The 288358-nt window shown below is 44.1% G+C and overlaps 9 protein-coding genes across 12 annotated transcripts; 6 read left to right on the top strand and 3 right to left on the bottom strand.

The window, feature by feature from the left end:
• The first annotated feature begins 8324 nt into the window (after positions 1-8324).
• On the top strand, positions 8325-21314 carry bmf1 (BCL2 modifying factor 1). 4 transcript variants are annotated; one of them, XM_076107724.1, is made up of 5 exons: positions 8325-8540; positions 9328-9611; positions 10546-10742; positions 11432-11637; positions 16624-21314. In XM_076107724.1, exons 3-5 carry the CDS (start codon positions 10571-10573, stop codon positions 16738-16740), a joined length of 495 nt encoding a protein of 164 aa, XP_075963839.1. In that variant the 5' UTR covers positions 8325-8540; positions 9328-9611; positions 10546-10570; the 3' UTR covers positions 16741-21314. The 4 variants fall into 4 exon arrangements, with proteins under 4 accessions (XP_075963839.1, XP_075963840.1, XP_075963838.1 ...); XM_076107725.1 differs by lacking the exon at positions 9328-9611 and having other exon boundaries at positions 8325-8843; XM_076107723.1 differs by having other exon boundaries at positions 8325-8843; positions 9328-10742.
• Positions 21315-65842: 44528 nt separating this feature from the next.
• On the top strand, positions 65843-96088 carry LOC142968280 (cysteine-rich motor neuron 1 protein). The gene is made up of 15 exons (XM_076108092.1): positions 65843-66286; positions 69997-70158; positions 70481-70654; positions 78452-78694; positions 82079-82258; positions 84749-84952; positions 85831-85959; positions 86321-86474; positions 89490-89611; positions 91016-91234; positions 92594-92809; positions 93960-94181; positions 94983-95099; positions 95321-95499; positions 95800-96088. Exons 1-15 carry the CDS (start codon positions 65989-65991, stop codon positions 95992-95994), a joined length of 2814 nt encoding a protein of 937 aa, XP_075964207.1. The 5' UTR covers positions 65843-65988; the 3' UTR covers positions 95995-96088.
• A 2750-nt stretch (positions 96089-98838) lies between these two features.
• On the bottom strand, positions 98839-119831 carry eif2ak4 (eukaryotic translation initiation factor 2 alpha kinase 4). The gene is made up of 39 exons (XM_076107663.1): positions 119500-119831; positions 119250-119365; positions 117919-118021; positions 117667-117840; positions 116919-116999; positions 116654-116781; positions 116474-116574; positions 116224-116381; positions 115583-116121; positions 115192-115307; positions 114468-114622; positions 113934-114367; positions 113787-113859; positions 113605-113694; positions 113391-113513; positions 113093-113197; positions 112831-112894; positions 112635-112714; positions 111901-112002; positions 111758-111808; positions 111427-111663; positions 111005-111074; positions 110547-110668; positions 110189-110238; positions 109582-109750; positions 108868-108984; positions 108668-108733; positions 108398-108568; positions 108178-108312; positions 107906-108013; positions 107431-107565; positions 104714-104800; positions 104389-104501; positions 104242-104297; positions 103710-103813; positions 102998-103066; positions 102142-102186; positions 101228-101343; positions 98839-99284 (listed from the first exon to the last, which is right to left on the bottom strand). The coding sequence occupies exons 1-39, from the start codon at positions 119605-119607 to the stop codon at positions 99227-99229; spliced, it is 4929 nt and encodes a 1642-aa protein (XP_075963778.1). The 5' UTR covers positions 119608-119831; the 3' UTR covers positions 98839-99226.
• A 2100-nt stretch (positions 119832-121931) lies between these two features.
• Positions 121932-125245, top strand: actc1b (actin alpha cardiac muscle 1b). Its single transcript, XM_076108202.1, has 9 exons — positions 121932-122050; positions 123071-123221; positions 123331-123459; positions 123635-123745; positions 123839-123923; positions 124198-124359; positions 124446-124637; positions 124732-124913; positions 125009-125245. The coding sequence occupies exons 2-9, from the start codon at positions 123093-123095 to the stop codon at positions 125150-125152; spliced, it is 1134 nt and encodes a 377-aa protein (XP_075964317.1). The 5' UTR covers positions 121932-122050; positions 123071-123092; the 3' UTR covers positions 125153-125245.
• A 1201-nt stretch (positions 125246-126446) lies between these two features.
• Positions 126447-133290, top strand: arhgap11a (Rho GTPase activating protein 11A). The gene is made up of 11 exons (XM_076108194.1): positions 126447-126759; positions 127553-127620; positions 127727-127823; positions 127912-128168; positions 128299-128462; positions 128554-128691; positions 129279-129452; positions 129552-129681; positions 129965-130073; positions 130779-130893; positions 130974-133290. Exons 1-11 carry the CDS (start codon positions 126631-126633, stop codon positions 132461-132463), a joined length of 2871 nt encoding a protein of 956 aa, XP_075964309.1. The 5' UTR covers positions 126447-126630; the 3' UTR covers positions 132464-133290.
• Positions 133291-135620: 2330 nt separating this feature from the next.
• Positions 135621-136169, top strand: grem1b (gremlin 1b). The gene has a single exon (XM_076108456.1). The coding sequence runs from the start codon at positions 135621-135623 to the stop codon at positions 136167-136169; it is 549 nt and encodes a 182-aa protein (XP_075964571.1).
• Positions 136170-137747: 1578 nt separating this feature from the next.
• LOC142968169 (formin-like) lies at positions 137748-174592 on the bottom strand. Its single transcript, XM_076107952.1, has 18 exons — positions 173681-174592; positions 172466-173356; positions 172186-172306; positions 170595-170656; positions 168173-168957; positions 165807-165948; positions 161153-161240; positions 157434-157495; positions 157070-157158; positions 155931-156060; positions 155678-155824; positions 155472-155531; positions 155262-155382; positions 149490-149582; positions 145398-145449; positions 141260-141409; positions 139687-139768; positions 137748-139574 (listed from the first exon to the last, which is right to left on the bottom strand). The coding sequence occupies exons 1-18, from the start codon at positions 174590-174592 to the stop codon at positions 139527-139529; spliced, it is 4035 nt and encodes a 1344-aa protein (XP_075964067.1). The 3' UTR covers positions 137748-139526.
• A 479-nt stretch (positions 174593-175071) lies between these two features.
• Positions 175072-185277, bottom strand: LOC142968293 (formin-1-like). Its single transcript, XM_076108107.1, has 6 exons — positions 185160-185277; positions 184867-185081; positions 184676-184821; positions 183702-184582; positions 177395-177561; positions 175072-175164 (listed from the first exon to the last, which is right to left on the bottom strand). Exons 1-6 carry the CDS (start codon positions 185275-185277, stop codon positions 175072-175074), a joined length of 1620 nt encoding a protein of 539 aa, XP_075964222.1.
• Positions 185278-188884: 3607 nt separating this feature from the next.
• On the top strand, positions 188885-281896 carry LOC142968292 (ryanodine receptor 3). Its single transcript, XM_076108106.1, has 108 exons — positions 188885-188932; positions 206584-206703; positions 210150-210254; positions 210955-210975; positions 214439-214453; positions 214967-215041; positions 215216-215294; positions 215806-215918; positions 217077-217176; positions 217769-217862; positions 218726-218800; positions 219443-219599; positions 220310-220474; positions 220886-221007; positions 221897-222077; positions 223077-223212; positions 224335-224430; positions 224742-224860; positions 226345-226478; positions 227879-228120; positions 228512-228704; positions 230245-230461; positions 230548-230652; positions 230914-230916; positions 232446-232549; positions 233296-233379; positions 233673-233832; positions 235117-235264; positions 235453-235655; positions 236060-236234; positions 236588-236796; positions 236885-237084; positions 237375-237441; positions 237523-237683; positions 237767-237932; positions 238554-238640; positions 239053-239279; positions 239596-240403; positions 240759-240959; positions 242521-242623; positions 243225-243356; positions 247627-247900; positions 247994-248108; positions 248690-248822; positions 249628-249731; positions 249860-249995; positions 250261-250447; positions 250583-250691; positions 250779-250899; positions 251476-251645; positions 252350-252570; positions 252797-252887; positions 253947-254087; positions 254704-254867; positions 255016-255094; positions 255617-255706; positions 255809-255955; positions 256335-256397; positions 256552-256627; positions 256897-257020; positions 257128-257252; positions 257341-257408; positions 257512-257633; positions 257812-257861; positions 258626-258686; positions 259494-259732; positions 259902-259983; positions 260086-260216; positions 260489-260812; positions 261026-261266; positions 261364-261451; positions 261550-261642; positions 262269-262283; positions 263095-263265; positions 263407-263466; positions 263556-263690; positions 264118-264230; positions 265716-265816; positions 265901-265986; positions 266864-266973; positions 268057-268108; positions 268194-268247; positions 268340-268439; positions 268528-268607; positions 268811-268887; positions 269428-269501; positions 270337-270354; positions 270973-271053; positions 271168-271256; positions 271344-271472; positions 271574-271678; positions 272614-272695; positions 272928-274243; positions 274390-274448; positions 274723-274894; positions 275022-275108; positions 275190-275387; positions 275701-275831; positions 275934-275976; positions 276068-276195; positions 276303-276363; positions 276511-276657; positions 277985-278119; positions 278220-278376; positions 278564-278628; positions 279413-279513; positions 280226-280277; positions 280799-281896. The coding sequence occupies exons 1-108, from the start codon at positions 188885-188887 to the stop codon at positions 280892-280894; spliced, it is 14799 nt and encodes a 4932-aa protein (XP_075964221.1). The 3' UTR covers positions 280895-281896.
• The last annotated feature ends 6462 nt before the right edge of the window (positions 281897-288358 follow it).

The following is a 288358-nucleotide window of genomic DNA, read 5'->3' as shown; positions in this document are numbered from 1 at the left end:
CCAGCTCACTCTCGCTATATCACATCTCTTTGCATCCCTCCACTTCGTCGATGGCTCATCCTATCTGAGCGCTCGCTTATCTGGGTTAAATATTCACAGAGAATAACAAAGCTGTTGGAATGACATCATCTGAAGTGGATCTGAAAGGGTTGTTCCACCAAAATAAATTGTTTGCTCTCCTTGTTCTGGCTGAACATTACAGCGGATGATGATGTCATTCATAATGCGCATTATGGCTCACTGGAGATGCTTATCGTCAGAGTAACAAACAACTGTACAGTATGTAAACAGTGTATATTACTGCAGGTTGTGATGGATCAAATATTTCTCTTGTTAACAGAAAAGAATGAGACTATTCACATTTTTAATGGGATGTACTGGGATTGTCTTGTTATCATACCAACAACAACCAAACAATAAGCACAAAACAAAAGGAGCATTAGTCTCACGTGAGCGATGGGGAAAAGTGTTCAAGGGTGTTGAGAAAATGACAGGCACCGCCCCACTACACGTGAGTTGGATTATAATTTCAGGAGATTTATATAATCCGTCCATATTGGCAAACACGGGACTCCTTTGTTTATTCTACCAGACACTCCCCCATCTAAATACATTTCATACATGTATGCCCCATACGCAGCTTTAAAGGCCAGGCATCGATTGTCATTCGACACTCGGAGACCAATTGGCAAAAGCACTCACAATAAAACACAGAGCGTAGTCATAATGAGCATATCCTATTTAACCGAACAGAAAATACATTTTCACTAGTGAACACTTAGAGACCATTAGCAGTAGTAGTGTAAAAGCCAGGGGTCTTTCCATCATCAATATCCCATAAGTGGGCGACTGCTTGCACGCCGAGGGCCCCGGCTTGCATGGTGAAGTTATCCCAGGCTGGTGCTGCTGTTGCTGACGACTTGTCCAGCCTGACTGACAGCACTTTTGTTTTCCGAGGATTAGGCAATCTGACTTCATCGTGGTCCGTGAGGGGGTTCGCGTAACGCTGCCTGGAGGTCACCAGACCCATGTGACCCCCTCCCGTCTACTGGCTGCCCCGATGACGAGCCGCCACTCCTCCAGACCGAAACGAGACGGTTGACGGAGCGACCCCACCCCACTCGAACACACACCGCCTTCTCCGCACACACACACACACACATACATACATGCGCATTCTTGACACACTCTCCGACCAGAGTGTAAATTTTTAATGGAATATACATTAAGGAGCATTCATAGGCTGATATACGATGTTTCCCCACAGCTAATATTTCAGCAGACTGTGTATCTGATCGGGATTGAATGATTGATTTTCTATCAGGCTGCTTTACTTGAATAAATAATTCAGGGCTATAGCTTGTGACACCTTCAGCATATTCCGTTACATGCTTTTCATCGAGAAGTTCAGTTTGATTTTTTTAAAATATTATTAGAAAATGGTAGAAATGGATAAAAACAAAACTTGGATCAGATGAAAGAGGCCTCTATCTCGATGAGTGCCTAATGTCTGTTTTTGTCATAGTCCTGTACTTCAATGTATTCATACGTTCCTTTGAGCATCCTTTGGGGAGTTTGAGGGGGGTAAGTGTACATGCCTGTTGATGACTTTCTCTCTCGGCCTCCTGTCTGTGATGAGAAATGAGAGACGGCAGTGTCTGAGGTCACACAACGATTACTTGTCATCACATGGGGTCAAATGACTCTTAAATGTTTTGTTTACTCTTCTACAACCTCGAGTAGACTCTGAACCAAGAATAGTGAGGCCTAAGGATTGCATGAAACTGTGGCGTGTCCACGTTCTCTGTGGTCTCTCGGCCAATGTGATACAATGTGAGGAGGAGGGGAAACCATTTTTTTTCGTTTTGTCTTGTAGTGTGCACTGATCACATAGTTTGAGAATATTTGGCTTCACCCAGTGTAAATGTTTTTTTTTTAAATAATATATATATATATATATATATATATATATAGACTGTCTACATTGTAGTTTGGGGGTTTATTAAAGTTTTATCAGGTATTTGACGTGTTGTACAAAAAAAAGGAAAAAAAGAAATATGACATGTCTCCGGGGACATGTAACTGACATACAAAAGCCACAGATGTTAGTGAAAAACATGTCTATTTTTTCAAAAATATTCACGAAAGACATGTCATTAAATACCTAAAATAACACCAAGTACTAATATAGGAATCTGTGAATTGCAGTTGTCACTTTATAGTTTCAATCTTCATATCCTGTCTATTGTTTCAATGCTGAGTCCATAATGGCCCACTCTTTGTATGGGTTTAGGATAATCAGTGCTTCATTTTCACTCCCAGAATCATAAAATCATACAGGGAGAAATCAGTCACAGGGTATTGGATCCATGTGTTGATTCACAGCTCAAAGAAACAAGATATTGCAGTGTTGTTTGTTTAATAGCTCCTGCATCTTTCAGGAGCATCTCCGGTTTCAGCTGGCTAGAGTCCTAGAACTGCACGAACAAGGGCTGGATAATTATCCGCACCAGTGTTAAGTACAAATTGCACAGACCGGCTCCTGAAAGGACTTGCCGAAGCACATCAAGTCTTGGCTGCTAACTCACGCTGATGGACATTTTACTCGTGCAAATACAATCAAATAAAGAACACTTGACAGACAAGTGAAAACACACACACACACACAGGCAGCCAAATCACAAGAAAAACATGACACTGATTGCTTATCGTGGAACTGCCTACGTTGCACGATAAGTGAAGAGCATGACTCGGTGTATACCGTTTCACCTGCATGGCAATAACAAGGGCAGGTGTCCTGGGCAGACCAAAGTCATATTTGATGTCCAACATCAGACTACTTGCACCTGAGGAGTGTGACATCATGATGACTCTAAGCTGATAACCCAGCAACACGCCAGCAGTTGTTGTGAGGATAAAGGATTAGCCTCTGTTTGCTTTTGCTCCTCTTTGAACCAGAAAATGCTGAAAAGAAAAGGATCTCACATGAAAGCACAGAATTGGGGTGCTCCCTCTCATCAAAGAGGTTGAGTCACTTCAAGAGCGGAGACCTATTTCCAAACGCCCATTGAAGAGGGGGGGGGGGGGGGGGCTTATGCATCGCCGCGATCTGTATTTGCAGGTGGCCGTTTGTGTACGTGTGACATTTTCTATTCTGTCTGTATGTTGACCGTGTCTGTCTGGCATATCAGGTAAGGTCTATGTCTCCTTCCTACATTGTTGGTGGATAATGAGGTGTGATTAAATATGAATGCTAAGTGTTTGGTGGCTGGAGCCCAAAGCTGAAACCGGATCCAGTCGGGGCCCACAGGCAGCATAATTAGTAGCTGATGATAGATGCCATTAATGGGTTTTTTTTTCCACACACTGCTTGCAGGCCTCTAAGCTGGACCTCCACGCAGCAGCAGGCCGCCTTTGAGCCATCCACAGTTAATTAACTTGCAGATAAATAAATCCTGATACAGCTGTGGTGGTTCTGTACTGTTCTAAAAAGCCAGAACACGCTTTATTTAAATTGTTTAATGATAAACAACGATTAAATATTAAGCCTTTTGTGACATTTATTTGATGTCTTTTTATTATTACCTCTGGGGATTTCATGTTGAAAGCATGACGAAACTCCTGTCGAAAACAATATCAGCATTTCAAAGCGTTGAAGGACCAGTGTGACGCCTTTAATGCTGGAGAAAAGCCCTTTGTGCACGCTTGAAGGGCTGTGTTTGGTTTTTGAGGGATCTTTGGATTGTCATAACCCTGGTGTGAGACTGACTCATTCATGATGAGCAGTCTCCAAGTCTCCATCCTCTGCTTCTCTGCAGCACGGCTGTGGACACCACTGTGCTGCCTCACTTCAGAGAGAGAGAGACGGAGTACATGTCCACAGCTGGTAGGACATGCCTGCTTTGAGGTGCCGTGGCTTTAATGTGTGGAGCAGATTAAACAGGGTGCTTCTGTGGAGGCTGGATAACTGGTCAGCTCTCCCACACAGTTATCCAATCTTATCCTCTGTGTGCACGTTCGTGTGCGAGTCTTACTGCTGCTGCCACACACACACCCTCGTATTCTCCAAAGAGTGAGCAGAACAGCTTGACACAGCAGTCAGTCTCATTAAGTGAAGCCCAGAGTTTTTCGAGAACACTCCTGCTTTACGAGTAGCCGGCGGGCAAAATATTGGAGAAACTTGAAGACAGGCCTTTCGATTGATTCTTCTCGCTTGACATGAAAGTATAACCTGCAGTCTGCGGATTGCTGGACTTCAATGTGTCTCCGCTGTAATACAAACTACAATGTACCATGCAGGGCTATGCTACAATGCCTGCAGTGAAGATCAAATGGTGGTTGGTTCAGCGAAGGGTCAGCGTATATAGAGCAGTTACACGTACCACAATAGTTCAGTTTTCTTCTTTTCCCACACAGGAGAGCCTCAGCGGGCTGAGATTAATGGAGGAATGACAGACACATGTCTAAGATATACAGACAACGGTGCGCTGACATGGTGACTGGGGTTAGCGTCATCACAGGGGTCAGCCGACACGCCTTCAGAGGTTAAACAGTCAACCAACCTACAACAAATAATTCTCTGTTATTTCAGTCATGCCCACATTTAATGCCAAAAAATTATTTCTCGGATTGAGTTAAAACAAACTATATTACACAATTGATTTTTAACCAAACGGCTGCATTACAGGATAAGGATGGCAATATTCTATATATTCTCTGTTAAGAAGATTCAAGACTTTCCAGCCTTGACTGTGGCACTCAACCCCAAGCCCATTTACTGAAGACATACATCTTTAAAAATGCACTTTGTATATTAAATACTTATTTCTTTTTAAGGTGAAATATTTCCATAAAACAGCTGACATTACTAAAACAGGAGTAAACAGCACATTAGTTGGGGACGATCTTCAGGCGTGTATTTGTTGTACGTATGTGGTATTTACACAAAATAAACTACAGCACATGTCACTCAGTGTTAACAGTGCAGAGACACTTCATCGTTGGTTTTGGTCTTTTCATGGGATTTGTTGACAAAAAGAAAAATACAGAATATTGCCAACTCTATGTTTTACGGGAAATGCCAGAGTGAGGGTGTCTTCGTCATCATCTAGACTACTGGAAGCACAAAGGAGCAGGATGGTCCTCACACTAAGTAATCACCGTAATGTGATGACCTCATTCACTGAGGGATCCTGAACGCACAGCATTTGGATATCTTTGCACCAAACACAATTGGCTTCATCAGTCTATATTTCTCTCGAGAATGAGTATTGTTAAGTGTGAGATGATCCCCACAACAACAAAGATCTTTGTATGTGAGTCACTTTGAGAGCGGGAGGTTTAGCCAGTAGTCTACAGCCAGACGGGGATGTATAAATCCCAGACAGCCCTTTCAAAGGTGGCCGTTTGAGTCAGCGCTCTCAGTTACGGCGGTCAGATCGGGTGTCATTGCTCTCATAACTAGCCTCACCTTCGCAATTTCTCAAAGAGGTTGGGTTCAAGCACAAAATTACCCCACTCCACCTCTCCACGCCTGCTGCATTATTCAATCAGGCTTCACCCGAGAGGACTTTATAGGGGTTGTAGGCTGACAGAAAATAAACACACTTTCACCATTTGTCTTCCCTTTATTTAGCTGTCACATGTGACTGTTGTGTTATCTACAGTGACGGATACAAATCAGTTATAATAAAACGTATAAAACAACTGGTATTGGGACTATTTTACCTCATCTGGGTTGTACTAGTATTTACAATATACATTGTTAGAAAAAGAAAAAGGTAAATTGCATTCTTAACCTTACAGCTTCAGACACTGTCAGACTCTTTGGTTCAGATTAGACTTTGCTGATCCCGATCCTCATGTTGTCCTGTTTCAGGGGGAAAGTCTCTTAAATACTATCTGGATTTCAGTGATGTCTTTGGGGTTTCTTTAGTTGACACGAGGAGTGCCAGAGAGGGCAGAGAAGCCAGCCTCCTTTTGTTTTCAGGTCACTGCTCCAGTATGATCTCTGTCATTGGGTCAGTGTGCCGCATACGCCTCATCCAACTGGCTTGCAGTCAGGATGCGGTTGCCATGGAATATGTTCAGTTGGAGCAAATTAAATCCCTCCTTTTTATAGTTTCCAGGCAGGATTCACATGCCGGAGAATGTTTTGGTGGGAGACAGGCAGTGTCTGTTTGTGATAGAGGGGCGTGTGCGCATGCATATGGAGGACGAGATATCAAGAGGAAAAAAATGGGCTTTTGAGGATACAGAGGAAGTAGGGCATGTGATTGTGCAGCCATGTGTGTGTGCTTGCGTGCTTGCATGCACGGGTGTGTGCATGCATTCTCCTGCTAGTGTGATCGGGTGTGCATGCATTGCTCTTCAGAAATAGCTTAGTGTAACATAAACTGATGGCAGTCTTTTTTCTCCCAGGGTTCTCAGGCGTCTATCAGAACGTATTTATGAACGGTTGCTCAAGTCAATGACAGCATTGTTTAGCATTAGAGAAAGAGAAATTGACAGATGTTTGGCACTGTATGCTGTCGATGTATCCTGATTTCAGTGAGAGCTTTGCCTGGGTTAAGTGTACAAACGTAATCTGTGGGTGAGCACTTCAAAGACTTTGAGACATGTCTTTCATAATCAAAAGCCATAATCCACATACTGATAGACATGGCTCAATTAGTTAAGTCAACAATGTGCTGGATGTAAAATTCATGTTCTTGGAGAGTGGTATGAGCCGCAGTGAATTCATCCATATTTATTATTTATGTTATAGAGGCCTGTCTATGTGGCCCGCTGAGAGCTGCCTTATGGCCTCAATGATTTCTGCAGCTACTCCCAAATGCTAATACATCACAGACTAATGCGTGTTAATGAAAGACTTAGGTTTGGTTTCTTAAGATATATGTACTGGCATCAATACTATACACTTAGGTTTTTCATTAATATTTCATCTCAGGACTTTTCAAGTAATGAACCAGTCAAACGCTTAGTAAAAAATTACCCCGCAAAGGTTATCTGACTTGTGATTAAGTTTTTTCACAACTTACATCTGGGCACTGGGACAGTTTCACCTGCGCACTGTGTCTATGACAATGACCTGTCGTTACAAGGGCTGTGACTGTCTCTTTAGTAATTACAGCTGTGTTTTCTTGAACGTCTGTTAAGTAGGGAGGGGTCTCCTTTGTTTGGCTGGAGCACAAAAGGAAGCTGCACAACTAAATGCTCCCACATCTTTGAGCCTTTTGGTGTTTACAGTGGTCACTCATGCAGGAAGTGATCAAGTCTCCAATATCACAGTGAGCGAGAAAAAACAATCCCCTCTTCCACAGTGAACCCCCACCTCTTTGGAGAGGCCGCAGGTGGGACAAAGTCTGAACCTAAAGGTCTATCCGATTCAGGCAGGACAGAGGAGGCAGAGACCCGTGACTTCTCACGCAGCCCAGTGGTGGGATGATCACAGCTGAGGGACAGGGAGCGAGGAATGGGAGGTGGGGGCAGGGAGATGCTCTGTGAGAGAATGCTGAGGGTCAGCTACAGCTGTCCGAAGGTTTATTGATCAGTAATAGCCCTGGGGGGGGGGGGGGGGGGGAGATCACCAGCACCTGCATCAGCTCAGCATGGATAACTGTCAAGATATGAACTGATTGAAATCACCTAAAATAAAGGATTGTTCATATATCTGTAATGTTTGTTGTTATATCGGCTGGTTAACATAAAGCCTCTTGTGATGACTGTTTTAAGACCCAACTTATGGTGTCATGGCTGATCTTTGGCAAAAAGATGTTAGTTTTTTGTGACACAAACAACTTACACACACATGTGTCATCTTCTACAGGTGCCTAATTATACTGATCAAGATGTAGGCCACTTCCATAGGATCGAGGTCATTTCCACTTATACTGAACAAAAGGTCACAGTCGTTTCTCAGTGAACAGTTTGATTTAACCAGAACATATACTACGGGTATTCAAAAACTTAAAATCTGACAGTTAAATGTGAAATTTGAAATGAAATGGGAACTTGGGCAATGCGGTAATACAGTAGGAAAATCTACTAAAGTGTTCCTTTACAGTTTCTTCTTATTGCCTATGCGCATGTAAGCACTTCACTGAATAGATGAGCGCGGTAGTAGCGTGAAAGCGGTCTCGTGCTACGGGGAATTTCCCGTCCACGTGTCTGAATACGCGCTGGAGAAGGCGGGACAAAAACAAACTCCACGGTTGGCTACAGCGTCGTAAATCACCCTTAAAGGGGCACGCTCCTCCTCGGCTAAGACGTATATAGTTGGACAACAGACCACACTCGCGTTTTGAAGGAGGGTTTATTTACCAACTTTCAGCACCACGCCCCGGCGGCGGAGTCAGTTTGGAGCTGACGTCGGCGAAATGAAATCGGCTCGCTGCACTTTTCCTCACAGAATGGAAGTTGTCGTGGAGGTGATACGGACTAAACCCGCTTGCATGCCAGGATATTGAACCGGTGTCCTTTTTTTCTTTTCTTTTTTCTCCGAGTACAAGTCAGCCTTTACAACGAAGCCCATCTCCGCGGTAAGCGCCTCAAAACACGTCGAAACGTCCTCTGCTGCGGTGTACACATTACACCAGCCAGTCGGCACGAGCGTCAACATTAAGGAACATCCGCGTCCTTAGGAAGAAGCAACAAGCAACGTGTCGCTGTTGACGTTGTGTTTCGACAGTTTAGGTGTACGTTATTGTATAGAAATGTCGAAGGAATCCAACTGAAAGAAGGTTTCGGTGTTACTCTGACATTCGTTCACGCAACGGAGATTTGAATTATACCGGCTTTCCCGGTTTACAGAGCTTAGTCGGTGAATGGACTTCAGACGGCAGGTTTGTGTCTCTGTCGTGTTTCGGTGTGTATAGACATGTAGTGACAGCCGTTCTCTCCGTAGATGAATATCAGTTCCGCGTGTGAACATGTAATTACATATTTTAGACGTGTATACCAGACATTTATTTTCAATTTCCAATTTATTTTACATCACTGCAAATGTATTCGTATCAATCTTTTTTCTTTTTTTTTTTTTCTTTTAAATCACTGCAAATGTATTTTCGAATAACAAAATTATAATTTTCGACATAATTTATATGTTTATGCTTTACTTTTTTTTTTTCCCCGTTTATTGTCGCAAGATACCGGCACGCTTTAAAGGTTAAAGGAGCTAACTCGTCATTATTGTGCACAATGTTACGGAGAGTAGAAATGGTGCGATGCGAGTCTTCTGATACCAGTGGATGGAAACTGTCAATAACAGAGCTGCCCCCCCCTCCCCCCCCCCCCCCCCCCGGTCCTTTTGTTCGGGTCATTCTGCAGCAGGGGGAGCCACTGTCTGACACAAACAGTCTGGACAGCAGAGCGCCGCAGAAAGCTGGAAAGTTGAGCCTCCGGGTTTTTTTTCTTTTCCCTGAGCCTTCCATGTTCTTACCCTGTGTTTTGTCGAAACAAAGCATTAAGCGGTTTTACACATAGGGTATATTGTGAACGCACACAGTATACGTCGTGAGGTCTAGGGCATGCTTAGAGACGGGCCAATCTGCTTATGTTGGGTGAAGAAACGAGAACTCCTTCCCGGGGGGCTGGCAGGCTGACAGACCAGGGTAGGGAGAGTGGTTAAGGATTTTCCTCAAAGACTGTCATTACCGTTTTGCTGTGGACCCTAATTTGGAAGTGTGGTAGTAGTCTAACCCTGCATTACAACTCCATTGTGACTCGGGGGCTAACTGTTGAGGCAACTTGAATTTCACCCGTATTTTGATAACTCTTTGACCCGCTGTGAGATTCAAGGTTGAGTGCAGAGCATCGTTGTCACTGGAGAGACTTCCCAAGTGCTCCTTGGGATTCTCGCCACACTGCGGTAGAGTTCCTTTAAATACTCATAATCGTGCTTTTTAAAATTATTCCTGTCATCAAATGTACACATTGTGTAAATTAAAGATATATATATATATATATATATATACGTGCACTGAGCACTGATATCTGCAATTGTTTGCTGTAAAAAGTACCTGATATCATGACTATAAGCAAGCAATCATGGTCGTTATTGAAGAAGACAAGCTCCTGTCCAAAGGGCTGCTTAGCATAGACAAGAGAGATTCTACCTCTCATTTAACTCTGTCAGCCCGACTCCCAGTTATGTAGATGTGGCTCAACCGAGCCTCCTAACCGCAGTGGATTGTGAGGTTTCATCACTCGGATGAACAGAGCCATTTGTCTAAATAAGCACCGAGCTCTTTGCCACAAGTGAAGGCAGATCGGGGTTTTCTTTCCCTCTTCCCCTACTCGTCCATGTCCAGTGTGGCTTTATTGATTTGAAGGCGCTCATTACACACCAGGTTGTCTATAATAACAAGGAATGCTCAGGAGGAATGAACGCATGATGAATGTGTCTTGAGATCATTCTCATTAGGACAAATGCAGAAGAGCTTACTCCCATCAATAGTGAATGGGATGCCTTTGATTCATATACAAATGTTGTTCACTCAGCTGTAGCTGTAATCTCTCTTGTCTCTGCCCCGTCGCTTTCTTAAGGCCGCCCATCTTATAGCGCCCTCGCATGGAGGATGAGGAGGACGATGTGTTTGAGCCGGACCCCAATTGCTGGCGCACCGTATTCAAGGAGATAAAGTGTGAAGACCGGGGCACGCAGACACCCGGCCCTGCCCTGGCACCCAACAACGGCATGCTGCCCTGTGGAGCCGCAGAGGAGCCCAGACCACTCTTCTACGGTGAGGCCGATGACGTACCGTGTTTCAAAAAGAGAGAAAGAAAAAAAAAAAGGGAACATTGCCCTGTGCGTGATAACCAGTGTTATAAAACTGGAGCACGAAACTATAATGTGAGACTCACTGTGAGAAGCGGGTAACAATTTTGCTGCACTGGCGCCTGATAGTCGTGATCACAGTGGCTTTTATGGTGTGTATGGAGTGTACCCAGCTGCTTTGCTATTCAAAAGGCGCCAGACTGGCAGTGCGACTGACGGGACGTGACAGGAGTGCTTACCTGCGTAAGCAGCGACTGCACAGAGAAGTGATTATCAGTGACAGCAACGTTACATTGGCAGCCATATACAAGTAATCATTCCGAAGTAGCTCCACAACGACTGACTGACCTAAAAACTGAGTCATGTGAGTTTGCTGCGTGCGTGTGTGTGTGTGTGTGAGTGACTTATGAAACATGACTCACAGTGTTTGATTATAAAAACAACAAACAGCTGGGAAAGTTGTGGTTAAAGCCAAGCGATCTGATTGGTCAAAGACACGTTCAACAATACTTGGCTGCACTTTGTACCTGTCGCATCTTTGGCATAGACCATAACCTCAGTAAAAAAAAACCACCCTGTCAGGTGTCATTGCTGTGTTTACATCTTTATGCGGTTGTTGACAAAATAACGAGTCTCAGCCTTGACACTCAACAGGCAACGCAGGTTTTCGATTGCACTTCCCGGCAAACTTTGAGCTTGTTGGGGATCAGGAAGCGAGGCGACAAGAGAGTGAAGGGGAGCAAAACGGGATGGAGCAGCTACCGCAGCAGCAACAACCTGTGGCCCGCAGTGTGGAGGCATGCATTGGCCAGAAACTCCAGCTGATAGGAGACCAGTTTCACCGGCAACACCTACAACTGGTGAGGAGGAAATGTGCATCCTGCTGACTATACAAACTCAAAGACAGGCCTGACGTTTGATGGCAGTAAACAAGTGCAACTGGCCACTAATATCCCCCAGCAGTAACATAATCTCCCCTTAGTGCCCTTCATGAAGTGTTGCGTGCAGACAACCCTAAAGTAGAAGTGTTTTTAGAGTGAGACTTTTTTCACATTTGTTTAATAGGTTGCTACCTGTGACTGCCACCAGGCAAACTAACCGTTGCCTGTTATTTGGATAGCACCTAGATAGGAGCCTCAAGCAACTAAATGAAATGCAACAAAGCCAGAAGGAAACACCATTATACAAGTCAGACTCTGACAGTCCTTTCATTCCAACAAGTAGTAGTAAATAAATAGTGAAACATGTCACACCTTGTTTCTTATGCAGGAGGAAATTAAATTTGTCAAATAAGCCACTTAAGAAGCTAAATACTTTATATGAACAAATTAGAAGGTGGAGCAGAGACTTTCCTTTATTGTTACAATAACTTTGGACTTAGTCTGCCAACTTTAAATGTGATCTGTTTAGTGTGGACCTGTCAACTGAAACTTAATGTAACATTTTGTACTGATTATGGCTCATTATATCAGTAACTTACATGGACTAAAACCGTCCACACATTAACGACAACATTCACACAGGTTGTTTTTTTTAAGTACATGTGGATCCCCCGATGACCTGACCAAGATTTATGGTGGGGCAAAAGTTTGCTCTCTTTTATTGTGTTTGCTCAGTGTTTGTTTTGAAGAGACTGCGCACATGCAGAAGTTACAGAGCCCAGCGTTTCACCCCCCCCCCCCCTCCCCCTCCCTACCCTCAAGCCAGAAACATTGCTGAACAAGGACAGCCCTTCCCCCACCTCTCCAACCCCAGGCTCCCCCCCTGCCTCCTCTTCCTGTTATTTCTCTCTCTCTCTCTCTTTCTCCCTTTTCTCCTGTTTCCTCAGTGTGCTGTGGAGGCAAGTGGCATGGAGGATAACCTGGCCTCAAATAACACATTGCATTCTGGTCAGGGTGACACTGTCCACTGAGTTTGTGTGCTGCATTGAGTTGCTTTCTACGAGGGAGTGTTGTACACCCGTGACACACTGATGTTTCAATTGGCTGCAACATCAAAAAAATATACACAAACCCTCGGGAGATTTTCTGCCGAGTTTCTAGTTGCACAACAGTCCAACACACGTACCTACTGACACGTTCACATTCAGACACACACGCATCCACACATGCCACTACGTCCAGGAGAAAGCAGAAGTGGCGGGAGAAGGTAAACATGTTGTAACCCGAAGCTCAGCGCGTGAGCCCCCAGGGGGACAGCTGTGGTTCCAGGGAGTCACCAGTCAGCCCCTTCCCTCGGCAAGAGGCGGCCACAGGAGACACCCAAATAAGAGGTCTACGCCGCCATAGAGAGGGGGGTAGGCTCCATAATGATGGCATAAGCATGTATACGAGCAAAGGGGGTTTGGAAATGAACCGCAAATGATCAAGTAACAACCATCTTCAGTTGTCTTAAAAGCTCCCTTTTCGGGGAAATGAGACCCTCCCTGACTTGCACATAATATAATTATGTTCTTTTTACTTCATACTCTGAAGTGCAAGACAATTTCAGATTTTCTCATGCACTTATCAAGTTATTTATACATCCCTGCAGCAGCTCAGCATGACTCATGTATTGTGAGACTGACAAACGCAAACAGACAACCAGACAGTCAGACAGGGTTGCTGCGATGTGTGTGTGTGCGTGTGTGTGTGTGCGTGTGCGTGTGTGTGCGTGTGCGTGTGCGTGTGCGCGTGCGCGTGTGTGTGCGTATGTGGGATCTACTGACGCACATCGGTGGCAGGCCTGGGTCAGGGGATGAGGAAGTGGCTTGTGCTGTTTTTTAACTGTTTGAGTAAACGGTAGAGAGGACAGTCAGAGTGAGACCGGCTGTGTGAAGTCACATCTTGAAGCTCAAAGAGACAGGACAAAGAAACACTGGTATTATGATAGTCAATAACAAATATTGAGAATATTTTCGTGTGACTATTGTTTACACCTAAGGTGGAGCATAAACGCTCCTGCCAGTGATAGGTGCTCAGAGCCGGTGTGGCTGGCTGTTGCTCGGGGATGTTTTTACAACACAAACACTGATGTGTGGTTTTGGATGTGTTATTCTACTGCAGCCTATAATTGCTATTTCTGGCTCTGGTTGTGCAATTAGATGTATCGTGTCGTGCGTGTGTACATGTTCATGCATGAACACACCCCACTTGTTGTTCAGCATTTTGCCGTCTCTCACTTCTCGCTATCACACGGTCTGACGGTCAGCACAAAAACTCTCACTCCACAATTGTGCCACTGTTTTGTCAGGGCTCATTCCTGTCTGCTGCTGTCAGTCGGGGATTGCAGTTATTCAGTGCAGACACTTGTCCCTGAGCCAGCCAAGTGCCTTTGACTGCCGTCCTCTTGATGGATTTGGGAGCAATGTGGCTTTGAGTGGCCCCTGGCGAAATGAGGGATTAGGTAGCGAAGGAGTGCTGGTGGATGCTGACAGATAAATTGCTCCTCAGCCAGAGAGGGCTGGAGGGGACGCCGGGGTCCCCAGAGAATGGCTGACATTAGCCGGCCCGCCATTTGAGACAAGGCAATAACGACAATCACAATGGCAGGAAGACTGCTCCAGTCTGCACAGGGCAAGGAGCAGAGTTAGGTTTCATCCCCATGTTTTTTTAAGAGAGACGACTCCCTGTGCTTTCGATAGGAGGTGTTGAAAGCTGGGTTGAATATCGCCTGTGTGTGTGTGTGTGTGTGTGTGTGTGTGTGTGTGTGTGTGTGTGTGTGTGTGTGTGTGTGTGTGTGTGTGTGTGTGTGTGTGTGTGTGTGTGTGTGTGTGTGTGTGTGTGTGTGTGTGTGTGTGTGTGTGTGTGTGTGTGTGTGTGTGTGTCTGCTCGCACGCAATGTTTGTCTGCTCGCACGCAGTGTTTGTGGCTTTATCTCCTCACTGTTCTGGTGAGGACACAGCACTCTCTCCTTTCAGCACTTGTAGAGGGGAGGAGGGGGGGGGGGGGGGGGTGAGTAGGGGTGCAGGAGTGGAGTTGCACTGGAAATGAAAACATACGAAGCTAGCTTTGGATATTTACTTTTCCTTCATTGTGCTGTGATGATGTTTGTTCACAGTGATGTCTATTTGTGCCACCCTCCATTATCCCATGCCGCTGCTCTTTGTATTTTTCCTTGGCTCCTTGTCTCCTCCCTGATGTGACTAATCCAGAGTCCGGGCTGTTTGCTCAGCAGATAAGGCAGAGCTTCTGAGCAGCTGGCTTTGACAGACAGCCCACATGGGACACCGATAAAGCACATCAGGCTAGTGTCAGAGTGACGACACCGAGCATCTGGCTGGACTCCGCCACTATCGCCGGCCAAATTTAGAGCACGAGTGTCATTTTGACAGTTGGTGGCGTGACTCATGACTAAGTTGCGACAGGCCTGTGCACCTCTCTCTCTCTCTCTCTCTCATTCTCTCTCTCTCTCTCTTTCTTTTCTTCCGTTTGTCTGGGCGTCTCTCTCAGCTTGGTAGAAGGGAGGGCAAGAAGTCACAGGAACATTCTGTTTCTGTTTAAAAAGAGTAATGGCTTCTCATGTAGCTTACGGTAAATACTCAAGCTTTGTAGCACGATAAATCCATCAGCTGACTCATTTTACACCTGAAACCTTTACTCTCTAATGTCTCCATTTATCGTTGCACGTATTGACAATAAACATACAGTCACTGTGCCGTCCTCGTCTTTGATCCCGGAGTTGTAACTGACTGTAGTCTCTCATGTAATTTAGTTTCGCCTTTTAAAGACGTGCCAAGTCGAGCCATGCTGGCTGCCAGCCCATCCGCCCTGTGCTGCATGTAAATATTAACTGTGTGTATATGGAGCAGACATTAAGCTATTATTATGGCCTTGTAAAAATATCCCCAGGCAAGATTTAGATGTGTCATAAAACAGAGAACTGGTTTTATCAAGAACTCCCATTTTTTTTTCTTTTGAACAAGTAGCGAGTGGTAGTGAGTATCGTGCACACATGCTGGTTGGAACCTGGCAAAGCTTCTGCAACACTCGCCAGGAATTGATAAGAGTAAAGACTTATCACAATGGCAGTTCTTGGTTGCTAACGAGGTCAATGTGTGGACACCACCTTAACAGCCATGTCAATATGGCTTATCTAATCCCTACCTTTTAGATATTTAGGCTTTTGTAAAAAAAAAAAAAAGGGTTGCACACTTTTGTGCACTGTCATGAAAAAGTATGATCTCAAGTCTCCCTCAGTTTACAACTCGCGTGGTCTGAAAATAGCTGCGGCATTATCAGGCGGTGTGGAGTCTGCCTTTCATCTGCAGATGAGCCGTTGGTCTACTGTACCTCTCTCGTGCAGATACGTGTTTCCCAGAGAGCTCCCTGCCTCTCATCACAAGCTCCCTAATCCCATTCGGTGCAATTATCTTATCTCAGCTTCTCAATGGCAAGAGATAGCATTATCCCCCCCCCCCCCCACTAATCGCACACAATCCAATTGGCTCGCAAACTCGAGAGAGTCTCCTCCTTAACCACTGGCTGCTGATCTCCGCCAGGAAGATTAGGAAAAAGTGTGACCGTATGATGGATGTGTTTACGGCTCGGAATGTCTGCTGGGAAGCCCGGGTTGTGTCGGGATCCCAAACACAAAGGGAGGCCTCTCTAATAAGTATTGTTGGCGACAGAAGCAGACTGTTGTGAAAATATCAGCGTTGTTCCGGTGTTTAGTTTTGTCTTACCCTCGTCTCAGTCGACCCCTTTCACTGTGTTCACTGTCAATCACCACACATCACAGGCAACACAGACTAAAGCTCACACTGAAAAAAAACCTTAAAGTGACTATTTCTAGTAAAGTCTTGTGTCGTTTATTTTTTTCAGTAGAGCGCACTAACTTGTATGATTTGTCTTCATTTGTTGCTTCAGTATCATCGAAACCAAAGGAACCAGGGGCGGATGTGGTGGCGCCTGGCCGCAGCTCTGCTCAGCCTTCTGTTTGACAGGGGCTTCATTGCTGGAGGAGGTGGAGCAGGACGGAGGTGAGGGGGGGGGGGGGGGGGGTCTCCCCCGTCTCTCTGAGGAACTGGACTCCTAATGACACTGTCAAATCTAACACGGGTCTGTTTTGGGGGAGAAAAGAAAGGAGACAAAAGGGTCACCGCGGGACGGAGACAACCAACTTTTATACAAGGTCGTGAGTTTTTTTCTTTCCAAGAAGATCGCCATGATGCTCCCGAAGATTCCGCGACAGGAAAATGTTCATATTTTGGTATACGTGTGGTGTAGTAGTTTTGTACAGTACATTGTTCTTGTTCAAATTTTTTGCACTTCAACATGTATCCATCTTTAATGACCTCCACAGACCCCGGGAATGCCTTATTCAATGTCTTCTGCCGAATGAGTATTGAGCAATTTTGAGATGAGGCGAGAGGACGTGGTTAGGAAATGAAAGGACATGTGGTGTGAGGTTTAATTTTCCGAAGTTTCCCAGGTGACCAGACAAGTTGATTTACTATTTTCCAAAGAGGCAACTTCTCAGAACAAAGCATTTTGCACCTCACCTCAATGGAACATTTATCTTTTCTTTAATTTCTTGATTTTGCTTTCTGTTTTTGTTATTTCCCGACTCCTCCATCTTCTTTGGTATGGTATTACGTTTGAACACGATCCCGCGGTATCATTCAAAATATTGGGAACAAAGTTTCTGCACGTGAAAAGGTCTGCTCACCGTAACTTGTAATCTAGATATCTTTTTTTTTTTTTTTAAATATGCACAGATGTTTTAAAGGCAAGCCTTTCTTCAGTCGCGTGCTGCATGTCAGAACAATGTGATGACTCAGGAAGTATCCGGGTGGAGTTTGCAGCGCTGAACATCAGTGACGGGTCAAACATGCCCGGTGACTGCCAGCAAACGTTAAAACAGCTTACAAGCTGTTATCGGGATAATTCATACTGGTTACAAACTTCAAGAAATAAGTTAATTGGACTTAATAAGTATTATGTTGAATGGCAGCAGAAAGTGCTTAGTCAACAGTGGACACTTGAAATACAAATCTTTTAGGCTAAACCCAAACAGATGAAGAGATCATTTTTATTGACTTATTACTACTGTTACTGATTATTTCAAGTTACTGATTATGCAACTCCCTTATTGTATATTATATTACTGTCAATATTATTACTACAATACATTATTATTACATTATAAGTTATGCCTATAACTTCCTTATTACTCTCCTGGGTGGCTGGATGTTGTCTGTGATGGAGCACGCTGAAGAAGGCCTGGGAAAGAAACTTTAAAGGATCCATGAAAAGATATTGAGATTAACGTGAGGCGGTGCTGACTTTTGCATGTGTTTTTAGAGGTCGAGCACCTGCGCACTAAATGACAACATTAAAGTAAAGCGCATTGTTTGTTATACGGAGCAAAATTGAAGTATTCTTTACCTGAATAGCAACTAAACAATTTGTCCCAAGTCCACCGGGATGATTTTATTCGGAATTTCAGTGAGAAGACTCATTCCTCCGTTGTTCCCACACTCAAGTTATCTCTTTAGTTTTCCGTGTGTTCTTTTCATGTGATTGTTTTCAGACCTCCATGCCCTTGAAGTGGAGCTGTGGATCCACTGTTTTTGCACTAGCCGTACACCCTTCAAGAGCTCAGATTGTTACCGCGCTAACCTCTGTCTTTGTATGAAGGTTTTCACTTATGGCTTGTTTTCTCGCCGCACCATTTCAAGATGTATTCACTCTCATGTCCAAGACAAGTAATCAATGTTGAGGCCTGACTAACTGCAGTCTGGCATTTGGATTGGATTCTAGAATGTTTCAGGCTACACACTAGAGTCACAATAGAGCCACACGCAAAAAGGTCTCTATCCTGGTTTATTGTTTCTTTTCACCGTGTGTTTTCTGAACACCAAACAATACTGCATAATCAATCTGTGAAACAGATCGTCTCAGGCTACTTTTATCGGGTTTTACATCATTTTGTATTCTGTTGGGTGATCTTTGGTGCTCAGATCCAGATTTGGGGACATTTTTAGTACATATAACCACTCAGCTAACAAAAAAGACAAAAAATGAGAAAGACTGTAATTATTGTTGAAATATGAATATGTTTAAAGACACTGTTGAGGATGCTGTTTGTTATATTTCCCATTGCTGAACCCAAGCCAACTTGTGGACCCAAGGAGCAGTACATATCAGGGGTCTGTAATTACTTGCTCCTTACGACGTGTCAAGTTTATCACTGCATAATTAGGGTTTCCTCTCATTCTCTGAAAGATTTCTCAGGGACAGACTTTGTGGGCTACTGGTAACCTTGAGAATCTGTGACATGGTTAGAAGAAGAAGCAGCGTTTTCACCCTTTTATTTATGACGGTACCGGTCGAGGTATTGTCAAGTCTTTTTCTTTTTCATTTCAGATAACGAAAATAAATCCTCCTGGACAATTGTCTCAGCACAAACGCATAAAGGTACAGTTTGACTGAGGAGACCGAGGCCGGCTGTGGTGGTGACGGGGGCTACTGAGCGTGTAGTAGTAAGGCGTGTGAGGTGCACTGAATGTGGTGGTGGTTGTAGTTTCCTGCGGATCCTGAACGCTGAGCCAGTCCCTATAGCGCCCCGTCTCACCATTGGCTCTTGACTTCCTCTTTGTGCTACTCCTTTATTACTTGTCTGTTATTCATCATCGGTTCATTTTTCTTTGTAATTTATTTTCTTTCCCTTCTTATTTATGTATATTTGCCCATTTCTACTGTATACACCCGTGTGTGCAATTACTTCTTATTTTTAGTTTTTTGTTTTGGACTTCAGTTGTGCCGGGCAGGTTGGCCTTCCTTTTACCTGACATTGCTTTATGTGACGCTCAACTCAAATTCTACTTTCTTTAGGATTGCTCATCTCCTTTAGGCTCTAAGACGTTTGTAGTTTGGCTTTTTATGAAGAACAACGGCTATGGTCAGAAAGAATTCATGTTGGTTCGATGCTTTTCGATGGTGGAAATGTTTCCGCAGTGCAAGTTCCATCATTGTTTCTCCCGCGTGCACTGCTTCTGTCAGAGCTTCACAGCTGTGAGGAGGACAATATTGTGTCGAGGAAGCAGTATATTCACCCCACATGTCCAAAGTGTAACTGTCGCTACCATTGGAATACATTGAAACCAACATGAATTCACCATGAGCACAGCTGCTGCTCTTCACGAAGAAGACAACTACAAACCTCACCTTTCAAGCCTATGGGATGGGCGTTGGATTTTGGGCGGTGTATTTCTCTTATACGGTTGTGATTTTCCAGGGAAGGGCCCGAACCAATTCAGACCTTTTTCATTATCTTCCACCACCCGATTCCCCAGTCATCACGGGTACATTCACAAAATGTGGTTTAGAAAAGCAGCAGTTTCTATGCAGTTTCAACAGGATATGACCTTTCCTTTGTAACTAATGAGTCATTACCCATCCCACCCATTGCTTATAACACACATGACATTAGAGATGCTTCAAAACACACATGAAAAGGTTGACTTCATATTAAGTCACTAGGCGTTTGTTTGTGTGTTCAATTCTTAAATCATTGTGTTGTAATCAACATGCACTGGAAAGTACTTTGTTTCTGTAGATCCCATGGGTCCCTTATCTGTTGTGTGTTAATGTCTATTCTATACTCTGGATTGTTCTATTGGGCTACTCTTGCCATGTGTCAGATGTATACCTGTGCATTCAACAAGTCGGCTCGGATTGACGGCCTGTTTGATTTATTTGAAAGGGAAACCAGCCACCGTGGTGCCCTGTATCATTTTGTTAGAATGAGGTTCCCAAGCTGCACTCATTGTTAAATGTGAGTGTGGAGAATCCCTAGAGTGGGACATGTATTTTATGGAAACCGTCAGTGTCTTGAATTTTGTAGTCCACTTTATATAAATTTGAAGTTTTCGAGGAAGGTTTTGATTTTAAATTTTTTTTTTACCGATAATATTTCTTCTTCGTGGTCTTTCTTAACTTTTTTAAAATGTATTTTCTTAAGAAAAAGGGTGTGCTTTTATAAGGACAGTTCATTGCTTGTAAAAACAATTTTTAATACTAGCAGGATCCTTCTTGAAGTCCATGAGATCAAGGGCATTTTTTATATAAAAAAAATGAACTTGCAACATTCCTTGCACAACTCACCGTGGTGTAAAAAACAAAACCAAGCAAACCAAAATAATTCATGGTTCTGGTTGCCTTGGCTCGTGAGCTGAGAGCTATGGAATATTGGCCCGTCTTTAAAGAACAGATAAACGTGTACATGTATTTCTAAAAACCCTGGAATATGCCTTTAACTGCTCAGTTTCAACGAAGTCTTGATTATCACACACTCTCTGTAAACCAAGAAAATGAGACCCAGCGAAAAATGTAGCATTTTTGTAAACATTGACTGTGTGTTTTCGAGACTCTACTGTGCACTCATTTTTGTGTTTATATATTTTTTTTTTGGTTGTTGATATAATATGGAAGTAAAGACAATTTGTTCTGTAGTGCAATATGCTGTACATATGGAGCTTTGCTCTACAAATCTTTTTTCTGGATTTCTTGTTGTTTATTGGTACTTTTTTTTCAATAAAATTTTATTGAAGGTGTCAAGTTGCATTAAGTTTGTCTTTACAGGAACAAATAACACCATGCTACTAATGCTCTTCTTAAGGGAAAAAAAACTTCACTTAATGTGTAAGAAAAGCAGGAGATTGATGGCTTAAGTACAATAGCAAAATCAGATGAGTTATAAAAATGATAGACATGCAAAATAGATTTTCAATAAGTCCAGTCTTTCACAACTGAAAACTGTTTTTCTCTTAACTGGAACTGAATTCTGCTGCTCCCTTCCCTCTTGAGCCCAAGCTTTTAGTTTAAGGAGTTATATTGTGAAAGTAAGCCGCTGATGGATTAGCCGAGTGTCTGAGGCTAGCCAGGTGTTTGAAGCTGGCCAGGCGTTTGACAGAGACCATGCCCATCACATCCCTCCTGCTGTTAGGTCATTAAATTAGTGGGAGCACTGGGGCCTCCAACCCTTTCTAATAACCGCTGTCTGCACTCTACGCACATACAATCAAGTGTTGCATGACAACTGACTGAGCCTATGTAAAGAGCAAATGAGTAGCTCGCACTGCAGTGCATTGCACTGTCGACTGTGTCTCCTGCAGATTAGTTACACTGCAGCATGGATGCCCTCGAGGCACGGGAGTGATTGATTACTCTCGACAGATACAATCGTGAATGTTTAGTGTGTATTTCTGGTTTGTGTGGTGAGCGAAAGTGCATTCTCCTCACAGAGTTTTAAAGAAGGTACAGTATATTGTTTTCATTTCTATGGATGATACTTTATTCTAAATCGCTTATTAAATCTAATATAAACGTGCTTGTGTTACAGCGTGCTTAAAATCACACTGCGTTGCTCTTTTATTCACCATACCAGATGGCTTACAGTCACCTCCCTCGGGGCTGACGCGTGGCACTTCTATTGTCGTGCATGCCAGGTACGGTTTCACGCTGTGCCGACGCCCGACTCACCTGTTTGGCCACTCGCTGCAAAACAAAACTCCCTTGTCTGCGGCACAAACACATGCACACAATGACAGAGTGTGTCAGAGGATGTGGTTGAAACAGAACAACAGCTCCTGCCCCAGTCACGGTTGGTTTAGAGTACACAACTGTTCAGTGCTCCCCTCTCAATCCTGTGTCTTAGGTGTTTTAAGTGTAGGAATTTCAAGCCTTAATAGGAGCTAATTAACAGTGTTATTTATACAACTGTCAAAAACATAGAAGAATCATGTGACTAGAGACCCGGGTGTCATCTCTGCAGAAGAGATTGTTAAAAAAAAAAAGATATCCTAAATTTAAACCCTGTGTGCCAAAGATGTCCTCTGTCTCCTTTGCTGTTTACCTCGCCTTCATGGCTCCTACGGTCCCCTCCTCTATACGCTCAGCACTTTAATGGGGAGAGCATCGGCTTTCCCTGGCCCAAACAATGGCTCCTCTGTTCCCCTGGCCTGGCCGCCTGCTGAAAGAGACACCCATTAGAGAAGCGTCTATCTCTGGGGTCAGGCCCAGGGGTCACGCACAAGTACGGCTCTTGTTTATGTCTGCAAAGCCAATGAAAACACTGCAGCCTACGTCGTTAACTCCTACTCGCCTGGCTCTCCAGCAGACTGAAGAGGAGGTTTCTGTTTGAGGTAAAGTCACATAGTGCAACACATTCAACCGCAGCTTCAATTTGCCCCTCCTGCTAAAGTGGTGCGTTGTGTCTCTAAGTGAATAAAGTAGCTGCGTGAGAGAGAACAACAGCAAATAAGTGTTGACAGGCACCTCAGCACCTGCTCCACGGCACCAGCCCCCCCCAGGCCCTGAAAACAACTTCAAGTAGCTCCTCAATCCAGCACACAGAGGCAATTACTAAATTATCACCTATGAGCTCACCATTTTCATTGAGCTATACTTTAATGTAAGTGTGATTTGAGGACAGGAGCTCTGCAGTCTCAAATGACATTAATGAGTCGCTGACTCTTTTCATTCGCCGGCAGCAACACAGAAAGGGCTGTACAGAAAAGGTTAGAAATGATTTGTCTTCAGCTTAATGAGTAACCTAATGAGTCACCTCACCGTACAGCTTGAAGTGTGCATATCAATGGTTCCTGTCTAAAATAAGAGAGACAAGTGGATTGCCATGAAATGTAGCACATTCCTATAATAAATCCTACCAACTTTTCCTCCAGCATCACAAACGGGTTGACGTTGTTGTTTTTTAGTTAAATATCTCCTCGGCTGTTGAATGGATTGCATTTAAATTTGGTAGAGACATTCATGTCACCCTCAGAATGAATTGTGATCAGATCAGGTTTTTAGGTAGTCCAATACTTCAGGTTATGACCAAATACTGAAAAGCTATTACATTCCCATCAATCTCAACTCTACGCTACCTCGTAGTTAGTGCTAAAAAGCAAACGTTAGCATGCTTGCACGCAGAACTACCACGGTGTGCACGTTAGCATTTAGCTCAACACTGTGTCCAAGTCTTTGGCTTCACAGAGCTGCTATGGCTTTGGAAACTTTAGTCTCGCTGGTTTGATGGTGGTTATGTTCTTTGCACGCAGGTTTGAGCTGCAAGGTCTGTCACTAAGTTGAACAATGATGATGATATCTGCCACGTGTGAGCCACCAGCACCACATTCACTCGTTTCTCATTACCTATACTCCCCTAATAACAGCCACAAACACACACACACACACACACACACACACACACAATCCTCCTCCTTCAATCTTGACAGCAGCAAAACACTGCAGGCAGACAACTCTACTTTGAATTGAATAGAATGGTATTAGGTAGTTATGCAAACGTTTTTGTTGTGTTTGTTAAACATTACTTTGTAAATGCCACTGTGTTGTTACACGCTTCAGCTTCGTGTCCACAAAATATGACCACATGAGTAGAAAACGTTTTGACACCACACTCGGCTCCTTCCAGTGTCAGTCAAGGCGAAGCAACGCGCCCGCCTCAGCCATAGATATATTTGAACACTTTCCATTCTTCTTTCTCCCCTCTTTGCACACATCTGGTGCTCAGGCGGGCAGTTGTCATGGGAATAAGCAGCTAAGCCAACAGTGTTGTGCTGCGCAGGGGGAGAGGGGCTGATCGGGGTTCAGCTGGGCATGCCGTGGGCGTAGCAACTCAGCAACCATCCCCAACCCCCCCCCCCCCCCCCTCTCTCTGCTGTGACTGAACACAGCTGACCTCCTCTGGCAAAGACCCCAACCCTAACCCCCACCCCACCACCTCCTCCAGCCTGCTCTGCTCCGCTCTGCCACCCTATCACAGCTGGGAGGAGAGCCTGCAGAAATTGATCTGTTAACACTTTGTAGCTGATAATAAAATAAACAGTCCTGGTTTTTGCTTTTGCATCTGGGTCATTCTCTCACTTTTAAAAGTCCCCGTTTCCCTGCTACTTTGACTTCCTTTAATCTGCTGTGCTCGACCAGCTCTTTTCTTTACTTTCTCTGCTAGAGGAGAGGTTGGGCAATCACTACACAGCACTGTGAGTTCCCTTTGTTTACCAAGAGCAACCCAGCAGTGCTTTGTTGAGCAGCAGTCACTCCCGGCCTCACAGCTGTGACACACACACACACACACACACACACATGCACAGAGCAGAAATCTCTGACTCACAAACACTGGCAGTATCCTGTGGTCAAGGGGAGGGATTTAAAATCCTCAGAGCACAGCACATGAACCTGCTGAACTTGTCCTCTCCGTCTCCTGCTGGCTATTCTCCCCTCTACATTTTCCAACTTCATCGCTTTTCTTTAATATTTTCGTTTTATCCACCACCATTTGGACCCAATTAAAAGATACACCCTGTAAAGACTGCGCACCGCAGGCGGCTGTCTCTCCACACGTGTGAAAATCCATTCAGCCCGGCATGGAGCTGAGAACCTAATTATGATGGAGGATGTCACTCAATACACCGTACATAAACAAGACGGGTCATTGTTGGGAGCTAATTGGCAGGGAAAAAGGTTCCTGGAGCAAAATTTAAAAAAAATAAGGAGTCACTGTGGTTTCCTGTGGACACACGAGGAGCCCTCTACGCTGGCACGGCCTGTGGTGTGCAGTAATGAGAGAAGAGCTCGCCTCATGCACGGTTTCCAGACGCACTGTCATCGTTGCAAGCAGGCAGCACGCATAAAGGAGCTGCATAAAGGAGCTGCATGAAGCCTCCGAGCAACAGAACAGGGCCAGTTCAGTGGGTGCGTTTTATTTGGTTGTTTCACTCAGCAGGTTGGCAGGGCGCCAGAGACGTCAGGCAGGCAGCCTGTCTTGTTAGCACACCTCACCTTGATAACAGGAGTGTGGAGAGAGGGACGAGGCCGAGGGAGAAAAACAACCAGCACACCAGGGGTGGGGCTCTAGGACAACTGTGTGTGTGTGAGAGTGCGTGGGTGTGTGCGTGTGTGCGCGTGTGTCTTTGTGTAGGTTTCGGTGCGTGTCGGCTCACGCAATGGACCTCCTCCAAACAGTAACAACTGCAAAAACATTGGGTTGAGTGTTAAACTCAGAGCCGTTTTTCCTGAGCTCATGTTTCACAACAGAGCACCAGGCGCTCCCCTCCCTCTCTCTCTCTTTCTCTCTCTCGCTCCTTTTCTTTTTCTCTATAACTTTTTTTTTTTTTTTTACCCTCGCCTCCCATCCCCCACTTCCCTGGCATTCTTTCCCTTCTATTATTTTCCTTACTTATTAGCTCTGTTTTTCTGCACTCCCTCACTATCTGTATGTCTATCACATACGCATACACACTAAACTTCTCAACCCCCCCCCCCCCCCCCCCCTCCATCCTTACATACAGGCCCTCCTCCCCCTGCCTCTCTTGCTGGCTGTTGTTGCTGACCGACAGTGCTGATTTACTCCAGGTTTGGCTGGCTGCCAGCTCATCTCAAACAATTGCATGAGCCACAGGGCCGGCTGGCGGAGCCAAGTTTGGATGGCAATAAACAAAGTAGTAGATTGGCTCCTCTCCCCTCCTCCCAGTCCAACCCTAATCTTTGTGATCACTTCAAAACTTTAGGAACATTATTCTTTAGCTTGTACCGTAACCAAATGTTTTGAGTCCCTGGGAGACCCCTTTCTGGGAATAAATATAGCTGCACATTATTTATCCAAATAGCCAAAAGTTGTTGGCAAAACCAAGACTTTCTTCAATCTTTCTACTACATTAGAGCTATTTCTATCTCTCTCTCTATTTTGCACTGTACTTAATTGTCCCTCAGAGAGAAGAGTCCAGACGTTCATCAACCAGTTCATTTCGTCTTCTTCACACACAGCCGTCTCAGCACCGCAGCAAACCGTCGCCATCCCTGCATGCTGATTGGCTAATGCGATTTCCCAGACGACTGTGGGTAAACTCTTCAACCCGTGCTTCTCAAAGAATTGAGAAGTAGTGGTGCTTGAGACCTGAAAATGGGGAACCACCTGGGACTGAAGCTCAGAGAACCAAACACGCGCCAATCGTCTCATTTCTGGCTTCTCATCATTAACCTGTGGTCACCTCCATTCCACCATGGGAGGACATGAAAACCCTGTTGAAGATAAACAAAACAAGCGAAACACAGAATCTCACTAATAACTTTGGGGAAATGGGACAGAGGAAGTTCTGTGCAGGGATGATTAAAATATCTGTAATGAAGCTGTAATTCTATTCCTGTTTTCAAAAACAGCTAACTTTTTGTAGCTGATGTTTTGGCACAATGGCTCTATTTAAAAAAAAATAAATAAATAAAATGTGATTCTGACAGGCGGTCCCTGCAGAACTCCGTCAGGGGAGCGCAGCAAAGCAAAAACAAGACAAGCCATTCCAATGAACAGATTTTCTCATAAATTATTCTCTTCCAAGACAGTTGAATGAATTTCAAATGCAGACAGAGATGAGGGTGGGCTGGAAAACAAAGTAACGGTATAATGTGAACTCGTGTGCAACATTTGTTTTTGACAAGTCCAGCCCAACAGTTAAACTGATTGTGGTGATGATGATAAAAATATCTCCCCACTTCTATGCTAATGCTGTTTGTTGTATGCAAAGTTCACCTACAAATACTGTTATGGCCTCGAGGGTTGACCTTAGCTCCTTGGTATTTCTCTTTGTGCTCCATGTAGAGCTGTGGACCGTTGCATGCTAACTATATGCGATGTGGTTGAGTTGACCCTCTGAGGTTTATGTCTGCTCCTATTATAGATAATTGTGCTTTCCAGCAGTGGCCCTGTTTTGGTCACAATCTAGTTCCCAAACCTGACACAACAGACGTACTAACGCAGAACAACAACTGCATTATCACCCACTGAAGGTGATGTGAAACTCCTACGACGGCCATGTGAAAGTATCCCTGTGGCGCGCTTGTTTTTGTGGTGTGCACAATGTTCCTCTCGATGCTGCGACACCATGTAGACAGAGCAGGCAGCTCTGCAGACTTGTGAAAGGGTGTGAGGGTTTCATGTGACAGCGACTGTGCGCTGTGTTGTGGTGTGGTGAGGTGTGGTGAGGATGGGCCCTGCCTGGCGAACGGCTGCGACGCCGGAGAGAGACGGCGGTGAGCCTTGTGGTCGCAAGCAGACGGAGTGCAGCCGCTGAAAGTCACCACACCTGGCAAAGGCAGGCAGGGGCTCTCAACTGTAGCCTGACCACTCCGAAAGCCACCAGCACACTATGTTATTACATCTTGTTGAGCATTATAACATGGCTGATCATTTGGGTTTGACATGCATGGAGCTGCCGGCTCGTCACAATGGCAGTGTAGCGATGTCTGCGAACCCGGGCCCCCCTCCTATCTCGCTGGCAAATGTTTCTATAAATCAAGGTTGTTTTGAGAACACCTCCTGATACTGTTTTCAAGGTTTCCTGGGGAAAACAGCGGGCGAGCGTGATCTGGCTGAAAGTAGATAACACAGATGTAAATAACTCCTCATCTCCAGCTTCGGTGATAACAAGAGGCCTAACACCATTGTTTCTGGCACACCCTGACCTATGACAGTTTGACAAGATCACAGCCCGCCAGATAATCGCACAGAAGTTGGCTCTCACTTGAAAACAGAGAGAGAGTTTTCTATCATCTTCCCCCGGCGTTATCTTACCTCCAGCATGTCCCCTAATGGGTTTACACTGAAAATCTAGCAGATTAACAGCATTAGGCTTAATAAATCCAGTCATGGGCGCGATAAAGACGGGGCTGGGGAATCTAAGCTGTAGCCGGTCCCTCCCTGCTGGGCTCCAACATGGGAGCACTGCTCTAATCTGGATACTAGCGGAGGGATTTCATACTAGGAAAAATGACATCAGCTCTTAGACTCCATTGGTTTTAAGGCAAAAGACAGATTAATTAAAGGACATGGTGAATATATCAAGACGTCTACATGGAATCAATGACTCATTGTAACAATATCGATGCTAAATGGCTTATTTTTAGCAACTCATTTGCTAAGTACGTAGCTACGGCAACTTTACGTCCGACTATGACAATGTGGATCCACAGTCGGTCTCATTTAGGCTGGTTGCTTAATTCAATACAGTGAGACTCTGTCCCACTATATCATTTAGCGGGCTGGTCTCAGTCGACTCATTCAAACACGTTGTTCCCTCGAAAAAAACAGATTTCTTGTAAAGGCCGTTCCACCTCAATGAATAGAGGGCATCCAGGGATGAATGGTGACTGCTCTCACGGGCCCCCAGACAATACTGACTCCTACAATGCCTTTAGCTGGCACACAGATTTCAGTAATTAGACTGTGACTGTTGCTGGCAGGGGGCCAGGGTCAGAGCCAGAGGAAGGGGGTAAAGGCACACTTGCGCGCACACACACACACAGAATGTCCAAAGCTTTCCCATCCTGCTGCCCTGCCATATTTGTCCTTATAAGCGACTATCCTTCAACCCCCCCCCCCCCCCCTTCCTCTATTCTCTTGTGCCTCGTTTTTATTGGTCTGAGTCAGGGTCCCGGGGTTTGTTGGGTTTGTTTACTGCCGGGTAGTTTGGGCTTTTTAGGGGGGGGAGGGGTAATTACAATGGTGGGGAAAACAAACAGAGGATGGAGCGAAATGGGACTTGGCCCATGGTCACATGGGAGTTATTTATTCATTATTGGTCCAATGGGAACCTTTGTTTTCTTTGCTTTAGGATGTTTAGATGGGGAGGTGCAGACAACAAATATATTGTGAACCGGTAAATCTGCTGATTCATTTGGGGGCAATGTTGCAAGATGTAGTTAATGTGAAGTACAAGCATGTCGTTTTTGGCTTGTTATGTCCATTTCTAAAAACAGATGAGTGTGCAGCAGAGGTGGAGTTGAGCAGGCGTCTGCAGAGTTCGGTGCACTACTGTCGGCTTGACTTTGCTTCTCCCCTCCTTTTTGCTCTCTCTCTCTGACTACCTCCATGAACTCAGGCTGAACTGTCCCGTACTGCCGAGGTTTTATGATCTACATATCATGGTCAGTCACCCCAAACCAGCGCTGGTTGGCAGAGTGGCGTCGAGCGGTTAGCAACGCAAGACAAACTATCCAGATACCATCTTGAACTCTTGAACTTATCGCAGATGTAAAGCCAGAGAGCGGGCAATCAGTCTCACTCCGTCTCTTTAAATATGTCTCTCTATCTCTCTTCTTGTCTTTCAGGCTCATGGCAGTCAAACTTGGTGGTGAATTTGCTAGCGTAGCCAAATGTCTATGTTGTTACTATGATGTTTCGTTGCAAACAATCACCTCTCATCATGGTTGTTTTTATGAGTTTGAGCAACGAGTGTCTGGACATCGTCTTATCCACTCCAGCGTAGTTTTCCCCAGGGGGAGGGCAGGGGAGATGGGGGAAGGGACGTTGGCAATCCCCTGCTCTCACGCACCCCCTAGATTAGAACATTAGAAATCACAAGTAGGGAACAAGACAGAAATACCCTCGGTGCCTACAGCCCCTCCGCCATTTGTGACCCCGGGGTCATCGGCTTGGTAGCGACCTCTGCAAACCCACAGGTCGACACACGGGGATCAGCTGGTGGTTTCAGTGGAGTTGTACAGAGGTGTAAAACAATATGAACAAGAAAAATACACCGTCGAGCGAGTTCAATTTGACATGGAACGGTGAATCATCTAAAAAAAAGGACTCTGGTTTTTCTTTAAAAATACGACCTAATAGATGTGAAAGTCTGATTTTGTTATGTTATTTTCTCAAGCATTAAGCATTGAGTTCAAACAGGAGCTCCATATGACAATACATATGAAAGTCCGATTTTAGTTGATTTCCAGCAGTTTGTTATAACATGTAACCATCTAGTAATTGCGCATAGTGTATTTAATGTCCTATAGACATATATCTCTTTCTGTTCCCTATTTCTCTCACAGCACATCGCCTGACTCGCTTATTTGCTGCACAAGCCAACTTAATGTTTGCGGCACAGGCCCTCATGTAGCAGTGTTTACCAATGGCTGTATTAATTCAGTGTCATGCTGCAGCATTTGAATAATGAAAGCTGCAGCAGCTGGGCCTCTGAGGGCAAGACACAAGAGACCTTTTCTCTCTTTTTCTCTCACTCTCTGTTTCTGTTTTTGTCCTCTCAACAACTTCTCTCACGTGGTTCTCACACCCCGAAACCTCACGCTTTCAATCACGCCCATGAGGTTTGAGCATGTCACAATGGCACCAATTCCCTGGAGTCTACAGAGCCAAGTCATGCTCATGCTGCTGCATGGCACAAGGGGGTTTGTGTTTGAATTAATGCGATAATCAGCACAGAGAATGCTCATTACATTTCATTTTACGTTGTACAGTATGCACCCTGTGACCTCCTCAGTGTTAACAGTAAAGGCTTCACATATATGTATATAGAGGCGAAATGCATGGTTTGCTCTAATGGGCCTAAACTTTTGATTTAAGGTTTATGAACAACCTGATTTGTTTACATGTGACACATGGACGGCGTAATGCACAGTAGTAAGCCTGTTTATTAGGAATGCATGACTGTTTGGCAAAGTGTTGACGCCTGAAGGCTGAACTTCTAAGCATTATCAATAAAGGGTTAATGACTTGACCTTTAGCGACTCGCTGGGTAAACCATGCTTGGAAACCCCCCTCAAAGGGTGGCACTTCATCTGCACAGCTTAGATTTGTCCCCCTTCCCCCATTAACTTTCAGTCAACCTACAGCTAACATCTATCTGCTACCTCCCCAGTCAGCCTCTTTATCAGCTGCAATGCTACAAACACCTTTCGACTGGTTGGTCCATAAGCCCACCTCAATCCCTCAATGCCCAAAGGCCTCTGAGGATGTGTCAACCAGAGTTCAATCGTATGCTTAAGCTGTGATGGTTTACTTATCGAAGCAAGAAGTCAGCGAAAAACAGCTACTGTGTGTTATATGTACGTTATCTCGAGGAATTTGCTCAGCTTTGAGTACACGAACATCTTTCACCAAACAGGAATCAGCAGGGACCTGTTAGATTTGCATTAGTGCAACGCGTCAAAATTAACTTGAGAGGAAATTTCTCGTTACAAAATGCAGCGGGCATGTCGCAAATTTGGCAATACTGGCCCCCCGGGACTCAAGAGAGCCGAGCAAGACTGTTAAGAGTGTTAACAGAGTGCAAGAGTGTTATGATACCTTTTCTGGTTGAAGTGAACTTGTCCAGCTCAGACGATGCCTCTCCTATTCATCAGAATTGCTGCTGATAACTGCGAAATATTTAGAAGAGAGTGGAACATGCAGAGTATTGATTACAAAAAAAATAAGAATTCTGCTCTAGGGTTTGTTTTCTCTTCAAGGTGATCACCGACAAACTTGAGCCAGAGGTGGATTAGTTATATACGGGGTTGTTGGTTTGGATTGAAAGCCACTGGATCCCTGAAGCCTCCTGATAGTTTCTACATGCAGCCATGCCTGACGCTCATCTGACTGCACAAATAAAAGATCAGCAGATTAGATTCAATTCTGATAACAGCTCCATCGTCAGGGTTTGTCTGGCGATTACTGACTTAACCATGTGCATTGACCTTTTGCCTAAAGCCTTTTCTTCATTGCCTCTATATTCAATCAGAGCATCTGCTTAGTAGAATGACTGTAAAACACATTATGTCTCTTACTCTGTCTGTCTCTCTCTCTCTTTCTTTGTTATTCTCTGGTGCGTCCGACCCTGATCTTGCGGAGTTAAACTAAACAAGCTGATGTCTTCCTGGCCAGCTATTACTGCATGGAGGAAGCCAGCAGAGGTCTGAGGTAATCACACCACTGGGGTAATTGCACTCTGTAAAACACTAACTGGATGTTTATGTCCAAGTGCAGAGGGAAGTCATTAATGCCATCTTAATTCAGGGTAATAAAGATCTTTTTTTGCCTTTTGGGATGGAGCGACCTTGACATGATCTCTGACGCTCTGTACGGGCCAATTAAGAGACTCTATCATTTGCTAAACATGTTTTCACAGCTACACACAGCATTAGGTTTCACCCTCACCTCTGTGTCTTGATCCTCGGCACGGAGGAAATACGATGGTGGGTTTTGTCCGCTCTGTGTGTGTGTGTGTGTAAGCATACGTGCCTGTTCTGGCACATATGCAGGATTGTGTGTGTTTTCTTATGCTGTTTAATCTTTTCTGTGGCAAACCAAAAAAAAACCCCCGCACACTCTTCTTGTGACATACTCATTTCACTGTGGCAGCATCCATAAACAACAAAGCGGAGAACAATGAATTATTCATCAACAGGTCCTCTGTAAATTTTCCCTCTGCACGGTTAAATGATAAATAATTCTGGGCACAATGATAGTGGGAAATGATTAAGCTTGACAAGCATTTCAAAATAGCTGCTTAAACCACTGCGGCAGGAAAAACAGCCTGCCAGCATTAGGCCAACTCAGTCATACAGTGACTGTAGCTCCAGTGGCTTAGAAAGAATAACACTGGGTCAGAGAGGGAGAGAAGGAGCACACACTGATATGAGTAATGGCAAACAGCTGCTCGGCCCGGGCCGCTAAAAATACACACATGTGTGACAGGTGTGCATGTGTGTGTGTTGTAAACTGCCGTGTAGCGCAAGCTTCATTTCATAGATGACATGATTACATTAAATTGATGAGAAAATGTACTGAATAAGCACAACAGAGTTAGCAGGAAAGATTGGGAGTTTATGTGCTGTTGGGTAGTTCAATCTGCATCAACAATGCACACATCTTATGAACTGATTAGATGTGTTTTAAAACGTACAAATGCACAATTACACACGTGTACGCTCACTTGATCCTTATCGAGTGAGCGGTTTCTCACTGTTGAAACACAGGGAACACAGTTAGCATGGTGCTAGACTGCTAGGAGGGAGAAATTCATATTAAAAAATGAAGGTTTATAACTTTTAAGAAAGAAATCTGCTTTGCAAATGTTTTGTGTGCACGTTTTTTTTTCTTGAGCAAAGAATACACAAAATGCATCTTGGCTGAATAATGCTGAATGTAAACAGTAAATGTTTCTTTACATGAAAAACTCCCCAGGGCACCTTTAATCTGCAAAACAACTAGTAAGTAGAGCTTTTGCATTAAATGTAATGTGGTGCAGATAATGGAAATACTCCAGACACAAGTACCTAAAAATTGGTCTTCAGTACTTGAGTAAGAGAATGTTTTAATCTTAAATATATTTCCACAGCTGCTATTTCCATCCACATCAATGCAGCTGCAGCTAAAAGCAACAAAAAAAAAAAAAGCAATCTATTTAAATTATTATTATTAATGTCAACTATTAAAATCTGTCTGTTTGGATTGCAGATTCATCTCGCTGCCGCTCTTTATGCTCAACTCTCGGCGGTAACCCTGTGGAGCGGTCCACAGTTCCAGTAACAGGATCTGGAGAGGTAAGGTCTGGACCTCAGGCAGCAAAAACAATCATCTGGCTTCTACTGGGAGTTAGGAGCAGGCCCCCCGCCAATAATAACAACTCTCTCATCAACTGAGGGAGAGAGAGAGCAAAAGAGAGCAGCGAGGGGGAGGAAAAGTGTTTATCTCTTGTGTGTTGTGTAGGTGGCTACGAGGGTTTTCTGCGATGCCTCGCTTGTGGGATCGAACGTCAGAGGGACTCATGTGTGACCACAGAGTCGGCCTCCTGACCTTTTGTTCTGTCACATGCACAAACACACACACACACACACACACACACAAACTGTCAAACAGCAGAAGCAGCAACAGGAGGTACCTCTCACTGCCACCACACTCACACACTCACTCACTCACTCACTCACAGCAGTGTATCCATGTAAAATAAAAACTTGTCTTATCTTCTCTTCGGCATGAGTTTGCATCCTCACACACTCCATCACACAGCTCGGATAGAACAACCACAAGCTTATCTGTCAGTCGGTATCATAAAAACCATGATAAGGTCAACACATCACGCAGGTCATAAAAAGTATAAACACACATCGAGCTCTGCTACATGGCTGTAGTGACTGTGCATGTTTCTGGACCGAAACCCTGCTCCCCTTGTGTCTTTTTTTCAAATGGGAATTTGTTTGGAAATTCTTAAGCGGAAATATAAAGACAGAATAACAATGCAAGCACAGAAAAACAAACACAGATGCAAGCCAGAAAACAAATTTAGTGATATCCTGTTTTCTTTTGAATCTCTTCCCCTAAATATAAACGTGTGTGTGTGTGTGTGTGTGTGTGATTTCAGTCTAACTAAAGGGATTAGGGAGGTCTGTCTTAAATATTCTGTCTGGTTCCCCCTGAGGCCTTCTGGTGAGGACAGATCTCTGCTGGAGACTGACTTTGTCTGCATGAATCACAGCGTGGGCGTGTGTGTGTATGCGATTGTTTGTGTGCGTGTGTGTGTGCGTGTGTGTGTGTGTGTGTGTATGATCTTGCGTGTTTATATGTATCGGACTTTGCTGTCCATCTTATCCCTACTCCCCGGATTTACCCCTCTCTCTTATCATTATTTTCTTCCTGACAACCATCCTCTGCCCAAAACATCACCCGAGGGCACCCAGACGAACAGACCTAACCGATGTCATTTACGCTTGTTATTTAAAAGAAAAAAAAAGACTAGCTCTGGTCTTCACTTCTGAGTGGCTGAGTCACATCCAAAGCTGCTGTAAAACACCCCATTAACACACACCTGTGACCGCACAACAGCCACCCACACCGGTGCTTATGTGTCATTTAGTGTTCAGCTACTGTAGGAAGAACGTTTAAGGCATTTAAAAAAGGATCAGCAAAGTCCAGGTCTGTTAGCAGCTGGTGGAAGTTCAGCACACTACATCGATTTACTCAAGCACTGAACCTAAGTACAAATATGAGTTACTTTAATTGAGTGTTTTATTTTCATGCCACCTTACACTCTTACTCCACTACATTCGACAGCTTCAATTACAAATGACTTAACAAAATGTTTGCATACAAAACACTTTGAAGTGCTTACAAAATATGATGCTCTGTTATAAATTAACAATTGTGCTATTAGTGCTTTTACTTATGTAAAGGATCTGAATACTTAAGTGGAGTAACTGTCACCTTTTGTACACAAAGAAAACTCACCACCATTGCCAGCACTGGAAATGCAATTAAGTCACACTCTCCCCTGCTGAATACCACCTGGGAGATTTACAGTAAGCTGTAAAGAGGGGAGGCTTTTTAAATAAACATCTAGTGAATATTTACATTCACTGTTTTTGATAAAACTGTCTGAAGGCGCTTTCTCTTAAAGCAATAAACCTCTCGCCCCTGAGAATTACAGCTACTCGAGAACAGCTAATCGTGGATTTTTCTCCACTTTGTGTCACCTGATGGCTCTTAGTCTTCCTGAAATCACTTTCAAAATACAACCGCTAATAGCTTTCTGCTTAAGGGTGGTTGAGTGAAGAAATCCTGACGCTCCTCGTGTTGAGAAAAGAGAGCATTACTCTGTTTGAGACAAGCTGTGATGTTGGCCACTTGTGGGGATGTCCGGGTTTGAAAGTTCAGCAGTCAGACAGATGGAGGTTGAACAGGGTGGTGCCGTGAAAAACCTCTGCGGCCGAGTAACCCATGTGTGTGCGTGAGCCTGAAAATGTGTGTACGTGCCAACATGTGCATGGTCCTTTGCAGAGGCAAGTGCAAATCGGTCCACTTGCATCTTCCAGCAGCAGACTCTTATCTCCTGTGTGCATCTGCAGGGTCTGTGACGAGGGGGTAAAGTCTGCGGTTGCTGCTGCCTTTCATCGCGGAGCAGTCTTTTACAACACCGATCGGCTGACCTGAGGTTAACCTGTGAGCTACAGACACGATGGTGAAGATCACTCGCTTATCGTGACACGTTTTCTCTGCACAATCAGTACAGGTTTTACATGATACAGACTGAGTCACAGAGTGTGTTTAACTCGCCCACTCCACCACAGAAACATCACACCACAATGTACATCGCAGGTACAATTAATCTATTTGCCATAGACGTATAAAATATTATCACAGTAGTCCAACTTTGTGGAAAAACCAGAGGTTCTAAAGACATTTGCGGACCTCAGCTCACATTTGGAACAAGTTAGAGCTTTCCTGTACAACACCTGCAGTCTGTTTCTGGTTATGTCATGAGTGCCAGGTCACAATGTTCCAGTTAGGTCCACAACTGCTGAGAGGATTTGTCACCACAGCAGGAACACATCCTGCTGACGGAGGACTCAGAAGAAAAAGTGTAGTAGTTTCACTTTACTGTGCCTGTCAAAGAAATCCAGTCCGTCACAGGGGTTTGATATATACGATACAAATATAATCAATACAGATTAGGTTAGGAAACGGGCTGACCTAACTTCAGTTGTCCCGAAATACCCCAATCAATAAGACTGGGTCCTAATAGGTTTATCTGGTCCAAGTGTTGGAATGAGGTGATAAAGCTTGTGTAAGAAGAAAAACAGATAAATTAGCGTGGGTTTTCTTTAACCCGAGCCTCTTGTGATGTGTCTGTAAACACTGTAAATTGAGCAAAGTTGCAGGTTGTTTTTTTCTCTTCTTCCAGGGTCTGCCCAGGCTGTTTTGCAGCGGGTGAGTGGCAGCCTCGACCCCGCCTGACCCCCAGCCAAGCTTCTGCTGATTTCAGCGTCTTGCAGCAGTTTGGAGCGTGTAGTTTTTAAACAAAAGCCCCAGTCTCGGCCCCCCCCCCCCCCCCCCCCCCCGAGGGGGGCTCATCCACTCCGTTCCTTAAAGGGGCCGCGCACCGACTCAACTAGTATCTGTTTGGATCTCGTTTTCTCACAACATATGCCTCTGCTTCTCATTTCTACATCGCATGGTTGATCCTGTGCACCTAACAGTTGTGTGTCACTACTTGTTACATAAGCGAGAATAATTTGGATGGCTGGATGTCGTGCCAGGATATCCTGCCATGCTCTCTTCTTGTCTGAATGAGCTCTCTGTGGAGGAGGAACAGACGACATTATGAAACCTACTCAAAACTTGTCCTCTTATCGCCACTGTCTGTCTTCTCATCTTAGACACACTTACCCACATCGCATTCATCAGATTTATTGGCCTTTTTTACGCTACAGAGCCGGAGTTCAGTAAACATGTTACTTCTGTTTTCGTATATCTTGCCTATCTTGGCCAGGACATTCTCAAAAACAAGATTTTTAATGTCAGTGAGGCAGTTAAGAGATTTAAACAATGCCCTTTCTGTAATTTACTCCATGATGTGAAACAGACCACAGCCTGCAGGAACGGGCTAATAACCATATCGTTGCTGCATTGCATCAGCCACATTCACATGTCTCAATAGTGAATGCAATACAAATAATCCAGTTTGTGTTTTTGTGTGCCTCATTTGTGGGTTTGTTTTTTGCATGCTGCACTTCGTGTTTGTGGTCAAACTCCCAGTCGGACAACATAAAACAGACACACTGTCATGGTGATTCATACCAGATATCAGTGCTTCACATTTTGCAATAAGCCAAATGAGGGACAGGAGACCGTCTGCACAGGAACATAACAGAATGAGCGACTGCACAAAGAGGAGATCAGCTTGGTTAGCTCAATGTAAACATCCCATACAAAACGCCCAATACAATCATGAACTACACACGCTCACTCCCTCACAGTGCTGGCATAGTCGTCTGCACCTGACCCAACTTTATTGCCCCTGTGTGCCCTCTTTGGCTGAGCGTGTTGTGTGTGTGGAGGTTTTGTGTGAACAGCTGGGTTGAAGACTCCAGGCTCCAGAGCCTGGTCATCTAATATCTCCTGGCTGGCCCTGAGGTCTCCAGTCCTGGGGAAACACCAGCCATAAAGAACCTCTTATCTGGACGGGGGCCCCTTTATATCGTGCTGCTAATAAAACACCACAGAGACTCTTTGACTGTATTCTAAATCCCTGCCATGTCTTAGATAGCAACTCAAAATAGTGAATCATCGAGGGTTTTGCCATCTTAATCTTTCTGATATTTGCATGGCTCAGCCTAACTCTCATTACTCCAAATGAAGTTACACATGATGAATCAGTTGTTAAACAGACAAACAGAAACAGAAACTTCTCGATTACCCTGGCAACAAATCAAGGAGTCAATTATCAGAGTCAGAGTTATTTCAGACTTTCAAATGCGAACTGAAGCAATTGATGTTAACCTAACTTAATGCCATTTCAAATCCAATAAGTTAAGGAGCCACCATTTAAGTGTAATGTTACTATTACACAGATCTCTGCGAACCACATAAACTGATTATCAAACACTGGCGCCACTGTCTGTGAAGTCACACAACACTGCTGACCATCTCATCATGAGATTCCCATTAGTGTTTCATTAGACCACTCTGGCTTGGTGTGTCGTGAAGAGGAGGAGAGTAAGGCAGCAACTCCAGCAGAGATTTAAAGGGATACATTAAAGTTAAGATTTTCATCACATCAAATCCCATTCCTGATCATATATATGTATCATTCAATGTGTTTGCATTCTGTAATTTCCTCTCTACATAGTGACGGGGCTACTGGCGGGGTCCGCCTTTCCCACAAACTGTGCATCTACGAACAAGGATGGTTTGCATTTCACACGTTAATCCTCTATGCTCATAGTTGTTTTGTGTGCTGTGATCAGATACACCAGTTTCCTCTTCCTCACTCGTCATTGAGGAACTCTGTGACCCGTTATGATTTAAAAACGCACTTGCTGTTACCATTAGTAACCACAGGTCTCCCCAAATCGCACCAACCTGAACAAAGACAACGTTAGCGACTAGCTGGTGAGTAAAGTGGCATATGAAGCAACTTCAGAGCCACATATTTTCCACAGGGCTAAAAGGAGAGTAAATATCGGACTTACGTATACAAAGTCGTCAGAAACACAATTCCAAATGAGTGCTAATGTTGCTTCATATCTGCCTAAACTTTTTGTTAACACCTTCACCATGTCATCATAAACAGTGATACTATTTCCCTGTTGTGTTTACAACTGATTGTTTCCACTGCGCCCAAGTGTCCAGACACTCAGTTATTACAAGTTAAAATCCACATTATGGAAGCTTACATCTGGGCTAAGTGCAGCCTCGGCTTAGTTGACCACTGACTTCCTTCACCGGGGTTTGGGGCAGACGTGACTTCCACAACAGTACTTATGGAGTGAGGGGAGTGACAGTTGACCTTGTGGTCTCAGACTTGTTTTTCTAGCCTGTAGGCCACTGCTGCCTCATATACAGTACATAACTCTTCCTCTGTCTAGTCTGCCTTTCTTCCTCCTGGCATCTCGCCAGTGCCTTAAGCCATCTGAATGGTCACAGGAGATGACTCTGTCATCCAGACGAATCTCAGTGGAGACTGGCCGATTGTTTTAGATCCTAATGAGCTGCTTATAAAAGCGGCACTTCCTGTCTTTCCATCCCACATTTCTACAACCATCCATACCACCAGACAAAATCAAGGAAAAGATGCTCTTTCCCTCTTAAAATGTCTAAAATGATTATACATTTTTTATGCTTTGCCCACCACAGCATTACCAAAGAGGTAGAAGTTTGAAGTAGAGAAGGGAAATGAGGCCAGTTTGGTGGGTAAGGGTCACTGCTCTTGGCAAAAAGTAGAGAAATCTGATCCCGGATTACAAACATGCCCACGACAATAACACAGAACCATTGGGTCATTTTGGGACAAAGGGGCTTTAAGTGCCTCAGTGCAGCGTAATTACAAACGTGGACTTACTTAACTCTAATGAACATCTATTGTCCTCATGAAAAGTTGTGTATTCTTTGCATTTGAAATTAATGTGAAATGCTGTATTTAGGTATCGCGGCTTATTTTCTCTAGTCCTTATCCGGCTGTTGTGGTGTTTTATTGGCTCAACAAGCTGGGCTTAATCAGTCTGTCACCATCTGAGCACAATTAACATAATAACCATCTAATATTGAGAGTCATTACAAGGGTGGCTATTAAATGGCAGAGGCGGTAACCGCAATGTGCCTCAGCACACATAAAGTAAACGCATGCACACACACACACACACTCGCACACATGCACAGCAGTAATTAAATCTCCAAATCCAGTACAGTGAGCAGCTAGATTCGTGTCCTGGCATGTACTCTGACCTCAGCAGAGAGAGAAGCAGCCCCGAGGCATGCATCCACACTTTAATAACTGACACGCTGCTTCGGCTACAATCTTCTGCAGCCTCCCGGCACTGTGAATGTAAAAACAGTCAAATGAAATCCCGTAATTTACAAAAAGTACACCTATAATAAAGTTACAAACAGACTCTGCTCTTGCAGAGGATGTGTATGACTGACACGTGCTGCTTTTGAAAGGAGTTTTTCTTTTGGACTTGTGTTGCCCTCTCCTCCAGCTCCAGCACAACGTGCAACATAAAAGCTAGCCACTTCAGAGAGCTTGTTGAGCTTTCAACTTCAGCATGCGCCTCCTGAGACCTCCACTCACTGTCAGAGCGTTCAGAACAAAGCACACCATCCACACGGCAGCCGCTGGAAACATTAGGCTGCAGTGTGTGTGTGTGTGCGTGTGTTTGTGTGTGTGAAAGATAGTGGGGAGGGCATACTGCATTAATGCATGGAGGTACTATTTCATAAGGTTGCTGTTTATCCTTGTTTGGTTTCTAACTTGACTGACATTGATTTGGTTGCTGTGTTAGTGTTCAAATGCCGTTACACACAGTGTGTCAGTCAGAGAAACTGTATTAAACGAGATGCTTATCCATTTGGCATGGGACTGGATGCTTGTGGTTTTGCAATGATGCATAATAACACAAGTTAGAATAAACCAGAAAAAGATGTGCAACTCCAAAATCAAACATCATTAACGAGTTTCCCCGAGAAGAAAAGGTGCATGTCATGTGTGCACAATGCACATAACGAAATGCCCTTTTGTTTCTCTCCGTGTCATATGGACTCAAAATGTTTACAGTGAAGCTCTGGACAGTTGGAGGACCAAAAAGTACAGTGGCATAGCTTGAAAGCAAAAATGACTCAGACAGCTATGAACACACCTAAGTAAATGGCAATCCCTGCTCATTCAATCTAATTTTATGTTGTCCTTGGCTTGGACGCAAACACGTCTTCAAAGGAAATAGTTGACCCATGTCCCGCCTCCCTCCAGCCAACACCCACACACCCACACACACTGTGCCCCTAGCCAACACACTTTGGTTTCTAACTCTCCTTGAAGACGGACACATCAAAGACATCCGTTGGAATGAGTGACCTGGTCTGACCACCATGACTGGAACCTAGTTTCTCTAAACAAGCACAACTCCAAGCCATGACTCTGCAGGTCACCTGTCTCACCACAACCTGCGGGGGAAGAGGGGGTGAGGAGAGTGAAGCCAGGGGGGAGGGGGGGGGATTTTTTTCCCCTGTTCTCACACACCTGCAAGGTTGCAATTTCCTTCACACTCCTCAGGTTCCTGTGCTCCTGTCTCTTTTAGACATGTGAGCCTTCTTCTCACCTCTCCCCCCCCCCAAATCCTCGCTTCATCCTTCTCTCTTCACCTCATCTGGGCGCCATTAGCGGTGCCGCTGACACGCATGGCTCTGATAGGCGAGGAGCAGTGCAGAGACACGCTAAGTGTGCCAGTGGAAAATTCTACCCTCAACCTAAAACAGCAAGCCCACGTAGCCAGGCCACAACAACACTGCCACCTGGCTCAGCTGGGCATTTGCACCGGGGGGGCTTTGGTCCCAGAGGAATAATAAGGAAAGTTGAGGAGGAAAAGAGAGAGATATACAAGACTTTCCTCAAACACAAAGTGCAATGAGTGGTTGAGCGAGCTGACAGGAGGTCGGTCCTGACCTGTCACTCAGGTTGATGGATTCATCTGATGACAAGCCCAGCTGCTCACACAGCTCAAGCCTTCCCAAAGAGCGTCCGCTCAGAGCAAATTGGCCGTCCGCTCCAGTCAGAGCTGCCTGACTCAGATCTATGGGCTTAGCTGTTACCTGAGGCGAGTGAGGCCAAGAGGCCGCCTCCCTCCCTAAATTATAGCCTTGCTTGGTTCCTAGTGCCTGAGGCTATGTGTGTGTGTATAAATGCACTGGCTAACTCGTTGCTTTACACATAAACACAAGGCTCCAACACACCCAGAAAAACACAGAAAGAGAGACAGGGGCCCTATCTCGTCCACTTATCTTTGTACAGAGTGTTCCAGATGAGCAGCTCCAGTGGCCTTGGACGTCCTCCCCTCCAGACAAAACTGTATACTGTAATTATCCTGTAATATGGCTGCTAGCGGCAAATGCTCTGTGCTCAACTGCTTTATATTCCTTGAAGAAGAAGCCTTTGGCATTCCCACAATCTGCACGCTCCTGCTTACAGTACAACTACAACAATGTGAGAGTGTATGAAGGGCAGTATATATATATATATATATATATATATATATATATATATATATATATAACCCATATAGTATAACTGCACACAGGCTTTCTCCACATGCAGGACAACATCTGACCATATCGCAGCCCCTTTATTGGTCCTCATTGGACTAATTAGTCGCACAAATAATGTAACGGGACTGTCAATAACAATATTCTGTTTGTTGCCCACGGCGGTGTTTTCCACTGAGATTATTAAATGCCCGTCATCATTAAGTGAATTTAACTGGACTGAAATCTAATTGCACACTCTTGTGGTTTTGCTAACCACCACATAAACTGCTTCGCATCAAACAATATATCCCCTTTAATTAATAGTCTGGTGAAGGCAAGACATTACAAGATGTCCCTGCTGCCGTCCCGTAAAATCACGAGACAGTTCTAATGCGGGATGTGCTCGTCATTCAACTGCTACTCTTCCACATACCCATCATTAGAAGGTTCCAATTTACCACTCATGGGAGGATGCTTAGGACTCATACAAGAGCAATATGTCACCACTAATGAATGTATGTCAATACATTTCGTTTCCTTATCAGCTTTTGCTCTCATACATTTTATTTTTTTCTAAAGTTGTTCTGTGAAGTATACATTAGAAGATGTCTAAGTGACTATCTTCATATGTTAAAGTTGATTTTAATTGGCAGTAAAGTTCTTACAACTACATACATACAATACAAATATACAAATACATACATTTAAGGGAAGATAAATGTGTAACCATCTTTTTGCAATGTGCTCTATATTCTCTGTTTTTAAAAGTTGATCTTACTCTTCAAACTTTACTTAAATTGTATTCTTTAGTGTATTCATATAGGCAGGTCATGGGACAGCTACGCTTTTGACATGTTTATTTCCTGCTGGTAAGAGGCCTGTCATTAGGCTGTCACATTTATCATATCCTAACATCAAGTCTTGTCACCATCAATAAGCCAAGGAACAATTGTCTGTAATTCAGTTGAGATAAAGTCGATGTAGGCCCCACTTATCTAAAGTAAACAAGAAAAATAAAAACCATTTGACCAGTGTGCATGTGAATGAAGGTAATTACAGTCTTTCAAACCACAAACAAAGGTTTCCACTGTTGCCAAACTGAGATTTGCAATGTTTAAACCTGCAGCAGTAATGATTTTCTTTTTACTTTCAGTCTCGTGTACACATTAGTGAAAAAAACCAACAGCCTTACAGATAATTTGATCCACATTAATTTCAACAGAGAAACAAATTTGCAGCAACGTGAAACTCAACGGTGGCTGTCATGTGAGTTATGGAGATTACAGATCACAGATCATCACACACCTGTTACATAGACCACCTCCAGCAACACATTGCTCTGCCTGTAGAGCACATGATCATAACTTCAAAGCTGTTCTCACAGAAGGCTCTTATCTGATCCAGGAGTTCTCATTGTGCACTCATTGCGCTGTCACTGTAATAAAAGCCATGATGTTGATTTAAGCACGGATACCACTACACTGACATGTTTCCATTGTGTAGGATCGCCTTTCTGCAACATTTCTTCTTGCTAACACCATTGAAGGTGTAATGTTCAGTTATCCGTAAGTCACTTCTTGGGGTTTTCTTAAGCTCAAACCACAGTGAAAGTTTGCTGTTGTATTTTTATACTCTGATTTCACGGTCACAACTGTCAAAATGCCCGAACCAATCCATTGCAAATTTGTGGTCTTGTGACAGTCTTGAGATTTGGTTGGAGGTTTGAGGTTTTTGACAGTACAAATCTGTCTCAACAGCTTATCACTTTGGGTTAAACCCTTTCAGTGGTCTGGCCTGGGCGCCTGATGGAAGATGCTTCCCACAGTTACAGCTCAATAAATGTCTCGCTTACAAATCCACAGTTACACAGTTTCATTTAGAAAAATATTTAAATTCAGTTTTAAGGGAGAATAGCTTCTAAAAATGAACATATGTTGCATTCACAATGCTATACTTGAATTGGCTAACTAAAGATAGACGGTAAATGGTCCTGTATTTATTTAACGCCTTGCTAGTCTTTAAACCACTCAAAGCACTTTACACTACATGTCAACATTCACCCATTAACACGCATTACACTGATGGCAGAGGCCGCCGTGCAAGGTGTCACCTGCTCATCAGATTCTAATCTAAGCATTCACACAACGACGGCACAGCCTTCATGCGCAATTCGGGCTTCAGTACCTTGCCCAAGGACACTTCGACATGCGGAGTGGAGGAGCCGGGGATCAAACCAGCGTTCCTCCGATTGGTGAACTGAGCCACAGCCTCCCATATATCAACAAGTACAGTACTCAAACAGACAAACGTGTCATTGCTCCTACACGTTTAGCTATGTTGACACGACCGGCCTTGAGGACACCTCTGTCTTAAAACTCTTATCCATAACAGGAAGACATCAGTTCTATAACTGAAAAGATCCAATGTTTTCAATAAAAACATAAATTTGAAAAAAACATGACCTAAATAAACGAAAAGGGAAGTGAAGAACAAGTGAAAGACATTTTGACTTGAAAGAAGAAACCAAAACTGAAAACTTTTCTTTTCTTCAAAACATTTCTAATACTTTGAAGCTCTTTTCACTTTCAAAACTTATTTCACTTTCAAAACTTTTCTTTTCTTTCCAGAATGACTGTAGGTGCCCTAAAATAAGTACCAAATCCTGTGATTTAACTGTACTGTGTATGCGAGGAAGACAAAAAGAGGAGGAGAGGCTGGATGAGAGAAATGGGAACAGAAAGAAACAGATAGGAAGAGAGAGATGTCACAGTCAGAGACGGAAAGACTGTGTGTAAAGTCAGTGTTCTAGAGGTCTGGAGTGTCTTTGATGTCGGTCGAGTAGTGCCCACATGTCCAGCCCCTCTCTGCCAGGAAATTACAACTCCGTCCCCCTGGAGCCCCGCTGACTGCTGGGAGAAACACTCTCTGTTTGATGTTCTAAAGAGGGATCTCCAATGCAATTTGGCCTTTCATCTCTTCCCTTCTCTTTTGTCTGTGATTCATCTAGACTCTGGCAAAGTTACCAACATTTTCACAAGTCACAAGTAATATTTTACTGCTTCGTAAAATAGCAGCTAGCGAGACAAAGAGAGAAATGCAACAATAAGCAGAATGATACGGCGGATGCACAACCTCTGTCCCTGTAATCATCCAACATTAATGATGGTCGTTTATGCAATTATTCCACATCTCAAGGTCTATTATGTAGCTGTTCTGGAGCTTTTGATCATGTCACATTTTTCAAATTTGCATTTTTTGAGCAGTTTAAAGCTGCTATAATCAATATTGTTATGTTAACAATGCATCAAATGATTATGTACAAAGTTATCGGGTTGGCTCGTAGTGATCAACTCACATTTAATTATCACCTGATTCTGCATTTCCACTCTCTACAGAGCAATTTAGCATCATTCAGGTCATTGTTTTGGTTTTACAATGCCTGCAACTGTTTTTGGTTGGTTGTTCTCATCAGCATGGTTTCCAGACACAGCAGGCAGCCATTTAAGCCAAAAAGCTTGTTTAAACCCAATATACACTACCTATCAAATGGCTGACAGAGAAAGTTAATAACTAGCTGGTGGAGCGTTTAGCTGCTAAAGTGCCAGATTTTCCCCTCAGGAGTTGGTAGAGGTCAGACCAGCTAAAATGAGAGACTTACATCCGTCACGGTGCCAGACACTCAACTCCAAATTAATGCTAATTTTTCTCTAATTCTGCTGGATGTGTAAATAGGCAACTGTTTTGCTAGCATGTTTGCCATGTCAAATCTACAAGTTTTTGTTGTGCTGCCCCAAGCGACCAAAAAAACACAAAAGAAATACAGATTTAAAATTCTCAGGGCCAAAAAGTAAATTCCAACATCGAAAATTCCATGACAATTGGGCAAGCTCCATCTACTTATAAAATGGACATTGACGTGAAAATGTGTTTCCAAGACTGACAATGAACTTTTCACCTTAATTATGTTGCTATTATTTTTGAAAGAGTCTCTGAAATTCTATACTGCAGCTTTATTGCTGGATTAGTCTTTAACACAGTATCTTGTGGCTGTAGCTGTTACGCTTTCACTATTATTTACTGACCATGTTGACCTTGAGGTGGCCAATAAGTTAAAAGTGCAACACTCCCTTTCCCTTCCACCCATTTGACAAGTGCAGCTCTTTTCCCCTCAGAGCCTCTGTTTGGACCATAACTCAGCAGATCTGCCAGTGTACAAACTCAAGATCCAACATCTGTCTTCTTTCTATTGTAGAAAGTGCTTGGCGCCCTTTTACTTTGGAAAGGGTTCAGTTTCAGATTTGATACCCGACCAAAAAAAGAAACGGGCTTTCTCAGGATTCATAAGCCATTGCTGATGGGTTCATGCAGGCACAAACAGCTGTTTTGGGTTGCCCTCCATTTGCTCTGAGTTTTATTAATCGGCTCTTGGTTCACCCTGGTGATTAATGATACGGTAACAGTCTTGCATTGGACTGAACAAGGAGAGAAAACATAGTATGGACTGCAGACGCAGCTGGGGGTGTTTGCCTTCGCACTGAGTGGGATTAATGTTCAACAGGCTGTTGTTTGGCCAAAGTGGAGATTGCTTTTCAAATGTGGCACCACCCCACCTCCACATATCCCTGCCAACTAAACAGAGTTCACTACACTCATGAGGTCGTGTGGGAGGGCCAGGTGATAAAACTTCTTTTCTGGTTTGGTTTCTTCATCTAATGTGACTGGGGGGACAACCTTTTCCACCAAGCGAGGCAAAAATAAATGTGACCGCAGCAGATCATTTGATAGCTTCGGAGAACAGGAGAGCTTTCATGACACAACCACAATGTCACCACCGCTGTTGACAATGTTTTATTCTGAGAGGCAGGTTTTTCTTTCACCACTGGACCTCAGCCTGGACTCACAAGAGATGAGAGAATAACGGCCTGGCTCAGGTTGACCCTGGTGAGCATTAGACCCGTCCCCTCTGACTCTGGTTTAGTAGCCTCTTTGTAGCTTTACAACCCATCAAGCAGAATTTATCAGACTAATAGCAGTGATGGAGAACTGCTTTCTCAAAAAGTGAGACAGCCACTACGACTTCAAATGCATTTAAAAGTGCAAAAACGTGGGCAAACTGCTTGTGTGCACAGTCACAACAAACAATGTAATTAGCAGGTCAGCGAGAGTACTGATGAATGATGATCAGACTGACAATGTTTGACAGCGTGCAGGTATATCATCATTACCTAAGCCAAATAACACCAGTCCATCTATAAGTGAGTTGTACTTCTCCTAATTGTATTGGACTGGACTGCGCAGTCAGGGGATTTGTTTTGAGTTAGCTTCAACCTGAAACATATGGAGCACTATAATTTCTTGGCAGGCTTATGTGGCAAGTGGCTGACCCCTTCCTGTGGTTCTTTTGTTCTGAAAGGGGCCAGGAGGTATCGGGGGATTGCTTATCACTCTGACACAGGATGCCAGCAGGGGTCATGGTGCAAGAGGGGAAGTGACAGTGTGGCACTTGCTTGTTTTCATGAGGAATGAGGCGATATTGCGACACACGGCTGTGCACCTCAACAAAAACAGGAACAGTGATGATGTCCCTGAAGATTGTCAACTGCTATGGATGGTATTATTTTCTGCTGCACATACTTGGTGATGGTACTGAGTGTCGCTGCTTTTTATTACGTTCCATGTTGCATTCAGTTGGTCTTTACCTTGGGTTCATTATAGAACTTCACAAGTGCATTACAACACCTCCAGCGAAATGAAGAGAGCAGGAATGGGGCAGATCTAGTGTCATGTACTGGTTTTGGGTGTATGTGCCTGGTGAGGGGATGTGGTTCTCAGGTCTGGTTAAGACAGGAGGTTGATAATCTCACTGTGTCACAGGTGCATTTCCCTCGAGTATCTGTGGTTTTACACACGAGTCACACAGCTGCGCGTGTTTGCGTTCACTCTGTAACAAAGAGACGACAGCTGCCGGAGTTTCAGGGAGAAAAGTGCGACGGCAGTGACCAAATGATTTCTGGAGTTTGTGGGGAAACGCAGGACTGACTTTTTGCACAGAGGTGTTGCTATAAACTGTTACATGGCCCTGAGTTTCTAGAATGTTTTTCATTAGCACATTGCTATTTACTGCAAACGGCTGTAATAAAACAGCAGATTTACAATGCCTGGAAATTGTCTTTATTAGCTAATGAGAAATTGCATTTGTGTGGGTCAGTGTTGGAGGACGTGCTGTGACATAATGCATTGATGTTCACACTGTCTGGTTGTAAAATAGTAAATATTCAGCTCATATATCCAGCAGCACAAAGATTAAAGATCCCCATGAACACATTGCTAAATGCTTGCTGTAGTTTGGTGCATTTACAGATTTACATGCAATAAATGAAAAAGGTCAAAGTCGTAAATGTCCAGCCAGATAAAAAGCTCCAAGAACAAAAGTCATAACATCTGTAAAAAAAGAAAGGGAAAAAAAAGCCCATTAGCTCATAAATCATAGATGAACATGTTTGTCTTGTGACTGGTCTACACAGAAAGGGGAAAAGAAGTTAGAGCTGGTCAAACGTCTCCACCCCCGTGACTTCTTGACCCCTGATCCCTGGGCCCCCTTCAGACCTCAGACTTCAGGTCAGGACTGTGACCTCGCCCACTTTAGCTCAGCGGGCTAATGGCCTGCCACTGTCACCGCCTGCCACAGTCTGACAGCTCTATGAGCCCTCATCACACTGGGCAAACTAGAGAGCTGGGCCAAGGGGAGGCCAAAGGGTGTGTGCTTCAGATCTCTGCACTTGTGTGACACAACACTGATTTCTGTTATGCTAGAAGCACACATGAACACAGAAGCAATAGTTACAGACATGAACACAGAGGGATTGTGTGTTTATAGTCAGTGGAAGCATATGGAAGCATGTAACCCACAGAATATTAAAACAAGGGCGACTCTGGTGGTCACACGAATGGCAATGCAAAATGAGAATTGTGTGTGTCTGTGTTAAGAGGTCCTGTGATGCCGAACAATGGTTCCTCTTCATCTGGTCATGTGGTGTGTGTGTGCGCGTGTATGTGTGTGTGTGTGTATGTGTGTGTGTGCACGTGTGATTTTGTATGCAACTGTTTGAAAGTGTGTGTCCCTTGCGGTGCAGCTTGGTCACATGAAAATAGTGCTAATGAGGGACTGTTCACAGCTGGCACCAGACCTCAGCTGCACACACACACACACACACACACACACACACACACACACACACACACACACACACATTCACACACACTGCCAGAGATTAGAAAGTCTGGCAAAGAATAATGACAAGATTTTCTCCAGGTCTCACCAAGAAAAGTCATCCTGTCATCATGTGACAGAGGTCACACGTTTTGCAAGGTTTAGTGTTTCAACACATAAGGGCGTATATCAACAAGTGTACAGCTAATAACTGTTCATCTTACAGTTGATTTACAGTAAGCTACTATTTACCTGCCCAGCAATAACAAAGTAAGCCAACTAGCTTGTGAATAAAGTCCAAATTTAGCGAGCTATAAAGTAGGTGGACCAAAGAGGAGCTAAAAGGATTGGAATTTGAGACTTGTGGTCTAAACAGGTGACCACATACAAGACTCCAAATTAAAACTATTTGGCTCCGAGCAATTGTTTACTAACATCTTAGCCAAAGCAACTTAATAAAGTCGACTCGACAGAACCGCTACAACCTGCAAGGCAAATGTCATCTAGCACAGTCCAGCCAGCACTTATGCTAGCAGGATAATCATGCGGGTACAAAGATGGTAGAATTGACACATTTCTTCTTTCCTGGTTGTGCATTTCTTAGTTTGTTTCTCTGCCCTCTAGTGGCCAAAACATATCATGCTAGAATTAACACTCAATATTAATAATATTAACAAGAAAGGTGCACTCAGTAGAGCGCAGATCACACACATCATTCAAACTCAAAAACAAACAGCGATGTCTGCAGGCAACGTATAACGTATAAGACATTTCATACAGTACATCATGGTATTTCATCACTGTTTCCTTCCTAAAAAAAAGGATTTTAGTTGTGGGTTAGTTCACACTGGACACCTGGACACGAGAGTCTTCACTCATATTCGCATGTGCACACCAACACATGCACACATACAGTTGAAGGCCTATTGTACCAGTCAGTAATCACTGTCCCATTAGGAGGCTTTTGGCCATAGGGGGTTATTTTAAAAACCTTAATCCCTTGTCCCAGCGGGGGGCTTTTGCTGGCCACTGCCCAGCATCCAGGTGATACATTATAGGAGGGCAGTGAATGATATTTGCTGTGTGTGTGTGTGTATGTGTGTGTGTGTGTGTGTGTGTGTGTGTGTGTGTGTCTCACAGTTTCTCATTGGAATCTGGCCAACTGACTTTGTATTTGACAGCGCCTGTTGAGTCTTTGTGTGAAAACTTTCAAACACACTGTGTAATTGTTGTTCGTGTCAGACACAATCTACTACAATGTGCAGTTATTGCAGCCAGATGAAGATGGATCTTCATGTTTGAGTCATTTCGGAAAACAAAGCTTTTGTTTTTATTTTTTTCTTCGTTTGCTCCTCTGGTGCCTAATTAGAGAGTTAGATTAAAGCAGCCAGCATGACTCAAGAGCAGCTATCTCATCCTGGCTTCTTTTGATGGAGCCAATCCGCTACTTTAATTACTGGTCTTCATTCGTTCATGTTCCACTCAAATTGCTCCATGGTCACATGATGGGGATTATCTGCTGCTCGTGGTCATGGTTGCTTGTTTGAAGATCACACAGCATCAGAATAATCACACAAACACACCATCTAACAAAACACTTTCGGTCGTCAGCTTCATCTCATCGACGCGTTGTACCGCCTGATGCAACACAAAATCTTTAAGAAAAAAAGGCCATCAAAGATCAGATTTTTTTATTTTATCTTTCTGCAATTCATCAAAGTGCATATTCATAAACCTGGTAAATGAGTGTAACGAGAAAAGAGATAAAACTGTACAAAAGAGGGAACTGGTAGTATTTTAGGAATAATTCCATTCACTGAACTTTGGATTGCTTATCTGGATACATTAGTTTATCTGCTGTAACTCTGCTGCTCTGTATGCAACATCAGATCCTCCAGGGAAACAGATGCAGTTAGTCCACATAGTAGACATGGTCAATACTGAGGAAAAGAGAATGATTGCTCCATGGCAGTATGTTTTCGCTAATGGAAACCATACACAATTCCTCTGGCCGAAGGGAAGATGTGCAGTGGAAACAGTAGATGAGCCCTGGGCCATGAGTGATACATTACTAGCTAACCTTGAGGGACTGCTTGGCTGCCGGCGGGATCAGAACAGTGCAATCAATGCCACATGCCGCAAAGGAGCGAATGCATGCAGAGTGGGAATCCATCACATCTCCGTGACAAGACGGTCTCAAAGTTATGTTTCTGTTAAGAAACGTCTTGATATGAGGTTACTGAGTGTGAACGTACACATGTGCGCTGAAACAGAAATGCAAAACAAGTGAATCAGAAAAAGAGTGAGCGAGGAAAGGGGTTATTAAAGCCATGTGTTTGGGGCAGTGCCACGCAGCCGTGGGTGCCAGGAAGGAGAGATGGCAGGGTGTTTGTGCAAGCATACGCATTGGATCGGGGTTTCAATCAGGGAGAGAAGTGACAAAGAATTAAGGGTCGAGGTGCAGAGATGGGGGGGGGGGAGGCCTGGCAATCTGTGGTCATGGGGATGTGGAAATAAAGTTTTACATCCCCAGCTGTTATATAGTGCCATTTATTAGAGAGCAGGTGCAAGGCTATTCAAATCTCCCTTTATTAGTAGAATCACATCAGAACGACTTGCACAGACAGTCTGTGCAACGACAAATAAGGAGCTGAAGCAGCAGGGCAGTAGCAAGTGAAGATGAGAAGCAGGGAGGAGCGGAGGAGTAATGGGTTAGAGGTTAGTGCTGCAAGAGTTGAATCACCCCGAGTTCACAGACTTATCTGTTGTTCAGCTAAAAGTTTGACTCTTTGTCCGACCTCTTAGCTGCACACACAGGGATGTGTGTAATTAAATACGCTGCCTCAATTTCATGCACAAACGCGTGTGTAGTTACTCACACACACACAAACCAGTGAAAGCACTGAGAGAGAGAGAGAGGCACTCCCTCTCACGCAAAGAGCCGAGATTGTGTCAGTGCATCGGGCCTCCTGCCAAAGGGAGGGGGAGTGAAAAAGTTTAGGGGGGGGGAGGGGTCCACAGGTGCCGAGACTTAAGCCTGGGGGAGGAGTGGAAGGAGGGGAAAAAATGAGGAGAGGCAAGTTAATTGGGGGAGAGGAGAGGGAGGGACTCAGCAGCTCCCCTCCAAACTTTCTACCCTGGTCTGTTATTCTCCTGTGAGGATGGGCAAACGAGACCCAGCACACGTTTTTATGACTCCACAGCAGCAAATGTCCTCAAAACAGGACAAGGAGGCCAACAGCAGACAGAAAAGGCTAATAGGGAATAACGTGACATCCGAATGTGTCAACAAAAGGAACTGAAGCGTTTATCCGAGCCATGACATATGCTTGCACTGCTGCACGATGAATGCTTTCCGAAAATCTACCGACATAAAAGCGTGTGTTTTAAGAAACAACCAATGACTTTCTAGAACTAGTTTTCTCCCGCTTCTCTGCCCTGCATTCAAAAAAGCACACATTAAATTAGCTCCTTTCAAAAAGGGAAAGAGAGAGGAGGAAACGAAAAACCATGCTGGTAAATTGCATTTGCTCAGCAGAATTTAATATGAGCGAGCTGGAGGTGCTTTTCTTCTGAGGCCAATTCCCTGGAGACACATCCATCTCTGGGAGATGGTTGGGAGGACAAAGGAGGACTGCCCCCACGGCTTAGCCCAGGCATGCTTAAACACACACACACACACACACACACACACACAGAGCATGATCACGCACGCAGTTATCAACAGTTGCAAGCACACACATAGACGACGTACACACAGATGCACTTATTCACACAAGTGCAGTACTCAAACAGGGACCGTCTTGTCTGACAACAACTACAGACTTGGTCAAACAGAGAAGGGAGGAGGGTGAAGGGGATTTGATGGAGAAAAAAAAAGAGGTGAAAGGGACACAGAGAGGTAGAGACGTATACTATGAAGTAAATGGATAGAGTAAAGGAGAAGGCATTTAATAGAAAGCGACATGCTGGATGAAGGGACTTGAAGGCCAGGGGAGGTTACCGTGGTGCTATAGTGAGAGGACACAGAATGGAGGAAACGGAGAAAAAGAAAAGTGAGGGGAGTTTGTATGTGAGCAGTAATGTCCCGTGACAGCCGTGTCAGACTGAGGAAACAGCATGAAGACATGTTTACATGAAGAGTTGTGGCAGGTTTGCTTGGCTGCTTGTGCAGGAACTTTTGAACCGACACTTCACCTACTTACTGTCAGTTGCTGTCAATCATCTCAGGCATCTGCCGGACAGGTAACAGTGGTGCATATTCTCTAAAATACATGCAAATCTGATCAAATCTGACCAGATCAGCAACTAAAAGAAAACTCCAAATGGACACTCCTTCAAATGTAGCCCACAAACTTACCTCAACATATCAAAACCAACTGCAAACTATTATACAAATGTAATTTGTAGTTAAGGGAATTGGGTAATTGTGTTTTGGTTAGTTGGTATAAAAAGTCGCGTAATCACTCTAGTGCGAAACCCCTGGAGGATTCATGGCCTGGAACAGCCCCTAGCCTCGCTTAGTTCATTTCCTGTTCCCGGCGGAGGCAATGAGGGATAATAAGCTCCACGCTACGCTTGCTGCTCTTGATGATGTGGTCGCACAACCTCACTAATGCGCCGATCAGAGGAGAGTCAGAGAGAAAGGGTAAGACGGAGAGCTGTCTCACTAAATCCCCCTGTTGTAACGAGAGATGTGACGGATATACAGAGCCTTCCCCCCCCGGAGACAACTAGGAGGACTTGTCATAAAGACCACAAAATGCGATGCAAACCAAAAGGAGATTGCTCATCTTCTTGTCTGAAGTGACGGCCACAGTGAACCACTCCTCTGGTGGGGTGGGGTAAGGAAAAGACAGCCAGTTAGATATAAAAGGCGGCAGTCCCCTGAGGAATATTGGCAAGACGGGCTGTTCTCCAAGGAACCTTGAAAATATCACATTTCTGGCCAAAGGGGGTTCTACAATGCTGCTGTCAGACAATTGTGCTGGGTTGTGAGGGATGGGTAGGAGTACGCTTTTAACCACCAAACCTTGTGTCCCATAAAGTCTCTCATTTTTAGTTTTTCAAAACAATGACAACAAGCTGTAACATGTAAAATACGGCTGAGGCCGTTAAATAAAACACACTTCAACAACGAGTGATCACACAGAAACCAATAAAATGGGGGATGTGAATGATTCATATTACAATCCTGCAGCTTGAACCAAAATTAAATGTGATCGCTACCGCAGCTCCACTAACGCCCTCCGTCCCCCACAATACTCCCCAAAATCATAAACAGATCCTCAGTTATTCCACACGAGCTGGTGCTGCCTGGGTCACATTTACCCCAGCCTGGTCGCAGATACCCGTGACCAACCTTATTACACACTTACCCAATTACCTAGTGAGACTTGGCAGTTGGGGGGGTGGAGAGGTGGCACACACCACACACCACACACACACACACACATATAAGTACACAGGACATAGGGTTAGCAAGAGGCTAGGGGGGCCGTCAAGTGCACAGAGTGTGTGAGTGGATACTGACAAAGTGCATTGAGTTGCGTCCTGGCCTGGCCTCCTCCCAGCTGGCTTTGGGCCACGATACAGGTGCCACACTAGATCACCACCCAGACCGTACACCCCCCCCCCCCGCCAAACATATCGCTCTCCAGCTAGTGTGAGCCTTCACAACAGGTGCAGTAGGTTAGTCTGCAGGCCCCAACATGCGAGGAAACAGACTGTTATTGTGGGTCCTTCCTTCTATCATCTCCTCTTATCCCCCCCCCCCCCCCCCCCCCTCATTCGCCTCTACCTCTTCTCCTCTCCAACAGCCCTAGGGAGCAAAGGAGAGGTCCAACCTGAACGTGTAACCCGAGCGCAACTCTTCTGTATTGTGCAAGGATGTTGAAAAGAGGAGGGGAAAACGGTGGAGGATATGTTGCACATGCAGAGGATTGGACAGCTTGGCGATGAGCTTGTGTGTGGATGTGTGTGTGTGTGTGTGTGTGTGTGTGTGTGTGTGTGTGTGTGTGTGTGCTTGCGTGTATCGGGTGTATTTTGGAAGCAATAAATACGTAATAAGACCGTGGAATGATAGATTCCTTGCCCCTGTGGCTGGCAATGGCGCAGTCAGTGGCAGGATTAGACACACTGCTTTCACTTGCTGACGGATAGATGGCTGTTCATCCATCTGTCAGTGTCTGCCAACGGTGACGACATGAACATGTAAATAGGTGCTCATTCGATTGTGCATATACATGCGCATTAAAAAAAGTTAAAAAAATAAAACAAACAAACACAAAACTGTCATTCACAGGGCCTGCCCTCTGTATATTAACACAGGGAAACTTTTGCAGCCTACTGCATTTCATTATGAGAAATCCAGATGTGCTTCTTGGCTGCTAGTGAATGTCTTCAGCTGTGTAGGACACTGTTGTTGGCCTCCCTGCACCGAGTGCAGACAGACAAACGACACCTCAGGGCAAGACTTTCTTCTCTCTCTCTCTCTTTCTCTCTCTCATCTCTCCCTTTTGCTGATCTCCCTCTCCTTTGTCTCTTCTGACTCTTTCTCTCACCCTCCTCCACTTACTCAGACATTTGCAACCTCTTTTCTATCCCACCTCTCATCTGCTCTGTCTTATTTTTCAACCATCTCTCTCTCGCTCTCTCTCTCTCTCTGTGTGTGTGCCACTCTTATCACATCATCTGCTCAGAGAGACGAGGTTGGTCTGACCAGTGACAGGTAATCAGAGGGCATGTGGGAGTCGGCTCCAGAAAGTCTGCCCCTATACCTACTTTGACACTGGCGCTCCCTCTCTTTCTTTTTAATTCCCCCCCCCCCCCCTCTCTCTCACACACACACACACACACACACACACACAGACAGGCGTCTTCAGACTGCATGGTGGACCAGTCATGTCAAATGTCAGTTAAGAAATTAGTCACCAGAGTCTTGAAGGTTCAGAGAGAACAAGGTGTTGCTGATATCTATTGAGCAACACACTCCATGAAGTTAGTAATTGTATTGAATGAATAACACACATCATTGCTACAGTACTGGCTGTCTAGCTCAGTGCCTCTTCTCTTCTGTTCTGAGGTGTACAGAATGATATGGGAGCAATGGTTAAGGTACACTAAATTGCCAAAAGCAGTCTTAACTTCTTTTGCTACACCCAAGACACACCCAAGACACACCAACTGTCCCTGAATCTAACTGACGATACGTTTGCGGTGTGATTTAATATTGATTTCCTGAATAATGAGGTTCATCACAGTTGATCTTATGCACACTGAGCCTTCACACCAGTAGAAAACTGGTTGCTCTGGGGGGGGGTCACTTCAGGATACTAATGAGGATGTAGTGATGAAGTTATAAACATCCAACTGTGCCATGAAATGAAGTTCTTAATCATTCTAAAACTCATACTTTTCTTTGCCGTTGACAGTGACCTTAAAGAAACCCTGCATTATGGATAGTTAGTTCATTCTGCCCTCTATTGATAAAATCATGCAATTGCAAGAGAAACTGAATTTTTGTGCTGATTTTAAACACGTTGGACCCTTTCAAACTTTTGCTAGCTTATCATGTTTACCTCTTACCTAAAGCAGTATAGTGATTGCTTTTCACATAAATGAAGCAAACAATCCTCAACACGATCCGCAACTGGTTGGAGAATGTTTGGAAAGTCCAATTGACAAAGAGTAGGACGCGTCACAATTCATTTAAGTTCGAAAATATGTCCATCAATAACTTTACAAGCATTCTTAACTTCTGATGGCACAGGGAGAACACGCAAACTCGCAGAAAAAGGGCCAGAATCTTCTTGCTGCTAACCACTGAGCCATCCTAACTTATATCATTCCTGTGTCAATGTGATGCCCATATGCTCCTCAGTGTTCTTAAAAGTGGATGGTGTCACTGTAAACTAAGTCTCCTCTCTATGCGTTGATAATGAAACAAGGGTGGAAGAACACTGTTATTTTTCTCTCAGTCCTGCCTCATGATGTGGGACTGAGAGAAGAAGTCAGTTCTGTTTGATCCTTGACTACACACTTGACCTCAGCCCGACAGGTCAGCTGTTGTAGCTGTTGTCGAGCTGCACACTGAATCAGATCAGACGCAGCTGACAGATCACGTCTAGACAGAGAGCAGACCCCTTCCTAGTATTGTTTGTTGGTGGTTAGTGGTGAGAGAAAAACAGGAAGAGAGTGTGACTAAGCCAGTGAAAACATGGCCCCGGGAGGATTAAAGACTTCCTGCCTTTAGATGTTTCCTCTCACACACCAGTTGACTGGCAGGCACAGAGAATTACCATCAAGTCGATGTTTTTGTGTGATGAAATGAACTGGACACTGTGGGACGAGGTGCGTCTCTAGTAACATCGCACTGCCTAAATCCCACCACACAGTGGCAGCACCACATAAAAGAAAAAAAGGGTAATTTCAACAACAGTTTTCTTTTTGTCTCTGAGACTCAAACACACACCTCTCAGCCCATTCAACAAAGGTAATTAGCCAGGCTCAAACCCTGCAATGAAAGGAATAGTTTGACATTTTGGGAAATATGCTTATTTGCTTAATTTACAAGAGTTAGATCAGAAGATTGCCAATACTGTCCTCTTAACATGTTAAGAGTATCAATCTTCTCATCTGTCTCTAGTCAAGAAAGCAAATAAACATATTTCCCAACATTTTGCAAAAAGAAAATGGCCTTTACACTCACCCACCCTTGCCATGAAGTCATTTGAAGTATTTATGTAACATACAGAACTTGCACTCTCCCCCTTTGACCTGTATCTACTTTCCTTTGGCCCATGTGACTGCAAGCACGCACATGCCAGGCTATGGTAATGATGTCAACGTGTTGCTTCACCTTCATAAAGGTCAGAGAACTAGCACATTTCTCACATTCTTGCTCCTGCCGTCTCTCCTTCCCCCAACAAAGACAGGAGTATATCTTTGTCCCAGACATAACATTAAGCAGTGATCATTTTCCCCTCGCAAGGTGGTTGTTTCACCTCAATGTTTGAGTTAGTGGCACTGTAATTATGTCAGAATTTACAGCTGAAACACAGGTTGTGACATTCCTCTGCCAGCTGGAGATCGGCCTGTAAATCTGGCACCTTTACCCGAGGAGCCTCCCCTCAAAGCGCACAGAAACCGCTGGAACCATCTAAAGTCACAGGTGTATGTTTGTACGTGCAGCGTGAGCTCAGGATTTCTCACGATTTAATAAAGACGATGGAGTGAAGGCACACAGAGTTAATTATCTATTCTATAATTCATAGGGAGCCTCATCCGCTTGATTCATTTCCACTAAATGAAAATGAGATTAATGAGTTTCTATTTGATGAGTTAAAGTGCAATCAGAATACTTGTTTTTGGCAAGATAGGAGGGTTTATAATTCAGTTGTTCTGACTTCTTACTGGGTTAAACAAAAGAAAGGATAGTCAGACAGCTGAGAAGAGAAACAGGGACACAGTCCACAAGACCATAAGGGTTAGATGGTTGAAGACATCAGTGCAGTGACAACTGGACCTACTCGCAGAGGTCAAAGTTATGATACCAATTGACTAGTTTGATACATAGTATATCTAGAACGTATCAGAGTAGAAGCAAAGACAGAAATGTACAAAATGTAGTAAAATGGGTCAACAGATGACATGATGTAAAAGGAGTTGCTTGTAGTGACATGCCCACAGAGAATTATCACCTGACTCTGCAGTTTAAGCATCTTTCAGCTCATTGTTTTTGCTTTTCTGACCCACGCCTCGACTGTTCTGCTTCAGTCAGTGTTGTTTTCAGCTGTAGCAGTCAGCTATTTTCAATTTAAAAACAAAATCTCTCTGATAAACTTGCTGTGTGCTACCTGCCGTAAGCAACTAGCTGGTGAACATAGTGGAGCAATTTAGCTGCTAAAGTGCCAAATAATAAAAAATTAAAAAGAGACCAAATCAGAGCTAAAAGGAGAGTGAAAATTACCATTTGTGCGTAGAAAATAACCTCCAGATTACCAATGCTTTGTCTGTGCTTGATGTGTGAATAAGCAGCTGCTCACAAACTTGCCAACAACAACAACTTTCTAAAGTGACAGAGTGTTGCACTGTTCCCTAGTGGCCAAAATATCAGTTCATGAAGGTTTAACATTATTATGGATGAAAAGACGATTGGCTCCCTTCATTCTGGATATCTAAATTGTGTTACAATGATATCATATAATATAATGTCATAAAAGATTATGAAATACAAAATCATGTCCATTCATGTCAAACAATGCTCAACATTGAACTACTAAGTACGCTGCTTATGAATATAAACATTTTACCAGAGAAAACTGCACTTCAGGTCTATTGGAAGTTGTGTATAAGAACCAAACACACTCACACATAAGCACAAGACAGTTTCAGGTCAATCCCATGACAAATGTTTCCAGCTACACCCACTCACAGTAGTTTATGACCAGGTAGAAAATCTGGGTTACAGCCTCGCCCTATACTCATTTACTGTAACCGTAGACCTTCCGAGGCTCACTAGGTCTATGGTCTCAATGATCCCATGTATGAAAGGGAAGATTACACCAGCCAGGTGTTGTGGGAATGGGACACAAGGGTTCTTTTAGGTTCCAATCCTCTGAGGAATTCATCATCTTCACATAGATTTTCAGATTAAAACTTCTGAGAGGTCCACTTAACGTTCCGCCGGAGCACGACAGGGGTGAGCAAGTATGCCACTTATAATTGTCAAACAAGCTGGTGGCCGTTTGCTCCGCGAGGTCACAGGATCTCAAGGTAGAGCGGGATGGAGGGAGAGTGAGAAGCCCAGAGTTGGGCATAAACTGCAGCCAGAGGATTTGAGCCATGACTGGGAAGGAAGGGTCTGGGTCTGAGTCATGATGACTCCTGATGCCAATCGAACCCAGAAGCCTTATGTGTCATTACAGTGCTTTTAGAAAGTGTTGATGTAGTTGGTAAGAGAAAATGTAAGTCGAAACTGAGAGTGGTGTAGAGTTTATAGTTCTTCTATTTGCACTAAAAGACTGGCTTGGACTTTGTCACTTTATCCAGGGCTGATATGAACAAGACTACAGCCACACTAGCAACTCTCTGAGGCTGTTCTGAGGCACAGCGGTGCTTTGCCTCAGCATATACCAAAGTATTAGACAAATGGAAACTTTGACATGATGATGGGGCTGTATAAAAAGTTTTCACGAATGTTGTTACACTTCATCCTGAGGGGAATACAAATGTCTCGAGCAAATTTCATGTCAATCCATTGAATAATTCTCAAGACATTTGACTCTAAATCACAAATATCAACCTCATGGAGCTGAAGGAAAAGTGGGAGGATCACCATAATCATTACAACACATCGTCTAGGAACCAAAGTTGTGTGTGCCAATCCATCTTGCAGATGTTGAGATACTTCATAGAATGAGTCAGGAGATATGGTACCTCTGGGTACCATGAATATCTGGAGAGAATTGCATGGCAATCCATCAAATTGTTGCTGAGAAGAGTTGATCAAACAAATATTCGTATCAGGTACAGGGCTCATCCTCCAATACTTCATCCAATTAAATTAAATCTAATCTGCTTGGGCCTCCTCATGAAGATAACTTAGACAACATTCATGGTACCTCACAGAGCAGTGATTTACATGTCAATATGTATGCCTAATTTATGTTGAAGAAAAGCTTGTGCAGAGCTTCCACAGAGATGGTTTGCGGAACTCGCAGAAAGCTGCAGCACACCTCCGGAAAAATGTGACGACGCGCCAGGCACCGCTGACGCCGCGGAAGTTTGATTGGACAACATGGAGTTCTGTTAGGTTGAACTTATCTGGAACTAAATCGAAGAATGCCTGACGAAGGATTTGCAAATCGCGAGTCCAAATCAAAAAGAAGTTACATGCCACAAGCAATCCGCCGCACTACTATGTATGCCTGCACAAAACGCATGAGTATAAATCAGGCATTAGGATGGACCGCTCACTAGATGACCGGGCATCTGCTTAGATTTATGTCCTCTCCCCATTACCTCACAGAAAACAGCCAATTCACAGACTACAAAGACAAGGTGGAGAACCTAACCCTCAGGGCTGGTTGAACCCACTGAACCCTTTAACGTTCAAGCAGAACTGCTTAGAGGCAGAACAAGATTGGGGGGGGGGGGGGGGGGAGTTTTGTATCACTGCTGCTGTGATGACTCTGCGAGGCAGGGAGAAAAAGACAGCAGGAGACCTGACGGTGTCAAAACACATTATTATAGTCTCTGCACGGAAAGCAGCAACTGGACCAGACCTCACAGAGAGAAAAGACTGAGGGAGCAGAGAGGCAAAAGAGAAGGAGTCAAGGACAGAGGAAAAGAGAAGAGGACAGCATTGATTGAAAGAAAAGAAATCCTTGAAATGTTCAGTGTTTTTGTAAACTAGACCTGGGAATCTGCTCTGATCTCCTGCACGATGGCTTACTCTTTCCGTTGGACTCCTCCGAATGTTTCCGAACTTCTTCTACGGAGGTCCAAACAAATGAAGTTAGAGTGAGTCCCCCTGGATGGCAATAATGGAAAAGAGAAGTGGTCATCTCTGTCGATTATTACCTCAATACCCTGTACAACCGTCATCATTGTGTTTTGTTTTGTTCACACCTCTTTCTCATGAATCTCATGTTTGTGGCTGCTTGTATTAAAAACACGATGACATCATCTGCTCTGGGTTTCAAACAGGCTATTTCATTAGTATCTATATTTTGCTTACTACAGTAAATGCTCCATATTTCCCAGTTTAGTAGATGTCCGAATGGCTTTGAAACTCTTTCAACTGTCAGTATGCATTGCCATTATACCCCCTCACCCTCATTCCTCACCCCCCACCACCACCCCGTGGCCTGGATCTGCAAAGTATGGTTCAGTCCAGCACCATGTGCTCACAGATAAGCTCAGCAAGGACGATAACCAGCACTGTACACTGATCCTCAGGGACAAATCCCAGAGCACATCCTGGGGACTTGTAATCAGGTGGGCCACACGCTGTCCTCTCGACATGCACTTAACACTCCACATCACACTCCACATTCGGCACACTCCTCAGCCTTGCATTGCTGCTGCCGGTGAGCTCACCTCCAAACCATCATTCACACCCATCTACATCCCGGAAACACCTCCTCACCACCAGCCTGACGCCTCCACAGCAGGCGGTTGTAAATTAGCTGCCTGTGGAGTGGATAGACGAGAAGCAACAGGAGTAGACGACAGAGAGAGGTCATCCAATCTCTGGGACAGATCTCACACACCGTGACCCCTGAGTCTTATGGAGGCAGGGATGATTATGTCCACCTGGACCTGGTTCCAGAAGACTGAATTACAATCATCAACACCACGGACTCCAATGTAGAAAACAGGGAAAACCGGTGCCCTTCCTGCTGTATTTTCCCAGAGATCTGTGACTCCAAGCATCATTTGCACACATAAACTACTGTTGTAGCAGATTGTGCTCTGGCTTTAGTGAACATGGCACTCAACAAATCCAATTAGCTTAGTTAGGGGCGACTTTGGCCCTTGTTTGAAATTAAAAACAAGGCATAAATTATGAATAATGTCACCGTGATGTTCGACACCAAACTGAACAATAGGGCAGTTTTCCAAATGCCAAATTCACATTGACACAGGGCATATGCTCAGAGTGAGTCTAATGAGGGTGTATTCTTGTTTGGTCCCCGTTATTGTATTGTTGATTGCTTCCCCTGGTGCCCAACTGAGAGAAAAATGCCCCCTTTATGATTCCCCGTGTTTGCATATCTAATTAATAGTATAGATAGTGCTGTGGTGACCTTTCAATTGGCAAAAACAAACCTCTGGTCCGTGATAGCAGGATGCGGGGCCTCTGAGAGCAGCCAGCTGGCCCCTGTTTGAAAGCCCATTGCCCAGGCAAATAGGTCAGTGCCGCTGGGCCACAATCTCTGCAAGTGAATGGAAACCGAAGTCCTGGTCTGATCTGTCGTCAACCAACAGTAAGTGTCCCGGCCAGCGGTCAGCGGGTCGGCCCATTTGACAAGAGCTATAAGGAGGGGATGAAGTGAGGGAGGGCGGAGGGAGAGCTGGAGGACAAGAGCCGAGTTGTGTTGCAAGCGCTGATTATGCGTGCTGTGGGGCTTGTTTCCTGGATGTTGTGTTTGTGTTGGAGCGGGTGGATCCAGGCAGATGTTGCAAATGAACGAGGTGCTGTTGTGTGTTGTGGTGAAAATCATCCCGGACAGCATCTGATTGGTGTTTGAAGAGGAAATGTTTCCAAAAGCTAAACAGCATCCTCACACTTTTTATATATATCTATTATTGTGTAATTTGCTTTCCAGTAATTCATATTAGTTGCTCAGAGCCGGCAGCCAGCTTTGTGTAAAGCCGACCCAAGTGTTACCATCACACTTGACTGCTTCTGAAGACGACATGATCTGTCACCGTGGGGGAAAAAACTGTCGGCTTTGCTCTTGCTCACTTGTGCAGCAGAAAAGAGGTTTGTTTTTTGTTTTTTTTGCTTTCTCTAGGTCGTCAGTGTGTGTGGCACTGACACAATCAGCCTCCAGCTGTGCCCACTGTCCACACACACCATCCATCTGCCAGTGGAAGCACACAAACACTGCTTCAACAAACATGAGATGACCTTTTGACTTTCGAATAAAAAGACACCTACATACACAATCGGACACCTGCAAACACAACTAAGCACGCACTCATCCACACACAAAAGGTATCAGGCTGTGGAATGATATACAGCCATGGTCATGTTTGATCATGAGGCTTTGACAGAGTTTATGGCTGTATTGTTGAACAGAGGTAGAGAGAACAATTAGGGGGTTGGTGACAAGAGCCCTGCTGTAAATGCTCTTTGTGGCACAAAAGATATCATCTTAATGAGAGAGGGAGTGTATAGACTATATATTGTATTCTTATTTTATTGCCATGGGTTCATACAGGCTACTTTAATGAGGTGAATTATAGTCTAACCCCCTTTATTGGTGTGCAGATTCATAATCTAATAGTGTGACATAAAGCAAGTACTGAAGAAAATGCGAAAAGACTGCTTTATTAAGTTTTAAGTATTTCAAATCCGTTTTTCAAACTAACAAATAGCTCTTACACGCAAAATTGCAGTGATTTACAGAACATGACGCAGAAAAGCAACTTGCATTCAAGCACTAAGAGTTGCATCATTGCGCAACACAGAGACGAGTTGCCGAGCGGGGATCAGTTCAAATCCTCCCTCCTTTCGCTCCCTGTGACTGGTCGGTGCCTGTGTCAGTCAATGGGAGGGGTGCACCGCTAATTTCTATATGCCTGTATGACAATGTAAGAGCCAGATTGCGTTCTCGTGCGTCGCTGTTCAGCAGCAGCAAGCCTCGCTGGACGTCATCAGCCTCGGTCCTGGATTTGTTACTCAGATGAGACGCTCGAGACGTGCGTCTACCTGCCTATACACTGAACCTTTGGACATCGCTGCCACTTAAAGCGCATCCGCACACTTCAGTCTCGTGGTCTTTTTTTGCTTCTGAAGTGAGCTGCGGTGTGTTAAATCAGCGCGCCCGAGGGAAGGCACATCACAAAAAAACTTTAAGGAAGACTTTTGCAACTTTGTAGTGTGCATCGCGGTGAGCTCATGTGGTTGGTCATCTGACAGAAGCGGACTATTTCTCTGGGAAACTTAATTGAAAGCTTTTATTTTTTTATTTTTAAAAACATGTTCAGCAAGTGCTCCGTTGTGTTATTGAATGTCCTTTTTCTGGTGCGGGCGCTCTCGGCTCACGAGTGCACGCCGTGTAATCTCCGCACTTGTCCCGTCAAAGCGCCACACAGCTGCGAGGGTGGCCGGACCCCGGCCAGCGATCCGTGCGGATGCTGTGACCAGTGTGCCCGGCTGGAGTGGGAAACCTGCGGCGGACAGGACTGGGCGCACGGCTACTGCGCCTTGGGGCTGACCTGCGCCTCTGTTAACAAAACAGGAGCAGCCGCAATCCCTGAAACTGGAGTATGTAAAGGTGGGTAGAGTCTTTTTTTTAATGAAATCACAGTCAATTAATTTGGTAGGCAACCCCCCCCCCCCCCCCCCCCCCCCCTCCTTTATTAAGCGGCTTGAAGGCATCACTATTCAAATGTCAGTTAAATCCTGACTGCAGTGACTGTGTCAGTGTTTGCCTCGTCTCTGGCTGCATGGAGCAGCTCCCCAGGTCTGAGGGGCTCTTGACTGCCATGAGAGGAGTCATGTTCAACTGCTCTTTCTTTTCCTCCTCAAAGCTTCATTCACTCTCTGCTCACAGCCACGACAATACGTTTGGAAGCTGTGATTTGGCACCAGGTTACACTTCAGCTTCAGTAGGCTCTGTTCTCGTTTGCTTTACAGCTCAAAAGAGGCATGCATTAAAAAGAAGGCAGCGAATTGAAATATGCCAAAAAATATTGTTTGAATGAGTGTGAATTATGGATTACCCATTGCATGACCGACAGTGATGACTGCGTTTTTGAACATGGACATTTAATAATAAGCTGCCCCTAATAAGCTGTGAGCAACTTTCTGAACATCAAAGTCATGTGCAGGGTGTCAGGTTCCTCACAGTGAATGCAGTAAGTAGCAATGGCCTTCCCCTGATGAACAAATAACCCACCCACCCACTCAGCCCCTCCACCTGCACATTGTCCAGCCTGTTTGTGGATGATTGAAATGGACTGACGGGACTGTAGGAGAGAGTCGGCAGCTCTCAGTGGGTGTCTGGATGGCCTGACCTTGCCCTCTCACCATCCCTCTGTGGGGAGGTCCAAGTCAGGGCTCCAGGAGGGTCTTCCGGGGGTCCCAGGAGACGCAGCTGCTGATTGTGCCTCGTGCACAGGTTCGGCTGGCGCCTGGAGGACAGCTCCTCGGCAAATTAACAGCTTTAGAGCGAGTGGCAGACCTAATGGCTCCTCTGATTGAGTGGTGCCTCTTTTGTTCCTCTGGCCTCGGAGCACGCTGCTGACCCCTAAATCAGACACACGCACACACATAATCTCAATATCCTAGAGGGTCTATAGGTGGGGGGTAAATCAACACCTCCCGGTGTGTTTTCAGAGGCCACAGTAGGCAGGCTGCTGGAGGCTGATCCCAGATTTCCCTCTTCAAGCTGCAAGGGTCTTAAATTGATTAGACTCGCAATCAGGAGTAAGGGGTAAATGTTTCCGCTTTCTGATCCCCTGCTTTTCTGCTCACAGTTTTGATTTTCTGGGTGGTCGGATTCTGTTATTGTGGAGACGCAGCAACCTGTGATAGGTGACATATTGCATATTATATAAGGAGTGCACCGTGGTAAATGCATCATCACCAAGTCTTTTAACTTTTATTGTTGATAAGATTGGAACAACTTGTTGGAATAGCTATCATGATGAACTTTTCAGGGCTCCTGTGGTCAAGGTTGAAACTGCAATAGTCATTGAGCATGTGCTTTCCAGACCTGGAAATATAATGTAAGATACTGGTATCTAAAAAAGAATAGGAAATGGGCTGGAGATAAACTGTTCACTGTTGAAGCATTCAAATCCAGGCGCTGCTGCCATTTATTAAGGTATAATAACCAAAAAGAATCTCTTGTAACGGTTGTAGCTTTCCATAAATAATACCTGTGATATTTAAATCAGGTATTCTCATGAGGGAATTTGGCTCTTGAACAGTGAAGAAGTGAATCGGATGTTGCAGCAGGTTGTAGGTTGAGTCTCTCAGGAGTCTTGTGAGTACTCAGGCACCTGCTCTGGGGCAAAGTCATCGGGGCCTGTCACCTTCTCATGTTTGCTTCAGCGATCCGGCTGTCAGCGAGGTGAAATCGTTCAGCCTTTAAAGCTAAATTATTTGTTTTGATGCTCTCATGATATTCTCATTGTCTGTCCTCCCACGCAACTTTCCACCAGCTCCAGAGGCACTTAACATACCACGTAACAGAATGTCTATCTTACATGGACGCAATGTCCACTCGCATACCTTCTATTTCTCCCTTCCTCTGGTATTATCTAATGTTTCAAAGACTTCCTTTTTAGCTCACTATCAGCCAGAGGGCCTCTAGAGGTCAGCTTTCTCATCCTGGCCCTGGATGCCAAGACAAGCCGTCTCAGTGGCTGAGAGAGGAATCCCCCTGGGATGAAGCTATAGACCTTGGCTAGAGTCGTGCCAGGCCAGATAATAGATAGCACGGCCAGACCAGAGCAGGGTCAGGCCAAAGGGGGACTAGGCTGAGGCAGACCAGCTTAGAACAAGCTGTGCTGACAGGGGTCAAGCACAAAATTAGTTAATGAGAAAATGTCTTTAGTGTTCAGCCTTTCATTCATTGTTTTGACTTCCACCTAATTTTCCACATGCCAGATTTAGCACTCCACACAGACAGGCAACCCTGCCACCACCACCTCAAATAAAAATACCCTCCCAGGCACAGGAAAGCCTCTGGATGGAAAAAAAAATGTGGAGCTGAGGATCATTTTAAGGTGAAAGGAAATCACAGGGAAGGTTTTGGTGTGGTTTGTTCAAAAGGCCGCTTGTGTCTCGCTGGCTGTCTGGGAGAGCTATTAACAGCACAGGCTGGCTAAAGGTGTTACCTTTACCATAGTGCTTGTGAGCATCACCATGGAGTCCTGCACAAAGCCAACCTCAACTTGGGGAAAGAGTTTGTTTTCTTCTACAGTCACATTGATTCACTTCCACTGTGAGATATAGTCCAGAAAGAGTCCCACTTTTTCTTATAGTGAAACATCTATTTTAAATGAATAGGGATAAACATGTGTGTTGTATTATAATTTCCAGCATTTGAAAAGCAAAGCCAATGAATTCCAGTCGTGTTATTGTTTCTCTGAATCCTAACAGAGTGAAACTGATTTTCATTTTAAGAGGCTTTATTTCAGGTAGGATTACCACAGTAGTCCGATAAACATACCATGAGGTGCTAGCGTTTGCATTGGATAGTTAAACCTTTTCACCGGACCGTTTCCTCTGTTGGCGGTGTGTAGAGAAGAAAGCCAGAGTATTATGATAAGCTCCGATCGCGCTTCCACTCTGTTGATTGAGGCCTGGGAGCTAAATGCCTGGCAAGGGGTTACTCGGGGTTACAGTTTGTCTCATCCTGTTTACTCTGCTTCCACTCTTAGTGGGATTGGGCAACTGTGAAGGAGGGTAATTTTGGGGTGCAAATATGCGTTTCGTCATGCATGCATGGGAAAGGAACACTATGGGCGATGTGTATGTTAAGACGCATTACTCTCTTGGACATTCCTATGGTGACGTTTGGTCCAAGTTGGGCAAAGCCTCAAGGGGGCATCTCGCTAGGCGAAGGAAGAATAAGTTGTGCGAGTGGCGTTGATACAGAAGAGGCGTTCCAGCGGCCAGCAGAGATGGAAACCCTGGGAGGGCCCCATGCTGTGGAACAAAAGCAAACAAATGGGCTCAATGGCTGAAGTAGTGTGGCACGACGAGGAGGGAGGAGGGACGGCAGCCCAGAAATACACTAGTCACTTCAGTAATGGTGGTGCCAGGGCAATGTGTTGCAACCGAAGCTGTAAGCTGGCTAGCGCTTTCGGGAAAACAAATCTTGGTTCTTGGCACATTTTAGCTTGCGATTACGCTTTATCTGTAACTCTGCCCAATGTCTCTTTATTCCCAGTGAAAAAGGACAAACCCCAGTCCAAGTGAGAAGTTCATGATCTTCCCCTACCCTAATGTCCTCTGTTCTCCCTCCCACAGCGCTCCCTAAGCATCCAGAGGCAGGCCTGGAGGACGAGCGCTGTCCCCTGATGACAGGCTGCGAAAGAGCCGGAGGTCAGTGTGTGTGCGATGCCCGTCACTCTTGCTTGGGCTCTTTCGCCTACCCGGACCAGGAAACCTGCATGAAGGCCAGCAAGTCAGGTGAGCCCTGTCCTCCCATCACACACACACACACACATGTTGGAAACACTAATGCATGCACATACACGCACAGAACCTGAGTCAGAGGGGATAATACTGTCCATTGAGAAGAGCCAATCCATAGCAGATGTGGCTCTGAGGTGACTAATGCTACTTGCATATCATAGTGATGACACACATGCTAAGGCTATGTATAGTGTTCCCCCACTCACCCTTGTGTGGTGCCATTGTCTGTGACTCATTGATGACTGTGGTTTGTGTGTGTGTGTGTGTGTGTGTGTGTGTGTCTGTGTGTCTGTGTGTGTCCACGGCGGGATTTCAGAGGGTCGAAGGCACGAGCACCGGGAAAGACACAGAGAGAAGTATGTGGGACCATCCAACCCGGCCTGCATGTTCTCTGGGTGTAACCTGACCACCGAGGGCTGTGTGTGTGAGTCTCAGAGCTGCCACCACCACTTCGCCTACATCAACCGCAGCCAGTGCCAGGAAGCTGCAGGTAACCTTCACATGACCTCCAACTAGAACTGACAAACCACACAGCAGCCAACCAGTAGCTTCCCTTCGCTCATTTAGTGTCGAAATGTGCGGATTTATACCCGAGTCTTAACGTTTCTGCAACTACATTGTTACTTTTCAACAGGATTGTATCATTCATAGCCCATGCTAAGTATAAACATTGATATATCAATGTATGCTACAGCTTTGCCCCTCTCTTGTACAAATCACCACTCTGAGTGGAACATAGAATTCCTTGTCTCAGTCCATTATGTGTGACAGGAAGCATATTGCCGGCGACCAATGGAAACCTTGTGACTCTAAATGGGGTTAACTTTCATATAAGGCAAAGGGTTCCTGTAAAGATCAAGAGCTTAAGACTTTGTGTGTGATTGTACAAATGTATCTACCTGAATATTTACATTGAGTCACCGGGAAAGCTTAACAGGCACATAGCATAAAGTACTGCATTTTGCACCTCATGACACCATGCACAGTGGGGAAAGTAAAGGGGGAGGAGGTTTAGGGAGAGAAAGAGGCCGATGGAATGAAAAGAAAACAAGAAGGAAAGGCAGAAGGTGTGAATCTTACTGACAGAGTGGCAAAACCAGGTCAGATGGATGCTTGGAAGAGAATCCCTTGAATGATGTGTGAGAATACAAGAATGCGTGTTCAGCTCCACTCTTAGCGCCCTCCGTGATTGACACTTCCGAGTGAAAAACGGTATTGGCACTGAGAGTTTAGCGTCCTCATTTGGACTGTGAGGTGTCTGGGGGAGAGACAGGTGCAAAGTGGCGGCTACCTCCTGACTGACACTTGCAAAATGGGACAGGTCTGCCACTGAGTGAACTCGCAGAACCTCTGTGTATGTTGGGTAAGCTTCATCTTACTGAACAAGCAGGAAACTGGAAAACCTTCTTGAATCCTGAAGAAAAGTGTCCCGCGGCTGTAGTGAACAGAGTAAGTCTGAAGCCTGCGACTGTGACTGTTCTTTATCTTCATGTTGCTCCCCTTTGATACTCTCTTTGAAATTTACTGAGATTTCAGACTAAGAACGGCTGTTAAGATAGACAAAACGGTGTCTGGCCACGTGCCATGGTAGCATATTTGAGATTATTTCGTCTGCAAATATCTTCCACAGCGTCTACACTAGAGCTGTGAGGATGTTCTCGATCAGTACATCCCACAGGAAGTGTGTTCATCAAACATGATATTGTTCAGACGTAGAATAATTGAAGTCTAGTGTTACGGTGAAAGATATACTGCTCGTTCTCTGTCTTGTAACTCCTTCATCTACAAAGCCGACGGTGACAGTTTAAACTCACACCAGCGAAAACTGTAAACAACATTTTTCAGCGGCTTATGAGTTCTCACTGCAACACACCCGCCCTTCTGATGGCCCCTCATTAAGTAAGAGACCAGGATGTGTGTGTCTGTTGTGTCTGCAAGTATGCATGTGGAAAAGATGCACACACGTGGTTATATATAATCACGTGTGTGTTCGTGCCGTCTGTGTGTGATAATTATCTTGTTTGTCTGGATGTTCCCGGCAGAGATTTCCCCCCTCCGTCTGTCACCAGCATGAGCATCCTCTGCGACCAGACCGGGACCACTCTGTGATTAGGATCTTATTCGCTCAGTCCTACTGGACTCCGTGGAGACTGCGTCCATCAACCACTCGTTGTCTTTAGACACAAGCAGTTATCAAGAAGTGTTAGCATGCGCTGCGAGTGTGTGACAGCAAATGCATCCTCTAAACCTGCTCCCAGGGCGTGAAAGCTCCACTAAACGACCAGACCTTGTGTCCCAACATCAGTCGGAGCCATAGATCCTCCTCTCCAGTGAGCTCACACATGGAAATGGTTTGACCATTCACGTTCTCTCTGACTCACTCAGCGGTCTTGTTAGTACACCCCTCCCCTGTGACACAGTCTGATCTGTTAAAACTCAACATTTTCTCTGCCTCACCACTGTTGGTGTTCAATCTCCTAATGTTGCCTCGTGTTGTTTCAGCGGGATCCTGTTCTCTACCGGTATTCAAGACACTGATGTAATTTGGCTGCAAACGTTCAATCAGACGCAACGGACGTAATACCCACATGTCGGGGAAAGAGGATGTGATAAGTATAAGAGAGGGAGGGGGAAGGCAGACGCAGGAAGATAAGAAAACACAAGTAAGGCCGACCATTTTGTTGAGGTATTTGTGTCAAGTACAGGCCCCAGGGTCTTGGTAGGGTGGTGTTTGGTAATTTTACACTCTAGGAGTGTTTACATATTTCATTTATGATAAGGCTCCTAACTGTTATTTTAGAGGAATTCCCCTGCTGTTGCTCACAGACGGAAAAAAAGCTGCGTCATTTTGGAAGTGTTTAGGTGATTCATACAACTGGCATCACTTAATACTAACATTTGCTCAGAAATAGTGACCGTTGAAAACCCAAGCAATGCAGAAGCAGTCAGGTTGTCTGCTTACTAGCTCTTGTGGACTGATAGTGGGGAGAGAACAGAGTAAACTATGTCCCTCACAGGAACATGGAAGTTCACGAGCGGGTTCATCAGACGTGGGAATCGGTGCCCGCTATGATCGCACGGCACAAACTGAGCTTGCTTCCACAAATCTTCCCACCTTTGCCCCCTCCGTTCCTGCCCCTCTCTGCCCTCGTGAAGGAACCGTTAGTTCTGCTCGGCTGCAGCCTCTTTGTGGCAGAGCTATTACTGGCCGAGCCAGACCGCCGCCGGCTGGCAGGGGCGCGAGACGTCTCAGCGCTGTGTGTGTTTGTGTGCCGTCTGCCGTGGCCCCCTGTTGTACCCTGCAAGCTGCTCGTTTCCCAGTGTGTGCCTGTTTGTATGTATGTGTGTGTGGGTCGTGATTTCAAAGAGGAAACAAAAGTCTTGTGTGGCGAATGAGACAAAGAACTTCCCTTAATGGCATGTTGGGATTGCTGTCTACCCGCTCACTACTCGTGGTCTGCGGTTAAACCAAACCAGCCAGTATTAGGCCAGCGGTAAAAGCCAAGACAGACACACACACACACACACAACGTCTCAGACCATTCCTGCATGTCCAGCTCTAACCCTCACTCCATTCGCTAAATCTTGACCTGAAACCCCAGACCCATTCCAACTGCTGCTTAAGTCCCCTCCTTTAGTTCCCAAGCATATTTCATCCATCATCCGCCATTCTTTTCCCCTGAAAGGGAACAAATCCATACAGCCAAATCCAGACGTAACTCAACTGCCACACAATGTATTCAACACCCCAAGTCTCTCGAGTTATGTTTTGAACTATAGTGTTGCCGGAGTGACAGTACATTTGACAGCTATTCAATTATTGTCTCCACTGTGTTTCCCACAGGATTTTGTTAGACTATGGCAGGGGGGTCTCGGACCATCTATGAGGGTCCAGGGGAAGGCTCCCCCGGAAAAAGATTTTGTACATTTTACAGTTAAATGCATCAATCTGGTGCACTTTGAGAGCAAAATTAAGAGGCTAGATCTATAAAGAACTTTGCTCTCCTGTAAACTACTTTGTGCTCTTGCTTTAGCAGTGGTGGAGTGTAACTAAGTACATTTAGGCTACTCAAGTACTGTACTTGTCCACTGCATCTCAGAAGAAAATATTGTACTTTTAACTTTACTGCATTTATTTGACAATATTAGTTACTAGTTACTTTGGTAGAGATGAACACATGAATGCATCAATAATTCAATTTCCAATGATATAGGCCTACTGTAAATATGTTATTTGAAATTGACCATTCTCCATAATAGTACTTGTAATTTTGGTACTTGAAGTATATTTTGATGCTAATACTTTTGCTTCAAACTGAGTATTTTTACACTGTGTTAAATAATTTAATCATGAAAACATTGCTTGTATAAATATGAATGGTGACGACACAGCAAAAAGTCACGCTCACAGAGCATGGTAAACGAGACGTGGCCAATGTTTTAAGGCGGGTTGCCGACATCACCCAGATCGCGCACTGCGGACAGTCTGTCCTTCCCCGCAGGAGGACGGCACAGCGAGCAGTAAGTTCATGGTCCCTGAATGTGTCACAGTCCGGGCTAAGGGGCGCTGTAAAGCCCACACGGCTGAAGTCCTGATCCACTTTCACTTTCGGTGCCAGACAAGAGCCAGTGGAGGAAATGCGCACGAAGAGAGCCAGCCAGCCCACCCGTTGAGAATTGTAAAAATATTTTCAGTGCACAATGAAACTATGGCGGCGTAAAATAGACTGTGGCGGCGGGCCGCCACAGTCTTAAGTACTTAACGGGAAACACTGTGCCCAGTGCTTTATGTTCAGTAACCTGGAGCAGAGTGTGTCCACCCATTCCATAAGCATTTTGTGCCTGATGTAACGATTAACCATGCCTAGTGTTGATCACTAAGGAACTCGCCCTTTAGCAAGATAGAAGTCCCTCACGCTCTCGGTCATTGTCCTAATCTTATTGGCCATCTGACGGCAAGGAAAGGGTGTGTTTCAATGGAATGCACACATGCTATGTACACTTGCTGTGCACACACACACAACACACATGAAGAATCTATGTGCAAATGTGCACCTACATGTGGACATACTCATTACCTCACCCAAACATGCTCATTCACAGCTGCCAGCGGTGTTACTCAGGACACTGAGATCACGGTTTTCATCTGCAAATATTTAGCCAAAGAGCGAGAGAGCGAGGCGTGCAGGCAGCAGATGCAGGCCTGCCGGCTGCTGCGTGCCTTCGCCCGTCTACCTCAAGCTTCTGACCATGGTGTGAAGTTCCAACAAAGTATTTCGGCCTGGTGACCCTTGTCGGTGCCTTTTGGCCCGAACCCCCTCCCCCCAGGACTGCTCCACGGACCTCACACATATACTCACACGTGCTAATACACACCGTGACAATGCCGACTCTCTCAGCTGCAACTGCTGTGGGCACCGGGCCACAGCTTTACGTGAGAGACGGCCCTGATGTGTCCCTTTTGCGGAGCAACTTTATAAAACCTGAGGACAGACCAGAAACCCACGGAGGGCAGCTGGACTGAGACAGCTTTGTTCTCCGCTGACTTGCTTCCAAAGTCAGTCAGTGAACAGAACTCACATTGTGCGCATTTTCCATGAGTAAACTCAGGCTGTCAACACAGCCTCTTCTGCACGGCGGAGCCGCTCTGGTTCAAGGAAAGACTGCGCTCCTTGTACCCGGGCTTGAAGAGAAGAGAAACCCATTTAGATAGGTGTTTTTCTTTATTCAATCAGCTGCTGAGATGCCAGAAATATGCATTGTTAACAAAAGAGACCATTCTGTGGTAATTAAGCAATTTCCGTATCCCACCTCTTGCAGATTTGTCTGTCTGTCTGTGTGACTGTTGATTGTTGCAGGTTGTGCATTGAGGTCAAAGGTTTTCCATTCTTTGCTATACCACAGTTGTTGAAGAGCACATATTCCCTAATCTGCAGAGAGAATTTTCAAGCATACCAAATCAGGCCTTTTGTGTTTATGCAAGCTGGAGTATGGCCACCATTGTGATACAAGATTGGTTTTGTGGTTGCTGACTCTCTAATTACAACCATTTATGCTCAGAGATAGATAAACAGCACAGGATAAAATCCATTTGCTGCTGACTTTTCCCATCCTCTCTGTTTGCCTATTGTGCCAGCTAGAAAATTATATTAATTGGACCACGGATGGATACAATTCTACTCATTTGAATGACAATGGTATGTCTGCCAGCTGCTTTTCCCAGCGCACTCTAACCCCAGTCATTATCACAACTGAAAGAGTAATCAGCCTTCTCTGGGACACATACAACACACAGAAAGTGTTTGTCAGAGCAGAACGTTGTAGAAGATCGTCCCAGGGCATTTTCTTTGGCTTCAACCGATGTAAGGTTTTCATATGCAAAACCAGTCTTCAACTGAGCAGCAACAGACTTCGTTAGACTTTATTGGAAGTAAAACACTCACCAATCAGCGCTTCCAACTGAAGTTTATTTAACTCCATCTTAGGAATTAGGCCAAAACCCGTTAAAAGGTTTGTAGCCTCCCTTAATTCAGGGGTTTTCCCTTCATTTTCTATGAGACTATTCAGCTACAAAGTTTATCAATGAGAGCTTTGTGGCGGTCCTCACTGTTCCCAGGTTGCTTGAGTAAACAGTACAGTACAGATACCTCACACTCCTGCTCTATTTATCTGGAGCCAGAAAAATTCAACGTTTCCCTTATCCTCAATTTCATCTGTCAGAAATGTTACCCCCACCCATCAAAATACAGCAGTCACAGTCATGCAGCCCCTTTCCTCCATGTTTATTCTAGGTCAGGTAGGCATCAAACGGGTACTCAACCGAAATGTCGGCAGAGCATCAGGTCTTAAAGAGCTGGAATGGTTGATAATATACAGTATGAAGTAGAGGTCTGGCTCTGGAGTTGAGGACTGGTTGAGCAGAATCATTATCAGGGAATCAGTAGTCTGGACCCCGACCTGCTCACCGGTTCAGTTTCCCACATCTTGTGGCAAAACCCAGAGGGATCCATTTACAGGTCTTCAAATGTCAGGGATGAGGTACATCCTCTGAGAGACTCATGTTGCACTGTGGAGCCAGGGCCAGTCTGGGAAGACCATCAAGAAAACTCTGCTTCAGGGTAAACACTACCGAAACCCCAAGCGCTGTTATGCAACCTCAGTCTATATCAGTCTCTCTCCTCAAAAAGGAGAGTATGCAAAGATTGTCAAGTATTCCCCATAACCAAGTCATAACTAACTTTCTAATAAGGCAGCTATTTGTTGACACATTCTCTCCTTTAAATGTCAGTGATGATTGAAACTAGATAACCAGATTTTCCTCTTTCTCATCCATCATTTCTGCACGAGTTAATGCTGCTATTCCACTCTCACTCTCACTCTCAGCTGTCAAAGTGCGACCAAGTGTGTATTTACTGTGTTTTCAGCAGGAGATCTGGGAAATTGCTCAGTGATTGACAACTACAGGACGTGAATCTGCCCTCCCCAGTCCTTCTCTTCTGCCTGCACTGTATACATTACAGTGTCACTGAGAACCAAACTAAACACATCCCTTTGGTTTGGGTAATCCAATCTTTGTAAGGTAGCTACTGTTCTCATACAATGGCTGTACAGAGGGGCGCTCCACTTTTATTTTCCTGAACAGGCTCCAAAATACACCCCTGAGCCCCTTGCCCAGATTGCCAGTACCCCTGCACCTCTTTCCCCTTTAACAAGGGGTATCAGAGCCATTATGTTGGCTCTGGCAAATGAAAAGACAACACATCCTGGTATGCTAAGTGAAGGGGAGATTCTAAACTGGCAAGAAGAACAGCTCTGTTGAAGGTTGGCTGGTATTAATGGCTGGTTTTAGAGCGTGCGAGGCTGTTTGGATTGTGAGTCTGGCTGGGTGGGATCAGACGCCCGTAGACAGGATATGCACAGAGCCTTGTCGTGTCTAGAGCGCCGCTCTCACTTCTCTGACAGGATGCTGCGAAGCTGTCACAGGCTGAAGTGGGGATCTGATGACTGTGCACAGTTTGTGTTGGGGGACTGTGTGAACTCAGCCTTTAACCGTAACACGAGTAGCGCTGTTCTAAAGGGTGCTCAACTGACACTACAAGAAGCCCTCACACACACACATGCGCACACATGTGCAAGCACAGAAAAAAACCCTCCCTCCTCTTGGAGAACAGTGCGGGGACTGTCAGAGCCTTCAGCAGGAAGACAAACTAAGCCATGTTCCTTTCGCTATGCCGTATGCAACATACCCACCTGTATCCTAACGTGCATCCATTACTGTGTGTTTCAGAGGAGCTGAGGTGTGCCGGGGTGATCTGTCCTGCTCTGTCAGTGCCCTCCTGCCCTAAGGGTTCAGTTCTGACCAAGAGTTACACGCCCCCTGCTGGTTGCTGCCCCTCCATACTGCCCCAGTGCACTTGCGACCTCCATGCCTGCCACAAGCTCCAGTGCCCGAGCGGACAGCGCGCCGTGCCGCTCAGCCAGGCCAGCGGCCAGCCAGGAGACTGCTGTGATGTCTTCGAGTGCCAGAAAGGTGATTGCACTGAACTGCACACTACACAATCTGCTCTGATTGGTCTCCCACTGGGGGTAGCAATGGCACAGTCGGTGTGAGATTCATCGCCTTTGAGGAAGCAATTATTTTCCTAAGCGTAAGGCTTTCCTCCCTGCTGACCTAATGTCGACAGATGAAAAGCAAAGTTGCTGATTGGATAATTACCGTTGGGCTGTTTATCAGGCTGGGCCGCTGCCTGCCAGGTTTAAGACCATAGTTCAAAGACATTTTTGCAGGGGTGTATCCACAATATTTATATTGCCTGAAGGGATATGAAATATAATGGATCTTTTAAAGCAAACTACTGGTCTGAAGTAGACTCTTGTACCATTTTCTCACCTGGTGAGAAAGAGACAGGAAATGCAGAAGAGAGGCGAGAGAGAGCAGAATTGGAGCACAAATAGAGAGACCTCAGCGCTCTCTGACGTGGCCCAGAGGCAGCCAGGAGAGTCAGGAAGGCAGGAAGGGGACCTGTGGTATTGGTGTGTTTACTCTGCGCGCCCAACAAATATTCGCTGTTTTACCAACAGAACAAATTCCCATTCTGGCCCCTCCACATGCATAAATGAGTGCCGTGTCCCGGAATTAATGGACTTAACGAGTCCAGTGACCAGAAAAGTGCTTAGGCTACGAATTTGCTCAACAGAAGTGCAGTGTCAAAGGGTTCCTGTCTGGTCACACGTCCAAAGGGGAAAGGTTCAACAGTTCATTGATGGGAATGCTTTTTATGTGCTCCAGTCTGCCAGTGGGGAGAGTAATCGAGTCCGGCAGGCCAGCGGGGGCTGAATGGCAGCCGTGGGGGCCATGGGATCAGTGTTTTGATAACAAGTGTCTGCTGCTCTTTGCGCCTGGGGCTTGATGCCTTTTGTGCTGCCCCTACCGTCTGTTAGGCCTGCATGACTGCGCGCCGTGTCAGAAAGCTCCACAGACCGGGACATGGCCAAGGACACAAACTGGGCCCCATAGTCATCAACCACGTCCTGCATTGGCCTCCAAAGCACTGGCTACAAATACTGTATCTTATGCATATTAACTCAGAGTTGCTGGTAAATACCATACGTATTCTCTAATGGAACACCCTTTAACACGACCCCCATTGTCTTTCCGCTCAGGCTTGGACTGATTAACTTGTTTCCATTGCCCACTTGGCCGACGATAGACTCCTTCCACTGTTGGCTGGAGAATGGCTGTGTCTGAGTGGCAGAGCAAACCTGGCAGCACCGTCCTGACCTGATGTCATCCGATGTTACAGATGATCCTGTTTGGTTCTGTTTAGCCGTTGCCTGCCGTTTATCAACACTTAGCTGGCAAATATTCTGCATATGTCCCCAGTAGTGATCCCTGGACGCAGAGTAGGTTCAGGACTGCACATGTTCTTTTGAGATTAACGCCGGTGTTGAGCAATAAGGCTGAGATCACCACACTAAGGTTCTCAGGGGGCTCAGCTTGAGTTCGTTCTAAACACGCAACAGCTATGTCCTCAGACATTGATGAGTGGTTGTTTTGGTGACATAAGTTAAACTTGTATTTCTACATTGTCATTTGATAGTCTTGGCTGATCAAAAGTATCACTACGATACTGATGTTAATAAATCCCATCATTATTCTTCTCTGGGAAAAGTCATGTTTCCCAATGTGGTTTTGCTTCATTCGGCTGTAAATCACGAGACGCGCCTACATGACAGTCTGTTGTAAATGATTTAGACGAGCTTAGGGTCAATGTTTTATAGCCCATCTATCTCCATATCCAATCTTCACCTCAAATTAGAGAACACTGAACATCACAAAGCATGACTGGAATTTAGACTCTCTGCCGCAAGTTGTTTTAGGGATTACCATTAACAAACACTGCGGAAATCACATGTGAGCGTCCCATCATGTGACTTCCTCTTGCTTCTGTGAGCGTTACAAAACCGTTGCCGTGCCTTGTGATTTAGGGCAGCTGAAGTGCTTATTGCATTTTCTCTGCTTGGTTTTGCTGCACGCAAAGCAGGACTGCAGGAATACTGAGAGAGAAAGAGGGAAAGGCAGAAAGAATGAAACAGAAAGAAAGAGAGTAAATGATCAACAAATTTCCCTGCTCCACTTTAAACTTAGTTGGCCCACCTGCTTTGAATCAGAGTGCAGTGCTGGTTTTCGGGAGACATGGGGGGTCATCATTATAGACTCTATAAGTCTGCGCTCAAAGGTACGGCGTACAGATGCCGCCGTAACCTCTGCCTCTCATTAATAGAAACTGCTGGCCCCACATCTGCCTGCATCTGTGCAATGCATTTACTCGCCTAACTAGTGTAGCTACTCCTCTGAGTCTGGAGACTTTCTTACATAACCACATTGCCTCACTCCCCTAATGTTGGAGTGGGTTTGATGAAAAGTTGCTGTGTGGTTTGTCAAGATCTTAGAACGTTGAGTCACCCAAACCACTGCGGTTCATTTGACTGCGTAATCTAGTATTACCGTTGAGATGTCATGCCGTAATGTTGCTGCTACTCTGGCTCCAACACTCCCACCATTTGTTTTGAATAATTAAGCATGTCATTTTCATTATGTGGAAATAGCAACTTAGGATGTTATTATAGATATTATGCATACAGACATGTACATATTCAGCCTTAGAGGGCCAAGTGTGCAATGAACTGGTCAAGGTTTTCCTGTAAGTGTTCTGGTCTTTGCTGGGCCTGTTTGTACACAAGACCAGACCTTGGTTTTGCAACAGTGCTGTAACTAAGCTCATTTTATGTCATAGTAAAGGGACCACAGCGGAACGAGGTTCTAAGTGCTTGGATGCTTTTTGGGAAAGGCAAGCCAGAGCATTGATTCACTCCACCTGCCACCAGCACACTGAGCCCAGATTCTGCCAAAGCCTCGGACCCACTACTGTTTTATTTTACTCGCCACTGCATGAGTTCGACGCCTTTTCAAGACTAGATAGATCCCTGTGAAATTCCTCCTCATGGACTTGGCTTGCCTCATTGTCTGAAAAAATGCCATTCCACCCCACAGGCTTAAGCCATCAGTGTCTGCCTCAGCACCATTTGGTTCAGATAAACATTTCCATCAACAGCAGAAAATGAATGGATGTGTTTATGCCTTTTTAATTGATTGTATACAGTCGTGATAGTCTCTCACTGATCAAGCTTGACATTTGTGATTAAAAACTGCATTTTTCTGACAAAGTCATGAGGACAAAATCCTTGTGTTAATCTTTGCACAAATGTACAAACGCACAGATGGACACGTGACAGGGCACAATGTCCCGTGGTTCAACTGCAGAGTGTGTTATACATGATCACACCCACATGGTTCTCAGTTAAAGGTTGTCAGCGGCTGTCTGATTCCTCTTTTCCTTGTTCTTCTCTTCAGTCTCTCCCAAGTGTGTCCACAATGGGAAGGAGTTTTCTGAGGGACAGGTGTATCGCATGGACCCCTGCTGGCTGTGTCAGTGCCGGGGAGGAATCTCCTTCTGCTCCAAGGCCGAGTGCGCTGAGCTGAACTGTGAAAACTTCTACATTCCTGAGGGCGAGTGTTGCCCTGTCTGCATAGGTACACACGTTTATATATATTTTGTTAAGATGTGGCAACCTAATTCTTCACTTTGCAAAACGTTACACTATTGAAATTGGGATATTGTGATTGAAGCTTTCGAGGTTTAAGCTACGGTTGATGTGGCACAGACGAGAAGGCCTGTGTGGCCAGCTGGCAGAGTGGAAAGCTGGTGCAGGAGAGGTAGAGGTGATATCACAATTCACCATGCCCAACACCTACGACCAGTGACCCTACTTTAATGGCTTCCTCATATAACCAGTTTCCACAATTGTTAACATACCTGGCAAACAAGACGCACACTAAAGAGCCAACCAGGGATTAATTTCCGCTGAGGAGACTAAAGAACATACAAACTCTTTCAGAGTGTACAGTTTGGCTTTGTAATATCGGATTCTGGCTTAATGGAGGGGGGGGGGGGGGGGGGGATCCAATCACAAAACACATGTGTTCAAAGCCAGGTAGGGTGCTCTGATATGCGCACTTGTTAAAAAACAGGGTTGCAACGCATATGGCAACCACATTACAGTCTGCCAGAGGCCAGTGGATGGAGACGGTAGCCAGTTTCAGCCTCTGCCCGCTTTGGCTACAGTTGTTTGGTCGCATGAGAGCGAGGGAGGAAGACGAAGAGCAAGACGGCAGAGGAGATGTTAGGGCAGTGTTGGAGGTACACCTGGAATATGTATGCATTTAGATGGTATTGAATGCTTTCATCTTCTACTCATGGAGAGCTGCTCTTACTTACTGCATGGTTCTCTGTGGAGAACACTGCCTGTAATCTGGATTAAGAGATGTATTCAAGGCTACCTGGTTGAGATTATACTAAAAAGATGTACTAATCAATATTTCTAACAGTAAATCAAATGACTATTTGAAATACCTGTCGATGACAAACCCACAGAGAATTATCACTGGACACTTTGATGTCTTCAATTTAATGTTTTTACAGCTTTACTGTTTTGGTTCATTCTTAGCACTCTCAACGGCAGCGGCAGACTTATCAAAAAAGCATGAGTAGACCTTATAAAGGAAATTGAACTTTGGAGCTGAACCAGTAATGTGCACACAAAAAACAACAATATCCAACACTCTTTTTTTTTTCCTTTTTTTTTTCTTCTCATGAGTCCCCCAGCTAAGTAAAATGATAAAATCCTGAAGCAACCCTTTAAAGTTTCATAATAAGGGTCATAGTACAGCGACGATCAAGAAAAATGGATCCTGTCCATGTTAATCACTGCCAGATGGAAGGAACTTCAGCAGCCAAAACTCAGCTGGGATCAGATAGGGCAAATAGGACCCCCTGTGCACAATACACAGCACCGTTTCTCCCTCTGACACACATTCAGTAAGCCGCACCAAACTCATAAACACACTGAAATATGAACATACTTTAGTTTCACGCTGACACACAGAGACAATGCTGAGACCTCTAACCTTCCTCCGTTACCAATAAACAGTGTAACAAAAACAATTAAAACGGTTTATAGTAAATTTAAAAAAAGGCTTCCAGAGTTGGGCTCAGGCATCACACACCACCTCAAGCCGAGCAGAATGGCCTCACAGATTGGCTTTGAAACTGTCCCAAACTAATGCCCACGGATCTAAAAATGTAGCTCCCTCAATACAAAGTGCTTTCTTTTGCTTCGGACTATTAAACACCTTCGACCTGAGGGGTCACGGCTGAAACTCACATGGAGGAGTTCAAGCTTTCAGTCAAAAGGTGAGCGGACACTGTGGGGACCAGCAGTTATGAACGTCATCACGCTTGCTGTTTTTACAATGATCAAATCTCTCTCAGGACGACACGGCATTACCATAAAACATGTCTCATTTCAATTTAAATCCCTTTGTATGTTGTCGCAAAGCCAGGGGCCTCTCCCCACTTGTAAATGTAGATAAAACATCTAAATTCAACAGATCTTGGTGACAAGCCAGTTTCCATATCGTCTTAGCTCCCTCATGGAGTATCCTGCTTCCTTCAGCTCTGCTCTCACTCGGTCTCCTGTTAATTCAATTACAGTAGAGGATGTAGGTTAATTGGACTGTAGCTTGGGTTTAAATTCAAGTCATAGCCAAACCAAACTATACATGTGACTTTGCTGAGAATCAGATCAAAGATTCACTTCCTCACCCAACAATTAGGGTTGGGCGATGTGGAGAGTATCACAATATTTTAGACCAAATACCTCGATGACGATATTTAATGGTTGACCATTGGTGCTTTTACAAAATGTTTACGCAATTAAGTTTTTTAATACATAATCATCAGAAATGTGGATATAATGACGAAGTGGGTAAAAGCAAATGATAGAACAGCAAGAACATTCACATCACTTTACTGTAACGCAGCCTTTTAAACCAGGAGAAGAAAACAGTTATGCCTCATTAAGATATCCAAAATCAACGATATTCCGTCTCCTTTCACGATATCGATTTAATATCGATATATTGCCCCAGCCATACCCACAATGTGTCTTTCTGTCCTCTCAGATGTGGAGTTACTGTCGATGGACAGCACTAAGGCCAGTTGCTGGGTGAATAACAAGCTGCGGGCCCACGAGGAGCAGTGGAAAGAGGACGACTGCACCTTCTGCCAGTGTGTGGATGGAGAACCACACTGCACGGCCATGGCCTGCAAACAGAGCTGCCAATACCCTGTGAAGATCCCCGGAGAGTGCTGTCCCTTCTGTGAAGGTAGAGCGTTGTGTTGGCCTTTTTATATTAAATCACATCTAACGTATAGCTCACAGCTATGAGGCGCACATTATCCCACATACCACATATGTTGGAGGCTCCTGTGGCCCCGCAGCTTTGCTACAGAGGCCGTGTCGGCATGGGCTCATTAAAGAGGAGGCCACAGAGCATTCTTTAAGCTGCAGGGTTCTTTGTGTTCCTTTATTACCCCTGCCCGCCAAAATGAGACCCACCTGTGTGTGTGAGCCTGCGCCGTGCTTATAACGCAGTAGGCTGGATAATTGGAGTGGATCCTTTTTTTTTTTTTTGTGAGCGTAATTAGTTACAGCTCGTTGGGCTGCTCCTCCCACTGAACGTGGCAACAGACGTTTGACGGGAATGGCTATGGTGCTATGTCTGTGTGTTCCAAACTGGCCTCGCTCAGTGTGGCTTCACAATGAAGCTGGCCCTGATTCAAGAGGGGTCCGGGCTGTCGAACTCCATACCATGGGGGGACACTCTATTGTCCTCACTGGTAGTCCTCGAGCTAAAGCAGGCTTTTCAGACACATTCAACTTATTAATGGGAGACAGTTCCAAGCAATAAGACGGAGAGGTAGAACCCCCGTTACAGTGCTACCCACCCTGGTGTAATTGCTCTACATTTATCTGTAATCACTGTTTAGTCCAAAATAAGAGCAGTGTAAATAGGCAGCTATTACAGTTGGCACAAAAAGCATCGATGAGGAAGAACACCTGAGGGGATATATAGCACACATATATATAAAAAAAAAAAAAAGAGAGAGAGAGAGAAAGTCATAAAATAAATCACAGCTTGTTTTTTATACTGTTGCTCTCATGCAAAGTTCTTACCCCTCCATCATCTCTTTTGTTCTCTAGAGCCTTCTTACGAAACAGTTAGCCCCCTGCTATGCCCTCCCCTGGAAAACTGCTCCCTGTCAGGGAATGACTGCCCCTACGGCTTTCAACCAGACATAAATGGATGTCTGCTCTGCCAGTGCCTCAACAGTAAGTTCACTTTCCTCGCTTTACGTTGAACCTTAAAGTTCCAGGGACTGACTTGCAGTAGCATGAAGATCATACATCTCTTCTGACACGCTGCTTCTTGTATTATAATGGTGGACATACAGCGCTGCATTTACCCGTTGGCTCATGCTGATATCGACACAATTTGCCAACCTACTTGGTTTAGACAGCAACAAAGACATGTGCATATTCATGACAGTTTATTTGCATACATTGGCTACAGTCTTTATATGGTTCTCAGTCACAAGAATGTTCCTGTGAGGAGCCCCATAGACACTCGTGCCTTTGCCTTTGATGGATTGTTGTGCCCCTGGTCAGATGACCTCTCCCTCAACTCTTTCAGATGACTCCTGCCCTGACCTGGGAAAATACTGTTCCCTCCAATGCCCAGTGGGATACAAGACGGATGATTTCGGCTGTGAGGTGTGTGAATGCAGCATTCCCGTGTCCAAGTGCCGCCCCTTGACCTGCACTAAGACCTGCCCCTATGGATATGTGTAAGTACGCCCTGTCACCCTGTGGCTTTCTCATTTCTCCCACCATCTCTCATCCGTGTTTTCAACATGTTCAAAGGCATCCGCAGATGTGGAAAGAGCACGAATATATTGTACTCATGTCAAGTATTGTTACTTTAAATAGATTACTTTTGATACAACATATATTTCAGCAAATGAGAGACTGCACCGTTTTTTTAGCATTTTACTATGAACGAAGTGGTTGTTGACGTTTTCATCAGGAGAGTTTAGCAGTGTAGTGTGGTACTCACCTGTCTGAACGGCACCGCGAAGTCCTCCACAGTCTGCTGCTCCAGGTTCAACTTCTCCACTCGTTCATTCTCAACGCGTAATAGAAGCAGTCCAATCGGCCTCTCTGGTCCCAGTGCGCTCCTCAGATTCAAAACGTTGTGAGATGAATGAGACTCCATCATCACATCAGAGATTAACAGTCTCAAACAGCAGAAGGTCCTCACACACCTCACTGAAGGTAAATGTTCCTCAGTGAACACAGAAGTCACTGCTGGAGGATCCGCACGAGCACATTAGCATTTAGCATGTTAGCCAGACCCAGCGTGCCCAGAGCGTGGCCCTACTGTAGGTCACGAACATCGGGGGTTTGTCATGTAGCGAGCTGGCTGGGTGTGGTGCATTGAATCAGTCATTTATTAAGATGGATGCAGTATTTTTCTGTAACCATGCCAAGGTATAATAACATGCAAATTGATCAGGAAATATACACTTTGGTTTAACATTCTCATAAAACAGAAAAATCTAAGCGGATAGTGATGTTTGGAAATTCTGTTATGTTGGTGAGATGCGATCAGTTTCATAGTGTACAATGCAAGGGAAAATGGTTGCACCTTAAAATCTGTTTTTGGCTATACCATTAACCTCCTGTATTCAAATTGGTATGGTTGGATTACAAGTTTAATACTTATATTATCAAGTGATGGCCAGAGGTCCGCGCCTGTTTGGTCCTGGTCTAAAGGAAGTGGAACAGGCTATTGCAGCAACAGTTTGGCATCCAAGATCAAAGGGCCTACCTTGGTGGCAAAGCCCAGGTCTCTAAATCTGTGTGCATGTTTGTGTGTGAGTAATTCACTGTGAGGTCCTCACCAGCCTCTCAGCCCCTTGCAACGCATCTCCTCCTAATCCCATTTTACCCAATCAAACATCTGGAAGTGCTCTCTACCGGCACGCTCGGTCTCCAGGCTCCACTCTCATTTCATAAATCACCGCGCCGTGTCAAAACAACGATCAAAAAACGCATCAGGACAAAAGCGGCCTTCATGAAACGTATGCAGTTGTGATTCTTTCGGGTACCTCAGCCCTGCTCTGCGGAGCCAAAGCTCGAGATGGGCCCGACATGCCTGTGTGGGATACCAGAGGAGGGGACAGAAGAGAGGATGAGGAGGGCCCTGTGGGGAAAAGAAGAGCAGGAAGTAGTGGCTTTATCCTTCATAAGCAGCTGTTTTGGTCTAGCCTCAGAAGTCTGAAATCCTCTAAGAGCTTGCCAGCCTTACAATGCAGATCTGTCTTCTCACACAGGACCTCTGCATGCAGCCACCACAAGGAAACCAAAGGCGCAAAGGCTCTCTGTGTTTATATTGATGACATCCTGTGTGTACTGTAATGTACATATTCAACATATTCAAGTTGCAGGCCTCCAAAACAGGATGCGTGTACACTCTGTGTAACCATGTACTGAGCACTGCTCTCTGGTGTTAACAGTCCAGGTGAAGAACACTCTCAGTGCAGTTTCTACGGCTGAAGTTGTGTTTTCCGTCCATCATAGCTCAAAAAAATCATCCCTGTGACCTCTCGGGTCGTGAATGGCATTCTTCTGGTCAACACAGTTGCTGCACACTGGAAATTGTGCCGAGCCAGCAGTGCCAGGGCCCCGGGGCCCCTCCATCCCTCTGGAGCCCAAAGCGCTGCTTGGCATTCCACACACCATCTTTAAACAAAGCCTTGCTCTAAGGTCGCAGCACTCTCTGTCTCTGTATTTGTACAGTGAGGCACTGGCCGAGCCCTCACAATGTTGTTTCAATAGCTGTTATTGCTGTTTCAGCATAGATAGGGTCCACTGTGTGCTGAGCCTGAGATGCTCTGTCCTCTTTGTGGGACACAGCACCGTCCGTGGGTTTCGAGGGCTTCTTTTATTTATGCTGCCCTGGCAGATTAAGATTAATAGAGTCATTACCTAGCCCTAGTGAGGCCATGGCTTCATAATAATGGGTATCATCACTTACCGCGAGGGAGGGAGGCTGAATGAGACAGGGAGGGATGGAGAAGGTTCCCAGGACGAGAGACGTCTACATACAGGTCATTCTTTCATCTGGGTTTTTCCACTAGTATCAACCCCGCAGCTCATCACATCTTTTATACACAATGCTCCTATGTGAGGATATCCCTTGTTGCTTTGCTCTGACAACTTGACTCAAGTTTCCTTTCTGCTCAGTTTAGTTAAAGACAACAAGACAACAGCTCATGCCTGACCACCAGAAGGCCCTATCTCTCCCTCTCTTACTGTCCCTTTCTGTACTCCCCCATCAACACGCCCCCATTAGCTCTTGTCTCACCGCTGTTCTTAGTGGCTCTTGTACGTCCGCCAAAGGCTCTTGGAGCAATAAGGATGGCAACAGAGTGAATTGAAAGCATCTGAATTGGCTTTAGATTGCTCCTTCCAAAGTCGTTGGGTTGGTATGATGTGCAAACCACAGGGATGTCACGTGTTGGCCTTTTATTAGGCCTTCTTCAAAGGCGGCTAATATAGAGAGGGGAAAGCAGGTCCAGATGTTGATTATACCAGACTTGAGCATCTGGGTTTCCCTCAATTACAACACCACGATGCTCCCCGGGCCTCTGTTCATCTCGGAGATATCCTCAATGGGAAAGCCAGTTTTAAACTATTCGAGCTGCACAGGAGTGTCTTTTTCTTTTACTTCCTGTCACGTGCTTCAAGTAATTTCGTTTTTTTTTACGTGTGTGCTTCATCATTTCTTTGCCCTACAGGAGGAACAAGCATGGCTGTGAGATGTGTCGCTGTATCAAGTGTCCTCCCTTCACCTGTGACAAGCACTGCAACGACGGCTATAGACAGAACAGGAAGGGCTGCTCCATCTGCATGTGTAAAGGTAACTGATTGAATAGTTCTAACCGGATAAAACCGCAATAGCAATAATGTGAGAATGGTTTGGGGATGATTGCTGATGCTATCACAAGATATTGGGATTGATTATTCCTGACAATTTAGCTTACTGTGGATATTCATGATCCTCAGAGGACGAACCGTGCCGGTTTGGAAATATTGACCTTCCGTTGGTCACCAGTCTCAGGCCAAAGTTTTCAATCAAACATAACAAATCTCAATATAAAAAAGGGAGACTTCCGATATATACCAATACATCACATCTACTTTCAATTGATCATAGCTACATAGCTACATCTTAAGAGTTATATATATATTCTGATACATAACTACAGTTCGTACGGGGCGTTACGATGGACTGAGATAGGAGAGCTCTGTTAGCACGTTGAATTCCTGCCTCTAAGCTGCAGCTTTGATTTCCTGTGACCTTCTGGTGCTCTTCTGAGGAGACTTTTATGTGTGCTTGTTTTGATTCTTGTTGGTGTTTAGCTTCAGCCAGGTACTGTGTGTGCAACTCTAATTAGATCCCTTTCCCAGTTTAAAGCAAGTTTGCAGATGCCATATTTATGCTGCGCCACATTTTAAGAGATGTGTTTATTTTGCCAGTTTAGCTGTATTATAAATATTTCAGCTTCAAATATACCTGAGGTTTTCCCTATGGTGAGTTGAACAGTGCAGCTGGCACCTCATCTCCACAAATAGAGGGACGCCACACAGACCAACGCCTATAAACTGCTGCTTACCTGATTTTGAAACTCTCGTACCAGTCTCTATCCGTGGACTGTTGAAATATTTAAGGAAAAGAAACTTTTTCTGGAAGCAATTTTTTTTGTCGTGTGTGTTTTATAAAGATATAAATAGAAGAGACGAGAAACATCTGCCTGGACTCTGCAACACTATTTAGTTCACTGTGTTTGTTCCAAAACCCAGTGGAGTCCTACAAACGTTGAGAGCCGTGCTGAGTTCAACACATGTTGTTGCCAGTTGCCGGGCCCCTTGATTAGCTCAATTACCTCAGCTACAACCTATTAGTTTTTGTTTGTCAGTTGACAAAAATTGTTCAAGCTTTATTTGTGGCTGGATTGAAAATGGATTATTGAGACATAAATAGGCAATAAAGGAAGATGAAATATTCCAGACTCGGGCTTGTTCTGGTATATGGAACCACAACCACTTAGCTCTCAATTTAGCCTCTAATGAAATTGGACATAATACAATAATACTGGCACATTTGACTGTAAATCATAAATGTACTTAATGAAATTCCACAGTGCATTTATAGGATACCTTGCCATAGCAGGCTATGTTGTTTTGTTGAAGTGTCGCACAGCTGTTTCACGTTCCTCAGCCACCCCAGTAATGTCTGAACCTTTCTTGTTTCTGTCTTTAGAAAGTGGCCACGTCCCAAGCACCACTGCCCCTGCCCCGATTCCCCGCTACTGCCTCACCTCCAACGGGCACCGATACGAGGAAGGCGACGGCTGGCACGACGGTTGTCGCGACTGCTACTGCCACTCCGGACGGGAGATGTGCGTGCTCATATCCTGCCCCGTGCCCAGCTGTTCTCATCCAGTTGTGAGGCCTGACCAGTGTTGTCCTACCTGTGAGGGTAAGTCTCTGCAACTCAAATGTGACTTTATTTTAGATCCCGTTTTAAAACGTTTTTTGCCAGTTTTAAATTACATCCAGTTTGAAGACAATGTCTGGTTCTTATTTTAGTTTGGGGCATTATTCCTGTTGGTAAAAAGCTAAAACAATTGTAGTCATCGAGTTAATTCTCGTGATCTGGAAATGTCATCGCTCAGAAGAATAAAACATAACACAGTGAGACGGCTTTAAACAAACCCTCAATAAAAATGATGGCCAAAACTACAAAAGTTTTAACCAGCCTGTTTGATCCTTCATTTGGAAAAGGCACGTTCTACCACTGGTGGAAGTTCAGATTCACTGTTTCATGTGCATTTGTTTTCATTCTCATAAAGCCCTCAACATCAAGGTCACCGTTCCATGTGTCGACATACAATATTTTAACCATTTTTTATCTCCACCAAGGAGGTTATGATAGCGGTTTGGTTTGTTTTTCTGTTTGTCTAAATTGTACTGTCGCAATTTTGCCAGATTCCCAAGCAAGAACCCACACATTCTGATTCTGAATCACAGGATACACAGATTACTTTTCACTTTCGTTAACATTGCGAGATAGTGCTTGGCCTTGAGGGAGGTCTGCTCTCTCAGAGTCCCCTTCCCCTTTGACACTCAATTACTTGTTAGAAATTAGTTGTAATTAATACACATGTCTGTTTGCACGTGCACACACACACGCACACACACGCGCACACACACATATCTGGCAACACAAAGTATACAGTCCTCTATCAGCTCACTCAACAGAGAGCTTTGGATCATTAGCTAGCTTTTAGGCCTTAGACTTGCAGGCTACTTAAACTCTCTGACATACAGTCTCTGTCTGTTTCTCTAAAAAGGGAAGGCACACTGATCCACACCCACACTTTTTTTTTTTATTTTTTTTTTTTATCCACAACCCTCCAACTCATTCGGGATATTTATGGAGGAGTGACTCAGTTGGCTGTTCAAATATTTAGGAGTGAAAGAATGTCTACAACTTTCAGGAGCTACACACACTTTGCAGTCAGGGGACAAACAGGCAAACTCTTTGCAGATGTCTGCTACTCTGCTGGACAGAAAGATGTTTTTAACTAAACCAGTGTCAAAAACACAACTTGGACACCACCCAAAAACTGCCCGAGGCTTCTTTTTAATGGCTAGTGGTGTCCCATGCATCTTTATTCTAATAACCTATGACTCCGTTTACTCTCTCGAGATTGTACTTCATCGTGTAGGAGTTATTGCTATGAATGAATTTTTGTTTGGTCCGGACTAGACTGAATTTGAAATGGCACACACATGACTGTTTCCTTTCTTTTCCTCCCTCCTCTTTCTACTGTAGATGAGTCAGGCAGCGGTCAGCTAGAGGGGATGGACAAGGTGGTGTGCAGAGCACCTGGGGGGGAATTCTATGTGGAGGGAGAAACCTGGAACCTGGACGAGTGCACACGGTGCACCTGCAGGAAGGGACGTGTCCTGTGCGACACCGAAGTGTGTCCCCCGGCTCTCTGCCAGACACCGATCAGGAACAAGGACACCTGTTGTCACGTATGCCCAGGTAACAGAAAGAGAAAAGGCTACAGGAAGAGCAGTGGTAATTTCAGATAAAAACTCAGTGGGCGTCACAAGTTACAAGGGTAGTGGGTGGGGAAGTATAAATCTGTTTTGGATGTGCTATCAGCATGTGGTTTTGGAAGGTCTTGCATGTTGCACTCTGTCGAGCAGTTTAATGTCAGGCACACGGTCTCATAAAGAAACCAGCCAAGACCGGTTGGATTTACATAGTGCTCCTCCAGGCAGGCTGCAGCACACGTGGACGACTTTCACCCAGTGGTCCACAGCGGAGGTTCACCCAACTCTCTCATAGCTGGAAGGACGAGAATGTAACTGATATCACTGAATCTCTCCTATTCCTCCGGTTATGGGAATAAACTTTGACACAAACGTCTCGGCGAAGGCAAAACCACACACATGTTTTATTTACGACTGTACCCAAACTCTCAAGCCTCTTCTCATACATTTAGAATCAACATATCCCAAGTACTCCCGAGCAAGAGGCCCAAAAATCAGCAACGCATGACTGCGCCTGAGAGCTGCTCCTTGAGAATGCCGGGCCCGCCTTATCTCCCTGCATCTCCCTTCACAAAAGCAGATTGTCAGAGGCTAGCCTTTGATATATGCATGGGCCCGGTCACCAGGAATGTGGGAATAATACATATCTCACTGACAGGCGCTGTGATGCATGTATACAGTAGGGTAGTGCAGTGTGTACACGCTATCTAAAGTCATAGATCTCAGGCCCGCGAGGGGTCTGACGAGAGGGAGAGATAAGGCCTTCGACTAAAGTGACTTCTGGCATATGGAGGGACTTGTGTCTGTGTTTAACATACAGTAAAGCATCTTATCTCGAACGTAACCCCCAATAACTTTAGTGGATTGAGATGTTTTACAGCTGGGATAAATGCAGGAGTCATGCTGAAGCAGGCCACTAAAGAAGCAGATATGTATAACTCAGACAAAATGAGGGGTTTTCTTTGAAAATGGCAATTCTCTAAAAGCTAAACTTAGGCTATAAGCTTACATTGCCAACTCCTATTAAGTGGAGGAAATAGACTGCAACACGACGTAGCACACACAGCCCCGTGTCTTACCTTAACCTTTGTGTGTGTTTCATTATTAACCCGTTTCATGCCTGTGTGCAACCACAGAGGAGACGCTGAGCCCCTTGCTGCCAGTGAACAACAGCCAGCAGGAGTACTGCATAACCAGCGATGGAGACGTGCTGCTGTCTGGGGACTCCTGGAAGGCCAACGCCTGCACCAGCTGCACCTGCAACAACGGCACCATTCAGTGTTTCTCTCAGCGCTGTCTGGCTGCCAACTGCAGGGTGCCCGTCTTACGCAAGGGCCAGTGCTGCCCACACTGTCTCGGTGAGTATGTAGGTGCGCCTCCTTAAAGAGAAAGAGGCCTTTATAAGTATTTGTGTCAAAGATGCCACTTTGTGTATTTTTTTGTATTACATTCAAAATAAACTTTGAGTTTATATGTAGTTTATGTAACACTTCCACAAACTTGAGAACAAGAACAGTCAAAGTTGTGCAAAACTGCCATCCCTTTTTTATAACAAGTGGTACCACTGGAACAAGGCACAGCCTGTTGTTGGGAAAGTTATAGTTCATAACGCTACATGTCAAAAAGAGGGCGTAACTGAGGGAATGCCAGCTTCCAGACTGAATGTGTACGCGTTTGCTCGTTAGACGCAGCCACTCTGGCGCTACATGGGCAAACACCCGTCATTCGCAACAACATTCCATGCGACATACACACACGGTCCGCTCGGAGCAAAAACATTCCTCGAGCATCCGCACATTCACACGTGTTTCCTGTCCCCGGGTGAGGCGGCCCGCGACGCTCTCTCTGCGGCGGCACAGGAAGGCAAAGCTCCATGTCCGCTTTTCCTATAGAGGAAAACCCTCAGCATAGGTTCCCATTGTTCACCCCGATATGTTGCCGTTTTCGGGCCTTTGTTTTTGTTGTTTGCCCCGTGGACAACAGAGCTTTTGACGTAATTGCCTTTACAAATCTGTACAGTTGAAGTTAAGGGGACGGTGCCTGTGAACAAACAGAGACACGGGGTTTCATACACTAACTCACGGTTGGCAGGTTGATGTCTGGAATGTTTTGCATCACACCAGCGATATTGGTAACAGATCTTACCCCTGTTTGAACAGAAATTACAACGCCAGTGACGGTGTCTACCAACGCCCCCAAGACAACAGCTGCCATTACAGTGAAGAGTGCGGTGTGGATCACCACTGTCACTGTACCGCCCATCACTGCTGATACAGGTACCTGCTCATTGAATATGCATATGTTTTATACTTATAAAGAGTGTTTGGGAGAGCTGAAAGTTAGCCTAACTCATGCTGAACTAAAACAATGATTAATGGACAAACACTAGGAATAAACTGTTTTCCGTTCAGATCTGCTAAATGGGATGGGCACCATAGTGAAAAAGCTCTCTGGGGGGGGACTGATATCTGATATCAGTGTTGTCTGTGTCCCACAGATGAGCGAGGTTTGGGTGAGAATTACCCCAGCCAAACGGAGATGGCCGTCATCTACCAATCAGCCGCCTGGATCCTGGCAGGTCTCCTCCTGGCCATCATCATCTTCATCGCTGTGGCGTTACTCATCAACAAGAAAAAGAAGTGGGTGCAGATGTCCTGCTACAGTGCACCAAAGAAGGTGAGAAGTTACTCCATAAATTACATGAATCTGTTTGTTGGTTCTGAAGGCTTGAAACTAGGATACATTAGACAGACTCCCTCATATAAATAACGTGGACAGTGTAAACCTGTGGATGGACCACAGGGAGTTGTCAACTCTACCATGACATGCGGTTGTGGTGTCAGAAAATGATCAGAAGCCATCTCGCGCGAGCTGACATTAATTCGTAAGCTTTCGTCACCAACCAGCTATGGAGACTTGAATTACGGCGTCAGTCTAACAACAAGGTATTGTGCTCTTTCTCCTGTTCCCGCTTAGACGGTGATCCTAAAGAAGCACGTCAACAAGAACTCAGTGGTCTACATGGAGCCCTCCAAGGAGAACAAATTTCAGAATGTGAAGAACGAGTGCGGCATCATCCATTTCTCTCCAGGAATGAGCTCCTCGTGTGCGGACAAGATGACCATCCCCAGGGCCAAGCTGAGCATGGGCAACAACTGGACGGCGCGCTAAAGAAAGAAAAAAACGCAGCTCAAACTCTGCAGATCAGAGCTGTCCGCCACCTCCCACTCTCTCTTACTGCTGTATCCATGGTGACTGGTGCACACACACACACACACACACACCTTGGACGTCGCTGCCTTGTTCCCACCCTTCTTGTCTGTGTGAACCTGAGGATGCTCTGCAAGACACAAAGCATGTGACTTCCGTTTCTTTTAATACATGTCCATATTCTTTCTTTTTGGTGGAGCGAGACGATGGGAGGTGTACGGACGGGTGGACATATAAAGGACACAGCCACTCCGTTGCTCTGCTTTAAAACAGAGAGGGAGGCAGCCAAAGAGGCTCCTCTGTATGAATCAGAATTTGACTGTGAACATTGTAATATTATTGCTTGTCATAGCCTCCTTTGAAACTGGAACTTTGAGGCAATAAGAGGAGCATAAAAAGCTTTAGGACAGGGGTTTGGGCCGTAGTTAAAAGGGGGCGTAGAGGATGCTGCCCTCCCCCTGAGTTCAGCAGTGCTTCGTGGATGTAATCATTTTCATTAGCAGGGAGGCCAAAGGAACTGAAAATCCAGTTGGATCAAATTGGGTTCAGCAGCCAAATCAAGTCAACAGGCTTTATACAGACCCCCAGATCCAACCTCCTCTTAAGAATGTGTGGTTTCTGTCTTAGTTTTTGTATATTTCCAAGGTATTTGTACTAGTTGTAGTGTTGTTCTTGGCCACCTCTCGTTTTTATAATGGGTGTCTCCGCGGGGTCAGATTGAAACATTGTGAAATTACCAAGTCTAAACATTCCCACGATCAATATTCAGGAAGGACACGCTTCCCAAATAATAGCCTCGTTTCTACCTTCAAATGAGCCGAGTCATTCCATTTACTAAACTAAAATACAGTAGCCAATTGGCTTCATCTTTCCCCTCAGCCTCATCCGACCTCGGCTCTTCCAGAAGGACTCAGTCGTACTTCATTACAAAAAAAGCACAGAGTTTAAGTGGAGTGATGTTCATCCATTTTATTTACTGCAGAGTGGTGCCAGATGCTTCATCTGGGCCCATGAGGAATGCGATACCATGCCTCCCTTCATAACTTCATGCACAGCTGTGTGTGGAGCTACTGTTCACACTGAATGTTAGAGATAGTTAATACTGATTCATTTTAAAGCCTTAATTCTATAGCCTTAATGCATATCTTGTTATTCAATATCTGTGTTCGCCCCTATCAAGGAATCTAAAAGCAGTAATATATTCACCCAATATTAAGATGCATAGATATTGTTGTCCAGCGTGACTGATAGTTCTCATCAACCCTTCACATAAACATGAATTATGTGCCGTGGAAGAGTGTATGGGGAGCTCGCTAGTAACTGTACACACTGATACACGTTACAGAGCATTTTAAAGAGACGTAGCACTTTTCTTTGGAGCCAGTGTGTTTTTTTTTGTTTTTTTATAGAGAGCTCCCTGCAGGATTCTTGTGGGGATAAAGTCCCTAATCAGGGATTTGATAGGCATATTAAGCCCACGGAGATGTTAAACCACTCAAGTGAACACGCTGTTGCAGCTAAAGGCTCCGCACCGATCTGATGAGTACAGGGAAGGAGGGAATCTGAGGAGCGTTACGAAACAAACTGGGGTTTCATCGGAAAAAGGTTTTGGATCAGAGTTCTCAATCCATTGCCAATTTTCTCAATACAAAGACATTTCCCGTTGCCAAAATTGGTTGGAGACCAATTTATATTGAAGTGTTTCAGTAACTCAGTAGATTTGTGTCTGTTTGAATCATGACCATGTGCTTTAAAATGAAGAGGCGACTGTCAAAGCTTACGCAATTCTTTTTTTTCCTTCTATCTGTAAAAAAAAAAAAAAAGTTAAAAAAAAAGTAGTTTAAATTAGGACAGAAGAGTACCTTATTTATTTTTTCACATAGCTTTATTTATTAATACTAAACTATAGTTTGAGTTTCTTTTTTGAAAAATGAACTTTTGCTAGCCAAAGCTGCTGTACATTGTAGACTATTTACCATTTCTATCTGCTATATCCTATACAACCTTATTTATTATGTATTGTTGCAAAACCTGTAAATATGTTTCCTAGATGATGAACTGTAACATTTACACTTATTTTGAAAAATAAATGTTTGAACCAAAGCGGCCCGCATCGATGATACTTAAACCGGCTTCTAGGAGAAATTCCCCCAAGTGCAGTGATGTCATTCAAGATGGTATCCGTTAGTGTGTTTTGACTTCACTCGTACAACTGCAGGTTCATGCACATCTGGTCTGAAGTTGTGCCCCAAATGGGACTTTATCTAAGTTCTCTTAGTTGTTTTAAATCTAATCGTTTCCCCTTGTTCTCCTATGTCAGTAGCACTTGCAGATGTGTTTAGTGGTGGAAGGTTGTTTCTCAGGGAGGCCCTTTAAGAGTTGAGCGCACGCGAAGAGCAAGGACACCTCATCTATCCAACGGGCTAATAAAACACAGAAGAAGACCTGGATAATCCTCAGTGCAGACTGTGCTGTTGTTTTGACTTGTCCGTCAAAGCTCGCTCATAAACGTCAAGGTGAGGAAGCTCCTCCGGAAGGATCAATTAAGTAAACATTTAGGTCAGTTTCTCAAGCCTTGAATACGACAATACGCCTTCAGACTACGCAACGGTCGTGATATTTGATTTGAGATATTTTCACAACTTCTGTCTCCACTGAACAATACCACCATTTATAAGTATGAGTTAGAATGAGGACAAGCATTAGCTTACGAGATAATACTCAAGAAGCAGATCGTTAATCATTGGGCTGCAAATGGCGGCGTGATACTCCCGTGTACGACTAAAACGGACACAAAATCACAGCTCCATGTGGGAAAAGGTCATTTATTACAACTATCCATCACATTGCTAATAACAAATGTAAAATGTTTGCCTTTGTGACACATGATCTTCAGTAAAAAAAAAAAAACACATTTTCTTTTTCACCTTCCAATAGTTCTATTAAGGCAATAAAGTCAGGTAGTCGTCTAGTCAGCGCTGGTCTGGAAAAAGACCCCAAAGCATTGGAGGGCTTTGGGGTGAAATATGGGGAATTACCATTCAACACGGTAAACATGGCGTCTTTGGGTCTGTCGTTTTCCAAAAAGAAAAGCGATGAGTCCGTCAGACTTCAAGCTGTTTCTGCAGGTCCAAGGATGAAAATAGTCTCTGGGAGAGCACTGAGCCAGTGGGCCAGTGCTACCTCTGGGTTTTCAGAGAAGGACCTTGTAGTAGTCGTCCTTGTAGCTGTACAAGACCACCACAGCCACCCTGCAAGAGGACAACATCCGTCTGTTACAAGATTAAAACAATGTGCAACAACATTAAAAATATCAGGACAATGGAATTCAGCCGGGAGGGTTTTCAAGATCTTGGATTTTTCTAGATAGAGAGGTCGTAATTCTCGTCATCACATATTACAAAAAACAAAATGACACAAAGTGTATTGCCATTATCATTTTGAATAAACAGATTTTAGCCACGCTAGCGGCATCTAATTCATGTTGAGGGGACATTGATGTCATTGCGAGCATGTTGGCTCAAAGCACCACTGTGCCTACATACAGCCTGAAGAGCTGCTAGCCTGGCTGAAGACTTGTTGAAACAGCATTGGAGATACAGGTCGCACATACAGGTGCTGCTCACGGTACCTTTTGGCTGAAAGGAGAAAGCTCAGAGACTTAGAAGCCCTCGGGATTAGATTAGTTTATGGGATTAGATTAGTTTATGGTCTTACAGCAGCCAGGTGAATGCATGAGCCCTTTAGCTTACTCATCTGTGCCCCACCGTCGATGAAACCAACTAAACAAACACATGCTGAATATATCCATTGTTGCCTCTGTGATGCTCATTTATCAGAAGACACTTTTTCCAGACAGTAAATTAAAACCAACTGCTCTGGAGAGGCGGACGGGAAAGCAGAAAGAGAAGCTTTTGATATATATATTTTTTTTCTTTGTTGTCGTTTGTTCCCATCTCATTGCTGAATGAGAAAATCCTCTGAATCCCTCACAGGGTTGCTCCATAACGGCACGCACGAGCGTCACAACACTACAAGCTCAAACACTGAGGAATTAGCCAGGGCTTTGAAGAAAAAACAACGTTCTGCTGGGAAGCTTGGGAATATTAACCGCTCCGTCCACAACCACAGCAAAGTTAACCCGCAGCCCCTGTTCTGCAATCTCAGAGTCAATCAACTTGGGTGTTAGGAGACAGACGTTAGAAGCCCAAACAAGGCAAAGCCTTCTCCAGATTTCACCTCAGGAAATGGGATCAGCGGAGGATTTGATGTTCTGCAAGGCAGTAGTTATCCGTATCAGCGCTCCCTTTGAAGCGCCGTCTGTCACCGCTACACCTGGAGTGTGTGGGCTTGGTCGGAGCTTTGGAGTGACAGCTGCCCGTAAAAGGAAGTCTGCCTTTTTAAAGTGGTCTTTAATGTACCCTACCGTTTACCTCAGGTTTCATTTGAATAAAAGTAACGAGTCAGTAGTGGATGGAAACCAGCGGGGTGAGCAGAGAGGTAAGGGGGAGGGGTCTCCGGCTCATCTTTCACGACGGCTCCCGCTGAGACGATGCGTCTGCAACTGTTTGTTCGGAAAATGTCTAAACGGTGTCAAGTTCTTGCTGCTTCTTTTGAGGAGGAAAACATTTGAAAGCTTTGACAGTGTTTTACAAACGATTCGATTCTTGTCCCTTCTCTTAGGGAACAGTTTCTAATTACCAAATGTAATAAGTGTCGTTAACTTATTCAAATAATTCAAAGTATGTTGGTCGGTCGGTAGTACCACCACTTTGACCCTGTTGCCAACATCTCAACACCAACTGGATGGATTGCCGTGATTCCCAACCTCGCCACTAGAACCACCAGCAGGGTAACATTTTGGGTTTTTCATCATTTGTCTCAAGAACTATTGGTGAGATGAGATTGCAATGAAATGTGGTTCAGATATATATGATGCCCAGAGTACAATCCCTAATATTATCCCTATAATTCTCACTTATCTCTACTAGATGGATTGGCACAAACCTTTGTAGACATTCATGGTCCCCAGAGAATGAATCCTACCGACTTCAGTGTTCCCAGACTCTTTAGACTATTAATGATCTAGCTAGCTAGGCCCGGCAGGAAACATCGCTAGATTTTACTTTGAGGATAACGACACAAGTTATCAACAGTACAGGAACACACAAACATGGCAAAATAACCAACTCACTTTTTCGTAATCTTGAAATGGTGGATCTCCTCGCAGATGGACTTCAGGTAGCGCTGCTTGGGGAGATGATTCAGCAAAGTCTTCACACTGTTGTTGAACTGCTCTTCGCTGTCAAACTGGAAGGAGAGAAAGAAAAAGAGCAGCGGTTAATGCAACGACATAAGAAAGAGTGACAGCTAGGTGACAACATGGTACATGCAATACAGAGACCAGTGACATCAAACAAAGCAGATTTCAGAACAGTTTGACTCCGTTTAAAGTTGGAGACGCCTCACAGGGCGTCAGTCTCTTCAGGTTCATGCCAACAGAAAAGTAGACGACATCTTGGAGGAATAAACGGGGGTTTTTCATCTGCAGCCTTGGAGTATATTTGTGCATGTCAAGTGTAGTGGTGCAGTGAAGGCACAAAGCTTCAGTGGGTTTACAGATTCCTCGGCTCTTTATGTGACGCGGGGTAATTTGCCGTAATTAAAACAGGCCTTTCCTGCAGGCCTGGCAATACGCACTGTGTACCGTCGTGTGTTTTTTCTGACACATGCTGAAGGGGGCCAGCTGTATAAGTGGCCTATTCATTTATGGTCGTGGCTTTTGCTTATATAACAGTGGCGTTCAGCTTTCTTCATGTTTCTTAGCACAGTATAATTTGTCTTTTATCTAACCTCTGCTCCGAGGAACCAGAGGTTTTATGAGAGCAGCCTTTAGTCACACCTCTAAAGTATGCCTTTTGTTAACTAAGGGCTGGGGTGTTCCCTCACTCCTCATCAGTACTGCAAGGAAGGAGACGGGATTCCGTCTTCCTGTCTAGGATATTAACCTCTACTGGTCTTTCTTTCCACTTCCCTCCCACCTCTCATTAAGGATGTGGCCTTTTATTAACTCTGCAACGGTCTCGATGAAGCCAGTAAGGAACCAACCTCCAGAGACAGGAAGTTCACCAGCGTTTCCTTCTGCAGGTCCACCTGTGGGATACAACACAAGCAGAGTTACACAACAACACAATGGAGCCTCATCTCATGTTGCAACAATTGCACAATCGTATTCATAATCGAGCTAAAAATATCAACCGTTGCTCCCGCTGTCCAAACGTTTGTGGAATTCTGTCAAAACAAGATAATCCAGTCCACTCTTACAGAAAATGACTGATAATTCCACTTTCACAATGCTCTCACCAGGCCTGAAAGCACACCGAGTCCCTTTTACGGGAAGAGCCTAATGGCCTCCTGGGTTGATCATTAGAAAATGAGTTCTGCTCCAGTCTGACTGATGGACAAGCAGGCCGCTCACATGCAACGACGAAGACTCACAGGCCAATGCGACTGCTTACCCAAATCAAGGTGATTGTGTTTCAATAACTTGTATTTACTGTTGCATCGCTGATGCAATCCAGACCCCAACAGGGATGACAAATGTATTTGGAATATGCGGCGACGTGGTGAATAAGACACTCCGGGATGATTTACTTTGAGAATATCTGGCCATAAATCTTCCAACGCAACCACAAATAAACACAATATGGCAGCCATTTACATCCCCCAAAATGACACGGTGACTGCCTTCTGTTTAGTGTTCATTGTTCTGTAGCGCCTGTAAAGGATTCGCAGCCCTCTTACCCTCCAGCAGGGGATTGTAGCACCAGGCAAATAACTATAAAAGGGCTGTCCCCGTGATGTTTGCGGTTTTAGCTATCAAAAGCCCCGCTCTGTGATTTCACACGTGAATTCAAGAGATAAGGTGGGAGAGCTGAAAGGGGTAGCCAAACACATGACTTACTGCCAGAACTTCAATGTCATTGCTCTTGTTCTGCAAATTGGTACCGAGATTTTGTAATCTGGTTTGGATCTGAAAGAGAGAGAGAAACAAAGTAAGGAAGGAAGAAATAAAAAACAGTGGCAGACAATAATTGTTGTTTCCCTGAATAAATGAACTGGCAGGATAGTAATCATCTTCAAAAGCACCAATGGCGAGAAGCGGTAATTGCATGTGTGTTTTTGGATCTAGTTTCTCTCCACACACACACACACACACACACACACACACACACACACACACACACACACACACACACACACACACACACACACACACACACACACACACACACACACACACACACACACACACACACACACACACACACACACACACACACACACACACACACACACACACACACGTTGAAGAGCAAGTCTGTGGTTGTTGGAAACCGCATCACTAATTGTGCGCCGCAGGCACACAGTTTTTTAATACTGCAAATGCAAGTGTTTTCATCAACTCACCATTGTGTTACCACATCTGGCGATAGATAGTGACTTAACGGTCTTTTATTAAAATGTAAATCTTTAAGATTATTACTTAAAGTTTGATAACCACATTCTAATATCTGGCAAAACCCGATCATAAAATGGAATAAAAAAAAACCTGAACTGGTGGCAGGGAAAGCAGAATGCCAACGTGTGTGTGTGTGTGTGTGTGCGTCACAAACCTGAGTGTCATAGCGTCGTCTAACACTCGAGGTAACTTTTTCCGGGCTGATAATGTTCACATTGATGTTCATGGTGCTGCTGCTCCCATGCTGTTCTGAAGAGCCTGGAGGCAGAAAAGGGACCGTTTCCACATTTTATCCAATCAGAAGGCTTTTTTTTACATTTATAATTTCCAACAATTAAGCAATTTAATTGAACCAGTTTGTTGGCTACCTGTGTGCATGCCAGGAGTTGGTGTGAAATGTAACACTTCTACTTCTATTGCCCAAATCATACGTCACTCTAGGTAACAACTCCGTTAAATGCCAGAAGTGGAAATGCAACACGAGGATCCGTCACACTTTGCACATTGATCACAATATTTAAATAGTCTTTAACGCTTTCATCGCAGCCCTTTGATGGAGTCAAAGCACAACAATATACAAACAGAGGGAGGTGTGACTGTTTCATGTTGCAGAAAGACTAACAACACAAGTATACAGTTCCAGCTGTAACTAGAGGCTGACTGTAAAGAGTACGTGGTAATCATACCTGTGGTGTTGAGCAGTGATCCTTTAGGGTTCTGAGACATGCTTTCAGAGTTCTCTCTGCAGGGGCACAAGGACAACATTACATAAGAACAACCCCCTTACATCATGCAGACATCTGAGCAGCACATTAAAACAAAAATGTCTTTACCTGATGCTTCTCTCCTCAGTGAATTTGGTCCGACATTTCTGAATGATGTGTTCCACCAAGTCAGACTCTAGAATCCGTTTCTCTGACTGTCTGTCCTTCTCAAATGATTTGACCTGAAGACAGAAGAAGACTTTACCATGTGCTGCTGGAGAAAACCATTCCATAATTCTCTCTTATCAAAACAGCTTGAACAGCATCGTAATCTGCAATGCTACTCGCAGAAAAGCTGTTTTCTTAAGTTAAAAAAAAAAAAAAAAAAAAGGTACCTTCTTAAAATGTGCAATCATACTGCACAATGTTTTGCTGCACTATAGGGCTGGTTTACCTTCACATAGAGTCCCTCCTTGTCAGAGACCAGGACCATGCAGTTGATGCCGGCCAGCCTGCAGTGCTCCATCAACGTCTCCTGAGACTAAAGACAAAATGACAAAAGGCTGAATTACTAACACACACACACACAAAGTGGTGATTTAAGGGCGCAATGTGCATGAAAACAAATCTTGTTGCAGTGGCTTGAAGATAACCTTTCCCCATGTTTTACTGTTGGGGCTTGAAGATGCGGCCAGAGGGCCAGTGGTGTGGGATGAGGGAGAGGTTTACTGAAGCAGAGTCAAAGAGCTGAATTACTGAAAATTGCCATTCCATTCATTACTAAAAGAATAACGAGTCAAGTTTGGTGTTTAGGTTGGAAAATCTTTTTAAAAACGAGAGCTCATTCTGGGGACGGGGACGGGGGGGGACGACGACACTGGACTGATGTCTTCAAAAAGTCAGTTTAACTGGAGTTTTGCTTGGAACCAGAGTGTGAGTGTGCACTGTGCTGGGAGTCACAAGCAAAGCCAATGTGTATCAGGTAACGCATTCAACCATGACAGTATGTATGTATGTATGTATGTATGTATGTATGCATGCATGTTTGTGTCAGCCCAATTAATTCCCACCAACTGAAGCCCAAGAGCTTCATCTGGCTGCTCCGCTTGCCGAGCTAACGGTGGTGCAGAACAAACCCTTCTGTGTACGACAAGAGTGTCTGTGTGTGTGTGTGTGTGTGTGCATGTGTCAATTCGCCTCGTCATCATGTAAGCACTAAAACGTCCTCTTTTCTTACAACTTTCTCATTGACAGAACAAATTAAGTCAAAGGTAAGCCATTGCCCGGTGGGCAGCTCTGGGCCATAAGCTGACAGCATGTGGAAAAGGTTTGCCATATTTGGCTAATAAAAGCTAAAAGAGTGGAACCGTCTCCTGAGGATGAATTAAAGCTGCAGATTCAGGCCTGTTAAGAGGCCAGCATGTGAAAGGTGTTAACAAAAGTCTGGCGAGGGGGGGGGGGGGGGGGAGGTCCGAACAAGGTGTTCTCACCCAACTCGCCACTGGTCAAGGCACTGCCTGCATACATAATCAAAAAAATACACAAACACGGTTGACTATTTGGACATAATGACACTTGTTTTTCAGCCAAAGCCACAACCTTTCCTAAATGCTTCTCAGGACTTCTAAGAGGAAACGAAGGTGGCCAATCACTTATGTCCTGTGCCAGTACAAAAGACAATGAAGACCATTAAAGGCAAAACACTTGTCCATTGCAGAAGTGGAACGGTAAAACAATAGGTAACAAAGAGTAGAGGAGGAAAAAAGTATTTATATGTGGGCAGAGCACTACGCCAGGGAGGGCGTTTAGAGCAACACGCAAACACAAGGCTGAGATCAGTTTGTCACATAAACATGAAGAATGTGACAGAGGCATGGCATCAGGAGTTTTGGACCATAAGATAAATAACTTCACTTTGAAGGGACTGATCTCAGTTTGACTGCTCCCCTAACAAGAGCTTATTATACAAGTTTATTGGAAGCTTGTCTAACAGATGACGGGGTCGATTATTGCAGCAGTGACTCCGTGTCGTATTGTGCTAATATGGCCAGGGGGCCCTCTGGGATGTTTACTATTTCTGATGCCGTCACGATAAGTCTGTTGCCGACAGATGAGGGGTATTTTCCCTCAAGAGCGGGAGTCAGGTGTTGCCCTCTGTAGGAGGGATGATGTTACTACAGGAGAAGAGGGAACTCACCCATTTCACACAATGGTTACTTCCCATTCAGGGAGCTACAAAGTCAGAAAGGTGGTAGAGTTTTGACATACAACAAACACGAGGGCTCAGTTATACATTCGTTAGTGTGTGAACACAAACAAAAGCTTGAACTACATGTAACGGCTACGTCCTCTATGCAGATTCCTTCCTTTCACAGGTCCGGAAACAACAGTGAGGGAGTGACTTACTGTGAAGTGGACTCTGCTTCCTTTAGCTGAGAGGACTTCAGGCTCGGGCCTTAATGGATTTTGCGTGACTAGGTTTGAAGTGACTGCATTTTTGCAGCACTAACGCGTATTCTTTTATATTTTCGGTGATTCTTTCACCATTTTTTGGCAACAAAGAAAAGATATATATTGAATTTCTTAAGAATACATATAAAAGCATACGAGCACATTACAAGACTTTGTGGCATATTTGGCTCTCATGATGAACTTCATACATCTGAAAAGAATTTGATAAATGCAGGTTCAAGTTCATAGTTTAAAAAGTTCAATTGTGGACCAAGTCCAACACTTCATGTTCTTTTTCAACTGCCAGATCACAACTAAAGACATTTCATTGAACCTACTGTAAAACCACTATAACATCTTGTGCACCAAATAATATTTCTAATTTTTTTTTGTCATGTTACTGCACCAAGAAATGCAGCAACGCACCAGCAGAGGAAAGAGTCAACTGCTAGCACGAAAACACTGATGCAGTGCTTCAAAACGTTCAACACGTTGGACGCTCTGCAAATGATGTACGAGACAGGAAAAGCAATCAACACTTTTGTAAGACTTCAAGGATACGCAAACATTTTTTGGTGGAGAACTCAGAATGTAAACATAACTTTGTTTGTTTACAATAGAACTCCACAGAGCACTGTTAAATCAAAATCGCCTTGCTATGATGCACCACCCTGAAACCATTCAGACTATTTAAGCAGGTCTCTCAGGCCGGCCGCTCACCTGTGAGACATCGTAGGCGATGTCTGCGGAGACGCCGCTCGCGGTGCTCCACAGCTTCAGGACAACTTTGATGGCTCTGGACATTGAAGAATGTCCTACTGGAACCACCAGCGCATCACAGGAGCTCACCGATGGCTGATGTAAAAGAAAAGTAAGAAAACTGTAAACTCCGAATGATGCCGTGAACTGAAGTAAATACAACTCTCTTTATTCGAGACCCACACGCATCATTTCACATTCTGAAGATAGAAAATATAGAAAATGATGCACCTGCAAAAATAACTCCATGGCATCAAGAGCCACTGTGATCATAGTCATTAATGTGTTTCTAAAAGTGTGGCAGCCAACTGCTGTAATAGGGCATCATTAAATATGTAGCTGACTGCTGCTCCTTCATCACAATAATTAGAAATGCCAGATCCCAGTGCGAGTGTGTGTGTGTGCGTGTGTGTGCGCGCGAGTGTGTCTCTCTCACTGGCTCCTCCATGTTGGCTATAGCAGCACAGACTTTGTCCAGGGCCACACTGGCCCCGACTGCAGAGGGCACCGGCACTGTGGAAGCTGGCCCTCGAAACTCCAGGATCTAGCAACACAGAGAACAAAACCTAGAAATGCATCACGTAGACTGCATGACCAACACTGCATCATGTGGAATTAATGGAATATAGACAGAAGAGCTATATGTGAGATAGATGATTATGGTATAAATAGGTGCAGATTTTTGTCATGACTTGACAGAAAACATACCAAGTGGTCATAGCGTCCTCCAGCAGCCACTATATCCGGCACAATTCGCTTGCGTTTCTTGATGAAAGCCACGAACTGGAAGATGACCCCAGAGTGATGCTGCACCTTGTACACTAAGCCTAAGTTGACCACCACCTATAGAGAGAATACATGTGTAAAGAGGAGAACACATACACAGCGGCTCTTCTCTTAACATCCATTTACCCAGAATCCAAATCACCTGCAGTTTAACTCCAAGTCTGCGCAGCAGCAATGTGAGCTCCTCCAGATCCTTGAGGCCCTGCTTGGCCAGCTGGGTGACGGCGGTCTTCTGTTTGGTGAGTGATGTCAGCAGTGGCGCCAGGTCCTGCAGATTCCCCTTCTGTTCTATGTACTTGAACAGCGTCTGCAACTTGACGCAACAGAGGAGAGCGGTTTACGAGCGAGCACAGGTTTGCTGCAGCGGGGCTGATTATTTTTCACAGGAGGTTCCTGCACCCGGTGGACTTACGCTGTTGGTCGCCAGTGAAAAGTTGCAGAACTTTGCCTCCACCTCACCTTTGGTCAGCTTTTCGCTCTGGAGAAAATACAGAAAAGGAATGTTACCACTGCTATATTTAGTAAGAACACCATTATACATGTTCATACCAGCATATCGGCAAGTCACGCAATGTGAGTAACATCTGTGATGCACGTGTGAACTGCACTGACCATGGCGTCACACAGTATCGTGGAGGCCTGGCTCAGTTTGTCCTCGGGGACTCCGCTGTGGAGCAGGATGGCCTTGAACAAGCTGGTGTGGTTCAGGTAAATGTTATAGTTCCTTTCCTGCGGTCACAAAAGCACACACAAACACCTTTAACCCTCTCCGCTGCAATTACAGTCAAAACCGAGAGCACTACTGTACAATGGGCACCTCAGAGAGTAATGACTGTTGTGTCCGGCTGCCCTCTCATTCTATCTGATTCACGTATTCTTAAAAGCTTTTACGCAAAGAGCAGGGTGGTGGAGAGGATCAGAAACAGGATCTATGAGGGATGAACCAGAGGCCAGACTCTGGGTTGACTGGGTTCATGCAAGGAGAGCTGCGACTGGACACCGAAGCAACACTGGGATGTGTGGACAGGAAATGGATTGTACTGGGCGGCAGGGAAGGAAGTGGACAAAGCTGTGCATAACAGATTTACTATGCAAATAATAAATATGGTGTAAATCTGTCAGGCTTACACATACTTTGGTACGTTAGGAATGTGAGTGGGAAGTGAAAAGGGGAAAAAACAAAAAACGGGACAGGTTGCGACGATGGCGTCCGTAGGAAAATAAAAGAACAATGATGCATCCGATCCATCAACTAACTGCTCTGAATGTGAATCAAGACGAGGCAGCGCAGCACAAACTCATTTAAATACAGGTCGTTAGTGTAACCTGGAGCACGGGGAACTCCTGGACTATTTCAGAGATGGTGTAAATGGTCTCGGCATCAGGGAGCAGGCTGTTAGTGACGGGTGTGATGATGTCAAAAGCACACTCCAGCAGCTCCCTCGGGTGCGCACGATCCAGCTTCCTGGCGCGGAACACGCGCTCGATGCTGTACCTTGAGATTAAAAGAAACACAGAGACAGTTGTGTTTATTCTCAACATGAATGTCAGTTTCTATGTGTGAACTGTTTAACTTGGTGGTGAATTCACTGAATAATATCAAAAAAAAAAAAAAAATATATATATATATATATATATAATCCTTCATTGTTGTTAGATAATATTGTTAGACACTGTGCAGTTTATCACCCGTATCACAAAAATATCACCGAAGCGTGACTACAAAAAGGTAAACGAACCTTTGAGTAAAAGGTTTGTTATTTATGCACAGCTACTAACATAGTGTCCTAACATAAGAAACAGTAGCAATAAGTTAGTGACATATAAATGCTAATTTGCAAGACCATTTCGAAAAGAGATTTTAGCAAACAAATTATTATCATTGTAATAAAGGACTATCGATATACAAATGTGTTAGATCATTTAACTTTACCTCTTCAGCTGCGTGATATTATTGCGAGCGACGAATCTTGAAAACGCCATCTAAAGTACAAAGAGATTTGAGACATTGGGTGCACACACACGCACACACACACACACACACACACACACACACACACACAACGACAGTGAAGTCAGTGCTGTAATCAATCACAGTGTGGAAACAACCATTTAGTCCTCAGGGTTTCCTGAAGTAGCAGGATCTCAAGGAGGCTGCTGATTGCAGCCTCACACTCTGTGTGTGTTTGCATGTGTTGATACAAATTGGTGTATAATTGGTGTTCGCGTGCAAGTGCAGACACGCGCGCCTGTGCTTGTGTTGTGTGTGTGTGTGCGTATGTTGGACTCACGCGAAGGTCATAGGGCAGTGTAACCAGCATTCCGCTGTGGTCCATGAAGCAGGCCAGCTCGCTGCCATCGTACAACTTCCTGTCTCTAGGGAGGAGCAGCGGTGTCTGGAGACGCACCGCACCTGAAAACAAACACCGCGTATTACTGCAACATCTGCATGAGATAGCATAACCTTCACCCTGAAGGAGACGATGCACGAGAGCAGATACAAACAGAGCATAAATAAATAAGCTCAGCTGGACATCGTCAGCAGCGTGCGCTAAAAACAACACCAGCACCTGCATAGAATCTGCGCTGCCCAACAGTGCACTTATTGTTCAGCTGCCACACACTGGAGCAGAAGTTGCGGTCCCCGAAAAAAAACGGGCCTGCAGCGGGTCAGGAGTGCAAGGGGTTCGCAGTGGAGAGTCAACAAAGACTCACACGCACCCTCACCAAACAAGCGTAGTGTACTCACCATGCTTCTTGAAGATCCTGGTGATTGTTTCATACACATGCTGCTGCAATTTGGCACCGTTGAAGCTGACCTGAAGGGAGACCAAACAAACAGCCTCTGTTAGGGATCAGGAGACATCGATTAAGCACTACCAGACCTTCTGCTGGTCGGTTATACAGACCAGATGAGTGAAGGAGCACTGAGGTGTCGGTGCAGCCGTTCATATGTCCGCAGTGACATCTTCAGGTAGAGAGGGGAACAGCTTGCAGAGTGCATGAAGTGTCAGACACACAACCTTCTCTCTGGTCTAAGTTTTTACTTCCTTATAAACCATACATGCTTTATCTAACCAAACACAAAGTCTTATGTTGAGTCCAGCACAGAACTGGTACAATATGGTCTCATGTAAGACAAATAAAACACAGCTAAAGCAGAAGCCATACCTTGTGTATGTCCATGTCGTAGGTGTAATCCATGACCGGAGAGGTGTTCTGGGCGAACAGCTGGCCAACCATGTTGCGGTAGGCCTTGCCGTTGATATTGGCCATGGTGTGCTGCAGCACCTCGTGCAGCTCTGAGTCCTCCATCTGTGAGGGGGGCAGCAGTTCACTCTTCAGCAGCTCCTGGGCGGTGGGCCGTAGGGCCGGGTCGTGGTTCAACAGCCACTCTATCACTTTCCTCTGCTAGATGCAAAGAAGGAGATAAAAAGATCATTAGACTGAGAACACAGAGGAAAAAGATTCCTGTCAAAAGGTTGTGCTGCAGCATCCTCACCTGTGCTCCTTGCTCATACGCAGTAAAGTCCTCGGGGATGACCATGGGCTCCTGCAGCGTGAAAAGAGAGGAGGTAAGCAAAAAGGACTCAGGCACCCTAAATTCCCTGCATGGATTGCTCCAAGTCCGGAATATGGACGCACCACACGTAGCTGGCTCAGCACAGATGCGCGCTCGGCACCCGTGGTCATGCGCCGGTAGGACATCTCAAACAGGATGATGCCCAGGCTAAACAGGTCAACTTTCTGAGGACAGAGAGATTGGATGATTATCAGACACTCAACAACGAGTCACATGGAGGCAAATACAGTTAAAGTCCCAGGGAAGCAGAAGTGAGTGTTTTTAGTTTCTGTACTGTGAGTATTCCCAGTGAAACGGAATATCTGAGTGGTTACAAGAGGGATATCAAGTGAGCGGGCTTAGAATGTAAGGACTGTGTCTCTCTCTCTCCACACACACACACACACACACACACACACACACACACACACACACACACACACACACACACACACACACACACACACACACACACACACACACACACACACACACACACACACACACACACACACACACACACACACACACACACACACACACACACACACACACACACACACACACACACACACACACAGAGAGTGACTGATGGATGGATGTCATGATATTTTTGGTTGGTTCTATCTTACGTAACACGTCATATTTTGTTTTAAAAAGAGAAAAGATTCTTGGATTTTGATATAAATTTTGTTTTGCATGTATTGTAAAATAGTTGCACCGTGGAAGGAGATGTGATCTTAAAAAAGGGTAAAAAAGTACATTTTTCATTTCATCTGAACTTTAAATTAAATGTGTATTTTAATCTGAATCTTACTTGGTTGTAGGTGGCTTTGGTGTTTCCCTGAACCTCCGGACTGACGTAGAGCGCCGTACCAACCATGCCAGTCATGTTACCTGTAGAATGGTGATGCAAAAGTAGCACAACGTGTCAGGGAAGAACGAGCATATCAGACAAAACAGAATCACACCGTGTGAATGTTGAATGAATGAATGAATCAAACTCTCTGCACCTGTTGGGTCGGGTTTGGGCATCACTGTTGGGCCGGTCTCCTCCACTTCAAATTTACCTGCAGCCTGACAACATTTTCATCACTAGAGTTACACATTTTATCCAGATGTACAAGCTAGAATTTGGTTAACTATTAATAAGCTAAGCACTGAGACAATATTTCACACAAAATCCTTCCCATTAACTCCACACTACAAGCAGTCAGTGCAGCCCGTCAGCAGGGTGAAGCTGTTCACTGAGCACAGCGTTAGGGTAAAGCGTACCACATTAGCAGGATGGTCTGTAGCCAGGCCAAAGTCCCCAATCTTCACGTGGTCCTGCGAGTCAAGGAAGATGTTGACAGGCTTCAAGTCCCTGTGAATCATGCCCTAACAGAGAGGAGGATGGATGAAGAGATCTGCTCGGTCACGGGTAACTAAAAACATGGCTTCCTTTTGTTCATGTTTTTGCTATAACCATACCTAAAAACAACAGGTATTTAAGAATGAAAAACACATGGCTTGGATTTCTAAGTGTAATCGTTGAAGTTATGGGATGCATAAACACACAAATATCAAACACCTGCTCGTGGATGTAAGCGAGGCCATCCAGTATCTCCCTGAAGAGTCTCCACAAGCGAGTCTGGTCCTGGTGCAGGCCGTGATCTATTGTGTCCCTTAAAGTGCTCTTTTCACAGTATTCCATCTGTCGGGAACAGAAAACATACATTAGATGTGAGACAGAGACCTCTAGTGGACAAATAAAAAAAGGAACGGCGCATGGAGGTGAAGCTTACTTGGATGTACAAGTAATGCGCTATAAGAAGGGGTCGATCCGAGTCGGTGCTCTCCGTGGTGTCGGTCACCGGCGTTTTGCTTGGCTCCACCTGCGAGAAGAAACTCCATCTGTTAGTCGCACCGTGCCCGACGCCGGCATACACAAACAGCTGAATGAATAATGAAGTGTAAATAATCAAACCTGTGACATCTCGTCTGTGCTTCCGTCGCCATTGTCAAAGATGATGTCACTACTCGAGTCACTATCCGACGGCCTAAAAAAGAAGACAATAGTGACGCATCAAGAGGTGAATTCTTGCTGGATTTACTGCCAAAAAAAAACACTTACAAAAAAGAGGCACCAAACACATCTTCGTCGTCGTCGTCATCCTCTTCATCACTCGACTGGTGCCTGCTACATTTGGTGCTGGATGACCTATCAATGGTGGTGGACCACTCCACCGAGTGGGACAGGGCCAGAGGAGGCGCGGCGTCCTCCGCGTTGTCGGCGAGGCCCAGCTCGTTGATGCGCTGCAGAGGCTCTTTGCACTGAGGCAGCTTGTCGGCGGCGCTCCAAGCCTCGGAGCTGTCGGAGTTGCTCAGCAACCCCAACGAGGGATTCTCGTGCCGCTCGATCCACGCGTTGTAGTAGCGGACGATGTTCTCATGATTGAGGCGCGAGAGCAGCGTCACCTCGCCTTTGATCCGTCTGAACTGTTTACTGGCCGGGTTGACCAGGATGCGCTTCACAGCGTAGTAGCAGCCGTCCAGGTTATTCTGAACCTGGAGATGCAGGAGAGGGAAAGTGGAAGAAACAAAGTTGCCAGTGTAAAAATCCTCTCCTGTTAAAGCTAGTGTGTCAAAAAAAAAAAAAAGGGCCTACCTTAATTACAGCACCAAAGGCTCCCTTTCCAAGAAGCTGGAGTTCCTTAAACTCATTGAAGTAGCGAGAAAACTGCCTCTCCATCCCGGAGCTGAACGGAGCGTTGAGGAGGTGCCTCCGTGGGATGACGGATGATGGAAAATCCACGGCAGGATCTGAGATGACAAAAAAAAAAAAAAAATGTGACACGCTATTGGATTCTTTCTCATTTATCAATTTCTAAACAGGTTTTTTTTAGTATAACATCACAAACTTGGGGGTGGGATCAACTCCCTCTTCTTTACACTGTATACACTTACTGTACAGAATAACAGAAACACCAGTACAAAGTAATGTAATACAATTACCCTACTATAAACACTATTGCTGAAGTCAATTCAATTCATCCTCAGAAAATGTGTAGGCAACAATTCATCAAACAAACATTTACTTTGCTTCCACCTTCTAAAATGTGAGTATTTGCTGCTTGGTAAATTGAACTGTCCATTGCTATTTAAAGACGTCACCGTGCTTATTGCGATGCACGTTTTTCACTATGTTCTAACATTTCATAGACTAAATGATTATACGGTTCAGTTGTTCTGGAGAAATCTGGAATTGATTTGTTTGTTGACTCAATTTTAGGATAATTTTGTTGAATTTGTGCTTTTATTTTACCGAATCTTCAAAAAGGTGTTTCTAATATTTTGTCCGCCTCATTTACACATTGTGACGGGTATATCACCTTCTGAGCTGGCATCCCGGGGCTGTGGCAGGTTTTTCGGCGACGGAGGCTTGAGGAAGGAGTGGTCTAAAAGCTGCTGGGCCGTCCAGCGTTCAGCATCGTTCAGGCACACACACCTGTGACAAAGACACGCACAGCATAACGGATCAACTGTAGAACAGGAACACTCTAGTCTACGGTGCGAATCCACATTGTGCGGGTGCTCTGCTACAAAGCAGACACATTGCAAATCAGGAAAAGGTCTGTGTGATCTAAATGAAATCTATGTCGAAAAGAACTTCATATGAAACAGCCAGCAAAGCAAGTAGACAGATTCCATTTGGACTTATGGTCAAACAAAATGAATCCCTGGTGTTCTCCTTTAAGAAGCTGGTGGTGTATCCATCCATACTTGTGGAGGAAATCCTGGAAGTCAGCAGGCAGGCTGGCTGGCACCGTCACTGGGTACTCCTGCATCTCTTTCCCCTGACTCAGAGCCAGCAGCATCAGGCCCAAGTTCCACACGTCACCTTTCTTGCCCGTCTTCGTCGGCATCGCCGTGTCCTCTGAGAAACGCACGTGGGCTTGCTCAAAAATGTCTTCTTTGCACATGTCGGCGAATCTCTTGGATAAGCTGTAATCGGTCAGGCGAACGTTGCCCTCGGAGTCCACCAGCACGCTGGAGGCCCCCAGCTGTTTGTGCACCACGGAGTTGGAGTGAAGGTAGTCGAGAGCGGCCAGCAGCTGGGCCGTGTAGTGGCACAGTTTATCCATGGGGACCGGGGTGTGGGCGGCGAGGCTTTGGGTCAAGCTGATGCCGGCCACATGCTCCACCAGCAGGTTAACCACGAGGCAGTCCTCCTTCTCAGTGGAGCGCATCGCCATGTAGCGCACCAAGTTCGGGTGATCCAGCCGCAGGAGGGAGTGGAACTCATTTTCTGCCCCGTGGATCTACACAGGAGGTATAGCATTCCAGAAGAAGTTATCCTCCGTCAAATACATTATTTAACCACTCATTTCTTAATGATAATACCTGGTTCTTTCTCTACTTGCCTGCTTTTTGCAGTTCTCAATCCTCCCTTTCTCCTGGCTGGTGAAGAACTTGCCCATCTTGTTGTTCCAGCGAAGGGACCACTCGTAGATCACAGCAAAGTCTCCCGAGTTTGCCTCAAATCCATAATAAACGCTACGCCGGAGCCTCTCGCTTTCACCTGTCAGTGTCATGAACACAGGTGTAAATGTACAAACAGGCTACCCGGGTGGACTAAGCAGACGTTTGCACCAGACCGGCTGCAGCTCTCACCTAAGCTTTTCCCTCTGTGGACAACAAGCTCTCCAAAAGTGCTGCTGTAGAAGTGAAGGAGCTCTTGTGACCGAGGGTTGTCTTCATTAACCGTGTCACGTCTGGGAATACGGACACAACTTTAAGCATCATTACAATGTTTCTTCAACATGAGGAGAAGCAGTTGGTTTCGCCGTGTACCTGTGGCGTGTATTCGAGGTAGTCCGTCGGCGGCTAGCCGCAGCTTTCTTGGCCTCGATCAGTTCAGGAGGAGCTCCACCGGAGCTGGGTGGGCTCTTCCCTAGAGGGGAGGTGCTCTCAAGTCGCTCCTGTGAATATAAACATCCCACAAAAGGTCAATCACAACACCCGTTTTGTTCATGTGATCTTTCTGCAGGCGCTATAATATGAGTCGATTCATGTTTTACTGCTTTTCTGTGGAGATCAGCGGGAATAGTGCAGACACCTGTTTGGCGATTTCCTTTCTTCTTTTTTCCCCCCGTTTCTCCTCCTCTCTTCTTTGGATTTCAGCCATGATCTCTTTTTCCTACAAAAAACAAACAATACGGTCAACTTCCTGTTCTGCTGGAACTTCTGCCAGATGTTGTGGGTTCAGTTATTTAAGAAAATACCCACAGGATACATCATTTTTCATCTTTCTGTATATGTATTTACAAAAATACATCGCCGGATAAGCGGAGAAAAATGGATGGATGGACATAAATACGTACTCTATCATTTCCCAAACTCAAAGCAATAGCAGAAGTATCATATTCAACACACACACACACACACACACACACACACACACACACACACACACACACACACACACACACACACACACACACACACACACACACACACACACACACACACACACACACACACACACACACACACACACACACACACACACACACACACACACACACTTTATTAATTAGACAATGAGTTCTCTGCTTCTTATTAGAGGATAAGTGGTAATGATTTAGTTTCAATTCCACAGATAAGATTAGATTAACGTTTTTTGTCCCACAGAAGGAAATCCAAGATCCTTTGTGAGTGGGCCGGACGAATCAATTAGAAATAACATGAGCACCAAACCCCGAGATAACAGTAATCCACCATGAAAGGAGTTTGTCCCTCTAAAGATAAGATAATCCTTTATTAGTCCCGCAGTGGAGAAATTTAGAGGATTGGGGATTTCTCACCATCTCCTCCTTCTGCTTCTGCTGCTTGTCCATCTTCTGCTGCTCCTCCTGGGCTCGTTTCTCCTCCTGTCTCCGCAGGTTCTTCAGCATCTCCTCGTGGAAGGAGCTGGACGGGGGCTTGTTGTGCTCGCTCAGGAAGCCCTGGATGTAGTCTGCTAGCTCGTAAATCATCACCTAGGTGGACAGGTAGGTAGGTAGGTCAACCGTAGCCTGTGTGTTCATACATATGTCTGCCTGTCTGTGCATCCTCACCTCCCCACATCTCTCAGTCGCCAGCTTAGTGAGCGCACTCTGAAGGTTCTGGAGGTTTTCATTCGACAGACCTTTGGCATTATTGAGCTCCAGCTCTGGAGGCCTGTTGGTGCCACAAGACATAAATCACCAAGAGTGAATGATCACTGGTAAACACTGAGATGACATTGGATGTTTGTTCAGATTATGCCTGGGTTACCATCAGGCACATGGGGCTGTTGTCCTGGAATGTTAAAAGCCACAGTTTGGCCTGTGGAGAAATAAGCAGCATGTTTCTCATTTCTTACCAATCATGTGGGCTCACGCAGATAAACTTGTTTTGGGTAGTTAATAGTCATTAAAGAACATTATTGTCCAGGAGCCCTGAAACCTGCTAATCCAGCAAACACCCGAGCTGCAGTACAAGAACTTTGCCCGAATAAAATAGTCTAAACTTTTGATTTATATCTGGAACTATCTGCTCAAAACTAAAGTAAACAAGATTATGAATCATTCACTGCCAGCTGTTGTCACTCGACAGTTGGCCAGTACCAGAAAAATGATTTAGGTTTAATAGCCAGCACTCATAGGTACATCATTTAGTACATTCTTCTGTCCGTTAGTGGCTTTTTCTTTTTTTTGAGTTTTTCATGGGCTTTGCATGATGTTGGATTTATAGACTAGATTTGAGCACTTGTCACAAGACAACTCTGTTTCACATGCAAAAGATTAAATTAGGTTTTAAGGCTGGGTGGTGCTCTATTTCTTGTGTTAAAACTTGCACGTGTGAAACTATAAATAAACTTGACAATGCTGCTGACATCAGCTGTGCCACATTAATGCTTCAAAGCTGCTGTTTTTTTTCTTCTTTGTTGCAACCAGAACACACAGTGGAGTCCAATAACATGACTACCTGCATTGTGTAGAAACAGTGCAATATTGTGAATATATGTGGAGGGGAAATAAGGGAAAAAATACGTATAGAAAAACAATTAGGAATTGTTGAAAAAACTAAGAAACAAGAAAAGATTGCCAGAAGTATTGTCTTCAAATACAATGCAATTTAAAATCCAGCAGTGTCACAAAGTTATAATAATCCCACATTTTATAGATTTTTTGTTTTCTGAGGAATTTCATTTTATGACTAAAGAATTTACCGAGAACAATGTTGAGTTGAGTGTAAGTTTAACGTTTTAACAATACATGTAAGTTATTTACAGGGTATTAGTACAATATCCTCATTACAGGAGTAGCTTGGTGAAAGAGACGTCCCTCACTAACTTTACGTGTACCTTGCAGTGACAGTAATGGCCGAAGTCAATACATGGTGAAGCTCAGGGGTTAGTACTCACGCGTCTGGGTACGTAGGTGCGCATTTGACCTGCAAGTCCACAGTCACGTAGCATTCCTGTCCACTGTTCAGCCCGTTGGGCCGCAGACAGAGGTGCACCTCTGGAGGCCTTTTAACCTGAAAATACAGCCAACGGAACCACCTCGGATAACTACAAGTTACATTCTTAGTGGTTATGTGTCAACTCCCCCCCCCCAAAAAAAAGCTCACTAAACGCCATGCATTCCGCCAACACCTCTAGCTGACGTTACCTTCCACGGGTCGTTGTTCCGCAGATCCTGGAAATCATCTCCAAAGATAGACGCAAGAGCCTCGAGCTCGTTCTCCTGTTGGACCGCGTAGTCGTCTGTCCTGCTCATTCTTCTGCCTTCAACTACATGGCGGTCCTCCCGTCCTGTCACACTCACAACTGTCAGCGAGAAGGAGGAAGTACAGCACGCCGCCGACGCCGCTCCGCTCCTCCCTCACTTTGTCAACACGGAACTTTAGCAGAAAGTCACCTCGCCGTCTTTACACGACTCAGCAGTGGCTAATTTACCACACGACAGGCGAACCACAACAGCGCTGCTAGCTGGCGCGTGGCTTTTGCAAGCTGCGTCGCAGGTGAAACGTCATCACGCTGCGTTCTTAGAAATGGCCTGTAGAGGGAAGCATTATCCTAAACTGAAAGCCTTGTGAGGGTGTACAAATAAAGTAATTACTGATAGGTACACGTGAACGAACGTGAAGTAAGGGAATAAGGGGGTAACAATGTATACGGTAGGTGTACTCTAAATAACAGGTTAATGTCCTGGTATTATATGTACAGTATGGGTGCAACATGGGTACAACACATGCGCAGTAAAGCTCTAATCTTCACGATTTTAGAACATGAGGAATTTTGTCAGATTTTTGAATTAAGATTTTGATATTTTTATGATATTGTTTCTGGGATGACATTATAAACAATGGAATAATATTCGAGAGTCAAGTATAGTTAATTTATCACCACGTTATGTCACTACTGGTACTTTTGTAGTACTAGTACCAAAGTCGAGGGTGCTGACTCCCTGTAGCTCTCTTCCTGCCTCCTGTTTGTGAAGAAGCAGTTATGAATTCAAAAATGAATTTATAATTGGGATTTCTTTTCAAAAAGGGACACTGCAATGATTTATGAGATTCCATGAAGTTGGGGGAGCTCACAGAAGGATGGTCAAATGCGCAGAGGCAGAGATATCCTGACCTTTAGCACCTCGTATTCAGAAACACCTCTATCGGTCTTTTAAACCCCACACCTCCAGTTCCTAATGCAGGCTCTCTGTTATGCATTTTGTTCCAATAAAAAATAGTCTGAAGCTTTTGCAAAACACTCTCTATATACATTATTTTTTATTACAAAGCTTCAGTAGGAGTCTCTTGCTGTTGCTTGGTAGAGAAGCCTGATCATGAATCACATCCCCTTTATTCATGTATCAAAATGATATCAATCCAATCTTAGAAAGTCTTCTGTGGCATGCAAATAACTATGAGATGCTTCAGCTGCATCCAACTACATGTATCTGTGGAGATAGAGAAGAAACATATAGGAGGCTGTGTATGTGGTGAGGCAGCCTGGAGCAGAAGAATGCTCTCACATACCTCCAGCTTTGATATAAACATGTACTGCTCTTTTACCTCTGAGTCATTATTCCTCAACCTGAAGACCCAAACCAATACATTTCTTTAATCATAACACATACACGAATGGTCTGACCATCTTTGGGAACGATGTTGCATCAACAAACAATCTGTCAAATGTTTGTATCATTTCTGCATAGATGAGAGCATTACCTCATAAGGTACACTGTACATCAAGGAAAATATATGGAAAAGTGGGTGGCACAAATATGGACCTCCTCTTCTCAGTCTCAAGGCTTGGGAACCTCAGTGGCTGCTCATTAATGACTCCCTTGCTCACCATAACCCTACAAGGAGACAGCCGGGCCAATCAGCTGGGAGCGCTGACACCACATGCCTCTGAGACAGCCAGATCCCACACAGAGCCCATCTGGCGTTACCATCAGCTGTTCCCCAAGTCGAGGAAGCTCAGCGCACATACCGGCAGCATGGTTCACAGACATATGCAATGTTTTCATCTCCTTAACAAGACACGAGTGGCGCTGTCCTGACTGGGTCATCATAGTGGGCCCTTCTGAGTATATTAAAACCTAATAGAGGTATGATATGTGTGTTCCTGCCTGTTATAGAGTGGCACATCATCCATCAGAGTAACAGAAATCACAGTATTTTAAAACTCTGATTGGGAGACATTCAAAGTGTCTTAATGTGTTATTGCAGTGCTGTAAATAAATTATACTGCAGCACTCATGCAGGTATGAATTTTTTCAAGGCATGAAGTAACATATTTCATAAAGTTCACGAGAGAAACTTCAATCCAGAAATGCATATTCCTTTTTATCTTTTCAAAAATTAAATGCATTCATGTTAATGTTGTTCTTTTGTATTAAATAATACAATAATCCCAATAATATCCCATTATCCATCACATTAAGTTCAAAATTCAAAGTTCAAGCTTTTTATTCTCAACCGGCACTTCATTAAGACTGTGTCAGTCAAGGTATTTCATTGTAGAGAAGTCCCATCCATGTATGTGAAACACACTTTCCTGTGGCTTGTTGATTTTTGCCGGCAGCTCTTATTTGGACTTGTGTGAACCCCTGGCCCCGCCCCTGGTCCCTCAACCCAGTCTGGGTCTTATTTAAGGGGCTCTTCCCACCCTCAGCCTTTGTCCCAGTGGAAGCATCCGCCTACCAGTGCACCTTGGTGAGTACATTCACAACTTGTTTTTCTTACTCGCTTTGGATAGCTGTGTCACTTGCATGCTTAGTTTCACAAAGTTGATGTGTTGTGCTTTGAGCTGATGAAACTTAAATGAATGGATGATGTACCTTCATGGCTTTCTCACATTATAATGACTAACTGATAATGATGATGATACAGTTAAAACTGGAGTTACTGGTTATGTTAGGCTGACTGACATGGGATGTTGTAATTAACATGATTAGATGATGTGATTTTCCGTGACAAAGACGCTCCATGCTATAGAATGTATAGACAGAACAACATAGTGTCTCAAACATATCTTATGGGAGTATAACTTGGATCGGTGCACAAAAGCTGTGGAGAAGTTGGCCGTATCCACCCATGCTCCATTGAATGAAGCTAAAAGGCAGCTGGGGCACGGAGCCATGTTGTAATACAGAAGTGTCACGGTGTGCAGACAGATGAGTGCTGGCCTGGCTCTCAGACAAGCTCTCTCAGCCCTGAAATAGCAGGAGATGCAAATGTTACTTGTTTCACCCTGTTAAGCACAGTGCGCTGAGCTTAAAATAGACCACAGGTTTCTCTGTTATGCCCCTTTTTGGTGCTACCTCAGCAGCTCTGAGATGTCCCGGGAACAATCCCGGCTGCGGTGATATGGTATCAGTAGTTGTACAGCAAGGTTGGGACCAAAATAGCATCCAAAGGCATGTCTAATTAGCTCTCTAGTTATATCACCCATCGAGGTGGGTTGTATTTGTGTTTCAAAGTGATAATAACTTAAGCACTTATGAGAGGGTGTTGGCAGGTCTTCAAAGGCACACTGCATCACAGCTAATACCTATATTAATCATGAGGCTTTGGTCTAGTCACTTCATCCCATCATCAGCTAATCCATCGATAAAGTGTCTGTGATTGTTCAATTATAACAGCTATGTATTCTATGACGGGCAGTTTAAACAGCTGTTCCTGATTCTCATCCTAAAGCCTCCTTGTGTTTCTTCCCCACCCCTCAAATGCCAGACCACCCCAGTATAGCCTAATCATGTGTGACGACGAAGAGACTACCGCCCTTGTGTGCGACAATGGCTCTGGCCTGGTCAAGGCTGGGTTCGCCGGAGATGATGCTCCCCGTGCTGTCTTCCCCTCCATTGTTGGAAGGCCCCGCCACCAGGTAAGCTAAAACAAAATAAATCTAAAAAAACAACAACAACGACAGAAGTATAAGTAAGAGCAGCTTCTTCCTATGTCTTATGTTCCTCCTCTCGTGCTTCTTCCCTCAGGGTGTGATGGTGGGTATGGGTCAGAAGGACAGCTACGTAGGTGATGAGGCCCAGAGCAAGAGGGGTATCCTGACCCTGAAGTACCCCATCGAGCATGGCATCATCACCAACTGGGATGATATGGAGAAGGTGTGTGTTGACAGTGAACCATTCACAACATTCATGGCAGCTGACCGTCCGCATCCTTGAGAATTCTCAGCCGGGCCGCCATTGTAAAAGCTGCATATATGCAGAGGACCTGGTTGTTGTTTGTTCAGTCGTGTCGTTCCTGTCCTGACATCAGCTGTTCTCTCTCCTCTGGCAGATCTGGCACCACACCTTTTACAATGAGCTGCGTGTGGCCCCTGAGGAGCACCCCACCCTGCTCACTGAAGCTCCCCTGAACCCCAAAGCCAACAGGGAGAAGATGACCCAGGTACTTTGCAGTCACTACTCTACGCTCCGCGTTCACATATTTGTTCTCGGGTTGAGACAAACCTTTTTGCATTCTACTTGTTTTTTCTTGCAGATCATGTTTGAGACCTTCAACGTTCCCGCCATGTACGTGGCCATCCAGGCTGTCCTGTCCCTGTACGCCTCTGGCCGTACCACCGGTCAGTACACCGCATGCTTTTTCACATGTACCCAATTTAGTCTGTAAGAGGAAGAGGAAGTTGTGCTGCAAGGGAGAAACTGTTGAACATTTACACTCTGGGGCTGCCTGTTGTATAGATTCCTGTCTCATTGTCAAGAGGAGGTGCTAAGCTCTCTCCAGCCATGAGATGTCAGCAGCATTGTATACTTTACGATGTGACACATGCTTGAAGAGGGCATACCTTAACAGGCATGCATAGCTGACTCACTGTGGTCCTTTTCTGCTTGCCAAAGGTATCGTGCTGGACTCTGGTGATGGTGTGACCCACAATGTCCCCATCTATGAGGGTTACGCTCTGCCACACGCCATCATGCGTCTGGATCTGGCCGGTCGGGACCTGACTGACTACCTGATGAAGATCCTGACTGAGCGTGGCTACTCCTTTGTCACAACTGGTAGGTCTATGTCATTGTGGTTGATTTGTTTAATGAGAGAGGTGTGCAAGTGCTGTTTCTCAACACTCAAACTTTCTGCTCCATAGCTGAGCGTGAGATTGTGCGTGACATCAAGGAGAAGCTGTGCTACGTGGCTCTTGACTTTGAGAATGAGATGGCCACCGCCGCCTCCTCCTCCTCCCTGGAAAAGAGCTACGAGCTGCCCGACGGTCAGGTCATCACCATTGGTAATGAGCGTTTCCGTTGCCCAGAGACCCTCTTCCAGCCTTCTTTCATTGGTGAGTAATTGGTTGCATTTTTTTGTTGTTGTTGATAGATCTAATATGCAGTATATTGTCTCAAAACTCATCTTGTTTGCTTGTCTTCTACCAGGTATGGAGTCTGCTGGTATCCATGAGACTGCCTACAACAGCATCATGAAATGCGACATTGACATCCGTAAGGACCTGTACGCCAACAATGTGCTGTCTGGTGGTACCACCATGTACCCTGGTATTGCTGACCGTATGCAGAAGGAGATTACAGCTCTGGCCCCAAGCACCATGAAGATTAAGGTGAGAGAACTGCAAATGTTTTAAGTCATCACGTTTCAATCACAAAGCAAATTAAGACTCAATAAAAACTTAAATGGTGTTTACTCCTTGCTTAGATCATCGCTCCACCTGAGAGGAAGTACTCCGTCTGGATCGGTGGCTCCATCCTGGCCTCCCTGTCCACCTTCCAGCAGATGTGGATCAGCAAGCAGGAGTACGACGAGGCCGGCCCCTCCATTGTCCACAGAAAGTGCTTCTAAACACACAACCAACCTTCATCTGACCATGCATTTGTACGTTGTTGTCTCCTGTATATATATGTGTATGTTCTATTGTAATAAAGACACGCCCTTGTGAGAGTATCCCCTCTACTGTACTTGCTTACAGCAATACAAATACACAAAATAATGAGTGACCGCGTATATATATATATATATATATATATATATATATATATATATATATATATATATATATATATATATATATACTGTGAGATGTGTCTTATGTCAGTCCATCTTCTGTCACTTGCCTTTATACCCACACCTGAATGATCAAGAGTTTGCTGAAACATGGCTGGTGATGCTTCCACCTAGTGGTCGAAGACAAAAGTGAACTTTCACTCTTAGTTGAGAAACTGAACAAATACTGCTATTGTCTTACTATCCTTCTTATCTCAGGTTATTTCTTTGTTGTAAAGATAATGGAGGAATAATGGATAAATATAGAAAGATTAAGTGAAGGGCTCATGCCAAAAATGAGACCTTTTTGGTACATGATGTTAGACTACATGGGTTTCTTAAAGCCAAAAAACGGTGTGTTTTAGGTTTAACTCTGGCAATACACAGTCGTGTTATAATATATGACTTCTAGGTAATTTATTACAACATTTATTTCTTGGTCTTAGTATCTATGAGGAATGGCCATATTACATGTAATTAAATTCAGTCCTCTCATTCTTCTTTAAGTTATCTTATTGAACAGGCTGAATATTGTTTTCAAAGGCATTATCAAATGATGTACACAGAGACAACATCCTGTTCCATAAATGGCCAAAAACCAGCTACATCATCAAATATTGGCATTTGTCAGTTACAACCAAGGATGTGGTTATGTGTATGATATGATCGTAATACGTGCAGTACAACTGTACTCGTATGCATCTACCATTTAAAAGGTGCGACTGGTTTGAACTACAGAGTCAACCGGTTGACGAAATGCGCACTTCATCTGGCCATAAAGAGACCTGCCCCGCCCGATGAGGCTGCCCTGGGTAATAAAACACGCGCCCCAGAGAATGTTGATTCGAACCGTTACCAGCCAATCACAGCACAGAGTGTAGGGAGCGCTGCCGTTTGAATGCTCTGCGGAAACAGTGAGTCAGGCTGCCAACCGATCCGACGAGCGAACCATACATAGCACAATGCAGTTAGCTAGCTAACGAAATACATCGAGGTATTTCATACAAATTGCCGTTTGAGAGGAGGCAAACGTCAACTGTAAGTCGTGTGACAGCAATACGCTTTTTTCCATTTTATTTTTCGTAGGCGGATTGTTTATGTGACTTGCTAACATCTCACTGGCTAACGTTAGTGAGCTAACTGCATTGCAACTGAAGCACGAAGCTAGCCACTAAATGGGTGCTCCATAATGTCACGTTAGTTGGTCCTGGCTAGAAGCGAGTGAACGAATTCGTTGCGAAGTTCTTCTGAAAGTACAAGGTACGAGGAGTGTAACAATGAAAGTCATGGAGAAGAATGTGATGCGTCTGGTGGCTGTGCAACACCTCCGCGCAGCGTACGGGATAAAGACAAAGAACTGGAACAAAAACAAAGCAGCCAGCTGTAAGTCAACAGCCAGCTATTCGGTGAGTTCAAGAACAAAAATCTGTCGCCAATTTACTTGCGTTTCATTTGCAGTTAATTCTGAAACGTTTCGACTTGACAATCCGTTGTGGCAGACCACGACTCAACAAGTTCGCAACATCAGCCTCGGACACAGTATTATTTTTTTTTTTAAAAGCAATTGAATCACATTAGCATATTACTGAAAGCGTCTCCCACTGATGGGACCCGTTTGTCCACAGGCCGTTGTCGCCCATGTCAGTCAGTGCAGATGCATTGTTTGGCTGATTATTCACACCATAAAGTTCGTAGAAAGCCGAGTCTAACACCACATACTATGGCAATGTTTTCTTAAAAATCTCTATGGCAGATTGTTGTAGTGTATTATTTTTTTTTTGGGCTTTTTGACAATACAAACTTGTAACTAATGTAGGATAAATTACATCTAGAGGATATGCCATTCCTAATTGAATGGCAGGTAATGTAATAACTGTGAAGGCCCTGTTTTCGTCTTGTGTACTTTACTTGTGATTGGCTCACAGGAGTCACGAGGCCTGTTGCAAGATAAGAGACTTTGTGACTTTTCAAATGAACACTGAACGTCTGCATGAGCAGGGAATGTCCTGAGATGTGGTAACAGAAAAGAAATTGCACAAACGTTAACTTGAAAAGCAGTGTGTCCAAGATTGTGACATAGGCGATCGGTTTAATAGAGTGATTTATCAGCTGGTTGGCCTTTTTTTCTCATATGGTGTAGCCTTCCTGTTTATCATCTAACACGGATGAGTAATGTGTTATTTTGAATTGTTCCCTCAGACAAAGGTTTTCGGGGTGTCCCTGGAGAGCTTACCGTATTATAATATGGAGTGTGGGAGCGTGCCGAGGCGAGTGAATATGCATATTTCCTTTTTAGTTTGAGCCTACAGCTGGCAAGTTATTTCTTGTCCTGTCCGGTACATTTATACTAATGATGTTTCACTGCCCTCTTAGCTTCCTGGTCGACGCGTGCATGGTGCTGCTGGCACACGTCGACACAGAGGGCCTGTTCAGAAAATCTGGCTCCGTTGTTCGCCTGAAAGCACTCAGGGTGAGTGATCGCTGAAGTTGACCATGGATCCACTGAGGGACCTTGACCCCCGGAGAGAGGTTTTTCAGAGTGTGTTTTGTCTGTCCAGGCAAAACTGGATGCGGGCGAGGAATGCCTGTCCACCGCACTTCCCTGTGACGTGGCCGGTCTGGTGAAGCAGTTCTTCAGGGAGCTGCCGGAGCCTGTGCTGCCCACGGAGCTGCAGGAGGCCTTCCTGAAGGCCCAGCAGCTCCCCGCCGAGGAGGATAGGACCTCCGCCACCATGCTGCTGTCCTGTGTTCTACCCGACAGAAACCTAAGCGTCCTGCGTCACTTTTTTGACTTCCTACACAATGTGTCAAGAAGGTGCTAGAATTTTTTATTTTTTTATTTGAACTGCTTTTACATATAACATCCCCCCATTTAAATATCTTTTCATCAGTTTTTTTTCATATACATTATACTGCTTTTCTTCATTTTCTTTGCTTAATCACAGGAGTGCAGAGAACAAGATGGATAGCAGTAACTTGTCTGTAATCTTGGCTCCCAACATCCTCCACGCTGGAGACGGTACAGAGAAGATGAACGCCAACACCGAGAAGCGCCTCAAGCTGCAGGCGGCCATATTGCACAGCTTCATAGAGAACGCCCACAACTTTGGTAGGACGTGATGCATCTTACCTGCAGGTCACCATTGTGTCACTCCAAAGCTTTTCAGCGCTAAATATGTCGCTGTGTGTGTGTGTCACAGGTGTCTTACCACAGTTTCTTCTCGAGAAAGTTCCAGCCATGATGGGCTGTGAAGCGGGGGGTCTGTCCCCCACTGATGGACTAGTGGAGCTGGACCTAAACTCTGGGATGAAGAAGAGACACAGACGCAGCTTCGGAGGTAAGACCGTAATCAAAAGTGCAGTAAGAAAAGATTTAATTCAAATGTCAGATTGGCCAGATAGATTCCAGTTGCACTGGTACAACCACCCTGCAAATATCCAGAGACATTAAACAGACATGTTTAAGCATTTGAAGCAGGTTTAGTCAGTAAATACTGTTTATATGCTTGGATTTGTCTCACATTTCAGATATGGTCAATGGTGCCCTGAATAAGATAAAAACTAATAGAACGCCCACAAAACCCACCCAGTCAGACAGTCTTGGTAGGTACTGAGGTCAGACAAATGATTGTTGCCTGTCATGTAGCATGATGATGCCGGAGTGATCCATCTTCTATGCACATAAAAACAATAAGCTTTCTGCAAACTGATTCAAATTTGCCTTGACGATAAACAATAAGTCATGTGAATAATTGTTAATCGTGCTTTGCTTCAGATGGCTTGTGTTTTCTCTGCCTGTCATTTGCACGGATCGTCTTCCACAAATTTCAGTCAAGACCTGCTGATTCTTTCAAGTGCCAAAATCAAATATGTCAAACTAATGCAATGCATTTGAAGATTTGAATTCTCCTGTGATTTTTGCCAGTCTTTTCCTCCGCAACTCCTGTGATTGCAACACCGACCTCAAAACGAAAACTTCCCTTGGAATCCGGCCACTCTTTTGGATTCTCAAACAAGAAACGTAGATCTGTCAAAAAGACCCTTGGGATAGAATTACTTCCCAACACTTTGTTCAGCGGGGCCTCCACTCCTGGATCAGGTATTGATCGATGATCGTTTGATCACATGGGACATCAATTATTCTGCTCCAGCTTGTGGTTAAGCGTACATCTACTTTCCCCTCCCTTTGTCTATCTAGCTTACAGTGCTTCGGGGGTCTTGGACTCTTCCCAAACTACCGTGTCGTCAGCGGGGAAGTCTAGAAGGCAGTCGGCTGTTTCTGTGAAGAGGAAGAGCCGACGACTCAGCAGCAGACACGCTGTCAACAGGTACGCTCCAGTTCTCCTTCTCAACACACACGTCATGTTATTTGTCTCTTAGAGATGACGCAAGTTGCTGCCACATAGAAATTACACTTATGTGTACTGAATAAAAAGGAGACAACATGATGCTTTAAAATGCGTTGTGCCACACAGCCATTTGTTTCCCAGTCTCCTCGTATTTGTCTTTAAACGATGAATGAGAGATACGAGTTAGTAAAGCGTTAACCTCAGGGCTACGTGGCGTCTCTTAGGTTATACTGATGGTTGTTTGAATGTTCATCTCTTTCAGGGTGGAGTCTGGAAGAGCCGGATGCTTTTCTCCTAAAGTCGACAAGAAAGAAGCACCGCGCAAATCCCTGCGCTCCAGATTCAGCCTGGGGAAGAGCAGCAAGGAGGCTGTAAGTGTGGTTGCCCGACAGACTTCACATTCCACGTATCTGCTTCACAGATAGACTGTGTGTGTGTGTGTGGGGGGGGGGGGGGTTGGTGAGACACTAAATCAGTGCCATTCAGGCGTATACTGCAATTAACTATTAAAATCAAGTAACATTTGCACATGGGCTTTTTTCTTTTAATGGGGTAAATTGTTGCACATTAAGCACTTTTGTTATCGTGTAACGTTCTAAGTTTACTTTCATCAGCTAACTCATTTAATCAGGTAATGCATGGTTTTAAAAAGAATGTGGAATGTTTTGTAACATTGCTTAATAAATAGTTTTCCTACTTGTGTGGTACAAAGCTATAGCTTACGTCCTGTGATTTACTATGTCAGGCACCCGGATGAAAGAATATATATATACTATAAGAGTATATACATCTATTAAATCTATGTTTTTGGGTGAACTGGTAAAGGTTTACGGTGCATAGCTTTCTAATGTTCTATAGTTACATGTTGTATTCTTGACGTAATAAAAAGTTGATGACCAACAAATTCAATATCTGGTTTCTTCTGAGTGACTTCTGAAGAACTAACCACAACAATCATTCAATTAATAAACTAATGGTACATTTTGGGTGACACCTGTGGGATTTTTAACCAAATAATCCACTAAAGCCTCCTCTTCTTTCTTCTTTCATCTTTCATTTCATGCTGGTGATTAAAGGGATCTGGGTCCATTGGCTGGCGACTTGCCACTCAGGAGAGCACCACCAGTTTTCCTTTCACCAGCAAGACGGAGTTCAGTCCGTCCGATGTGCCTAGAAGAGCACCACCCAAGAGTGAGTACCGAATGGAAAACAAATCTAATGTTCTGGTGTAATGTTACCCCCCCCCCTCACTAATATCCCATGTTTTACAGGCGTCAAGTACATCAGCAAGTCTGAGGACAATTTGCTGACCCCCCAATGTGGCTCAGGTGCCCACCGGACCTTGTGGAGCGGGGAGACCCCCGTAGGAGCCCAGGTTTTCAGCGGAAGATCTTTCGCGGACACCCCCATGAACATGTGCTTAAAGAGCAACTGCATGTCTGAGCCGACCGTTGTCATGCCGAAGCCCCCGGCGGTGGCCGGCTTTCCCAAGAAGCTGTGTTGTGCTTCCAGTGCCGAGAGCCGGGAGAGCGAGAGCTCCGTCGCTGAGGCCCGGAGCCGAACCGGTCCCACCCTTGTGAAGATAAAGAAGGCCTTCACAGAGTCGGGCAGCGACCTCCGGACCGTCGTACAAGATCCCTTCCGCTCCATGGAGACGAACACGGCAAAACCACCGGACGGCATCCTACTCCCTCCACCAGGGACTCCCCCAGTCAGAGTTCTGTCTGTGGACACAGAGGCCTCCAGCTTCTCACCTCAGCAGAGCCTCCTGGCTAACGAACAGAACGTTACCTTTGGCCAGATTGAAATTGCCGCTTTATCGCCTTTGCATATTGACAGTGTACTCTTTGAGCCCGGTGCGTACTTTACCGATAAGCGTTCTCTCTATGCTGCTGCCGTCAGCAGCCACAACGGCTCCGTGGTGGCGGCCTGTGAAACGGAGGTGGAGCAGGTGAACTGCAGCAGGTTGATTGACGCTCTGGACATCCAGAGTCCTGCTCACTTCAAACTGGGCGTCTCCTGCGGGCTGCAGTCCACGCCATACAAGCTGGGCCTGGACCTCAGAGATGAGTTTGGTACACCTCCAAAGTTTGTCACTGTCGTCCGTGCGGTACACGGAGAAAATGAATCTTCCCCGGAGAGTGGCACCAAAGTCCAAAACCAGCAGCCCCTCTCACCGCGCAGCCTGGAGAGCGAGAAGCACCGGGTGGCAGACCACATTCATCACTTCAACAAGCTCACCCTCCATTCTCCCAGAGGCCCCGCGGCCAAACACTTCAGATCGCCGCTCAAGTTCCAGCGCACCCCCGTGCGCCAGACTGTCCACAGGATGAACTCCCTCCTGGGAGAGAGCAAGAGACCCTCGAGAAACGCGGAGCTCGCCGTCAGCCAGAGCGGTGCGGTGGTGAAGGCGGTGAGCCTGGAGAGCGGCCTCTCCCCTCACCCACAGCTTCGGCCTTACCAGGGAGAGGCGCAGCCGGGACCGTCTCACAGCGGTTGTCCCATAAAGAAACCCCCTCCAGTCCCACCCAAGAAGCCAAGCACCTTGGCCCGTAAACCACGGGTCACCCCTCTGGCCGACATGACCAACAGGGTCCAGCGAAATACCAAAGTGGACGGTTCTGTCGCTGATCCCTCAGGAGCTCAGAAGCCCCTCTTGCAGCAGGTAGTAGAGAAGGACATCAGCCATTACAGAGGTTCACCTCGAAACCCCCTCAACCAGGTACAGCTGATGTCTGCCACCAAGCCTGTAGATTTATAGTTTCAAATCTTTTTCTTTTCGTTTCCTCCTCACTATGCAGGTGTCTGTCTGGTAGGACCGCTTGACATTAAACATTCCCTCCTATATATTGTCCATTTTTTTCAGGGCTTTTAATTTATTTCTTTAGCTACGGTAGGTGCTGTTTGTGTTGCGTTAGGGCCTTAATGGGAGATTTTCATATGCCGTAAGTTTTGTTTTACTCTAGTAAAACAAGTATGGGAGTTAAACATCGACAGGATTATGTTGCCTGGTGTTTAGACTGTAGCGTGCCAGATTATGTGAAATGTGATGGATGGAATGACTGGAAATGTTAGGATCAAGTCTTTTGCTTTTTATTTATGCATTTTATATCTAATCCTTAGTTAGATGTCCTTGAAAAAAAACAGTTTACTGAAAAGTTGAAGCCGTTTCTTAATTACATAATATTTTCTTACTGGCTCATGAACAGAGGGAAGAAAAAAATGCACCTTTTTGTTGTTCTTCTTTATTCGAGAGAGAAAAAGCCGAGCAGTATTGATTACATTGTCTGTCCGTCGCAGACCATGCATTTCAACACCAGCCACCAGTAACATGCTTTGCTATGTGAACTGCTTCAGACAATAAACTCAAATGGCATAATATACTATAAATTCTCTGTTCAGTGGAATTCTTCTTGCATAAGTAGTACTTGTTGGAGCCACAAGGGGGAGCAGTACAACCACTGACATGTTCATATTGTAACCAACACAGACTGATCCGTTGCAACCATGACCTGACATAACATGTATTTGAACACATTTGTTTCCTGTTTCTTTGAAAAGATATCATGTGCCTTGTTCTGGAGAATCCATAAAATAAATGTTATCAGTGTAAAATCGGGTACCGTTTCTTTCTCCTGTAAAGACTGAAGAGTAGACGGTGGAGGGGTGAAGGTCAGAATTCCTTAACATTTATTCTCACAGCCCATTGGGAGGCTCTCGTATTGAGCACGTGCAGGAGGATGGATGGGACTCTGATAAATATCAGCTTTAAAAGCGTCACCGGAGCAGCTTATTATTCATATCTCGGGCGGTAACACGTCGTCTGTCGTAACTCTCCACCGTCACGCGTTACTTACGCAGACTCTGCGTTTGGGCCGCGACCACGTGTTCAGCAGATGACAGATTTCACCTTTTATAAAACGTCAAATGTATCAAACTTATACAGAAAATCCAGTAACGGACAAGTCGCCAATTATGTTTAAAGATGCGGGCACTTTGAATGTTAGTCCTATAATATTCTAATTATAATTGAAGAGTGTGGGTGCTGGAGTTTATTTTCCAGACTACCATTAAGGCTAAAAATGTGACTTTGTATAGTTGACTCATTTTCTTTCTGTTTTAAGCAGCAGTTATAAGCATTAAGTCATTACTTTTGAGTAGCCAGGGTGGAAAAAGTCCTTTATGCTGGTGATCGTCCTACCTCAGCAGGACACCTGATTATCTTTTAGATATATTTAGTTCAAAGGGACTAATGGATCACTAACGTTTTGGAAATGCCTACAATGCCCCAAAATAAATGAATCGAACACTTTTTAACATTTGTGACTCTAACATGTGGCGTATTAGAGCCAGCATTAACTAAGGGATCACCTATAGCGGCATTGTACTAAACATAAAGGATATAACATCAGCCAGAGGTATATTTCACAACCTGGCAACCCAGCAGCTGCTCTTGATAATTGCTTCAATTGCTTTATAAAGCATTAGTTAATTATTCAGTAACCAACAAAAAATGATATTCGTCTTCTTTAATCATCTTTCACCACCACAGGGCTAATACAAAGCATGCACTTCGATGATTACTGCAAACTCGTTTGCATTGTATTCATTTTAATTTGGGCACGCGTAAATACATTGTGGAAACCTACATTAAGTAACTAAAATGCTATGGCTTTCTAATGGAGTGCCATAGGCTGCTGTATTCCCAATCTTCTGTTTCCAAGCACATGTTTCATTTATCGAGCAAATAAAGCCGATCTTTTTTTTTGGGGGGGCTCAACTCTGGTATCCAGCAATGAGTTCACGGCGACATCACAATGCTCTCTATGTTGAGGATTCACAGGTGTGTTGAAATGTGATAGTCAACCTTTCTAATTGATTTAATCTTTAGATTGCATGCATGTTCATAATTTACGACAAGGACCGTAAACTCCTCCTTTCAGTTTTAAAATTGTGGTATATTGCTTAATACCACCAAGTTCCTTTTGATAAAAAGACATCACCAGTTTTACTTTTTCCATGTGCGCATAAACTTTAGGCCTGTCAGTTCTCCGCTCGTCTCGCCCCCTCCTCCTCCTCCTCCTCCTCCTCCTCGCTTGCCTGCCCTTGCTGTTCCTCGGTTGTCTGTTTTCTTGAAGTGGGTTCAGGGATGTGTTGAGGGGGCGGATAGTTTTGATTTTCTCTACATCGCGCTTAGCCAATAATGTTGAGGGAACTGTTGTGCACATCTCAGCTGGCAGACATTTAAAAGGGAGACAGTCCGGCGCTGGAGCAATTTGTATTACCCCCCCCCCCCCCCCTCCCAGCCCCTGTCTATGTCTATGGAGCGGTTAGTCTCCCACCCATCCACAGCCCCACCAGTGTACAGTCGACAGCAGTAGGTGCCTATCACGTCGGAAGGTGCCGCAGAGGACTGACGGGATCAGATCAACGCACGTACAGCAGTGGGGGCTCAAACAGGTGAGTGAATTTGGACTGTTAGTGACCATAACATCCTCACACATCGTCTTCCACCACTTACATTTGATCTTTATTTGGTCTATGGCTTATACAACTTACCAAACTGCACGCTTGTTGTCCACTGGTGTGGACGTATTAATACGTGAATGCTTTATTAACTAATCCCGTTTGTGTGCTTTTGCTTTGGCTAAATCTGGTGTTGTTCCTTTGCACAACAGATCCCTTATAATGTTTAGGAACAGAAGATCTATTGTATTTCTCACTCTGTTTAGACTGAAGTAATTCAAATATACAGCTACTTCAGTGTCGCCTTGCATGCGTTTAAAAAAACAAGAACGAAAAAAAGCAAGTTGTATCGGTGCGTTTTTACGCAGCGTAAAAAGCTTTGACAGCTGTGCGTAACGCGCCCCGAGGTGAAACGGTATTGATGATGAATTATTTTCTTCCTCTCCCCAAGGATGGCTGTCTCAACGCGTGTCTTCTGCAGTATGGTTTTCATCATGGGGTTGCTCTCCTCTCCCGTGGATTCCAAAAGAAACCGAGGTTCACAAGGCGCCATTCCTCATCCTGACAAAAACAACCCAAACGAATCGGAGCAGCAACCGCAGACTCCGCAGGCGGGCTCCGGGTCCCGGCAGAGACAGGGCTCGTCCTCACCGGCCGACGAGGTGCTGGAGTCCAGCCAGGAAGCTTTACATGTGACGGAGCGCCAGTATTTGAAACGGGACTGGTGCAAGACGCAGCCCCTCAAGCAGACCATCCACGAGGAGGGCTGCGTCAGCCGCACCATCATCAACCGCTTTTGTTACGGACAGTGCAACTCCTTCTACATCCCCAGGCACATCCGCAGGGAGGAGGGTGCCTTCCAGTCCTGTTCGTTTTGCAAGCCGAAGCGTTTTACCACCATGACTTTTACTTTGAACTGCCCGGACCAGCAGCCACCCACCAAGAAGAAACGCATCCAGCGCGTCAAACAGTGCCGCTGCATATCCATAGACCTGGACTAAAGAAATGTGTTGTGTGTGTGTGTTTTTTTTCTTATTCATTGCGGACAGAATTGTTACACAGCCAAGGACACGTGCCTGTCTCCATCTAGAAGGAATCGTCCACGAAGGTTTCTCACATGTAGGCTGCAATGACTCTCTTCTTGCACAACGTGTGAACAAATATGGACCGGCAATTTATAAACATCACGATGAACTGCAACGAATATTTTACTCCTCACCAGTTAGCCAAGTTTGAAAACAAGCATCACTGCACGGGAACGCTGACTTGGAATGGGCACGTTTTTACGCACGGCTTCCGTACCCCGAGAGGACTGCTTCTCGGGGTATAAACAACAGTTTATTTAACAAATCAAGACGCTTATTGTGACAGGAAAACATTCCTGTCACACTTTTGTATTTTTGTGTGCATATATGATTGTTTAACTGGATGCTTCCACTGTGTGGACTGTGAAGGATAAGTGGCGATATTTGTAAATGGAAAATGTGATTTTTATTTAGATGTTTCAAGAATCTTTCATGGTTAATTGATTTCTGTGAATTTCGATTTTTTTTTGTAAGTTGGTACACAGTTGTGGAGACACTAGAGTTTTTTGTTGGTTAAAACGGACAATGTACAGCGATTCAACAGTTGTAAAATGTACAGCCATCTCTGATGTAACTGGTTTGTTTATCCCTTAGATTAAATTATCCCTGAAAACATCAAATAAACGGATGTAGAAATATTGTGCATATCATCTGTGACTGTACACCTGATGAAAATTAGGAAGGTGTGTTTAAACAAAATGTTTAATTATGTCCTCATCTGCTGCTCCCCTCCCTCATGGAGCCAGCTTCTTGAGGAGACGTTCGCACTCAGATCTTGGAATAAATGTCATCGTAAAAGTAATCAGTTTTATGAGAAAAGATGCGGTTTTAAAATTTGAATACGCTTTGTTCTTCAGCCATCCATATTAAAGATCACCCTGATAATATATATTCTAAAACAATGAGCAGGGTTATCTTGGTGTTTGAATACAAGTTGGAATGAGCTGGAAGGGCCACAGATGTGAATCTGGTCACAGCTGAGAACAGTGACCATTTTTTCATCAGGAGGATTTGGTGACTTATTGATCATATCACCATGCAATGCATTTAAAAAAGTTTTTTAAATGACTGCAAAAGTGTAAAACCAGATCCTACATTTTCAGTGACAGGCACCGAATGACTGTTTGTATATTAGAGCTACAACAAATAGGCTAAAACACTGAAATGTCCATCTCATTCTTCAAACAAAATTCCTTAAGTTAACGCGACTAATAACAATATTTTACAAGTTTTCCAGGACCAAGAGGCTTGATTGGATGACTTAATTCTGACCCAGTTAGGCTGATTTATGAGTAATCAAATCCTCTTTGGTGACTCAGGTTTCTTACATAAATATAACATTTACTTGGTGCACTGCCAGGCTTCTGAAAGCCGGCCTGATGGAAGTGTTGACAGAAGAAAATTCAGAGATATTGGTTCCATTTGTTCGGCATTCAGCAGTTTATTCTTGAAATTTAAAACAATTCCATAAAATTACAGAGCACCTATATGAGAGCTACTGAAGGTTCCATGAACCAACATACATACAGTAGACGCTACAGCAGTTCCTTGGTCAGCATCAGCTTGTTTATTTTGCTTTTCAAACCCTCTGAAGTAAAACAGTTGAGGAAATCTACAAAATAAATGGCACGTGTGAAAAGACTTGGAAGGGTTAAAAGTAATTCAAGGTGCGGTTTTATGTATACTCTGATAATGGAAGTCTATCTGAGGTATAACAACTCTGGCTTCAGGAGATATGCTTAAATGTTCTTAAAATCCGAAAATACAACCCTCATCTCTCCAAAACATAAAAGTATAGGCAGCCTTCATTCCAAGCAAATTACTCAAATTCCACATATCACAGCCTACACTGTAAACCAACGGACACAACATACACCTAATATCCATGTGAAAATATATCTTTTATCTGACCGACCTATCGGGTAGCTTCTCAGTCAGTTACAACTCATACAAATAGACCCTCAAAGGGACCAAAGCTGTTGCTTTTTTGGCAGAAAATAAATCATTCTTTACATAAATAGACTTTTCTTGATTGATACAGGAGCGTGGTTACATCTTACATTTGCAAAAATAAAACGTAAGCTTTAATAGACTTTCTTAGAAAAAAAAAAAAAAGATCTAATAGGATTTCATCATGAAGCAATACAATATATAAATATTCTAAGGACCATACTCTTGCATAGGAAAAGAGGTGCAAAAAGGTGCAAGACATCTGAAAAGAATGCACGCAGTTAGCATAACAGGGGAGTGTGGCTTGTAGCGGCAACGACATATACAGCTACTGCAAGCAGTAAAGTGCTTAAAGGAGTGCTGGACACAATGTGATGACGGATTAACAATTTTGCACGACGCATAGTGTGGTTAGTATTTTAAGTGGGAGTGGGTGCACGGCCAAAACTTGTGTTCTTCTGATGATTTTAAGTTGTGTGTGTGTGTGTGTGTGTGTGTGAGAGAGGGGGTCCGAGACGTGCTGCCAGGTTCTGCTCTTCTCTGGCCGTCACCCAGGAGAGGTCAGTCTGGTGCAGTGCTACACAATACAGTGAAACTTCCACACGCACGCACGCATTTCATGTCTCAATCCGCACGTCAAGCCCGGCGCAGATCGTTCATCATACTTCACAACGCCGCTCGGTCCCTGCCGATTCTACAGCATGACATATTTACAAGACTTTTAATGAGCCGTGGCAAATGAAAAGCTATTCGCTGCAGCAAAGAACACTAGCAACTGCTTTTTTTTTTTTTTTTTTATGTATTTCTTTTACTGCTTCCAGAGACGGATTTGTTTTGTGAAAAGGGATTTTCCTAGTCAGGCAGCCGTATCCGTTCACATAACAGCAACAACTTCTTAACACTTTGAATATGTCGGAGCATTATCACTCTGCTGTCTGACATCTACCGTTCTGAGAGAAATGGATTCCAAGCTCTTGTAGATCTAGAAGGAGCCTCTTGGATGTGTCAGCTGTTGTGAATCCCACTGACCCCTTGAGACCTTTCACAAGCTGGGGCACTCAGAGGTCGCGCCCTGCCGGATGAACGAGATCGACCTTTGGCCTTTAACACTCCCATCACTTCGAGTGTGTCAGCCATGCATCCTCGCTGCAGGCCCAGCTTCTATCTGGATGGGAGGGTGTTAGTGGGGCAGAGATACGGCAGTGGGAGTAGTCAGAGTCCGGCGAGGTTTTATTGCGAGTCCTGTTGTTGAGGCAGGTGGTAAACGCAGGAGAGATGAGACCTGCACACCTTCTGATCTGCGATGCTCCGACACTCGTCATTTCACTCAGCAGGAAGCTGACTGGCTTCCTTCTGCCGCAGCCTCTCTTTCTGTTGGCAAGAACCGCAAAAAAAAGAAAAAGAAGACGTGGTGCATCTATTTCAGTGCGGACACAAGAAAGAGCAGCTTCTCTCTCTCTGCTGTATGTAGATCAGTTCTTACCAGACTGTTGGCATTGATCTTCTTGGTTTCGACTCGCTTCTCCGCTGTGATCTTCTTGATGTTTTCTTGAGCTTCCTTCAACCTATGGGGGAAAATAAACACAAGGACTTTGATATGTGCAGACCCTTTAAAACCAGAAGCACACACTGAAAGCTTTGGAACTAAATCATGAAACTTGTGTAACTTGCGAAAACAATAAAAAGTCAGACGCCTCTCATCACGGTGTCCTTGTGAAGTTGTCTGTAAGAGCAAGACACATTAGTATCTCACTGGGGCACCTTGTGTCATGATGCCATGTACACACACACACACACACACACACACACACACACACACACACACACACACACACACACTCTCTCTCAGGAGTTTGCGGTCAGTGAAAGCCCTCTAAGTGAGAAGCAGCAGAGAATGACAGTGGGCTGATGAGATAATGAGGCAGCCATTAAAAGAAACACTTGGCTTTTACGACTGTACAAACAGTTAATTGTACATAAGCACAATCAGCTGTGAGTACTGTGAGACACAATTACCAGGTAGAAAATTAAGAGAGAGCCCACGGATCCACGGCAGGGCTGAGAAATCTCTTCCGACTCACAGGAGAGAGTTCAGACAGCAGTAGCTGGAGGACACTAAATGTCACGATATGACAACCTCCAAGTGTGAGGAGCCTTGAAGCCACCGCATGATGCTCGAAATGACCGTGCAGTAACGAGCAGCTTCACTCCTGCGCAGTCCCGTTGTCGCCCTTTGGGCTGCATGTCCAGCATCATTACAGTGTCTATCAGTTCTCCCAAACGCTTGCTAGTAAAGCCAGGCGGCCGCCAGGAGGGTCTGGTGTCTCCCCCCCCACCCAACCCAACCCAACCCAACCCAACGTGACGCCTCAGGTCAGAGGAAACATCATAAATTCAGGCCCCAGTCCTTCAGACAGAAGGCCGAGGCCTCAGCTATGCCTGTTTGCCTCCTCTTTGATAGCCTCCGTCTCTCTGCTATAATTAAGCATCTGCACATCACCCTTGTACAATTAGTGCCAATTTGACATTATGTCTAGAGGTCGTTAAGCACACGTCAGAAGGTGGCGGAGACAAGAAGTCTGACCCCAGGATGAAATGGTTCAGGCTTAGTTTAGAGGCCAAAGTTGTGTTCTCCAGACTGAGGAACAAGATATATACACCAGGCTTTACAGAGGATATCAGTCACTTGTTTTATGACCATCACTAAGGGGCACTCCAGCAATTTAGCATTGTACTTCATTAAATTGGAGGACCATAGGCAGATTAAAAAAAGGTTAGACAAAATTTCCTCAGAGGAGGCAGAGATATTTAAATTAAGTAATTAACTAATTATTGTAAATGCCCATGTCTTGCAAACTCCATATCTCAAAGTAGTAACACTTACTGTTCAAAACGTTTCTAAGAATCTGAGATAACCGTAGCGATTCTTTTTTTCCAGACTGTACAAAGCTCCCAGGAAACTGTTTTCACAGGTTGATAGTACTTCTCCTGATTAGTATACTAAACTTCATGTGTCTTTGACAGAGACACAGCTGCACCACCAGAATCCAACCCACCTCTCCTTGGAGACGTTCTTGTTTTGTCGTATCCAGGTGTTCTTGAAGTCATTGCAAAACTCGTACCAAAGCATAAAAACGAGACCCGGGGACACTTCTTTCTCCCCGGACTTTGGCTTGACCCCAAAGTAGCTCGCCATGTCCTGGAAACTGTATTGGGAAAACAGAACACAGGCAAAAATAGTGTTGTTTTATCACACGTAAACACTTGCATAGTTCCAGTGAGGTCAAAAAGCACAAGGAAGCTAAGGTGTATGTATGCACAAGAAACAGACACAAAAAAATGATGTAGAGTGAGACAGAGAGGCGAGAAACAGAGCTGGAAAGAGAGTGTCCACCCTGCTGGACAAAGGGGGAGCGCCAGTAGCAGCGGCTCCATTATCACATTGACCTCCACAGCCTGCAGGGAAGACTGCCGGAGGAGACGGAGACGGAGCCCACTCAGAAAGGTGAGCACACACACAAAAAGCATTCAGTAGAGACGCATCAGATCTATGTGAATAAGCAGATTCTGTATTGTTCGTCCGTTCACTGGGACTGCAGCACGGCTCCTCAGCCTATAGTTCAATTGTAACCAAATCTGAACTCGTTGCAAGGCTCCCAGCGGCACACACACAAGGCACGAAAAGAAGCCTGCTGCTTCGGAGTCCGTCCCTAACCCAAACATGAAAGACATTTTCTAGCCGTGCCTGTCAAAAGGGGGTTGATAAAAGGGGGCTATGATTCAAAGGATGCTCCCTGTCCTATTGACACCCACATAGGCTCTGACCTCCAGATGCTAGGTGGCTTTTTCGCGACGCTAATCTAAGACACGTTCATGTAGAGTGAAAGTCTACAATGTGCTGCGCAGACGGCTTGCTCAAAGCTGAGGAAAACAAAAAGGGGCTTCTGCACGAGCCTGCTTCACATTTCCCAGTGATGCGTCATTTTGCTATGATGCGCTGTAGATCATCGTGCACGCTACAAAAGAAATCAGAGGCTCTGGGATGTTTAGATTGACCCAACAGACCTTCCCGTCCCAGGTAGCCGGGCCTGGTCTGGCATGATAAACAGGGTCTCCTCTCCATCAGCTCCTCTTGCTGACCCTCGGGGTCATCGTGTCAAAGCACGCACAAATCAAGCAACAGCACTTTTTCTTTTACCCTCCCGAGCAAATGCAACAAGCAGATCCGCAAAAGCTTCACTCAAAACAGATGCAAACACACTCACACATGCCAGTGTACCTACGAAACAAACAAAATCAAGCAGACCTTTGTTCATTTGCAAGCGCAGAACAATTACTCTTGTACACACATGCACACAAACACACACACACACACACACACACTCTTCTGTTATACATGCTATGATGCCATTGCCGTGAGAGGGTTTACTGCGGTACGCATAGCCGGCATTCCTCACTGACAGCTATGTAAAAAAAAAAAAAGACCCCATTACGAAACCATGAGCAGACGTGAGCATCAGAGAAATATCTGGACAGGCAACTCTGCATTCCTTTGTTTCCCCAGCAAAAATAATTACAGAAGTAAACTCCATGTTTTTGGCAGACTCAGCAGAGGCACTAAGCCGTTTTGTGCCATTGCCATCATACAATAGCCGAGTAGAATAACTTAGGAGCTAGCATCTATAAAACCATGACTGCATGGTGACGCAGTCGGGCCAAAGGAAATTGAGCATGATGTGGGAGAAGCAAACTTAATGAGACGTAACCGAGGACAGAACCAGAAAACCTCAGTGAACCCAAACATGAAGCAGACAAATTACAACTGCATGTTGAGGGAAAGGCATCGGCACTCGCCATGGAATCACTTTCTTTGTATTTATCGTTTCATTACACCGACACCTCAATTAATTACAATTAAGCTCAATGTAAATGTGTGTACAGTGTGTTTTCATTAATGGTTTCTGTTGCCCAAATGAACAATCCTGAACAGATTGTGATTAAAAGAAATGAACAGAATCAGCCCTTGAAGTTGTGAGAAAGATTTTACTGCACTAACATCAGCTATGTTATCTATGATTTTTCATATATTTGCTATGCATTAATATTGAAAGTCTACAGTCACGCTTGCAGCTTTGTGAGATTATACACAGCAGTGCTTCCAGCTTAATGCTAACGCTAACGGTGTCATTCCTTTTGCCGGTATTTGTTTTAACAAACCAAAGTATTGCACAACTTTGAATTTTTACCTGAGGATGAACCTTCCACAACATCTATTAAGCCACGTCACTAGCCTGGCCTTGAGTTTAGATACCAATATTTTATATACTTAATTTGAGGAGTATAAAAACGTTTTTCTCCAAACTGTTTTGTCTAAATACTTGTCTTCATACAAGCAGCCGTAAAAGAGCATTGCCTGAATAAAGAAGCATAAAAATGGCAAAAATACAATGTATGTAACATAAAGTCAAAACAATTGTATTTATATAGCCCAAAAACGCAAATTAAACAAACAAACAAAAAACCGGCAATGTGAAGTGTCTCTGGAGATTGTTTCTGGACACGTTTCCCTCTATGATTAATTGAGAAAATAATCGTCTGATTAATTGATAATGAAAATAATCGGACACATTTCCGCTGGAATCCGCCCTAATTTTGTGTCAATATCTTGATGCTGATTCCTATCGCCCGGCCCCTGGTGGTTGACTTTGACTCGCAGGCGCCTAAACTCACCGTCTCCTCATGAGGTCGAGGTGTTAGGCAGCACCGAGGATGTGTTGTCCATTTCCTTTATTAACACCACAATGTTGCGGCCACTGCTGCTGTTGTGTGTGTTTTTGTGCGAGGATCCCTCATCCAGCGCAGATGCGAGAGCCCACCCAGGGCCCAGTGAGCCCGCTGACGCCCATATTCATCAACAACGTGTCACTTTTACGAGGTGGCTCTGTGGGAACCTGAGAAAGAGCCCCCCCCCCCCCCCCCCCCCCCCCCACTGCCTCCTACTCTACCTAACGCAAGTCAGCCAGCCCCCTCCTTAGATGAAATTAAAGGAAAACTTCATTAAAAGGCAAAGGTGCTGCTGGGCCCTTTTGATCAATATTCCCCTCCAAGTTCAACGCCTTCATTACAGCGGTGTCACTCAGTCACAAGAGGGCACACACACACACACACACACACACACATACACACACACACACACACGTGTCGGTCCAGTTCAGGGGGTTGAGGTATCACTATATGGCGAGGGCGGGGGTGAGGGGCCAGGACAGAGAGCGAGAGGCGCAGCAGTCCCATAACAATTCTCTTGGCTAAAAAACAGCAACATGAAACAGAACAGTTTGGAAGCATTCTCTGAGTTATAGTAATTGTCCGAAGCAATCAACTTCCTAATTGTTTATAGTTTCCATTTTCCGGTGTCTTTCCCTCGGTGCTTTCATGATTTATTTTGGAAGAGGAAGAGTTGCGATATAAAGCAAACAATCCTGCTCTCTATCCAAACAAGGCAAAAATAATCCATTGGCTTTGTTTGTCTGCCCCACCATCTTTTTCCAATATGAAATGTTCCAGATATGATTTCGCTCGGACAGCGAGCTCAGCGGCTGCCAGTGTGTCTTACGCCTATAAATCTCTCAGAAAACTCTCGGGAGTCTTCTGCACAAAACGCGGCCGATAAGAACTGAAGGGGAGGAAGCGCAGGGCGCTCAGGCTTCAAATACAGTATGCTGTATGTTATGTGTGTGTGTGTGTGTGTGTGTAGAAATCCACTGCTGTCTCTGGTAAGCATTTTTATTTGTCTTTCAGACAAACTACAAAAGGCCTCGAAGTAAGTACTAAATAATGAAAACATATACAAAACAGTGCGTAATCCTGCAAAATAAATTGCTTCCAAATCACATCCAACAATCCCTCTCTAGTCAAAGTTGGTGTGCAGGTTCTGTAAAGCCCCTTCATCTTACCAGAAACATTCTGCGGTTAATAACTCTATGGAACTATACAAATAGCAACTTGTGCTATTAGAAACCAGCTATGTCATCTATGTGAAGCATGTTAAATAACCGTTATGTGATGTTTGAAATCCACGACCCTTGAAGAATTCCCTTGTTGAGGGATGAAATCCACAGAAAATAGCGATATAGTCTATCGCCAAACATCTTTCGTTCATCATTTTAAATGTATCTTGGCTTGTTGGTCTCCTACCTTCTCTGTGCTGCATTGAGTCGATCCTCTTCAGCTGAATGCTCCTTTTGAGCTGGAAAGAAAAGAGAAAATATTGTTGGATTAATACATATCGTGGGGCAGACTATGAGGCTTCTGGTGACAAAGATAACCAAACGTTTCCACTGACAAGACACTGACAAAATGATCACAGGAACACCGGCGGGTCCAGAGGGGGGCGCTGTGTTCATCAGCCGTCCTTAAGTTTGTCAATCGAGTACGAAAAGAGGAAGAAAAAGGGCTCTGGGTCAAGATGTCAGTGACACAGCGAGCATGTGACAGTTAAGCACACTGTAAAGTTTGACATGCTTCTGTGTGTTGACGCACGAGAGCGTGATCCTCGCGGCGGGGAGCGGCGGCCCGTTTGCGGAGTGTGTGTGTCGACAAACATGTGCGTGTTCTAAGCTGAACCGACGCAGGGCTGAGCAGAGAGGCTTGGGAACTGGAGGCTCCTGTGGACTCCTGCCATGTAAAAGTGTCTAAATGCAAGGCAGATGTGTGCGGCGGGCCAGGCCGAGGTGCAAGAATTTATCTAGGGCCAGAGAGTGCCTGTGATCTCAGATTTATTGCATTTTCCAGATTCATCCTTTTTACAATGATGGGGGACCTTTCCTACTTGAAGATTTAAGAGGGGGAAGTCTCCAAAAAATTGTTCAAAGGCAGGTTTGGGGGTCTTTTGGGAGAAGGTAAGCTTTAAGCCTCCGACCAACAACCCCTTTTACTTTTACTCTTTTTTTTTTTTTTGTTGAACATGTATGTGGGCAAGGGGGCTGAGGTAAACCTAATGAATGAAGGTTGTGGCTATGTCTGGGATAGAAGGGGGGGGGGGGGGGGGGGGAGTAGAGGGGCCGTGACCAATGGCGTTAGTCTCAGTGGGGGTCAGGCTGGCGCCTGAGGTACCCCTCTGGTGCGATTGTGTAGAGGTGGCACTGGAGCCGAGAGGCTGAGGGAGAGTGAGAGAGAGAGAGAGGGAGACAGAGAGAGAGAGAGACATAAAGAGAGACAGCGAGAGGCCCGGAGAGAGAGGATGTGTGAAGTTTCTCTTCCCTGCGCAAACATGAAACCAGTAGTCGCTAACTAGAAAGTTATGAGATGTGCATGCTGAGAGGGACAATAAATTAGGGCTTTAAAACTCTGACACACTTTTCCAAACCGCTGCTATACCTAGCAGCTAGATAACAAAGAGATGGGAAGCAGTCTACGAGGGATGCTGAGCACGTTGAGGATTTCCACAAAGCATCCCTCTCCGTTTCCCTACATTTGAACACAGATGCATCTCAAGAGACTTCATCAAAAACAGCTTCCTTGGTTCCTTCGTTATCTGCAAGTTCACCACCACCTACGTAATTCACGTTCATGTGAACAAGTGGTATTTTGGTTATTGGGGTCTGACTCACCGGCAACAAAGAAAGCGCAAGGAAATGATGATACATACACGCATTTCCACGAGAGAGCCAGCGAAATGAGAGTGACACCAGCGGAGATTAAAAGCAGGAATTTGTTTTCAATTAGTCACGACTTGTATGTAAGAGTATCCCCAGAGGTTTCAAAGAGCTCCTATTAAAAAGGGAAACGAAAAGGTGGTTGATTAGACGTTTAACCCACTGCGGGCTGTTTTCTCTAACTTTACTTGAGAGAATAGCTCTAAAGATTGAGAGAGAAATGAATTGCAGGGGTTAGAGAGGACTCGGATCAACACAGTGACGGAACGAGCACGGGATCGGCCTTACAAGAGAACGGATCACTGAATTTCAGAGGCTTCCCCCTGTTAGATCTGGGAGCGATCACACAGGCGAGTTTAAGAGGCAGAGCGCAGGGCGTTTGGGTTCATCTGCAGGCCCCGCTGAGAGCTTCTCCACAGGCCCGGGTTATGGGTCAGTGCTACTCGGAAACACAAGTCTTTATCTGTTGATTCACTGGTACACTTTGATCCTCTTGTTGAGGGAAGACGTTATACTCAACAGTTAATGTCAATATCGAAAATCATGTGTCCAACACATGCATCTGTGGTCAGCCTCCTGAGCGTTAACCTGGGTGAGAAATTCACTCGTTCACTGGTGAGTCAGAGTTTAAGAGCCTCGGCCGCTCTTTGATGTGAGGAGCTGTTGCTTTGTTTTGCCTTTTGAAGCCATGGAATCATCACGAACGATGATTACGCACCGCTCCTCCCGAAGCATGGGCAACGGCTGGAGGAATTCTGTTTATGAAAGGGAGGTTTACAAGTATCCCACTGGAACGTTTATGTTCAAGATGTGCCTTTGCAAATCAATGCCGCTCTGTAGCCAGTGGCAACCGCAGCGGTTCTGAGAGCTTTCAGATATTCTGCGATACTGGGCCAAAGCTCCGAGGGAGGCTTTAGCTTTTCGGAGTAAAAGGTGGATAAGATAACTAGAACAATGTCGTGGCACATCACAAGAATAGCGGGCTCGGTATGCAGCAAACATCTTTTCAGGAGTTGTACTGCAAACACCGGACTCCCCACAAATTTTCACTCTGCACCGCAAACATCTGGCTACAATCTCCCCCACGAGATACCTCATTTGACTCTTTTATGATAGAGCGAGTCTGTTGTTTCACCACTCTGCCCTTGCTGCAAGTAATGCAGGCAATTAGTCATTTAATGCAGTCTGGTCCTTGTGTGATAGAGACACTTTCCTCTGTCGCCAAGACCGACGTTTTGGCTTGATGCTGATTAACACAAAGCACACATTGCATCTAAACTAAGTCCTTGCACTTAAAGGGTTGGTTCTACCCAAATTAAAGAAAGCACATCTGTCACTTGCCTCTATACTGACATCTGGCCATGCAGATAGTTTTGGGCCTCCGAGTTTTCAGGTATCCGCCACTCAGATTTCTTCCTTCGTGCCATTACAATAGAGGTGAACAGAATTTTGTTTGATTATTGCATTCACTATTTTCAAGGCATCCTATAGCTGCCTGATGACCATAAAACATACATATCAGCCATAATATAAACTATCTGTATATTAATACAATACAGCTACATCTCATCCAGAGACAAGTAACCAGCCACTCTAAACAGTCCATAGACTTTCTTTTTTTTTTAGAAACTATTCCTTGGGTAGAAAAAGAGTTCCAATAAAAGATGTTCACTGTGAGGTCTGTGGATCTTATAGAGTAGCAGGGACACAGTTTCCTGCTTTAAATTTGTGCAAACCAACTCTTAAGACTTAAAAAACGGTGTGCGCCGGTGTCCTTCTGGCCTCTAATGAAGACTGTGATCTTCACTTATCTGCCGATTTCTGAGAGCATCTGTCCACAGGCTGCTGTGCAAGCTGCGATATACAGCACTTTGTATGAGAATGACCACTTCATCAAGGTAAAATCAATGATGTTGGCACAAGACATGGAGCCATCTGTGGCAAACTCAAAGGCCTTGTGGACATGGCCTTAATGGCATCCACTCGATTTGATAGAAGGCACAGTGTTGTGGCAGCTACTGCAACTACAACAGAGGCTGGGAAGACCAGTGTGTAGGTCAGAAAGGGGACAGCTGAAGATTTGTCGGGGGAGGCTCTGCTCCTGTCCCGGTGGTCCGCAGACCTGATCCACTGAGGCCGGCCAGTCTTTACAAGGCCGCAGCCAGAGGTGTCCTGCCAGCTTTATGGCAGCCGACAGTCCATGAGGACCATGTTAGAGGCGATGTGATCCCTTCTACAGGCCTGGAGACTCCTGTCCTCATGCTTTCTTACAGCGCACAGAGATGCCCTCTCCCAACACGAACACACACACACACAAACACACTTGCAATAAGACGGAGATTCTGCACCACCCAGCTGACTGTCTGACATGGCAAAAAACATAATTATACCGTCCCCCTTTTTTAAAGGTCTCATGCTGCGTGTCTGGGTGAAAACAGGTCTTTTCTAGCCCTGTAAGCTCTGTTTCATGTAAATCCTCCATCCAAATGAATGTTTCATCTTTTAAAGACACTGAGAAAGTATAAGAGCAAAATTGCTATATATTGATAACTTGCAAACCATATGTGGAACAATGTTTCCGCCATGTTTCTGAGTCTACAGTTTTGCCCCAGATAAAAGAGTCTTGACTCACCAGCGGAGATGAATCCTTCCATCTTCTCCTTGAAGGGCTGGAGGTGTTCCTCTGACGGGTTAGCACACACCTTCTGAGTGGTCTTCTCACAAGCTGGTAGAGGGAACAGAGAAGACAAAGGAGGGAAATGAGGAGTGATATAAATGTCTCATCGTAAAGGTAATGAATAAAAACACATTGTAAGCGGTGAGGAGAGTCATTCGGGGATACAAACCAATTAAATAATAAGAAAACAAATTAATGAAAACTATGAAATTAGGTTCATTAAAACGTGATGAAGGGAAAGACGAGATCACTTGAAACAAGCTTCAGTTGTCTTCATTAAATAAATACAAAATGAAACGTCTAATTCTATCCAAAAAAATCCAAATGTTTTGCATTTCATATTCTATATTGTTCTTATCTTCTCTTTCTGTAACTGTCCCCTTTCTAACGTGCATCGAGTTACTTTGTGATTCACACTTAAAATAAACATTTGCCGACTAAATATGCCAGGATGGAAAGTCACATGAACGTTACACGAACAGACAACAGTCATGACGGGGAGACGAAACTGGGATTTACACAAGGTTTGAAAAGAAGACATTTCACATAAGAGTAAACAGTGAGAGCATTTAATTCAATTGATGCCATTGGTGGAGAGCAGACCGCGGTTTACAAATCAGTAATATTTGTCTGTTGTTTTACATGTTGCCGTTTAATATTGTATTCTGAAAAGATACACATTTCCACTCTGTATTCTGCCCGGCTCAGACCCGTCTGTCCATGTGAGTGCAGCAGATGTGTGTTTGCTGTTTGTTGATGGGCTTTGTGCCAAATGACCCAACTCACACGCGCTCAGAGGAAACAGCCGTGACTGAGCGTGTTCCAGCCGAACCTTCTCCATTTCCTCTCGACCGTAAGCCGGGGTTACTACTATACACACACACACACACACACTTTGGCACATCCAACCTGTAAGTCATTAATGGCTGCAATAAATACCGTAACTTGCTTATGACTGCATAGCGTAATAGTTCCGCAACACAACATGAGCATTAACAGGTCTGGCCGCTGTCTCACTGCGTCGCTGCTTTTAGATCCGAGCGTGGCTCTCATACGTGTTTGCATGTGGAGCTGCTGCACCTGCAGCTCGGTGAACTCAAGTCTATTACATCTTTTATTTATTGGCCGTCTCAATAAATCAGACAGGAAACGCAACGTCTGCACATTCAAATTGAGGAGTAACTACGCACAGCCTCACAGGCTGGATTCCAGGGCATTTCATGGATAGCGAGAGCCGGCAGTGATCAAAAATAAAAAACAGAAATCAGCAACCATACAAACATGACCAAGATATCCTGTTTGGACAAACCACGTTTTCTTACCAGAAATCCCCCCCCCCCCCCCCCAACTCAAAAGGACCCATTAAAACAGTGTTCAAAACAGCAAGTCTACAATTTAGAGGCGGCTCTCGTCCAAATGTGGTCCAGACAGCAAAGGCTGCAAGAAGGAAGCCCACAAACACACAGCAGCTGTAAAGAATAATAAAATAAAAGCTCCAGTTTGAGACATTGTCTTGCAGTGATGATGCATATTTTAGAGGAGTGAATTGAAAAGGAGTAAACGTCTGACGCCATGTATCAGGTCACACAGAAGATCTCGGAACATAAAAGGGATTTTGCCTGGAAAATGATGATTTATCGGTCACAAATAAAGGCAAAGTGTGTGTTTTTTGTGGCTCTTTTGCAGAAACCGTCCCACAAACTGTGATGGGACAACAAGAGAAATCAGATTCAGGAAAAGAGAAAGTTGTGGGAATATGTTTTTATGCCTCACACTATACCTTATCACACACAATGGCATACTCAAAGTATTTTGAAATGAAAAAAGTAAATTTTTTATAGGTTAAAAAGTATTTTACAAAATGTTTGTTTTCAACTTATTGTACATTATTTCTGCTTTATAAATATACTTAAAAAAAAGAATAACAGCTATCTTGAATTAACACCATGACTATTATTTAAGATATGCAGCGCAAAGGTAAATGTTTAGACTTATAATTTAAATGCAAATATAGATATATCTCTGTAGTAACATGAATAGTCACAATATAATTATTGACATGCTGACTTGGTATTAGTGCTTCTAATAATCTGCAAAACTAAAATAAATGGAAAATGCAAGTGATTTTGAGTAACCAAAGCTGAATTATGTATATATAGAATTCATGTTTTTGATGTGAAAATCTAATTACCATTCAGACGTAGACACTAAAATGACCAATCAACCAACTAGTCAGACAATAATTACATCTGTATATGTAATAAATACTTAATACTTAACTTAACACATACATACAATGTGTCATAAGCAAATCATAGAGTGTCTTGGTTAAAGAATGATGACACAAATCTGTATCTGATAGTAAGTGTCCAATAGCACACAGTGTATCACTCCTACAACTACCTACAGGGTGAGAACGGATGAGATCGCAGGCAGTGAGCTCAGCATCTTTCGAAATGGGGTGCTAATGTCTTCTCCATCAAGACATCCCTCAACAGAGGCCTGTGAATACTTGTATGGCCAGAAGTAATCTGTCCAACCAGAGCCACAGGTACAGTACATCACCAGAGTCAGAGCTGGTATCCCGAGGCACTCAAGCAACATTTACAAACACGCATCTATTTCTCCAGAGGAGTCATCGCCCAATCCATCATATCCCAATGGGAGAATGTCGACCAGCTCCAGTTCTGTGTATTTTGAAGTAACACGACAACAGCTGTGGGTAAATGGGGTCAGCGGTTGGAGTTAACGGGAAGAAAAACAAACAAACCAGCCAGACGTCTGCTCCAGGATTTATCATGTGTGGTTAGGAAAAGATGGGTGACTTTGATGTCAATATGTGCTTATGATTTTACCGCAGAAAGCAAGAGCCCCCTCTCCAGCTACCAGGAAATCACAGCACACCAAGACAATGCGCAACTGTGTGTGTGGATTAGAGAAAAAGCTTGGATGGGGAGCCTGCGGAGCGCCACAAGATGAACCTGCTGTGCGACGAACGCTTCGGTCTCGGAAACGCCCCGCCCACTCTCGTCTCTGTAGCTCTGGATCGTTATTTAAAGTAGAAACACTGAGGGAGCGAAACACATGATAATAGAAAGTCTTTTTTTATGCTCCTTTTTGTTTAAAAGGATCAGTTGCCAGATGAACTACAGTTCCAACTGTTATTTTCAATTTTACAAGTACGCAAAATCAGATGGAAAACCTTAAGAAAAACGTTTTTTGGAAAATGTTTTTATCAGAGGTTAAACCAGTACAGTGCTCCAGCCGTGGCATATTCTAGTTATTTATACCTGAAGAGTGAAATTCTCTCACTGATCCCCAATTATCTCCAATCCCAGCAGACTGTCCCTCCTCTCTACTGTATCAGGCTATTACCCCTCGGTAGAGATAAGGTAAGACACGCTCTCCACTCCTCATAAATCAACCCGCATCCATGACACTAAACACTTCTCCTAAATTCTAGTTGGAGAATACTGTTCTGACAAGCAGAAACATGAGGCAGGACTCTGAATATGAGGTAGAGCATTAACTCTTGTTAAAATTTGGATGCTGGGAGCATTAAAATCCAGAGAGAATGCTACGATTAGTCAGCGCAATATTTATCTATAATCGTCATACTCACTCAATCTGTGAAGAGTCTTGTTGGGTAAAAGGACTTCTATATCATGGACAGATTTTATTCGTATTTAATGTGCAGGCTGTTTTCAACCAATCACTGACAAATGAACAAACATTTAGCTTAACTTTTGTGTTGTTTGCTCAGATGAGCGGCGACTGTACCTCAGCACGCCGACGTCACACATCCCGCTCCGAGCGGAGCCTACGTCGTAAAACAGTCCTCAGGCTAAAGGCCCTGCCTGAACTTGACATTAAAAGGCCATTTAAAATCAGGACACTGTCTGATTCTCCACAGTGATGAATGCTTAACCTGGGTCAGGCCTTCTGTGAAACACTAAACTCCCCTGAGCAGCAAATGAGCTCTGACTGTTTCTTTTTATTTGATCCTATTTCATTCGGTAGCGTTCCTGCCTCTCTGTCCAGTCCAATTACACGGCAGTTAAAGGGATCTTTATGGAAAGATAAACGTAATCTTTAGTTTGGCTGCTGGGTTCCGAAGCTTTACTTACTCTACATGATTCGAGTCAGAAACAGAAGATATAGGTCTTTATAGGAGCCGAGAGTCCAACAGTAGGCTGGGGTCCCTGTGGCCTCCCATTCATCCCTCTCCCCCTGAGAGGAGCACAGAGAGAGGTCATCACCCTCTCCCCAAACAGGAAGCCCCATCAAAAGAGGATCATGTTTCTGCACAAGCCAGTGAAGGAGAGGGCAGACAAGCAGACCAGGACCTGAGCATCACCGATGACTAAACGCTGCACGCGCGCACACACGTGCAGCAAAGCGTCATTACGTCTGCAAACACACTGCTGTGCCAATTTAAACAGACAGTATGCTGAGATTCATATGACACAGGCACACATTGACGCTGTCTGAGGAGGAGGCTAAGCTAGTAGAGACTGCTAGCACAGAGTCTCCTGACCTTTGACCCAAGCCTGGAGGGCGAGACACCGCCGACCACTGCAGTCGCCACCTCAGGATCAGGTGAGGGGCAGGCGGCCTCGCTCAGTCTCAGTCAAACGGAGCCAGTAAACCAAAGTGTGATTCAGTGTTGGCCTCTGGTCAGACACAGCTCACTATGTGGATGGAAGGGATCTGTGTTAGCGTTATAATCAAGACCACTTGCTTTCTTTAGGCTGGTTTATAATAGCCAGGCATAAATATTTATTCCTGGCGGCTGGAGAGGATAAAAACGGTGCAAGTCAGAGGTGGAGCTCACCAAACATCCAGAATCCGACGCTCGCCCTGTGATGCCAATACCCCCGAGGACTACTGTGCCAGACTGTGCTGCAGCAGAGATCAAATATACGAGGGCCCTTGTGTTGCATTTATTGTCTTCAGGTCTTCCATTTTTCCTAATAAATGAGTGACAGCTTGAGGTGGGTCTGGGTACTTTAGTAGACTCTTTGTATTTTTCCCCCGGGTCAGAGAGGAGAGGGCTTTAACAGCGATCTAAAAAACGTAGGGGAGAGCTGCGGAGCATATCTAATTGCTTTCATATGCCGTATTATTGGTTGATTTAAATAACCACAGACACCAGGGGCACTGGGGGGCATCGCCTTTAACCTCTGCATGGCCCTGGCCAAGACTGGCTGGCTGGGTTACTGAGTGGCTCGGCGCCCACGACACTTTGAGCACAGAACATCAAAATCGGGTTCACTTATTTATCCGCCGATTGTGACTCTTATGCTTCGTCAATGAGCTGGTATTTGCTTTTTGGATTTTTACTCCTGCTTCTAAAAGGGACAGCAAAAAAATAAATGGAGAGGATTGTTTGGCTAGGTGCTCTGTCACCGGTCCTGAAACGGGAGAGGTCGAGGTGTTATGATGACACGGCTGTTAGGAGATACAACGTCTGGTAACAGGGGGAAGCCGCCTCAGGCCATCCAAGGTCCTGAATACACCACCAAACCTCTCCGCACAGGGCAGGGAGAGTACATAGGATTTACATACAAACTGCACAGGTGAAAGATGGTACTGTATACAATTACACTGATTGATTTACAATGAATCAAATGTGACCAAGGCACTAAAATGCAATGCGGCGAGCGGTTTAAGCCTCGGCATCCACAGTGAAAATGAATGTACTTCATTCTACAGGACATGTCCTACCAGTCAGATCCTTCTTCAGCTTCCTGATGTCCTTAGTGAGGTCTTCAAACTTGACCTGACCAGCCTGGAAGAAATCCTGAGGCTCCGGCATAGGGAACACACTCTTTTCTGTGCCGGCATGCTGGAACAGTGGATCACATATGAAAGTAGGATGAGTGATGAGTGTTTTAAGAGTGTAAAACTGTGTGAATTTGATTGACGGTGCCTTACCTTGTCAAAATTACGCAGGTAGTATATAGCCACAAAATCCACCAGGTTCATAGAATTGTCCTGAGGATTAAATGACAATCATACTTTACATATATATTATCTACATGTTGATACATCATTGCGATTTGATTATATGGGTCTATTTAGCGAAGATTTATTGGGGAATTATGGCAGATTTTTAGGGTAAATTGTAAGAAATGTTTAACCCTGCTTTTGACGTCCTTTAGTTTGGGGAGGATCTCCAGTCCGAAGCCATCAGCCTGACCTCTTGTCCTGTTCCCACCGTTCATATAGTTCCCAAAGGCCAGAACAAGGCCCATTACCTCCCGCAAGCTATCACACTCCAACAGCTCCTGACAGAGACACACACACACACACACGCAGCCTTTGGGCTTGTAAACCTTCACACAGCTTAATGACATTTTTCTGAAGCACTCTTTACTGACGAGATGTTCTTACTTTGCTGACATGCGAGATGATCTCCACCTTACGACGGACGGAGGAGATGGTATCGAGGAATACTGACTGGAAAATGATGCACTGGGCTCGGTTCGCGAAGTCGGGAATCTGGGAGAGCTCATAGAGAAACCTGGAAAACAAAAAGGGCAGGAGGAGGTGGCGGAAGAGAATGGGGTGTGATGTGTTATGACAGAATTAAACAAAGTGTCTAACAAGAAGAACTATTTTGGTTCCTTGGCAGGCTTTGCTTCCCCATGCAGGCCGTCTGAGTCAATGTTGCTGTTCAGAGGCGGCTGATAGTCATGAGCGGTGCTGCTCGGCTGGGTTTGAAAGGTCCGCGGGGTCGGGCGGAGGGAGAGCAACGAGCGGCTCACAGAGACTGATCAAAGGTAGCTTCGGCCTGATGTGGGACGACTTATGTAAACAGTGCCGTGTCAGAGGGGAGGGGAGCGGTAACATCCTGAGTGATTAGGCCCTGCTGACGGAGGCAGACACTGAGTAGGGATGACTCGGGCAGCCGTAGTGACAGCTCTGGTCAAACATGGAAATAGGAAGCAAAGGCTGAGCGGCACCGCTGGGTCCAGGCCTCGTTAACTGGCTCGGACTACTTAACCCTGACAGAAACTACTGAAGCAATGTTCATTAATGCATAGGTTTTCACACACACACACACAAGCTTGGAGACACTTTATAAAAAAATAAAGACTTAATAAAGAGGGAATAGACAAAGTATGCTCCAATGTGTAGAAATTACCTATAAGTACAAAATAAACATGACAAATAAAATAAAAAATATTAAAACTGTGCTTCAAATCCAATCCGCAGCCCTGTGCTGCATGTCATCCCTTTTCTTATCTAATTTCGGTCCATCAAAATTTTTTTTTTTATAATAATAATTAATACTGGAATCATTTGAAGTTTATTTTAATTTATTGATGAGCCCTAAGAAATCTCAGAAACCCATGTACATTAATTCAATTTAGCTAAATTACTGAGTGAAATAGAAGGCAAATAAATATTGATAGCACTAAACCAAATACCTGAACTCGCATTCATGTATCTGATTAATACTGGCAAGTTTACAATTACTTATGAAAGTATAACTTTCTTTGGAAAGTATTTCATATTTGTGATCTTACTGCTCAGGTTTGTCCAGCAGTTTGACTTCCTCCTCTTTAGAATCCTCATAATGTTTCGTTATCCTGGCGATTTCGTCACTGGTGGCCCTCTGTGAAGAATCACAACACAAAGTCCAAAATCAATATGTATGAATATCAACACAGCTAAATACTTTCACAAAGAGAAGGACATCCAGTAGAAATCTGAATAGGTGTTGCAATTGTTGCAGTGCAAGAAGTTACACGATAATAAAAAACACTTGGACTGATAAGACGCATACCGTGACGAAACCAATTTGTAGCAATAAAAATACGGGTTTCTCTATTTTCTTTAAAGCTGCCATTTCTTTTTATTACCTTAGACAGAGTGCTCCTTCATACTTACATTTTCATATAACGCCTCAATGGTCTCCAAGTCCACCACAGAGTTGTCCACAGTAAGAACAGCTGGAACAGTAAATATATTCATTAGAAGCAGTCAGTGTAATAAATGGATAAGAACTTGGCCAAAGCATGCTGCCTTTTAAGTGCTGCCAGTGCTAGAAGAACAAACTCGTCTGTCCGACTAGGGACGTAAACTCACGATAGCCCGGTAATTTTGTTGAACTTCGGTTAATAAAACATCACATTTGTGGCTATGACTATTTGTAAGATATACTCTGGATTTTATGAGAATGAAAACAGAAAAAGAGAGCAACATCTGACTAAAACCAGCGTGCCAGTTGTGTCTACTCGCTCTCACTACTGTACAACACTTGCACCAACAACCACAACACATCATTCAATTACCATGGAGTTGAATTATACACCTAATTTCGAATATTAGCTTGAGGTTGTGAAAGCTGCCAGTGTGGCCAGGCTGGGTCCGAGACCGCGGACGCTGAGCTGGCTCAAAACAGAAAGCCTGAAAGTGTTTAACCTCTGGGCCCACAGTGAGAACCACCACAGCTGACTGTCATGCTTTTTAGAGTCAGACAGGAGAAGGGGAGCCCTGTGAGAAACAGAGGATGGCGGAGGAGGCAAACAGGAAGAGGGATAAGAGAGAGAGAGAGAGAGAGAGAAAAGGCTGGCAGAGATCATAATTTAGACACGATCGGACTGAGAAATGATCCGAGTTTCTTGACCTGCTTCTCTTACAGGCTGCATGTTTGTCGAGCTTGACTCAGTAATAATGAAAGTGCACAGGGAAGTCTGAACACAGAGGACGGCAAAAAAAAAAAAAAAAAAAAAAAAAGGGAGAGTGACTCCTGCTCAGTGTCTGAGTCACAGGTTTATGGCTCAGTGAGGGAGGAGGGGATGAGGACACAATGGGAGGGATGGCTCCAGTGCTGCTGGATCAGCTGGCAGTTGTCTGCTTGGTGTCAGCTGAGGGGGGCTGCACACCACATACTGCTCTCAAATCAGTCACTTCAATGTGACAATGCTTCACTGTCCCCGCGACCAAGAACTGACGCAGCAACAGCTACACAGTAAATGTATTCAGTGCTATAGAGGCTCGGTATCAGACCTCCTTACTTTCTTATTGGAGATCATGTTGTTATCCAAATGTGTCCAAAACTAATGACTGGCAAGAAATACTTAAAGGGAAACCAAAGTGTAACTTTTGAAGAAAAAGCCACTGTTACAGCATGGCTTTAAATAATACAGTATAGTGTAACAGTAGAGAAAAGCCACAAACTGGCTTCGGTTAATGCCATGGCGAAAAACTAGCTCGTTTGCTAACTTAGCTAGCATTACATTAACTTCTCAATGCAAACATTACAACACCGTCAACTCACTTTTGCTGAATAACAGCTACTGTGGCCACAAATGACACTTATTCGATGACAGTAAATGGTTAATGCACAATGTCAGTTACAATACAAAATAAAGCTGAAGTTCGTTAACATTGGCTAACATTTCATTAGCTTCTCAACATGTAAACATGAAAGCAAAACTGGGTAACTTTCTGGCTAACAGCCACTGTGACCACAAGTGACAAATACGCAATGGTGGTAAAAGGTCAAATGTAGTAACGCAGTGTCAGTTACACAGCAGCAAAAGTTTGGGAAAATTAGCCGACATAATGTACATGTCCTTGCAGACCAAGTAAGACCATATACAGTAAAAACCTGAGTGTATTGAAAGGAGAGGATGTCATTTACTGCTAAACATTGAATTTGTAAATGCATGTTTTTTCATGTTTTTAGTATAGCCTTGTTTTAATAATTCTCTTGTTTTCCTAATTTAAATCAGGATTGAAATCATGATTTCATTAAATCTGTAGACTACTGACCAAATGCATTCATGTATGATGCTTCAAACACAAGCCATTTGAGTTTTGGATAAAAAAAGTTTCAAGTAGTTCAATCATGTTTTAGGCGTGTAAAGAAAGTGCAGTTTTGCCATCAGTGGTTTCCGGCTAACAAGGTAATGTTAGGTGCATTCTGGTTCCCAGCTGTTCCTGTTGCAAAGAAGTTATCAATGTGGTCCCAATGTCTGGATCAGAGAGAACGCTGGAGGTCCGTTTCCTACATCTTATTAGAGTGGATTATTCAGTCCCTCAGCCATGCAGCCGTCAATCACACACCAAAGGGGGGTCTGCTCCAGTGTGCACAGGGAGCCGGATATCTCTCCACACCGACAGATCAAAGCCTGCCTGCCAACCGCCTCACACCCTCTCCTTCCACTTTTCACTCATCGGCTTTGGTGTGGAAGGGCATGTGTGGTGTGTGAACATGTGTATGTGTGCGTGTGGTGAGGTGGTGTGTGGGGGAGAGCCTCCCCTTGCTCTTGAACCATGGTGGCCCTTAAGGTCCCCCAGTCAGGCGGGTGCAATTCACCCCCTTTCTCCCTCCACCAGAGTGCTACCTTCTCCCCTCTTTACTCCTTCCCTCCCTCCCTAGTAGCTCTAATTACATTACATGTCCCATGTCCTTTTAATTTGGCAACAAAGGGGAGGCAAGCAGGCGAGGCCAGGGACTCGAGCCCTTAGAAGTACTTATTAAGGTGCTGTCCTTCATTGTCAGATTCAAATTGTCCATTTCACATACAACCCCCCATTAAGGCACAAGGAAGCAGCCTCACGCTGGGTGTTTTACCAAACCACCTCTACAAGCGGACACTGGAACAGAGAGAAATTTTTTTTTAAAATCTAACAACTAAATGGGCGTCCTGGTGCTATGTGCTGTTTGGCTTGTGTTCGAGGTGGTTTTATGTGGTAGCGCAGTGTCTGCTAACTGTGGAAGGTGGTTTTGTACATGCTTAGATCATTAGTGGGGTGTCAGTCCCATTAGGCTTGTGGAAACCGTCACTGGCTACAATAAACAGATCTGCTGGCCGCATGCTCAGACTAGCAGGCGGCAGGCTCTCTCCGCCACAGTCCCGGGACAGGACCAATTCCTGGCCCATCTACGCTGTCCCCAACACACATATTATGTGTACACACACACACACACACACACACACACACACACACACACACACACACACACACACACACACACACACACACACACACACACACACACACACACACACACACACACACACACACACACACACACACACACACACACACACACACACACACACACACACACTTTTTCCGCAGAACAACCAAGCATGCAATCAATCTACGCAGCTCCTCAAATGAAGGAAATGGCTATTTGATTTTAACCAGTGCAGGAGGGATTTCAAGCAGCCCGACAGAAAGAAATAAAGGCTGCTTTTATCCGTGTTGCTGTCTCACATTTTGACAAATTGTGGTATTTTTCTTACCGATCATGGTAATTTGAAAAAAAAACAAAAAAACTCCACGTTCCACTCGAAACACAAATGAATCCAAAAAAAAAAAAAGTGTCTCTAGTTACAAATTAGCAGCTGTCAAGAGGTTGGAAATGATTCTCTGCTGCAGGGCTCGCTATCTCATCTCTTAAAAATAACCCCCATCTGCATTTCATCAGGAGTCATCCTCAATCTATAGTTACACGGAACTGTAAATTCACTTTATTTCTGTTGAATCTAAAAAGGAGCTCCGTTCTTGAGAGACATTAAAATGATATCACAGTGTGCACAGGCGACTCGACATGTTCAACAGACTGTCATCAGAATTTTTTTCTTCACCTTGCTGAATGTCCTTCATCTCCAGATGCAGGCTCGACATGAGGATCGCGACCGCTTGTGAACGCTTCGAATCCAGCAGCTTGATAATCTGGAAGAAAAAAAAACCAGAAAGCAAATGGATTCATATTATTCGAGCATTAGTGGGATTCAGGGTAAAACCCACAGACTGCATTTCAGTTAATACGGCTTAAGCTGATTGCCATATCTTAAATTAATTATTTTATTTTAGGTTAACAGGATAGTGAGTCTATATTTAGAGGAGAACAACATCATTTATGTACATTAACACCACATTGTATGATGTTGGTTTCAAATTTCAAGTAATATTACTATCGATTACTTTCAAATGGTGTCTTATCTCTACTCCAAACTATCGCTCGGATTTCTTCACGCCAATGTTTATGACCAATGCTATTATTTAAAAACACAGGCATGAAACAAAGTCAGGAGCAGATGGTGAACAAAACGTTCGGTTCAGCGATGAGAGGCCGGGTGGAAATCACTTAGTCACTTCCCCCGGCTGTGGAAGCAGATGATAGATGATGAGCGAGACAGAGAGCCCGAAGCACCAGTTACTCTAAGCAACCTGGGAATCATCTGTGTTGACCCAAACGACCAGACTAATCAACACACGTTGTCATAACCCATCATCGTGATGCAAGCGACTGGGAAACGCGGAGCACGCATACATGGCCGGGACACACTTTGTCAAGTTACATCAATGAGGGAGCAAAGTCAAACAGAAAAGCGCCTCCTCCAGTTTACCGAAGAACATGTGTGAGATATAATCAAAAAATATCAAGTCGCAGTGAAAGTACAAAGGCAAAAGTGGCACCATAAAAGGACAGTCTAGAAGAGCAAGCTTTTATAACAAACTATAAATTCACAGGATTTTTATTTGTGCCTACACATGGTCACAATTACTTATGACTGAATTAGCCGTAAAGCCAGAGCGAGTTTTGGCAAGGTAAAGCCCTGCTCTAAAAGTTAATGTGTCAGGCTTCTTCATTAGGTATTATGGCGTTGTCGGCTACTGGGCTGTCCAGTGGGAGCTGGAGAGCAGAAGCCTTAGAAGTGGGTATTGCATTACAGGGCGTTAGTGGGTGCCATGCTGCTTCCAGCTCTATTACCTGGATCACTGGGGATCTCCCACTCTGGGGGCTTTCCCAACACCTCTAATTAACCACTTCGGACGGGCCACACTAAAAGCAGGCCAGGAACCCTTCCCGCTCACTGTGGCTGCAGAACTCGCCAATTAGCCTAAACAGTTACGTTAATGGGAAAAGACAACTGATGCTGGATGCTTGGTATCGGACACAGCAAACGGCTCGGAGGAAGCAGAGGGAGCCGTGTGATGCTGATGCTGAGACAGGTAGACGCCAATAGTTAACGGCTCCCTCCTGTGGACGAAAGGGGAACTCTGAGGCTCTCGTTTGAAACTGCTGTGGACACTCGAATAACACAGATGGGTCAAAAGGAAAGAGGAGAAAGGAGAGAGAGAGAGAAAGCGAGCGGCCTAAGAAAATAAACCAAAAGATGGAGGGAGACACTGGGAGTGTCAGCAGCTTGAGCTGAAGCAGGTGGCTGCTGTTAGGCGAGGTGGGCAGGGTGATGCTGGTTCAGAGCCGAGCGGATAGTTTACACAACCACGGCTGAGCAGCCAGCCTGCTCCGCGCTGTGACCGTCTGTCTGATTATCTGTCTGGAATCACCACGGGCAGATGTTAAAATAACAACTGGATCAAGACTTCCCATCAATAACCACCTACGATACACTCAGCAACCCCAGTCTCACCCAGCGGTGTTAATCTTACACCCACTCTCCCACGTCACAGCCAGAGCTTCAAATACGTCTTTAATAAACGCACCATGATTGCTCATAAGTCATCCCCATAAACCGGTTAAAGCTGCCGTTTGTTTAAGGAGATCCGCTATGTATAAACTTGATATGGGTTTGACTGATGTGGGGAGAGGAAATTGCTGTTTTTGTGTTTACTGATGTGCATATTTGCTCGCATACGAACTCAACAGCACATTGAGCTCGATTGATTTCCTCATCTTCGTCCACCTCTCCCTCCCCTTCTAATCCCTCAATCAAGAATGCGCCGACATGCTCATCCTCTCCTCTCCCCCCCCACCTCTCCTATAGGTGCCCTGTCTTCATCGCCTCCTCTCGCCAGTGGAGCGGAGCCACATGCCTGCAATTATACACCTGGTCCGGTCTGGTCCGGTCTGGTCTGCTCGGGTGGGAGAGCTCTCTTCCATGTCATCTCCTCCGCTTTGATATGCTAATCAGCAGAGAGAGAAGGGCTCCAGAGTAAACAAGAGCTTTGATATTTTTTTTTTTCCTATGGCACACATGATAAAGATTAACTTACTCATGTAGGCATCGGCCGCATCCCCCGAGTTTCAACTTCTGGCGTGTGGAGTTGTTGGAAAGCGGGGAAGTGGCTCATATGCATAATGTACACACACATTCCATTCCCGCCCACTCATCTCCTCTCGCCGCACACAGCCCCGGGCTGTGGTGTTAGCATGATCTGGCAACACTTTCTGGGCAAGTGCATAATGACTCGTGAGGACGTGCCGTCATCACACACACACACACACACAGACACACACACACACACACGTGCGTTTCAGCACACGGACGCACGCACATCGAAACGTACACATGACGGCGCATACACAAACACACGTAGAAACAAACAAACAAGGTAATTGAAACACACTTTCTCTCTCACAGATTCAGTGGCAACATTATCACTGAATTCTGTGCTTAGGCGGCAGGTAGTCTGCATGAGTGTCCACTGGTATCAGTAGTCCTGCAGGGGGACAGAGACAGTCTGGCAGCCTTGAACTCTAGCCTTGGCAGGTATCCCTCAAATTTATGAGACTCACACTAAGAACACTCGACACTAGATATTAACGAGAGCTAAAACCAATGACTGACTGTCAGTTGATTTATCTTTTCAAAGTATTTTATTTAAGGAAAATGGGAAAAAGAAAGTGACTATTCTCTATTTGTCTTAGTATCCTATGATAGGGAATTGAATAACTTTGGTTTTTGGATCGTTGGTAAGAAAAGCTATACGTTTCAAGATGTCACCAAGGGCCCTGCCACTTGTGATGGGCATAAAATAGGGATAAAATGCTAGGAAAATTGCTGTAATTGCAAAAAGAAAAGAAAAGTCATCCAATTTGTCTCTTTAACTCAGTAGCACCTCGTCTCCAACACTGTTCTCATCCCAGTTCCTCTCTCTTTCCCACCCGTTAACCAGCTGAACTTCTTGGAAGTCGTTATCAGCTGATGATTCAGAGGATTTTTCTCTCAAATGAGTATAAACTTTCAAGGATAAAAAAAAAATGATGAAGTAAACAACTTTTATTGTGAAGAACTTTCCAGCGAGTTGGACTCACAAGCTGGCTGAAAACAACCAAGCCTTTCACTTATTCACTTCCCCTCTTTAAATCGTAGAGTTGGACTCTGAATGCCCTCGCTGGCTCTTAGCACGGACCTTTATATTAAATATCTGACTTCTGTCTCATCACAGTGCTGGGGACGAAATGTCTAAACATAGATATCAGCCACAGCCAGTGTACAATATCTAAAGCAGATTATACGGGTCCTTCTCTCAAATAATAATAACACCAAATCTTATGTTGGACATGGAGTTTTTTGGATTGATATGAATTTGTCCCAACAGCGTCTTCATTAGTGGGGGTCAAAAGGCTGACGTAAGCCCAGACAGGAGACAGTTGGCATGATTTGTGTCTGGATCTGAGTTGGATCAAATGTTGGACAGTTCGCCGCTTTACAGTGACCAGACTGAGTGGAGAGATCTAAGGATGGAGATCAAGGACAGAGGAACACACACACACACACACACACACACACACACACACACACACACACACACACACACACACACACACACACACACACACACACACACACACACACACACACACACACACACACACACACACACACACACACACACACACACACACAGGAGCAGAGTGGAGCCTTAAGAAATTGATCAGAATAGGGGATGTGTATGGATTTAGAGGGGACAGTCTGGGGCATTGGCCGTTTTTTAACTCCTCGGACGCCACAGTGAGGACCACGAGTCAGCCAGGATGCTGACACGGCGCTGGCTGCAGCAGAGTTGCAGAGTTGCAGCATTTGACAAGACGTCAACAAGTGTGTCTTTGGTGGGTTGAGGGACGGTAGATCAATCTGGCACAAAAGCACACCTTTGCTGACTTTTCTCGACTGGTTTAATCTATAGAAAAACAAACTAAACTTTGAGGCTTGCACAGATGGAAAAGATCAAAAGATCTGGCAACTGTAGGCAACAGTCTGGAGTCACAATCCATTTCTTCCTGGATCATCTTTTATTTCTCTCTTTAATTTAAGATTGAACATGACAGCATACAAAAAGTATTTCTTCAACACAGCTTGATAAGAAAGCACGCTAAGCTAACGCAGCCCTCAGGAGGCCGCAGCAAGAGACAAAGTGCACAAACTATCCATCACATGCACAAAACAAAACAAAAAACGATTCATTGTGTTTTCCACACAATCAACGTCAAGGAAAAACTAGGACGTAACCCAAACTGAGGAGGAGTGTGTGGAGCAACTGACTCACCTTCTTAGTTTTGGCTTTCTTCTCGAAGGTGTCGGACAGGGGCTTCTTCTTCGTCTGCAGCGTGGCCTTGGAGAAAAGATCCTCAAACTCATTGGCGTCGACAATGTTTGGTTCCTCCAGAGAACCCCAGAGTGTGTTGTTGCTGCAAAACGAAGTGAAGTTTGAGTTTGTGATTTATGTCAATGCCGTTTCAATCTATGCATCTAAACTGAAACTCAGACTCACGGCGACAGCGGCTCACAGGGCGGCTGAGCTAAACAAATTGTGTGCTCTATTTGTGGAAGCGTATTTGATGTTTATTCAAGCTGCCCCACTGCTTTTCATTTTCCATTTCGCTGTCTGACAAAAACTTGGCAGCAAGACAATCTCAACTTTAAAAAGCACTGTTTATGAGGGAGGTGATAAAAACAACAAAAGTTTAAGACAAGCTTGTTTCTGTAATAAAGGATCATTTCCAGCAAACGGACGAGAATATGGGAGGCGATGTTGTGTTTCAGAAGTTGCCGAGTAACATGGAATAAACAAACGGAGGCAGAATAAGGACAAGAAGTGTTTAAAGTCAAGAGGATGTTCAGGATTCAAGCACTCTGTTGCTGTTATCGTCGCATCTGTCTATGCTTTCCTTCCTTCAGTAAAATAATAAAACGGACATCAAGAAACAGTAACAACTAAAGGTATGACGACGACACCTATAATAAGCTGCACATGCCTAACTACTCGTTTCCTATTATCTTATTATCACACGTCGCAGGTCGTTGTTTATCGACGTTACATCTCATCTGTGAGCTCATGAGACTGGCAGGTCAATCTCCCCAGAGAGAGAGAGAGAGAATCTGGACACAGCACACTAACACAAGCGCTGGCAGGCTTATCGTGGCCTAGATATCAGAACAATCAACCGCATTGCCAGCGACTCAGTTAGGGTCGAGTAAGTCCAATTGTTTCTGCGTGCAGTTGGTGAGAGTTTTCATCTGGGGCAGCCAAGAGGTTTTCATGTTGAAGACTTAATGATACTGTCCCGAAATCGGACCTTTAATTTTGCACTCCTGCCTGAGAGACTGTCTAATGAAGAGCCTCCGATTCTGTGCAGGAAACTAGCGTGGAAAAGAAAATTACATCCAAAGCCAGAGAAATATTTCCATGCAAGACAACTTTCTAACTGACCAGATTAGGACAATAATTGAGCTTGAATCCCCCCAAAAGCTATGTTCCCTTTTCTTTCTTTTTTTTTTTCACTGCAGCTCCACGAGAAAGTTTGTCCTGCGTCCTGCTCACCGTACTTTGTTTCGGCTCCCATTTAGACACCTGGCATCATTTCAAACCTTACACTGTTCCCCCCTCATAACTCAGAACCTCACACCGTTAACAGAGATCACACAGCTGATCCAGCTATAGTTAAACATCTGACCCATTTAATGCCCCTTAACTTGGCCCTTTACAGTTAAATTTATAGCCGACTTGAAACTGCTGCAGTGTAGTAAGTCCGTCCTCCAACGCTGGCCAGGACCAGAGAGCGAGAGCGAGAGCGAGAGAGAGAGCGAGAGAGAGAGCGCGAACCACCTCAGTTTCTCCCACTAAGCCAGCCATGGAAATACAAGGCCATAAAGCCTGGCACTCAGGCAACGACCACAGCAACTGTAAATGGGCTGGATAATCCACTTACAATTACAGAGTATCTCAATAGGGCCAGTAGACGAGAGAGTGTGCACCAACCATATCTTTAATATCTCTTTGAAGAGGTGCGTTCAGGGCCAAACTAAGACCCCGTTAGACAAGGGCCGATGATGCCTAGAGCTTCATTAGCTCGGGGATAACACTTTTTAAACCTCACTTTGATGACATTCTGCAGTAATCCACCAAATAATCAGTGAGGAAAATCCAGTTATTCTATCAATCATTACAGTAATAAATAATAAATACAAACAGGAGCTGAGGTAATGCTTGGCCTGGACTTTCTGTAGCCTTCGGTTTGAATTAGTTCCGGGAAAAGAAATGCAAGTGGGACAAACCATTCTGTGATTTTTGTGAGCTACTAACGATTTAATCACTGCTACTTAAAGGATAATTATTTTTGTAGTTCTGGCCCTCATTTTTATATCTAATTAATTGTTGGTAAAAAAAACGTGTGCACACAATTATGGTAAGTACGGTAGGTCAAAGTTGAACCAGGAAGTCAGTCTCTAAACTAAGAGAGACGTTTACAACGGACAGTTTGGAGAATAATTCTACCATTTTCCTTTGATTTCTTATTAACTCACGTTGTTATTACAAACTGGCCGAAACACTGAAAATATGACCCAATCTGTAATCCAACACACTTATCCTTTAAGAGCAGTATGAGGGAATTTAAACAATGGTCCACATACTTGTTGTCCTCTATCTGTATCCTGGTCCAGTACAGAGGCTTCATGGGACAGGCTGGCTCAACGGCAACTTTCCGTGGGGCCTTTTCCACCTTCTGGAAGAAACCGAAGCCCCCCATAGGGGGAGGAGGTGGCAGGCCTCCGCCTGGAGGAGGGGGAGGAGGAGGGGGACCAGCTCCAGGTAGGCCAGGAGGAGGAGGGGGAGGTGGTGGGGGTGGCGGACCACCTCCAGGGAGTGGAGGTGGTGGAGGGGGTGGTGGCGGGGCTCCAGTGGTGCCTGGCAAAGGGGGAGGAGGAGGTGGTGGTGGTGGTCCTACGAGGCCTGGTGGCAAAGGGGGAGGAGGTGGAGGTGGTGGTCCTAAGAGGCCTGGTGGCAGAGGGGGAGGAGGTGGAGGTGGTGGTCCTAAGAGGCCTGGTGGCAGAGGGGGAGGAGGTGGCGGGGGTGGGGGTGGTCCAGAAGAGCCTGGGGCCGTTTCAGCTCTTAGATTTAGTCCGATGGATTCCAAGTTGAGTTTTTTGGGCACGTTCTGGTTGGGGCTTTGAGCAAGCCCGCCGCCGTCTCCCGCCGGGCTCTTGATGAAGGTCTCCCTGTCCGTCTGGATACTCACGGTGCGGAAGGTCTTGGGTATCAGGTCGTCTGTGGACACAGCAGCGTCGCGAAGCTCGCCCCGCTCCTGACCTGTATTATAGCCCTTGTCTCTTTGCATCTTAGCAATGACTCCTTGCAATTGCGATATCGAGACAGCATGCTTACCTCGCAGTTCGAAGATTTGCAGCTCATAGTCGGACTGTTAGGAACAAGAGCAGAAAGCCAGAGACAAAACCAATGCAGAGTATCAGAATCTTCAGTCACTTTCCATCAAATAATGTAGTAAGACCATATGTTTCCTCAAATGAACTTGGATGAGAGTGTTTGATTATTCATCCAAAGGCCTACATCAATGTGACTCTTGGTTAAAAAATTACTTTTTTCAGCTTTTGTTTTCAACTTAATTCGCATTAAGTTTTTCCCCCAATCGGAGGTTAATATCCGGTCTGATCTCGTCCAGTTTTCATTTGACATGTCAAACAATGAAAAAGATGCCCACCAAAGCGAAGTATTGATTTGATACAGAAAGGAAATTGTTTTGCAATAAATCTTGCACATGTTCCTTATTAACGTGCGTCAGTTTAGAAATAGCATTAGGCAAGTTCCCACACTCTCTCTCGCGGGCCGACTGCGGTGCATGTTTCTCAGTGTCAGCATCAGCCCTTTAAAAAAGGTCCACGTCAAATTAAAGGCTTTAAGCAGACAAGGCTGAGGAACCAATTCTGAGGTCAGACGTTTTCAAAGAAACAGCCCATAAAGCAATTCATCAGTGGTACAAATGATGTAATACGACCACAGCTATGTTCTTTTGGTTTTCTAAGGGTATCCAATAAGATTGACTCTTGATTAAGTTGACGGACGAAAGAAAAACACCTGTGAAACACTGTTCCTAACCTTCACTTTTGATGAATGACACAGATGCATTTGGATTTGGAATATTGGAGACAAAGGAGATGATAAGATCTCTGAATGTGTGTTTGGAAGACATTTGGAAGTAACAATTATACATAATTTTTGTCTGTTTTAGATTTTTTTAATTGACAGTGCAGTTTTAAGTCAACGCGTTTTATAAGATGTTGCCTCTATTTATATAATTTATGTCACTTCAATAATTAACTTTATTTTCACTTTTTGTAGAAAACTGCTGAAGGTCCCATTAAAAGTCACATATAAGGGACATTCAGTGATTCAAAGGTTTCATATTTTCAATAGTTTACTCCCTTCTTATGGTAATCTTATTTTTCTCTGAGCCTCATCTGAGTACTGGATTACATATACAATATTTTGAAGGCACACTATATTTAACAGTTTAAGAGTCCGATTTTATTTATTTCCAATTGAACCTATTTATACAGTTTTTTTGGTAACAAAATTGCTTTAAAACTTGAAAAATATATAATTTAATGGACAGGTTGACAAACATTTTACATTCAAAAATCTTCAACACAACACTGGGCAACTTCAAAATCTCTGAAATGTTAAAGCTTCTACTGCTGCAAGTAAATGTTCAGCACCAGTCCAGCTGCTGCACTTGAACATTTCATGCTTGCTTAGTGCCATCTTGTGTTCAGTAGACTCAACTGCCATGTCAGGCTAGATATTACAACGTATTAAGTGCCTTATAAATGCAACTAAAAGTGCTGTTCGTGTATGTCTCCCACACATGCATTATCATTACAAATGCTACATGTTAGTTTGTTTCTGTTTAACATTTGTAAGGACTTCCTTACGTAACTTCTGCCCTCACAGAGACGCCCGGGCTTGTTTTCTCCAGTGTGTAATATGTTTTCAGTCAGTGTGTTAATAAAATGTCTGCTAAATAACTTGATAACTTACATGCATCCTCTCCAGACCTTCCTTGCACTCTCTCTTCAGCTGCAAGAGCGCAGCCTGGTGCTCTGAAAGGATGCAGAACAAGGACACAAACTCATTCTGCTGGCAGTTTAAATTTATTAAATATATACTGGAGTGTAAATCACAGCTCATTGTTGTTTTCTTAACTATTCATAGATTGAGAAAACCAGGTTTGAGATTTATGTTTTCTTGAGCTACTGGCTAAAAGATTGTCACAGTAAACCATTATCAAGCTGATCTGCAAGACAAGAGACGTACAACAACATGTACTGCTGGTTATCGGTAAGATTCTACAGAAGGGTGGGTCACTTTCAATCTGAAGTGCCATATCTGCAACCCAACCAACCAGTTTTAAATGACACTGCTGGCACAAATGAAACAAAAACAAACAAAACAGGTGAAAAAATGTGGATCTGTTGGTTCTAATAAAAGGATGGCATGGACGTAATTCTCCTAATGTTTTCTACTGCGAAGTTGGTGATGAAGTGCAATATCATACCTTATCCCATCTCGTGTGACTTGGTATCATGAACTACCAAGTTGCACGGTGTACACCACAATGTCTCGTCTTTATTAATATGACTGTGGGGCTCATTGTTACACTTCTAAGTCTTTATTCCGATTTATAGTGAAGAATAAAATTCACCAGCATAGACTAACTAGTAACAATGATTATTCTGAGTCAATGATTATAATACGGCTGATCATGAAAATCAAGTAAATATACTGACTCCACTTAATAGTCAATTAGTTGCGCAATTTAATCAGCACTGTAATCTAAGGCCCTACGTGTGTGGTGAATACCAGACAAGTGTCTTAAAGAAATGCCGATGATGTGAATATGGCTCACACTGGACTTTTGCTGTGCTTCTGAACTTCCACACACTATTCTCTAATACAAGAGCAAAGCTCGATCGTAGAGCACCAATCAACAAAATAATCCCGGGTTGCCAGTCTTAATCTATTCTCTGGGATGAAGCTTCACAGAACACCCAACAGCTGTTTTCACTGCTGCAGCTCCGCACTACCCTCTTTGAGTTAGACACAATTTCACTGTTCCCGGGAACATGAAAGAAAAGCTTTTTACTTTGTAATGTAATCAACCCCTCGACAGCCGTGCGCCTGTGTGTCATTACACCGTTAGAGTACAAGAGGGGCCAAACATGGCATGCTGCCCAGAGTATACTCGATTAAATGTTTTTTTTTACCTGCAACACGGCGATGCCGTGGTGCAACAACACAACAACCACACAAACAGCAGACTTAAGGAGTGGACACAGCCTCACTGTATTTAAAGGATGTGTTACACCCTGCTGCTGATACTTAGCTAGCTCTACACGACTTGTATGACTTGTTGAGTAAAGTGAGAGTGCTCGAAGGTGTGACTATTGTTTCAGTGTGAAGAGATCCATTCAAAAATACTATGCTGTACATAATCTATCCGCAATGGCCCTTATCCACAAAGCCAATCATCGTGAGGTTTGTCAGTGTAAGTTCGTGATCCTCTGTCAGTGTTCCTGGTCTTTAGGTGGAAAGACAGACAACAGTGTCTATAGAAGCTTGAGGTTCTTACCTGCCTCGGTGTATTTCAGCCCCACCTTCTCTTCCTCATCTTTGCTTTTGGGTGGGGGCCACACAGACTGAAGACGCCCCGGGGTCCGGTCCTCACTGTCGGTAGGAGACATGAGCTCCGTCTGTGGGGAGAAAATACATGCATCAGCGTGGACACTGGCAATGCAATGATACAGCAACAATTTGCCTCATCATTTTCTTATCATCTATGTACAAACCAAGTGTGCAACTTAAATTTCCAATAACGAACAAAATATGAAAAATAATTGTGATGTTCATACATTAGCTTCTGCGGCACTGTTAAGCTCCTTTCCAGGGGATTTGGAGGCTCTCTCAAAAATAGACCTCAGACATTCCTTGTCACTCTTGATTTTCTTTTTCACTGCGTCCACATCCACGTCTTCTGTTTTCTCCTTTTTGACAGTTTTGGGGCCAAATACGCTCCTGAAGGTTTCGTAGGCCAGGTCTGAAGTTTTCTTCCTCTCCTTTGGGGATGTGGAGGTTTCTGGTCCAGAAAAAACCTCTTCTCCAGTCTCAGACTCTTTTCTGCTGTGTTCAGGATCCCCATCATGCCCGACGTCTGACTTTTTGGTCTCATCGTGGTTGTCTAGGTTGAGCAGCTGACTGAGATGGCCCATCGCAGTGCTTTTAGTTTCCGCGACAGGTTTAGGCTCCGCCTGTTTTTTGGTCGGAGAGGTGGCCATCTTCTGCTTGGGGATGAGCTTGGCTTTGTTTACCGGCCTTTTAAGGCTGAGCAGGGCCAAGTCGGCATCCTTCTCCCTCTGCTTGATCTCTGACATAGTCTCCCTGTCTTCCCCCAATGCTCCTTTCTTCAGCACCCGCAGCCCACTGAAGAGAGCCGGCATCTGGAAGGAAGGGGGGGAAGAGAGCGAACTGCGCCTGGATGGGGATGAGGTGGACGAGGGTGCAGTGGATGAAGCTGCAGGTGGTGTTACTGGTGTCTTTGGAGCAGTTGTACGCTGTGAGGGAGAACTGTTACTTGGCTGGATGTCTCCTGGAGACTCTTCATTAGCAGATGACGGCGGCATGGGGTTATTAATCCCTGTAGGGTGATTTGTGATACCAGCAGAGTCCGACTGCTCCACTGGAATGGAGAATGATTGGACTGAAACTTCAGGAGTCTTCGGGCTGGAGGGAACAGAGGAGGACACCTGGCTGGAGGGAACAGAGGAGGACACCTGGCTGGAGGGAATAGAGGAGGACACCTGGCTGGAGGGAACAGAGGAGGACACCTGGCTGGAGGGAACAGAGGAGGACACCTGGCTGGAGGGAACAGAGGAGGACACCTGGCTGGAGGGAACAGAGGAGGACACCTGGCTGGAGGGAACAGAGGAGGACACCTGGCTGGAGGGAACAGAGGAGGACACCTGGCTGGAGGGAACAGAGGAGGACACCTGGCTGGAGGGAACAGAGGAGGACACCTGGCTGGAGGGAACAGAGGAGGACACCTGGCTGGAGGGAACAGAGGAGGACACCTGGCTGGAGGGAGGTTCCTCAGCCCCCTTCTCAGCTTCATGCGTCTCCTCCCTCTGCGTATTATCTAAATCCTCCTTTAGAGGAGAGGCTGTGGTAGCATTATGACCTGAGGCCTCCAAATCCAGATGTCTGGAGATAATGGAAGGAACGGGCAGAGAACAATCTATGCCAGCCAACTCTTTGCCTTCATCTGTCCCTACATTGTCTTTACTATTCTCTCCATCACCAGATGTTTCTACATCCAAAGACGCTGTGACGGTGCTCTCCTTGGGACTGCGGCCATTTGCCTGTTTGGAAACTAAAGAGTCCAGGGGTGTCCTAGATTTAGGTCTGCTGACGAACATGTTCGAATATAGAATAGCTTCTATGCGGGATCTCTCCGTAAGTCTGTGTGTTCTGAACACAGGCATTTGGTACTTGACCTCAGTGGCTTCTTCCATCTCATCTCCATCACCATGCTCCACTGTATTATTATCCTCCTCAGGTAGGGTGGGCTTTGACAGATTAGTGCTGCTGTGGGCCGCCTCCTCGACCTCATTTTCCTCATTGTCCATGTACGTTTCCACCAGAGTGACCTGTACCAGCTCTAGATCAACTGCTGTTTTAACTTGGTCGCCAGACTCCTTGCCGGTTTCCAATGATCCAGCGCTCTGCCCTGTATCACAGGAAGCAGTCACATTATCCTGACGCATACCTTCCCTCCCTTGGAGATCGTTCTCGCCGTTAGCAGTTTGACCGCCTTCAGGTAGAAGATTCTCCTCATCCGACAGCTCCTTGAAAGACGTCAGCACGGCCGACTCGGCGTCTGAAGAGGCATGTCTGGTTCGGCTGAGCATACTGCTGAAGACATTCAGGTAAGAACTGGCGGGCTGCTTCCCCGGTCCATCCGAGTTATTACTCAAACTGTCCATTTTTGCTCAAATCTCCACACGAACTGAGAGTAAAGTGAGAAAAAACAAAAACGGGTAGCAGCAAAGTGTCAGTTCAAAGTGTAGCAAAAGGCCCCCACCTCCAGTTATCCAAGTTGCTACTATTCCACTACCGCTGGCTGGGACAAAAGGCCTTTGTATGGACAAATCTCTCCAGCTCCTCTTACCACTATTTCTGTATTCCTGTTTAGTGAAAAGCAAACAGGTCCCACGTAGTAGACTTTCATAATATCACAGTGAGTCTACTACTGACTGTATGTTGTCAGCAGTAATGTTCACCCTCCTCTGTGCCAATAAGGTTCCCATGACGCTGCAAGTGAAGTCAAGCTGTTCAGTGGCTGGAAGCATGTCCTGCTGTAATCTTCCTGGCAGAGTATAGTTCACCTGCCTTTCACAAAAGCATTCCAGACTCTTCCGACAAGTTGAGTCTTAGTATCCATAAAGTGGTGGGTGATCCTTCTCTATGTGCCGGTATACACACTGGAGTCCATGTACTTGTAGTTGATCTCTGTCTCCTTTACCTTGTTTCTCACTTTACAGGAAAGCCCTGTGTGCTGTCGTGTGAGAAAAAAAGAAAACTCCACAGGTTGGGATAAAGAATGTGTCTCACTGGTCTACCCAGTCTAGGGGACGCCCTTTCCCTTCTGGTTCCTCCCTTCCTGGGAGGGGACCTGCAGAGCCCAGCAGTGCAGGTGTCTGATTACCCCTGCTCACTTCCTTATAATGGCTGCCGCAGTAACAGAGTAAACACAGAGGAGGAGTCAGTCTGTGGTCAGGTGGAGAGCTGCTGAGGTCCATTAGCCCAGCATTGCACCATTAAGCGGTGAGCTATTGCAAAAGACAGGGTGATTACTCAGCCTTGCTTTAGCCAGCTCTAGCTAATGTGCTAAGAGGCCAACATGTGATTAGTGGCTCATAGACAACCAGGCAGAACAGTTCAGTAAAACAACAAGATTTTGATTTTCACTTACCTTAAATCTCTATATACTGAGCACTGACAGCTTTAAATTAAAATACACCTTCTGTTTGGAGGCTTATATGAGAAAATAAAATGGCACAGAAAAACAACTTTTATTGTGTCTGTCTTTCTCGAACTTCTGATGATTTGTATACGTCAATAAAGAAAAACACTGCATTCTTCAGACTGTGGTTGCCCCAGCAACCCAAGGTGGTCCTCCATGAATGCATTCCCTCAGACTGCATCAGTGAGCTCGGTCTAAACATGGAGGTAGCTGGACTATACAGGCTGCTTTTCTAATGTTTATATTCAAGTAAAATGACTGCCCTCAATTAAACATCTTCAAATACTGACGTCTCCCCCGTCAAAGGACCACTGACTAATAATTAGTTATGTTGCTACAAGAAACAACTGGAAGAGAAATCAGAGAAATTTATATTTTTAAAGATTCTAAATAGTGAAAATGGAGCCAGAACTGCATGGATTATGCAAATGCTAGAAGTATTTATTTATTACCATTTTAATGTCACATTGGAAGTGTCTTACCAATAAAAACCTGAATAAAATACAGCACTCGTAATTGCATTTTTCTAGGAAAGGCATTTATTTTCCCCCTCGTCTGAAGAACGCCATGAATAAAAAAGGGGCTTCTATGGCCAAGCATTTAAGTTATGCAATAGGACTCAGTTTATCTCCCACAGAGGTCGCACTAGACAAAAGGCACAACTGATGTGAACGCAGATCTGACACATGTGAGCTCAGAATAGAAGTGAAATCATTTTTTCACAAGTTACAGATCATACCAACACTACAGACCTAAAAAACTATCAAGTCTAACCCACATTATTGGATTGTGCATCTCAACCCTTTGTGTCCATCTGTGACAACACACTGAGAAAACATCATGAACATTTGAGGCGTGTGTCTTTCTAATGACAGGACTATGGAATGACAGTGACAATGAAGTATGCAAGTTGTCACTTTCACAACAATACAAGTTAGACAAGTGTCTACTTCTGTACAGCATGGCCTTTATACTGGTATGTTAACAGATTTTTATCACAGGGCGTTTACAAAACAATGCGTGACTTGTGTTGATACACTACCCGCCTAAATCCACACCCGCCTAAATCCACACCCAGGTAATTGCCTCATCTGCCAAAGGAATGAATGACCTTTGCCAGACAACATAATGGCATCTGGAAAGACTTGGAAATAGTTCACATCATGCCAGCAATGGTAGATTTAGATGTGCACTTAGACCGTTCTTAAATTATATTCCATTTTAGCATAATTAAAACCTCCAAAACCTGGAAACAAACAACGCACTGTTTGCAGCAGTCTTTTTTTTTTTTTTTTTTTTTTTTTTTTAGAAGACACACATACTGTACAGTAGGATTACATCAGTCACATGTTCTGAGGCAAGCAGAATATCCTGTGTTGCAACTTCTACTGCTTAACAAATACAAATCACACTAATTACTCCTAATAGCCTAAAACTTTCAAAATAAGGTTAAAAAATGTTCAGAAAATGTAACAAAGGAAGGAGAGCTGTTCCTGTCTTTGCTCTGAACGACAAAGGTTTGAGTGGAGTGATCTCGTTCAGTTTTGGCTCAAGACCACGTTCTACAGATTAGAATACACGACCTGTTAATCCATTTCTAAGAATTCATGATCAGGTGGTTAAATGCCCGAGTGGAAAGAAATCCCTTTGAGTCCCAAGAGGTGGGAAATAAAGAGTGCTATGGTACACTGCTCTGTGTGTGAAAATACACATTACAGCTCATTTTGATCTGTGAGTGTTTGTGCTGCTCGAGGGCCCTCACCGTGCACTCCAGCTTGGGACAGTAGGGCGTGTCACCGAGGATGTCATCCTCCGGCGGTGTGATGCGTAGGAAGTCGAGGTGATCAGGGCGTGGAAAGCGGGAAAGGGGCTCCTGAGGGTCATCACCATCCAGCATCCAAATGTCATCATGACGCAAGAGGGAATCCTCTACACAAACAAACACACCAACACCACAGGGTAATCAACGCTTTAACAGGTGTGGTCTTGTGTGATGAGGCTAAATAGGCAGCACTGACTGAGGCTGTGCAACCTGCACGGGGAATAAAAGCGGAACCAGTTAGAAAGCAGGCATCAGAATCTCTTAGCATCAAGCAAGAGAGACCACTGTTTTGCTGCAGGCTCGAGGGCAACAGTCTATTTTTATCTGCACTTAGCCGGCTCTGTTCCCATCGTCGACACCAGCAGAAAGCCACACTGATCCAATAAGGAAAAATGGCTGCAGAGCACTAGCATTAAAAGCAGATCCCGTTATTGATTTGCATTGAAGAGATGCACTGCAACAGAGCCAATGCCGTTGTTCAGCATTACCGATGCACTACAATAATGTCAGCTGTAGATAGGTGTGTGTTTAGTCGCCCAAAGGCCCTGAAGGAGTGAAAATACAGGACTTCAGATTGGGGAAGACTGCCCTCTCCTGACCAGGCAGTCACACAGAAGGCGACGAGTGACATTTTAGAACATTAAGCTAAAACCGGGTAAAAGTGCATTTTAAACTTTTAAATAAAATGTCTTTCATCAGTTCCGTTTATGCCGCAGTATGCTGGGGAGGTTGGATTCATTCCGTGCATTTCAGAGCACCTGGCCCTTAATATTTACTGCTCAGTGACACAATGCAGCCTCAACCTGAAGAACCTCCCTCATGCGCTGTGCCCCGAACACGTCACATGGTATTGACTTCAGGAGCCAGGATAGTGCCTCACACATGCGCATGAGCAGAAATGCAATTTCTAATTCTTCTGACGTGTATGGGAACATGATAGCTTATATCTTGGCTTGATGCACGCAAGAGTCAATGTGCGCCAATGTGCACTATTTAGTATGCCAGAAAAAAGATTTTGTGTGTGCCAAAACATAGTCAAATGTAGAATGTCCTACTGCATCCTGTCCCATTTTGCAGTACGCAAGCCGTACATACTTTGTAAGGGCAGCTACAGTACGTACTAAAAGTAAAAAGAAAAAAAGTCAGTCATGCAAGAAAAAGGGCGGAACAGTGCAAGAGAAGAGATATGAGACAGTGAGGCAAAAGAATAAGGAGGTGGAGACAGAGGAGAGAACATAGTGGGAGTGAGAGGGGGGAGGGTACACATCTTGAAGCTCATTGACCTCAATTTCCTCCAGCTGTAAGACATCACTTTGACTTCTTTGGGGAGAATTATGAGCTGCAAACTGAGAAAATTCACATCATCTCTTCCTGTTCGATAAGCTGCTGACATATCCCATAACGTCTCTTTGTAATGAGTACCCCTGAAGAGGACATACAGTATTTCCGTATTGCTGCCCAGCAGCCACTTCTAAACTCTTGGAAGTCCGCTAGTATAGTTGCTGTATAGCTCCCCAGAGTCTGAGTCTCAGCCAAACGCTTTAAATTCAGTTATCGGCCCACACACACACACACAACGGACTGGGGGGGGGTTTCATTAAAAAAAAATGGAAGCATTGAAATTCAGCCTCAGTGCTCTACCACAATCAGTCATTATGAGACGGCAGCAATGCCTGCAGTCCCTCCAGTTATCTAGGACTTGGGACAGCAGGGGGAAAAAGGATTAGATTAATAACTTTTCATTATGATAATGCTGCGCTGCATGGTGCCGCAGTGGGAACTGCTGACTGTAGGTTGGGACACTTCCAAATGCAGAGTTAAGCCCAGTCCGGGCCAAGGAAAGACATTTGTGATCAGAAACAGCTCTCTCTACAATCTCTCTTAAATATATGAAACAGGCAAACAATGAACACCTATTGATATACGTTGGCTATGTTCATTCATGACTCGGCTAAACAACCTGGATCTTGTACATGTGTGACAATGCTTCCCCAAATAAATTGACAGTCACATAATTAGAAGTGCACGGTGGCCCACACTGCCACCATCTGGACAGGGAGAGGAAGAGGCATGTTTTTCTCGCTGTAGTCAAACACTGCAGTGAAGCTCTAATGTCAGTGCTGAACGCTAGAAGGTAGACACAGCGATGTAACGCACGACACTGCAATGTAATGACAGTAATCAGATATGGAGAATCAACTCTTACATGCAATAGGTAATGAAGGCGCTGCACTCTTCCATGTACACACACACACACAGAGCTTAGGTTCGCTGGCCATGGGGAAAACTGAACGCTCATTGCCATATAATCTTCCTCTCTGATGCTCGAAAAGCTGAGAGTAAATCACAGTGTCCATAACTGAGCGGACACAGGGTGCAGTACAGTTTGGTCGGATAGCAAGTAATGCTGACTGGAACATCCTAACACGAGACAACAGCAGAAATACCTATACGCATATCTATAATTTCAGAACTTTTCACAAAGCAACACGAGCCTATCTCCTCTCACGCTAAAGTCTCATTGTTGTTACAGACATTCAAACAGCTTTGCCCTGTCTGCCCTATTTTATCCACTAAAAATCTATGAACCTCATCATTCAAAGTAAAATAACTGGGCCATGCGGCAAACTGAGGTGCATCTGGCATCCTCACCCCCACCTCCATCACTTTTTAGGCAGGAAGAAGAATCATAGACTTCGATATATAAAGCATGAAAAATGAAGGATTTATAAATCACCCGGTTTCTTTTTCTACGCAGGCTCGTCGGCCGTGCACGGCTGTCAGGCTGGCTGATAGACTGACTGGTTTGGCTGGCAGTGCTGAGGTCTACAAGGGGCGGCTACAAGTTGAAACGCAGCTCAGGGATCAGTGCTGTGGTGCTTTGAGGGCCAGAGCAGCAATGTAGCATGACACGATGCTCACAGAGTCATCATTATTCATTTGAAAAGCAGTGCTGGAGGCTAATGGGATACACAGAAGAGCTGAGGAAGAGTGAGGAGTGCCTTCATTGGGCCTGGCGGGCCATTGACTGGGAGACAGGAAATTTGGTTAAAAAGTCACTCCAGTCCACTGGTGGGTGCATGTTTAAAAGAGTGAGACATTGAGGAGAAGCCTTTAAAAAGCTGCTCATGCTGAAAAGCACGAGATGGAACATATAGCTAACATTTGCCACGGTGGTAAAGAAGGAGTCATTTATTAAAGAAAACAAGTTACACGTTATATGAGAAGGACCTTTGTGCCCCGTTTCACTGCATGTAGTATGCAGACCGAGAGAAGCAGGTTTTGGCAGAATCCACTTCATTATCTGAATAGAGCCGGCCCTTGTCTTCACTGAGGGGACACTGTTGCATGGCAGGGCAATTTGTGTTGAATGACAGCGAGCTGGGAGAGTGGGGTGATATACTCCTGCTCTGCCCTGATCAGTTTCATATGACCTTGCAGGAACATATTGGGTAATCTGATTATGGTATTGCCGGCCATATGTCAGACAATAAAATAAGTAGGGGAAGGAAGGGAGGGAGGGGGAAAGAGCGAGCGAGAGAGAGAGAAAGGTTGCCCTTAGCTCTACAGAGCTTTATGGCGTCTTTTAGCTAATTATTCTGAGTTTCTGGCCCACTACTTCACTGTTTGGCTTTAGTATCACCACTCTTATTATCATTTTTGTGCGCAGGCCAATGTAAACGCTCTACAAACCCACTGTATACTACATGCTCAGCAACAAACAGCAGACAGACAAAGTTAATGGCTAGCTGGTGAACAGAGCGGAGCAATAAGCTGTCTATCAGGAGCTGGTGAGGACCGAAACAGAGCTAAAAAGGAGAGTAAATAGTGGATTCACATTTACCAGGTGGCCGGAATAAATGCAAATGTTTCCCTGTATCTTCTTGATGTGTAAAATAGGCAAATGTATGCTAAGAAGTTTCCCCATGTCCACTGAGAGATGATAATATGTCAGTGTATTTGTAGCTTGTTTCAGCTGTCCCCAATCTATTATTGCAGGTTCTTGTGCAGCTTTAAAATACTGATATAGTATAAGAGAACAAGCAACACAAATGCTAACGTAAATGAAAACTAACGAACATGCATTACGTAGGTAATGTGTAAACACGCATGCAACCACTTACACACCTTCAGTGAATGTATAGACATAGAGTATTACAGACTACAGAGCATTAGCACATGAAACAAACAACAGAACTTATTACTTTAAAATCACAATCTCTGTCTGCATCATCACCCTCATTAATAAGCATTGAGATTAAAGAACCCGTATTATAATCAGTGCACCATTTGCGAACTATGAAGGGCCGGGCTTCTAACAGACCCACTTAGCCCTTTTGGCTGGACCCTGTGATGTTCGTTTTTCTGTGTGAACATCTGAAGTGTATTCAATTATCACGCAACACAAGGGCGATCTAGTAAACAGCCAAGATGCGGCAAAAAAGAACAAAAGGATCTATTTTAAGATGAAAGGTTTGAGCTTTGAGTGCGAGGACTGTGCAGCATAAAGCATTTGGTTAGCATCATGTAGCCAACAATGTAAGTGTATCTTGCTCTGTCAGAGTCTCATACAGACAGCTTATGGCTTACAATATCATGCCGTTACATCAGCTGCTCAGGATATTAAAAAAACAGGGCTCATAATGTCACTTTTGACATTTGCAAGAACACTGAATTTAAATTTTTATTTTTTTTTAAAAGGTGTGGTCTAATGCCAGAAAATGTGGATTATGTGTGCGTGCGTGTGTGCCTAAATGTTAATGGAGGCATCTGTGTGTGTGGCATCTGTGAATGCAGAGGTGAGGACATACAGGGACAGTGTCATTTCAGTGGGAACCGATCCAAATGATCTCCACATGAGTAAAGCTGGGCCATCTATTCCCCTATCCACCAGTTAGCTTAGCATCAAACAGCTCAGCTCTCCTCCTCCTCCTCCTCCTCCTCCTCCTCCTCCTCCTCCTCCTCCTCCTCCTCCTCCTCCTCCTCCTCCTCCTCCTCCTCCTCCTCCTCCTCCTCCTCCTCCTCCTCCTCCTCCTCCTCCTCCTCCTCCTCCTCCTCCTCCTCCTCCTCCTCCTCCTCCTCCTCCTCCTCCTCCTCCTCCTCCTCCTCCTCCTCCTCCTCCTCCTCCTCCTCCTCCTCCTCCTCCTCCTCCTCCTCCTCCTCCGGCTGTTGCCGAGCATCGTATCGCTGGCTGTGTCGGTTGTTCTGGTCTGTGAAGTGATGAAACAACTCAAATACACTGGAGCTTCCTTAGAAATGCAGCATAGTTCTTGAATTAGAGGTAAAACCAACCATTATCCATGGTCTATTAGTAAATCACAGGGAAGGCCATCTGATGCTGCTGCAAATTAAAGCAAAGATAGTGTTGAGCTGACTGAAAGGTATGAATAACCACCTTACAGATGTACATAATGCATTCACGCTTCTGACATTATTAAAGCTTTGCAGATATTCTACATGCTGTGAGTATTTAAAACTCAATCATTGTAGGCAGATACAATGGTACAGATTATGGAAAGAGGAAAGGAGTTCTGCAAATAATAATCCTTTTCTCTGTAACCCTCGGGCCTGCTGGGTCACGGATCCTTTGTCAGTTTTCTGTGAACTGGAGAGGATGTGGATTTAAGGGAGAGACAGCAGGTCCCTAAAAGTCCAAATTGGCAATGCTTCAGTTAACACCGCGCTCACGAGAACCCTGGTCAGGTCGAACCCCGTGTCAACTTTGAGCCTTTGATCTGGGACACTCCCACTAATCTCTGCCTTCCCTACGGCGCTTAGAGAGTTAAAGTGGATCATCAGCCAAAGTATTCTCAGGCCCCGTTTGCCCCTTGTGCAACTCTGCTGGGTAGTTTTTAATTTGTGGTCACAGCCAAGATGTGAACACAGCAATAAAAAAAAAAAAAACTACCAGGACAGGGCTAGCAGAGACATTTGAGAAAGCGATGCATATTTAATGGACTGGCTGGTTTATTAGATAACAGCCGGGGTCACAAAGTAAAAGAAAACGTTTGTCAGTTACAATGCTGCAGAGTAATTGCTGACACAGACTCGCACACAAAGGCACTTCTTTCTTGTTCCGCTCTTTGAAATCCAGCAACAGCAATGCCAGATGAAGGGCACATTCTGTCAAACGCTTCATGCTACTAAGGTGATAAAAGCACTCGTGTCGACATTCACGTCGAGGCAGGGAGTTCGAACATGAATCAGTGTGTTCAGAGTAGGAGCAGTGTGAGCTCTGATGGCTTACCTGTTGTCGTGGAGTTGCTGGAGGAGTTCCACTTGAAGTTGCTGGGCCGCCTGCTGAGGTTCAGTTCCAGACGGGCGACAGTCCGCTTGTTGCCGTTGTTGTCGATGACCTCGGAGAAGAGTTTGGCCTCATCTGTGTTACTGGAGCTGTCTTGTTCGTGGTCCACATCCTTATCCGAGAGCAGAACGATGCGGTGGTTGAGCTGTGGGCTTTCCTGCTTGGAGGACAGAGGGGACAGGACTGGGGACATGCTCTGGAGACTGTTGGAGGCAGGGAAAGATGTGTTGAAGACCCCAGCGAGCGATGGTGAAGAAGGGTTCTTTGTGTGGTATTTAGCTGGGGGGCGAGGTTCGGTGGTATGTGATAAGGGCAACCGTAGCCCCTCAGAGAGCTGGTTACCAGTCTTTTCTCTACTGACTCCCAGCAGGTGGTCTCCGTTTGGTCCTCTCCACTCTCCATACCCCTGCTGGCAGCTGCTAGTCCCTGGACGTAGCATGGCTGGCTCGGCCCTGTCGGGGCTCGTGTGGTTGACATGTTGCACTCTCCCTTCCACATCCTGCACTTTGGCCACCACCCTGACCCCTTTATTGAGCTGGTTGATTTCCCCATACAGCTGCTGAGCGGACATGGCTGCTGATCCATTCTCACCCAGGCAATCAGACCTCTTAACTGGGCGAAGGTTGTTCCCGCTTTCCCGCCGAGTCAGACCCTCCATCAGGTTGCAGAATGACGACTCATAACCCAGCTCACCGTCGTACTCTGAGAAGTCGTTGCAGAAATCGATGTCGGAGTCAAATGTCCGGTTGTCCTCCATGAAGTCCCAACCCTCACGAGTGATCTGGAAGGGTTCCTCCATGGGCAGGATGGGATTACTGACTGCACTGACATAAGAGCCGGTGACTGGGCTGTCAGTGACATGGCCAGAGGTTGAGGTACCTGGGATCTGCTGCATTACTGAGGCTGAACATGTGGACGCACTGTTGTGAGCAGGACGCTCAACAGATGAAGTTCCACTCTTAACTTTCCTCTTCAACTTACTGTGCAGGATATTCTCGGTGCTGTCAAGCTTCTTGCCTCCCGACTTCTTCAGCTTTTTGCTCTTGGATGTCGCTCTCTTATGCTCTTGGGACACCGTGAGAGACTGGTTGCTGCTGCTGCTGAGGACCTGACCGCCAAGGTGAACTTCCGGACCCTCCATGTAATCCTGGAGTTTCCCATCCTGGTTACCCATCCTGACTTTGATGGCGCAATCCCTACACAGCGACAAGAGATCCGCCAGCAACTGGTGGTGCTCCGCCGCAAGCCAGCAGAGCTCTGCAACTGCCTCCTTTGTTGCCTGCTGGGTGATGAGAAGTTCGCCCGAGGAGCCGGAAGACTGGGCTCTTTGTTCGGAGACTGCGAGATCCTCCTTTCCCCGGTCATGGCCATTACAGGCTATTTCTGAATGAGGGGCGCGGCTCTTGTACTTAAAGCCCGGGGCCCGCCTCTTGGGGAAATACAGGCTGATGTTGCTTATCTCACAGATGGGTGCATATAGCAGCAACACAGTGTGTGTGCCCTCCATTATGGGTGCCATGTTTATCACACGAGCACCCCGAGTAAGCGGTCAGCCCCCAGACGGAGTGATTGGGCTCGGACTGCAAGGGGAGGATCTCCGGCTATTCATCACCTGGCCTGTCCAGACACTGTCAGTGAGAAAGTAGCACACACACTTTTAGATCCTGTGAAGAAGATAGATTATTTGAATGATGATACAGAGCTATTTTTTTTTTAAGCATAACAATGCAAAACTACTCCTTTCCCTACAACAAACCCTCCAGATTTCACTGTCAAACTCATTTGTTATTTGAAAAACGAAATAAAACCAAACACTGCATAGATTAAACAAGACAGTAACCATACCAACAATATCTTATCTTCTTCATCCTCTCTTCTTGTTGCATGAGTGGATGAAACATTTCTAAAACCGCATTTCATCAACATTTCACAAGCTGACTGCCGCATAAAACCTGAGAGTGTCCAACAAGGTGACGACACACGCAGAGCCCCGTGCTATTGCTGCCGTTTGAGATGTTTACAAGCAAAAACAGGCGCACATCTTGCATGCGCTTCAACGGATTCCCTCGACATTTGGCAATATCTCTGAGTTGTTTACATCATAACATAATCCCGTGGGTAACCGTCACCTTGCAACAAGCCCAGCTGGTGCAGTTGTCAGTGTTAAAATGGCAGCATAGTTGCACGAACCCTACGGAGGTTACTGCTGCCCATTGCGATTGAAATCGAGAAATATTCAGTTACATTTATTACAAATTAAGATGTAATGCATAAAGCTCTGCATAAGCAACATGCCAGCTTCACGTCAATGTCATATATTCAATTAGGAGCTGAAAGTGCGTTACAGTGCACTGCACCTGCAGCAGGTGAAGCACAGCAGCACTTGGGGAAATACAAACAGTTACTTACCCGATTTAGCGGCATGGCAAATAATTATTCACATCTCTGTACTGCAGCCAGCTCACCCGCTGCCTCGCAGAGCTTGTCTGTGGTGACTGACAGGAGTTTGGTCCAATAGATGAGCTCAGCGCCGGTTCGCCGCTATTTGATTGGTTGCTTAGTATTTGCCCACATCCCGCATTTTGAGTCAGTGCAGCTGCAGCTTGCAGGTAGGCCATGTGATGGGTTTCAAGTCTGTGCATCGTGAAGAGACGGGGCCCAAGTATGGCTGAAATGTATTTCATTTAACAGTCCTTAGCAGTTTTTAGTGTGTCGCAGGCTTACATTAGTACTTTGTTGTACACGCAGAGAGATAAGAGCGTGTGAAAGTACCTGCTCTCTGAAGGCCCGAGGAGGTGCCATTTCTTACGAAACAGAGACACCTAGTGGCCAACATGTGCATTGCTATTATACCACTGAGCTGGATCAATTCAACTATTTTCTTGATTTATGTATTAATCTCTGCCAAGGACGCAATGTCTTCAATCAAGTTATAGCATATTTCTATGACAGGGAGCAGGATATCTAAAAAATATATTTGTTGATGGGGTGAACAATAGTTTATTGAATTTGTTCTTGTTTAGATGCTGTGGCAGTCACAATAACTTAGCTTTCAGACAGAACATTTACAAGAAAGAAAAAAAGCTCAGACAACAACACACAGAGGGAGACCAACTTCATTCATTTTTTTCAGGTAGACATATTACTCCACCCTATCTTACCATAGCAAATAGCTGTTTGTTTGCTGCTATATTAATGCTCTCCTCAGCATAATCGTCTAATTTCAGTTCCTACCTGTCATTGATTTGCGGGGCACAGGTGTGAGTGTAACAGACTCCGAATAACGTATGCAACAGTTGAGTGGGGACCCAGAGAGTTGTTGACTAAAGGAGATTATTCAAGGAGAACCCGCAGACCAGAAGGACCGGTGCTCGCGACCAACCAAGAGAGTAAGTAAGTAAGTAGGGTAAACTTACTGAAATAATTATGATGAAAAGTACAGAGGGTTGTGAAATATGAACGTTATGATTAGCCTGGTCGTTTCAATGGGCCATTTTCACCGCAGCTATTCTTGACATGTCATAGCAAGGCAAGCACATGTATAATCAATCAAATTAATTATGGTCCCATGCTAATTAGTGTGTCTGCCATTCCAGTGAGCCAGCATGCAACAATACCGGGAACCTGGCCCACCTAAATGGAACAGGGCCATAATTAACGTTGTGATTATTTTCACCTGTGTTTACACTGCAATGACATGTCGAAGTGGCTGCTGTGAAGAGGACCCGTTTGGGTCATAAAGACAGAAAAGGAGGAAAGAGCATTTGTAATCCTAAATGGAGGAGGAGCAAATTTATTTAACTGCGGGTCCAGACCTTTTAATCCGCCCACTCCACAGAGTTAGAGTCCACTATAGTTGACGTCTGTCTGATATCAGGCAAGGTACAGTACAGGGAGGAGAGGAGGTACTGAGCAGATGTTATGCCACAGTGTTGACACTAGAGGGCGGCATCGCATAATAATAATAAGGGAGTATTTGTGTTTGCTTAATTTAGTTGTAGAGATGAGCATAGGCTTCTTTAAGGCTGAGGGTCATCTTTGATTTAACAGTGAGACCAGACTGATTGCTGTTGTCCCTATATTTAGTCCACGGAAAATATGTACAGTGCATTCATATATATTTATATATTCAGTTTGATCTCGTTTAATGTTAAATCATTTAAACATAACGTTTTAAGTAGTTTAACAAGTGTACAATTTTAAGTCAGTTTTGCAGCCTGGGATGTGCTCTTAGGCTCTCTTCATGAAACCCACTGAATCTCAGCTCTCTCAGATATCACCCTTTTTTAAAAATTTGCTTTTTAAAATATTTTTTAGCATAATGTAGTAGCTTGTATAAATAATAATGATACATATCACCTACATCATAGCAAACACCTTGTGCATATTATGTTGTAAGCTACAATACATGTAATTTGTAATCGTAGATATAGTAGATTGGTGTTGATATTGGAGGATGTTTGTCCGTCTGCTTTTTTCCACTTCCAACAGTGGTAGTAACACATTCTCTGTGTAGCAATACGTGTACACCAATGCTAAGCTATATAGACACACGCACTGAAGCGACACTTGCACTGTGTAGTGGAGCCTTAACAGAAAAGGGTGCTGACCATGGTGCTGATCTGGACCAGCGCTTGGAAATAGCACCATGAATTCCCTGCGGACTAGAACCACGCTGTCGGTTTCCCTTTTCACTCATTAGCATGTTCTCTGTGAATCCGTAGCTCGGTGATAGGGCGGGAGGGAACAACAACTGACGAGATACCTGTTAGGTGGTGACCATTTCAACGCGTTTAAAGCTCTTTGTTTGAATATTCGCGCTTTCACGGTTACGGTCTACCGGTGACGTCGAAGATAAAGACACCGCTGCTGCATCTCGGCTACACGACTTGGCTTCTCCCCCGTTTGCCCCCCCCCCCCCCCCCCTTTAGTGGCTCCAGCCCACCGATGCTGACACACACTCCTCCTCCTCCGCGTGGCGAGCGGGGCTTGAGCACAGGGGCTTGAGTGACAGATGCTGCGGTAGTGTCCCCGCTGCATGGCCGTGGATTAGCTTTATGCTAATATCGAAGAGGAGAGAGGAGCCAGCGGAGGCTTCCCGAGTCTGAACAGGCTCCTCTGCAGCCATGGCTGAAGGTGGAGAAGGAGAGGACGAGATTCAGTTCCTCAGAACTGTAAGTATTCGCTTTCCTTGTACTTGAAGCGCTGCTCCGGCGACTGTGGATATGCGTGTTTCTCTTCTTTTTTTTTTTTTTCCACGGTACCTTGCGTGTTTGATTATTACTGTCGATCGCCGGTCACTTGGCTTTCCTCCCACACCTCATTGCATCCTACAGCCTTTGATAACCCTCTGCCTTCTTGCAGATGTTAAGAGGCGGCGGGAGTGCGCTGTTGTTTTGCGCATCGCTCACTGACAGCTATTGTCTTTTCTGCAGTATCTGTCTCAAGAAGTTGACAGCACTGTGCGTCCCATGTGAAACTTACATTATGCACCTTGCTGCACCGTCGTAGTCACCGTCGTCTTCCCTTTGACAGGTTGCCAGTAGCAGGGCCACTGTGATTTAACTTAATAAGCCATTAATTAACTCACAGAATTAAATGGTTTGTTCTTCAGGAATCACTTAAATATCGTCCAGGATGACTGGAGCTCTGAACCAGTGCACATGCTGTATTATAATATATTCAAACGTGGTAGCCGGCCAGTGTTACTGCCTGTACAGACAGTCACCCCAGGGTTCCTGCAGCAGCAAAGGTCTATGTAAATAAACCGAGGACAACATGTTGTAATAAATACAGCATTGCTGCATCAGAGCCAGGTTTCTAATGCTGTCTTATGGAAATAAAGCCAGTGTAGACAGACTGTATTATATGGTCATAAAAAGAAGCTGTAATTAAGTATTAAACAGGCTGTAGACTATTTGCTCTTCTTGGCTCTTGTATTATACTACAATAAAACATATTTGCCTTTTTTATTATGTATTTCTTCAGCTGAAAACGCATGTTGAAGATTGGACAATGTCTGGCATTGGTTGTTCAGAGAGGAACACTTTCCACTGTTGACAAAGATAGACACTGACATAATCTGCTCATCTATGGTGAAATGCATTGAGAGGCATATCATGTCACACTCGTCTAGGACGGATGAAGGAGCAGAACGCTGGAGGTCTTCCAGAAAGACCCTGAGACAGTAGGAGGTGTTTGGCTGCACATATTGCTGGCTCTGCTGTTTGTGGTTTCCCTTTTTATTAAGCTGCTCACAGATGCGCAACCTGCTGTACTTTGAGGTAAACGGAGCAGGCATGTTCTGGTTTGTAATGCAAATGATTGTAACCTGGCTATTGTTTGTTGAAATTTCCAAACGTATTTTACAAGGCAATGTGTTTGTCATCGCCTAATAATGAACCCTATTTTACCCAACAAATAACAGTACCATGTAAGCAGACAGAATGCAGAACCATAACTCTACCTTTAGGTATCAGAACAGCATACAAGAGATGGATTGTCGACTAAGGCAGTGTTTGGGCACTGAAAGGCGTACCTATCCCCAGGACTAACATTGATCTTTAAAATGTTTCTTTTCACTCAGAAAAAGCTGCTACCTCCTCCTTATTTGTCCCCCAACCTTTAAACCACAGCACATAGAGGTCACCACATCAGCATGCCTGCCACTCCAAAAAAAGAGCTGACATTTCAGCACCACTCTTCCTCATCTCTGGGCTGGAACTTAAATGCCACCAATTCACAATCAGGATTTTCTTTTTGTGAACAAGCTTCATGAGAGTTGTGGATTTGACTGTTCTTTCCTTGCTTGGCTGTTCTGGTTTCCATTTGTTGGATTCACAGGGAGCATTTTTCCCCCCAGATGTAACCTGGGGAGAAGAATTCCGACGACATTGACTAAAGGAAACTGCTGTTGCTTTAAAAAGGGCTTAGCGGCAGCTTGTTGCATCCGTGTGCACAGGGAAGCAGCTGACAGGCTGGATGGTGTTGTGATGGAGGCGCAGTGAGCAAGCTTGGTGTTCACGAGTGTGACAGTGTGTGTGTATGTGTGTGTGTGTGTGTGTGTGTGTGTGTGTTGAATGCAAATACGGAGCTGTAGCTGTGTGGTGCAGTCAGGCTGCACCAGACGTGCCACAGCAGAGCACAGTGCAGAAATTATTCATCAGTCCCAGCAAGGCACAGCTGAAGTACTCAGTGTAGAGGAACAGACACACACACAGACTGTACAGAGACGTACATTTATCCATAGTGCTGAAACAAGTGCTCGACTGGCTGCACATATGCCTATTCACAAACATCCTGCAGACACAGTCTACACTTTCTTTTTCATAGGTGGCACTAAGTGGCGAACCGTCTGTGTCGGTGTGAAAGCTGTACATTTTTTGCCTGCATCCGAACGTTGCTTGTTATTGGAGTCAAGGAGCTTGATAAAGCAGTTCACAAACTGCCTTTTCTCCAACAGCACAAAGTAATTTCCCTGGAGTGGCAGCCGAAAGTACCCCTGTCGGGCCGCTGCCTATAAAGCCAACTCAGTGGGAGGAGAGAGAAAGAGTGAGGGTATCTCAGCCGTCGGTAATTTGATGGTACAGGAAGAGGAACTGTGCTGATTATGAGCCAGGAGAGTCAGAGAAATGCTTCCCCCAAACTGCTGTTTAATATGAGAGGGGGCAAAGGGGGCCGCCGCCACACTTTAATAAGGCTGCATATTCTACAGGAACTTTATTCGTCCTGTTTGGAAACTGGATATGTCTTCAGATGCACAAGCTCCAGCAGCACTGCCTTTGTAATAAGCAGTATAGTGAATCAAATATCAGCTAATGGTTAGAGTAGTTCAGTTCAGGCTGCTCATTAGTAGTTTTTCTAAATGAGCTGCTTGCCTACTGTGCATTGTGTCATTTGAGCAGGCGAGAGAAGAGTTTTTTTAGTTTTAATCCGTAAAACCATCTTGACAGACGCCACTTATTAGTAAAACCACGGTACAGCGTGCGGTGAGACCATCAATGCACGGGCACACGCTCGCAGCTTCTCTGTTGTGAGGAACCCTGCTAGGCGAATATCAGATTCTGGGGATCTATTCGCAGTTCGAGTGGGAGTGGGGACTTTGAAAAGGCCAGACTAGGGCTGTGACTAATGCACTGTGGCAGCGTTTGGCTTGTTTATGTGAAGGCACTGGTCTCACTTTGCATCCAGCCGATGACTGTCAATGAGGCAGCACACAAGTAATGCAACGAGCCAGACCCAAACATGAATCACACCAGAGGAAATGCACAAGACCGTAAAGGGTTCATTTTGGTTTTGCAACATGCCTGTGACACCAGTGCAAGAGCTTTTTGGCTCCTCACCCACTTGTGACTCTGTGAACACCCTGCTGGGCATCTCTCTCCTGTTATTGTGTTGCTGTTGCTCTTTTTTGCTCTTCTTTCCCTTTGAACATATTTTTACTTTTCACTTTTATCTCTCGTCTCCCTGTGGCTCATGTGCTTCTCATATCCACAGTAATCTATTATGTCTTTGCATGTTATGTGTATGCATGTGCTACTATTTGAATCTGTGTATTTATGTGTGCAGACAAATGTATATACTTCCTTACTATAAAACTGTATACTGTTCGACCACATCACTTAAGCAGAGACAGTAAAGAACACGTTTCCAGGTTATTACTGACCTTTTAATCACAATCCTTAAAAATGTTTTCAAGTTGATACTTGTTGTTGCATGATTATAGCGCTACAAGTACGCCTGACTCGCTCCATATTTGGCTCCTCTATCACTCGCCCTGTGTATAATTATTAGAGATCACCATGAAATGATTCCCACTGATGGGAATTCAGTTCAGCACATCATCACATTCTACTTGACACGAAGGAGGGGAGCTTTAATGTTATTATGATGAGGTCTGCTGTTATTTCATGGTTGAATTAAAAAAGTAATAGCTCAGTTTCGTTAGGAACCGAAAGGCTTTCTGAGCAGACTGGTGCAGATTTGAGGGCAAAGATTCACTCAAAAATAACTTTGTGAAGAAATGATATCATGAAACCTCCAAAAAGATCTTTTCTTGCAAATTGTCACAGGGAATATTGTCTCGTCTGGTGTTTTTGCCATATGTTTTTACCAGCTGTTACTGGTATATCATTTATTCATTTGTGACGTACCCGTCTTGCGCAAGTGTGAAATATAATTGATCTAGAATGTTTCTTTTCCTGGGCAAGTTGCATTTAAGACTTCTCTGAATGCAAAGTTATATCATGTATAAGGCAAGCAGGGTATTGATCAAGTACATACTCTTTTTCTGCACTGCACATATACTTCTATATTGCAGTATTGATTTCCTTTATATCTCCCATAACACAACCTGAGACTCCTTCAACAACTCAACTTGCAGAAAAGTAAAGTTGGTGTGAGGTTTAGTGTGCGGGAGTGTTGTTCAGCAGCAGGCTGAGTCTCTGTGCTGCGTGATGGAGATGGACAGATAAGATAGGCCTGTGATGTAGAGGGAATTAAGCCAGCGGGCCTGCCCAGAGACCAGCCAGCGTAAAGCTGCTGTAATGAGCTATTGATCGTGCCACCAAATGAAGAAATTTCCTCAGTAATGTCAGTGGCATGCAGTAAGCAGGCCTGATTGATCTGGTGTTTCAGAGCATGAATATTTAATAGGCAGTGTAGGAAGCTTCTTCCCAAAGAAGACCCTGCTGTTCTTTTCTTTTTGGTTGTAGACCTCCAAGATGTCTGCCGTTTATGTTTGCAGCTATAGAATCAGAGGGTGGCAAGCCTTGATATGACCGTACTGACTAATACTTAACTCCTCTCATTTGTTTTTTGGTATATGGGAACACTTAAACATATACAAAGTGTCCTCGTTGACGACATCAATACGCTTACAGATTTTTCATGCTGCCAGCATCAAACTTGTTTAATTATTAAAAGATATTAAACACTGGCCATTCAAACGTTAAACCTCTGCGGTGCAAATCTTTAGTGATGATTAGTGTCAAGCCACCTTTGAATCCCTCCCAGTAGTGTATGTATCTAGTTAAAACCTAAATGAAAACAGATTTACTGTGAGTCATATTAACGGTTCATGTCTGCCTGTAATCAGAAGTAAAAAGTTGTAAAAAGTTGTTTCAAAATCATGTGCAAATCTATGCCGAACAAACTTCCGTGAAAGTTGAATGATTCCATGGTAGCATTTGCTTCCTGATAAAATGTGTTGACAAAATATGTTCCCTATTACATTAAAATAAATAACCCCTTTGTGTGTAACACGTTTAATTTCTATTCACACCAGGGACACAATAGCTATTGTACCAAGACCAATCCCTGGCACAGTCCACTTTATTCAGAGGTATCATGATTTTTCTTACTTATGTTTACAAAGAGCGCTGATGTCGATGAGTCACAGCCCTTTTGGTTCTCAGAAACGTCTTTTGTGCTCCGGCCACCTCCTGATATCCGCGGTTGGCGGCTTTGGACCAACAACAATGCAGTGTAATTAATCCTGCAGGGTCCACTGACAGCATGCAGGAAACAACATGCACACATAACGTTGTTGCACTCCTGTTCCTTTGCCAATGGAGGATGTACGAGCGAGTTGTTTTGCTCTGTGCAACGTCACATTACGCCGATTACTGGTTTGAAAGACGTGTTGAGCACCATATCTACACACCTACTTTCCGTGTTAGCCAGTTAGCTCCATGTATCCTGCAGTACATTAGCACTACGGCTGTGTGGTTCAAAGCTTTGGTGCTGTTCTCCATTTGCTTTCACCTCTTGCCATCTTTTTAAAAAATTCTACCCCAAAAATACCATGTGTGCACTTGCCACACAGCCTCCACCACCAGCAGCTACTGTTAGTCTGTTGTTAGCTGTTGCCTCCTCCATAGCTAGCAGGGCCATCTCTTCATCTCTGCTTCACTTTGCCATTGCTTCTTGGCAGTTAATGTTGGCTCACACATACAAGGCGACATTTCTGAATATGCTGCACTCCAAAAGGTTGTGGGTATCCATGAGTCACTGGTAGTAGAACATATGTGTCCTTCACCAGTTTTTACTGGTGTGTTTCTTTCTCACCTTTCCCTCTTCACATCCAAACTCTCAGCATGAATGCAAATCAGCCCATTCCCCCAAAATGTCGGGACAATTCCTTCGGTTCATTATGAATGTTGCAAGAAGAAAACACAGATGCTACACGTAGGAAGGCTTTGCTTCTAGTGGTTCTTCCTAATCAAGGTAGGCTTGCATCTGTGAGTGAGTGTTTCTCAGTTTATATATATTTATATGTATATTTCTCAATCATTAAATGATGAGTAGCTACACAGTGGGATATGCTGCACCAACTATGTTGATGTGGTGCTTACCCAAAACAATTTAAGGACTCACCTCCTCGATTCTAATTAGCTGCAGGGATGGCAAGAAAAGCTTGGCTCATTTAATACTTTCTGCCCTTTTTAAAAGAAGATTTAAATCTGTAGATAAAGTAGTGTTCAGCTTTCTGTGAAGATGTATTCTGATTACTTGTGTGGACGGGCTCAAATGGGACGGACATCTGGAGATGGTTCAATGGTTATGTGCGTGTAAGAACCATTAGGGGCTTACATAGTTTTAACCAAACCAAGAGGAAGTATCGTCTCTATTAGTTCACTTCCTGTGAACGTACCTTTTAAGTGACAGCGAACGCTGTTCAACTGAAACGTTGTAGGATTTCCCCACGTGTGCAACCGACAGCCCTGTTACCACGGAAACGGTGTCAGTGTTTCAGATTTTTTTTCACCATGGATAAAAATCCTTAAAACGCTCACTACTTCTAGCTTCTGCTTGTGAATCATCCTCCTCCCACATAAAGCAGCTCTGGTATCTGCCGTAATTATGTCCAATGTTCTGTGTCCCCACTGTGCCCCTAATGGAGCATTTAGAGGAGCGTTTAGTGCTGCAATCTGCTGCCGTTGAGGCCCACTTTGTAGGAGAAAGTTAAGTGTTGAGTTGAGTTTGCTTGAGTTTTTAAGCAAACCATGACCGTCTTCTGAAAATGAACTCCCAAATTGTTATGCTGTGGGAAAGGTAATCCCAGTGTCACCGGTGCATTTTAGTGAAGCGTCTTATTGACTTACATTGTGCTAGCTGGAGGCTACAAGTCACCTCCGAGAAGTGGGCTAAAGTTACACTTTGAAAATGTCATCTTGCTGTGCTGTTGGGTGGCAGAGTTGCTATAGCACAGGCTAAAGACGATAAACTGGTTCTAGGCTACAGAGAGCTGCAATATTGGCATTTCAGAGATGGCGACAAACTGTTTCCAATAGTTTAGCTTAGCCTTTTGTTAACCTCCTCAGTCGTCACAGCTGCTGCAAGCTAAACTATTAGAAGGATGAAGAGATGGCCCGCTGTTGGGCTTACTTTCTGTAACCAGTGTAGCATCAAAACATTGTGGAAATAGCAAAATATCTCAGCCTTTTCATCAGATATTGACAATTGTGGCGTTTCCCACCTCATAAAATATTCACATGTCTTTAACAACCTCTGTGTTGCACCAGGCAAGACGATATGACTCTCTTGTTTATTATCATATTTAGCTATGTGTGTTATAAAGAAATGCACCGTGCTGCCTTGCCAGTGAGCACGGTTGAAGATTCATGAACACACGTGCATGCCAGCACATATTCAACCCACGCTACCGTCATCAGTGCCCGACATAACATGCCACTGTTGCTGTTCTTGATGCTTAGGTCTTTGTCGAGCCCTGCAGGTGAAGGAACGCATAGAGATAGTCGAGTTTTTTTCTTTTTTCTTTTAAATTCCCCCTCTGAGCTGAGTATCTCTGCAGCATTGCTCTTTTTTTTTTTTTTCTCTGCCCCCGGTAGCACTGCCTCCCAACTTAAAGAAGTGTTTCTGTGGCCGTATAGCTGAGGAGCTGACACTTCAAAACTACCTCACCAAGCTCCTAATGGCCTCCTCCTGAATTGTATGACGAATGAGTGCTGCAGGTTGATATTTGATGCAGTAACAATTGTCTTGAGGAGAGATGTCTTGTTTTTCCACCTGCCTTTTCCTGACATGTCGCTCGGGGTGATGATATGTCCCTAAATTTGGCAATTGTCATCAAGTCAAACTATTTCAGCACTTTCTCTTTCTATCCTCCTTCCTTTGTGTGACTCAGCTGTGCTGACACCAGAACTCTTCACCTGAGCATCATCACCAGTCCCTGAACAAATAGAGTTTGACGCAGCGGTGTCTCGGCTGTAGTTCAATCCCAGCTCTCCTCTGTGCAAGCATGTGGATGAGTGCTCTGAAGAGTTTTAGTCAGGTCAGGCCTTAATAAAGGACAATGGGTATTTTTATCCCAGAGAAGCTGACACTGCGATCACTGTTATTGCATATATAGGGAATACATGTAATACTGTTACACTGTCCAGGTCTCAGCAGAACAGGCTAAAACACCTTATCTAACACTTAATATAGTTAGAATATAGAACCGCGCAATATACTTTGGTTTGGGGGTCTAGTTAAAAGCAATAATCAATTTCCCAAAATTGTCTATTTCTTCAAAACATTGGCAAACAGACATTGTAGACATTGGACTTTGGTTGTTTGATATACATGCCATGACATCCTTTCCTTGTGCACAGGCTGTGGCACTGCTGAACCACCTGCAATCTCTGCTCCCTTTGTTATTCTAGGTCACATAAACAGTAGGCTAGTCCTACTTCCACTTTCTGGACCTGAAAGGAAGGTCTTATTTCTACCTGCACACCACTTCAGCCTCTTTCTAGCAGTTGAAGTGTAAGTCAGGCTTTGCTTCCTGGACACAGCATGGTTTCAAATGCACCTGTTAGTGCTGCTCTCCCTTTGGACCTCCAAGAAGGCTCTTCCTCTAAAAATGCAACACGCTGCTTGTCAGAAAGTAGAAATAGCCTGTTTTCCCTTCTCTGTGTTCTGCCACAGAAAGTCTCAATTCCCTCGGTAACTGAGGCTACTTTGTGGAGAGGAAGTGAGATGTAGTTTGTTCAATTTGTTCCCCCGGTGCGAGCCTCGGCTGTGGCCCACCGTCACATATTGCCCCTGAGCATCCCCAATGCCATCGTGTAGTCAGGGGAAGCATGCAATACCAGCCAAATCTTCATTGGCTCATGTCAACGCATTTTAAAACATTACCTGTTCCATTGTCATGTTTTTCCTTCTTTGTTCAATAGTATGGATGGACAGTGGAAGCCTACAGCGAGGAAGTGATGAAAATGCTTACTTAGCCTTTCACATTAAAGCCACCGCCGGGGGAGAGAAGCGATGCTGCAAGGTGCAATGAAACACTTTACGGCTTCCCTCCTCTGCTCCTCTGCTCCTGAAGCATGCAGACAGGCTGAATACCTCCAGACCTGGGAGGGGTTTGATCTGCCTGCGGGGCCTCACTTAGTAACTCTTGTTTTATAAACTTTCTCCTCACATGACCTGTAGCAGGCCTCATTTTGAATGGGCTACTACTGTCATTTTTATTTTGATGTCTTTGCTGTAATATACACCTACATTGCAAAGCTAACAGCAGCTGCAAACATTCTGTGCCATTTAAGACGGAGACATTTTTCTCCCTGAGCTACAGTGGGTACGGAAAGTATTCAGACCCCTTTAAATTTTTCACTCTTTGTTTCATTGCAGCCATTTGCTAAAATCAAAATGGACAGCATGTGAGTTAAATATGAGTGTCACAGCAAAGGGTCTGAATACTTATGACCATGTGATATTTCAGTTTTTCTTTTTTAATAAATTTGCAAAAATTTCTACATTTCTGTTTTTTTCTGTCAAGATGGGATGCTGAGTGTACATTAATGAGAAATAAAATTAACTTTTTTGATTTTAGCAAATGGCTGCAATGAAACAAAGAGTGAAAAATTTAAAGGGGTCTGAATACTTTCCGTACCCACTGTATTTGGCTCACAGTGATCGCCATACCCGTCCAATCTCTGCGATGGATTGCCTCTGTCCATATGGTTGCTGCTGTTCACAGCTGTATAGCGAGAGTGTATGGTGATGGTGTAATTAGATTGTCGACAGTGATTAGGCAATATGCACAAGATGATTGTTACACACACACACACACACACACACACACACACACACACACACACACACACAAACAACCTGAGAGAATTTAATTTGGATAGGACTATTGAACTACCACAATTAGTTTTTCAGTGCCTCCTTGGTGGTGTTTTCTTGTTTATTTATTCTTAGAAAGCCGACTGTGCATCAACGGACTTTGCAGCCAATTACCTACCTCAAAACAAGCTGCAACAGAGAGATAAAACAGTAGTTACGCTGTTTTTCAGTGCGCAGTGGATACTAAGAGATTGGACTGGTACAGGTACTGTTGCTGACGTTAACCTCCATTGAGACATTACACAAAAAAAAAGAAATATATATATATATATAAAATTGACTTGCTTTACCCGATATTTGCAGAATTAAAGTTTAGATCTACAGATAGACCACACTGAATACAAAAGCGAAATGTTTTGAATGATTCTCCAAACTAGCCTACCTTCTGTATGCATCCCAGAGCACTCTACAATGCAGCTGCATGCATTCTGTGCCAGGGACTGGCCACAGACACTGCTCAACAACAAGCTGTAAAGCTGTTATCCTCGGTACTCTTACCAAAGCCTTTAGAGGAGGCTAAATGAATCTCGACATCCTCTAAAATCTCCTCGTGTCACTCTGGCCTGTGGATTTTAAAGATGTGTGTGTGAGTTCCTTGTGCTCTCCGTAGCTCCGTTTGCCTTTCTCTCTGCTCTGGGGGAAGCGTGTTCAGTAGTGTGCCTCAAGATGAGCATTAGCTTTGCCGTTTACACAGCAACACTGAGTCATGAGAACAAAGCTTCGCTTCTCTTTGGTCCAACTTCTTTTTCTCTCCCTCTTTCCATTTCTGCTGGTGTCCCACCACAGCATGAGAGAGCATTAAGATACGATAAGTCTATGAATCACTTCAACAGAAAGTATGAGTAATCTCCACTAGAATGTTCTGGAACAAACATTTCTTGTCTTACAGTCAGGAACATTTCAGAATAAGATGGAAAGAAGGAAATACACACCCTACAATTATTGTCATGCAGATATATTCAGTCCAAGTGTTGGTGCTATTCTATCCTCATTAGCAAATACAGTATGAGGAACCAGCTGTATATAAATCCATCAGTAAGGTTGTGCGTAAAGTCTTTAAGTTCTTAGTAACTTTTCAAACAAGTTTTTTGTTTGTTTTTAAATCGGGTTAATGTCAATAATCAAGTAATATCTTGGCGAGGGAAGGCGTGTAAAGTAGTTACTAGGAAACATCTGTATCCCCGTCCAATCAAAAGCTATCAACTTTGTAAACAGGAAGTTACTGTAGCGTCACAATTTGTAGCATAACTGCCACAAATACATTTAGAGGGTTAAGTGTTATTTTAAACCTAACTGCAAATCCTTGTTTTATTTATATAGTTTATTATTGTCCCTAACATATTTCTATATGCATGCATGAAGAAATATGCTATTCAGAGTTAACAGCATTAATGCAGTACAGTAAGAGAGGGAAAAATCCAAATGTTATTTGGTAATTTAGCAAAAGGTTATTAGTAACAGTTAGCAATATTAGCAATTTCAGGTATCTTGTGTTTATGAAATGTAATTTGAAATACATTTTCTAAGTATCAGGTAAAATGTGTCGACCATATTTCATATTTTCGTTAAACTCTTAACAGGTCATATATTATGAAGCTGATGTTAGTTTTGGCAGTCGGTTCAGTGAACAACAACGTGATGCGTAAATGTCCACTTAGTAAACACTGACATTGTAACGGGCCTAGGGAACTGATGCCGGAGTCTAAATCCTTTTGAATTCTGATAATTCATATCACACAGAGTACAGTCAACAGTGCTTCATCCAAGACTCAACATTAAACTGTAAAAAAAAGGTCAAGAAAGGAACATGGTACTTGTGTAAATAGGTTAAATCTGGTTACTGGAGATGATGACAACATAAAGCCACCTTGATTGATCCTAAGGGACAAATACAGTTTGATCAGGACTGCAGTCCTCTCCTCCCCTGTTACCGCTGTGAATAGCCTTCCAATAGGCCTGGAAAACACCTGGTCTTTTTCTGTACCAGCTCTGTGTGAGTGGGTGTGAGAGGAGAAAGACAAGGCGGCAGTGAAAGCATGCAGGTGGTGAAACTACTGCCCAGCTGTATTTTGTTCTGCAGTGTGCGACCAGCTGTATCAATCTGTCCAGAACAAAGTCTCGGTGCGTGAGCCAGCCTCTGTACAGTGGTGACTGGCAGCAGGCCCCTGGTGATGATGGAGACTCATTAGCCCGTACTCTGTAGAGCAGTGTCACACGGGGACAAAGGCAAGTGGAGGCAAGTGCTGTGGACTGCTCTCTGTGTGTGTGTGTGTGTGTGTGTACTCCATCGGCTTTGCTTGCAGGCTCTTTTCTATCACTCTACCTGCTTTTTTCTATTCCCTTTTCCCTTCTTCTCCTCTCGCCTGTGCTGCCATGCCCTTGAACCTTCTCCCAGAGGGGCATTTGGTGCCACTCTCGGATCAGTTTGCTGTTGAGTCTTTGGTGCAGGCTCAAGCTGGAGAAGACGAAACAAATCTGACCTCAAAGAGTGAGGCAGGGAGCTGCAGGATGGGAGTCTGGATTTTATCACCAGAAGCTTTTACTTTGATGGGGCATACTATGCAATACAGGAGGCGTAATTGCCTTTTCTTTATAAACTCCTTTATATTTTCAAACCCTTTTGCACCAATGCATTTGTGTAAGACTTGTGCATGCACACAGACAATGCAATTTTAGCAATTTAACTTTATCTGCAAGCTTTATTTGCCACATTTCAAGAGAGATGTTGTTGACGTGGATGCATGACTCTGACGGCTGTTAAGGCATCTCAGAAGCCAACATGTGTTTCAGGTATTTAAACAGGAGACTCCTTAATGAAGACACTACTTGTCATGTTGTTCCTGCGCTATGGGAGTTGTAATACTGCAACTCCCAAAGTCCTCATTACGCAGTGTTTATTTTCTCTGCAGCGTGGATGCTTAAAACTTGAGGTAGAATATCTCGCATGAAAGAAAATGAGCAATGGTAATGTCACGTTTGCTGGGTGTAACATAGTGCAAGCAGTTGTGATACAAGCCTTATGGGAGGCATTGAAGCAACACATGAAATACCGGAGCAATTCAGTTGCCATCACATCCAGACTCATAGTTCTCAAAAACAGGGTTAAAATCCTGTTTTTCTCTCTGTCTTTCCAGCTCTTTGGTGTCTGTAAGATATTTAGTGCCTCCAGCTTTACAGTAGTTTTTGTAGCGCCTCCAGGATGTACTTTGCCAAAGCAATGCCGGCCTGCGCAATGCACGATACGGTGGTAAGAGCCTCTCTCCAGGAGCTGATGGCACCGCACCGCACTACCTGCTGAAATGCTGTAAACGTCTCTTCAAACCAAAGGCTTAGATACCCCAGACTCCTCCTGAGAGCGCTTTGTTTCAGACTGCTTCTACTTACTCCAGTACTTAAGAGGCCTTCACCAGAATAAGTTACACTCCACAAACCCCGGACGTTTCGTCGTTGTTGTCTGTTTTTATGCATACGTACATAAAAAAAACTGAGCTGGAGAGAAAAGGGGATGCTCTTTAAATAATTGCACACTTATAAGAGGCCTAATGCCAGTATTATTTTTTCACGAGCCATAACAACCCATTACCTGCCTCCTAAACTCTGTAATCACTCCTCACTATCATCAATGATGATCATTTATTTAGAAGCCGTCAGTTTATAAGTCCGTGCCAGCAGCACTGGCGGGACTGGTCTACAGGAGAAGATGTCTTTAATCTCCGCCTGAATTCATCGGTCGGTTGGCTTACTGCAGCCTTGTGCAGGAGACCTCTGGCGAGCCGACCTGTCACTATGCAGAAATCTGCACCGATGTCATTATTTCCCAGCAGGAGAGCGTGATTGGTTGAAACCAAGAACACCGGAGTTGTCATCACGGCCTGCTCATTGATATGCTCCAGCGTTACTCACACAAGTCTCATAGGAGTTTTATGCTATTGTTGCGCACACACACACACACACTTACACACTTATACAGAGTGGAAATGACAAATGCATGGATCTACACAGAACGAAGGCATAATAGTGAGAGAGTGTATGGGAGGGGGAGTGTTATGATGACATTGCGAGTGAAATGCAATCTCAAGGTGTCTTTGGAGACTCTGCTCCCTTCTCACATTGTTGAAGGACAGCTGAAAGACTTGTTGTTGTCTTTAATCTACAGAGACCAAAGCCCCGACGTGACGTCACATCTGGACTGGCTCGTTGTTCCACTAGCTTCTGCACTTCAATACAATCTCAGTGAGAGCTTTTTTAACTGGGTTAGCGGCGTAGATGATTACGTGCTAAACTAAGATGGTGAACAAGGTAAATGTTATACATAAACATCAGCATAATGCATGTTAGCATAGTATCGTTAGCTCAAAGCACCACTGTGCAAAGTACAACCTCACAGAGAGAGTGAACCACACAACATAATGTTTTAGCTTATATTGAAGGGCCGTATTTAAGGTAATTTGCATAATTAGTTTCCTTAGTTTCTCTTTGGCTCTCTATACAGCGCTCTGATTCAGCTTGACCTTTCCCATTGTTGCTGTCGACATCTTTGCATTCAGTCGGGCAAAAGTAGCAGAACCCCCTAAAGTCTGAAGTTTTCTTCAGATTTTGTAAAATGACCCACCTCCAAATTGAGGAGAGCGTCTTCTTTCCTTGCACTCTGACTGACATCACTTAGTGCCTCACTTTATGAATGATTGATGGCAGTTAGTGGCCCCGCCTCCTCTGTAGCAGCCAGGTGCAACAGGGGAGGAGTGAGTGAGAAGGGTTGATGACGGAGGGAAGAAGAGACGGAGAGAGACAATATCAGAATAATTGTTCTTCAGTGCGGGGATGAGACGGCGGAAAAGGGCTGGTCATCGGCTAGACAGAGACACGAGTGGTAGCCTCTCTGATTAAAGAGGTGTGTGTGTGTGTGTGTGTGTGTGTGTGTGTGTGTGTGTGTGTGTGTGTGTGTGTGTGTGTGTGTGTGTGTGTGTGTGTGTGTGTGTGTGTGTGTGTGTGTGTGTGTGTGTGTGTGTGTGTGTGTGTGTGTGCGCGCGCGCGCGCGCGTGTCTTGGCACTCAGACAGGCAGGATTGCGATGCAGGGATCGATGCTGTCCTTGTATTGCCCAAATCAACCCTGTGCACGCTCCCTCACCAGGGAGACTGATTGCATGTTCCAGCCCAGCCAAGTGTTGATTTACCGTGGAGGGCTTTTCATTTCAGTCTGCGTCTGTGTTGAATAACATTTTCATATCGATCCAAGACTGTTAGCACTAGTCTTTCCCATAACAGACCCGTGAATGTTACAATCAATTCCAGCAGTCAGTATTCTCTCAATTATGGCTGCTATAGTACACATGTATCCCAAATAATGATGTTAATATTGCATTCTTTTTTGATAATGATATTCATGAAGATATAATTAAATATAATTACATTTTTTAAGAAAAAATCTGTTTCCTCATCTATTTGTGGTTCTCTTATCTGAACCCAAGCTTATCCCTAATGCTGCGTTCATGTCATATGGAATGAACGGTAGAGATGTTAATGAGTTGTGAGTGTTCCCGGCATCAAGACTGTTGTATGATTACAGCGTTGCTTGCGTGAGGATAAAAATTCTGTACATTGAGAATACGACACCATATTTCAGTTTCGGAGTCATAAATCCAACTTGGAAGTTGCGTGAAATAGGGCAAACCCCTATTTACATGTGTGAAACTGGTTATTACGATAACTCGGATATAGAACCTGTCCCTGTACCACATCTGTGACACACTCGAGCATCAACCCCAAAAAGTGTCCTGCGTGCGTTTTGAGGGCCCTGTGGCTCGTCATATTGAATTTTCGTGACGTGCTTCTAAACGCACAAATGATGATAACGGAGCTATCTACGCACTCAGAGACGCATTCAGAGACACATAGAAGCTAGTCATCTTCATTTCTCTCTCGTGCATCATGCAGCACTATAATGGAGTGCTTTGCTGTTACTACTACTACTACTGCTGCATTCTGCTCTCAGATGCAGCTGGCCATTGTGCAGAAGCTCCCCCCCACCCCCACCCCGACACTCGCCATCCCCTAGCAGCCCGTATCAGCAGATTTCCGCTTGCTCTGCTGTCGTGAAGAGTAACTGTGTCCACTTCAGCGTTTACACGGCCAACACTATAAACATAATCAAGCCACTTACACAACAGCAGCATCAGAGGTTTGTTTTCAGCTGTTGTCTCAAAAGAATGCAGTATTGGATCTCATGCAATAGCATTTTCCTATTCTTATCTCAGCTTTCTCTTACTCTTTGTGGTACTGTAGGGTCGTACGAGTGTGCCACGTTCGATTCAGCAAACGCTTCAGATAACTTCAGATAACTGTGTAAATGACCAGCGTCAACATGCTGAATGCCACCTGTGCGTTCATAATCATGCGTAATTAACTCTCCTGTAATACATCATAATCTATATTGAAGTCCTGCTTTTCAGACATCCGCAAAGGAAAGTCTAGAGCAGAATTAGGTAACAGGTGCTGTTGGTGCAGTGTCACCGAAATAAAGAAGAAATGGTTAGGATATATGAATACATTTAGGATATATGAGCCAATTATTCAAATTGCAGAGTCAAACAGGATGATGTCAAAATATTTCTGAAATGTAAATTATATCGGATTTTCTAATTCAAAATGTCTTCAAAGTAATGAAATATACAATCCATTGATGAAAAACTAAGGTTTGGATAACGGCAGACTAATTGCACATCACTAAAATCTAAATATGACAAATCTGGTGAATCTGGCACGTTCTCCTGAATTACTCATACAAGCCACTTAAGAAGGAATCTGTTTGTTCGAGTGGTTCTTGAGTCAGACTAATGTCTGTAAAAGGCTTCACTGACTGTAATTCTCTGTTTAAACATGCGACAGCCAAAATGAATAGAAAATGAGGGTTGTATTTAGACTCTTGTGACACTGTATTTTGGTTTGCTGTGCTGTCTACATTTGTTAGATAAATATACCCAGAGTTAAAACAAATAGAGATATACATGCTCAAATATATGTACACGGTATTTCATGCATAATTACTAATGCAACATCAAAGCCAGACAATGTCTCTCTTTCACATTCATAAATGAATGAATTCACTCAGACCATTCATTTCTTTTTAAACGTGTAAAGCTCCAATCAATTGCCTCATTTGTACCTTATGAACAGAGTAAACAGCCTAAAAGAGATTCTCTCCACTCGAAGGGATCCACCATGGTTGGTCTCTGTTTGATCAGCACATTTAGCTGGGCAGAGGTAGAGAAAACAGGATAACTTGTGAGAAGGAGGGTTAATATATGTAAAATATTATTAATATGTTAGTATTATCCTCATGTAAACATTCGGAAAAGACTCAATTGTCAGATTACTCAAAATGCTCTATTTGTCCCTCATCAAAGAAACACAAATAGTAATAGTGACACCACTGTAAGAACCAGACAGTGATTCTAGTTTGATGGTTGTATTTTGAGAGTCTTGTTATTGCGTCCAACAGTCTCCTGTTGTTCCGCAACCACGGTGGTGGGAAAACACGAGAGACGAAACACTTATAAGGCACAAAGGTCTCCCCTGATCAATGAACTAGGGCGGGCATGTGCGTGGGTGAAGTGGGGTTCTCTCGGGACACACTCGCAGAGTCTACATGCACAGACCCTCAGACTGAAGTCCGTTTTGTCTCGACAGGATGATGAAGTGGTGCTCCAGTGCGTGGCCTGCATCCAGAAGGAGAATCGCAAGTTCTGCCTGGCTGCTGAGGGGCTGGGCAATCGGCTGTGTTACCTGGAGCCCACATCTGAGGCCAAGGTAAGCAAAGAGACTGAAACATTGTTGTCAAAAATCCTCTACTTCATGTTGGACTTGTTTTCTCTGCAGTTATATAATTAACTACATGTTCACACCCACACACCCATACAGAATATACAAACGTCACATGAAGACGTTTGCAGGAAAGTGAACCGCAATAAAGGATGCATTCACCCAGGGCGAGAGCTCCATGGAAACCAAACGCCCATTCAGTTCATCCTTGTTAAGGTCCAGCAAAGATTCAGCGAAGCCGATCAGAGACGCACAGAGAGGCCGCTCGGCACGCCACCAAACATCACACGCTGCCGTCTTCTTGATGAGCTTTTCTTCCAAGGGTTCAGGGACGACGTGGCATCTCCGCCGGGCCCCGTCGTCAGATGATAACTCCCAGAAATTCGGCCCCTGGACGTGTTTGATGGAGTCTTTCATAAACAGTGCTTTTGTTGGCTCTAATTGCCTCCAGCTTTATTGCAGCTGAGCAGTAGCTGTAGCTGCTTAAGCATTTGCTGACGAAAAAGTGCAACGTTGTAACTGCGACAGTTTTTTAATTTGTTTGCCTTTGTAATCAGCAGGTTGCCGCATCTTTGCAGAAGAAATGATCAAAATTGATGAAGCACATTCTCAGCCTTTTTATTCAACATGTTAGTGATGGTGGGCAGAAATATCTGAAGGATGATTGGCTGTTGGAGAGAATTGGAACAATCCCAAGATACTCTCACCTTGTTGCTCTGTGTCTTATCTGGGAAGATGCAGAGCAACAATACAGGCGTTCCTATGTTTTCCCAGAGCAAAGCCTGTTGACAGCAGGCCTAATGGACTTTTTCCGCATTGATTGCCTTTTAATCGTCATCCATAAATATTGTCTTGGATTCATTTCGCTCAAGCTATGACAACAGGCATGAACAGACTGAACATGTAAGAGATACAAGGATGTTTTTCAGGGAAAGGAGACCGAAAGAAGAAGAATAAATGAAAGATCCATGTACTCCTGGCATTTAGTATCTTGTCTGCCCTCAAACAGCTCTCACAAAGAGTGTGAGTGGGTGTGTATGCTGGGGGGGGGGCATTGTGTGCAGAGGGCGTTGATGCTTTCACCCCATATTGGATGGTAATTACACCTGACAGGTGTGATGGATGTTCTCCCTATCTGGCACTTTGTCTTCATTGCCAGCGTTTCTTTCTGAAAAGGCATCGCCCACCTTTGGGATCAACAATGGTGAGGTGTAAAAACCCAAGATGGCAATTTGGAAGCGGGCCTGGACCCCTGAATAGGAAGCCTCTTACCTTGGTGAACTAGTCTAGCGATGGGGCACAAAACCCGGACCACAGGATGAGGTTGATTTAGAGTGTGCACAGTTTAAAAGGCAACATCAATCAGCCTGTGAGAAGCTGGTTGATTGTAATATACGACCAGCAGCTCTCGCCTGTCAGCGACTCCATGTTATGACCTCTGGAGGGTAGATGCCCACATACCATCATGGCAGTGATGCTGTGAGTCTGTTGTGTCTTCAGTATGTGAATCAAAACAGAGTTCCTCAAATACGCCAACTGATCAATTATTTTCAAATCATCTGTTTTTGGCTCCCGTCTTTGCTGCTTCAGTTAACAGTTTTAGCAGCTCCTCCAATTAAGCTGAATAGGAGTGGCAGAGAACGAGGTCAGCTCCTCAGGGCAATCAGCTTTAACCCTTTTTGACCCTCTTTGTGGAGACAAATAAAGAGGTCTATCTATCCCTGCCCACCATCTAGCTATGCTCTTTTTGGTCTGCCTTGTTAGAGGACAGGGCCGGACACTCATCATTCCCACCAGCTCTTCTAGACCTTCATTAAACTGCCTCGCTCTCTCCAGGCAGTCTCCTCCCCACCAACTGTTACAGTCCTGTGCCTGGGGAGAGCAAAGGTCAGCTGTTAGTCATCCAGAGAGATGAGGGCGGGGTCAGATTGCTTCTCACCAGACCCTTTATTACGATTCCTCTACAGTGACTCTGCTAAAGGGGAGGCTAGTCAGTGTAGAGCGCGCTGAAAATGTGTTGTATACAGATTGTACGGGGAGGATGTGTACATTTAGGTGTGAAAAGTTTGACATTTTGGGAAATGCACTTATTACTTAACTCTGTCCATTAGATATGAAGCTGAATATGAAGGATCCAGTTAGCTTAGCATAAATGGTAGAAACGGAAAGAAACTAAACAATATCTGCCTCAAAGTATCTCTAAAGCTCACAAATGAACAAGTTATATCTTGTTTTGTCCGACTTACAAAAAGAGAAATATAGATAATTCCATCTCTCAGAATAATACCAATCACTCGAGTTGATTTCTAAATGAACTGTGGAGTGGATGAGTAGTCTGCGGTCGGCCAATGAGACAGTCTGGAAGCTTTATTCTTGGATTCCAACACACTGGCATGTGTCGCCATAAATCAAGTCTTCCACAGTCACTTTTCACAGTCCTGCCTGGAGCATCTATACTTCAACTAGACATAGATTGTAATGATCAGATGGCTATGGCTGTGCACAGCAGTGGTCATTTTAGTCTTTTCCTGACTTCTATTGTTACTTCACCCTGAAACTGGGTTGTGTGAAGTTAGCAAATGAGGTTAGATTTACCTGAACCAGTTTGGGAGGAGTTGAGATACTCCATAAGGAGGCCAGGGCGGGTGTTGAGGTTGATGTCCTTTATCTTGTAGCCACTCCCCAAAATATCTTCATCCCTGCTTCCGTCATTCTGTCAGTGAATCGTCCCTCTTGTTCCAGTTTGGCATCTTCTTTGTTTGTCTTATGCTTATCTGACCGCAGACTGATCTGAGACCACTTCGTCTGTTTTTAAAGTACCTTTTAATGAATATCACCCACTTGATTAAGACTAACTTGGTTCAAGTGCGGTAAAAGTGCAGCAGTCAGCACGGGTTGAGTGGGCATCTAATCGGAATAACCCTGTGGATTCAAGAAGCACTGGCTGTATGTGGATGTTTTGCTTATGCAGCAAAAAGGTTCTTTACATACTAAATCGAAATCAGTATTGATGGGAGGCAAGACAGGTGGCTCTGGTTATCATTTCATTAATGCTGCTTTGGTTATTGTGGGAGCATGTTGGGCCAATACAAGTGAGTTTTATTCTGAGGCAACTGCTGTCATAATTCTATTCTTAACTTTTTGGGCTCATACTTGTTGAGGACATGCTGTACAGTACATAATGTAGCCTACTGTAGATGCCAGGTCTAACTTCCATTCGCCAGGTTGAAACTAACAAGGACTACTTTTAACGACATCTGTCAGCGCCTCTCCACAAGACTCCCACCAAGGCAGAATTGTGTCAAATGTCAAAAGTAACAAAATTCCTTTTGTGAGTCCTACTTTTTGGGGGACCGAGTGCCATAAAGTAAATTAAATTAGCCCTAAAAATGATGTTCATTTTTGACCCGAGACCCACTTGCCTGTTGTTGCAGTATGTTCCTCCAGACCTGTGCATCTGTACCTTTGTGCTGGAACAGTCTCTGTCAGTACGGGCCCTCCAGGAGATGCTGGCTAAGAGCGGACAGAACAGTGAAGGGGTGAGTGATGGTCAACACGCACGCATGCTAACACACACACACACACACACACACACACACACACACACACGGATAGGTAACACTCTGACAATCCATACTTCCAACTCTTCATAAGCCATCTCTGAGTCACGTACTGTATGTCCCGCCCTGTTTGGACGTTAAAAAGAAGAGGTTGTAAAACAGTTTATTGCAATGAATGCAGTCAGCTAAGTTAAATACTCTTACCTTGTTCAGTCACTATAAAGAGATTAATGGGCAAAATAGGCCCATTACAGTGGCCTTGGGACCCCTACTGCGTAGAGGTCTGTGGCCCCTATGAATATTAATGAGGATGAAGGAGATGCCCTGGCAATACTGCAGCTTGTCACAGTGTTTTGTGCACTTTTAGCCCTGATTACCACCAAAGCTTGAAGGGAAGCAGCATCATTAAGCACATATATATATTTTTTTTCCTTGATAAAAGAAACATTCTACAAGTAAAGAGAGCAGCCGACTGTAGATTTGGCTTTTTTTTTTCAATCAATACTATGTGAATTTGTAATCCACACTCATTCATTACTGTAATCTCTGCACCTGATGTTGTTCCAGTTGTCTTCTTCTAAGTGTGTTTGCTTCTCTTTCTCATTGCTGTGACCGATGTGTAATTCTTCCCTCTTTGTCTTCTATTTTCTGTGTATAATCTCCATCTTCTGCATGGTAGACGCGCGGCCCCGACCGATGGGTATGTTCGCCACTCATACCATTCCCATGTCATCCCCAATGCATGACGCAGTAGATTCGCCACATTACACAACTGTCTACTATAACACGTAGAAATCGTGGGTTATGCTCACACCAGGAGCCCATGCTTTGAAATAACAGATGATCGTATGGATTTTTTTTTGTGTACACTGGGTAAGAAGAATGTGTCTGAGCTCCTGCCGAGCTGACAGAGACAAATAGAGGTTTGTATAGACTTCCAAATAAGGTTCCCCGCAAACATAAGCTCTCACACATCTTACTTTTAACTGCTGGAGAACTGCAGCGTCACCGATGCTGGATTAGCGTCAGATTAACATTAGTCATGCCCTCAGGGGAATTCAGATGGATGTTCATTGCAGCGTCATTTGTTTTATGCAAACTCCACCATGTAGGATAAGTTAAAATTTGTCACAGTATCTTATTTGAATCACTCACTCTTGGATGTATGCTATGAGATGCTATGAGAGGATGCAAACAGCTGAGACCAAGATTTCTGCAACAAGACAGAAAATGATCATGAGTGACTTAGTCAAAAATACACTCCCTGCTGACTTAGAGTCGGCGTTAGCCACTTCACCCTTTAATGCCCCATGGCTAATGATGGTAAGAATGTCCATACATCTTCAGTTGTTGAGCCTCATATTCATTGACTGGACTTCTGAGATGAATGGATTCTTCAGGGCTCGAGCTTTGTGGCCACAGTGGACTATCTGTGCAGCAGAATAACACAAGTCAAGACCATTGGTTCCACTGCCGCTGCGGGGATTTTAAGAGCTAGCTGGCAGGGAATTACGAGTCGCAGCAGAGAAAAAGGGTGCTCAATATATTAAACACTACCTTTTTTAAGACCTATTTAACTGTGAGTCCAGCCTCATTCCTCATGCATCAGTACCGTTTTAAGGCTTTAACATAATACTTAAAGTCCAACTGAAGTCAAACAGCATCATCTGCTACAGGATACATATCTGCTCTGTAAATCACATGTCCTGTGTTTTCAATTGAGAAAACAAAATCAGAAAGCAAAAGGGAGAAATTGATCTTATATCTTTTTTGGTATAATGATTTGTCCACTATCTTTGCAGTCATTTTTAGAATTTCGTTAATCCTCCGTCTACGTAGATGGAGAACTTGTTTCGATAGATCCAGTCTTACTCACAGGATGTAAGCAAGACTAAAAGGCCGCTGGGCACGTATTTTACGTGGCATTCTCCTCCCTTTATGTTATCTGCGCTATTTATTTTGCAGGGGAACCGATGCTGCATCCTGTACTTAGTGCCACCCAAAAACCATCGCGATTGGTTTAATGAAATACAAACAATACCAGAATGATAATGGGTGCAGCCACACCTTTACCTTAGCGATGACACAGCACCGTTGAGATAGGTTTGGCTATGCGAGACCACCATAAAGTCAATTAAATCACTTTGTTTTGAACCGTATTTACATAAAAATCATAGACAGATAGTCCCACTGTTTGAACAAACAGCCACATTAGCTTTCATGTTAAAGTCTCCTTCTTATCTAACTTACAAACATTAAACGCTATGTAAACGTACCTTTTAAATGTCACTTTGATCCATTTCGATGCTGGTGTGGTCCTCGCTCTTCAATACCACTGCCCATAACTTGTTAGTTACAGCGCATGTTTTTTTACTTTGCGTCTTGTTCCCCCGCTGGAGCTCAGCCTGCCAGCTGCTGTCAATCAAACACAGACACGCCCCTATAGCAAATGAGAGGACAACAAGCCCCAAAAACCCTTTTTCTTCCTTTTGATAATGAAGAAGTATTATCAATAAATGAAACAAAATATTCACAACTATAAAAGATGTTCCTGACTGTAAAAAAGGGATGACTAAATATGATTTCAGTTGGACTGTAATATTGTTGCTTTTCATACTTTCTTATTAGACTACTTGGAAAATGTACTCTTCGCCAAAATCCGTTCCTTAATCTTTCCCTCCTCTTGTGCCTTGGTAGCAAATACCCCCAGAGACTTAGATAACTAGGATCGACCATTTCTATTGTGTTACTTCACTGTTTTGTCTCTACTCGCATGTATCTGTTTTCAATTTTGTCTTTCTATTCATCATTCTTCGCCTCCGCTGAAATGTCACTAAAGGAAGCGCCATTAAAGGGGAAATGGAGGTTGAATACGTCTCGGCTGAGGCTCTGAAATCAATATGTCTTTGAACAGATGGTCTTATCAATAGACGGTGGCTGGAGCAAATCGGTAGTTCAGGGTGTTTTAGCCGGAAGGTGCTGAGACTAAAGAGGACGCACAAAGACAACACACTTATAACTGGTGCAAATGCCAACCCCTCTCCAGCACAGTGCACACCAGCGACTAAACTGTGTGAATTTGTCGTCGCATATTCAAAAAGCGCTGAACTGTTTGATTTGGGGGGGGCTGGTCAAAAGGGCAAATGATGAGATCAGTCAGTCAATGAGACGGAGCTGCTCAGTCGACATCTAGCGTGCCAGTGTTTCATCTTCTCTGACATCACTGCTGCCTCTTTGTCCTCTAGCGTGGTGTGAGCTCGTGGCTGCACCCAACCCTACTTTAATGAGAGAAACCACAACTCTTGTAATATTCTTTAGGGCTCGCACCAAGAGGCTGCGTCCTGCTAGATGTCACGTCTTTAAATCGATATGAGGATGCCACTTGTGGTCAACAGCTGGACAGGAGAAACAGAACTTGTTGCTTCTCTTATATCTCTTTGATCCAATAAGCTGAGGATAATACAGTTCTACTCTTTTCAGTTGCCTACTGATGTGAGCCACAATTTCCCTCAGTTTCCCTGTGCTCTCTATCTGTATAATGCAGTCCCCAGCCGCAGGATAAGGAAGTGAGTGGAAGGCTTGGGTTTATTGGTTGTGGTGATTGCAGCTGGATGTGCCTCGCCGCATTAAGCTCAGTACCTCAGCCAGCATATAGCAGTAGCCAGAAGCACAGAAAAAGCCAGTGCTGCAGTCTGCACGACACAACTGCATCAAATCACAGGCCATTGTCCCAGCAGCCAATCGAGGGGGGTATAGGGAGAGAAAATGAAACGGAAGGAGAGAGAGGCTGTGCATGCTAGTGTTTTCACAAAACACTGCTGTGATGCATGATTCTCTCAGATAGTTATAAGTCTCTAGTTTTGAAAAAAATCTACTTAGCTTTGGTAGTTTAATGTGACATAAACTTGGCTGTTTGGCATTGTTTCAGGATTATTCCTGGATCCTGTACCAATGGCATTACTTTGTAAAATGCCAAAGAATGGAAGTTGACTTGTTTTCCTTCATCCTTCTCTAAAAATGTATTTATTGACAGTCATGTGTGCCCACTGGACTTTAATTATTTGTACCAAAGACTAAAATAAGGCAGAGGCAGGCAGAAAGGTTCAGGAGAACAACAGTTCTTTCTGAATAATGACACTCTTTCTCACCTTAATGCATCCTAGAGGCTCATAAGGAAGGTGAGTAACATGGGAGTTGCTTGCCGAAGAAAAACTCTTCTTTATCCCCTTTGCATCTCTACCAGTAGAGATACCGTTTGTTCCCCTCCTGCATCTAAACACAACCCTATAAGCGACGGAGTCATTCCCCACTAATGTTGACATTGCATCGGAGACTCACAGTAGTTGTGCATCCTTCCCACATTCCTGTAGTCGGAGTGCTGGAAAGATGACCCCGTATCCCGTTCGCTCACGGATATACTGTAGGAGCCAGAAACTCCGTCTCCTGTGGCAAGTCAGATTGCATGTCTTCATTGGCGAGATGGGGTGGCAAAACCCTCCCCAGGAGAAATGTGCTCCCCCAGCTTGAGGTCATCATCGCTGGGGAGAAGGTCCTCGCTGAGGTCAACATTCAGTGCCAGAGGTCGGGTGTTGATTGAAACAGTTGGAGGGCGACCACTGGGGCTGCTCCGTCAGGAGCCTGAGCTGACATGTAACGACGTATTTGTGTGCATGTGTGAATGATCTCTTTAGGCAGCGCAGAGTGGCGGTCACAAGACTCTTCTGTACGGACACGCCATCCTGCTTCGACACTCCTTCAGCTCTATGGTAAGAGATCGCACGCAATCAATGTCACCATCATGGAAAAAAGAAACATTCAAACCAGATTTATTACAATAGCAAGATTTCAATGCCATTAGCAATTTAAGTATATCACATGAACAGCAGCATGAGGTCTTCTGCAGAGGGTTGTGTGTGACAGCTCTGTCTTGTGTACCACAGTACCTGGCCTGTTTGAAGACATCAAGGTCACAGACAGACAAGCTGTCCTTTGATGTCGGTCTGCAGGAGGATTCAACAGGTAAAAGAAAAGCTCTGTGCAGTTTTGCTTTCATCCACCTCTTTTTCCCTCTTTCATTCTCGCTGGCTCTGCCTCTCTTTGTCTGTCCCTGTCTTTGTTCCTGTGTCCCTCTCTTTGAATCTGTCTCTCTCTCTCTCTCTCTCTCTGTGTGTCTGCAGGCCCTCCTCTCTTTATCTCTGTCTCTGCACCTTCATCGTTCATAAGCTTGTGTTTTCCCAGTGAATATTCCCTGTGGAGCACTGTAGACATACAGCGTGGTTCTTTAGTCAGTGATGATTACATCTCTGCTGCACACTTTTTATTTATCTCATACCATGCAGCAGATGAGCAGTCACCTCGATATGATTGTTGCCATGCTGCATCCACATGCGTCCCAAGTTCTGATTTCTGTCTGCTCTTGCCTCATTTCATTTTTAGTAATACCAGATGACATTCTATATGGGGTTGTTTAAATTGGAGAGTGGAGACGGCATATATATGGGTGTGTGTGTGTGTGTGTGTTTCATCGTAGGTGAGGCTTGTTGGTGGACAATCCACCCTGCCTCCAAACAGCGATCTGAAGGAGAGAAAGTGCGGATTGGTGATGACCTCATCCTCGTCAGCGTGTCCTCAGAGCGATACCTTGTAAGTTTGTTTTTTGCAGTTTGATCCTTGAAGCTGTAGCTACTGTGTGTGTGTGTGTGTGTGTGTGTGTGTGTGTGCGCCTAATATAGGAGAACATTAACTCTTCTTCCCCTGATGTGACAAAATTTCAGATTATCCCAATCCTGTTACCATATACCACACTCTCCTCATGACCTCTCTCCTGCAGGAGGATTTAACGTTAAAAGCAACAACTTTCTCCTTCTAAATGACTGCAAGGCTGCTAACAATAACATTTAGCATAATTTGATCTGAACTGGAAATGTTTGGTTTGGTGGATTATGATTTCTGCTGCCAGTGCCATTTCAAATGAGCCTCGCTTGTTTTCATCCTCGTCACATATTGACATCCCACTGCTATCAATAATTGATCCTATTACACTACTGAACTGACCTTTTCAGCAATAGGCTTCTTTTTCTACCATTACTTGTTCCTGCCCTCCATGCTGAGCTTCATATTACCGCAAAACGTGGTCTCTGTAATCCACAAAATTGGTGACAGCAGCCAGGCTGTGTTTACCCCCCCAACGCATGGCGGCAGGGGCACGGCCCGATGACCACTATCGCCTTATGTCAATCTGGTGGTCTGTCCCTGCTGTCACCCACACAGTGGCATGGGGACAGCACCTAAGGGCTGCAAAGGGACTCTGGAGAGGGAGGATGATCAGGACACAGCTGCGTGCACACACACACACACACACACACACACACACACACACACACAGCACGACAGCCCCCCAGATGACATGAACAATCAAGGCATCTGTCTGTCATGTTCATGGTTCCCTCATCACTCAATGATAAACCAGGCTTTTCTTGTGGATGATTACAGAGAGTTTCATACTTAAGCTGAACTCTGCCTGAAAAGACAACATCACATTTGATGTTGAATGAATAGTTTAATTTATATATCAGAAATCCAGTGTTGATCTTCCCATAGAACCCACATTTGTTTGCTATTGGCTTATCCTCTAAAGTTTTATTTCATTTAAATGTTTTTATTATAATCTTATTCTGACAGTTTCAATGTATTAAATCATTTTATTCTGTGGACCAGATAAGTAGCACCATGCAGGTTAAACAATACAAATGTCCTGTCACTGTTGTTGAAGCATGAAATCTGTCCTTCTGTTTCCTGCAGCACTTATCCATCTCCAGTGGCAACATCCAGGTGGATGCTTCCTTCATGCAAACCCTGTGGAACGTCCATCCCATCTGCTCCGGTAGCAACATAGAAGAAGGTAGAAACTATACACACAACATCATCCTCCACCACACACACACACACACACACACACACACACACACACACACACACACACACACACACAGACACACACACATGTATGGTTAAACATAAGAAAGAAGGAAAGAAGACATGCATACATACATAAAAAGGAGTGGATGTAGGCTGTCGGATAAATGTCAATTAGTAAATATATCTCAAGATGGGGATAGTGCAATTTTTCACTAATTGGTCAAGGATAGACCCCCAAACATTCATAAGACTTTTCTGTGTTTCAGAATTTAATGAATATTAAAAATAATCTTGTTTAACTGTTTTTGTGGTATTTCATTTGTGGAAAACTCCTTGTCATGTCGGAATAGCCAATGTTTGCCCTAATCGGATCGGATCGTTATTGAGAACCTAAATAAACTGCCCCCTAAATTTGTACAACATTTTTTATGATTTAGATAGTTTGTCTTTCCAAATTACATCTATGAGATGACTAGCATTCACAGTGGTAGCAAAAACAGCAACAAAACAGAAAAACAAAATATCTAGAGTGTCCATATCTAAATCTCTCTCTCCTGTACTTCCTCTTCCAATAGGCTACCTGTTGGGTGGTCATGTGATGCGGCTGTTCCATGGACATGACGAGGTAGTGGCCATCCCAGGATCAGACCAGAGTGAAGAGCAGCAGAGGTGCGAAACACTGCTAACGCTGAACTAGATTACACTGCAGCATTAAGGGTCACCCTTTAGTGATGGCAAAGCAGTTATGTAGCACACAAGTAGCTAACTGACCTGCGATTCACCTATGGTCCCTCAGCTGCCACCTCGCTTCATAAAAATGCTTCTGACCAGCTTACACTCGGCTCTCCGGGGAGCCAAAATGGCTGCTGTGCTATTTTTATCTACGGTATAGCTGCTTGTTGCCAACACAGATGAGGTAGGCCGCAGAAAAAAATGGCACACTGGGCTCAAAGTGGGTCAAGACAGCGGGCAAGGCCCATTCACATTCAGCCAGGTGCCAGGAGATGTGTGTTCCTCCTGGGCACAAACGCTCATACACACATGGTGTCTATTTTTAGAACAGAGCTCGGTGAATGCGGAGGCAGGATTAGATATGATTTTCCCGCTTTGGCTTTTCCCCTACTGTTGTCCTTGAAATTCAAAAGAAGGAGCAAGCTGTTTAGAGGTTTCACATTTTTCTGTGGCAGATTAAACCACACTCTGAACTGTCAGCGGGGGCTGATGAGCGATTCATTTTATCTTTGGACCCAGTCGGCCATATCACTGATAGACAGTGAAGCTGTGGGTTATCAGGGCACACCTGTCTCTGTTTGAAGGATGTGATTCTGTAGTCGGCAGAGTAAATGCAGTGTGTATGTGTGCACATAAATACATCTTCCTGATGAATATCAGCGCGACAAATGACGGTAAAGAGATGGTGTTCTTCTAAGCCAGGATGAATGACCTTGACAGTATCAGTGGTGGCTAGACATTTAAAGCGTCAAGACACAGACAAGACAGACAACCCACTCATGCTTCTCTGGCATCCCCAGGATAGTCAACTATGAGACGGGTAAAGCCGGCGCCAAGGCCAGGTCCTTGTGGAGGCTGGAGCCGCTCCGAATCAGGTGGGTTGTGTTTTACGTGATCTGTTATTTATTTCTTTCCTTCCTGTTTCTCACTACCTATTTTATTCTTTTTTTGTTTTCCATCATTCTCATAGTTCTACATTCCACCTGTGTCTTTGTATCTGCCGTTTCCTCTTTCTATTTTTTCTTTCTACATCCATTTGTCCTTTCCTCCTTCTCCCTACCTAGGATTTACTGCTGCACTCTGGCCTCTCTCTCTTTTTATTCCTCTGTCTCCCTCCCTCATTTTTCTTTCCTTCTCTTGCTCTCTCGTTCTCTGTCAACTCTTTGATCCTGGCTACGTCACATCCTCACAGGGATGCAGCCTTTCCTTTTTCCATCTCAAATCCTGTGTCAAATATGATATTTGTCACATCGACCTTGTTTTTGACCCTGGTTTGTTTTAAATTCCCTGACGAGAAACAAAGTGCGTAATCAGAGAAATGTGTTCAGCTGCTATTATTTTAATAATTATATCTAATTGTTCCACCGCATGGCACGCTAGATAATTAACAGCTGGCGGCAATGTTTAGATCAACTAATTGGCAGATATTAGGCTTCCAGGGCTTATGAAATGCACCTTTTTCTCCTTGTATCTTTGCATGTGTGCTTCATTTTAATGTGTGGGTGTGACAATGACAGCTGGAGTGGGAGCCACATCCGCTGGGGCCAGCCCTACAGACTGCGGCACCTGACCACCGGTCACTACTTGGCCCTGACTGAGGATAGGGGGTTGGTGCTGCAGGATCGGGAGAGGTCCGACACCATAGCCACCGCCTTCTGCTTCAGAGCCTCTAAGGTTAGGACACGCGTACGCACACAGATACAAGGGCACAGCATGTATTCCCTTGACTCCCCGCTGTTCCTCAAGGTGACTTGTGTCACATGGGATCAACCACTTCCTCATTAAACATCACTGGAAAGAAGTTACAAAAGATCCCCTCTAAACCTTTACAAATGAACCGCCCACTCCCCTTGGACGGGAAAATCACCAGTTTTTCCAAGGACAATGAAAATGATTGGACCAGTGAAATCTACACCGTAGAGGTTAATTTAACTGAACTTGCCGAATCTGACTGAACAGTCCATTTAGCTTCACACTGTAATGGAGTTTTTAGATATGGCCAGCGATTAGGAGCCAATTAGTGACCCTTCCAATGTGGATTTAAAGCATTTATTATCATGTATCACTGACGCCTCATGTCGATTATGGGTTGCATTCATATCTGATCCTAGCAAAACCATTAAAATCATCTTACTGTGATGGATTGAGCCATAAACAGCAGATTCAGCTGACATTTGGTCGGTGGTTGATAAAGCTCCAGATCCTCATTTAAGTGATCTTGTCATCTAAAGACATTTGTGTATGTGGTTTGTATGTTTCTAATTTAAATTCCCCAGACTCGATCTGCATGCATCGTGTCTGAATGTGCACATGTTTTGTATTGTGCCAGCGCGCTCATGAGTTCCACACTGATCGTTTTGTTCATTTTCTCCTCCCCTGCGCAGGAGAAGCTGGAGCAGAGCCCCAAGCGGGACATCGAGGGCATGGGGGTGGCGGAGATTAAATACGGGGACTCGCTTTGCTTCATCATGCACGTGGCGACGGGACTCTGGCTCTCCTACCAGGCACCTGATGTCAAATCTGCCCGTCTGGGTCCCCTCAAGAGACGAGTGAGCGGAGACAAACACAAGCACACGCCGTTCTGCCTTCAGATGCAAAGCGGATACAAAAACAAAGCGAAATAATAAATAAATGAGATTCTTTGGAGCGGATTATTATGAGTTGATTGAGTTAAGATTATTGTTCATATTAGTTCATACCCTTGCCTCAACTAAATTGTCCCTTAGCTATTGTTGCAGAAGTGATAGAGGTGTGCGTGACAATGTGTCCTCCATGTAAACACAGCCAGAACGCCTGTATCGTCAGCACCTGTGTTCCAGACATAGTGGCTCAGTGCTGGCTGACGATGGCTGGACACTTTCTCGCCATTAAATTCATTTTTTGGTCCTTTCCCCCTCTTTCCCTATATCGTCTCATGACAATGGCTCACAGTCTTTCTCTTCCTGTCATGCCCTCTCAAGGCGTGCCTACATTCTGAAGGTCACATGGATGACGGTTTGACCCTGCAGCGCTGTCAACACGAGGAGTCCCGCGCCGCACGGATCATCCGCAACACCACGTTACTCTTTAACCGATTCATCAGGTATGAATGCATTGACGCTGCTGTTCCTCACAAATGCAAGCAGTGACGTGATCACACAAATTGCCCAATTAAAACAAGTTACAGTCCACATTTGTCTTGAGCCACTGTTATGGTAGTCTGCAAAATGTCCTGATAATGGTAGAGCAGGATTAATAGAGCTGATAGAACAAAGAGTTCCCAGCTGCACCACATCACCAAAGTACAGACGAAATCTAAAGACCAGACATATCAAAGCCCCACAGACTCCCAAACAGTCGACACAGAAGGGATGTAATGTCCCTCCAGATTGTAAACGCATTCTATTGGAGAGTTGAGCTCTGGGCCTGTGAATTTTGACTGAGTGGGGTGCTAAAGCCCCAGACAGCTCACTCAGTGGTGCAGTCATGCGTTTCCAATGGCAAACATTGCAGCGGCGTTGCGGCTATGCACTGCCAGCTCTGAAAAAGGGAGCCGTGGAGCACGTAAGTGGATGCTTCCACTGCCCTTATTTGTTATCAAACTGTCCCCTGGGTCGGGCTCATGGGGCACTCATAGCGGGAACATGTGAGAGTCTGTCAGCCTCCCCCGCGGCTGTGACACATGCATCTCCACACACCCCTCCCGCGCGTACGACAGGAGCTATTTTTAGCAGGCCAGCGGAAATCAGCGTTTCAGCATGGATGAACCTGTGGGCTAAACATTTTGTTAGTCATCAGCCTCTTCACAAGTCTGCTCAGCCTCCCAATTAGAGTGTCTTTACCAGGAAGTTATTGCGTTTCTGAGGAATGAGAGTGCATTAAAAAACTATACATGATCACAAATGTAAGTGGGGACTGCTGTCATGTCTGAATGACGGGTTATTTGTGATATGGTGATATTTCTGTTTCCCCCCCATCTCTCTCCCTCCCAGAGACCTTGATTGTCTGGGTGTTAAGAATTGGGCACTGGTCGTGCTGCCTGTTGAAGAGGTGCTCCAAACCCTCAATGACCTCATCACCTATTTCCAGCTCCCTGACGCTGAGTTGGAGCATGAAGAGAGGCAGATCAAGCTGCGCTCGCTCAAGAACCGGCAGAACCTATTCAAACAGGAAGTGAGTTTCACCATAAAGGACACCAACACTTCATGAAATATCCATTAATAACACAGTGGGCGGTTCCGCAGTGCAGCAAAATATTAAAAGCCCCCCCTGGAGTAAAGAGTTTGACTTGTGACCAAACACATGAGTGTGCAGAGAGCAGCAGCAAATTATCAAAAGACAAACTATGTGAAAGGCTAAAGCAATTGATTCTTTGTTGTGTGTTTCAATGCCATCTTGTTTTTGGAGGCATTGCATTTGAAGGGTGTCAGCAGTTTTTGGTGTTATAAGTGTTCTGGCAGCAGAGCACTGAAGCTTTCATCTAAGCCTGTAGGATCTAAATTGCTTTCATCAATTACGAAATGTCAGCTGCCATACTGAGGGTGTCTATGACGTCAACTATCCAAACTCCCCTTAAACTTCACACGCTACAACAATGTGTCACCATATCCTCAAGCCAACGAGCATGAATGTGAATGAGTTAACAGAAATATACTGTATGTGCATTTCTGGTGGTTTCAATATTGGCAAATTATGCATATTTCAGCAATTCCTCTTCCTTCTTATTTACTTGTCTTTCTATGATAATAAACCAAAACTGCATATCTCTGTCCCTGGACTAATATATTACGTTTAGAAGGTCAATTTGTCACTGTAGACAGCTGACTCATGATTTTTCCTGGCATTATAAATCATCTGCAATTGCCATTTTGTCTTTTTACTGCACACTTTTAGCATATCTGATCACTATGGATATTTCTCTGTGGTATAAATCACCATGACACAGCCAACTAAATGGGACAGGAGAGAGCCACAGAGCTGTATTCGGGATGGTCGGCTAATTGAATGCTGCAGTAAAAGAGCTCACCAAATTAACTTGTCATACTAATGAGCTTGCTTTTGATACAATTTATATTTTAATGGGAATGTTGTAAAATGTGTGTATTTCATATTTTTCGTTATTTTCAGGTGGTTATGCTCTGTTCATTCGTTGGATCACTGTGCATTTCTTAGGGCATGCTGACTCTGGTGTCCAACTGTATCGATCGCCTCAACGTATACAACAGTGCCGCCCACTTCGGGGAGTGTGCGGGGTCAGAGGCCGGAGCAGCTTGGAAAGACATTCTCAACCTGCTGTACGAGCTGCTGGGTAAGAAGCCGGTCCGCCACAACGTCACACACACGTACGTACAAACGCACACCGATCCCCTACTGTAATCAATCACAGAGGCGAGAGTCGTCGTTTGAAGATAAAGTAGCTGCAATGGTGATGAAGAAGTGTGCTGACCTGGCATTTAACCAGCCATTTATAGACACCTCGCAGTGGAAGATCGAATTCTGAGGTTGCTAGAATTCAGCTGAATATTTACACACAGACATGCAACGCACATGCACTTACACTCATCTCTAACACTCACGCATATACACAGATGTTTGTGGGGAAAAGACTGCATCCAAAAGAGATTTCCAGTTTATGTGATGTGCTTCCAGAGCAGAATCATTATAACACACACATACCCACCCACACACACGCACCCCTATCGGCCAGATCTTTTTTTTTTTGTTCAGTCATTGAATGCCAATTCTCATCACTTTGCTGCTTTCTGTTTTGTTTATTTGTTCTTGCTGCGCTCTTTGTGTTCCTATAGCACAATGTCATCAGCCGTGCCTTTTGAAAAATCACTTTGACCTCTTGCACCAGTTGTGGCATGAAAGATGCATTTGCGAGCAGGCATGATTTTCCTTCCATGTAACGGTTTGGATATGTCACATTCCTATGAAGGGATTGTTTATCCCCTCTGCCCTCTCAGTGTGTTCTTCACACTCTCATTTACACAGATCTCCCCTCCTGGCTGATATTAGTGTTCCAGCCACGTCTCTCTCTTTCCCCGTTCCCTCCTTCACACACCTGCTCCGGCGCAGCACTAAGTGGATTTGGGACGCCTCCCTCCTTTCTTCTCTGTCTGTCTGCGTTGGATGACCCTGTCTTTTTTGTTGTTGTTGATAGGACATAATGTGGGTGTGCTTGTCAGCTTGTGTTTATGTCTTTTCTCTCCTTGTGTCATTCCCTCCCTCTATCTTAGGCATCTTCCAGATTAATGTATAAAGGTGTCAAACCTTTCATGGCTTTCAGCGTGGATTTAAGGTTTCCACCTTTGGGTATCATTGTTTTTGCTGTTGCACTGACGGAGATCCATCAAATCCCTTTGAACAAAAACGCAGTTTCTTCCTTTAATATTTGACTCATGCTTACATTCCTTGTAACCTACAGCTGCGTTAATTAGAGGGAACAGAAACAACTGCACCCAGTTCTCCAACAACTTGGACTGGCTGGTTAGCAAGCTGGAGAGACTGGAGTCTTCTTCAGGTATGCTCGTTGTCTTCCTCACCCATACTGAGCCTCCAGTGAAACAGCTTGCATTTCCTCTGTCAGACAGACGTCACAAAGCTATCCAATTCCTTTAATGGCAATGCAGCGCTACTCGACGGGGACATACGTCTTAAAAATTGTTAAAAGATGACACTGCATGCTTAGAAAAGATACAGGTACAAGCAGCACTGTGTGAACCGTGTTTCCTGTTAATCGATTGCAGACTGGATAGCTCTCTGACGAGTGTCCTCTGGTGTGTCTCTCTCTTCAGCGGCTGTTAACTAATTGATGAATTTGTGGCTGTGCAGGCATTCTGGAGGTTCTGCACTGCATTCTAATTGAGAGCCCCGAGGCCCTCAACATCATCCAGCGAGGACACATCAAGTCCATCATATCATTACTTTACAAGCACGGACGCAACCACAAGGTGAGCGGCTAGTAGAGCTTCAAGTGTTCATCTGAGGCACTATCTTTGCTGTGATACGAGACAATGACACATCTGGGCTCCATTATTGTGTAGTGTGTGGTTTGAGGTACAAGAAGAATGTTCAATGAACTCAAGTGGAAAATAAAGGTCTTGGCGAAAATAAACTTAAATTGGAATAAGGTAATAAAACAATGAGATATATTCTTTAAGGAATAGTTTGACTAAGGTAAAAACGTTGCTGGAGCCCACAGCCAATTAGCTTAGCATAACGACTGGGAAGATGGGTAATTTGCTATTTTAGCTCTGAGCAAGGGTTACAAAATCTGTCTACTTGCACTTACAGTACATCTTGGCCAAGAGCAGTAGCTTCCCGGATTCTCTGCTGGTTGCTTGGCAACTGCTGCTGACCAAGATATCGTCCGGCATATACCTCCTCATTAAACGGCAAATTGTTGTTTATACACATTGTTTGTTGTACAGATTAAACAAATGAGATACAATGTGTTCATTTGTGAGTTTAAGAGGTGCTGCTGGGGTGATTTTGTTGCCTAATTTGGAGAGAAGCCAGGCTTGCTGTCCCCCCCCCCCCCCCCCCCCCCGTTTCTGTAAAGCTAAGAAGCTAAGCTAACTGGATGCTGACATCAGCTTAATTTTTAGGTAAAGGCGTGAGAGTTATATTGATCTTCTCATCTAAATCTCGGCAAGACAGCAAATTAGTGTATTTTCTAAAATGTCAAACTTTTTTTTCTGTGAGATATACTGAAATATCTTCAGTAACTTCGGATGTCGTCAGAAACCTTTAGTCAAGCGAGAGAGCACACAACAACAACCTTAAGTGCCTATTTATCGCGCATCCGCCCCATCCAGTTTTTTCCTCATTAGGCACACTACAATGCTTCACTGGATGCACATTCATTCCCATAACAGTTCCCTTTGGGCCTCTTTGTCACCTCTTCTTGTCTTTAGCTATTAATTCATTGTGCTTTCCATACACCAGTATTCAAGCTTCCATCGTTGACGGAAGGCTCAAGGAGGTTTGGTTGTAGTGTGTGCCCATCATGATTCAATCAGGTTAACAGTGAAATGAGATCGGGAGCAGGCAGTCAGCTGGCCAGGGTCATAAATCAGCCGGAATGTATAATTTAGCTCTGGAAGCAGGAGAAAGGGGCCAATGATGAAGCGTAGGTGCTCTGGCCTGTCGCCCTTGGCTGGACTTCACGGCCCATTTAATTCTACGGCTTTGTTAAGCTAACATCAAAGGGATATTGGACATGTTTTTGCCCCCAATAAGCATCTCTGAGTAATTATGCAGTGGTTACATGGAAAGAGTCTGTCCCTAGAGCAGCAACCTGGACAGTGATAAGTGACAAAAATAATAAGTCTTTTCTGGAGAGGTATAGATTCATGTCCAGGGTTTAATAGGGACAGTTGCTCTCAATGTTCGTACTTATTTTTCTCCCTGCCGCCTCCACTTTCTTCTTTAGATTCTGGATGTGCTCTGCTCGCTGTGTGTGTGTAACGGGGTGGCTGTGCGGACCAATCAGAACCTAATCTGTGATCACTTGCTGCCCAAGAGAGATCTGCTGCTGCAAACCCAGCTGGTCAATGATGTCCAGAGGTTAGAAAGCCGTCCACTCACCATGTCTCCGTTCAACATCATGCTTTACAAAAAAAAAAGAAAGAAAGTAATCTACATTTCAAAATTGCATTTGCAAATGCAATGGTTAGAAATAAGGAACTAAAATCTCATTTGTTACCAAGTGAATAAAGTCTGAGTCTGTGATTGGTGTACTTTCAAAATAATTACTAAATTATTAAACCATTAAAACCTAAAGAGCATCTTAGTCAATTAAGACCTCCAATCAAAACAGTTATCTATATAAACAGGAAGTCACAGTCAAGTTACTTACAAGCTGTAAGTAACTTCAAAATACTATAGTTTTAGGTAAATTGTCCAGTATATGTATTCCTATTCCTAATATATCTTTTTAAAATGTGGGTACTGGTACTGCATGACCTTGTTTTATTTGAATATGCATGGGTTTCAGAGTTAGCATTATTCATGCACTTAGATTAGATTATGATAAACTAGCTACATTTATTTGTTGGCACAACGTTTTGTATTTTAGAGCACAATGTGTTATTTATATGGATATTTCACAGTTTAAATCATTATTAAACAGAGTTTTGTGATAAAGTGACAGGTCAGATGTGTCATTACTTGTTTTACTCTTCAGTCTAAACGGGTCATTTAATAGCAAGCCAACGTTAGCTTTGTTAGATTTTTAGTGTAAATATTTAGTAAGTGATTTTTATGTAAAACTTGTTTTTTTTTGGTGCTACTCAGTTTAATTTAGTGATGAGTAAATCTCTACTTATACACACATGTTACAATTAGGGTTACGTTTGATGACACTAACAGCTGGTGGATCCGGTTCCAGAGTCCCGACCATCTTCTTGTGGATGTGTGTACATTCAGCCTTCTAGTCTATGGACCGTGTAATTGAGTGTACAGGTTACACATCTAAAACATGTTGAGCATAAACCATGTAGACTTCAAAACATGTTCTTTAAATTGGACTGTGGACCATATATGCTCAACATTGACGTGATAGATTGGGCAGCGAGGCGCCCAGAGATTGAACTTCGCCTTTAAATACCCGATGATCTCCTTCAACGTTTTGTCTTTGTACAATGAAAGGAAGCATTTTGCCTGATGTAGCATTTTTGCTCATCAGGGTGAGGTCATTTGAATTGAGATTTAATCTAACAAATCTCTGGATCATTTTCTTGACACTTGTAAAGTGATCTGCGTTGTGCTACCTTGCTTTAAGATATCAACACTTTAAAAGAACTTCCTGAACCAAATACATTAGAGGCAAATTTAATTATCTTGTCCTATGGGCAGACTTTTTTCAGAACGAAAATAAGATATTGCAAATTAATATAAGCATATCTGAGAATATGTCACTGCCTCTGAGGGATAACTAATTATTTTATGTTTAACTTCATTGCCAGCATGAGACCAAACATCTTCCTGGGGGTGAGTGAGGGCTCGGCTCAGTATAAGAAGTGGTATTACGAGCTGATGATTGACCAGGTGGACCACTTTGTGACCAGCGAGCCCTCCCACCTGAGGGTGGGCTGGGCCAACGCTAAAGGCTACGCTCCCTACCCTGGAGGAGGAGAGGGATGGGGAGGCAATGGAGTGGGAGATGACCTCTACTCGTACGGGTTTGACGGACTCCATCTCTGGTCAGGTCAGTGGGAGGAATAAGATTCAGTTTATGTGTGTAGCTCAGCTCATATCATGATAAACTATTGTATTAAAGATAAGTGGTAACACTGGGCTAGAGCCAGGTTGTGTCTAGACGGGATCAGTTCCCCTGCAGGGTGTTCTGATCTACTTGCCCAGAGTGTGTGTTACTTTGTGTACAAGTTTGTGTGTTCAATCCTGTGTGTTTGTGAAAGAGACGTGATCTGTGCCAGCATCCCTTACTGGGTCATGTTTCACATAAGTGTGTGTGTGTGTGTGTGTGTGTGTGTGTGTGTGTGTGTGTGTGTGTGTGTGTGTGTGTGTGTGTGTGTGTGTGTGTGTGTGTGTGTGTGTGTGTGTGTGTGTGTGTGTGTGTGTGTGTGTGTGTGGAACAGGTCGTATCCCGCGGGCGGTCGCGTCCATAAACCAGCACGTGTTGACCTCTGAGGATGTGGTGAGCTGTTGTCTGGACCTTGGAGCTCCGAGCATCTCTTTCAGGATTAACGGACAGCCCGTTCAGGGCATGTTTGAAAATTTCAACACAGACGGTCTCTTCTTCCCTGTGGTCAGCTTCTCTGCAGGGGTCAAGTGAGTGTTTATTTGTTTCTCCTGTGTCTTGTCTGAGATGAACAGCCTCCCTGAAGTTCCTCGATGATGAATGGGCTACACAGAGAAGCACAGGCAGATGAGACGGACGAGCCAAAAGAAAAAATATATATTATAACATTTATTATTATTATTATGATATACTTATATGTGTGTGTATGTTATATATATGTACTTCACATTCTGCTCTGTTGACATGGTGACAAAGAGTGATTGACGACACTTTAAAATGGAATTTCAAGCTCCAGCGGATTTCCCATGATTCCATGATTGACTCTTGACTTTGTAGAGCAAAGCTGCATTTTGCATTCACAGTTTTCAGTCTTTGAAGCCCAGAGACCTTTGACACCGAGAGACTGGTCTGATTTGATCTGGTCACGTAAGCTATTTGAAATCCTTATTGCGTGATAAAAATGGATTCTCAAAAAGTGATTCCAAACCTGATGGCTTGTGAGCCGTGGAAAAGAAATGTGATTCAGCAAAGTTTGTTTCATAAAAGAATTTCAGGGTGGACTCGACACTTTTCCTCAAAGCTTTAAAGCAACATGTCTTTGCCTTTCAAAGATGCTGGAATGTCCCGAGTTCATTTACTTTCTGGACTTTGTTTCAACAGTCAACAAGTTTGCGGTCATGCTAGCAGCTCTGTGCGGCTGTCTTTAGGCACAGCGGTACCTTGAGCTAAATGCAAACGTCAGCATGCTAACATGTCTACAATGGCAACGTTAACATGCTGATGTTTAGCAGATATAATGTGTCATTGTTCACCATCCTAGTTTAGCATGTTGGCATGCAAATTAGCATTAACACAAAGTAGAGTAGAGGCTGATGGGAATGTCATTAGTTTTGCAGGTATTTGGTTATAAACCAAACGGTTGGACAACTTTAAGTTGTGATTGATGACGGCACTAGAGGAATAGTCAGGGAGTCACCACAGATTACAATTCCTCCAGAGGGGACATGATGGTCTGTACCAAATGTAATGCCAATCCATCCAGCAGTTGAGACTTTTCAATTAGAGTTGATTTTCAGCATTTCATAAGGAAAGTATCACCTTATAACCACTTTTGTGTGGGTTATGAATCCTCCGAGCTTGAACTTGAAACTGACCCACTGAACGGGTTGAATATCTCCTTGATTTTAAACGTGTCAGAAGATGACAGCTGCGCATCTTCCCTCCACAATAATTGAGGGTTTTAGTCAGAATGGGCTTGGTTGCGTCACCACTACTTCAGTAGTTATTTTGGGCATCCTCAGGAGAGCCTCTTCACAGTGATGGCCTGCGTCTCAGCTAAACTTGTCCCTGTAAGAGCAGAGGCGGGAACTGATTGAAGCGGATTTAGAGGAGAAAAACTGTTACATTTAGCTGCATGGTAGGTTTCCTTTTCCCTGACTGCTTCTTTCATTAATAGCTGTCTAATTATCACTTTTGATTAGATATATAATTTATATTTTCACACACTTTTTCCCCTATTAATCAACTTGTGTGCAGAATAATAGATGTAATAACATTGTATCACGTTAGGGTGCGTTTCCTGTTGGGTGGCCGACATGGCGACTTTAAGTTCCTGCCTCCGTCAAGTTACGCTCCGTGTTATGAAGCGCTGCTACCAAAAGAGAAGATGAAGGTGGAGCCGGTGAAAGAGTACAAGAGGGATGTGGAGGGAGTCCGAGATCTGCTGGGCACCACACAGTTCATGTCGCAGGCCTCCTTCATCCCCACACCTGTTGAAACTGGCCAGGTAAACCAACAGCCAGACAAATATGTTAATAGCCTTCTCTCTGTTTAACGCTTTTACTTAGTTTAGTACTTTGCCTGTTTCCTCAGATTGTGATGCTGCCTCATTTAGAGAAGGTTCGAGACAAGCTAGCAGAGAACATCCATGAACTGTGGGGGATGAATAAAATCGAGCTGGGCTGGACGTATGGCAAGGTGAGAAATATGCAGATTACCTTACTCATATAATACTCTTACAACAAAATCATCACTCTGGATCTAAAGATAAAAAGCATAACTCATACATTTTGCCATGTTTGGGGAGAAATAAACATCCCGATTGCACATGTTCTATACAAGTTTGAGATAAGGAGCTTCTTGAAAAGCATTAAATGTTGGTAGTATTAGAATTGAATCATCAAAAGCCTGTACGTCATCTTGCTTTCTCTTTTATAATTTGCTGTTCACACCAAAAAGAGGGTAAGTGGAAAGAAAACTCTCGTTTTCCATGATCGATGCCTTTCATACCATTCAGTAGATGCTTCATTGTGTCTGTGTTTTAGTAGAAGTCATGAATAACAAAGTATTGTTTCACCTAAGGGCAGGACGGGGTGTTTTGGCAATTTCTATGCAGCAATAAACCAAGAGGAAAGCCTGTATTTTATTTGTCTGTATTTAAAGACTTAATCCGTCATCCAAATGTAATCGCAGGGGTTTTATGAGGCAGCTATAGTTTGACATTTTGGGAAAAAGGTTTGTCTGTTTTCTAGCACATCAATACTAAAGAGGTATTTTAATTAGTGATCTTTAGAGACTGTTTCTTTGGAGAGGTGCTTTCTTTTGGTTTGAGTCAGGCTAGCCGTTTTCCCCCGTTTCTAGTTTGTATGGTAAGCTAACCCTCTCCTGGTTCTCTTGACTAGAAAGTGAATAAGTGTATTTCCCAAAATATCGAATTATTCCTTCAAAGTTGATGACTCTCTTGGTTTATTGTACATTAGCTAAAGGATAACGCCAAAGTGACCTGTTTTGCCCCGAAGGGAACAGATGACAACACAAACAACAATATGGAACACAGCTCTTATGTCTATAATACAAACGTATATATCAGAATACTCCCTATATTGTTAATACGCCAGCTAATACACGGACCTTCATCCTGTGCGGCACCTCAACAGAATCTTTAGTTTAGCATGAACATTTTATTGTTAAGAAGTTTTTCTTACTTCAGGGGTCAGATGCACAAATGTGTCAAATAGTGAGATGTAGTTATGGTGCACATCGTGTTACAGTGACTGTACAGTAGTGTTGGATGTGGTTACACTGCAGCTCATTATGTGCTATGTAGTTTTCATTGTGATTCATTACAGCAGCATTCACAGTAGACGTCCTGCAGAAGTGTTCGTTATTTTTGCCCTGGTGTCGTAACAATCCGTTCTTTTTTTATTTTTATTAGTTTATTCCACAAATGTAATTATGTAAAATAAAGAACTGCCAGATAAGTGATTCCCCACAGAGTTCTTGTACTATTCACAAAAGAGCTGGCTGGTTTTCATTGGACCCACACGCACAGCTGCATAGCTGTACGCAGCCCCGCATGTTTTCTTGGTAAACATCCGCCATTGCCATGCCGCCTCCTCTGAGCAGCATTGCCAAAAGGATTATTTGGCATACGGTGCAGCCTCGAAAGAGGCATTACACCTCTCACTTGGTATTCTAGTCTTACACCTTTCCGTCTCCCCCAAGAAAACATGCTCCCTTGTTCCTCTTTCATGACATGTTCACTAGAGTAGACTTATCACTGCAACCAGTAGCACCCTGTATTTAAACCACATTCCCCCCTCCTTGTTGGTTTACAATGACACCGACTTACAAGGCTGTGCATTTCATATGCATATATTTAGTAAACTTTCCTACATAATTCACATACAAATAGAGGGACTATGGGCCAAAGTTGCAGAACACAAAGGGAAGTTGAAATATGATTTCTGTGACTGTTCTTTTTCTCGTAGATAAGGGATGATAATAAGCGGCAGCATCCGTGCCTAGTGGATTTCTCCAAGCTGCCAGAAACTGAAAAGAACTACAATCTGCAGATGTCAACAGAAACTCTGAAGTATGTTGAGCGTTATGGATTGATCTTCTCCACGGTGCTTTTGCTTTTGAAGAGATGAAGAAAGAGTGTTGGACTGAGTCAAAGAAAGTTAATTACAAACAAAGACGTGAAAGACGTGTTGGATTTTTTGTTTTAAACAGTTGTTTATGAACATTATTTTTGGAGCATCACAGAGATGACATCACCTACAGTCTAAATTATAAACAAAGTACTAAGACGACACTAAATGCACAAATGCCTTTGGTCAGATATGATCCTCACTTCGCATTTCCAGTGTCGCTCAACCAAACAAGTCTTGCTCGTCTTTTCCATTCGTCTTGGTTCTGCTCACAAAGGTCCCAGTGAGACTTATTACAAGTGCTTAACATAAATGCTCTTTAAACGATACAGGAGAAAGTGGGGGTTTGCTGTGATTAATCTGCACATCTGGGTGACACTGATGGGTTTTCTGAGGGACATCAAACTCATTTTTACTGTCACTTTGTGCTCTCACACGGTGTGAAGAAACTTTGTCAAAAGCACTTCACACCCACTGCCTTCCTCTGGGTTTTCTTTGGCCTTTTTCTCCTGACAGATTAGGACACGCGCAGTTTAACCCATCACTGCTCCATTTGAACACTCCCAGCACCTCAAACGGTGCTGTTGGATCTGCATGCACTGTCAAATCCGAAGTAATGTCAAGGTGCTGATTAAACACAATCTGCAGCTGCATGCGCTCACTCACTTGCTGCTGTATTTGCCCTCAGGACCCTGCTGGCATTGGGCTGTCGTGTAGTTCAGGTCAACCCAAATGCTGACAGCTCCCTCAAAAAGATAAAACTCCCTAAGAAGTAAGTGTGCATGCTAATATTAACTGTACAAAGTCCATCGGAACACATATTTCTTATTTAAATGTAGCTCAGACCACACTGGTTGTTAGTCTGTTGTTACTGATTGTGCCGATAGTTCTATAGAGACTTTATTTGAGAAAGGTGATTTATATTTGAACCATGAATTGACACCTTATTTTGACGGCTTTATGTCCAGCAATATCAGAAATGATATATACATGTTAACTACGTAAACTAGTGCTGGTGGATTTACCCTTTATTACTTCTATAAGTTTTTATCTTTTTTCCTTTAGCTACATGATGTCCAATGGTTATAAGCCGTCTCCTCTGGACCTGTCTGACATAAAACTGACTCCAGGTCAGGAGCTGCTGGTGGACAAACTGGCAGAGAATGCACATAATGTGTGGGCCAAGGACCGCATCAAACAGGGATGGACCTACGGCATTCAGCAGGTACTGTATGTTGGATGTATTCATGTACAATATGCTGGGACCAACACAAGATTAGATTCAATTAAATTCACACTTTTATTTTCTTATTTAGTAAAGAAAAGAGGCAGCTCTGTGTCCAGCTTTGTTACTGCATTTTTTTATGGGCTCAGTTTCTCCTTCATGGTTCATTAATTCCCCTCCCATACAGTCTCTACCGGTGCACATGTCCGACGGTTTGTTTAGGCTGACATTTCATAGCAATATTTCATTATTCTATACACAGCAAGATGTTCTGCAGTAAAGGGAAACGAGAACACACAGTAGAGAATGCACACGATCTATTCTCGTCTGTTGAACGTGCTAAACCTGAATGCTGTACACGACTGCTAGCTTTTGTTAATCTCATTTCTTTGGTCATACTGTTGGATGGTTGGTTTTGGTAAAAACAGAACAACATCTGCATTCTGTTGGCTTTTCGCTTAATTCTGAACATCTATTGAGAAATAATTTGATGCATCTTGCAGAATATTACAAAGTGCAACCATTCTTCTCACATTAAGTGAATGAAGGCTCATTCATTTTGCTTAATTTCGCTGATCCCTGAACGCAAGTAAGATACTGGATAGAGTGAAGAGTTCTGAAATCCCTCATTGATTCAAAGTAAGCAGCAGATGTACAACTTAGAAGGCACTTGATGTTTGTGTAAACTGGCCATTTTTCCATCTTTCCCTTCTCTGCCATTTGAAGTAAATACAGTTACACCTCTGTGTCACACGTCGGCATCTGTCTTGAAAGCAGATGCTTGGTCATATTTTCTGTGTTGTTTGTAGAACAAGGGTTGTAGTTGATGACATGAGACTGGGTAACTGACCAGTGCGTTGGAAAAATGCAAATTTCAATTAAGCCCTTCAGTGATATCTAGGAAAGCTGTGATGCCAGACCAAACAAACAACGCATGATCTGTATAACCAGCACAAGATTTCAAATTAAGCTCCACAAATCTGCTTAAGTAGTATTAATGTGATACTTCCCCGGTTGCTCCTCGAGGCCCAGTGAGAGAGAGGCTACAGGAAATGAGTGACACAGGAAAGATAGAGAGGATGATGGGCAGCAATAGCATAGTGGCAATAAATGGACAATTAACTACTCAATTACAGGGATTGACGGCACATTTGTAGCAGACAAAACAGTTGTGTGTTTCAGCTGGCCTACAGTACTTTTAATGAGAGAACCAGGGATAGTTGGAAATGTTCGTCTTGCAAATGGGTGCATGAAATCTTCTCTGACTGCCTCTCCTCTCTGCAGGATCTGAAGAGTAAGCGTAACCCTCGCCTGGTTCCCTATGTTCTGCTGGATGAGCGCACCAAGAAGTCGAACAGGGACGGCCTGCGGGAGGCCATCCGCACTCTGATTGGCTATGGATACAACATCGAGCCCTCGGACCAGGAAGGCGGTGAGTCTGACTCATGGATGTATGCCACTCTAAATGCACGGACGTTCAAATTATATAGTAGGTGACAAAATGCTCGTTACAAAGAAATGGGAAAATTGTGTGTGACTTAATTTTGTTGGAGAGGATTCAGCTGGTTTCAAAGCAGCAATCCACGACTTGACACCGTGACTATCCCTTCCCCCCTGCAGGACAAGTGGTTGAGCGGCTCAGCATCGACAAGATCCGCTTCTTCAGAGTGGAGAGGACGTATGCAGTGAGGAGCGGGAAGTGGTACTTTGAATTTGAGGCTGTGACAGGAGGAGACATGAGAGTGGGCTGGGCGAGACCAGGGTGTAAGCCAGATGTGGAGCTTGGCACGGATGAGCTCGCTTTTGTCTTTGATGGATACAGGGTAAGCCGTCGACCGAACCTAAATCAGTCGCTTGATAATCATTTGCAATGTGTGGTGGAATTCATGTTGATTACTCCACAGAAAAAGATTTTAACAGGTCATAGGGATTCAAACCTAAAGTCCAATTTCTTTCTAACTCTATGGGGTTCTAATATTGTTGATGAAGTGTATTTTTTTTACTATTGTTCTAACTTGTCCTTTTCTTTGATTTAAATACTTTATCATTCAGATAGATCTAGAAACGGATGAAAGTAACTCCATTTAAAAAAAAAAAGACTTATTTCAGAAAAAAATAATAGACTTAATTGAAAAGGAAGGACTTGAGATGGACATTTCTTGTAATATATATGCCATAACTCGCTCCTGAGTGTTTTGTTTTATGCTTGTACATGTACTGTATATAGGGCCACTGTCTGAACATGGGCAGCCGTTTGTTCGGGCGGTGCTGGCATGCTGGGGACGTGGTGGGCTGTATGATCAACATGGAGGACAAGTCCATGATCTTCACCCTTAACGGAGAGATCCTTATCACCACCAAGGGCTCTGAACTCTGCTTCACAGACTTTGAAACTGAGGACGGTGAGACAGTTTACATGTGGATATGATGTGTGCGGTAACCGAGCCGAGTTATACATGCTAAAGGTCCGGGAGTGTCAGGCTGGTGAGGGGATCATAGAAAGAGCTGTTCACTCATCTTTTAATAAAAGCTCCACATGCAGAGCCAAGGAGCAGTAAACTAGAATGACCATGCTGGGGATATAAGTGAAAATGAAGTGGCTCCCTGTAACAAAATCACCCTTATTTAATGTGACAGTTGTAAATTGCCTTTTTTTAAAGCTGGATTGATTTCCCCTCCCCTCCTGCGTGTGTTCTTAGAGGTTATTTATTCTCTCATTTCTCTCCCTCCTTTATTTCCTCTGGCCGTCCTTCAGGCTTTATTCCAGTGTGTAGCCTCGGTCTGTCTCAGGTGGGCCGTATGAATCTGGGGAAAGACGCCAGCACCTTCAAGTACTACACCATGTGTGGCCTTCAGGAGGGATTCGAACCTTTTGCTGTCAACATGAACCGAGAGGTCACCATGTGGTTCAGCAAGCGTCTCCCTACTTTTGTCAATGTGCCAAAGGACCATAACCACATCGCAGTAAGAACAAAAGCAGTGTGATATTTGGTGGTAAAAATCACAGAAATTGGTCATTGTATAATTGCAAAGACTTTCTTCCTGTTCGCAGGTGACCAGGATCGACGGCACCGTTGACAGCCCCCCGTGTCTTAAAGTCACCCACAAGACGTTTGGCACCCAGAACAGCAACGCGGATATGGTGTTTTGTCGTCTCAGCATGCCTGTAGAGTTCCACTCCATCTTCAAATCCAGTCCTGTTATTGACATGAACGGAGTCCACGAAGATGACACCCTCAAAGTCAAACACAGGTACTCAAAAGAAAATCATGAATTTACTCCATGCGGCTCCTTCCAAAGCATCATAGCTACCATATTTAATGGCTGATCCACTTCCACCAGATTGTTGACATTCATGACATCACTCGGACCACTCAAATTCAGTGTCAGTTAGTATGCAAATAATTCAAGTAGTTGTGACGCAGTTAGAGATGTTTTGGATTCATCAGATATCTTAAAATGTCTTTGAACATTACTCAGCCAGTCAGAGCTGAAGACTAAAATATCTTGATAATCACCTGTTGAATGCGGTTTTCCGATAGGTATCCATTGCGATCTGTGAGGCAAAGTGATGAAAGTAGAAGAGTGGACTACAGCAGCATCACCACGGTATTAAATAACCTTTTTTTCCCCGTACCATTTGGTTGCACCACCTACGGCGTTGGCTAACTCTTGCGTGTGTCATTGCAGTACTATTACTCGGTAAGGGTCTTCGCTGGCCAGGACCCTGCCGATGTGTGGGTTGGTTGGGTTACCCCCGACTACCATTACTATAGCAACAATTTCAACCTCAGCAAAAACCGATCGGTCACTGTAACCCTGGGTGACGAGCGAGGACGAGTCCATGAGAGGTGAGACCTTTCTTTACCTATTTTCAATCAAAATGTACTGTATGTCATCATACAGAAGGTGACTGATATTTGCACACTACTAGTGTTAGGAGGAGTAACTGCTACATCGTGTGGGGCGGTGATGTGACCAACGCGGCTCACGCATCCAGTCGCAGCAACGTGGACCTGGAGATTGGCTGTCTCATAGACCTCTCCACCGGCCTGGTGACGTTCACGGTCAATGGCAAGGAGATAGCCACATCCTACCAGGTACACATATGATGTTCAAACGTTGTTTTATATTGTGTTTTATGAAGTAGATACAGTGTATAATGATAGAATAATCTGAATGTGGAACTTTTTAAGGTCTTTTAAGGTTGCTTTTAAGCTTCCTTGTGATTTTTGCTTGTTCACTCATTCATTTGTACCTTCTGCCGTGTATGAATTAATGTTTCCATCCACCTGTAAGTCACCATCACTACATGTCTAACTCTCCTTCCACTCTTCTTTCTATCAGTTTATCCTGTTCACCTTGATATTAACTCATCTTCTGTATTTTCATATTTTCCTTTTTGAAGTCTGTGTTGTTCAATTTCAGACTTAGAACTTTCCCATTCAGACGCACTCTGAGAACTAAATCCTAAAGAAGGGTATAATCTTCTTCTGTGCTCGCTCACTGAAACTCTGAGGCTCCACCCAGCGTCTGAGTCATCCTGCCAGCCGACATTCTTAAATGATCGTGCATACACATACTAAGTAGTGAGGAGTTTCATGATGCATCATTAGCTGCTTTCCGCAAGTCATGCTCTTTTGCTGCTCCTCAAGCTTTTGATGTGTACTTCCTGTTTGGACCTATTACTATAAACGTACTGCTCTTTGTTTCCGCTCCAGGTGGAACCCAACACCAAGCTTTTCCCTGCTGTGTTTGTGCGACCCACCAGCCCTAACCTCTTCCAGTTTGAGCTGACTAAAATAAAGGTAGAGTCCCCTAATTGCTCCATTGCAACTTTGTTGCCTGTATGATGTCATAACATTGTACAAATAGGAGAAAGAAGACAGAATCCTAAAAATGCACACAGTATTGGTCGATGAAATTTATACAGCTCACAGTATGCTCCTTTTCGTTTTAACATTTCCGACCTTATTCTACCTCACACTGAGTTTAGAGATGCAGCCCCCATACAGGATTATGCTTCACACCCTTCAGCTAGGTCCACTGGGCTAATGTTTTATCATGCTTATATCTACACCAAAGATAATGAGCGCTTCACCAACACGATGGGTGCTTACGTCAGTTGTTTGGATGAGAAATAGGAAAAGATTATGTTTAACTGCTTGTTTGAAATTGAATAATAGGAATATTCCTTCCATGTTTGTTTGTCCTCTCCAGAATGCCATGCCTCTGTCATCCGCCATCTTTAAGAGTGAACATAAGAACCCAGTGCCCCAGTGTCCACCCCGGCTAGATGTCCAGACCATCAGCGCCGTGCTGTGGAGCCGCATGCCCAACATCTTCCTCAAGGTGGAAACAGCCAGGGTCAATGAGAGACACGGCTGGGTGGTCCAGTGTGTGGAGCCCCTGCAGATGTTGGCCGTTCATATACCTGAGGAGAACAGGTGCAGTGCATGGCTTAGTGTGCTTAAGTGCTTAATCTATTCAGTGCGTTTTAGTTGATCTCAAAGGACATTGTACCTAAAACTTTTGCCTAATTCCTTTTTCCCCCCTCATAAAACACTTGCAAACACATAATTTCTCAAGTATTATAAAAAAAAACAGCTCTGTAGTTCTACTAGAGGTCAAAAACTCCAGGGAGCCTTTAACGATCCTTATTTTATTATCCTATGTGGTGAATAACACCCGTCTGTCCTCCAAGTAGACTAAATCAGAACGTCTGCATGTATTTTGATGATCCTCTCTCACTTCTTTTCAAAGGTGTGTCGACATCATGGAGCTGTCTGAGCAGGAGGACATGAGGAAGTTCCACTACCACACCCTGAAGCTCTACTGTGCCCTCTGCGCTCTGGGCAACACCCGTGTGGCCCACGCCCTCTGCAGCCACCTGGACCAATCACAGCTCTTGTACACCATCGACAATCAGTACCTGTCAGGCATGCTACGTGAGGGATTCTACAATGTCTTGATCAGCACCCACCTGGAGACGGCTAAAGAGGCTCGACTCACCATGAAAGATGAGTTCATCATCCCCGTCACGGCCGAGACGCGCTCCATTCGCCTCTTCTCCGATGCTTCCAAAAAGCACCTCCCGCCAGGGGTGGGGCTTAGTACCTCGCTCAAACCCCGCCTCAACTTTGCCCCGCCCTGTTTCATCAGCACCAAACGGGAACAACATCTCTATAGTCCCCAAATCCCACTGGATGCATTGAAGGAGAAATCGATTTCAATGTTGACAGAGGCCGTTCAGGGTGGCGGCCACCACATCAGAGATCCCGTAGGAGGAGGAGTGGAGTACCAGTTTGTGCCAATCTTGAAACTCATCAGCACCTTGTTGACTATGGGTGTACTAGGTAGCGAGGACGTTCATAAGATCTTACTGCTCATTGACCCAAATGTTTTCAGAGAGACACGTGAGGAGGGGGCTTCAGGGGCCACAGACAAAGAAGGACTTACAGGGACGGAGGAGAAGGCAGTGGAAGCTGGAGAAGAGGAGGCAGCCAAAGAGGCTAAGCAGCCAATGAAAGGACTGCTGGAGAAGAGGCTGCCAGAGCCTGTCAAACGCCAGGTGATAACAAACACACACGAACAGAGCTGACATCATTATATATTTGTTAAACCTTAAAATAAACCACTGAAGGTAAATCACCAAAAGATGTAAAATCAATGAACATCTTCATCTCCACAGCTGTGCTCCATAAATGCACCACTGTAATAGACCCATTTAGAAATCAGTCAAATAGGAAATTACTCGTATTGAACAAATTATCTCTTAAATGTCTCTTCAATAAGTTGGATGATGTGAAGCCATGAGGCTGCTTGTATGTATTCCTAACAGACTTGCTCGTAACAGCTGCATCGAGGTGCGAAACAGTGACGCAACATTGTTCTTTGTCTGTCTCCTCCCCTTGTCTGTTCCCCAGATGTGTGAGCTGCTTCACTACTTTTGCGACTGCGAGCTGAAGCACCGCATCGAGGCCATCGTGTCTTTCTCCGACAGCTTTGTCTCCAAGCTGCAGTACAACCAGAAGTTCCGCTACAACGAGCTGATGCTGGCCCTCAATATGTCTGCTGCTGTTACCGCAAAGAAGACCAAAGAGTTTAGATCGCCCCCTCAAGAGCAGGTGGGATGAGGTCATAGTCGCTGCAGATTAGTTACATCTGCGAAACTAACTAATAATGTTCCGAATAGCTCAAGAAGCAGTTTCAGGTCACTACATTGTAGGTTTTCTACCAAAATGTGTTCATCAGTTAATTTACCACATCAAAGACTAAGGAACATTTACATTTTACAGTTATATACTACATGATATGATGATTATGATTGAGAGATTATATTATGTTGTTATATGTCCCCTCCATATTAGTATAGCAAAGCACTAATATGCAATGATTAATGTTGCCCTTGAATACCAAACATGTAAGATAATTTAACTTTTTGAGCAGAATGAAATAATACATTTATCTTATCCGCATACTTAAAGGATTACAGGTGTTTCTGCGTATCCTGGCTTATTAGGCTCCATGCACTAATGAGATGATAGAAGTGTAATTTGTCACCCTGGCAGCTAACTGTAGAGTGAGGAAGATGTCAATCAAACACAGCCTGCACACTCCTGACAGGAGCTCCAATCATCATCCCTGGTTAACCATTTTTGGTATCCACTGATCTATGCTTCCACATGTCAAAAATAAAACAGCATCAACACTACATATCCTCTTGAAAACCACATCATTCACTCTCTTATGTGTAACAAGATGTACATTTTCCACTGGAAACATTTACATCTTGTTTAAGTAAGACTGCCACTCCACACTCGGGGTAATGTTCGGTAACAGCTCTTTTCACCTACTCACAGTTATGTTGTGACGTCTTTACGCGCGCAGTTTCACATCAATTTGCACCTCTGTTCATGTGATTTGGACAACTCTCATGTGTCTGCTTCGTGATCTTTTTGATGCTTATGTGACCTAAAGGTGCAAATCACCCACAGAGGGCAAATGCAAGAAACTGCATAAGTTAGAACTGATGAATCTTACAGTTAAGCACGCATGAATCTATAATAACTGACCACAAAGAAAGCCTGCAGGCTCACTGCTTCAAATGGTGCATGAAACAGGATAATTCAGAGGGAGCTGTTGCATAACTTGTGTAATTTTCCACATGCATGGCTAATTTCTCTCCCTACCCTCAGATTCCCTTTTTAGTGTTTCGGCAGAATTCCCTCATTTTGTTTCCAGGAGAATGGGAGCTAGTCCTCGCTCCAAATGTTGCAAGCACTCTCTTTGTGTGCTATGAACAACGCCTCAAGGCGAACTCATCCTTCTTCTCTGTGGTGTCATTGCACCAGTGAGCGTGAGCACACACACACACACACACACACACACACACACACACACACACACACACACACACACACACACACACACACACACACACACACACACACACACACACACACACACACACAGCTGGAGATTGAGTTCAGCGCTTCACAGCTACTTTTAATGACTTGTCATGGTGTCCTTCGGTCTGTGAGAGCCGAGGGAGAATTAGCCACTTCAACTGTTTTTTTTTCTTCTTCTTCTGTGAATCCTACAATGAGATCACATCGTGTTCAGATTGCCATTGAAACTAAAGTACCAGACGTAGTAAGTGTCTGCCTTTATGTTTCCATACCTCAGATCAACATGCTGCTGACTTTCAGTGTGGGCGAGGACTGTCCGTGTCCAACAGACATCCAGGAGGAACTGTATGATTTTCACAACCAGCTGCAGCTCCACTGTGGTGAGATACAGATATTGCAAAACGTTTTATGAGCAGCTTTATTGGTTATCTCTATCTTATGTTGCTTGGATTGATTGCATAATTTAATACATATATTTTACAAAGGCAGCATGAACTGGCAGCGTGGATGGAAAATGTAAATATAGGAAAAGAAAAAAATGGAACATGGAGGAAACACATAGAGTTGTGCCTTTTCCATCTATTGCTTTAGCTGCTATTGTGTCAACATCAGCTGAATTGTTCCAGTACTTGCTCTCAGAAATGTTTTCTTTCCCAATCATCATCTCTCTCTGTCTCCCGGCACAGGAGTTATAGTCCAGTGCTTCTCACATTGCTCTGACATCTTGATGTTGTGATAAATCATTGAAATGCTCAACCCTCTGTGGTACAAACGATCTAATGGCACCGACCTGCCATGGCACGCTCTGCATAGACGGCAATGAAAACCAAGTTGAAATTGCCAAGAAATAGTACTGGGCACCCAATACAACGCATCACACACACGGCATGTCTGCTAACCCCACAGGAAGAGTGGAGATATTGCTGTAATAGGCTTTGCTCTCCTTGTACTGTATATAGCATGTCTGTTTGTGTTGTGCAGGGATCCCTATGGAGGAAGAGGAATACGAGCAAACTACGTCTATCAAAGGTCGCCTGCTGATGTTGGTGAACAAGATCAAAGGCCAGTCTCACAAAGCCGAGGAGCCCACAGAGAAGGAGCAAGCCGCACCATGTGAGGAAATCAATGTTTTTATTACTTCATATTAGCGATGCTGCCGAGTACCTGCTGTACCAGTGTACCTGTGGCTCTGGGTTATAAATACATGTCGGATTGGTTGGAGGATGAAGACTAAAGCTTTTTCATGCACACATTGGCTCACATTTTTTACTTTCTCATAAAAGCACAAGCTCGCACGCACGTCACCCCTTTACTCGCCACTACATTCTGCTTGTTTATGGTCTCTTTGCCTCCTTTTAGTACGAGCTCTCTGTCTGTGTTCTTTGCTTGGAGAGTGGTGAGAATTAAAAGCAGGAGCCCCTGTATCGCAGCTCTAGCACCCTCAGTTTTGCCTCTATTTGTCTGCCGCTGTCATGTGGACTGAGTCACCGGGTGGCAGTCATTTCCATTTCAATTTCTTTTCAATTTCATTATGGTAATATAGAGCCGGGGCGAGGAGAGGCTCCAAAAGCTTCTTCTGTCAAGATGAGAGAGGAGCGATGAGAGGAAAAATGGTTGGTGATAAAACCAAATCCTTCACCTGATAAAACCCATAGACACACGAGTACAAACACACAATCGTGAGCACACACACCGGAACCAAAAAGATTTCAATGACAGCACTTAATAACCAGGGGGCCACAGCAGTATAAATGCAGAACAAGTTGTATCTAATTTTCTATCTCAAGTACCACTCTGTGTAAGGGGCCACCAATCATGTAGCTGATTGCAAATATTACGTAACTGGTAAAAAATACATTCTGCTTTGTTTTGTTGGTCTTCAATATAGACAGCAGTGGGTTATTTTAACTGCTTGTCACTGTTTTTGAGTTTTGTTTATCCGCATATACACTGTCTCTCCTTTTATGGCATCCTTTTATACAAAGTAGTAATAAAGTAATAACTAAAGTGAAACAGGGTATTCTATTACCTCTGAGAATCTGTCCGTCACCATTCCATCCCTGTCTATTCATCAGAGTGATGCCAGTAACTGCCAGGAAGTGGCCGAGAGGCAAATGGATGAATTTGGGATGAAAAATGTGATGCTGAAAGGCTATCTCTCCATTGGGATTTGGTGTGACCCTGACATGGAGCATATAAGACCACCCCACAGATCTCCAAGGAGCAAGGCTGGATGGAAATAGAGGCGAGTGTGTATTCCTCCTTGAAAGAGTGCTTTGGATGGTGGAGGTCTCTGCAGGCTGTTGTGTGCGGGATGATTAATTGGAAGGCTGGTTTGTGGTAGCAGCTGCTGTTCAGGAGCATCACATCTACTTCTGGAACAGCTGTAGGCGTCAATGCAAGGGAATGCAGTGGAATCATTTACTATCTATGCAGGCAAATTCTTATCCGCTAAAAGTGTTTTGTCTTTGAATCATTATAGTATACATACTGCATGTTAATATTTAGTGTGCACAGACAGCATTGTTGGAGAGGTTTTAGTAGAAGTATCAAATTGGCCATTTGGGTACGTTTGGGTACCATTTGTGCCATTGGAAATTTTCTCAGGTAACTGTATAACTCATTTCCTTTCATTTACACATCATTATAGGTATTAATCCCATATAAATACAACGGTATTACGATTCACTATTACAATATAGAGGCTATTATATGCACCGACTGGTTTTCTCATTTTATCAACCACTGCTGTTTTGCCTATATGCTACTGTGCTGCTGTCTGTACCTTGATTTTGTGCATTGATTCATGCTAAACCTAGCTGAAATGATAGGTGGATGAGCTATAGAAATGTTGGAGCCAACTGCAAAGGTTTGCTAATTTTTTTTGCGTGAACTGACCTCAACCTTTTTTTTTAGTGTTCCTACCAGACAAATAGTACTGGTGGTGCCCCTCCCCTCTTCAGTCCGTGTGATGATCGCTGTTGTTTGGTTTTGTTATGTTTAGTTGACGGCATACAAGTGAGATGGTGGCATTACCAGGCTGAAAGCCTACCTATCACATATATAGTATGTGAGAAGTGACTGGGACAGGGGATATCTTTTGAGAATAACATCTTTTATAAGAAGAGGGTTTGCCAGGAGGCAGGAGGATGGACCAGAGTTGAGATGGCATGATACATTCTGTACTGTTACGCCAGCTATAACTTGTCCTCCTTGCAAAGTGAGAGCCTGAAGACACGAAAGACGCTGTCGTCTTTGCCATTATTTCATGGGAATGAAGTAAGAGGGGCACAGAAGTCGTTTTCCTCCTCTGATGAATGGTTTATCCACCAGAAGCATTTAATGCTCGGACATGATGACTTGCCTTGAAGAAGTGTGTGTGTGTGTATGTGTGTGTGTGTGTGTGAGCATAGGGATTGTGTGTGTGATCTCTCACACCATAAAAACCTCTTGACTTCCAGTTCCATCAGTGTAAGAGTAGACCGGTCCGATTTGTTTGTTGGGGTGTAGTGAAGGGAAAATGCTGGAGGGGTGTAGTCCAGAGCAAAAGCGGCAGAGACGGAAGGAGAGAGCGTGTTGGATAGTGTGACAGAATGAGCGTCAGGTGTTGGGAAGCATCTTGGCTGAGAGGAAGAAATGCCGCTTCTCATTTTGGAGCAAGCTGGTGCTTCTGCCCCTTTCTCTCTGACACCCACGCAAATGTCTGCGGCAGGATCGGTTACCGCTGACAGTGACATTCTGCTGGCTCCCCCCACACATCACTCAAAACACACATACACACACTTGCAGTGATTGACGGCCTTGTGTGAAATAGTCTTTGGACAACCAAACAGACACGGGGGTCTTAAAAACACAATCACCTAATTGCAATACTTTTAAGCAATCAATTGTGTTTTTAATGGCTCCATCTTTTATGGTTCCGAGTTGTTTAATTGATGTCTTTCTGTCCTTTGTGTATTCATACCCCAAGAACACCCTCACCCACTATTGATCAAGTTTTAATAAAGCCTTAAGGGTAGCCCACATACGAGATGTCCAAACAAATGTCTCAGTTTAACCATAGAAGCAGAATACTGTACAGAACTATTAATACTTCCCTTATTCGAGAGATAACAGGGCTTCCTCTCCACTGAAAATGTGCCTTTTCATCAATGAACTTGCAAGCTGTGTTTCTCTTTCTGATAGATTTGAAGAAAATAACTAGCTGACATTGTTGAAACACAGCTGATTGCCTCTTCTTTAGAGGCTGCGGCTTTGTAGAAGTGGCAGATTCATGCGTGTAGTTATATTAGCTTAGGTGCCGGTCTTTTTTTGTTCTGTGCTCAAGGTCTTATTTGCATCCTATGAATTTACTGCTCAAGCATGGCTTGTACAAAAGGCAGCATCCAGTCAAGGGGAGCACCGTTTAACATCATTCTAATAAAGCTCTGTGTTGAGTGTGTCTGTGTGTTTAAGGGAGAAGTGTCTTGGTGTGACCTCAATTAATTGAAGGAAGGTTATAGTATATTTTCCTCTTAAATCCAATGACATATGGTAAGGATTAGAACACGATGCTGGAGGCACTTCACTGTGGAAACAAGTGTTTCTCTGCTATTTTAAAGGTTCATAATAAATAATTCTACAGTTACCCACACCCAACATTAAAGCTGCTGTAGTCAATATTGTCATGTCATTGAAATGACTGTGTATAATGTCAAAGGGCTCATTTGCATCGATAAACCTTCAGTTCCCCTCAGCTCTACTCAGCATCTTAGCATCTTTCAGCTCATTGTTTGGATTTTATTCACTGTCACTGCTCTCACAACCCAAACGGAGCTAAAAGGAGAGTCAATATTGGACTTTTGCTGAGTGACCTGAAACACGACTCTGAAATTAATTAATACTTGTGTTGCTCCATCTCTGCTGAATGTTTAAATATATTTAAACCTCTTGCTAACACATTCCCCACAACAACTTTATAAAGCTTTAAAATGTCACTAGTGTGTTTACAGCTAATTACGCTGCCACCAAGACAAATGTTGCTGCTTTAACCGTGTTAAATGATGTATTTTCATTCTCTAAGAGGACTATGACTTATGAAGTGACTGGTCCCTTGAGGAGGAGTCATCTCACCTTTGGGTTAACTGCTGTTACATAATATAATGTTAAAGTGCCATTCAACTGATTTTACATGCCACTAGTTGCATTTCAAGTGCAAGATTCAGTGTGTTCGGACCAATAACAAGGCCGTCTCATTGTTTTTTACCATGCTTTACTTTTAAAAGTTTCTCTTGGAAGTCCACCAACTTTGTGAAATATGTTGTTTGTTCTGAGCAAATACATTAAAACGTTTTTTTTTTAAAAAAGGAAAGGATCAGTCATCTTTACCCAACTTTCTTTCCAGCTAATCTGAAGGAGCTGATTTCTCAGACAATGGTCAGCTGGGCCCAGGAGTGTCACATCCTGGACTCAGAGCTGGTCCGCAAGATGTTCAGCCTACTGAGGAGGCAGTATGACAGCATTGGGGAGCTTCTCCGGGCCATGAGGAAGACTTACACCATCAGTGCTGCCTCGATCCAGGACACCATCAACCTCCTGGCTGCCCTCGGTCAGATCAGGTCTTTGCTGTCGGTTCGTATGGGGAAAGAGGAGGAGAAGCTCATGATTGATGGACTTGGGTAGGTTGTGGTTGCCTCAACTCTATATTTGAGTTATCTGTTTTTAGTGAATCTTAAGTATGAATTATGTCTTTTTTCCCCCTATCATGACAGTGACATCATGAACAACAAAGTCTTCTACCAGCACCCCAACCTAATGAGAATACTGGGCATGCATGAGACGGTCATGGAGGTCATGGTCAATGTGCTCGGAGGACACAAGTCCCAGGTTCAACGTCTATATCTATATCTATATATATTTCTCTCTGCTTCCACAGGCCGTTAAAGAGGCACCCACAGAGTTAGTGCTCCACCTCGCAAATAGTGTGTTGCTCACTGAGAAAGTTTGTGTCTGAGTGTAGTTTTGTGTGTTATCATTTGTAAGCGCGTATTAATGAAGACGTGGTCCCAGTAGGTGGGCTTTCTGCTGATGGCATCAGAGTCTGGGATGGAGGGCAGAAAGGGCAGAGTGAGGTTGGCAGTGTGTGAAGGTGTCAGGCTTTTTTAGATGTTAATTAGGATCCAAACCATGCGAGACTTTATAGTAACAAGCCGGGAGAAAGTCAATACAATAAACTCCGCACCCCAGAATAAAGCAACGACCTCTCCAAAACCACTTGGTATCAAATTACAGTGACAATTTAGCAATGTCTCGACAAGTTACTATATTTGTGTTCAGACTGTAAACACAGACTGTTGCTGCAGAAATATTGTGTCCTTGAGCTTTTTAATTTGGAATTTCAGTTCTCGTTTTAAAATCCAACCAGGGAAGATGTTTCACCTACTTAGTCTGTACGTGCCGTTCCACAGGAAATAGCCTTCCCCAAGATGGTGGCCAGCTGCTGTCGCTTCCTGTGCTACTTCTGCCGTATCAGCCGTCAGAACCAGAAAGCCATGTTTGACCACCTCAGCTACCTGCTGGAGAATAGCAGCGTGGGCCTAGGTGGGTACATCTTCCATCATCATGCTACTTAAGGATTAGCCAAATGATGCTGACATTATTTGACTGGATGAAGACCACATGACTTGATCGGGAATCATCCAACATGCACAGACTGTAGGACATGCTAGAGGACATTCTTAAAGAACAGGCCAAACACACCTGTAAAACCACTCCTAGGATGGATGAAAGACGCCAGCATTCTCATCAATATGGGTGATACATTGTCATCAGCCTTCTGCCATAATAGGACTTGTTCTGCGCCTGTGAGCTCACATATATTAGCCTCGCACCTTAGAAGACGTGTGTGTGTGCAGTTGAATCAGCGAAGAGAGCGACTCATCTCCCATTCTGTTAGAAGACGTCGGTGCCGCAGTCTCAGAGACCTCGGCGCTGGGGTGAGAGAGTGTCTCCCCTGGCTGCACACACACACACGCAGCCAGGCATGCTCATTAAACAAGTTGCAACAAGTTATGTGACAGCAAAACAAAAATGAAATCTAAGAATAAAATCATACAAAAATCCCAATTAAAACATAGACGCTGCAAGCACAGCATTATAGACGAGGTGTTTGTATGCACCGTGCTACACAAACTGGTTCCCATAAACCCTGTGGAATCCAATATGAGTATACGTGTCCATAGCAAATTGGTGAGGAAACGTTCCTTCCACACTAATGTTAACCAGCTGTTGGAAGGAGTGAAAAACATCACCCCCTGCTGTTCGTTGAAATGAGAACACAGACACAGGCTTATATGAAGTACAATAGAATAAATAGTTGATTCTACCAGTGTGCTTTATATTGTAGCTTCACCAGCAATGAGGGGCTCCACTCCTCTGGATGTGGCTGCTTCCTCGGTGATGGACAACAACGGCCTGGCTCTGGCACTGGAGGAGCCGGATCTGGACAAGGTAAGACTCAATCTTTCTGATGCCGTAGTCTGTAAAAGGAGAGACACAATTTTAAATCACCCGGGATGAATAGATTAGAGCTGAATGAGTGTTGTATCTATATGTGATGTTATGTGGTATGCCCGTAGGTGGTCACCTACTTAGCAGGCTGTGGTCTCCAGAGTTGTCCAATTCTCCTGGCTAAAGGTTATCCAGACATCGGCTGGAACCCCATTGAGGGGGAGCGTTACCTTTCCTTCCTACGGTTTGCTGTCTTTGTCAACGGTAAGACTGCAGTTACCATCCGCTCTCTACTGTTTCTCTCTCTCTCTTTCTGTTACTGTATCTCTATCTAGACATGTAGTAAAAGCTAGCAAAGGCCCAACTAAGCTTGACAGATCTTCATTCCGCTGCTTAAGGCGAAGTCTTCTTGGTGTTTTGTCCGAGTATTTGGGGGATAGGGGTGTTTATGTTAAAGCTACCGTGTGTTTATGTGCTGTATTTTCTTGCTGACATTAATAATGTATGTTCTTTTATGTTTGTGTTCCAGGCGAGAGCGTAGAGGAGAACTCCAGTGTTGTGGTCAAGCTGCTCATCCGTCGTCCAGAGTGTTTTGGACCTGCCCTGAGGGGGGAGGGAGGGAACGGCCTGCTGGCTGCCATGAAGGAAGCCATCAAGATCTCCGAGACGCCAGCCCTGGACCTGCCGGGCTCTGTGCATGGAGTCAGCTCTGACGTGTAAGCAAAACTAATCAAATACCGATACTGGGGACCCTTAGGATTAGCTGCTTATCCCCCTTTGCTTGCATCTTTGCTAAGAAATGTTCTTCTTCTGTGTCTGTTCTTCCTCAACTTCACTTTTTCCACTGTTAGGTCTGCTGATGGTGATGATGAGGAGGAGGTGGTACACATGGGCAATGCCATAATGTCCTTCTACTCTGCACTCATTGACCTGTTGGGACGTTGCGCTCCAGAGATGCATGTATGTTTGATATAAATTGTGAATTTATTTGTTGTTTTTCCTCGGGACAGATTTTCCATTTTTTTCACTTCCTTTTCCCTTCTTCAGCTCATCAACAAGGGGAAAGGTGAAGCTCTGCGTATTCGTGCCATCCTGCGCTCTCTGGTGCCTACTGAAGACCTCGTGGGAATCATCAGCATACCGCTCAAAATGCCCATCACCAACAAAGGTACTGGTCAGGATGTTCACTCTAACAACACAGGGCAGCATACAGCACATCTTTATACTTCCATTGGAGGACACATCCTATTAATTTGCATGCTGCTACACTATGTCTAGCTCATGTGAAGGTACAACGGTTTAAGAAAGTCATGCACATTCAGTGCAAGGCAGAAGGTTATTGATTACATTTCACTGCTCATGCCTTTTTAATCAGCACAACGCTTTACTGCACTCTCTCATAGGTCTGAGTAAGCCAGATCATTTCTATAGCGAGCCGTCTTGCACTATTGATTGATCTGCATAAGCATGGCGGGACTCGCCTCCTAAAGTTGCTGCCCGGAGCACAGCCACATAAGCTCTGTCAGCAGGCCAAGAGTGAAGACAGCGAGCCGTGGCTCCAGCTCTGGAAAAACTCTGATCGGCATGCCGCTGCATGCCGCCTAATGAATACACAAGGCTTTCCTAATCGGAAAAGACTTTCCATTATGCACTGTGGCCTGTTTTCTGAGTGTTTCACTGCTTCACACCTGAGCGGTGTACTCTTCATGCTGTGCCCTCCTTTCCCTGTTCCAATCTCTCCCAGACGGGTCGGTGACTGAGCCGGACATGTCGGCCTGCTTCTGTCCAGATCACAAGTCCCCCATGGTGCTGTTTTTGGACAGGGTGTATGGTATCGAGGACCAGAGCTTTCTTCTTCAACTGCTCGAAGTGGGCTTCCTTCCTGACCTGAGGGCTGCTACCTCTCTGGATACGGTGGGTAAAGCTGACAACAACGCGGGAGAGAAGTAATGAATGTAACATGAACTTCCTCAAAGAGTTTAGAGATCAATAATATTGGGCAGCCTTTTATACTAATGAGGAGCTCCTCATTAAGCCTTGGCTCAAGTTTCTCTTTGGTTGATTAATGTAATTGTTCTTTACTCTTATTTATCAAGAACACGTTTATGGTATTGTAGTGTGCCGTAGTGTGCAGACTTTTGGCTAAAATGAATCCATCACATAATATGTCATATTCTAAATACATATCATTATTTATTTAAAGCTGAGCATGCTGCTGTTTGTGGAGCGGTCCAATATATTTTGCAAGGTTATTTACAAGACAGTTTTATGGTGCTAATTTAAATGGTTCTCTTTGAAAATGGTTCTCAAATACAGACATTCATTTTCAAGCAAGACTATATAACAACTTCACAGTGGCCGCTGTGGAGTACAAGTAAAGAATAGTTATTAAGTTAGGTGCCTGACTGTAAAACAGCAATATCTATGTAAAGTTAGCTAACATGAGCCAGCAGTCATACCAGACCAAGTAAGGCTGTAGCAGCAAAACCTCTAGCAACATAAAAACGTTATTTTTCTCAGAGGGAGAATGTGTTATTTCCTTTCTGAAATGACACAGTTTTACTTTAACAAATGGAGTAATCTCATGTTGTATGACCTGTGACCCGTTCTTTCCACAGGAGGGTCTATGTACCACAGAGACGGCCCTGGCCATGAACCGCTTCATCGGCTCAGCCATGCTACCCCTCCTCACCCGCTGCGCCCCTCTCTTTGCCGGCACCGAGCACTACGCCACCCTCATCGACTCCACTCTGCACACCATCTACCGCCTTTCCAAGGGCCGCTCACTCACCAAGGCCCAGAGAGACGCCATAGAGGAGTGTCTGCTGGCTGTCTGCAAGTGAGGATTATTAGAAAAGTGATACACCAAACATTCAGCTGGCCAGAATAGCAAAGATCAACAGCACATTTTATCTGCTTTCTAGCAAAACTCCATTATAGCTAAGGGCCTTGCTTCCCTATTATCCCTCTAAATCTGTGTGATAAAAGCGGTTAGTCTGAAGATGTGATTGTGGTTAAAGGCAGCTCAGGGCAGCAGCACTCTTATCGCTCACCTTTTACTGCAGGCACCTTCGTCCCTCCATGTTGCAGCAGCTCCTTCGCCGCCTCGTCTTTGATGTGCCCTTGCTGACCGAATACTGCAAGATGCCTCTCAGAGTGGGTTATGATTTTCATTTTTCACTCTTTTTAAATCCCTTTGCCATCTTCATATTTTGCCTCATCTCTTTTTGCTTGTTGGTCTGCTCGCATGACTCAGTTTTATTTGTTTCCTGTTTGCATAATCCTCTCTCTGTGTTTTCTTTTCTTTACCTTTCTACATGACCTGTGGTCTGCCTGTGGTCACTGCTTGGTCACACTTTACTACTTCAGTTTATTAGATTGTCAGCTTGGTGGTGAAGTACCAAGAGCCAATTTCCACCAGCTCTATTGCAGGTGTACCTTTAATGTAATATTACTGGTGTAAACCTCTGTCTCTCAGAAACACACGCATACTCAAAGGTGAACATTTCCAACACACCAACCTGCTGTGGAAGAAGTGGGCAGCTGCAGGAGGGAAAACAAGGGGCTGAAGTATTGGACCATGTGATTACAGGCATGTTCACTCCACTGCTCCACGCAATCAGTCTGGAACACACCAGAGGAATACTGAAGATGTGATGGGTTGTGACTAGCCTGTGAAAGGGTTTACACACTTGTTCTACCTTCATGTACACGTTTGGATTTAATTTGTGCTGATTTGTGGGAGAACTGATCTCCTTTGAGGTGCTACGCGCTATACATGCATGGCCCAGTGTGTTGTGAGCATATGTTTAGGCTGCTAACTTGTTAGTCCAAAAACCGGACTAACAGGCTGAGGAACAGCTTTTTCCCCAGAGCGGTTTCCTCCATCACACACCCACCCAGCTCACACCGGACAGTGCTGTGGTGAAACAAAAATTAGGCAATAACACGACACTTTAACAAAGCACCTTTTTCACTTTAAAGCCATTGATGCCTGTGTTTTAGCTTATATATATTTATTTAATGTCTTGTTTTAAATCAGAAATGTCTTGTCTTAATGTTTTTATACATTTTTTACCTGTTGCTGCTGTACTGACTGATGAGTCGCCAACTTCATTTCGTATGTTTTAACAATGCCAATAAACATCCTTATCCTTATCATATCATTGAAAACAGTTAAGCCTATAAGTTATGCCTGTTTACTCTGTTCTCCAGCTGCTAACCAACCACTATGAGCAGAACTGGAAGTACTACTGCCTCCCATCGGGCTGGGGCAGCTACGGCACAGCATCGGAGGATGAACTACTGCTCACCAAGAAAATCTTCTGGGGAGTATTTGACTCTCTGTCCCAGAGGGTGAGACGTCACTCAAGTCCGTTGTCGTTTCAGGGTCCTTTGCAATTTCATTGTGACTTCATTATGCTACATTAACGTCTGTTTGGCAAAGGGCTGACATCCACTTCTTGTTAAACATTTTGTAAGAGATTGTAATACCAGACATGCTCCACAAAAGTGATGAACCCTTGAATAAAAGTAACTAAATTCATCACAGTCGTAATTAACATGCATGTGTGCGAGGGACCCATTGGCACAAATATCTTGAGGTCTGTTTGTGATGCAGATGATCTGGACTCGGCACATCTCTCTAAATGCCCACTCAGGAAAGGAGGCTGTGCAAAGGGCCCGGCCTGAAAACATCAATATCTGGACAGTGATCATTGATCCAAAGCCTCTAGCACACTGGTTCTTCAGCTTTTAGAATAATTCTCTATTAGCGTCTCTTCTTCTGGTCCCACTGCACTGTTACACTTTCACTAAAGAGGCTGTATAGCTTTATTTAAGTCCCACCTTAAATGAACAATTTAACACATTACTTGTATTTGTGAAATAATAACATTTTCATAACTGTACCTAGTCTTAAGAGCTATCTTTTGCATTTACTGTGAAGCTTCCTATTTCTCTCACCATGTAGAAATATGACGCAGAGCTTTTCAAGATGGCCATGCCTTGCCTCAGTGCCATAGCTGGAGCTTTGCCACCGGACTACGTGGACGCCTCGATTAGCACCACAGTGGAGAAGCCCGTTTCTGTAGACGCTCAGGGCAACTTTGACCCCAAACCCATGAGTACTGCTAAGTAAGGCGCGTCGGAGCCACACGTCAATAAGAACTATAGTATAAGCCTGACTTATCATATCATACCTGTGATGACATGCACAGTACATGACTGTCCATGCATTTGCATACACAAGCTGACTAATTGTTGCACACTTTTTTTCCCCCAGCATTGCTCTTCCAGAGAAGCTTGAGCACTTTGCCAACAAATATGGAGAGCACTCCCATGAGAAATGGTCTGCAGAGAAGGTAAGGCCAACGATAAGAACTTTCATCTGGGAAAATGGGTATTAAATGATACAGTATTTGACTTGGAACAAGTCTTGAGTGTCAGAGGACGCTTAAAATGTCTGTTCTTTAGAAAATACTGCATTCAAAATCATCAGAAAAGCGGCCTTATCCATGTGAAATACTTCAGCTCAATATTTTGATTGTTCTTCTCTTTTCCAATATCGCAGCATTGTTTCCTTCAGGGACGTCTCCTTTCTTAGTGTTGAAAGAGATCTTTTGCGAATGCTGACAATATTTATGCTAGTCTATGTGTAGAGGGCCTTTGCTCTCTTTTGTGAGAACTGCTTAGCTTGCATTGTTGCATCTATCAAAAAAAAAAAAATTAACAAGAACTGAGGACAGCAAGAACTGAATGTACCATGACTCCTTAATGTGTTGTGCATACTTAATCTCTTACCCAGCCTTTCAAACAATAAATCATGTCCTTCAGAGACTGTGAAGGCAATGCAGATTGCTCACCCTTGTACATACTTCCCTCAGGTGCTGTTGGGATGGAAATATGGAGACGGTGTGGATGAGAAGGCCAAGATTCACCCTCAGCTCAGAATCTACAAAGGCCTGACAGAGAAGGTAGGAAGAATGTGAGATTTGTGAAGAATAGTACCATTAAAGAGATAACCTAAAGGCTTCTAGGCTTAGTCCTTGTTCCCCATTTCTATCTTTGTGCTTCAGGAGAAAGAGATTTACAGATGGCCAATTAGAGAGTCCCTGAAGAGCATGCTGGCAATGGGCTGGACCATCGACAGGACCAAGGATGGAGAAAGCATGTCTCTACAGAGGGAGAATGAGAAAATGCGAAAGATCTCTCAGGCTTCACAGGTACACGGCAACGAATGACGAGACAAACGTTAACATCAAATGTGTTTGTCCTCCAAGAAGAATTAGTTTCAAGCATTTATCCAAAACCATTAGCTAACTTATAACCGTTTTTTCCTAACGTGTTGCTAACTATATACATTTTTTTTTTAACCATTACTTCTGGCCAACATTTTCAACAGTTTATTTCTTGTATTTTTAGCTAACGTTAACTAGTAAATTCATTTATCCATTACTTTTAGCTTAGTATTTTTATCGTTAATCCATTGCTGTGTGATTGGTTCTTTTAGCTAACTGTTCAATCTGTTTATTTCTTACTTTTAGCTAACTATTACGACTGCTTTGTCTCATTGTAAATCTTCATCTTTTTGAACATTTCCAGGCAAATGGCTTCAATCCGAGCCCCATAGACATGAGCAACGTGGTTTTATCCAGAGAATTGCAGGTGAGTGACCTCACATTTGTATTTTTTTCATCAAGCGATCTCTCTGTCTGAATACAAGATGAAAAGCAATAATTCTTGAATGTGAATGAGTTAGATGGGCGGGACATGCTCCTCTGTGAGATCTGCTGATCGTCTCTTTTGTCTTTGGTCCAAGGGGATGGTGGAGGTGGTGGCTGACAATTATCATAACATCTGGGCCAAGAAGAAAAAGAGTGACCTTGGAAGCAGAGGTGATATGCTTATGGATTCAATCATAGACGAGACACAGTGAAACCTGCAAAACAGCGAGGAAGAGACCATATATGCCTGTGTGGGTGGATGTGAGGTGCCACTTGCTCGTTGCCTGTGGGCATATGTATACCTCGCCGCCGGTCTTGACTAAATAGGTTCAGCTGAGTGATACATCTACTTCATGTCACCATCTGCCTTCACGCAAATGCACAATTGAGAGCCGTAGCTGATCAAGTCTTGCATAACACTGGGTTGTCTGCGGTTTCAGGAGGGGGAACACACCCTCTGTTGGTGCCCTTTGACACGCTGACAGCCAAAGAGAAGGCCCGTGACCGGGAGAAGGCACAGGACCTTTTCCGCTTCCTGCAGATCAATGGCTACAGCATCACAAGGTCAACAATTTCAGGATGTCTGTTATATATTATTATGTTGATGGAGGGTTACACGACTTCATAACTTCTCAAGTGTTGATTTATAGCTAATATCCTATGTTTTGCAGAGGTTTAAAGGACTTGGAGCAGGATTCCTCTTCCATGGAGAAGAGGTTCGCTTACAAGTTCCTCAAGAAGCTGCTCAAGTATGTCGACTCAGCTCAGGAGTTCATTGCTCACTTGGGTATGTATGGTAATTTTACATAGGACCTGACTGCAAGAGACTTGTTAATGTAGTCTTGTTACTTACTATTAAATATGTATTTATGCTCTCAATCCAGAGGCCATGGCTGCCAGTGGCAAAACAGACCGGTCCCCGCATGAACAGGAAATCAAGTTTTTTGCCAAAGTAAGGATGTGATATATATACAGCTGCTGTACATATTTGGATAACCCTTTTGAAATTAAGTTTCCATTAACCTGATCTTGTCATTATCGACGTCCTCCTTCAGGTTCTCCTTCCTCTCATCGACCAGTACTTCAAGAACCACTCTCTCTACTTCCTCTCCTCCCCCAGTAAGAACCTGAGCAGCAGCGGTTACGCCTCCAACAAGGAGAAGGAAATGGTCACCAGGTACAAAATTAAGACAGTTACTTTCATTCACCTACAGCTATATAGCATGACAATAACCCTTTGCCATTCTTTTCTCAAAATCCTAAACTCTTGTAATCTTATTTACTAATCTTCTCTTTAAGAATCTACTCCTTGTAACTGTCTGATTTCTTTCCTTGTCTATCCATCACACCTCCAGCCTGTTTTGTAAACTGGCAGCTCTTGTCAGACATAGGATTTCTCTCTTTGGTAAGCTGATTACTACTGACAGCAGTGTGTGTGTGTGTGTGTGTGTGTTTCGTAAAAGTGAATGCTTGTCGTTCCATCGAGTCTTAAGTTGGTTTGTTTTCGGTTGTGTCTTGTCTGAAGGATTTTAACTATGGTGTAAAAATATAGCTTTGACTGCACCACAAACCTAAAACCTTGTGGTCAACATTGTTAGCTACAAAATACTTAAGCATTTATCTGTAAAATCACCCTTTTATAAACTATTTTAAACAAACAAGGCATGTTAATTAGTGATCTTTAAAGATGCTGATAGGATGATTTTCTTACCCTTTAGGCAGAGCCAAGCTAGCTGTTTTCAGTCTTTATGTAATGCTAAGCTAACCGACTGGTGACTGTAGCGTCATTCTTATCGTGCAGACCCACAAGAGTGGCGCCATTCTTCTCCTCTAACTCTTGACAAGAAAGCAAATGTGCATATTTCCCAAAATGTTAAACTATTCCTTTAAGTAACGGCAACTAAAAGGTCAAAAAACTGAATTCAATACTTCTCGCCCGTAACCAGAGGTGGTGATCTAGATATTGATCCACTAACCTTACATCTATAATTTAACTGAACTCTTAACCCACCATATGATTGGAGGTTGTTGAGGTGTGCTACACACACAGACATGAACTCATTGCTGCAATGAAAGGCTCAGTTCAGGTCAGGAAAGTCCCTTAAACATGGATGACTGTGTGTGTGTGTGTGTTCACGTCATATTGAAGTCTTATGTGTTGTCTTGTAGGGAGCGACTCCACTACCATCGTCAGCTGTCTGCATATCCTGGCACACACCCTGGACACCAGGTGAGCTCTCAAGACTCACAGGGACCCTGGTAGATTTGAGTTTTTCTCCTTTTAGAAACAAATCACATGTTTCCAGTGTAATGCAATGGTGTATAATCTAACCCCTTTAGAACCCTTGTGAGGAGCATATTTGCATTAAACATTTTATTTTCTAACAGTTATTACTGCGGTGTCTTGTGGGATGCGCTGGCATTAACAAAGAGCGTCCTCTGGCATTTAAATAAGCAAGGCAAATTTCATACGGCACATGTTGCCCAAGGCGTATAGTGTTCTTTGGAGACAATGTACTGTTTTGTTAATGCAGCTCACACATAACGAGGCTAAATGGGAAATGTATTATTGTCTCAAGAGCTACAGCTGATGCCCACAGACTGTCTTTTATTTCTCCTTCCTAGTGAGACACGTCAAGGCTTAACAAAGGGTAATTCATTTGGCAATATTATGAACTGTGAAATACCTGGAAATGGCCCGACTAATCATATTAATGCGTTTTGCTTTTTTTCATACAGTATGCCTACAACATTGGCAAACTCACCTTGGATTTAAATATTCACCTAATTCATTAAATATATCATTGATGTTTCAGTGTGAGGGCGGTCAGGTTGATACTCACGTCTCATATTTCATGACTAGAACCTTCACAGTATGCGAGAGTTAAGAAATTGCACATGTGACCGTGTCCGACAGTGGATAAACAGCGTTGTCCTTTGCATACCAAGGGGTAGCCCGTGGTTTATTATAGCGCTGCCCTTGCACATCTCCTCATGTGGTCTCAGTCGTTTATCACTCTCCCTTTACCTCCAACAGGACGGTGATGAAGTCGGGCTCGGAGCTGGTGAGGGTGGGGCTGAGGACGTTCTTTGAGAACGCTGCAGAGGACCTGGAGAAGACGTTCGAGAACCTGAAGCTGGGGAAGTTCACTCACTCCCGCTCCCAGATGAAAGGGGTGTCGCAGAATATCAACTACACCACCGTAGCTCTGCTCCCCATTTTAACCGCTTTGTTTGAACACATCACTCAACACCACTTTGGAGTCGACCTGCTTTGTGAGTCCCGACAGCAGAGGAATGATCAAACATATTGTGCAAGAGGCTGCTTAAGAATTTGATTCAAATGTCAATGTTGCGTTTATTGTAACGCAGTGATTACATGCTGCTTTTACCTGACACCACGGAACACATCTGTCGCTTAACATAATGATTTTCTTTATTCCAGTGGATGATGTCCAAGTGTCTTGCTATCGAATCCTGACCAGTCTCTACGCACTGGGTACTGGGAAAAACATCTATGTAGAAAGGTATCTCCTCTTCAACACTCTGTAAAGTAATTAAAGCCTGAGTGAAGAAACTGGTTTTCGGTGCGGCTTTCAACCGACTCTCATCCTCTCTGTGTCCCTCAGACAGCTGCCAGCTCTCGGTCAGTGTCTGGCCACCCTGGCTGGAGCCATGCCTGTGGCCTTCCTGGAGCCGCTACTCAACACATACAACCCCTGCTCCGTCTTTAATACCAAGAGTGCCAGAGAACGTGCAAGTGAGTCATTTGTAATAATTCTAAGATAAAAAGTTGAACAGATAACAGATATTATTATGGATGGTAAAAATTTTACAACCATCTCATCATTTTTAGATGTTGTCCGTATCTTACAGTATGAGAAAAGACTGTACTGAATGTATGTTTTGTCCTAAATGTAATCATACATTTTTTACATTATGTGTATATCTGTGCTTTAATAATAGTTGGTTAGTAAATATACCTTCCCTTCTTAACCTATACAATGTAAACGTTGATGTAATCGTTTTTAGTCCTAGGCATACCAGACTCCGTAGAGGAGATGTGTCCCGGGATGCCGCGGCTTGACGGTCTGATGAAGGACATCAATGACATGGCCGAGTCTGGAGCGCGTTACACAGAGATGCCTCACGTTATTGAGGTGGTGCTGCCCATGCTGTGTAACTATCTGTCCTACTGGTGGGAGAGGGGGCCTGAGAACCAGCCAGCCAGCGGGGGCAGCGTCTGCTGCACCACCGTCACGTCAGAGAACCTCAGCCTCATTCTTGGCAACATCCTCAAGATCCTCAACAACAACTTGGGCATCGATGAGGCCTCCTGGATGAAGAGGATTGCAGGTGGGCATGGTTTTCTTTCATACGTGTCATTTTTTTCAATGACTTAAATGTTGTAGTGGCATCATCTCTTAGTTGGCTCATGTTAACTACCCTGTTAGGAAATGTATCATGCGTAAAAGCTTTCATGGTTGAATTGCTAATTTTGTATACTACAACATTCTGATATACACTAACTGTAATAAAGTGATATTTTCTCTCTCTTGCACTGTTTAGTTTATGTGCAACCCATCATCAGCAAGGCCCGTGCAGACCTGCTGAAGAGCCACTTCCTTCCTACACTCGAGAAGCTGAAGAAGAAGACGGTGAAGGTGGTGTCTGAGGAAGAACTGTTGAAGGCAGACAGTAAGGGAGACACCCAGGAGGCAGAGCTGCTCATCCTGGACGAGTTTGCCGTACTCTGCAGGGACCTGTACGCCTTCTACCCCATGCTTATCCGCTATGTGGACAACAACAGGTTAGCTCACTGAGCAGTGAAAGACGGAGTTGTTTTAAGACGTTAGTGGATGCAGAAGAAATACAGAGGATGTATTAATCTCGCCTATTTACTGCAGGTCAAGATGGCTAAAAGAACCAGACGGTGACTCCAATGAGCTCTTTAGAATGGTCGCTGAGATATTTATCCTCTGGTGCAAGTCACACGTACGTTTTCTCATCTCTATACACGTTCAGCTACAAAACAACAGGCATCCTTCTTTAATTTGAACACATATCTTTCTTTGATGTTTGTCTTTCACCAGAATTTCAAAAGAGAAGAGCAGAACTTTGTGGTCCAGAATGAAATTAACAACCTTTCCTTCTTGACTGGAGACAACAAAACCAAGATGTCTAAGGTAGGCTTTTTATGCCTATCAACAATGTCACCTTTATGTCCTTGCTCTGGCAGCAGATTAAAAGCCTTTTGGTCATGTGTAATGGCACTATGACCCGTTGAGCATGTGTGTGAAAGCTGAAAAAGTTCCATAAATAAGCAGGATTAATAGAATGAGCAAGATACATGTTAACTTTTACTCCGCCATGTTAACGTCACCACTTTTGTGTCGACGTTAACATGGAAAATGCCCGAAACAATCTCTGAGAAACTATGAGTGAACACACACACACGCACACATGTGACAAACAAAACCTGCATCAAACTTGTGAATGAAAATCGATAATCTCTTTGCTAATAACATGACAATAATGAAATGAACTTTGACTTATGACAGTGTGTGTGCGTGTATGAATTTTCTGCATGCATGCTCGTTAAAGCAGATGCCAGAAAACTAACATTCATGCCTTGATCCCTTGTCAGCGTTACAGAGGTTGGAACATTTCATTTCTTGTCTGCCTGGTTTCGCTGTCTAAAGGCAAACAGATGGTTTTCATTGCAGTGCACGTCCATATGAGGACTGCGTGCCTCCATTAATTACCCTCTCATCTGCCTTTCTCTTTCTGTCTCTCCCTCTATCTCAAACAGTCCTTTAAGGAGAAGGTAGAGTGATGCAGTGCATGTGCCGTTTACCTGCCAGCTTATTGGCTTATATGCTCCCGTCGTTAAGCAGAAAAAGCCAATAGCTTGTGCCGCTGTGCTATATAGTCTATAGAGTAGTTACATAGTATGTCATCTGATTATTTGTGGCCACCATTCATGTGTTACATGGTAACTTTGCTCATTCCTCATTGCTTTATGGGCGGAACACGAACTCATCAGGAGTAATGAAGCCCAGCCCTTCTGTAGCAAATCATGTGATCATATGCCACTTGGTGTGTTTGCAGTTGATGGATTGTGTTGTCCTGGTGTGTTTGGCCAACAGTTACCTCATGCTATTTATATGATGTTGTATTCGCTGTGTGATAAGGTCGTGTGTGTGTGTGTCAGTATGTATATGTGTATATATTAATATGGAAATTTGTGTTTTCACAGAGCCAGCTGCTTCAATTTGGCTCAAAAGTGCAATTTTCCTTCATTGGTAACATCTTGCTGTTCTAACAGCATCAGTCTGCTAGTTCTGCTTTTCAGCTGAGGTGTGAAACTTCTTAATGCTTCAGTGGCACAGATTCAGTCCGGTCACAGATTTTGCTAGGCCTGAAAAATAAATGCCTCAGTTGCCTTTTGATCAAATACAGTGGGAGGGCATCCCGTTTGAAATAAGCTCCAATAAAATAGTGTTGATCTATCAGTTTAAATGTTGAGAGAAAGTGCTTTAGTGCAACCCAGCAAAAGTGGGAAAACGATATTCATTACCTAAAAAGACCAGCTCATTAAGCCGCCATAACTTGGCGGCTTAACCCATTCTTTTCAGTCTGGAGGACAAGACCAGGAGAGGAAACACAAGAAAAGGCGTGGTGAGCTCTACTCTATCCAGACATCGCTCATTGTTGCCGCTCTAAAGAAGATGCTGCCGATCGGCCTCAACATGTGTACACCAGGAGACCAGGAGCTCATCTCTCTAGCCAAGACTCGCTACCTCCTGGTGAGACAACACATTTGATACGGGTCTTATGAGATCACATCCTTAAGTAAAGATCCATCCTTGCATTCAACCAAGAAGACTTCTTTGAAACGGCTACATTTTACAATAATAAAGCTTCCTTTTCCTGCTATTGTTTAATAGAGAGACACAGACGAAGAGGTCAAAGATCATATTCGGCAGAATCTGCACCTTCGAGAAAAGGTGAGCATAAGGTCTCAATATCACGAGTGGTTATTGGGTTCCAATGACTAATATTGTTTCTCACATCCTTCTTTGTGTCCCGCTCTCAGTCAGAGGACCCTGCAGTGAGGTGGCAGCTAAACCTGTACAAGGACATAGCGATGATAAGTGAGGGGCCTCCAGACCCTGAGAGGGTGGTGGACCGTATCCAGAGGATCTCTGCTGCTGTCTTCAACCTGGAGCAGGTCGGACTTCAGCATTAGTGCATAACCAAACATATTGAGCATATAGAGCTGTAAATGACGCTCAGGGTGCTTGTTTCATTAAACCATTGTGAAGGTGTAGGGTCAACAATCATACAGCTAATGTCACTTTAAATAAGCTGCCAAGGACCGATGATTTACAATATGAGAAGGGAATCCCCAAGTCAGTCCTGGACGTCTTAGTAGGATACAGTCACCTCCACACTTACCTCTCCATTCATCATAGCGCATAATGAAAGCTCTGGTTATTCACAGCCTTGTGTGTACAGTAGATTGTTGAATCAAACAATGAGTTACCAAAGAAATACTGGCGCTGAGGAAAAACCTGATGAAAATGCCAGTTCTGGTAGAGAATGCCATTCCAGTGTTTATTAATCACCTTAACGCTGACTTCTTCTACTCCCATTAGGTGGAGCAGCCATTGAGATCCAAGAAATGTGTATGGCAGAAGTTGCTGTCCAAGCAGAGGAAGCGAGCGGTTGTCGCCTGCTTCCGCATGGCTCCACTTTATAATCTGCCAAGGTATGACTGCATACATTACACCGACAGTCTCTACATCTCTGCTGGATGTTTTTAGCCCGAAAACCATATCAAACAGCCTTATGATCTTGAATTCAACATGACACTCCACATTCAAAGGTAGTAGAGAGCTGCTTGTGGTACTACTTTTTTTTTTTTTTCAATCGTCTACCAATTGTTATAACACCACCTCTATCTTTGCTGGCCAAACACATTTTGTTCTTCTTCGGCCTGACTCACAACCCTCATTTTTCCCTGTTCTTGGGTTCTGACCCTGCATTAATTCACAACCTCCCTCCCTCCGTTTGTAGGACAAATGTCTAGCCCGCAGCTGTTATCAAGGAATAGAAAAAAAGGAACACTGGCAATTTCATGCCCTGCTGCTCTGTAACTCAATCACAGTAAGTCAGACAGAGCGCTACAGTAGGGAGGAAAACAATTATGAGGCACAACCTGGGGGTGGCCATCTTCAATATGTGCTGAGACGATGCTGCCCGCCTGCCTGACAGCATGACTCATTTATTCAGAGTTGTTGACAGTGAAATATGACACGGCATAGCTACTAATTATGAGACAGTGTTTACAATGCAGCAACAATTGATTGTTTTTGTTTGGGTTAATAGATTTGTGAGTTTGAGGGCTGGATGTGAAGCTTCTGGATAATGCCGGAGTTTCACGCATTCAGATGTCATCATTTCTCTTTTGTCTTCTCTATTCAGCCTTTGTTCTCTCCTCAATGTCACACTTTATTGTACCTCATCCCCTCAGGCACACAAATAATAATTACTTCCTGAAAGCCTTCCGACATATTTGGCTGGAGATAATGCATGAGAACACAGACTATGACAGTCTGCTCGCCGTGCTGACGGTAACGTAGCACTGTTCCTTTGTTGCTACTCTACTACCTTGCATACCTTTCTTAACTGTCCCTTGCTTTTCCTTCCAGCACGGTTTATGCTACAAATGTAATTCCCATTCAAATATTCCCGCTGGTTTTTCCACTGGTCCATATCTGCACAGTAATGCGAGGACTAGTTTGACATTTTGGGAGTTATTTGGAATGCTTACTTGCCAAGAGTTAGATGAGAAGATGAATACCACTCTCGTGTCTGTGCGCGAAATATGAACATAGACCCAACCCTTAAATGTCAACCTATTCCTATCTGCAGATGTGCAGATACATGGGTTCTTAATATAATCGAAATTCAGATCAATTCATTAATCTAGGCTAGAATTGCAATTTCTGCCCGCTGATGAAGAAAACAAAGAATTGTGAATAGATCAGCAGTCTGGCAGAGAGCATGAATGAAGAGAGCATGAATGTCACATTTCTGTATTTATAAGCAACATGACAGTTTCCTCCAATGTGACCAGTTGAATGTGCCAGTACCCTAAACTAACCAGCATTAACCTCTCCCAAAGGGTCTTCTCCCCTCCTCTGCTCTGCTGTTATATAACTCAGGCTAATCTCCTCTCACCCTTCCCCAGGCATCGCTCTATTAACCTCTTCCTCCTGGCCTATCAGAGAATATGGATAGAAACAGAGGAGTACTCTTTTGAGGAGAAGCTAGTGCAGGATCTTGCTGTAAGTACTCGTGTCATCGTTTAAGTGCCCCAATTCCAACACGAATCACTGGGTCGCACTCAGTCATCCATACGTGTTTTTCAGCCAGCCCCCCCATTTTTGGCAAGCATGACATCACCGCTGATGTCAGAGCCAGCTGATGTATTTTCGACCACCTTGTCCCACCCATTGTCGGTAAGAGGGCATCCCGCCTCGATGCTTCGACTTACCACTGAAATTTCTGAAAGTTGTGGTTTCTTTCTTAAATTTGAACTGTCATAAAACATCACAATCATGCAGTGAATTTGTAGAGAAAGCAGAAGAAAAACGGCACGTAGCTGGGTTCTTTACAACTTCACAAAAGTGCCTCAAATAGTTTTACACCTTGTGGCCCATGATAATCTACAGTGTGATATGCTTAAAGGGTTTATTAAGGAGTTGAATTAAATCAGTTTTCTCCAATAAGAGACAATCATAAAAGCACGCTGGTACTCAACATACCCCGACTGTGCCATTGGGTGTCTAGACTTTCAAAAGTCATAATTCAAATTTTCTATTGTCATTTCATTATTGAAAAAGAAAATTTCCACATTATATTAAATGAAAGCCACAGGGCATCACATACGAAGTTAGGGGTGTGACAGATGAAGAACTTTATGATCCAGCCAAGCTCACACATTAGCGGCAACTTAAGAGAAAAATAGTTCCGATGAGTCTGCTATCATGATCGGTCTCTGCTCTGATGTAAATCGGTAAGAAGTTTATCAAAGTGCAAACTGGGATCATGGAGAGTCATGCGTAACTCTATTTTTCACCTTTTTAATACTGCTGAACATCATCCGCTGTGTTTGTGTGTGTGTGTGCATGCTTGTGGTTTACTGTCTGCATGCTGTCAGTCTATCTTATCACTGTTCTTTTCTGACAAAACCTGATTCTCTTCAGGTAAGTGCTGTAGAGTTAAGTAACAGATAAATGTTCCGATACATTATCATACAAAGTATTTAGAGCCCATATAGTTGATATTAAGACTACGTGCCCGTGCTCCAGTATTTACTTGCATGGGTTTGTCCAGAAAACGCAGCCCAAAGTGGAGGAAGAGGAAGAGGAGGAGGTCAGAAAGCAGCCAGACCCTCTTCACCAGCTCATTCTGCATTTCAGCCACAACGCTCTCACTGAGTGCAGGTGAATACTCACTCATGGTTGCACACCTGGCCACCTGGCACCAACACGCTTTGCTCAATCTGTGCTACATAATGGTTTTGGCCTGCCTGTTAGCTAATGAAGAGCTGCATCAAGTCTAATCATCTGTGTTTATTTCGTACTGGGACAGACGCACAGGCAGTTTTTAGTATTTCTCTGTTGTCTTGCTGCTTACTGAACATGCATTGCAGTGGCTTGACCGTGACGTCACCCATTGGTCTGTGGACTGCCGTTTTGAAGCCTCAAGTTTGGTAGTTTGGCCAAAGTACATTGTGCTGATAATGCCTCTCTTTCATTCTTCACTTGAAGTAAACATTTGAATGTAGGACTTTAACTGTTTTTCTTATTAAAAGTTAATAGTTTAACTTCAGAAAACTTCTTACTACTTCTACCACTGCCAGTCCCATCTCCCCATTTACAGCCAGGTCGAACAGCAAGTTAGCGTTTGCCTGCCGCCCCCAATTCACTCAATCTGTCCCTGAAAAACACACCCGGGTCGGAGGTCACTCGCGATCAGAAACATCGGTAAAATAAACTTGGCAGAGAGCATTTCCAAATAGGCGTATTAGTTGCTTGTTTTGACACGGTCATAAAGTAGAGCATGGACTTAATTAGCGGAAGTAATTTGCTGGCGGTAACGATGTTAAGTGAGAATCAAGTCATACATTTGGGGAAATACAGCCGTACTCGCAAGGGAAGAACACAAACAAGTCGTGGCTTACTCACGGTCACACCGGTGAAATACAATCTGGTTTTAATTCTGCTTACATTTGGCTATCCACTCGTGTTGACTCCAGGGAAGTGAAGAAGATTTTGATTTGTAAAGAGAACTGTCGTCATTGAGCCGCGTACTGTGGACAACTTTGCTCTGCCTGCAGAGCCTTGAAGCTCCGCCCCGCTGCTACACAGAGCGCTGTTTGCTTGTTTCATAGTTCATTAATATAGAATGCGTCTTGTGTCCAATTGTTCAGAAGAACATATCGACAGAAAGAGATTCCTTACTTTATGTGATTGTGTGTTACTAAAGGTTTAACCACCAGATATTTATCTTCCTTTTTTTGTTAGTTCTTTGGAAGAGGATCCCTTGTATATTGCATATGCAGATATGATGGCAAAGGTACTTCATTCTCTAAATTACTTTTCCTGAAATGCAAGCTGTTCAGCAAAATTCCGCAGGTTTGACATTCTGCTTCCTTTTTCAGAGTTGCGATGAAGGTGAAGAAGAAGAAGAGGAAGAAAAAGACAAAACATTTGAGGTGCTATTGATTTCTCAAGAAGACCGTTCTGTATTTCATCTTTGTTTTTGAATCATATTCACAAGTGGTGCTCACTGTATTACGTCCTACAGGAAAAGGAAATGGAGAAGCAAAAGATGCTGTACCAGCAAGCCCGACTACATGATCGAGGAGCTGCCGAGATGGTGCTTCAGATGATCAGTGCCAGCAAAGGTGGGAAGAGACACATTTACCTCTCTGTCTTCTTATGACTTCCACCTTTGGTATCGCCACTGTATGATATATGCTTTGTGGTCATCAGGTCGACTTGGTGCTATGGTGACTTTCACCCTCAAACTAGGCATCTCCGTCCTCAACGGTGGAAACATACTGGTGCAGCAGGTACACGTCTATCGGCATGCACGATGTAAACATTCTAAATGTGCCCCTTTGTATTTCTTGTTGTAATGTTTGTTAACGCTGTAGCTGACAGGAAGTAGAATTGGACCAGAAATATTGCCTCAGCAACAGAATGGCAATGAAAGGTTCTATAGCTAGTAGCATCTTTAGCATCACACTTCTTTTGTGCTTTTATCTTGATACAGAAAATGCTGGACTACCTGAAGGAAAAAAGAGATGTTGGCTTTTTTAAAAGTTTGTCTGGACTGATGATGTCTTGCAGGTAAGAAAGCAACAACCAACTATCACACACAAAACACCTGATTTACTTTCTGTTGTGTTTCTCAGCTGCAGTTTAAAGGAGAACTCCACCAATTTTACACTAAGGATCAGTTTACTTGTGACAGGGAGTATTCCCCTGTGAAAACAGTTGTGTAATGTCGTCCGGTGGAGCTTTGTCAAGTCTGAGAAAATAACCCTGATGATGTCATCTAGGTCATCGGAGCTTGAGCTTGAGCTTGGATACTAATATTGTATAACAGAAGGCCTCATTTACAGACTGGGGCTGTTGAAAGATATGGGTGTTTACCAATCAGGAAGGCTTAAATGAAAATATGCTGTTGGTTGAATCACGGGACGTGAATCCAGTGTTTTGACCTATATTGGGGATTAAAACTCAGGATAATGACCATTTTTTTGACATTGTATTTTGAACTGTCCATTATGAATTTACTAACTTCATTACCCCTTTTAAAATACATATTGTAGAAATACAGAATTTAGAAATTGTATGTGTCATAGGTATATATTTTATCTCTTATAGTGTCCTGGACTTAAATGCATTTGAAAGGCAAAATAAAGCTGAAGGTCTGGGGATGGTTACTGAAGAAGGATCAAGTAAGTGAGGATACTAAACGTGGTAAACTTCTCTGAGACTGAGAACTTTATAAACTGACAATGAAACGGAGGTTTTGGAATTTCTAGATTTATTTGTGCAGCAGACTGACCTTTTCCTGCCACTCGGTGTTACAGATGTGGCCGAAACCACAGCGCAAGCTATAAGAGATGTTACATGTAGAAATCGTATTAAAGTGGCATTAGGTGTCTCTTTCTGGCTCATGGAGTCGATGTCCTTTTAGTCAGGCTTGTAATCAGCTGCAAGACGAATGACGGAGCATTAGCGTGACGAAACAGCTGCTCTTTAGTTTGCTGTTTCTGCGAGCGAGCCCATCTCCATGTCACGTGTGTCACTCGTGTGTCATGTTGTATGTCATCATCATGCAGGTAAACCTGTGCTACTATATGTCTAAGTCCTGTCTGGGCCTCAAAAGCACTCAGTCACAAGTACATCCACATGAAAATCCACATTTAATCAGAGGTCTAATTGATCTGATGGGTTGCATACAGTATAGAAATATGTTTTTCTCTTGCATATTCCAGCTCATTTTCACCTCATGAGCTCAGGCATAAATGATGGTTAACTGTTAAGTCTGTCTAGCCTGTAGTCCAAACACCTGCCTAGCGGCAACCTGTACTTTTAAGTCTTTGTTTAATTATAACCGCATGTCAATGTCTCCAATCAATGTGAGTATGTTAAGATGTATCTATAGCGCTATCACTCTCTCCTGTTCCTACTTCTTCTGATTGAATATCAATGTCTTCTCCTTTGCTTATGTCTGCTTTTGTTTTGTTTGTTTTCTTCTGATCATGTTTTTTATCTCATCGGTCGCAGTCAACGTGAGTGAGCGGGGTAAATACATGGTTTAGATTCTACTCATTCTATGCAATGCTGACATCTTGATTGCTCTCCGTTCAACTCCCTTTCCTCATTCCCCTCCAATCCTTCTCTACCCCCGTTCCTCCTTCTCCCTTGTCCTGAATGCAATTACAGCCACTTTCTTTGTACCTCGGACCGAAGGAACGCATGCATGCTTCTATGACATTCGGATAGATTGTTCAGTCTATGGTCAGGCGCCCAAAACTTATTCAAATCTCTCCACTTCTTCTTTTGTAAGAAGTCAGTGCTTGTCATCTATGTGGGACCTTTTATTTTTTTAATTCATTTTGATGATGCTAACCAGCGTGTAATAAGAAATAAATCTCCCAAAGCTTTGTTTGTAAGAAACAACAACACTTTGCTGGTGTTTAACAACAAAGCCCAGTTTTATTCCTATTCTAAACCTTGTTTTAATTTGTGAAATGATGCACTATACGTCGTCTGAACCTCAAATATAGTGCACATAATTTGATGTTGCTAGATAGCAGCTTTATAAGGAAGTGAAAGCTGTGCCTGCACTGGTATTAAAATGATGGGTCTCTGACCTTCTTATCACTGAAAGAGGCAGTTAATCTCATTTCCTGTCCTCAGGTTCCAAGGTACTGCAGAATGACGAGTTCACAAAGGATCTCTTTAGGTTTCTGCAACTCCTCTGTGAGGGCCACAACAATGGTAGGTCGACACTTAGAAGAGCTGCATGTCACTGAACAACACCGTTTTAGAAGCTGGGTGGTGTGAATGTACTCAACTACAATTGTTTTATCTTATTTTGTCAATTATTTTTAGATTTTCAGAGCTTCCTGAGAACTCAGACAGGGAACACAACTACAGTTAACATCATTATTAGTACTGTAGACTACCTACTAAGACTTCAGGTATATTATTACAGATTTATAAAAACAAATCGTATAATAATTCATGTTCTTTAATATGCTAAATTATTGTATTCTTCCTCTTTTTAGGAATCCATCAGTGATTTCTACTGGTACTACTCTGGTAAGGATATTATAGATGAGGCAGGTCAGAGGAACTTCTCCAAAGCACTAGCAGTGGCCAAGCAGGTCTTCAACTCTTTAACTGAGTATATACAGGTACCATATCACAACACACACTGATGTAAACCCAGAGCTAAAAAGTCTGATTTTGACGCTCTGTGATTGTCTCTCCTCTCTCTGTACCTACTGGGCTCCAGGGTCCATGTATTGGGAACCAGCAGAGTCTGGCTCACAGCAGGCTGTGGGATGCAGTGGTGGGCTTCTTGCATGTCTTTGCCAACATGCAGATGAAGTTATCCCAGGTTTGTGTTTTATATCTGCAATAAAGTGGTGGTGCTGCTATGTTTTTGTACCGTACTGAAGGGTTTGCATTAATGTATGAGCAGAAATGTAATCTTGAGGAAGTTTTCAAGCCACATGCCATTCAAGTGCTCTAACTGTATGGTATGGTATGTGTATTAATCATTTGGCTCCAAGATGTTCCCAAGATTACATTTCTACTTATACATTAATACTTGAGTGATAATAATCCGATAAGATAAAACATTTAATTTGCATGATTATTTTTTTTATCACTTTAATAAATTTCTGTAAAAACAAAGAAGCTAAATGCAGGAATTTAATTGGTAATGGAGTGCTTTTGAATGGTAGTATTGCTACTTTAGTTAAAATCTGAATATTTCATCCACCAATGGTGCAATATCTGCAGCCACTAGAGGTCTCTCCAGACTCAGGGATAACCTCAGGCTACTGCGTTACAATATGTCATTCCACTCAGCTATGTGATGTATGACTCCATCATCTATATTTCCTCCATGCCCAATAAGCCAGAAAGTGGATGAAATCCAGCAGCCTAACCTTATCTCATGGTCATCAGAAATGACAGTAGTAGCCAGTATGAGGGAGAGCCCAGGTGGAGGGGTTTGAATTTAGCGCATCAAAGTCCGCCTCAGATTTATGGCATGCTGAATACAGACTCCTTCGAGACCCTAAATGAGTCAAACTGACCTAGCCATCTGCTCTTAGACAGTAAAATAACATTAACCCTGGTGCTGATGGATGTTAGCTGGAAGGCCCTGGAAGCAGGGCCATTGTGGGTCCCCACAATCTGAGGCAGCCTTGATCTCTTAGGGATATTAGACAGGATGGCTGTTCTCTGACAGGGAGGCCATCAGTAGTCTGTGTGATCAACTGTAGTGTCTCACAAGGTTTCCCTTTTATTGTCTTCTCCTCACAGGACTCCAGCCAGATTGAATTATTGAAGGAGCTGCTGGACCTGCAGAAGGACATGATCATCATGATGCTCTCCCTTCTCGAAGGTGTACTTTTTGACGACTCACCATATGAGCATATGACTCCAGCAACACTAGTTTGCAAGGATATTGTCTCTCATATGACTTTCATCAAACAGCTTTGTCTGTGTGGAGTGTAATTTAATATTTACCAAAGCAGTTTAGCTTAATCTGCATGGATTGTTGCGGCTTGTTGTTGTTGTTGTTGTTGTGTGTACTGACCAACTTTGCTTTGGTCTCTTTCTCCATTACTTCACAGGTAACGTTGTCAATGGTACTATTGGCAAACAAATGGTGGACACCTTGGTGGAATCTTCCAGCAACGTGGAGATGATCCTTAAGTTTTTCGATATGTTCCTCAAGTTGAAGGACTTGACCACCTCGGACAGCTTCAAGGAGTACGACCCTGAGAGCAAAGGGGTCATCTCTAAGAAAGATTTCCAAAAGTCCATGGAGAACCAGAAACAGTATTCACAGTCTGAGATTGAGTTTCTTCTCTCCTGCGCCGAGGCTGATGAGAACGACATGTTCAACTACGAGCAGTTTGTGGAGAGATTTCATGAGCCCGCCAAGGACATTGGCTTTAATGTAGCTGTGTTGCTGACTAACCTCTCTGAGCATATGCCTCATGATGCTCGCCTCGCAACGTTCCTCGACCTGGCTGAGAGTGTCCTCAGCTACTTCGAGCCTTACCTAGGTCGTATTGAGATCATGGGTGGAGCCAAGCGCATCGAGAGAGTCTACTTTGAGATCAGTGAGTCGAGTCGCACCCAGTGGGAAAAGCCTCAGGTGAAAGAGTCAAAGCGCCAGTTTATCTTCGATGTCGTCAACGAAGGTGGTGAGAGTGAGAAGATGGAACTGTTTGTCAACTTCTGCGAGGACACGATCTTTGAGATGCAGTTGGCGTCTCAAATTTCAGAGCCGGACCCAGTGGAGCGTCCGGAGGAAGATGAGGAAGACAAGCCGAGCGTGGTGGAAAACCAAGAAGAAGAAGAAGAGGAGGAGATTGTGATGTTGGAGTCTTCCTCTGCTTTTACAGTTGCCTGCATCTCCCTGAAAAAAAGCCTCTGCCACTTCCGCCAGCTGCTCACTCTCAAGAGCATGAGGCGGCAGTACAGAAAATTCAGGAAGATGAGCATTAAGGAGATGGTGCGAGGCTTCTTCTCTTTCTTCTGGATGATCATCACAGGCCTCTTCCACTTTGTCTACAGCCTGGTTTGGGGTTTCTTCCACATCTTGTGGACCACTATGTTTGGGGGTGGCCTCGTCGAAGGGGCCAAGAACATGAAGGTCACGGACATTTTGGGAAACATGCCGGACCCCACCCAGTTTGGGATCCACGGTGACGTGTTAGAGATGGAAAAGATGGAGGCGAGTGAAGCGTCGGCGTTGGCGGAGATGGCTCAGATGGCGCAGGGAGATGCTGGAGAGGCGGACCTGATGGCCGAGTTGCTGAACATACAGCCCAAGAAGGAGGGAAAGCACGGGGCAGAGCCAGGTTTGGGGGATGTGTCTGAGGTGGTGGTGGGGGATGCTCCGTCCATCGCTAGCGCTGTCAGGCAGAAGAAGGCGCAGGTCAGTTGAATAAGGCTACTTCTATTCCTAATCATTTCCTAATTGATAGACACTGGAGACGCTAGAACATTATGACTGACATTTTTTACTTATATCAGAACACACTGTTTAAGTGATTGATGGTCAAAACAATGTATTTGTTATAGTTGGCTGCAAAGAAGAGGGCTGTAAATGGAGACCACAAATCGGATTCAGAGAAAGGAGAGTGAGTGTTCTTAACTTGTTCATTGTTCTTCCTCGGTGGATCAATTGATACATCTTTTGTGTGATTGCTTTAAGTATGTATGTCAGATACTTAACGGGATTTAAGTCCTGATGGGATGTGATGTGGGATTGGAGTGTGGGTGAGTTCCAAGAGTAGACTCTGGCTGTACGGTGGTTTTATTATTCTCATGGGTCACATGCAAATGTGTGTGTATATTCATTACGTTGCACCAGCGTGTATCTGTCTGCCACTAATAGCTAAATTACTGTTGCAGTTCAGAAGATGGCGAGAAGAAAGACCATGACAAGGGTAAAGACGAAGGCCCTCCTGAGCCTCCTGTGCAGAAAAAAGTCCCGAAGAAGAGGCTCGGCCAGAAGAAAGAACTTCCGGAGGTCTTCATGGCCAGCTTCTTTGCTGGCTTGGAGATCTACCAAACCAAGATGCTGGTCAGATATTTCCCTCCCATCTCTTTTAAAAAAAATACGACCAAAACTATGAGCTTAAGTATGTTAAGAGAGTTCAAATCAGCTTGCTGCATATATTCAACTTATTCAGAAATGATTGTTTTCACAGAATTACCTGGCCAGAAACTTCTACAACCTCCGCTTCCTGGCGCTTTTTGTCGCCTTTGCTATCAACTTCATTCTGCTCTTCTACAAAGTAAGCTTGAAATGAAGGTGTAATTATGTATACAGCATTGTGCTTTGGTAAATATCTTTTAAATGTTTCATTGTCTTTCAGGTGACCGGTGAATACTCGGACGATGAAGACCCCTGGAATGGTCGAGGCAGAGCTGGGGAGGAGGAGGAAGATGAGGGTGCACTTGAGTATTTTGTCCTGCAGGAGAGCACAGGTTACATGGCGCCAACGCTTCGCTGTCTGGCTATACTACACACTATCATATCCTTCCTGTGTGTAGTGGGATACTACTACCTGAAGGTACATCAACACCAACTGACAAGAAAATACACTAAAGTTTGGTTTTCACCTCAGATTTAGTATTTTTGTTCCACAACAAATAGCCAGAAATTATTTTATTTGCCTTTTAGCATTTCTGCACGTTTCTGTGCAGGTTTTTTTTCCACTGTAAGTACTTAATATGTTGTGATCGCTGACATACACACACAGTCACGCACTTCCTGTCGCTTTTAGACAGACTGTATATGTTGATATCAAACACTGCAACGTATATAACTGTATGTTATTTCCTTTACTGCACTAATGATGCAGCCAAACTCCCTTTCTGTCCAAGGTGCCCCTAGTAGTGTTCAAACGTGAGAAGGAGATAGCGAGGAAGTTGGAGTTTGCCGGACTTTACATCACAGAGCAGCCGTCGGATGATGACATCAAAGGACAGTGGGACAGACTGGTAATCAATACTCCGTGAGTCAGCTGCAGTATAGCTGTTCTACTAGCTGTCATTATCTTATATATAAACGGAGGGTAATTGCTGATTTGTTTTTTGTTTTCTGCTGTTTTTACCAGTTCCTTCCCCAACAACTACTGGGATAAATTTGTCAAACGCAAAGTAAGCTTATTTATTTGTGTAATCTGTTATGCAAACACACCACAAACCCATCTGGTGATACCTACTTGTGTACTTTTGCTGCTATTTGTAGGTAATCAAAAAGTATGGAGACCTGTATGGAGCTGAGAGGATAGCAGAGCTGCTGGGGATGGATAAGAGCGCCCTGGATTTCAACCCTACAGAGGAAACCGTCGTCAAGGAGGCGTCGCTGGTGTCATGGTGAGAGATTAGACGGATAAAGAGCAGTCAGGCTTGAATAGATGCTTGAATGTAGGTCGAATAGAAAATATGAGCGCCCCTCATATCAACCTTGTATTTTTTGCCAGGTTGAGCTCAATCGACACAAAGTACCACGTGTGGAAACTGGGGGTGGTGTTTACAGACAATGTAAGTTTGAATACTGGGATGAGTCATGTCTCTGTTTTGAGGGTTTATGGATGGCAGAGTGAATGATTTGATGGAACAAATGAGGTGATTGATATTACGACCGAACAGATTAATTCTGATCAACTTCTCATTTTGTTTCTCTGCCAGTCATTCCTGTATCTGGTATGGTACACCACCATGTCCATCCTTGGCCATTACAACAACTTCTTCTTCGCTGCTCATCTGCTGGACATCGCCATGGGGTTCAAGACCCTTCGCACCATCCTGTCCTCTGTCACACATAACGGCAAACAGGTGAGGATGAGGAGGATGCAGGTCTTCTTCCAAGCAGCAGGGGTCACTGCAGAGTTAGTGGTCGGGTTGGGTTGTAACCGCCTCCTGTTTATTCCATGATGTGTAACCACAAGCCACTTTTATCACGGTATATTCCTGCATATTCCTGCCCCACTGAGTAATATTAGTGTCAAGCCGGTTGATAACTCCGTCAAATAATGTCGACGCATATCTGTCTCATCTGAAAAAATAAATGTCTCATTTTACTTAAGATTGCATCTCAAAAGATAACCATGACATCATCTGTGATCTACTGCTTGATTTAATTTTTTTAATGGATTATTTTACACAAGAAAATAAACAAACACCTTTGAACAGAATTGTGTAAGCTGCAGGATTGTTGTGCATTTCTTTCCACAAACTTAAAGCTACCAGAGTACTAAACCTTAATATGTTAATATATTAGCAACACGGCCGTCCAATTCCATTTTGTGTCTGGTCACCTGAGTACTCCTACTCACCGTTTAACTCTGATTTGGTCTACCAACTCCTGGGAGACATATTCTTCTCTGCACTTTCTGCACATGTCTGGTACTGGCAGGTATCACACTTCTGGCAGGTGTCACCTTCTGTTCAACATGTTGTAATGGATAATCAATTTTAAAACGATGCTTGCTTGAGCAACAATGTGTCATCTAGTAAATATTTTTGTTGTATAATTTCCTGTATCTTTACATCCAATAAATGCATCTCTCCTTCATTAGATAATTGAGAGAACTAAGGCAAAGAGAGAGATACAAGTGGAGGAAGTGAGGATACGTACTGTAAATGTGAATTGAGATGCACCCAGTATTCTTTGACATTTGAGTTCAAATGGCTCACTCTCAATGCTGACTGACAGCTCTTCCGGGGGACTCTCATGTCAACTGCCCAGAGGCACAAATCAAAATTGAATGTCACCTCAATCTCAAAGGGGGGAAATGCTCCCAAATGGCGAGGCCGCAAGGAATCTGTGTGCAGGCCCATTGCACCGTCGCTCCAAGTGCAGTTTACTGCTGCTTCCACTGTTGTCATCAGTGAGGGAGCTGCATCTGAATGGAGCTTTATATAAAGATATATATATATATATATAAATGTGTGATTGGTTACTACGCTAAAGTCTCTCATCCCTTCCACTCATTTGAGCTCCTCCCTTCTCACCGCCTGCTCTTCGGTCACCGCCAGCAATCTACATAGAAAATAAATGAGAGCTGGCAGCTTTGTTTAGAGTGTTTCTACACCAAAGTACATAAATAGACAGGAAGTTGGTTGTGACATTTCACTGACTGCCATCTGCGTTTCTCTAAAGCTGGTGTTGACAGTGGGCCTGCTGGCAGTCGTGGTCTATCTCTACACTGTGGTGGCCTTCAACTTCTTCAGGAAGTTCTACAACAAGAGCGAGGACGAGGATGAACCAGACATGAAGTGTGACGACATGATGACCGTAAGCATCAATCACATGTGTTTCTAATTAGAGACGCACCGAGATACCAACACTCTGACTCAGAGGGGTCTGTACTCGCCCTCCCTCTGTGTTTTCACAGTGTTACCTGTTCCACATGTACGTTGGGGTGAGAGCGGGAGGGGGCATTGGGGATGAGATCGAGGACCCGGCTGGTGACCCCTATGAGCTCTACCGCATCCTATTTGACATCACCTTCTTCTTCTTCGTCATCGTCATCCTCCTGGCCATCATCCAGGGTAAGCTCCTTTTTATAGCCAGAAACACAAAGACACTGGTATTCCACACAGACTTTGCAATACTCATCACAGTAGTAGATCCACGTGACGGTCCATACTGTATCGTTAGGAGGCAAAGCGTGTACGATTGGGGTTTCACAGTGACAGTAGCTATGATGAGCTCACAGAAAATCCTTTGTGGTTGCAGGTTTGATCATCGATGCCTTTGGAGAGCTGAGAGACCAGCAGGAACAAGTCAAAGAGGACATGGAGGTGAGAGTCGAGTTAATTCTCACCCATACTTGCCAACCTGTGGAGTGTGATGGTGAAAGTTACAAAATTAAAGCAGATAATTGTATAAAGTACATTTTTGAACATTAACTGAAAATGCAATCATATTAATATTGTATCATATTAGATTAATGAATGCCGACTTTAAAAGTAGCCTAAAAATGATTGAAACACTAGCCCCTGTTTTGCAGTAGTCTATTCACATGCTGATAGTTGTTACATTGATTTACCATGCTAGTAATTTACGTACTTAATGTATTTGATATTAACGGGGGTAAGTGCTTCAGCTTTCATCAGCTTCTGTGATTGCAGGCCAGTCGATATACGTAGCAGCGTCTATAAATCTATAAACCAGCAAACACTGTTGCATTTTCCAGTTGCCAAATATCTTTAGTGTTGTGATCAGTTCATTTCTGGCAGATCTTGTCTAAACTGTGAGGAAATATTCTTAGAAATGTTGTAATTCTATGAATTGTCTTCACTTGGAGTTACTCTTTGTACTAGGAAGCTTTATGAATACGGTGCCGGGTCATTAAAATATTCCAGAGACGGGGGAAAATAAATAGTTTGAAAAATGAGTGAATGAAGTTAGCCCAGATAACATCATTATAATTATTTTTCTGAGAAAAAGACTATATACAACACTATAGTACACAAGTAAACTGACCTTTTGTGTGTGAAATCAGAGGAGTGCCCCTTTAAAAATGCAGCAAAATGTCCAAAAGAGAGCAGGTGCTCTTATTATCTTTTCATTTTCTGTCCTCAGACCAAATGTTTCATCTGTGGGATCGGTAATGACTACTTTGACACAACGCCTCACGGCTTTGAGACTCACACCTTACAAGAGCACAACTTGGCCAACTACCTGTAAGTATCCCGCTTTCAAGCATTTTATACAACCCTTTTTAATGCAAATGTGATGATGATAAGCGTCTGTTACCAGCGTGTGTTGCATCTTTTCTGTAATTTAACCACATGATTGATGGCTTTAGCGCGTAACCACAGCATCAGGGCCAAAGTCACTAATAGCCGCAGTGATCCAGAACACTAGATCCCTTCAGGTATTCTTTCCATCTCTCTGGTTCTCCCGCACTTCCTGCGTATCCGTGTTTCAGTGTAATGCCCGTGACAAAAGAAAGTCTCAGTCCATTTGCTCTCACAGTCAGCTGGCCGGAGGATATGAGAGCGACCTCATTATGTTGCTTCATTGCTATTTAATGCTATGAACTTTATTGGAAAATAGGTTTGTGATAGCGTGCCCTCATACAGGATTCATCAGGATGTGGCAGGCTGCGATGCGCACTGAGATACAGGGTCCAATTGCCATTTACACTTGATTTGGTAACACAACAGGTGATTGGGTGATGTTTCTTTGCTTGACACTTGCATCAGAAATTGTCTCTCGTAACACAGAATGTGACATTTCCTGTTAATGCGGTGTTGGAGAAATCAGATGTACCTCAGCAAAGGCTTTTTTTTTTTTCTACTCTGATATTTAGGTAGGAGAATGCGAGAGCTCGTCTAGCTCTTTTTATTGTGACATTTTTGATTTGTCTCATTGGCCTGGCTTTCTCTACAGGTTTTTCCTGATGTACCTTATCAACAAGGACGAGACAGAACACACGGGCCAGGTACAGTATGACTCTATATGAATAATAAATAATGAAATTATAAGAATTATTGTCCTGTCGCTGTCAGAGATGATATGGTGTTGTCTGTGATTTAAGGAAAAAATGCTTTACAAAAATGTGCAAACACAGGCATTGAAAGAGTGAGCATAATAACCACAACAATTCATTTTCTGTTGTTTTGTTAGCTCACAGAATGAATGTTATTTGACAACAGCTCAGTAAATCTTTGACATCAATTTGGCTCTAATGACAGCTGACATTATTGATGCCATCATGACAACTACAATTGCAGTTATCAACCTAAACATGAACATCGACACCCTATTAAGATAGTGGATTATTTAAATAATAACTGCACTTTTTCAAATCACATTTTGATAAATAATGTAATTGTTCAGCTCTTGTTTCAGCATATTTTTTGAATGGATATACATATTGGTTTATGTCCAACTGGTTGTAATTTTGGGAAACTCTTTAATGTCCATGTGTGTGTGTGTGTGTGTGTGTGTGTCCGCCTCCAGGAGTCATATGTGTGGAAGATGTACCAGGAGCGCTGCTGGGATTTCTTCCCAGCGGGAGATTGCTTCCGCAAACAGTACGAAGACCAGCTTGGATAGAGCAGATGCATCCTCTTTACCTCTGTCCTTATAAAGTGGGCTGCTGGAACGTGTAGTCCTAAATACAGCTGCTGGACTACAACACCACACAGTCATCCCTCCAACGCTTCAGGCTGGCCGGAGGAGAGACCAAACTACTTTTTTAATCTAAAAAAGAGAAACGTCTCCGACTCGTGTCAGTGCCAGTCTATGAGGATACGATATGTAACTTTCACAGACATTTCGTTTTTTTTTTGTTTTGGGACTCGTCTTTGACAGCGTGTTGCCTTTTACTCCACATAACCCCAAGTCATTGCACAATATTTTTTTTTGTCTTTTTGAGAAACACTGGGTTGTGTGGGGTTATGGGACAATGTGTCAGTCATATTATGCACAAGAACCCAACTTCAATATTTTGAGAATGTTGAACTTGAGACTTAATGCCAAAAGAAAAGTGGAGGAGTTCAGTAGATTTACATTGTGCGCAAAAAATGTGACGTGAGAAGTTTTTTTTCCAGATGTTGTAACCTTGCATATTGAGATACAGTTTTAGAATGAAGTGGCAAAAAGGTTTATTATGTAGGATTAAAAAAAATGCCTAATTTTTTCATGAAGTGCCTTACAGTACTGTATCTACATTACAATGAAGCTATGCAAAACCTTTGTTTCTTCTTTATTGTATGTAAGTACAGTAATTCTCCTGGAGCAGTTACAAGTAGCTGTCCAGATACATAGTTTGTGGCTGAACTTTCTCATTTTTCAACAGCATTTGTTTGATTTGACAGATTTTTATTTGCTGAATGCAGCATAATTGCAAATGTTCAAGGTACAAAGTGTAAAAATTACTCATCAGAATTTACTGATCACTTTCAAACGGAACAAAAATGTAATTGCTATTGTATGGCCATTTATATGTAGTAGCTTTGCGGATCTGTGCATTTCTTTTGATGGAAAAAAATAAAGAAATCAATGCAAGAAATATTTGTTTTGGACAAGTTATTTCAAGTCCTGAAGCTCTGACAGTGAGTCATATCGGTCTCAAAATCAGCAAGATGCAACAGCTGCCTCTGCAGCTAATCCAATTCTTTTCAAAATAAGATACTGTGTGCAGCCCTTGGCTTTAGTTCTAAGTTAATTTGACTCGCCACAAACCTCAAAGCTATATCATAGCCGTGACCATCCTGCAGCTTTTAAGTACCGTGTGGTACTTCTGGTTTGGTCGGAGAGGTAGGACTGGGCCCCAGTGGGCTGCATGATGGAAGTTTTAGCCCCATTACCCATGGTGCCACCTGTCTGCTCACATCATGTCACCACACCTCAGGCGCCACACAGTGCTGCAGTCTGCTGCTGAGAGCAGCTCTGCCTCCTCACTTTACGCCTGCAACAGCTCCAGCATGTTCACTGGTTCTTATGGTTCGAGCACACTGCTGAGGAAATGGTATTTTTAAGATAAAAAAGGGACTTATTTGCATCATTGCTCAAAAAGTGAATAACTGCAAGATTGAAAAGCCACATTTCCCTAAACACCAAAAAAAACTGCGACTGTCCTAGTAAATATTTAATTAATGTGGTTGTGGATGCACTGTATAAAAAATGTATATCTGAGGAAACTCAATTCAAAGTTTCAGTTATTGTATTCTATGCTCTAACAAGCTGCTGCATTATTTAGCATATTATGTGTCCATTGTGGGAACAGGAGAAAATGATGTGTGAAGTCACGGATATGATCATTCTCAATAATTTGGCATAATGAAAGCTGTGGGAAGCCTTTCTCAACATGAAATGGTAACAATTAAGCCATCAAATAGCTGGAGACGTATAATACCTATTAAATTCTAGTTTATCTCTGGTGGCAGCAAAATGAAGTTAGGCCTGTAATTTTACTCTCAAATGACTTGTTGAGGAAATGTATTCCACATTAGTCGGGTTCCAGCAAATATTAGAAATATTGGTTTGAAGTATCATCCGATTCTGTTTCCAACAAACCAAACCAGCCTTGAAATATGTTAGTGTAATATGCAATTAGCTAACACATAATCTGGTTTTGTATAATAAACCCCGTGCAGGCAATAGAGAGAGGTTTCTGATGAGGTTCTCATTGCTACATTTTATTAATATATTCTGCTCTATAAAGATACAAGGAAATATACTCTAGAGACCATCTTGCAACGGGATAACACCAGCAGCAATGTCCTAAAGTCCCCGCTTCCTGGCCCCCTACTTCTATCTCCCTTGCTCTGACCACACCTATCTTTTAACTTGGCCTTCATTTTGATCTCGACAACACACCTTTAACGTCTTGTGACTGCATCTTGCACAACTGCGACTCTTATCTTGGTTACAAAATCTGTCCACAGAAATATAAACACACGGCACAGAACTCCGAACCGTCTCCCTGGTAGCTCCTGCTACATCAGGTGTCTCCAGGACCACCAGGTGCCATGACGACACGCAGACTCACAAGGTGAAAACAACACCAGTCGAACTCCCCTGAGAAGAACTGACGCATCAAAGTGCCTTACACAGTTACTCCATTATGTTACCCGGGACAAGAAACAGAGAGAGGATCATTTAGCGAGCAGCTTGTTGCCAGCAGCTCGTCACACACACCAGGGGCTTGATCCCCAACACAGAGCTGTTATTAAACAGGACACATGGCCAGAGAATGACACAACCCAGGGGACATGTTACACATCATTCCACCACTGTCCTCTTCAGGTAGAAGACATTGACAGCTTTCTATCATTTAGATGACTCTAAAACTGTTTGTTTTGGTTGACATCTGTGGTTTGAAATTAGACTGAACTTGGAGTGCCGATTAGGACATTTTAGCGTCCTATCTGTGTTGCTTCCAGTAGGCAATATTCTTTAGTGTAATCCTGCTTGCTGTAATGCATAACCCCTGAAAGCCGTATCCGGTCTGTTAGCTCCTGGTGCACAGCGTGGTGGAGTGACAGGCAGGTCTGGAGAAAAAAAGGGAGAAGCTTGAGTCACAATCCTCGCCGATAAAACCTCCAAGTGGTGACAGGTCACTGCATAGTCCTGTTGATGCATCCCGTCAGTGTTTGAGCCTTTCAATCAACATCACACAGCAAACAGCACCTTAACCACTACACCAAAAGGAAGAGAGACAATCTGGGTATTTTCCCTCTTCATTAGACAAGCGTAATCAACTCTGAAGGCCTTTAATGATTATATATTATATATTATTATTAATAACTGATTTTCGCTTGGTACTGATTTGCGTCTAGCATTCCGCTCACCTTGATCTGAGCCTCACTGTCATCACAATTGACGACCTGCCTCTGTGTACTTGAAAAAAAGTCAAGACCTAATCCTGAAAATGACAAATTACATCTATGCATCTATGTGCGGATGGTATATAGATTTAAACTGTTTTAAAGTCTCATTTTAAGCATAAAAGAAACAAGTTAAGAATCAAGTTTTGGTCGATAATTGTTCTCTCAGTTATCACGGGGACAGTTGACATGGAGCTTAGTCAAGATAATGATTTTACCCACAGCACTTTTAGGATCCTCCATGTTGCTTAACAGTTAAACGTGCTTGACCTTTGCGCTAGTATAATTGTGAAATTGTTTAGGCTACAAAATGTCAGACAATGCTGAAAAATGGCGCGACATCCCCAGAGCCCAAGGTGACATCTTCAAATTCCTCATTTTGTCCAATGAAGATTCAAGACCCAGACATATCCAGTTTGTAATAAAATAAAACGGAAAAAGAAGCAAACCTCTCGATGGAAACTTGATTATCAAAATAGTTGCAAATTAATCGACTATTCATTTCAGCTCTTTTGACAACTGAGCAACTCCATCTGCTGAAGAAGACCATGGGATATGGTTGAAAGCTAAAAAGGTAGTTGGCAAACCTCATGTTGTGCTTATGTCAAACGAGACTGGGCATTATGCAATCAGACTTAATTTTCAAGATTGATAGATGCTACTACTTAAAACAACAGCATTTTTGCTCAGATTAAACAGTAAATGTTGCCAATTTAGGAGATTCCTTTTAAAGAATAATTGTATTTATAAGGTACAACTTCCTGCAAATACTAACAAATGAGTGTTTGGTGATTCAGCATTGTGAGGGTACCTTCAGGCAACACAGGGGACGAATCTGTGCAGAGCATTCTATGAACAGGTGGAAACACAGGTCAGGTGTATCTTAAAAAAAGGCTGTATATGAGTGTGTGTGTGTGTGTGTGTGTGTGTGTGTGTGTGTGTGTGTGTGTGTGTGAATGCAGTTAAAAAAAACCTCTGTCCTCATTTCACACACTGCGGTACTGGCATCCACCTCTTTGACAGATGTGTTACTCAGCAGCCGCGGGCTAAAGTCTTCTCTGAAGCACCTTCTACATCAATAAAGCTTATGTGAGACTTTAAGTGTGTGTGTGTGTGTGTGTGTGTGTGTGTGTGTGTGTATGTGTGTGTGTGCGTGTGTGCACCAGACAGAAAAAGAGGGGTCAAATGTTACAGATTGTTTTTATTATTTTATCTTAAGCTGACATCTGTCAGTGACACCTTGTCACACTTGTAACACCTAATTGAACTAGGTTCAATTGGTTCGGCTGTGACCGAGTGATTAAGGGTGACATCTGTTGGTGTCACTGATCCTTATTGGGAGGCTTGAGACCAGGTCTGATGTGGTCTATGTCATGTGAGGAAAAGAGTTGCTTCATAGCCCGTTTGAGCGACACATCAACCACAAAGTTCCGTATCTTCATCCTCTAAGGTTTTCCTCTGGCTGCGAAGCGATTGGGATTGATAGATCTGGGTTGTTTAACTTGACTAAGTCTGAGGGTGCAAAACACAGTTGGTGCAGTTGCTTCTGTTGATTTTCTGGGACATGCATGCTGCACTGAGGCAATTTTCAGGGTGTTTAGATTTTAGAAAGCATGAGTGGGAAACCCTTCACTCGCTATTGTCACAGAGAGAAAAGAGCTTCTTCTTTCAGCTCCTATATACTTCATCTTCCTAAGACAGAGTGACACAGACCCCCTACGAGAACTAACATGTTTTATGTTAGTGCCCATCACTTTCAAAGTGGCTACTAGCAAAACAATGTTCGACATGACAATGAAACCACAAACCTTGTTGTACTGAAATCCTGATAGATTTAACAACTCATTTATATTTTCATCATCTATCAGATACCTGAACATCATCTCTGGTTAAATGGCCTTGTCCTTGGATTTATGCAGAAACACCAGGTCTTAGGTTCTCGTCCAGGGGATCCATTACATCTCCAAGGTCAGACAGAGGAACTTTAGCCCGCGGCTGCTGAGTAACTGAATGCTGTAATGGCCGCAGTGCAGGCGCACAGTGAGGTGGGGTGAACGGTGCTGAGCTTCGTACTCCCTCGGTGTTCTATTGCGCTGATACGGCAAGGGACAAGTCAAGTGCAGATCCAGCTCTGACACCGGGCCGCCAAACTGGAGAGGACAAATGACAAATAAGAGCAGTGTGCAAATGGAACTTTCCAAGCTTGTATATTATGATTGGGGATACACTTTTGATTATAGAATTTGTTCATCTGCATTGCACATGCCATCATTTTGGGAAATATGCGTCTACGCTTTCTTTTGAAAGTAAGATGAGGAAATCAATCTTTCATGTCTGTCCATTAACTTTTAATATGAAATTGTAGCTAGCAACCAGCTACTGCAAAATCTGCCTTAGATAGTTTGCAGAGAGAATACGTTTGGGGCAACGTGGAGATTTGTGCACATCCCGGATCTTCATGCAACTGCTACATTAACGTACAGAGACAAGATGAACCCGGTCGGTGCGCCCGTTGCTAGCTATGTTACAGCTAACATCAGTAGCTACAGTTGGTGTTTGGTACAAATAAACACCATAAATAAAATGGTCATGGGAAAGGGGGGAAACAGCTTGTCTGGTTCTGTCCGAGGGCACCTTTGCTCACTGATCAACATGTCAACCTGTTTAACCTGTGAGAACAAGTCAAGTTGAGGTTTTAAGGGTACAGCTCCTAATATCTAGGATCGGCTTAACTGGAGAGGTTAAATGTAAATAAAAGTTGATTTACATTTTATATTTGCATTTTACTTTTACATTTATGTGCCAGAGCCAGGCTAACTTTTTCTCTTAGCAAGAAACTGAAAGATATTTCCCAAAATGTCAAAAAAATCCTTTGACATATCTTATATGACTCCAGGTCTCTGATCCTGATCACGCTTAACTTTTCTGCAGGCAACAAACCCTTCGATGTGATCCAAAGATACGTGGGCTTAATCCTGCAGACGAGCACAGAGAGGATGAGAGCATCACAGAGAGGATCAGACAGAATATGAGAATGAAAGAACGAGTGCGTGAGGCAAGGAAAGAGATAGCGTCAAGGATATCACCATCTTACCTTTAATCTCACTTCATGCCATCTGATGCTGCAAAGACCATTTCTGCCATTTCCATTTTTTATTTTTTTTATTCCAAATTGTACACTATGCCAAACTAACCACGCCTGGCACAGAAACAAATGGATGACTCTAATCAAGGTAATCGTGTTGGAGATTGTATAGTCGATGAGTATTAGCGTGTACGGTAATCATGCTTTTGTTTTCAATCACCAGGTTGTCATTCAAAGGGCCACAAGCTTCCTGAATATAGTTTTCAAAGCAGGATGCTACCTCTTCGTACAGATGAAGATAATTACGGTTCGATCGCACCGTGTGATTCATACTTAATGAATAGCAATGAAAAACCTGGACGATAATTTGCTGTGACGCTTTGCATTAGCAGAAACAGATGACTGACGATGACAATGAAGACAGTGATTGTATAATTGAATCTTACTTGCTCCTCGATGTATATGAATAATACATGTTATTATCAACGCAGAGTATGAACGGGGCTGACACTGATGCTGACTAATGTGAGTCAAGGAAGGACACAGAGGTAAGTCTCTCAAAAGCTTTTCGAGATCGCCCTCCATTCTTCCGAGCAGTTTTGGATTTCCACTTCATGGTCCATTTACTCTTCCTTGGATGTTAGCCAGAGTCAGCTTGTGTCGTTGTCGGTGGGTGTGTTGAGTAAGGGAAACGGGAGTCCTATGGGACCTTCTGTCATTAGCTGTAGGCCTTTTCGAGGGCCCTTTGGTTGCTTGTTCAATGGTGGTGCAGGTCACGGAGAGAGCAGAGGAAGTTTGGAAGTTGCCGGCTAAGCATTATGAGTAATCCACACACAGAGCAACAAGAGTCCTGCTAGGGGTTCTGTGAGGCTGTGCTTGAGCTAAATGCTACCATCAATGCATCATGCTGATGTGTAGCAGGTGCAATGTTTACCATGTTCATCTTAGTTTGGCGTGTTAGCATGCTAACATGTGCCAATTGTCAGTGAACACAAGTATATGAGGATGATAGGAATAGTTTCACAGTGGTTAGGTCAAAACAAAGTACTGGTGGATTCAAATGGTGATGGCGCTGGAGGAAAATACAGTGGATCACCACCG

Source organism: Anarhichas minor, unplaced genomic scaffold (genome assembly GCF_050575085.1).
Source record: "Anarhichas minor isolate MPS153535 unplaced genomic scaffold, ASM5057508v1 ptg000040l, whole genome shotgun sequence".
NCBI lineage: Eukaryota > Metazoa > Chordata > Actinopteri > Perciformes > Anarhichadidae > Anarhichas > Anarhichas minor.
Note: the sequence above shows the minus strand (reverse complement) of the source record. Positions and strands in the feature narration are given on the sequence as shown.

Excerpts from the sequence above, each read along its gene's own strand:
- bmf1 (XM_076107724.1), top strand. The coding sequence starts at position 10,571 with ATGGAGGATGAGGAGGACGATGTGTTTGAGCCGGACCCCAATTGCTGG. Across the intron at positions 10,743-11,431 it reads GCCCAGACCACTCTTCTACG|GCAACGCAGGTTTTCGATTG; the intron begins GTGAGGCCGATG and ends GACACTCAACAG. Across the intron at positions 11,638-16,623 it reads ACCGGCAACACCTACAACTG|TATCATCGAAACCAAAGGAA; the intron begins GTGAGGAGGAAA and ends TTGTTGCTTCAG.
- LOC142968292 (XM_076108106.1), top strand. The coding sequence starts at position 188,885 with ATGGCTGAAGGTGGAGAAGGAGAGGACGAGATTCAGTTCCTCAGAACT. Across the intron at positions 275,832-275,933 it reads AGACTGGTAATCAATACTCC|TTCCTTCCCCAACAACTACT; the intron begins GTGAGTCAGCTG and ends TGTTTTTACCAG. Across the intron at positions 279,514-280,225 it reads CACAACTTGGCCAACTACCT|GTTTTTCCTGATGTACCTTA; the intron begins GTAAGTATCCCG and ends CTTTCTCTACAG.
- eif2ak4 (XM_076107663.1), bottom strand. The coding sequence starts at position 119,607 with ATGAGCAGGACAGACGACTACGCGGTCCAACAGGAGAACGAGCTCGAG. Across the intron at positions 113,860-113,933 it reads GTGTTTGGTGCCTCTTTTTT|GCCGTCGGATAGTGACTCGA; the intron begins GTAAGTGTTTTT and ends CTTCTTTTTTAG. Across the intron at positions 110,669-111,004 it reads CAGGATCTTCAAGAAGCATG|GTGCGGTGCGTCTCCAGACA; the intron begins GTGAGTACACTA and ends GTTTGTTTTCAG.
- LOC142968169 (XM_076107952.1), bottom strand. The coding sequence starts at position 174,592 with ATGGACAGTTTGAGTAATAACTCGGATGGACCGGGGAAGCAGCCCGCC. Across the intron at positions 157,159-157,433 it reads TTGAGGCGTTATATGAAAAT|AGGGCCACCAGTGACGAAAT; the intron begins GTAAGTATGAAG and ends GATTCTTCACAG. Across the intron at positions 145,450-149,489 it reads GGAAGGATTCATCTCCGCTG|CTCAAAAGGAGCATTCAGCT; the intron begins GTGAGTCAAGAC and ends TTTTCTTTCCAG.
- arhgap11a (XM_076108194.1), top strand. The coding sequence starts at position 126,631 with ATGAAAGTCATGGAGAAGAATGTGATGCGTCTGGTGGCTGTGCAACAC. Across the intron at positions 127,824-127,911 it reads TTCGCCTGAAAGCACTCAGG|GCAAAACTGGATGCGGGCGA; the intron begins GTGAGTGATCGC and ends TTGTCTGTCCAG. Across the intron at positions 130,074-130,778 it reads GGAAGAGCAGCAAGGAGGCT|GGATCTGGGTCCATTGGCTG; the intron begins GTAAGTGTGGTT and ends TGGTGATTAAAG.
- actc1b (XM_076108202.1), top strand. The coding sequence starts at position 123,093 with ATGTGTGACGACGAAGAGACTACCGCCCTTGTGTGCGACAATGGCTCT. Across the intron at positions 123,460-123,634 it reads ACTGGGATGATATGGAGAAG|ATCTGGCACCACACCTTTTA; the intron begins GTGTGTGTTGAC and ends CTCCTCTGGCAG. Across the intron at positions 124,638-124,731 it reads CTTCCAGCCTTCTTTCATTG|GTATGGAGTCTGCTGGTATC; the intron begins GTGAGTAATTGG and ends GTCTTCTACCAG.
- grem1b (XM_076108456.1), top strand. The coding sequence starts at position 135,621 with ATGGCTGTCTCAACGCGTGTCTTCTGCAGTATGGTTTTCATCATGGGG.
- LOC142968293 (XM_076108107.1), bottom strand. The coding sequence starts at position 185,277 with ATGGCACCCATAATGGAGGGCACACACACTGTGTTGCTGCTATATGCA. Across the intron at positions 185,082-185,159 it reads CCCGGGCTTTAAGTACAAGA|CCCAGTCTTCCGGCTCCTCG; the intron begins GCCGCGCCCCTC and ends CCGAACAAAGAG. Across the intron at positions 175,165-177,394 it reads GTCCCAAGCTGGAGTGCACG|CACACAGGGCTTTCCTGTAA; the intron begins GTGAGGGCCCTC and ends CTCACACGACAG.
- LOC142968280 (XM_076108092.1), top strand. The coding sequence starts at position 65,989 with ATGTTCAGCAAGTGCTCCGTTGTGTTATTGAATGTCCTTTTTCTGGTG. Across the intron at positions 89,612-91,015 it reads CTCCATCTGCATGTGTAAAG|AAAGTGGCCACGTCCCAAGC; the intron begins GTAACTGATTGA and ends TTCTGTCTTTAG. Across the intron at positions 94,182-94,982 it reads GTGCTGCCCACACTGTCTCG|AAATTACAACGCCAGTGACG; the intron begins GTGAGTATGTAG and ends CTGTTTGAACAG.